The sequence below is a fragment of the Rhineura floridana genome, chromosome 20 (genome assembly GCF_030035675.1).
Source record: "Rhineura floridana isolate rRhiFlo1 chromosome 20, rRhiFlo1.hap2, whole genome shotgun sequence".
NCBI classification, from domain to species: Eukaryota; Metazoa; Chordata; class Lepidosauria; order Squamata; family Rhineuridae; genus Rhineura; species Rhineura floridana.
The window spans coordinates 13,466,859-13,707,052 of record NC_084499.1 but is presented as its reverse complement, the minus strand read 5'-3'; the positions used below and the strand labels follow the sequence as shown (position 1 = coordinate 13,707,052).

Here is a 240,194-nt window from a genome sequence, read left to right as displayed (position 1 = left end):
GAGGTTGGCGAAATGCTACAACAGGAGGCCTGCTGATGGCTCTAGTAAGATGTTCAGAGTTTGCCAGCAATGGGTAGCTCTCCCTGATTGCTCGGTGATAGTTAGGAGATGCTGGATGGAAATATACCACAAACGGAATCCTTTGCTCTCTGCTCTTTGACACCTCAGTATGATGGAGGAGGTTTTCTCTGGACAGAATGGAGGCTCGGTGGATGTTGCAATTGATAATATGTGGAGAATATCCTCTTCGAAGAAGGTGTTCTTTAAGTTCACTGATCCTTCTCTGGTATTTATCGTCAGTGTTGCAAATAAGTTTGATTCTCAGAGCTAAGCTATACACAATGTTCTTCTTTATATGCCTAGGATGGCAGGATTTCCAGTTTAAATAGGTGTGGGCATCAGTGGGTTTGCTGTAGAGATCAGTGGCTATTTTGTTGTTTATATATATATACACAATGTTCTTCTTTATATGCCTAGGATGGCAGGATTTCCAGTTTAAATAGGTGTGGGCATCAGTGGGTTTGCTGTAGAGATCAGTGGCTATTTTGTTTATATATATATATATATCTACAACAACATAAAGGAATTTCCAGCTCTGCTACGATTCCTTTTACATTTGGTTCATATGTTCCTTACATATGCATCAAATTAGCCCCGCATTGGAGAAGTTTCGTTGGGGACACCAAGGCGAGGCTTAAAAACTGACTCAACCCGTGCTCTTAGGGGAAGGGTGAGGCGAGCACTGCCGCCCCGCCCTTCTCTGCTTTAGCCAATCAGAGGCTCGAGAGCAGAAGTGATGGGCGATTTCATGATAAAGGAGGCGGGCCTTTCTCTTAAGTGTTGCGGACGCGACGGGGAGCCCTTAGTTACACTGCCTCCTCGGTCGCTAAGGGCCGAAGTCTCGCGAGACTCCTCCTCTTTCTGCTCCCCCTTCCCTTCTATCCATTCCAAGATGGCGGCGCCGAGGGTGGAGGATGCGCTGGAGCTGCTGGCGAGGGCCTCCCGGCTGGAGGAGCCATTCGAGGAGCTGCGGGCCTTGCGCTTGGTCGTCCTGGCTTTGCCGTCTAGCGCCCTCCGGGAGCGGGCCCCCGAGTTCCCCTTGCCGGGGCTCTTTGCCCTCATGGCTCGGGGGGGCAGGTGAGTGGGTGGAACAAATGGAGGGCCTGAATTGGGGTGGATTTGTGGGGCGTGGGGGAACCTGTTGCAGTAGGAGAGGCCATTGGAAAGCAGGACCAGGTGGTTTTGAAGATTATTATGGGTTTTGATGATCCAAAGTGTCGTGGTTGTAACCCTGTTCGTCAAGGAGCTAGTCCTCATGAAGGAGGTAAAGCTGCCCTGGGATACTCCCAGTTGCTTCAGGCGTCTTCTAAAATGCATTTTTGTTTTTGTTTTTGCCAAGGCTTTCCCTGACCCATAACATTGGACCCTAGTGTTACTGAATTCCTGTTTTTGTTGTTATTGAGGCAATATATTTCTGCAATAGTTAATTGATTTCCGATTGAAGATATAGCCTGAAACTGGTTTTATTTCTCCATTTTAGTTTTACCTCTTTAGTCCCCTTTTAGCATTGCTCCCTTAGATTTCTTCTGTATTTTATGTATTTTTATCTATTTCAATTTTTTTTACCGTGTATGACTTCATTGTGAGCTGCTGTCCTGAATGCCCTACTGTAGTGTAGAAGGGTGGGATAAAAATATTTTAAATACATTTTAAAATTTTATATAGCTTTATTTTTTGCTTGTATATGTTGCATTGCAACCACTTTTTGAGATCTCCCTAAGAAGCGGTATATAAATGTCATAAATAATAAATATAATACTGCTTTATTGATTGTTATTATTTATATCAATTATGAATTGCTTCTCATGAGGCATGCTGAAGTGATTTACAATATAATAACATATATAAAACACTACGTAAATAAAAACAGTTTAAAACACCAACATTTTTAGAAGGTCTGGTTAAAGAGGAACATCTTTAGCAAGCTCCAAGAACACAGTAGAGAAGTTACCTGTCTGATATGCAGCAGTCTGTGGCCTCACTGGCCTTGTTACATGTAAACTTATTTCTTATAGATGTCAATTTCACGTTGATATCTATTTGGACATCTGGAGGGCTTATATTAACTTGTTTCATGTAGGTTGGATGTGCTGGTTGTTACTTTATTCCTAATGTGAGCTGGTGGTGTTTTTCATTATTATTCATATCTTTTTCATTTATTTTTAATGTTTTCTTTTTTTTTGGTCAACTTTGCCAAAACAACGTGATGGGAAGGAGTCCTAAAAGGTAGATGCTGCCACACTAAAAGCCCAATTGGAATGGACTTCCTGACAGGATGGTATCTGTGGGGTGCCCTCTCTTGTAGAATGCGGTGATCAGTTATTTATGTAGGGGATGAGGTGATCTTATGTTCTATCTCTGTGTTTAATAATGCTAGTTTATTGTTTTTATGTACCACTTAGAGATTTTTAAATATGGGGTGGTTTAGAAATATGTTTAAAGAAATAAATTGCCATTTCAAATTGCAGATGGAGGAGGTGCCGTATGTTTACTAGGCCCTGGGGTTTGAGACATAGTTTTATTTTTAAAAATGTATTTGTTTACTTTTTATTTTCAAAACATTTTGTAGTCCCTTTCCCAACTATTGCTAAGGACCCTGAGGTGGTTTGCTAACAATTTAAATACAGTAAAATAAAATATGGATAGAAGAGAATGAATGAAGCAAAGGGTTAGTTGCTCTGCAGCAGTAAATTATTTACAGATAATCGCAGATCTTAGGTGATACCTAAAAAAAAAAAGAGAGAGAGAAAGTATGTAGGTGCTGAATTTGCCTGAACAGGATGTTAACATAGTCTAGGTGTCGTCATAGGGAAAAAATCTTGTTTCTGTTAGTTGCTTGCCTTGTCTCTGAAGGTGGGCATCCCTGAAGTGAGGTCTTAGTTTCAAGATTTTGATACCCGAGCTGGCTTATATGGGAGCCAGTTCCTGGGTTTTAAACTGTTCAGGGTTGTAATGGTAAAAAGCCCCAGCTCTTTGACTAACTGGTGGTTGCTGTTTTTCAAAATAGTGAGCAGATCTCTTTATGTGTTTCGATCCTGGAGCGGTTCCTCCAAGTGATGGACCCCCTGTACGTAATCCAAAACTTTGGTGAAGAACTTCAGAAAGGGCTCTTCCATCCAGATGATTCAGTCAAAATTCTAACAATATCCCAGGTAAGCATCATAGCTTGTCGCTTAAAATGGTATACTTGGTATCCCGATCAAGTAGAGGCACATTTGTCCTGCCTCTTACTGATTTATAATGTACACATGGCTACCTATACACCATAAGCTGTGATGGCCTGGAAGTGGACAGTCTTTTTGGTAGCTTTAAGGTGTGTCTGGCATCTTCTCTGTATGATGATATGCTGAAAATACACCTCTTTACGCTGACCTTTGACACTTGAGGTACATATTTTTAGGACCCACCCTATTCTTGTAATTGTAATTTTAATTTAAGCTGATTTTGATTTTGTTTTTTAAATCATTGTGACCTACCCTGGGACCTTAGGGTGAAGGGCGGGTAATAAAATCAAAATAATAATGTATACAGTTTTTGAGGCTAGGCCACTCAGAGTGGCATATATGAAGTTTTAAAAATGATGAGCTGTTGTACAATAAAACAGAAACATGCTAGAATAGAAAAAGAGCTAAATGCCAGATAAAAATGGACCAAAAATAGCAAGAAAAGAAATAGATGACAGTGATAAAACTGTCAGGTGACAGCAAAATAACAAAACCAAGAAATGTATACAGGTAAATGCTCTTAAACAGCTGGGGAGGAGAGCCTGGCTGGGAGTCCAGAGTCTGAGTTCAAATCCCCGCTCATGTCTCCTGGGTGTCGAAGGGCCAGCTAAAGATTACCCCCACAGTGAGTGGCTCAGGGGTGATGTGCCCTGCCACCTGTGCAGCCATGGGCAAGCTGCAGAGTCCCAAGGAGCCCAGTTGCCTCCCAGCTGGCAGCTGCGGACAAGGAAGGGGCTGGCTTGTGCATCTGTGGCAAGCTGAGCAGGCCCTAGCCAGCTGGGGAGGACTAGCCTCAGAGGGAGGCAATGGTAAACTCCCTGTGAATACCGCTTACCATGAAAACCCTATTCATAGGGTAGCCATAAGTTGGGATTGACTTGAAGGCAGTCCATTTCCATTTTCAAATGCTCTTAAAATATTTAAAGCCTTATCCTAAATTCTGTAGCTTTTAGATGAGCCAAACACTTGTGGCAGCAAGTACCATATTGGATGAAATTTTCCGTGCTTGGAAGGGTAGGGTGAAAAGAGGAGGGAGAGGAGATTTTGAAAATACGTGTATTATTTTTACATGTCCAATTAGTTGGGGGAAGCTTTTACATTTCAAAGTCTGGCTGATTGGTTAGCTAACACTGTTTCGGCTCTTGACTTTGAGTCTGCTCCCTGGCCTTTTCACACGAAGGGAGTGGATAAAACCTCCCTCTCCTTCGTCTGTAACCCACCTTCCCCCTCACAAACAATCTAAAGGGCGGTGAAGCAAATGTCCAGCCCCTTTGTTCAAGATAAAGATTCGCCTCTTTGTTCTTCCTTAAAATGCTACAGCTTTCTCCATAACGCTAACTTACTTTAGAAAGGCTTGTAAAGGGGCGGGTGGAGGGAACATAGGGAACGTTTTATTTGTTTAAGCTTGCGCAATGAGTAATTGTTGGAAGCTGTCTAATGCTTTTCAATGCTGTGTTGAATCTCTAGGTCGGAAGGATAGTTGAAGACCCTGAGGCTGTTAGAGAAATCCTCAACACCCCTGAGTTGTTGAGGCAGGTCATTTATAGTATTGCTGGAGAGAAAATTGCAGTGGCGAAAGAGGTAAGAATTGATGTCATCCTAAAAGTAGCTGGTTGGCAGTAGTTTGTATCAAACTAGGTTTTATTCAGGGTAGACTTGCTCAAATTAATGGGCCCGCATTAGTTGTGTCTATTAGCTTCAGTGGGTTTGCTATAAGTAGAGATGGTAGAATTCTGTGTTCGAAACCTCCACTTTCTGCAACTTGAATCTAATTGTCTTTAATTCTGCTCCCTGTCTTCTTCTGTTCATGTTGCCGTTTCTTAGGCCATCAAGTCACTGTCGAGGGTGGCAGAAACACCCGAGGGCTTGGAGGCTTTGCTTGCCGGCAACTTGCTAGTCGACTTGAAAAACGTCATGGCCAAGAGTGACATCATACGCTATCGTGTGTACGAGGCAAGCGTCTTAATTTTCTTAGTGCTCTATCTGCCCCTCTAATTTGAATGCGGTGTGGGAAGCCTCTGGCTCACTGGCCAAATTAGGGCCCAGTGGCTGGTTTTGAAAGGCCGCAGCCACCTGTCACTCACCTGGAATCAGATGTGGGGCAGGTAAAGCCTGTCTGGGAGAGCTGCTGCTGCCAAGGAATAATGGGGAGAGCATGACTGTTTGCATTTGCTGCTGTTCAAATTCAGCATGAGATTTGAGCCCAGCTGGGATTGGTTATGCTTGAGAACTCCAAACTGGAGCTCCCAAGTGGAGCTGCCTCCTGCCCATTTAAATTCAGCAGCAAATGCAAGAAGTAGAAAACTACCACTTTTAATTTTCCTGTTATTGTTTTTGAATATGTCTGTCCGAGGCAGGGGTGGGAGACCTCTTATTTTTGAGGGGCCGGATTCCCTTGAGCAGGTCTAGGGAACCTTTGGTCCAACAAGCATTGCTGAATTACAATTCCCATCATCCTCTGGCATTGCCTGTGTTTGCTGGGGCTGGTGGAGTTGTAGACCAGCAACTTTTGGAGAGGACCAGTAGTTCCCTGCACCTACCCTTGGGGTGATCTGTTGGGAGCCACTTTCTGGTGCTTGCTGGGGCAGGAGCCAGTGGTGGGCAGGGCACCTCATTCTTTTTGCTACCCCATTCTTTCCCATCTTTTCCTCGGTCCCTGCCACCTACATGAAATTAGCCTGACAGCTACACAAGAGCCAAAGGCCAGGGCTGCATAGGCCTCCACAGCTGTTGTCGTTGTTGGCTTACTTATGTCCCACCCTTCCTTCAGTGACCTTATGGTGGATGGGGGTTATCCTTCCTAATCCTCTCAATAATCCTGTACACCAGGTGTGGGGAATCTGTGGCCACCAGATGTTGTTGAATTGCAACTCCCATCATCCCTGGCCATTACCCGTGGTTCCCAGGGCTGGTGGGAGTTGTAGTTAAGCAACATCCGGAGGGCCAAAGTCACTGGGCCAGTCTGGTTTTACATTAACACTTGGCTAGACTGGGAAGTTTGAGTAGGTTTGTTCTCTTCTCCCCAGTGCAGCTTTTTTTATCGTAATGTTGGCTGCCGTTCCATCTCTGTCATTCCCAACCTCCTAAGAACGTGATGATCTTAAAGGTTACGTTGTGTTCTTGTTGCCTTACGTCCAAGCCTAATGGCATTCTTGTCCCTAAAATGAGAGTCCCTGATCATCTGTGAAAAGTTTGTGCCGTGATCTGTGCCGCAAAACTGCCTGTCAGCAGTTGCTCTAAATAAGGTGCTCTAGGAGGCCATGATGCTCTGTTAGTGCCCACAGGGTATGGTAGTACCTTGGACAGACTGTTATGCAGCTGAAGTCATGTGGATTCTGTTGGCTTGCTTCATGGTACCAGGAATTGTCCTGGATGAGATAGTAGTCTGTATCAAAAGCACTTCTACCCTGCCTTTCTGCTTTGCTAATGTGGCACAAAAGATGGCTCCTAAAAGATCATAAAAATAAGCACAAGGTAAGGATGGTTGGATTGGTCTCTTTCAGCTCTATGCCACATTTGCATGTACCCATTCCCAAGTCCGTTCCATCCCACTTCTGTATCAATCTGTGACCTTTATTTCGAACATGTCCTACAAGTTGGTCCAAAAGCTCTGTTAAGATACTCCCACCTGATCTTTCCTGCTGCTTCATCATCATCATTATTACTTCAATTTATATCCCACCCTGAATCCTGAAGGAGGCCTGGGTATACCACACATCAATAATAAAAAATTAAAAAAACCTTCCAAAAACAGGACCTCTGGGTTGTCAGGAACAGCGTTTGTCAGTCACCAAATGCCTGGGTAAACAGGAACGTTTGTAAATCCTTCCTGAAAGTCAGTAATGAGGAGGACAGGTGCACCTCACCAGGAAGGGCATTCCACAAATGGAGAACCACCACTGAAAAGGCCCTGTCGCCAGCAGCAGGGCTGTGGAGTCTGAGTCGGAAGCAATTTTGGGTGGAGTCGGAGTCGGTAGATAAGTTCCCACTCTGGCTTCAAAATAAATTTTGATTGACAAATTTTTTAAAATATAAATTCAAAATGTCAAAGAGGTCAGCTGTAGTTGAGCATTTCACCATAACTCAAGATGGAAAACATTTTGTGTGCCAGTGTATGACACAGGACCCAGATGAAGGCAAATGCTGTGATGCCAAGATCAGCGCCTATTCAGGCAGCGATAAAAATGCTCCTAGGAGAGCTTCCAATTTAAAAAGACATTTACAGTGCTTCCCAGGGCTGTGGAGTCGGAAGCAATTTGGGGGGGAGTCGGAGTCAGACAGAAAAATAGAGGAGTTGGAGTCGAAGGTTTGGCGTACCGACTCCACAGCCCTGGCCAGCAACACCAATTGTAGCCCTCTATGGTGGCACCAGTGACAAGGCTTCTCCTCCCGATTGTAAGGTCCAAGATAGTTGATACTAGGGAATGCACTCTTTTAGGTACTTGGGTAATGTAGTAGTCCTTCTAAGCAGCTCTGTAGCCAGCCGCTGCAACAACCACCATGAATGCATTCCAAAGGGGGTTGCAAATGCCCCTGGGAGTGATTGGACGCTATGACGTGCTACCTCTCCCAGGAATGTCATCGTATGGGGAGGGGAGGAAGATGGCAACCCCGTAGGCCCATGGTATCTGGACCATAAGTCATACCCTTGTTGATTCCTCTAAGTCCTGCCCCAACCATCACAGAGCGCATAGCTGCAACTTGCAGGTTGCCACAGCTTTATTCAGCTGTGACGAGTCAAACCAAACTTCATGGAAGCATGGCACATGTTACGTGGTTGTCCGTACGTTGTTTTTTTAAAAAATCTCATTGACCTCTCTTCCTGTGCTTTTGTGTTAGCTAGTCATTGATATTTCCTCTGTGTCAGCGGATTCATTGAATTACTGCGTGAACAGCGGATTAATTTCGGATCTGATTGGGGAGCTGACCGGGAACGATGTGCTTGTCAGGTGCGTGGCAGGAACGGCCGTTGGGAGCCAATTGGATGATACATTTCCTCTTGGGTGGCTTTGGGTGTGGCTCTGCTGCTCTTTAGTTGCTAGAAGTTTTGTTTTATTGGCCATCTGGAGTTTTGGCTGCTGTGCACATTCCCAAACCAGGCATGCTCTGCCTCTTGCCTGTCTCTGCCATGATTTGCGCTTTGGTTCCAGTCCTTATGCGCTGGAGGAGCAGGGAAGGTAGACCTCCCCTCTTCCTGGCAGCTCAACATAGGAACATAGGAAGCTGCCTTATACATCAGACCATTGGTCCATCTAGGTCAGTACTGTCTACACTGGGAGTGGCTGTTAAGGGTTTGAGGCTACCTAAAGATGCCGGGGTTGAACCTGGGACCACCTGCATGCAAAGAGATGCTCTACCACTGAGCTACCGCCCTTCCCACTAGTGACACCTAATCCTGCAGAGGCTTTCTTTGCATAGCTTTTCTCCTTTCCCTTCCCTTTCCCAGCAGGGAACTAGTACGAGCAGTGCTTTTAGGGTGAGCTAGTGTCATAACAGAGGGAATAGATGGCTCAAATGTACTGAATGGAAGCGAGCTTTCCCAGGTCCTCTCTCCACAGTCTGAATCCTCTCTGCCCTCTGGTGAGCAGGACACCAGTACTGCATACCCAGGAGATAGAAGGCTGCATTCAGCAAAGTTGTCACGTTAGCACAAGGACTTCTGCCTGTGCAGTGGGGCTTGTTCTCCCTGTCCTCTTCCCGTGCTCCCCCCACATCTGCCCTGGAGGTTCTCCTATCCCTCCAGAGCAAATTTACCAGGGGAGGGGGAGTTGTTGCAGGGAGAGTAAGTTATATTGTGCGGACAGAAGTTCTTGTGCTAATGGGATGACTTGGTTGGGTATCACCCATAGGACAGCTATCCTTCAAATATGACATGGCACAGCCCACTTGAACTGTTCGGCTGGGACCAATTTCAGTTTGGCTTCTTAGCAGCCGTTCTACCTGGTTGATATGTAACTGGAAGACTTTATCCCTGAATTCTCTTGTATTTTTTTCTTCCTCTTTCCTTGCATTCTCTTTCCTTTTGTGCTTTGTCAAAACTTTGCACAGTGCCTAAAATGCTGTAGATGCTTAATCAGTTAATAATTAAATAGGATACAGCCACAGGAATGATCAGTGATGGATTGTTTTAAGTATGAAAGGAACCTCAAATGACACCCTTGAGTGTTCGTTCTCTCTCTCTCTCTCTTTTTTGTAGGGCTACTTGCATAGAGATGGTGACATCACTTGCCCACACTCACCACGGACGTCAATATCTCGCCCAACAAGGCATCATTGATAAGATTTCCAATATAATCATCGGGGCTGATTCTGATCCCTTCTCAGGCTTCTACTTGCCAGGTGATGCTTAATGTTCCTTGTTGGTATGGTTCTACTTTAGGTTTCTTTTAACTGTTTTTAATTACGTGTTTTAAAATTGTTGCAACCCACCCTGGGACCTTTGGGTGAAGGGCAGGCCGTAACTTCTTAATAATAATGAATAAAATAAAGAAGTATTTTATTATTATTTAGTACAGATGTGACTAAACTTCTTTCCCCCTCCTTTCTTTTCTGGGTCTTCCAGGCTTTGTGAAATTCTTTGGCAACTTGGCTATAGTCGACAGCCCCCAGCAGATCTGCGAGCAATATCCCGCCTTTGTGGACAAAGTCTTCAGCATGGCCGAAAGCCACGACCCGACCATGTTTGGCGTGGCGGTGGACACCCTCGGCATCTTGGGGTCGAATGTGGAGGGGAAGCTGGTGCTGCAGAAGAGGGGTCTGTATAACAATTATGTGTGTAGAGATGTAAACATGCAAATCTAAACAGATTCTGTCACAGGAAAGGACACCTGTAAATGGACACTGCGCAAAGCTGAACTGCAGTTTTAAAGGTGGCCTGGTTGGGTGTGGGTTGTCACTTTGGTATTGGTTAGCACTTCTTTTTTTGCATGGAAATGGGAAAATGATGCAACTCAAATATAAGGGACGCTGATAGAAACCAATAAATTAGTCTCCGAAGTGGGGAACCTGTAACCCTGCAGGTGGTGTTGGACTACAACTCCCATCATTCATGACCATTGGCCAGACTGGAGCTGGTGGGAGTTTGAAGTCCAGCATCATCTGGAGGGCCACAGGTTCCCCAGCCCTGCTCTTAAGTTCCTGCTGTGATACTGCAACTGCAGATAGGTTGGAATGACTCGTGGTGACACAATCTTCTCAAGTCTCTCTGTGCAGCTTCATGCTTTCAGACCATATGCATCCTTTGGGGGAGTGCTTTGACGTGGTACCTTGGAAAATATTAGAATATAGGTGGTTGAAAGGGCATGCTTTTCATTTTTGGGTATGTTTCAGAATGAAAGGATAGCCCTGAATCTTGCTAGCTGCTTGGGGTCAGAGTGGTGGTGGGGAGAGCCCACCTCAACACTGCTGTCGTCATGGTCCAGGAAGCTAGGTTGGGAGAAAGAGACCAAAGGCAGTTTGAAATTGCCTTTTCCAGAGCCGTTGACCGTAGTTTCCCATTGTTGACAAACTGATAAACTATGGTTAATTGGAGATTTCCTTGTTTAATTGTGGCTTGAGCAAGGGGGTCTGCATTTTCTGGCAAAATGCTTGTTGAGATATGATAATCCAAAGCAGAGATTGTCTAATACTGGGCTTTATGGAGAACTAGTCTGACCTTTGCGTAAGGTAGTTTCCTACAAAACGTAAGGCTTAAAAAGAATAAAATCCCTCTGTCTTCCCAGGGAGTAGATTTCAGCATGTGCTAAACAGAATAGGACATCAAGCAAAGAATGCCCCAACAGAACTCAGAGTCCGGTGTCTCGATGCCATTTCATCTCTTTTGTATCTGCTGGTAAGTTCTCTGAAATTGAAAAGATTCTCTTGTTTCTTATGAATAATGGACCATTAAAGGATTGAATCTGCCCTTGGCAGGGAAGCGATAACAATTGGGTGGCCTTCTGCATCCAGGACATCCACCAGCAATGAGTTACAAGCACAAGATCCGTAACAAGTCATTCCTCTGACCAGATAGAGGTTACCTTTTGATAGCTTTTCAAATGTAACAAAAGAGTGAACAAGAGCAATAACCAAATGAAATGCTTCTATCCGATTTCAAACATTTGAGTGCAGGACAAATCAGTGTCTTGACAGGTGCATTAACAAGCTGCTTTTAGAGCAGACTGTAACTTTATGTTCTTCTGTATATTCTAAAGTTAGGGTTTGCACATTTCCAAGCATTTAGGTAAACGTTGAAATGTCCCAACTGCAAAACCTGCAGATTCAAGCCCCACTTAAATGAAATTCAGGAAGCCAAAGTGGATGACTTGAGACGAATGTGTTTCCTCTGACCTAGGAATAGTCAACACTGTGCCCTCTAGATGTTGGACTACAACTTCCACCATCCCATCAACACCCTTGGCCTGATGGGAGTAGATTTCCACCAACAACTGGAGGGTACCACATTGGCTGCCCTTGGTCTGACCCTCAAGAAAATGAATTATTGGCTGCATTTGCAAACTCAGTTGCTATCTTTTGCATGCAGCCGGACCAGCACACAGAAGACCTTCTGGGGATGACAGAATCCTGGTTCTCCTCTCTGTCCAGCCAGCCCTTGGAACTCTTCAGAAGCATCAGTACCCAGCCCTTCCCTGATTTGCACTGTGGTGCTTTAAAGGTCTTTACTGTAAGTGCACGTTTCTTAATGGACACCTGCCTGACTAGATGTGTCAAATGGTCTGAGCGAGCGAGCTTGGAAACCACTGCGCTACTGTTTCTGATTGCGTAGTCCTTGCAGGTTTAATGGATTTCTGCAGGGGACGCCAGACTTTTAGGAGGGATCTGGAACCCTTCTCAGGCTGTACCTTTCAGCTGGTGTAACCGTGAGATCAAAGTGAACTATCATTAAGTGAATGAGCTGTGGGAGTAAGCCTTGTGTCAGTCATGGGCATTCATGTTGCCTTCAGCAGCTATCGCAAGGATGAGGAACCTTTGGCCCTCCAGATGTACCTGGACTACAACTCCCATCATCCCTGACCATTTGCCGTGCTGGCTCTGATGGGAGCTGGTGTCCAACATCAGGAGGGCCACAGGTTCCCCACCCCTGAGCTAAGGTGTAACTTTTAGTTAGTTACTGTCTCTTACAGTTAGGATCCCCATCTCTGATTTGTCCTGTTCTGTCCCTAGTGGAGATAAGGTAAAGCCACCTTGGTTCTGCTACCCGTGCTGTGAAACACCTTGCCCCAGGAAGTGTGTTTGACTCATTCCTTGTTTTCTGAAGAAAACGGAAAATGTTGCTATGATATATTTACATTTGGTCTCCTCCATTGGTGATTTTGTTGTTGCTGCTGCTGGCTATATTTCAGTTTACATTCTTAGTGTTTTTTGGGGACAGAAGCACAGAGTATAAACCTTTATTAAATTTCTCTGTCTTTCTCTCCAATGCTGTAGGCTATTGCTAATCAACCCTGGGCCCAGAGGATGATGCTTGCTAGCCCGGGCTTTGTGGAGTACATTGTAGACAGATCGGTGGAACCAGACAAATCTTCAAAGGAGGCCAAATACGAACTTGTTAAGGCCCTGGCCAATTCGAAGACCATCGCTGAGATCTTTGGAAACCAGCATTACTTAAGCCTCAGGGCGTACCTGCGCGAAGGGCCATATTATGTCAAGGCTGTTTCGACTACAGCTGTGGAGGGAGCTGAATAACCTTGGAACAACTGCTCTATGGTAATTCTAGGGATGGTGATAATGATGTTGGACTTCTGGAGGGGATTTGACTTTGGTTATAGAGGAGGGGTAAAAACACACAACAAAAATCTGAGGAAGGAATTGGTTTGGTCATTCCCTCCCCCTTTTGACTCTGAAATGGCAGGTAACTGGGTAGAAATGTTGTCTGTACTAGTCGGGTATATTCTTCCCTGGGAGTTTCAGTGCTCAGTCAACAGCTGGGATGTGGTGTTTGTGGATCATGGCAACCTTTATAAATGGCTGCTTTTCTTCCTTGTGTAAATCCTTCAGTGAGAGAGGCATTGTTCTCAGGACTGGACTTCGCAAGGCGGCCAGATTGCTAAAGCGTTGAAAGTGTGTGTATGTTGGGCAATTTTCCCATGCCCCCATCCTATCCTATTTGAAGAAAATCCTCCAGCCTTCTAGAGGCTTTTTTTTTAAAGGGGGGGAGACACGCGAAAGTCCCCTCGCGCATGTTTCTGTTCGTGTTATTTAGAATCCATGCGACTGTCTGTGGAAGAGAGAGATGCTGATGTAGGCATGTCTTCCCTTGGAGCACATAAAGTCTTATATTTTTGATCAGACTGTCAGATTCTCGTTGTCCACTTATTCCCAAAAGACTGGGTCTACAGCAGCTTCTGGCATATCAAAATACAGCAACAAATAACCATCGTGTCAATATTAATTGACCATAGTATCAGTAAGTCGATGACAAAAATCTCAGTAGGCAGGGCTTTGTATACAGCAATACAGATAAACTGACCTAATCAAACAAACAGAGCAAAATAAAGTCTGAACATAGAAATATTCACCACATAACAAGGCCAAATAGGTCTCCGTTCCACAAAGACAGCACAGTTAAACTACCAACTTTGGTTTCAGAACTTGCACCTCTACGTACCCCTCCCAGCCCTGTCTTCAACATAGCAGGCTTTGTCGGGTGGGGTGGGTGGTATCAGGGAGGCAGCACAGGCAGATTCGCTCAGCGGCCTCGCCATCAAGCACCGGTCTATCCACACATGCACACACCTCTCTCTTTCCCTAATGGCTGATTGATTGTTAAACCAGGGATGGAGAACCTATGGCCTTCCAGATGTTGCTGGACTACAACTCCAGTCATACCTTGCCATTGGCCAGGATGGCTAGAATTGATGAGAGCTTGAAGTCCCACCAGCATCTGGGCCCCCTGCAGGTTCCCCATCCATGGCTTAGGACAATGCATTTCTCTTTGAAGTTAACCACAGCAGTTTTGGAAGCAGCCTGTGTAGAAAGTTTGGTTTCTATGAAGACTCCACGGTCCAATAGTTGTGTGACCTGGCTCAGCTCTGGGAGTTCAGCGCTTCATTTATGCATTACACTTGGGATAACGTAGTGTAGCTCCAATGGTAGATGAGTCCATCATTTGTAATAAGATGAACACTTCTTCCAGGTGCAAAGAAAATGATTTGTATTGTTTTTTAAAAAAGGAAGGGATTTATGTAACTTTTAAAGTTGACAGTGAGGACATTGAACTTGTCAAGGTCCAGGATTATCAATACCTGGACACAGTCATTAACCAAAATGGAGACAACAGTCAAGAAATCGGAAGAAGGCTCGGACTGGGAAGGGCAGCTATGAGAGAACTAGAAAAGGTCCTCAAATGCAAAGATGTGTCACTGAACGCCAAAGTCAGGATCATTCAGACCCTGGTATTCCCGATCTCATATGTATGGATGTGAAAGTTGGACAGTGAAAAAAGCGGGTAAGAGAAAAATCAACTCATTTGAAATGTGGTGCTGGAGAATAGCTTTGCATACCATGGACCACGAAAAAGACAAATAATTGGGTGTTAGAACAAATTAACCCAAACCTCACTAGAAGCTAAAATGATGAAACTGAGGTTATCATACTTTGAACACGTAATGAGAAGACATGATTCATTAGAAAAGACAATAGTGCTAGGAAAATCAGGAGTAGAAAAAGAGGAAGACCAAACAAGAGATGGATTGATTCCGTAAAGGAAGCCACAGACCTGAACTTACAAGATCTGATCAGGGTGGTTATAACAGATGCTACTGGAGGTCACCGATTCATAGGGTCGCCATAAGTCGTAATCAACTTGAAGGCACATAACATCATACTGGGTTTGGAAGGGTGTCTCCTTGTGTTGTTGATCTGTCTTTTGTTCGTGCTTGTACAGTTTCAAGTGTGTACGGGATTCCTGTGGGTGTATACTTTAAAAAAATTGTGAAGAATTGGCCTTCTAAAGCAGAATAAAAGTGGTAAAATTGCTAAATGTGTGTAATAGGGTAGATAATGTTACACTGGTAATAACATTCCAAAGGTTGTAGCTTTTGGAGTGCATGTGGTGCATTGACACCTGAGATGTATGTTTTCAGAACGCACTCAATTTCTGTGACTAATTTGTTTTGTGTTTGAAATTATTAAATTGTTGTAGCTTGCCCTGGGATCTCCTGGTGAAGGGCAGGTAATACATTTAATTAATTAATTAATAATAATAATAAATCACCCTTCTGAGCATGGTAAGTGTACATGTATGTCCACCAATATTTGTTCGCTGGTGGATGCCAGAATAAGAGGTAGTCTTTCAGTGTGAGAAATACTGCTTTTGTCTGGTCATCTGGTGATTAGAACTGTTACTTTAATTGTCGCTTTTTCTAAAAAAAAAAGCGTTCTTAAAAACAACACTCAATGGGTCTTGAACTTGTTTGCTTTTGAGGTCGTTTTGGTTCTGTTGTGTAACTGGGAATATTTCATACTTCTTTGAACTGGATAAAAATGGGTTTAAGTTGTGGGTTTTTCTTCCCAGAATGAGAGCCACTTTTCTAAAATTCTGAAGAAAAATTAGAGATCATCAAGAGGGTGTTTGTATAAAGATCTGTATGTGTAACTGTTCAAAGCTAAAGCGTTCTTTAATAGGGTAGTCTTAAGTGCGTATGTCCTGGGATGGCCAACAAATTTCCATTTAAGCATGAGAATGATACACAACATGGACCAGAACACACACAAAAGTGCAATTCGTTAACTAGGCGATTATTCTGAGAGAATGAAATTCTTAAAAGTTATGCAAAGAGCTACAGACTAATAAGAGGATTTGTTCAGTTGGCCCAAAGGTTCGTGTACTTTTAGGGATAGGGAACCTGGTGCCCTTCTAGATGCTGTTGTGCTGCAACTCCTGTTAATCCTGGCCATCGGCCAAGCTGGCTGGGTCTAATGAGAGTTGGACTCTGCAGCTGCAGCAGCAGCAGCATCTGGAGAGCCACAGGTTCCCATCTCTAGTCTTTTTCTGACAGCTTCTAAGAGTCTCCTACCATATGCCACTGAAGTCCACATGTAAGGTATTAAAGCAAGGATAGCTTCCCCTAATGCCATCGACTGCTCAGGTATGCTCTCCTTGGAGAGTAAATTTACTTGAATGGACTAACAGTGTTGGATGGATCTATCCTCCTGTCAGTGATGGAAGGGAGGAGAGGTTATCAAAGGACGTTTGACTATTCAAGAGGAGAGTATATTGGGAGGGGGTAGGAGGGGATAATGGAATACTTGAGAGGATGATGTGTGGGCTGATTCTGCTGCCAGGCCTGGTTTTCATATTGCTCTTCACACTGGTGCACATGAGAATGGGTTCTACGCATGTACAGACACCTCACTTAGGCGTCTTTCACCCATTCATGGGAGATGGGGTAGTGGTCTTGTGATTTCCCTCACACATTCTATGAGTGTATTTTATCTCCTATAGTGTCTCTGTGTGCATTTTTAAATGGGAAGTTCAGTGTATTGGGAAAGAAACAGTACTTCACACAAGTTGCACTACTAATCAGTGGACCTCTTTGCAATTGGATGCTGGTCATGGCTACTGGCATGAATGGTTTAGTGGGCAAATACATGGTAACCATCAACCTTTGGAATGTGAATTTACTTCCCTAGTCCATACCCACTTAATCGGAAAAATGGAGAGCCTCGTTCTGTAGGGCATCCACACTCAGGTATTTAAATCCATCCAGGTATGTCATGACTTTGCAGGATACCAGCCCGTAATAAGTTTCTAGTACTGTGCAGTCCTTGCCGTCGCTCATTTCCTCCCATTCTTGGAGCAGCTGGCTATCTCTTCCTACAGCAGAGGTGAAAATGAACTTGTAGCAGCAGCGGTTGTAGCGGATGTGCTTTTTCCCAGAAAACCGAGAACAGTGAACAGGTGCCACGCCTGCTGCCTTGGCGCAGAGTCCCACAAAAACGCCAGGAGGCAGTGTAAGAGGAACTTCTCCAGAGGTCACGTAGATCTTTCGAGCCACATCCTGTGAGATGACAAATGCAGTTGCGCTGCAGTAGTCGGGATAATATTTGTTTGGGTATTTTTGTAGGGGGATAGAGCTGTGGGTTTGAGGGTCTCTGTTGGGGGTGTCCTGATGAACCAACCTGCCAAGGTATATGTCTTCTGGATGTGTTCTTAAGTTGAGCAGATACTCAACCAAACTTGGGAGGTTAACGAACATCTCCTCGTCTGTTTTGAGAATAAATCTAGCCTTGGAGCAGAATGTTATGGCCCACTCCACAGCCAACAAGGTCTTCAGCGTCTGGTTCTCTGCAGAGTCCAGGAAGGTTCCTTGAATGAGGTCCTGATGCTTCTGCATCTCTTTAACTACCTCCAACTGTGTGGCTTCCAAAGTCGACTTCCCTAGCACAAACAAAATGAGAGTGCCGTAACCTCTGACTTGTGTCCTATTTGCCCAAGTTTCTCTAATGGTGTTGCGTCTTGATGAGTTTTCGGGGCTGCTGAAGACTAGGACAAGAAGAAAGATCTCTTGGTTGGAGCAGGCCTCTGAGCTGCTGACTACATATGCCTTGGACATGTTCTTCAAGGGCGTCATATCCAACTTACGCGCTCTCTCTCTGGCTTCGATGACCCTCACATCTGTGTAGCTGCTGGGTAGCGCTCGCAAGAAGTATTCCTCCACGAGATCAGCTCCGAAGAGCAAAATGTGGAACAGCACGACGTTAAAAAGAATAAAACACCACTGGTGGGTCCTGAGCCGGCAGAAGATCAGCTGTGGGGACAGAGATGAAAGGTTTAATATCCGCTTCCTCTTAAAAGGGTGTGCTGCCCCATGACTCTTGCCACTTCACATTTGTACTATCTCTTACCCTCCTCCCTAGTAGCGCAAGAACTGCTTCCTTCAAGTGTGATTCCACACAAGTGCAACGTGCATCTGATTACCACATCTCCACCGGAGGGACCAATGGTGTGTTCTGCCCACATTGCACCCACACGCACAGCAGAAAAGCCATAGCCCCAGTGGTGGAGCATCTGCTTTGCATGCAGAAGGTCCCAGATTCAATCCCCGGCATTTCCAGGCAGGGCTGGAAAAGATCTCTCTCTGAAAACGCTTGAGAGCTGTTTCCAGTCAGCATTGATGATACTGAGCTAGATGCACCAATGCCCTTAGGCAGTATAAAGCGGCGGCCTATATTCACATGCATACTGAAGCGATGAACTATTACACTCACAGGTGTCTTGGGGAGGGAAAATGAGGTAAACAGTAAGCATTTAAAATTTACAAATTTAAGAACATAAGAACATAAGAAGAGCCTGCTGGATCAGGCCAGTGGCCCATCTAGTCCAGCATCCTGTTCTCACAGTGGTCAACCAGGTGCCTGGCGGAAGCCCGCAAGTAGGACCCGAGTGCAAGAACACTCTCCCCTCCTGAGGCTTCTGGCAACTGGTTTTCAGAAGCATGCTGCCTCTGACTAGGGTGGCAGAGCACAGCCATCACTGCTAGTAGCCCTTGATAGCCCTGTCCTCCATGAATTTGTCTAATCTTCTTTTAAAGCCGTCCAAGCTGGTGGCCATTACTGCATCTTGTGGGAGCAAATTCCATAGTTTAACTATGCGCTGAGTAAAGAAGTACTTCCTTTTGTCTGTCCTGAATCTTCCAACATTCAGCTTCTTTGAATGTCCATGAGTTCTAGTATTATGAGGGAGAAGAACTTTTCTCTATCCACTTTCTCAATGCCATGCATAATTTTATACACTTCTATCATGTCTCCTCTGACCCGCCTTTTGTCTAAACTAAAAAGCCCCAAATGCTGCAACCTTTCCTCGTAAGGGAGTCGCTCCATCCCCTTGATCATTCTGGTTGCCCTCTTCTGAACCCCACATCTTTACTATAAGCATTTCATTTAAGGTAGCTGAAAATGAAATGGACTGCCTTCAAGTCGATTCCGATTTATGGTGACCCTATGAATAGGCTTTTCATGGTAAGTGCTATTCAGAGGGGGTTTACCATTGCCCTCCTCTGAGGCTGGGAGGCAGTGACTGGCCCAAGGTCACCCAGTGAGCTTCATGGCTGTGTGGGGATTCGAAGCCTGGTCTCCCAGCGTTAAAAACAGCCACCTCCCTGTAATAAGCTATTTAAGGTTGGAAAAAGACACAAGGTAATGTACATAATGCTTCAAGAGGTTTACAACTATCTCAAAAGTCAAATAAATACATGAAATTCCGTGTTTTATAGCAGCCCACAAGAATTAGAGAGCCTATGAAATGTCAGTATACACTGAAACAACAAATGTATGTGGATAATAACTACTAGCAGATCCAAATGACGGAGCGTTGCATCCAGTTAAACTACTTGAAGTAGATCTAGTGAAATTAACGAGGTTAATTCTGCAGTTAAATTCATGCCTTTTCTCCAGTTGTAAAACAAGGTTTAACAATGCGACAGTCTGTATGCACTTAAGTATTGGGTTGGTGATTTTTTTTAAAAAAGGAAAGGGCTTACCTGCATGATGCTAGTAGGTTATGCTTGGATCTTCCAAGACCTGAAGATCATGTTTTGGACGTATAGGCAGTATTTCTGCACTTGGAGCAGTGTTGGGTATGTAGGTCCAGCCGGGTAAAGTTACCTCTGTGTCAACAATCGAGTTCAATTTTGTTTTTCCATTCTGCTTAGACTGAGCAAAGGAAATGTAATTCCAGGTGATTGTGTTTCAGCGGCATCGAAATGAGCCAATTAGCCCTTTGTACTTTATTAATTTCTGACATGAAGAAAAGAGGCTGTACAAATGTGATATGAAAATGTATGAACGGCCCTTCCTCGCACAATATAGAGCCTTGGGGGGTTACTTTATAAAAATGGATCACCAATATACTTTGGTAGAATACATTCGCTTGTATGCTTTTTAAAAACAAGGTAAGGATTTGGTTTCCAGGAAGAAAAGGTTTTTGTTGATAGACTTTCTAGAACATGCTTCAAAGAGCCACATGATGATGCATCTCTTGAACTATGATGAAACATTGAAATATTGATCTAGTAGGGATTCCTGCTGTGTGACTGACTCAGTGTGAATGCAGTGGTTAGTGCATCATACTAGGACCTGGCTTTCAAATCTCCACTTGGACCATGAAGATCCCTGGATGATTCTGGGCTAGTTGTCATATTTTAGTGTGATCCTGTATTGCAGGGATATTGTGAGAATTAAGTGAGGCATTGTAGTTGCCCTGAATTAAAAATGTAATACCTGTTATGTGTAGTATTTAAATAAAAAAATACTAAGTTTTTATTTTGACCTTGCTGCAAGGAGCTCAGGGTAATTACAAAATTCCTTCTGCCCTTTATTTTGTGTGCTGCTTAATCATAAAAAAACCCCAAGCAATTTACATAAAATATCAAATATACATTAAAATTATTAGTGAAAGTCAGAAATTAAAAACAGGTTGGCCTAATTTCCCCCTGCAATATACTAATAAAATTAGCATTTTTAAATGAAAAGTTAGAAAATATTAAATATTAAAATGCCAGCTTTACATATCTGGATACGCTTGCCTGAACTATTTTTATGTATTTAAAAGAATCTGTATATACAGCCTTGTATTTAATTAACTTGCCTGCTAACTATAGGCAATCAGGGATCCCATTCAAGAGTGAGCGAGTTGGTGGAGGAGGGACAGATTGCTCCATACCACCTCTGTCAGCTTGGTTTCCTTGCTAACTGCAGAGAAAGAAAAATCTCCACAACCAGCATGGAAACACTGCAGGCCAGTAGAGTGGGGACAGATGCCCCCTCACTCCTCTGTCATCGTGGTTGATAAAAGACCCTTCCTTCCTTCCTTGCTAAGAGACTAGTAACCTGCATTTCCATGCTGACTTCAGAAAAAGATCTTTCATATCCTCTGCAACCAGCATTGAAGCGCAGGCTTCTAACTTAGCCCGCTCATATATATATATATATATATTTGCTAATAAGATTTGTTTGTTTCTTTACAAGGCTGCATGAATAATCAGCCTGTGGGTTTGGTACCTGACCACCGCAACCTTCTAGTTGGGGAGAAAATACTCACGTTTCCCCTTGCTGTATTGGCAGAGCCAACTAGTTTTGCCCTTGTCCTTCTCCATCCTGAGTTCTTTGAAGGCAAAACTGAGACTAAGGAGGAGGGCAGAGCCGGATAGGCAGTGCCACCCTCTGGGCCAGTTGTAAGGAGGTGGGCAGGCTGAATGTGGCGGGGGCAGTGCCCCACTTGCCCTAACGCAGCCTTTCCCAACTATTGGGCCACCAGATGTTGTTGGACCACAACTCCCATCAGCCTCAGCCAGCATTGCCAATGGTCAGGAAAGATGGGAATTGTGGTCCAGCAACATCTGGTGGCCCACTAGTTGGGAAAGGCTGGTCTGGTTGGTTGAGAGTAGGGATGGAATCTGTTGGCTAGTTCTGGTTCCAACAGGCTGGCATCAATTCGAGTTCATTGTTTCTCCGCTAACAGCTGCTTTTACCAATCTTTTTTTGTTTGGAAAAAATATTGATATCAATATTGATATTTTTAAAGGAACTATTGATAAGTTATGCTTAACCAATGTTTTAGAGGGTTTTTTTTAAAGTCCATTTTCAAAAATAATCATGGAAATTCATTACATTAAAATCCAATCCTCACTGTTTGAAAATAAGCCAACTCATGAAAAAATCGGTACCAAATCTGAATTGGGCGGAATACATCCCCAGTTGGGAGTGAGGAAGACGGTTGAGTTTGACTGTTGGAGGAGTTGGAAGGGAAAGTGGTTCTGAAGAAGTTGTATGCCTTCCTGCTGTTGGCATGCAACTCCGCATGCTGGGGAGTTTGCATGGGGAAGAGTAGATAGGGGAACCTTCAGGCTTCCTAGACTTTCTGACCTGACCTGTGCTGACCTTCCTTCAGGTACTAGATGGGTGCTGTTAGGGTTGCTGACCTCACTTCCTGGCTCCTCCCCTTTTGTCCCACCTTGGAGAGGAGATGTCTTCCCCCCGCCCTCTTGCTGAAAGAGCGAGCATGACTGTTTGCTTCCCCCGTCTTAGTTAGCTAGAACTAGGATCTTTCCTATCCAGTATGTATTGCCTACAACAAATGTAAGTTTTATTCCTTTCCGTGCCCAGAGTCTCTGTGTGATTGGAACCAAGGGATAAGTCTGCTCATACAGCATTAAACATGCAGCCACCTTCCAAACTGTGTGTGCTAACTGCAAAGTTAATTCAACACCTGTTGATATCTAGGCCTGAAACCTTGTAAATAAGGCAACCCCCTCTGTATATTTCTCAAGTCACACCCTGTAATTCAGTTTCATTTAGTAAAACATCAGTATCCATTTTCTCTGGACTTTATTCCAGTCATTCTGTGCCCTCTCCTTAAGTCCTTTTGGAAAAAATAAAGCTGGGGGTCCCAAAACTGTGGTCCACGAACCATTAGGTGGTCTGTGACCTTCGTTCAGATCGTCCACAGCATGCCTGTGGATTTGTGGTTGAAGACCGGAGACAGCACATCCCTAGCATTTGCTATTTGTATTCTTTGATTGTGTTTTTATTGTGCCTGTTGTTTATCGAGTTCAGGTTGCAATACAAGAAAATACAATCTGTAAGAAATAAAAGAAGCAATAATGATGCAGTTTAAAAATCACACTGCATCTAGCAGAGTGCATTGCAGTTGCCGCCACAGGCAGAAAAAATCATTTGGTGGTCCGCCAACACCCTCAGTAGTTTTCAGGTGGTCTTTGGGGAAACTGCCGACCTAAAGAATAATTGTATGCAGTGGAAGCTTGTCCATTTGGGTAAGTGGGGCACCTCCCCACTAACCTCAGCCAGCCCCTGCCTCCCTGTCTCCTTCCAACCAGTCCAAGGGATCGCCCTGGCTGTCATGTTTTTCGTCCTTAGTGTTGCCCTTGTAGAACCAAGCAGGGAGGAGGATGGGGACAAAACTAGACTTAAATTGGCTCTGCTGCCACATACGGTTGGGCTTCCTGCCTTCTACCCCGCCAGCCGCACCACCACTGTTCGTACTTCTGCAAAACTTGGGCTTTCCCTCAACCTGCTCCTCCCTTCTTGTTGTTGTTGTTTTGGCTATATAAGCAATGTCACTCGGCCTGTGTGACTCACATTAGGAATAAAGAAGAGAGGGTGATAAACTTGCAAAGAAAAATGGAGGACTGTAGAGTGTGGTGCTCAGTGGGGTCCAGCAGAGGTCAGTATTTTATTGCAGAGCAGAGGTGCCAGTTTAATTGACTGGCTTTAGGCAACCTTTTATCAATCACAACTAGGGATGGGTGACAGATTCAATTCAATTCAGATCCCATTCAAAGCCAAATCTATCAAATCTGCCCTTTCTGAAACAATATGAGAACCAACGCACAGGCATCCTTCAAAATTCACGCTTATCTGAATTTTGCAGTGTCGTTCTCCAACCAACCTTTATTTACAAAAATGCATTCTTTAGCCTACGTTGCTGAAAAGAACAAGCAAGAATGCATTCTGTTAGGAGCGATTGCTTGCAAAAATCTGTACATTAGTCAAAACTGCATACAAAAAGGTGTTTATTTGGTGAAATTTGCACTAAAATGTGGCAGAATTTTCACAAGGGTGTTTTGTTTTAAAATCACAAAGTTTGGCAGAAATGTGGAGAATTGAATGTAAAATTGGAAAAAGGAGAAACTAAGAGAACCAAAAGGGACAGATCCTGCCATCCCTAATCTCAGCACCTTCAAATACCACCACCTTCTACTAATCCCCTTGTGGGATTCAGTCCACTGGGAAACTTTCTAGGGCAAGCGTCCTTGGAAAGAAGCTTTATTTACTGTACTAACTAGATTTCCCTTCCTATTTTTGTTAAAAAGCAAGGCTAATTGTATCTGAGCAGCCAGGACCTAGAGGGCTTCACCACTGCTGCTGCTGCTGCTATTAGAGGTGGCGCATGCCTCTTCTGAGACGGTGCCTTCTGTAACATGTACATGTAGTATCGAGCAGCTCTTGAGGGCAGTGGTACTCCCTTAGGAGATGCATTCCCCTTTATCAGGGGTGGGGGATATTTTGTTCAGCCCAAGAGCTGCAAGGAGCCAGAGGCAAAAGGGTATAAGACAGCCTGTCCCAACCAGTGTGCCTCCAGATGTTGTTGGACCACAACTCCCATCTTTCCTGACCATTGGCAATGCTGGCCGAGGCTGATGGGAGTTGTGGTCCAACAACACCTGGTGGCCCACTCGTTGGGAAAGGCTGGTATAAGAGCAATAGATGCAAATTTTCTCTTTGTACAATAGGCTAGTGTCTAAACATGCTCCTACACCCCTCTCTGTCCTCCATTCTGACAAGCAAGAGGCTTTGTCGCTGGGCAAAAATGCTGAAGGAAAATTCACAGCGGGGCCAGTGAGGGGTGTGTAGAAACTAGCCTATTGTACAAAGGTATAATCTGCATGTTGCTCTGCCCACTTTTGCCTCTGGCCATGCCCACCACTGGTATGTGGCCCCTGGAAGGTTGCCCAGTAGGGAATGTGGCCCTCAGGCTGGAAGAGGCTATTCAGCCCTCTTCTTGATTATGCTGTCCACTGAGAGGCGTTCCCGAGGGGTACAAGTGACAGTTGTTGTGATGAATGCATAGCCAAGTTCCCCCTGATTGGCACAAGAGGAGTTGTCATCTTGCCGAGAATGCAAAGTTTGTGTGGAATGTGGAAGGGATCGCTTTCGCCACAGCTGCAAAATCCAGCCTTGCACCAGCAGACGCCTCGGCAATTTGAACTTTCCAGCAGGTGCTCTTGAGTCTCTCTCGGCGGCTCGACTGACCTCCCTGTTGCATCAACTTGTGCTGGGTCCCACTGCCAAGCGGAGGCTGATATTGCAGTGGCCACCGATGTGCTAACCAGTTTGGAATACCTACAACATGAGAGACAGATGCCCATGGGTGGTAGGGTGCTGCATGGATCGCTAGGCTGATTTCGGCTCTTCTGATGTGATGGAGATCCTTTCTACCTCTGTGCTTTTCAGTACTACATCAAGGTATAATATTTTAACAACTATGACTTGTAACTGTTGTACATGTCAATAAGGAGGGGGGAACCTCCGGCCCGTAGGCCAATCTTGGCCTGCTAGGGACTCCAATTTGGCTTGCAAAGCCATGTTTCATAAACCACACCCGCTTGCCAATCAAGTGACGTCATCAAAATAGGCGTGTGATGTCACTGGATGGGTGGGATGGGGTTTCAATTCTGCTTGGTTCAGCTGGGTGCAGCCTCTCCCCGCAGAAAGCAGGACTGAACCCCCTTGCCCGTCAGCTGATGGGAATTGTTGCTCTGTAAGAGAAATGGGGAATCTCCTAACACCTCTCAGCACCCTTAACAAATGACAGATTCCAAGATTCTTTGGGGGAGGCTGGGATTATTTAAAGTGGAATACCAGCACTTTAAATGTACAATGTGAATAGAGCCAACAAGTTTGTTTATTTATGTATTTATTGTATTTATATACCGCCCCATAGCCGAAGCTCTCTGGGCAGTTTACAGCAATTAAAAACAATGAAAACAAATATACAAATTTTAAAACACAAAACACAATTTAAAAATAAATAAAAAACAATTTAAAAATGCTAAAATGCCTGGAAGAAGAGGAAATATGCAGGTCTCTGCATTCCCTGTACTGCAAACAGTGAAAACCCTCCAAATTCTAATCTGCCTCTGGCGTAAGTTTTGTAGAGTAAGCAAATTGCAACAGGCTGGATTATTTTGCATGGTTTGTTTCCATGGCTCCTTGTTATTCAAAGGAATATTAAGAAGCCAGGGGTGGAAGGCATTGGTCCACCCATGTTAATGTTGTCAACAGTGATTGGCAGCGGCTCTGTAGGGCTTCAGGTAGGACACGTTCCCAATCCTTCCTGGAGATGCTGGGGGTCGAACCTGGCGCCTTTTGCCTGCAAGCATGTGCTCAAGCACTTTGCTATGGAGCACTCCCCCTTTCCTGTGGCATTTGATTTGTACTGGCTCGCTCATACATACAGGTTCCCTAACTTGACAGATGCTATGGGCAGCAAGTTATGATCAGGCAAGGTGTGCCACAACCAGCCCAAGGAATTCTGCTTAATGAACAGCCAAGTGGAAAGTGAGCAAGAGGTGACGTGAATGAAGTGTATAAAATTATGCATGGCAGAGAGTAAGTGGATAGAGAAAAGCTTCTGTTCCTCTCTCATGACACCAGAACCCGTGGACATCCAATGGAGCTGAATGCCGGAAGATTTAGGACAGATGGAACAAAGTACTTTTTTTTTACACACAGCAGTTAAAACTATAGAATTTGCTCCCGTAAGAGGCAGTGACTGGCTGCCAACTTGGATGGTTTTCAGAAGATTGGACAAATGCATGGAGGATAAGGCTATCTGTCATGGCCCCGTCAGAGGACTCCTCAGATGAGGACGACTCGGGAGTAACAGCAGCAGACCCAGGAGCAGCAGGAGACACGGAGGAGCCTCCTGAGAATCCAGCTCCTTCTGCCCCTCAGCTGCAGAGCACCCCAGGGACAGCAGAGGCCCTGCAGCCAGACACAGACAGTGAACAGGATACTCCCCCCTCACCTGCAGAACGTAGACAGCAGAAGGTCAGGCAGAAGAGAGGCAGGCCTGTCTCCTTAAGGCCCAAACGCTGAGGGCTCACACTTGCTGTCCATCCTGCTCTTTATAAGGCACACCTTGGCTGCAGCCTGTTGCTGACTGCAACGTCAGGCGTGGCTTTGTGTAGACCTAGTTTCCCTGCAGCATCTCTTTGACTGACCTCCTTGGCAACTGATCCCGGACCTCCACTGACCTCGCTTCTGGACTTCTGACTCGGCAAGTACGCTTCGGATAGGCCTGGCAGATTTACAACCCGACTGCTGGCTAAGGACTTTCCTTCCCTGCCAAAGACCCAGGAATTTCCAGCCCCCCCTGACACTGCTGATGCAGTGTAGAGCTGACACTATCAATGGCTACTAGCCACAGTGGCTGTGGTCTACCCCCGTACCAGTTACTAGAAACCATAGGAAGGGAGAGTGCTCTTGGTCTCAGGTCCTGCTTGCGGGCTTCCAATTTGGGGCATCTGGTTGGCTGCTGTGAGAACAGGATGCTGGACTAGATAAGCCATTGGCCTGATTCGGCAGTGACGCCGGACGGTGGTGCCCCTGTTCAGGAAGGTTGTCTCCATGCCCTTCTTTACAGGCATTCGAACAAAAGCCCCATGGGAGATGCCTTGTGGGTTGCCATGGTGACAGGATTATGGCCTAGTCGGGTCACTTTCCTGCACAGAGATTCTCTCCAAATTCAATTACTGGACATCAAAGCGTTGCTTCTTCTCTGCCCTTAGTTCAAGGTCTTTGAAGTGGTTATTTCCAACCGCTGGTCTGTCTCGGCAGACGATCTGCCTGCAATTCATACTTTATGGAAAATTGGTTCTCCTATCGGTGTTGACATGTGTGACTTCTTCAAGCGTTCCTTACTGCTTTGCAGTTCTGAGTCCTCCCCACCCACCCCATGCCCCAATGAGAAAATGGGAAGACAGATCGAGGTGTTGGTGTTGGAGACCGATATAAAATATTTGTTGTTGATAAATACATAGCATTTTGGTGGGGGGTTGTCCTGAGGTGCAATCAGGCCTGGTGTCGGCATCTGAAGGTAGGTGCTGGGTCCTCAAGGCTCTAGCATAGTCCACCGGTGCTTATACCTGCTCTGGATCCTTCACACAGGTGGCTTCTAGACCTAGATGCCCATTTTAATTTCCCACAATGCCCTGCTGTGACGCTGCTTTCAGTCCTCCAGGACATTGTGGGAAATTTAAAATGGTAGCCACTCTTCAAGAGCTGTAGCAGCCTCCTTTGCCAAGTAGAAAGCCTAAGGAGGTCTACCTGAGGACACATGGCCCAGTGCTGCCTCAGACCTGGAGTCAGTCCCTGGATGTCATTGTGTACAATCTTTTCATACCCAGAATTGTGGGCAAACATGCATTTTGGCACGTGTGTCTTAATTTTTTAAAGCATATTTATAGAGCAGTAGGTGATGCTGGTGTGGCCCACTTTTGCTCAGGCTTCGGCATAGTTACGGGACTAGTGTGGCCGTGTATCATACTTCACCAAGGACAGTCCTCTCTTGGAAGGACTCCTCTATTTGAAAAACAAGACCAAGGACTGTACCCAGTAGATGCATTGAAATGGCTGGTCATGGCTAGCTTAAGGTTCATTAATTTGAATAAGCCTACTGTGAGGATAAGCCTACTCTGAGCAGATCCCAACTCTGGTTTAAAGGCATAAAAAAAGCCCAGAAAATGAAGATTAGCTGTTAGCATATGGGCAGCAGATGGAAGCAGGCACACAATTCACCTGGATACGTTTTTCCACACAATGTGTATTTCTATTTAAATTGTAGCCATTATTTCTAAATTTGCACCTGTACACATTAAAATATGCACATTTTTATTTAGATTGGTGTCTGTCTGGTAAAGCATTTCTACTTTTTTGGTGACATGTATGTGGCCTCCCCATGTGGGACCTTATCCTCCGATTGAAGGCCTACAGGCTAAGGCACGGCTGGAGAAGCTTTTTCACCCCGAGGGCCACGTTCCTTTCTGGACAACTTGCTGGGGGCCACATTCCAGTATGGGCAGGGCCAGAGGCCAGAGTGGGAGGAGCAATGAATGTACATTTCACCCTTATACAGTAGGCTAGTTTCTACACACACACAGTTTCCACCCTCCTGGAAAGCGAGAGGCATGATTAGGATTCAAGGACACGTTCCAGCCTGGCAAAAATGCTCAAGGGAGGGTGCAAAGCAAGGCCAGTGATGGGGTATGGTTGGGGAGAGTCCTGAGGGCTATAGAGAGAGGCTTGGAAGGCTGCATTTGGCCCTCACCCCTCACAAGAGGTTTTCTACCTCTTGATAAGACAACCATCTCTCAAGGTACAAGAAGGAACATCCTTGCTGAAGCCAGTAGGCGCCCAGATGGCAGACTGGTTTGGGAACTGTGGGTGGGTGGGGGTGTAGGTGTAGGGATGGGGGGCAAATTCAATTCAGTTACCATTTTAAGCTGCATTTATCACATTTGCCCTTTCCAAAACAATAGAACTGAAACATAGCTATCCTTCAAAATTCGTTCTTATCCAGATTTTGTGGTGCAGTTTATTTATTTATTTATTAAACTTGTATACCGCCCCATAGCCGAAGCTCTCTGGGCAGTTTACAATAACTAAAAACAAATACAATTTAAAATACATCTTTTAAAAAACAATTTAAAACACAATTAAAATTTTTTAAACAATATAGAACGCATGCTAAAATGCCTGGGAGAAGAGGAAAGTCTTGACCTGGCGCCGAAAAGCCAACCAAGCAATGTTTACAAAAACGCATATATCAGGGGACAGTGTGCACGAAAGGAACATATTGGTGAAAATACCATCCAAAGAATGCATGATGTTAGGAGAAATTGCTTGCAAAAAATGTGTCCGTGAGTCAAACTGGCATGCAGAAATGTATTGATTAGGAGAAATTCAGCTGAAGAATTTTCATGAGGATTCCTGAAATCGCAAATTGCTAAAGAAGTGTGGAGAGCTGGATTTTAAGAACAGAAAAATGAGGAGCTGAGAGAACCGAATTTGACAGAGCCTCCCATCCCTAGTGTGTGTCTTTGCCACCATGTTGAAGAAAGTTGGCATTTAAAGGTAATCAGGAAAGAAGCAGCTGATCACAGCCGACAGTGTGGCCACCAAGTTCTGAGCTGGAATAGATCGTTCTTCCTTGGTATCGGGTGTCTTGTTACATTGAGCGAGGCTTGTGGTTTGAGACGGGAACAATGGCTTGAGTGGAATTCAGCAGACACTTGGCTCTGTGGCCTTTAGCTGGGAGCTATGCCTGGCATTCCTATTTTTGGTTCCTGAGTTTGCATATAAGCCTGCTGCTCTGTGTCCAAATTAGACAAGACGGCAAGGAGCATCACTGGAGTGCAAAGATGGGTATATATGAAGAAAGAGGGTAAGTCATAGATTGACCCATTCTTTTCCAAAATCAGAGTGGTGCAGTTGTTCGCTTCCTGGTACAGAAAAAATGCCAGCATGAGATGGGTGTAAATAATTGTGTACGTCTTTTGGGATATTAATAGTCTTTGTAAGCCAAGGATGGAGAAGCTGTGGCCCTCCAGATGTTGCTGTACTACAACTCCCATCAACCCTGACGGCTGGCCATGCTGGCTGGGGCTGATGGGAGCTGGAGTCCCTCAACATCTCGAGGGCCAGAAGTTCCCCATCCCTGTTTTTAAGCATGTTCCTAAAAATGTGGAGCGTGGCCTTATTGGGACTGCTGAAAGGGATAACTGGAGAGGTAATTGGGTCAGAGCTGTGGGCCATTTTATTTTTGAAACTTATTTATTACATTTATATCCCACTTTTCCTCAGAGATGCTCAAGATGACGTACATGGTTCCTTCCTCCCCTCATTTTGATCCTCACAACAACCCTGTGAGGTAGGTTAGGCTGAGAGATGGCAATTGGTCTGAGGTCACCCAGTGAATTTCTTGGCCGAGTGGGGATTTGAACCCTGGACTCCCTGATCCTATGCCGACACTTTAACCACTGTGCCGCACTGGCTGTTACCTTAAGCTGGGGCTGGAGATGGAACTGGCATGAGGACTAGGAGCTTGTAGGAACTGAGGGGAGAAGTGGAATGAACAGGGCAGGCTGGTCCAGTAACTTGAATACTCTGAAGAAGCTGGAGAGAGTCCCGAGGGCCAGATAGTGAGGCCTGGAGGGCCGCGTTTGGTAACCTTTAGATCTTCTTAAAACAGACCTCAATTTACTGCTTACTAGTCCCTTTGTGATTGCTTTCTGAGGGCTCTCCCAGACCGTCGCTATCTCCGAGAGTGATTCAGCCACGTCCTGGCAAGTTCAGGTTGCGTATTTAGAGTTGATAGGGAGCTCTTGCACAAAAGATCGGGCTCTTTGTGAGAAGGAAAGTGATGGGGAAATGTACTGAAAAGCGTTGGATAGCACTTGCTTTGACGCAGCATCCTCTAACCTCCCCACAAACAAATCAGAATGAGTGCCCAATAGAGAGCCAACGTCATCTAATCTCCCTGCAAGCCAATTGGGACAGGATGCTCAAAAAACAGTCGTCTGGGAGCGCCCTGAATCGAGGACGTTGTCTAGAGAGATGTTTCTAAAATCTCCTTGCTTCCTTCTTGGGGTCAGGTTAGATCAGGCAGTTACCCTTTTTAAGGCTTCTTAGAATGCCATGGTCTTGCATGACATTCCCTTTGCAAGGGCTGACGCATCCCAAGTCAGCGCCTTAATTAAAACTTCTGTGGGATAGAATAGCAGCTTGCTTGCTTTTGGAAGGTGAGATGTTTCTGACGACAGAATGATAATCGGGGACTCCTGACTTGCTTCAGGGCGAAGGTGGAACCAAAGAGGAAGCCATTTAGCTGGAGAACTGAATACGCAGCCTCCAAAGGTGGACGTCCAGTGGAGCTTGTTTATGCTAGTAAGTGTAATACCTTGTTCTTTTCTGCTGTCTGTTTGGAAACATCCATCATTTTCACTCTGCCATTGGATATGCCAGGGCAGGGGCTGAAGGGAAACTGAGATAAGTCACCTGACCCTTTTCATAGAAATGAGGCACAGCTGGGAGGAATGTGCGGGGAGGTGATCTTTTTTTTAAATCATTTATTTATTTATTACATTTATATTTCACCTTTCCTCCAAGGAGCTCAAGGCGATGTCCAAACATGGTTCTTTTCCCTCCCGATTTTATCTTCACAACAACCCTGTGAGGTAGGTTAGGCTGAGAAATAGTGACTGCCCCATGATCACCCAGTTTCATGGCTGTGTGGGGATTTGAACCCTGGTCTCCCACGTTCCAGCCTGACAATCTAACAACTACACCACATTGTCTTACCTCCCTCTCCTGCTCCTAGTGTGTTTTCCCTGCCTTTTTTTTTACTACTTTCCAGTTAAAAATCATAAAGTGCTGTACTTACCCTTTGGAATTCCCTCCCCTTAAATATTAGACAGGCACTATTTCTGGTATCTTTTTGGCACCTACTGAAGACCTTTCTCTTTCAAAAAGTCTTTTAAGTTGAGACTTTATCCCAGTCTGCGTCTGTACTGGAATTGCTTTTAAAGATGTTTTAAAACTTTTTCTTTTTTTAAAAGATGTTTTTAAAGCTTTAAAAAATGTTCTTAAAGATGTTTTGTTTCAATATATCTTAAAGTCTGTTTTTATGACTTTTAAAGTGTTTTTAGTGCTTTTGTTTGCTGCCCTGGGCTCCTACTGGAAGGAAAGGCAGGATAGAAATAAAATAATAAATAAATAAATGCAGCACAATGGGGGGGGGGGAAGCCACATAACCACCACAATACAATAATAATCATTTTAAAAACCCAGTAAAACCCAAGCCAACAGATGAAGAAGCAGCAGGTAGCAATTGTCAGCAAAGGACTGGGTGAATAAATGAGCTTTCAGCAGGCATACTGTTGGTTCTGCAGAAGGTTTTCCATATCTTACCTGTATGTGATGTAGCTTCCATTCAGGCCGTACTGATGATCTTTTTTTCTTGCCTCTATGAGTTTTTCTAAAAGGTTCATAAATGTATGCTGTTGCTTTCTAAGAGGCCATCAATATTTGTTTGTTTTATTTATTAGAAAATACTGCTGTTTCGTTAAAGACGTCAAAGCGGTTTACAACACGTTAAAAACCACCACCGTAGAATAAAAAACAGTAAAGATCCAATAAAAACAACGGTCAACTGGCTGCCTGTCGTAACTCCTGTAGGCTGGGGAACCAGTGGCCTTCCAGATGCTGTTGGACTCCAGTTCCCATCAGAGTCCCAGCCAGCACAGCCAATGGTTACGGGTGATGGAAGCTGCAGGTCAGCAACATCTGGAGGGCTAAAGGTTCCCCAGTCATGATTGACAGCTATCAAGCTGGAGAGCTGGTCAGCTCTGTCTTTGAACAACAAAAAACTTATCCTTTTTTTCCTGATCAAGAATCTTATTTCCTTGGGGGGGGGTAATGCATCTAGGGTTGCATATGAAGCCAGGACTACTTGTGGGTGGAGCCATATCCCAAAGTGGGCAAGGCCAGAGTTGAACGTGGGTGGGCTGTTCCTTTTTCTCTCTCTCTGTGCCACCCACCAAATTAGGCTGAAGCCCAACTTCATCAGAGGGGGAGAGATGAAGAATTTCCGTGGGGCAGAGATGTTGTGTAATGTGAACCGTTCTTGCCTTAGAGGAGACAAGTGTGGCTTTATAAAATTAGGCATTGCAGACGGGCAGCAGGCTTTAAAACTACCCATATATTGCCTATGCTTGGACTTACTGGAAGAGTCTCTTTCATCCCACTGAGATTTTCATGTGATCTTGTGATCCATGCCTGCTAACTTTGTAAATCGTAGGAGAGGTTGCGTTCCTCTGCAAACAGGTGGCGATGGGAGGGGAAAAGGGAGCAAGCTTGACTCATCGGTGCCCATCTGCAGATGCCTGTTCAAAGTCAGCCCTTGCTGTTGTGAAATCCATGCCTTGCTGGATCTGGTCCTGTCTGAATCCAGGTTTTGGAGAGTGGTGCCTGTTGGGATTGATGAGGTGGAAGCTGGGAAGAAAGGATCTGTCAATTTTGGTTCTCTTCGTTCCTCATTTTTCCAATCTTAAATTCGGTTTCTGTGAATTTTTGCGAATTTTATTTTTACAAAATCCTCCTGAAAATTCCTCAGCACTTCCGCTGTGGATTTCTCCTAATAAACACAATTTGGTCTACGCTTTTGACTCATGTGCACATTTTTTTTGGCAAGCAACATTTCCCCATAAAATACACGTTTTTGTAAACACGTGTTGGATGGACAACTGCACTGCAAAATTCAGATAAGTGTGAATTTCAAAGGATGGCTGTGTTTTCCGTTCTCATGTTTCAGAAAGTGCGGGTTTGACAGATTCGGCTTTAAATGTGAACTGAATCGAATGTCTCCCCCATTTGTAGGTGGAATACAGAGAGGCCAATAGTAGGTAGTAAGTAAGGCAGGCAGGTGGTGGCCGTCTGAGAGTAGACTGCAGTTGATAGGGCAATTCACTCTAACTGCTTCACCACTAATGAACATTCTGTAAATAAAACCCTAGGGCAGCCTTTCCCAACCAGTGTGCCTCCAGATGTTGTTGGACCACAATTCCCATCTTTCCTGACAATTGGCAATGCTGGCTGAGGCTGATGGGAGTTGTGGTCCAACAACATCTGGAGGCACACTGGTTGGGAAAGACTGGTCTATAGGATTGCAAAGTCAGTGTTGTAAACCTCATCTGACTTCCTTATGAGTAATTCTACTGAGCTAGTCTGGAGCAAACACTCTTATGGTCAGGGTACCAATCTCCCTCCCATGGAAATGAATGGTGCATGCAAAACAGCCCTATACATATTTCTTAGAGGTACGCTCCATGGTGTCTGCTAGAACAGAAGGCACCTGCTGAATCTCCATTGGAGAAGCATTCCATCGGTCTGGGCCAGCATTTCCCAACTAGTGGGCCACCAGATGTTGTTGGACCACAATTCCCATCTTTCCTGACCATTGGCAATGCTGGCTGAGGCTGATGGGAGTTGTGGTCCAACAACATCTGGAGGCACACTGGTTGGGAAAGGCTGCCCTAGAGCAACCCACAATTCTCTGTACAGCCAGTATGGGGAAACTTTGGCCCTCGTGATGTTGTCAAACTGTCATTCCCATCAGCCCCAATAAGCATGGCCAGCGGCCAGGGATGATGGGAATTGGCGTTCAGTGAGATCCAGAAGGCCAAAGGTTCCCCATGTCTGGTGGGAGAGAAAATCGATTCAGTTTGCATTTAAAGTAAACCTTCTAAATTGTCAACCTTGGAAACAATATGGGAACCCAAACACAGCCATCCTTTGAAATTTGCACTTCCCTGACTCGCAGTGCAGTTCTCTAGCCAAATAAAGTGTACAAAAGTACACATGCTTGGGTAAAGTGCATAAATCTGCATATATTAGTGAAAATAACATACAAAATGTATTATATTAGGGAAAACTGTTTTGCAAAAAAAAAAGGGGTATAGTAGAGGGGGGAAATAATACAAAAATGTGCATATTAGGAGAAATTTGCACTAAGATGCTGTTGAATTTTCATGAGGACTTGTTCCTCCCCCCAAATCGACCAGCTAATGTGGAAATGTGAAAAACTGAGCTTAAGATGGGGAAAATGAGAAACGGAGGAACCGAAATTGACAGCTTCACCCATCTCTACGTTTCTCTCATTCAGATTGTGACAAGCTGGTTAATGAATTCCTCACCAACCTCAGTTAAGGATCTGTCCCCGATGCCAATTAAACATTTGATCTTCCCTGTGTAGCTAGGCAGAGCTTCTTCCGTTAGCGACTTCAACTTGGCGACCCCTCCGTTGTCAGAGAAGATGATATGTGGCAGGCTGGCGGGCTGTCAATCACCCAGGAGAAAATGCTCACCCTGTTTCTGGAAATAGAGCCAGTAATGAGGAAATCTCTTGCTGCTTTACAGTTGGCAGCACATTCTGAGCAATTCTCTATTTCCTGCAAAAGCTCTTTAGTCACTAAAGTTTTGTGAGTCAATAGCAGGAAGGCAAAAGTTTTAAATAACTGCTTGGGAAGTGGGAACCCAAAGCCAAGTGTTGTCTAGTTCTGGATTCAAGTCTCACCTGCACTATACATTTAAAGCAGTATCATACCACTTTAAACAGTCATGGCTTCCCCCAAAGAATCCTGGGAACTGTAGTTTGTTAAGGGGACAGTTGTTAGGAGACCCCTGCTCCCCTCACAGAGCTATAATTCTCAGAGTGCTTTAACAATTGATCGCACTTCTCAGGAGACTCGGGGAATTGTAGCTCTGGGAGGGGGATCTTGGGTCTCTGAACAGCTCTCAGCACCCTTAACAAACTACAGTTCCCAGGATTCTTTGATGGAAGAGAGCACATTCACTGCATTCAATATTTGTACTGAGTGGTATTCAACTGAATCCTTCTCAGAGAAGCCCCGTTGAAATTAATGAATCTAAGTCCTGTCCATTAACTTCAGTGGGCCTGCTCTGAGTAGGACTAGCACTGAATACCACCCATTGCTCTTCAGCTCTATTTTTATTGCTTCTTTTATTACACATATTGTATCTTATTGTATCACAGTTTGAATTCTGTGGGATTCAACAATAAAATACGATTCAACATACGAGAACTAAAAGCGGTGATAAAAATACAATTAAAAATCATCGGCTCTTGCAGGGTGCATTGTAATTGCTACCACAGGCAGAAAACTCATTAGGTGGTTTGCCAAGACCTTCAGCAATTCTGAAGTGTTCCATGGTGGGTAAAAAGTTTGGGAACCACTCAAATAGAGGCACGCTTCCCATAGTGAGCTGTCTTTTATAATATGGGACAAGTAGACATGACATACAAGGAAAAGGGAAGAGGAGTAGCAGCAAACATGGGCAACAATAGTTCTTTATAAAAAGGTCAGCTTGAACTAAAACAATTTAGGGACAGGAAGAGATGGTCTGATGGAGCAGCCCTCACTTTGTTTGTTGCATAGATACAGTACCTTTATTTCACCATAGAACCCAAGGTGGCATACATTTGGTTTCCAGGTAGTCTCCCATCCAGGCACTGACCAGACCCAGATCTGCTGAGCTTCGGCAAGATGGTGGCCTCATGTGCCTTCAGACCATAGATTGGGCTTTCCATCTCTACCTCTCCTGCAGCCTGATGGAATGGGTACTGCTAGCTGCGGGAGAGCAGGAGGAGCCAAACAGAGCCAGTTTCTCAGCAAGGGCCAATGGGGACAGACCTTGCTTGCTTCCCATTTCCCTCCCTCTGCTCTAGCCTGATGGAATGGTAGGGAGGAGATGGATGCCACCCTTTCCTTCTCCCTTTTGACCAGTCTTCCTGAATGATTTCATTTCTTTGCTCTCATCTCTCCCGCTCCTTCTTCTCTCATTTTATAGTTGGGGGAATTAGCCCCAAGGGCAATGTCAGCGGTGTGGAATGTTACAACCCCCTGGACCACGAATGGAAGGTTCTGGGTTCTGTCTTGCGGCACCGGAGCGGCATTGGGGTAGCACCTCTCAATGGCTCCATCTATGTGGTGGGCGGTCATGATGGAATGGTGTGCCTCAGCAGCATCGAGAGGTAATTCTGTTCCATGAGGGGAGTTGGCTTTCAGATGGCGCTGGGATTGGCGATGGCATGGAGGGGCAAACAGGAAGTCTGACAGGAAGTAGGTAACTGAAGAGCTTCCTGTTGATGAGGCCTTCCAGGGGCTGAATGACAGTGATGGGCAGGGCCATAGGCAAAATGAATGTAAAATTTACCTTTGCACCATAGGCTATTGTCTACACATGCTTACGCACCCCTCTCTGTTCTCCATCCCTGCAAGCAAGAAACATGATCACAGTGAAGGGATAGATTCCAGCCAAGCAAATCACCCAAGGAGGGTACAAGGTAGAGCTGGTGAGGCCAGGGGAGAGTCCAGAGGGCCGGACAGAGAGGCCAGGAGGACCACATTTGAGGCCTGGCTCTCAGTTTTCCCTGTTCCTGGGCTAGATGACATCCAAGACCCCTCTTCCAAGTCCACACTGATTTAATGATCGTCTGAAGGGGCTTTGGGATACTTTGGCCAAATCCTCTTTGCAAGCGCTGAGTTCTTGGAATGTGGCAGATGGGAAGCATCCAGCCTGGACAATTCAATCAGAAACATGGGAAGAAGGGTAAAGGAGTCCTGGAAGGACTGTGAAATAGCTATGACCCTAGTTGGAGGATACAGATAGGGTTGACTTTGCAGAAGCAGAGGGAGGTTTTTCAGAGATAAATAACTGCTTCCTTGAAAGGTCTGGATGATTGCATCATTAGCTGTGTAGCAACCTAGCTGTACTATTTTCTTTTTCCTTTAAAAAAACACACAGCTGAATAGAGTGTTGGGCTGAGACCAGTTGGTGGTATCCAACGTTAGTCCTACTCAGAGCAGACCTAGCGAAACTGATGTACATGACTAACTTAGGTCCATTAATTTCAATGGGTTTACTCCAAGTAGGACTTAGCTGGATACAGCCCAGAGTTCATAATCCCTGCCTGTTAGGAAGAAAACTTTCCGGGCCATCCCAAGCCAATTTAGCCTAATTTGCAGTTTCTGGTGATGATAAACTGGGAGAAATCCCTGCACTGCCCTGAAAATCTTGGAGGAAGGGTTTAATTTAATTTAATTTATTACATTGCTATCCCATCTTTTCTCCAAGGAGCTCAAAGTGCCATGCAGGGTTCTCCTCCCTGTTTTGTCGTCATAACAACCATGTGAGGTAGGCTGGTCTGAGAGACTGTGTGGTATTCAGCTAAAAAGTTCTGTTAGTACAAGCACTTTCAGGCCTACACAATGGGACTTCCCTTCCCTTCCCTTTCCTCATGCCACCACATGCCCCCTAAACCTGCTTTGGAGGATTGGGTGAACCCTCCAAACATATTTGGGGGGGGGAGAAGAGGGAGGGGGAGTTCCGTAGCATGGCCCAAAGTGCTTGCACTAGCTGAAATGTTTAGTTGGATACCAACCGCTGACTGGTCCAAGGTCACTCACTCGGCTCTGTGATGGGGGAGGTTGAACCCTGGTTTCCCAGGCCCTAGTCTGACACTCTATCCATGACACCACACCGGCTTGGAGGGCGAGCACACAAAGTTGTATGCCACTGTTGACAAAATTCTGTGCTCTTTTGCCTCGGTCACACATTTTCATATGTGTATGTTTTTGCAAGGCAATTTTCCATAACAGAATGTATTGTTGTATGTTATTGTCACTAAAAATGGAAATGGACTGCCTTCAAGTTGATCCTGACTTATGGCTACCCTATGAATAGGGTTTTCATGGTAAGCGGTATCCAGAGGGGGGTTACCATTGCCTCCCTCTGAGGCTTGTCCTCCCCAGCTGGCTAGGGCCTGCTCAGCTTGCCACAGCTGCACCAGCCAGCCCCTTCCTTGTCCGCAACTGCCAGCTGGGGGGCAACTGGGCTCCTTGGGACTATGCAGCTTGCCCACAACTGCACAGGTAGCAGGGCACGTAACCCCTGAGCCACTCACTGTGGGAGTGATCTTTAGCTGGCCCTTGACACTCAGGAGACACGAGCGGGGATTTGAACTCACGGACTCTGGACTCCCAGCCAGGCTCTCCTCTCCACTGTGCTATACCAGCTACTATTGTCGCTAATGTATGCACTTTTTAATGCAAACGTTATCTTACTATCTGCATTTGTGTGCATGTTACTTGGCTGGAGAATGGCACTGCACAAATGGGATAATTTTGAAGGATGGCTTTGTTTTGGTTCTTGTATTGTTTTGGTTTACGGGGCACCTTTGTTGCTCTGGATGTTGCTGAACTACAACTCCCATCATTCCTGGCCATTAGCCATGTTTCCTGGGGTGGATGGGAGTTGTCACTCCGCAACATCTGGAAGGCCAAAGGTTCCTCATAGCCGCCCTGCAACATAGCTGGAAATATTTTTTTGATGGGGAGTAAGAACTTATGGTTCTAGTGACATGTCCTCCCAGTGGAACATTCCTATGCTGTGTTCATAAATGCCATATTTGTCTTTGGCAAGCTCTTCTCAACTGTCTCTGAGGAGTGTTCAGCCCATTTTCCCCATCTGTCTCCTGTTTCTCCTTATTTCCTTCTGCGTTTCTGTTCCTTTTGGACAACCCCAGGGAGTATCTCTGTTCTCTCTCTCTGTTGGTCAGGCCAAAAACGGGCCCCCAAATGAGCATGTCGTTCCCCACCCCCTTCTTTTAAAAAGATGTCAAATAATGAAGGATGCTCCTTTGCCTCAGGAAAACCCTCCATGAAATGCAACTGGTTGCTTGTGGCAACATCTGAAAGCTACTGTAGTTTCTCACTGGGCAGGGACATAGCGCAGGTTGCGGCCTGGGTAATGCCCTGAGGGAGTGAAAAGCTGAGCTGCGGGGCAGCCAGGTCCTTAAGACCGAAAATAACTGTATAAAAATCTGCTAGGATCCAAGTTCTCATTTATAGAAATGAGGCCAAGCTGAGCTGCCCTCCCCGCTGACATCATTCTCGTCTCCCAGCCAATTTGGAATGAGTCTGCTGAATTCCATCACTTCTCTCTCTCGCTGCTATTCCTCACCTGATTTCATGCATTACAACTAGGGAAGGGGGGGGGAATTCAATTCGGTTTGCATTTAAAGCCGAATCGATCACATGCTCACTTGCCAAAACAATAGGACGGAAACATAGCCATCCTGCAAAATTCACACTTACCTGACTTTTGCGATGCAGTTCGTCAACCAACCAATGTTTACAAAAATGTATATATTAGGGGAATGTGTGCGTGACAATGAATATATGAGTGAAAATAACATACAAAAAGGCATTGTTAGGATAAATTGCTTGCAAAAAAATGTGTACTTTAGTCCAAAGGGCATACGAAAATGTGTTTGTAAGGAGAAATTTCTTCAGAACTGAATTTATGACTGGAAAAATGAGAAAGGACCGAAATTGACAGATCCTTCCCCTCCTAACTACATCTTTCCTTATTTTCTAAATTGCTGGTCTTATATGGGCTGGTTTTTGGGTGGCATGGTTTAAAAAAAATAGTATGAATTGCTATTTTCTGCCATTTGTCAGAATGCATCTCTTTTCCAGGAATGGTGTATAGTTAGGTAATTTTTGAACCTGGGTTTAATACCCCTAACACTTCACTTACTTAAAAAATGTGGGGTTGTATCCAGTGCTAGCTCTACTCAAAGTTGACCCATTGAAATGAATGAACATAACTAACTTAGGTCTGTTCATTTCAATGGGTCTGCTCTGAGTAAAACTTAACTGGGTACAACCCGTGGCAAACCAGTCCTGCTACATTCGGAGGCCCTCCAGGTTCATTTGCTGAGCAGGGCGCCCTGGATTTCTGCCCCAAAGTCCTGCCCTGATGGGGAGAGTCCTGAGGGGCAGATAGAGAGGTTTGGAGGGCCATATTGTCCCCAAACCTGCTAATTTGTTGTTTGTTTATAAAAATACTTGTTTACTGCAATTTCATTAAAAATACATTTAAAAAGTAGTTTACAACAAGTATAGTACAATGAAAACCATGTAAAAAATTTAAAACCAGAGATCATCAGCTATTATGGAAGATGCGTCCTTAATTGTCTGCTTAATGGCTGGGAAGAGTTTTCAGCAAACGTTTAAAGGGTAGAACAGAAGGCACCTGCTGAATCTCCATTGGAGAAGCATTCCTTCGGTCTAGGCCAGCCTTTCCCGACTGGTGGGCCACCAGATGTTGTTGGACCACAATTCCCATCTTTCCTGACCATTGGCAATGCTGGCTGAGGCATGATGGGAGTTGTGGTCCAACAACATCTGGTGGCCCACCAGTTGGGAAAAGCTGGTCTAGGCTGATGACGCTAAAGGCTCGGTTTTGTGTGGATGCCTGATGAGCCTCAGCGACTTGGGAACAACCAACTATGTTCCTGCAGATGATCTCAGGGATTGATCTGAGATATAAGGGTTTGGGAGGTCCCTAAGGAACCCTGGACCTAGGTTGCTGAGGGCTTTGTAAATTAATACTGTTGGAGTTTTTGGAATATACTGCAGCGGAGTGCTAAAATAACCTGTTAAGACTGGCAATTGACAGAATAAAGAAACTTATTACTACAAAGAGGCAACGTCATACATGCGGAAGCAGCTGTACAGCCTTTACTCAGGGATCTGTTCCTAACGGAGAACGATGACAGGAAGAGAAGGGAATGAAGGGGAGGAGCAAAGCCTGAAGAAACAACAAACACTTTTAGAGGAGAAATTAGTCGAGGGAACACTAGATTGCCTTTCTATCTATTCCCCCCTCCCTCACTGGTTCAAGATGCTTGTAAATATGCATTAGTGCTTTATTTCCAACAAACACAAGGATTTTGAACCTGGCTTGGTATGGAACCTCCTGTGCTTCCCTCCCCCATTGCAACAGCAGGCATTTTGCTAGCGCCATACATGACAGCATAATCAATGGCTTTTGTCTCAGGCCCTTGGCCTCCCCTCGGCCTCTTTAGCCACCCACATTATTACCGCTCCCTCTTGATTGATAGCTTAAGCTAGCTACTGTGCAATATTTCTTTCCTAAAGACAAACTCAGTGACTCTGGGCTCATGCCACAAGTGTTGCAGTGTAGAGAGCAATGGAATCTGGCAGTTAAATATATGCTTAATTGAGAGGGCAGGAGGGTGTCAGAAATGTGTCATACTGTATTTCCAGCCGTTGGTTTACTTCAGCAGGCTGCCTCCCGAAAGAGATCTCTTTGCTGCAAGACTAGCCCAGCAGTACCCAGTGATGTAAGCCCAAAAGGGTGGCTAGGTTTTAAAATTAAGATAATATCTGGCTGCAAGGTCCGGTTCTTGGCTACTTGGAGCACTCACTTGGCTTGTGCTTTGCATCAGCCGTTCCTCCTTACATGGCTTGCGTGGTCTTTGCTGGAGGCTGCTCCAGCAGGGCGAGTGGGGCAGTGCCCCACTAAGCTCCATTCACCCTTGACCTGCCCCCACCTGTCTACTTCCTAACTTACAACCCGTCCAGGGGCAGGGGCACTTGCCTGTCTGCCTCTTCCTCCTTTAATCTCAGTGATGCCTTCATAGAGCTTGGAATTAGTTGGCTCTCTCTTTGTCACTGGCTGTGGTTGTGGCTGACGTTGGCTCTGCCTACTGTGGGCGTCTCTGCCTTCCGCCCCGCCAGTCCCAATTTGCACCAGCCTCCACAGACTGCCTTAGCAGCTTCTAACACCGGGACTCTGTTTTATTTTCCTTCTCCTGCTGTTGAAGATACGATCCTGAAACCAATGAGTGGAAGCGGGATGTGGCCCCGCTTAGCGAACCCAAGCAAGATGTGGCTGTGGCTGAGCTGGGAGGCTACTTGTATTGTGTCGGTGGCTACGACGGTCTCCTGTGTGTCAACACCACAGAGAGGTAAGTCGCATCCAATGGATGTCCCTTGGGTGTGTTGCTGCCATACCATAGCAGCTCTTGTATAATTTATTCATTTATTTGAGGGTGGAACCAGTGGAGCCCTACTCAGAGTTGACCCAATGAAATCAATGTACCTAACTTAGTCGTGTCTATTAATTTCAGTGAATCTACTCTGAATAAAACTAACAGTGGATACAGCCCTTAAAAAAATGACCAGTGTTTACCTTGCCCTTCGAATAGAGTTTTCCAAGGTGGCTTATACTAAATCAAAGTCCTAAAATGAAATAATAGATTATATGACATTCAATGCAAAGAGTTATTTAGCATCTCTTTTCTTTACAAAATGTATTAATTCCATTTAACCCAGGGGTGAAGGACCTCTGGCCTGTGAGCCTAATTTGCCCCATGAGGTGGTTATTTATTGATTGATTTGATTTATACCCCGCCCTTCCTCCTGGCAGGAGTCCAAACCATGCTCACCTGCCCTACCCCTGATATAATATGTGACATCAGCAGTGGTGGCTGGTGTCCATTGGGATTGGTAGGGTGGAATGCAGGGAGCCCCAACAGGAGGCGGAGCCAGAGCCAATGACAAGCGGAGCCAACTCATCCTAGTTTTGTCTCCAACCCTCCCTGCTGAGTTGTACAAAGAGGAGGAGGAGGAACCTGATAGCCAGTGTCACCACCCCCTGGACTGGTTGGGTTGTAGCCAACCAACTCAGAGTAGACCCACTGAAATTAATGGATCGAAGTAAGCATGTTTATTAATTTCAATGGCTCTGTTCAGAGTAGTGTCAAACACGGCTTTTCCTTCTCTCATTTGCACTGTAAACGGTGAAAGTCCCTAAACACGGATTCAAATGTCTGTTAAGTGTTCTGACGATTGTGTAATTGCCTCTAGATATGACCCGCTGCTTAACAGGTGGTGCAAGATGGCGCCCATGAATCATCGCCGTAGGAGCCTAGGCTTGGCGGTGCTGGATGGCTACCTGTATGCCATTGGGGGTTCCGATGGCTACACTACGTTATATTCAGGTAAGAGGAAATTAAGAGCATCAGAAGAGCCTGCTGGGTCAGGCCAGTGGCCCATCTACTCCAGTATTCTGATCTCACAGTGGCCAACCAAATGCCTGCGGGAAGCCTGGCTGCCGGCAGGACTTGGGTGCAAGAGCATTCTCCCCTCTTGCAGTGTCTGGCAACTGGTATTCGGAAGCATGTAGCCATCAGGGTTAGTAGCCATTGATAGCCTTATCCACCATGAATTAATCTAAGTTTCTTTTTTAAAGGCATCCAAGTTGGTGGCCATCGCTGCCTCATATTCCATAGTTTATTTTATTTGTTACATTTGTCCCCTTGATTGTTTTTGTTGCCGTATTCTGAACCTTTTCCAGCTCTACAGTATCTTTTTTGAGATGAGGCGACCAGACGTGTACACAGTTCTGGTCACAGACGTGAACTGAGTCTGAAATGCTGTAGAGGGGACCCATTCCCTCCCCCACACTTGACATTTATTTCCTTGCATTTAAAATTTAGAAGCTACTGTTCCACCCTCAAATGGCCCTCCAACCATCATGTGTAGACTAGATCAATGAGAGTGTTCCACATGTGTGTTGCTACTGGCTGCAGTGGAGGCTAGTGGCTCCATGCTAGTGGAGAATCCACTCCAGGGGGTTTCTAGGAGCTGCCCTAGGTGCTGAAACCTGTCCCCCTCACCACAGAAGGTTTCAGCAGCTTGGACAGCTACTGGAAACCCCAATAGTAGAGTCCACTGGCCTACTGACATAAGAACATAAGAAGAGTCTGCTGGATCAGGCCAGTGGCCCATCTAGTCCAGCATCCTGTTCTCACAGTGGCCAACCAGGTGCCTGGGGGAAGCCCGCAAGCAGGACCCGAGTGCAACAACACTCTCCCCTCCTGAGGCTTCCGGCAACAGGTTTTCAGAAGCATGCTGCCTCTGACTAGGGTGGCAGAGCGCAGCCATCACGGCTAGTAGCCATTGATAGCCCTGTCCTCGATGAATTTGTCTAATCTTCTTTTAAAGCCGTCCAAGCTGGTGGCCATTACTGCATCTTGTGGGAGCAAATTCCATAGTTTAACTATGCGCTGAGTAAAGAAGTACTTCCTTTTGTCTGTCCTGAATCTTCTAACATGGAGCTACTAGCCTCCACTGACCAGCTGTGCACATACTGGCCCTAGGAATAGGCGAAGCTGTCAGTTGCAGTTTCTGCTGGGTCCTCATTTGTCTCACCTTCAGTTCCCCACATTTGCACATCTGTTTTTAATGCTTTTTTAAAGTCCTGATGAAAATTCATCAGCGTTTGGGTGCAGATTTCTCCTGACATACACATTTTTGTGTGCAATCTGGCCGAATGTATACAGTTTTGCAATGCAACTTCCCCTAACAGAATGCATTTTGTATGTTACTATGCAATATATATATAACATTTTTAGACACACTTTATCTAGTATGTGCATTTTGTGCATATTATACTAGAGAACTGCATTGCAAAATTAAGAGAAGTGCAGATTTTGTAGGATAGTTGCGATTCGCCTTACTTGCAGGGTTTATCCAACTACTCAGAGTAGACTCATTGAAATTAATGGAACCAAGTTAGCCATATCCATTATTTGCAATGGGTCTACTCTGAGAAGGGCTAACATTAGACACAACTCATTTTTTCCTCTTAAACAGTGGATGAGGCAGGCTCACCTTTGAATATGAGCTGAATCCAATTGCTCCCTTATCTCTAACTGGACCCCAACATTGAGGTCGATGATGTTGCCTAGTCCTGGTGGAGCATCACATTCACCCTGGAGCACGTATGAAGCTTTGGATTTCTAGACCTTGTCTTTATTTCGTTGCCTATCCCAGTGGAGCGTTACAATCCCATGGAAGACAGATGGACTCCTTGCCCTCCCCTGCGGACCTGTCGAGAGAACCTGGGATGCGCTGCCTTTCAAGGGAAGGTCTACGTGGTTGGTGGGCGAGATGACCTCACTGAGCTGTGCAGCGTTGAGCGGTTCGATCCCCTTGCCAACGAGTGGTCTGCTGTCGTGCCCATGAAGTCAAAAAGGAGCAAGGTATCAAGGCACTGCTATGTGATGGGAGCGCGGCAAGATTGATATAGTGGCAACACCATTAGACAGCTTTCTCTGAAGAGCACACGCCCCATTTAGCAGTACGGCTGTCTGGTTTTTTAAAACTAGAACATAACAAGAGCCCTGCTGGAGCCTGTCTTGCCCAACGCCCTGCTCTCACCGGTGACCGACCAGATGCTTTTGGCAAGCCCAAAAGTAGGTCATGAACACAACAGCCCTGTTCCCCACTTGTGATTCCCAGTAACTGGTATTCAGGGGCATAATGCAGGTGTGGAGAACCTTTGGTCTTCCAGATGTTGCTGAACTACAACTCCCAGCAGCCCTAGCAAGCATGGCCACTGACCAGGGATAATGGGAATTGCGGTTCAGCAACATCTCAAGGGCCAAATGTTCCTCACACCTGGCATAATGCCTCTGACAACAGAGGAAGGTGGCCATCCTGGCTGGTAGCCACTGATAGCCTTCACCTCCTTGAATTTGTCTAATCCTCACAAGGGTGTCGTCGTCTGGGATCTCAGGGGGTCTCACCCTTACTTTTTTGGGAGCATGGTCCCAGCAGGGTCCCTATGTCTCCAGCATCCTGTCAGGCAATCAGCATGAAAGGGGAATGGGTTGGTCTTCTAACATGCTTCCTTGACCTTTCCTGCAGATTGGAGCCAATCTGAGTGAAAGGAAGTGAGTCAGCCACTGAGAAGACTCTTCTTACTAGCTAACAATCTCCCCTTTCAAGCTGACTGGCTCCTAGGGACGTCTGTTCTTATGGAAGACGGCATCTATCCCAACCCTACCTGGAGATGTTGGGGATTGAACCTGGAACCTCCTGCATGTGGAGCAGATGCTGTACCTTTACTTTCAGCCTTTTCCCTGAAAATGACATAAGCTGTCGCCTTATAGCAAATCGGGCTATTTGCCCATCCAGCTCAGTATTGTCTACACTGACTGGCAGCAGCTCATTGGGGTTTCAGACAGGCATCTTTTCTTAACCGCATCTGGAGATGCTGGGGATTGAACCTGGGACCTTCTGCATGCAAAGCAGATGCTCTACCATTGAGCTACAGGCCTGCCGCAATCATGACACGCTTCCTGAACATCTTTGCTCCGGGTGTGATGGCAAACCTGAGAATTCTATATTTTCTTTTTAACATGAAGGTCAGCTTGGTTGCTGCCAACGGCTACCTCTTAGCCATTGGAGGTTATGACGGCATCGTCCATGTGACCACTGTGGAAGCATTTGACATGGAGCTCAATGCATGGAGGTAAGCTACTGTCTCCTTTCGACATGCTGGGAGTCAAGCATCAACGCATGTTACAAATGACCTGAACCAGAGGGAGAGAGAGTGTGTGTGTGAGTGTGTGTGTGAGAGAGAGAAAGGCAGAAAGACAATCTATTCTTCCCTCTGTTGATTCCACCTCTAAAGGGTTGCTTGCTTTTGCAGGCTTTGCTCCTCCCCTTCTCTTCCTGTCTTTTGTTTTCAGCTAGTTAGTAATGGCTCCCTGAGTGGCTGCTTCAGCATGTCTGACTTTTCCTCTTTGTAGTAATAAACCTTAAGTTTCTCTACTCTTTCAACTACCGGTCTTAACAGACCAGTTTTTTCTGCACTCTGCTGCAATATATATCTGCCACAAACTTTAACAGAACATTATCAGAGCAGGCCACCATCTTTATTAGTGTTTCCTGGCAAGGTGCAACGCTGCCCTGGCCCCGCCTGGAGTTCAGAGGAAGTGGAGCCAGCCGAGCCCTAGGCTAAAGTAGCCATGTGTCCTACTTTACGGAGGGCAGTCCTCTATTGCAAGGAAAGGGGACCTTGTTCAACCTGAGGGATGGTGAACCTTCGGCCCCGGGTGGTCCCCAGCTCCTATCGACCCTGACCATTGGCTATGCTGACTGGTGCTATGGGAGTTGGGAGCCCCAGCTAGATCTGGTGGGCATAAGTTCTCTAGCCTGGGGAGGGGGGTGCAATTGTGGCCCTCCAGGTCTCTCTGTCTGGCCCTTGGGACTTCTCCAGGTTGCACCCCCTCCCTGGCCCTAGTTTGCACCCTTCTTGAGTGGTTTTTTCCCCTGTCTGAAATGTGTCTGTGAACTCTGATCATGCCTTTTGCTTGCCTGGGTGGAGGATAGAGGGTGTGTGTGTTGAAACTAGCCTACTGGACAACGGTAAAATTTGCATTTATTTCTCCATCTACTTTTGCCTCTGGCTCTACCCACCACTGACACGTGGCTCCCGGAAGATTGCCCAGAAGTGAATGAGGCCCTCAGGCTGGAAACGTTCCCCAGCCTCTGCTCCATTAAATCTCTGTTTGTCTCTCTTCTCCCGCAGATGTTTTGGAAACACACAAACCCGTCATCCTGGTGGAGGTGTCACCATGATCAAAACAGCTCCCGATGATCTGAAATCTTTTGAGTTGCCCTGGAGCAGATAAAAAAAGAAAAAGAAGCTAGCTCTGGGTCCAAGTTTCTTTTGTTCAGTGTAGAATTGCCATGCTACTTATATTTGTGTTTTTTGTAAGCCGCCTTGAGGGCCTGTGGCTGAAAGGCGGGGTATAAATAATAATAATAATAATAATAATAATAAACAACTAATACACAAGCTTGCCCTCTTCCCCCTTCCTCCTCACCTTCCTCCTCTTCCTATTGCCTTCCCTGTGTCGCATTTTAGATTGTAAGCTTCTTGGGGCGGAGACCCATCCATATGTTGCCATGCTGTTAAACGCCATGCCCATTGATGCTGCTGTACCTATACGAAGACACACGGCCCGCAAGAGATCTTGACAAGGCACTGCTGTTACATGCAACAGCTCTCTGTATCCCCAAATATCTTTCGTTTGACCCTTGGCTGCAAGTAAACTGAAGCTTCGGAAGAAACAGGCTGTGGTGGCTGGTGTCCGTTGAGACTGGCGGGGCGGAAGGTAGGGAGCCCAACAGTGGGTGGAGCCACAGCCAAGGATTGGCTGAGCCAGAGCCAAGGATTGGCTGAGCCAGAGCCAAGGATTGGCTGAGCCAGAGCCAATGACAGGCAGCGCCAACTCATTCCAGTTTTGTCCCCCTCCCCCTCCCGGCTGAGTCCTACAAGGGGCCACACTGAAACTAAAGAGGAGAAAGCCAAGACGCAGGGCTGCCCCTTGGACTGGATCTAAGTATGAAGGCAGGCAGGTGTGGACTGACTGAGGTTGGTGGGGCATTGCCTCTTTTGCCCTAATGGGCCAGCATCCACTGGAAGCTGGGGATAATTATTTTGTTTGGAGCTGTGTTCCTTAGCACCTTGAAGGAAAAAAATAACACACATCCTTTTTTCAGTCCCACACATTTTTTACATAATGCCTCCCCTCCACGCCAAACCCCCAAATGAACAAACACCCAAACTTCCACCTCCATTTAGTCTACCTATTGCATTTATTACAGTTGGTATAGCACGGTGGGGAGGAAAGCCTGGCTGGGAGTCCAGAATCTGCTAGTTCAAATCCCCACTCGTGTCTCCTGGGTGTCAAGGGCCAGCTAAAGATCACACCCACAGGGAGTGGCTCAGGGGTGACGTGCCCTGCCACCTGTGCAGCCGTGGGCAAGCTGCATAGTCCCAAGGAGCCCAGTTGCCCCCTAGCTGGCAGTTGCGGACAAGGAAGGGGCTGGCTTGTGCATCTGTGGCAAGCTGAGCAGGCCCTAGCCAGTTGGGGAGGACTAGCATCAGCGGCGGGCAATGGTAAACCCCCTCTGAATACAGCTTACCATGAAATCCCTATGCGTAGGGTTGCCATAAGTCGGGATCGATTTGAAGGCAGTTCATTTCCATCTTTCTACTGCATTTAGCTATTCTGCTAAGGGCGGTATATAAATTGAAATAATAAATAAATATATTTAGCAAGCCAGGGAAGGTGGTCATTTGTCACCAACATGGTGCTCCTGTGCACCCACAGAGTCCTCCTCCCCCTGCAGAAATAGGCTTGAAAGCAGTCTTTCATTAAGGACACGGAGCTGCCTTGCACTGAGTCCGACCATTGGTTCGTCCATCTCAGTATTGTCTGCAATGCGTGGCAGCAGCTCTCCTGGATTCCAGAGAAAAGGAGATGCCAGGAATTTGAACCTGGGATCTTTTTGCACGCAAAACGCATGTCGTATCATTGAGCTCTTGTCCGTCAAAACCCATGGTAAGATGCTAGTTCTCATGGTTCTGAATAAAGGGCTGAATTAAACAGCAGCCTAGGAAACTGCCTTATGCTGAATCAGACCACCTAGCTCAGTACTATCTACACTGATTGGCAGTGGCTCTCCAGATTTTCAGATAGGAGACACTCCCAGGAATACCTAGAGATGCCTGGGTATTGAACGTGGGGCCTTCTGCATGCAAGGCAGATGCTCTACCGCTGAGCTACAGCTTTCCCTTGCCGGATAGAATAGGTTGCAGTGTGTGTGTGTGCCCTTAACAGCTTCTCCAGTTTACAAACGTGCCCACAGATCCCCAAAGGTTGGCAATCCTTGATGTATGAACAAGTTTAACTAGGGGAGGCAGGTATTTGCACAATGGAGAAATTGCCTGGCAATAGATTTATGGCTGCAGTTGGACAATTAGTGCAAACAAACAGGCGTTGCTGCTGGTCCCCAAATCACAAGGCTTCGGTGTTTGGCTAAAAGTAATGAACAATCTTATTAAAGGGTTGAATCAGAAAACAAGCTGGCTTGACTCTCACCGCCCACTAGAGGTCACTGCTGCATACTTACATCCGCCCACCTATGCTTCCATGGGAATGCTCTGTCTTGATAGCACCTTTTAAGTGGTGGGGTTTTTGGGAGGGGGTATGATTGAAAGGATGTTTCAAACGTAGGCGGGGAGTTGCTGGTCTTTATCCCCCATCATCGAAATCGCCCCCATCTATTATTCACTTTAATGCAAAGCAGAGCAGCTTGCAACCGGTTTTTTTGCTCTGACCTTAAGGGATGAGCTTATTACAAACTTCAAGAATTTTAATTCTGTATTTTTTTAGAAGTGTGGTGCGAAAAAGATGAAGCTTCCATTTCCCCCATTGTATTCCCCATTAAGCTGTTTTCAACATCCTGAAAGTTTAAACGTCGCTTGTATCTATATCTGTGTCTGTATTCAGTGGGGGCTGGTGGGGCCCAATGGTAGAGGGGAGTCAGAGCCAATGGCAGGCAGAGTCTACTAATCCTAGTTTTGTCCCCCATCCTCCTCCCTGCTGAGTTACACAAGGGGCAACACTGAGGCTAAGGGAGGAGGAGGCTGGGCCACCCCCTTGGCTGGTTGTAAGTAAGAAGGCAAGTGAGGGCTGGCTGAGGGCAGAATGAGGTTGGTGGGGCAGCACCCCACTTGCCCTCATGGACCAGCCTCCACTGTGTGCATCTCTATTAGGAGTGCCAACAAAGTTCACTCATCTCTCCTTTGAGATAGCTGTTAGCAGACTCCCAATTGAAAACCACCTGTTATTTTGTAGATCGCGTTACCAAATAATTCCCCTGCTGGTTTTAAATTGTGTTAAATAATGTTTGGAGAGCCAGTGTGGTGTAAAGGTGTTGGACTATGACCCAGGAGACCATGAAGCTCATTGGGTGACCTTGGGCCAGTCACTGCTGCTCAGCCTCAGAGGAAGGCAATGGTAAACCTCCTCTGAATACTGCTTACCGCGAAAACCCTATTTGTAGGGTCGTCATAAGTCAGAATTGACTTGAAGGCAGTCCATTTCCATTTTCATATATACAAATATCTGATCTTGTTAATCCAAATTCCTCCCCTGGAAGGTTTTACATGCTGCCTAAAATCCACAAAGCCAACAATCCTGATGACGCAATTATCTCAGTAACAACGCAGCTACTGAAACGATTTCTCTGTACATTGACTTAAATCTGCAAAACATGGTGCAAAACCTCCCATCATATATCAAGGGCACCAATGACTTCTTACTTAAAACTGAGTCTTTAAACAAGCAGTATTAGTTCTACAACAAGACTATACTAGCTGCTTTGGATGTCGCATCTCTTTGCATCAATATACCGTGTAATGCTGGGATTCAGGCTTTAAGTGAGTCTCTTAACACCAGAAATGCTAACAATCCTCCAACAGAGGTTATCACAACTTTAGCTACGCTAGTCCTGACTTGCACCAACTTTACTTTCGATGGCGAACACTACTTGCAACTACAAGGCACAGCTATGGAGACTCGCATGGCTCCATCATATGCGAATCTATTTATGGGTAAACTGGAACAAGAGATCCTCAAAAAGGCCATTAACCAAACCACTTATATGGTGGTGGTACATTGATGACATCTTTATGGTCTAGACAAATGGCAAGGAGAGCATGTTATGTGCCTTCAAATTGATTACGACTTATGGCGACTCTATGAATCAGTGACCTCCAAGAGCATCTGTCATGAACCAGATCTTGTAAGTTCAAGTCTGTGGCTTCCTTTATGGAATCAATCCATCTCTTGTTTGGCCTTCCTCTTTTTCTACTCCCTTCTGTTTTCCCCAGCATTATTGTCTTTTCTAGTGAATCATGTCTTCTCATTATGTGTCCAAAGGTACGATAACCTCAGTTTCATCAGTTTAGCTTCCAGTGAGAGCATGGAAAAATCTAAAAATTACACCAACTCTATCCATCCATTTATTAAGTCTACATTTAACAGTACAAATGATATAAATGGTAGGGGCAAAATTCCTGGGAGAGGCCATTTAATCACCTCCTCTGCATCAAAGAGTGGTTCCAGACTGTCGATATATATATACACACACACAGCACACAGCAATGCCTCCCAAACCAAAGGGTCTTCAGTGTGGATTGCAACAGAGTCATTCTCCTTCCAGCTATAAGGACTAGAAGCATGCTTTTTGAAAGCAAGGGGAAACGAGAGCAAATGAACTAGCAATGGGTAAATCTGTCAGTTTCCATTTATCATTTTCCCCAGCCTTAAATTCGGTTCTCCAAGTTTCTGTGTGTTTATTATATTTTTTTTAAGTCCACATGAAAATTCACCAGCAATGTAGTGCGCAGGTCTCCCAACGTGCACACCTGAGTATGCAGTTTTGCCTAAAAGACTCATTTTTGCAATGCAAAAGCTAAAGTACTACATTGCAAAATTTGGAGCCGTGCAAATTTCAAAGGACGGCTGTGTTTCTGTTGGCATATTGTTTGGGAAAATATGAATGAAGTAGGTTCGCCTTCTAAATGCGAACTGAATAAAATTGATCCCCCAACCTTTAAAACAAGCTTAGTTTGGCCGCTTGGGATTTATGCCATTTTTTAGACTCTGTGTTCCACATCGCTGGGATTGTGAAACGCTGCTCTAAGACGGCTGACTCGCCGCCTCTGTCTTCTGTGGATATGCTACTTGTTCTGGTGACATTTCCTGCTCTTGGCTTCCTCTCTTTCTGGCGAAGTGCTTGTCAAAGGATCTCCCCGCAGGGACCAACCACCTTTAGAGCGAGAGTTTGGAAGCCAAGAAAATGAACTGTTGATGGCCCCAGAGAGGTGTCCAGTGGACACAGATTAAAAAAGCAATGTTTGAAAGCAATGTTTGAAAAAGGAAAAGGGGACCCTAGGAATAAGAACATAAGGAGAGCTTGCTGAATCAGGCTGGTGGTCCATCTACAAGGCTGGCACCAGGAGTGACTGGGCCCTCGGGTGCCAGCCTGCACTGGGCCCCCTGCTCCCAGCCCCCCCCAGACCGTGTGGGACCACTCCACCTATCTCTTCTCTCTTTCTGTGAATGTCCTGTGCGCTGGGAGCACAGGTCACTGCCATCAGCCAAGATGGCGGTAGAGGCTTTTCTAAGGGGCTGATACCCCCACTGCCATCTTTGTTGATGGCACACATATGCGCTAAGCTGCGTGTTCACATGCATGCCGTTAATCAAGATGGCGAAAGGGGCATCAGCCCCTTATCTTGGTTGATGGCACCTGCACATGCAGGGCATTCACAGAAAGGGAGGAGAGATGGGTGGAGCAGGCATGCACCACAGGCCCGCATGGTCTGTGGAGGGGGGCTGGGAGCTCCTTCTCTGAAATCTGCAGCAGTGTCGGGAGTCACGGAAGGGAAGCGCTACCCCCACACCCTAAGGAGGGGCTCTTCAGGGGCCCCTCAGCCAGGGCCTGACCTGGCCACCTTTTGGCGCCAGCCTTGCCCATCTAGTCCAGCATCCTGTTCTCTCAGTGGCCAACCAGATGCCCTTGTGAAAGCCTGCAAGCAGGACCTGAGCACAAGAGCACTCCCCTCCTGCGGTTTCCAGCAACAGGTATTCAGAAGCATCCTGCCTCCCACAGTGGAGGCAGAGCCTAGCCATCATGGCTAGTAGCCATTGATACCCTTATCTTCCATGAATTCATCTAAACCTCTTTTTGAAGCCATCCATGTTGGCAGCCATCGCTGCCTCCTCTGGGAGCCAATTCCAGAGTTTTAACTCTGCCCTGTGTGAAAAATCCCTTTCTTTCGTCTTCCCACATTCAGCTTCGTTGGATGTCCCCGAGCTCTAGTATTACGAGAGAGGGAGGAAAACCTTTCTCTGTCCACTTTCTCCATTCCCTGCATCATTTTATAAACTTCTGTGTATTGCCTCTTGCTCGCCTTTTCTCTAAACCCCAAAGCCCCAAATGCAGCAACCTTGCCTCCTACGGGAGTTGTGAAGGCAAGCCCCATGATGGTGCATGTTGTGATGTTCCTGTATTAGTGTATATATGGTAAGTGCTGTTTGGATAGGAGATACATGGTAAGTGGAATGAAAGAGGAGGGGGGAGTAAATGGGCAGTAGAATGCTGGATGATTGGCTGAGTGTTTGGATGGCTCGAGAGTATAAATGGAAGGATGACAGTTGAATCTGGGTGGACGTTAGTGAGTTGTTTGAGAGGGTGGACGTTAGTGGGTTGTTTTGGTGGGTTTGTGAGAGGAGATTGTGTGGAGAGTTGGTGGATGTGAGGAGAGTGTGGAGTTCGGATTAATACTAAGACCAGTACTTCAGGAATAGATGAAACCATATGCTTAAGTGCCTTTATAAAGAAATCTTGTTATCTTTGTTATTTAATAAATATATTTGGTTTACCAAAGGCCTGATCCTTGGCTGGGGTTTCACAGACCAGAAGGGAGGGTAAGGTAAATACCAAGGCTGAAGGGAAACTGTAACAAATGGTGGCAGCGGTGAAGGGGATAATATAACACCACAAGTATTCAGAGCAAACCAGAATTATATATAAAGATCAAAGGGATTGGGGACAGCTTAAGCACTCAGTCACAGAGGTAACCTGATAGAGAGACTCAGGCAGAGTCTCTGGGACTACTGGTTATAGGACGTGACTGGTGGTGCTGCCTAGCAGGGGGATCTGTTGAGATCTGTGCTAGAGCGGGGAGAGAAACCATAAAAAAGGACAGTCCGGACTGGTGGAGTCCCTGGTGGTGCCTAGTGACAGGCAGTAACCACGAGCAGGTAGGAACCTGACAGGGAGAGCCAGGGAAGGGCGTCACACATGTCTGTACTGAACCCAGAGTCACTGTACCTACTTGCATGTGGACGCTCTCTACATGCAACATGCCATCTGGGGTGCAAAGGATCTGAATTCACTTACACCGCAGGGTTGAGGAGCCTGGGGCCCTCCAGGTGTTGTGGGACTACAACTCCCATAATCCCTGATTTTGGAGCGTGCTGGCTGGGGATGATGGGATTGAAGAGTCCAACAACATCTGGAGGGCCACAGGTTCCCCACCCCTGGTTGACTCATTTCCCCCCAAGAAATGCATCTTCTCCCATCTAATTCGTGTTGCTCCTGAGTTGGAGTTTGGCAATGGGCATCGCACTGAACTGTGACTTCATCACAGTGTACAATGGCAATAGAAGATAGAGGAAACTGAAGCAGTATGCTTCAAAGGGTGGATAAAATGGCCAAATACAAGATCCAGTTGCCAGTTGGAGCTACAACAAAATGTTGCAGCGTGGAAGAGCCTTTGTTCAACATGCTCCATTCCATTACTCTTCCTGCCTGGTTTCCTGCACTTCCTACTTCTGGCAACAGTCTCAGTCAGCATTCAGTGGCCACTGAAAAAAAGTCAATCCTGACTGGGCTGTTTTTGTGGAGCCCTCCGCCTTTTTTGTCCTGCAAACCTTGGGGTTCCACCAAGCCTGCTAAAACCAGGGGTGGCACCAAAGGGGGGACAAGGGGGGAAGCGCCTCCCCCACAAGAAGCGCATCCCCCACCTAGTATATTTCACCCACCTAGAAATATGCCTTGCCCCTTCTGTTCCCCACCAGAATTTTTTTTCTGGTGTCTGTGCCCCCTGGTTAATATTTTTTCTGGTGCTGTTGCTGGCTGAAACCTCTCCCTTCTGCATGGGTGGTGCAGTTTTGGACACGTAAGCAATGTCACACACCTTTAAACATTGGAACTCGTGGGAGTGATAATGTCACGGGGTGATGGAAGAGGAAAATGAAGAGAAGAGGGATGGCTAAACTCTGTCTAGAAAGCTGACTTGTCCATGTTTTGCATCCATTTGCAAGCATGTCTTATTCAGCGATAAAAAGGGTATGAACTTGTTTTCAGACATTGCAGGAGATCTGAGAGGGATAAAAAATGGAATCTTTCTGCTGTTTTGACTGGTGACGGCTACGGCTGCAAGTCGTACCTGGGAGGGAGCCTCTCTGAAATCAGTGGCAGTTACTTCCAAGTATGAATGAGTGAATCTGTCAATACTGATTTCTCTGTGTCTTGCATTTTTCCATTCATAAGTTCAGTTCTTCATATTTCCACATCAGTTTGCTGCTGCTATTATTATTATTATTATTATTATTATAGACCTCATGAAAATTAATCAGAATTCTTTTTCCTAATATGCACATTGCTCTATGGAATTTTGCCTAACATGCCCATTTTTGCAAGGCAATTTCTCCTAATGCGCTACATTTTTCTATGTTATTTTCACAAATGTGTGCATTTTTCGAGCACTTCACCCTAGTGTACGTACTTTTGTACCCATTATTTGGCTGGAAAACTGCATTGCAGGATCCGGAGAAGTGTGGATTTGAAAGAATGGCTGTTGCGGTTACTGTTAGTGTTTCAGAAAGTGTGGATCAAGGAGGTTCACCTTTCAACGTGAGCTGAATCATATCTCTCCCTTATGCCAACTTCCAGGTAAACATGCATATGATGTCGTTGCACATGATGATTGTGATTATTAGGATTTGGGGTGTGATGGGGAAATATAAGAAGATGACATTTGGGTTGCAACATTTTTACAGTGCTCATTTGTAAATTTGCACAGATTCAATCAATTATCTAAAATTTATTTGATTAACCAATATATATATATTTTAAAAACCTGCATGACAGCCTTCCTCTGAATATTGCTATTACTAGACTGCAAAGCTGCATATACACTTAAATTTTATTTTCTCTGTTAATTTCTCTCTGTGTAATGCCTAGCTACTTCAAATGCTTTATAAATGTTACACAGTCGTGATTATTTTCTGTTAATAAATTTTGGAACAGCACACAAACATATCATAGGCATTGCAATAACGTACCCTGAGAATGCATAGAAATGATGAGATAAAAGTATGTTGTTTGACTAAAGAAAATAACAGGAATACTCTCCAATCATCACAACATTTCTTGTTCCAGCCACTTTTCAACCATTTCTTTTCATACATTACATTTTTGGGGGCTCTTACTGATCTAGTTTATACATTATGGCTGCACCCCAAATTCTAAAGAACAATTCTGACAAAATGGGTGAGATTTTCCCTCCCCAATATTGAAATTGACATTTTTGCTCCTAAAGGCCTATTGATTTCACAGGGTCTACTGTAAGCTGAAACAAGCCTGGACCCAATCCTTTTGTGTCTATCTCACTGCTATGAAAAGCTGCACTCTGCTTCCTAAACATCACATTTAACCGCTTGCAGCCCTAACTCCACTTGGGGGTAATCCCCACTGAATTCAATGGGATTTACTTCTGGGTAGATACTCAGGATTGCAGCCTTAAAGGCACGCCTTTAACTGGTGTTATAGGCATAAGAGTAGCCCGCCTTTTCTCTGGATTGCTGGCAACTCCAATCACAGCACATTTCTTCTTTGGCTAACCCGGAGTGTGCTTTGTGAAGCTCTGCTGAAAACTGGGGCAGGCAGTTCACAGAGTTGCGCTTTTGTAGGGGGGGTCCTTTTAAAGGAGCACCTTTTGCACAAGATCCTTCCCACCTGCGCGCTTCTGCTGACCACGAGATGGCGCCAGAAGGCCACAAACCGATCCTTTAAAAAGAAACCGCACAGACCTCAAGAAAAGGGCGAATTAAGCTGGGGGAAGGCAGATATAATTTTTGAGAGCGTGAAATTGACATATATATATATATATATTTGCAGGCTCCTTTCCTTGGAGGCAGCTGCTGGCGATGGGCGGCCCCCTGGCCTTTTCCAGCGCCTGCGGGTCGCCCGGAGGGATGAAGGGAGTCGGCAAAGATTTCCCCCAGCTGTCGAATGGCTCACCTGGGGGAAAATTAACCCAGCTTTTGTGAACAAAAAAGAGATTTTTTTTAAAAGGGTCAACTGTTCCTCTCTCGGGCCCGCCTTCTTGATTATTTGGTGCCCCCGCCGAGGTCGGGGTCGGGAGCCGGGCTTGCTTTCTTGCAATGCGTTGGGGAGCTTCGAGAGCAACGACGACCCCTGCTGCTCCCGTCCGGATCATGCCCCAGACCGCGGGCGGCTGGGCTTTAGGCGCGGCTCTGAGGGGCGTCCCGATGGGGGGCGGCCCGAGACTCTCCTGGTGAACAGGCTGGAGCCCGGCCGGGGGGCGGAGAGAGAGAGGGCGCATCGTCGCCAAGCAGGCGCCCCGGGCGATCCTATGCGTTGGCTGCCGGTGTTGCAGGCGCCCCTGTTCGGATGCGGAGAGATGCCTTGCCCGGGGGTCTACACGCCCGGCGGCGGCGGCCAGCAGGCGGAAAGGGCTCGATCCGGTTCCGAATGCTACACCAACCAGACCTTCGTCTTCGACGATGGCAGCTCGCGGAGGTAACGAATGCATCATTTCTGCCTCACTATATATCATGTCAAGATGGTAAGAGGTGATGAGGAGGCGTTCTTGAAAAAGCATCAGTCAGGCGGTATTTCTGGCAAGTTTGTTTTGGATCTTCCCCCCCACCACCACCACAATCCCATGGATGGCTAAAACGAATGGGTTGCCGTCAAGGCTAGCCCTACTCAGAGTAGACCCGCTAGTTCGGTTCTCATTTTTCTCATCTTATATTGAGTCCTCCACATTCCTGCAGCAATTTGCGATTTTTTTTTTATATAAAGGATCCTCATGAAAATTCATCCAGCACTTTAGTGCAAATTTCTCCTAATAAGCAAGTTTTTGTAGGCAGTTGTGACTAATGTGCACATTTTTGCAAGCCATTTCTCATCATATAATGCATTTTTGCATGTTCTTTTCACTCGTGTTCATTTTTATGTAGGCTTTCCTCTCATACATGCGTTTTTGGAAACATTGGCTAGAGAACAGCATTGCAAAATTTGGATAAGGGAGAATTTTGAAGGCTGGCTGAGTTTCGGTCCTCATATTGGTTTGGAAAGTGCGAATTTGATAGATTTAGCTTGAAATGTGAACTGGATCAAGTTTCTTGCCTATCCCTACTCTGAGTAGACCTGAGTTGGATACAAGCCGGTATATTTATCACAGAGACTAAAGTAAAAGAGAGACAGTAATGTCTTAAAGTTTTTTTTAAAAAAGGAATGGAAATGTTTCAGCTCTGCTTTCTTCAGCTGCCGGCATATCTGTTATGTTAGTCACAGTGATAAAGGGTTGTAGGTAAAGTTAAGCCTACTCAGCATAGACCCATTGAAATGAGTGGACATAAGTTGGGTCTTCTCTGAGTAGAACTAGCATTGGATATAACCCAAAATAGCCGGTCGAGGCTGATGGTTCCAATGTCGGTGGGGCAGCGAATCCGTTCCACGTTTTAATCTGAACTTTCACGGAGCTGTCCAAGGCACTGAGCACTAACAACTGGAGTAGATTCACTGCTTCATTGACATTGGAGCCACCAGCCTCTATTGAAAATATCTATAGGTTGTCACCAACTAAATCCGACTCAGAAGAGACCCATTGAAATGACTGGGCATGACTAACTTAGGTCCATTCATTTCAATGTGGGTCTACTTTGAGCACAACTAGCACTGTATGTGTGTGTTCAAAATCACATATGTATCTTGGCAGTCTTTCCTAACATAGGCGCTGCTTGGCTTCATCAGTCCAAAGGTCCATCTTGTCAAACACCTTGCTATCAAAAACACTTGCCCGGATGCTTCTCTGGCAAACCCACAAGCACCGTGCATGTCGCTGGCATCTGGCCAACAGAGTACAGTACAGAAGCTCAATTTGTGTGTGATCCTAAGTGCAAAGACTAGGCTTGGTGAATCAGTCCTAGGGAGTCCGCTAGTTAGCCTGGCTTTCTGTTCCCCTCAAATGCCATCTGGAAGATTCTGGAAACCTATCTCTGATTTTTATTACCCCAGAAAGTGGTGTTCTGAGATAGACAGCCTCTGAATATGAAGGCTCTATGGAAGGGCTGTAGTTCAGAGCATCTGATGTGCATGCAGAAGGTCCCCGGTTCAATCCTCCACATCTCCAGGGATTGATTGATTGAAGTGTGAGTCACTGATTTAACAGAGTGGTCACTAATTTAAATAGTGATAGACTTTTAATTCCCCTCCCTTAATTATATCTTAGGTTGTTGCTGTTATATATGTATGTCATTTTACAGTTGAACCTGAGATACGTAGGTAATAACTTATGTTGTGAGACTTTGTATTTTACTGAGTATTTCTGAGTATTGCTTAATTTTTTTATATTGTAGATATTACATTAAGTATTGATATATATTGTTTCTTCCGTTCTGTGTTGTGAACCACACCGGGGTCTCTTGATGAAGGGTGGTATATAAAATGAATTAAATAAATAAATAAATAATATATTTCTTTTTAAAATGATGATCAAAAGTAGTCCTAAGAGTGTTTCCCCCCCCCCTTCACAAGAGATACTTTTAGAGCCTCCTTGGTAGAATCAGGCAGAAATGTTCCTAGTGCTGAATGCAAATCACAGTCAAAACTCCAGGCGCAAATGTTGCTAGTCCTCAATGCAAATCACATTCAAAATTTCCCCCAGCAAAGGAGCAAGCTAAGAAATTCTGCATGTCAAACCTGCATTCTGCTATCCACTGCAGCAGACAATTTTCCCCCAAACAATCAGAGTGGCAGGAAGTTCAGCCAATCAGGTACCAACCCCACCATCCTCAGTGCCCTCACTGGCCCTGAGACCCTAAAGGTGGCATCTGATCGGCTGAACTCATTGCCACTAATGCTGCTTTGAGGAAGCTAGTTACATTAAAATTGTAGAGGGTTGCTGGTGCTGTGCTTCCCAGTACACTGTAACTTTCTGCCATTGGCCTGCCCCTTATTCATACATTCTTTTCCTGTTGCCCTAAGGCAACAGAGCACCTGACTTCTGCCCTGAAATCAGGAGCTTACAGCATCACTGCAGCCAAGAATGCACCACTCTGGGTACCATATTTCTGAAAGCTTTCAATGGCTGTCAACTCTTCCTCCTCTCCTCCAGAGCAGGGCCTTTTTCATCCTGGCCCCATAGCAGCAGAATGTTCTTCCTTATTCAGTTCATTTGCGTTCCCTACTCATGAAAAGCTGGAGAGGCAAGAGTTAAAAGTTAGGCACTGTAGATGACTTTATGTCTGTTTTGATCTCTTGTAACACCCAGAGCCCAATTTACATATGTACGTATGGAAATTTCTAGACCGCTAATACCTATGTTTCAAAGCGGGTTGCAACAAGCTTGAAAACCGAGTAAAAAAACAATACAATTAATGAAGCAGTAAAAATCAAGTCAAAACCTAGCAAAATCAAATACCAGGCTGCATGGCTCTGCCCCGCAGGCTTGTTGAAAGAGAATTATTATTATTATTATTATTAGTAGTAGTAGTATTAGTAGTAGTATTATTTGATTTATATCCCGCCCTTCCTCCCAGCAGGAGCCCAGGGCGACAAACAAAGGCAGTAAAAACATTAAAACATCATAAAAACAAACTTTAAAACACATTAAAACAAAACATCTTCAAAAATGTTACTTAAAATAAGCTATGTTCTCAACGTGCATTGGAAACCACAAACTGTCAGCGCATGTTGCACATCTATAGGCAATGTGCTCCATAGAGCAGGTGCCATCACATTAAATCAGACATGGGGACCCTCAGGCCCAGGATCTGAATGTGGCCCTCCAAGCCTCCCTACACAGCCCTTTGGATTCTTCCGAGGGTACCCCCTTCACTTTGCACCCTCCTTGAGTCTTTTGTGTGTGTGTGTGTCTGGCTGGAACGTGCCCTTGAACTCGGACCAGGCTGCTTTCTTGCCGGCATAGAGGATTGAGACGGGTGTGTAGAAACCAGCCTACAGTGTAAAGATCAATTTTGCATTTGCTGTTGCGCTCATTTTTGTCTCTGCCCCCCCCCACCGCTGGCATGTGGCCCTCGGAAAGTTGTCCAGAAGGGAATGTGGCCCTTGGGTTGAAAAAGGGTTTCGTATCCCTATGCTAAATGGTCTCTTCTAAGAAACTGCCGTGCAGAACTCAGGGGAATATGGCACCACGGGGGTGGAGACATAGGAATCTGCCTTATACTGAGACAGGCCATTGGTCCACCTACACTGACTGGCAGTAGCTCTTTGGGGTTTCAGGCTGGGAATCTCTCCCTGCCCTACCTGGAGATGCTGGGGATTGAACTGGGAACCTTCTGCGTGCAAAGCAGAGGCTCTACCACTGAGCTATAGTGCTTTTTCAGATGACCAGTGTCCAGCTCCGATTGGCTCCAATCTGTACCCACACGGCCACATACAATGCTGTTGTGACTGCTGAGTGAGCCAGCCAGCCCAGGAGGAGAAGGAAGAAGCTCCTGGTGTCCGCAAGGCCATCTCCTTCACCAGAGGAAGGGCCAGGTTTTGGTGGGATTAGGGATGGGAAGATCTGTCCATTTCAGTCCTCTCTGTGTTTCACTTTTTAAATGTTAAATTCAGTCCTCCACTTTTCTGCAGCCACCTGCGAATTTTTTTTTAATCCCCATGAAAATTCTCCACCGTGTTGGTGCAAATTTCTCCAAGCAAACACATTTTTGTAGGCAGTTTTGAGAAAGGTACACATTTTTGCAAGCCCTTTCTCATCAAATCATGCCTTTTTGCATGTCCTTTTCACTCATGTATTCATTTTTATGCATGCTTTCCCCAGATATATTAAATGTTGTTTAGTTGGCAACAGCACCCCAAAATTCTAACATGTGAATTTCGAAGGATGGCTGAGTTTCGGTTCTCATATTGTTTCGGAAAGTGCAAATGTGATAAATGCTGCTTGAAATGTGAAGTGACTCGAAATTCTCACCCATCCCTAGGTGAAGCCAATTAGCATGAAATGGGAGGCAGTGTGTTAGCTACTGAGAAGAGACTTCTCAGTGGCTAACATGCTCCCTTTTCTTGTTGACCAGCTCATACATAGAGACCTGGCAGGTAACCTACTCCCAAAAAACCAACAGGTCTGTGACACCCCCCCTCCACAATCCCAGACAGCTACACCCCTGGTAGAACTATTGTGGCTAGTAGCCACTGATAGCTTCCACCTCCATAAATTTATCTAATCCTAAAGACATTCAAGTTGGTGGCCATCAAATTCCACAGTTTGTGCTGTGTGAAGAAGCACTTTGTTTTGTCTGTCCTGAATTTTTCACTCTGCTTCTTTGGATGTCCACGAGTTTCTGTCCCTCCCTTCCTCCCAGTAGGAGCCCAGGGTGGCAAACAAAAGCACTCAAAAGACTCTAAAACATTATAAAAACAGGCTTTAAAATATATTACAGCAAAGGATCCTTAAAAACATATTAAAACAAAACGTCATCAAAAACATCTTAAAAAAAAACACCTTTAAAAACATCTCTTTTAAAAAAAGCTTTAAAATCATATACCCGGTATGATTTGGGGATTGCAAGATGCGAGGAGTAAATGATGGCAAAGATCCCAGAGGAATAAATGATGGCAAAGAACATTTGCATTCCCACCACTGTTTATCATTTGCGTGTGATATCTGTGCAGCTGGAGGGTAGTGCAGATTCCTTTTTCCTTTCCCTTCCCATGGGAAATCTGGGTTAATGTTAGTGTTTGCCATAAGGAATAGATCTGCCTGCTGGGAACTGTCAAATCCCCTCTCTTGACCATGTAAGGGAACCCTGGATGGGTCTACCACAAAGCAGCAGTCACAAAGACGGAACTCTCTTTCCAAAACAACCTGAGCTTGTGTCAGATGTGATGGTAGGGAGGAGAAGGAGGAGGAAGTCCTGACTCAGATTTCAAAAGAGTTGACGCTTACATGCCCTCATTGCGGGACTGAGGGTTGACTGGAGCTGGAGTGGAATCGGGGCCCAGAAGTCTTTGCGGGGCAAAATCTGGGCAGAAGAAGTGCCGTTTCTGTCTCCAAATCTGGTGGAGGTATTTGACTTTACAGCTTCTTTGGAGAGGGGTTTGGGGGCACCTGTGTCGAATGTTGATTGTGTCCCCACAAAGAGGGAGTTGGGCACAGCTATTTATAACCTGCTATTTATAACCGGTGTGGAATACCAATAATGCATGGTTAGGGGAGGTTGATCCACCCATCTGTCGAGAGGGCTGGTTCTTAAGGATATGGGCTCTGGCTTCTCTGATTAAATTGATCGATTTTATACGAACTGGTGGTGGTGGGGTAAACAACCAAAGGATCTATTTATGCAGAACTGGAGTGTGATGGTTTCGTGTTGGAATGAGAAGACTCTCATTCCTAATTCAGCCCCATTCTTAGGAATAACCTGATAATGTGTCTCCTCCTTTAATTGATATGGGTGAATTAAATGATGTAAACAAATACATAAAAACCAAACAAGGCATTGGCCCTAAGCTCTCGTAAAGAGAAGTGTGTTTGCCAGCCACCCTGGGCTATCTCCAGAAAGCAAACTGGGCATTTAAGAATATAACAACAGTCCTGCTGGTTCAGGCCAAAGGCCCATCTAGTCCAGCACCCTGTTCTCTCAGTGGCCAACCAGATGCCCCAATGGGAAGTCCACAAACATGACCTGAGTGCAACAGCACTCTCATTTGACGAGCAAGATGTCCCCTCCCCATCCCAAATGAAAACTGAGGTGCAGTGTAAGAGTTTCCTGTTTTGGTCCTTTGCCTGGGTTAGATGGGAAGCCTGGAGGTTGCTTTGCCCGAGGATCCCCCAAATCCCGGAGCCGGTGTCTGCAGTTGAGTTAAGGATTCCAAAGAACTGGCTGAGCGAATGTCCTGAGGCAGGGAGTTCCACAAGTAGGCTGCTGCCAAGGAGAATTGGGTGGTTTGTTTTTTTAAGGTATTTGTATACTGCTTAATGTTCAGAATGTCTAAGCGGGGTACTGTACCTGTAATTTTTTTTTAAGAGCAAGAACAATTAAAATTTATATATTTATTTATTATTGGATTTATATACTGCCCTTCCTCCCAATAGGAGCCCAGGGCGGCAAACAAAAGTACTCAAAACTCTTTAAAACATCATAAGAGAAGACTTTAAAATATATTAAAACGAAACATCTTTAAAAATGTTTTTTAAAAAGCTTTAAAAACATCTTTAAGAAGATTTAAAAAATATTTTGTTTTTTTAAAAAAATGAACGTTTAAAAACGTATAAAAAAGCAATTGCAACACAGACTGGGATCAAGTCTCAACTTACAAGGCTTGTTCATCATAGAATTCATAAAATCCATCAGAGAAAGAAACAAAATCTACCTTAAAATGCCTGCTGGTATAAGAGAGTCTGTGTCATACTCCTGAAGTTCAACAAGGAGGGTGCCTATCTAGTCTCACTCCACTGGGAGTTCCACAGGCTTGGGCCCACCACACTGAAAGCACAGCTTCTCATAGTTATGAGCAGTGCATCTGAACCACCAAAAGAGACACCACCCCAAAGACTTCAGTGATTTTGCAGGGGTATAATGGATCAGGCAGTCCTTAAGATATCCTGGACCCAAGTTGTTAGGGACCTTATGAATTAATATAAGAACCTTGAGCCTGGCCCAGTAACATCCATGCAGCCAGTGCCAGCTTTTCAGCACTGGAATTATGTACTGGCTGTTGTCTGTCCTCATCCACAGTCTAGCTGCAGCATTTTGCAGCAGCTGGAGCTTCCAGATGAGGTGCAAGGGTAGCCCCACATAGAGTCCGTTGCAGTAATTAAGTCTTGAGGCTACAAATGCATGGATCACTGTAGCTGAGCTATCCCTATTAGAGGTTAGATGACAGGAAATGCCTCAAATGGGTAAGTGTGACCTTTGGTTACACTCCCAAAAATCCTCATCACAACCATCTTCTATCTGAAACCTATGTCCTCACTGTGGGAGGCTGTGTGGATCCAGAATTGGCCTCCACAGGCAGTCACTTACAGACCCACCGTTAAAGACCTTATCTTGGAAGACCATCTTACTCGGCCACGAGTGATCGCCAATGTGTTTTTAAATTTGTATATTTGTTTTTAATGTTTTTAATTGTTGTAAACCGCCCAGAGAGCTTTGGCTATGGGGCGGTATACAAATGCAATAAATAAATAATGACACTCCCAAAGGCCCCAATCCATCGTGCCTGTCATCCCTCCTTCCTGAGTGGGCAATCGAGGTTGACCTTTGCTTGCTCCATGTCAGCGCACTGAAAGCTGACCGGGTAACTGCAACCGTTTTGCAAGCAAAGTTCTACAAATGCTCAGCAAGTCTCTGCAGCGGAGGGTCGTCAGGTAAAGTTAGCAGGCTCCTCAAAGTCCACAGGGCAGAGCAAACCCACCAAGTCCATTTTCCAGGAGGGTGAAAAAACGTCCAATTCCAAACGGAACTCTTGCTGCCGAAAGGAGATCATCTGAGGCATGTAAGAAAAGCTGCCTGCGCATGTTAGCGGTTAGGGTGAGTCCAGAAGTTTAAAACAAACATTTCTTGATTATTCAAAGTGACTGCAGCATCAGGTTCTTTATGTAATTTTTCGTAACAGTTCCAATTGTTTGGTTCAAGTATGGCTGGTGCGACTGGGTTTAAGGCAGCCTTTGCCAAGTTGGTGCCCTCCAGATGTTTTGAACCCCAACTCCCGTCGGCCTCAACCAGCACCGTATGACCATTCCTCCAATCTGACTTCTTCCCTAATCGCAAGAAGTCCACATTTTTAATTAAAAAGTAGATTTGTTGCAGTAGGGCGGCAGAGCACTTTAATTGTGCAGACCCAAATTTCTGTTACACGCTTGAATCCCTTGGGCAAAATACCACCATGAAGGTGACCTAGGAGCCCAACATAACACTAAAAAAATATATGAAAACTTTAAACAATAATGGGTTGTGTCCCATGCTAGTTCTACTGAGAGTAGTTCTATTGAAAATAATAGACATGATTAATTCATTTCAGTGGGTATGCTCTGAGCAGAACTTAACTGGATATAACCCAATGATAAGCTGTAAGAACAGATTGCATAAAGATGTTCTTATTGTTTTATCCAGTAGTGTAGTGGCAAATTCGGAAGTGCAGGATCCCCTCATGATAGTCACAGCCACACCCATCCCATCCCCCTTATTGGTGTTGCTGGGTTGAGATGAATGGCATCCTTGTTAATGCCTACTTCCACAACAACAGATGTCCCTAGGATCCAATAAGCATGAAAGGAGAGGGTGTTAACTATTGAGAAGAGTCTTCTCAGTGGCTGACTCACCTCCTTTCGCTCTGATGGGCTCTCATCAGCTGGAAAGGAGAAGCAACCATGTTAGAAGACTCTTCTCAGTGGTTAATACACTCCCCTTTCATGCTGATTGGCTCGTAGGAGGCTGGAGGCATAGGGACCCTGTCCCCCAAACAGTAAGGGGTCTAAGGCCTCCTGGGATCCTGGATGACTACATCCCTGGTTTTATCACTTGTTGTTTGCCACCCAGGGCTCTTTTGGGAGTAAGGGTAGGATATAAATGTAACAAATTCTACAACATGTTAAACCACTTTTAAAGTTTTGTAGTAATAATGGTGATAATAGCTTTAAAATGCCTGAGAAAATAAAAATGCCTTTATCTGGCATCAAAAGGACTACAGGGTAGGTACCAAGGGAGCCTGCCTCAGGATGGAATTCCACAGTTGGGATGCCAACACTAAAAGGGCTCCCTCTCGAATAGCCACTCACCACAGCTCCCTTGGCAGGGGCACCCAAGAAAAGGTCACCAAAAGGTAATCTTGGGATCTGGGTAAGGATATGTGGGAAGAGGCAACTCTTCAGGAATCCTGGTCCCAAATCACAAAGGCAAAAACCAGGACTTTAAATTCAGCCTGATAACATCTAAGATCAGACATTGCTTGCTGAAATTAATAAACTTGACCCCAAATTGTTATTAACTATTATTCCCAGGATTGCTTGGGAATTCTAAGAAACAAAAAAGAAACCAGTGCAGTTTTAAAGTCTGCTATCTTGATACAAAATGGTGTTGAATTGTATCCAACCACAGATGAAAATTTGCTCCTTAATCTCAGGAACCACCCATGCAAAATTTGGTTAAAATCAGTATAGTTTCAGTCTGCCATCTTGATTCAAAATGGCATCCAATTGTATCCAAACATAGATGAATACCTGCTCCTTGATCTTGGGGACAATCATGCCAAATTTGGCCAAGATAGGTGTCCAAATCCACTTTCCAAAATATATCATAGATATTAACACTATTAATAATATAGTTATTTCAGCAGGGGTTGAGTTTTGCTTCTGGGTAAGTCCTGCATTTACTGGAACATTTGATGTACTCTGGGAAATTCCAGGAGTGAGGCATTTCTTACAGGAGACTGGCTTTCTTGCAAAATTGACTCCGAGCTTCCTAAAAACGGACCCAGTTGTAGGATCAGTGGTCAGAGGAGGGGAACGCAACCTTTCTGGAGTAATGGAACATGCAGCCAAAGTTCATTAGAGTTCAGCTTCCTTGTATCCAAAATGCATAGTCGGAGAGTTGTGCCCCCTTCTCATATAACTGAGGAAGTTGGCAAGCTCAATGAAGCTCAGTTTCTATATGGAGTGGAGGACAAAACCTTACTGATGACGACCTTTTCACATTGCCAACTTCTCTGTTTTGGAATCCTCGGACCAGATTCTTTCCACATTCACTGCTTTTGTTAAGAACTTGTGTATGGGGTTGGGGAGTGGGAATCTCGCAGTGCAATAAGCCATTTGATCTCAAGAAAGTAACTGGTAGGTGCTAGACTACCATGCTTCTCCATATCAGGAGCCTGGAGCATCCTGTTTTGTTTGTTTATTTACTGTCCCTCCCTTCCTCCCAGAAGGAGCCCAGGGCAGCAAACAAAAACACTAAAAACACTCTGAAGCATCTTAAAAACAGACTTTAAAACATATTTAAACAAAACATCTTTAAAAACATATTTTTTTTAAAAAAAGCTTTAAAAACATCTTAAAAAGCAATTCTAGCACAGACGCAGACTGGGATAAGGTCTCTACTTAAAAGGCTTGTTGAAAGAGGAAGGTCTTCAGTAGGTGCTGAAAAGATAATAGAGGTGGCCCCTGTGCAACATTTTAGGGGAGGGAATTCCACAGGGTAGGTGCCGCTACACTAAAGATCCGTTTCCTATGTTGTGTGGAACAGACCTCCTGATAAGATGGTATCTGCAGGAGGCCCTCACCTGTAGAAAACAGTGATCGGCTGGATATATAAGGGGTAAGATGACCTTTCAGGTACACTGTTAGCCTCAGCATTTCCTGAAGTGGTTAATACTGACCCTCTGGGATCCATGTGGGGATTGAATAAAGATCTAGAGGTCAAAAGAGTGTGTGTATGGATGGCCTAGGGATGGAAAAGATGTTTACGAGCTATAGTGTGGAAAAATGTAATTAGAAACAATGATCCTCAGAAATAAAGGTCATGGGCGTGTGCAGAGTGTGCCTCCTTTACCAGTGAGGAACCTCTGTATTTAATAAGATGATTCCACAACACTATTCCATTTTTAAATGATTTCTAGCAATGGTGCTTGATAATTAATAAATTTGATTATATATTGATTAGGGATGGGCAAGAATTTTGATTCAGTTCGCATTTCAAGCCAAATCTATCATATCCACACTTTCTGAAGCAATATGAAAAACACAGCCATCCTTCGAAGTTCACACTCGAATTTTGCAATGTAGTTCACCAACCAAAGTTTACAAAAATGCACAGATTACAGGAAAATGTGCATAAAAATGAATTTAAGAGTGAAAATAACATGCAAAAGTGCATTATGGGACAATATTGATATGGTTAACACTGATATTTCTTGACTTTATTTCATTTACGTTGCCAAGAATTTGGACTGGGGTCACTGACAACTTTATAAGCTCATCAAAGGGTCAGTGAAGTCAGAAATTTGGGGAATGCTGTGAGAAAAGGATGCTGGATTAGGCTAGCCTCATAAACTGCTGGACCTGTGCGCAGTTCCCTCATGTGGCGAACCACTGAATTGCAAGTGGCAGCTATCTTAAAGAAGTACCTTCAGGGTCTGGATTGACTCTGCCCACCAGAGTGGCTGTTGCATCCTCCTGAACAGGAAGGCATATATGAAGTCTTCCTGGTGCAGTTGAGCCTTGCTTGAACAGCGAGATCTTCCTGGGTTCTGCCACGTCCCTGTAACCTTGCTTGGGCCTGATTGTTAGTTTGCCCATTCATCCTGACTTCCTCTTTGTGTCCAGACTTGGGATGCGAACCCTCCAGATTACAGCCTGAATGTAGCCCTTGGGTCTCTCTCTCTCTCTCTCTCTGGCCCATGTCACGCTCCTTGCTGGCGGTGCGCCACTTTTGCCTGGCTAGAATGCGTCCTTGATCTGTGATAATGGGTCTTGCTTGCCGGAGGCGGAATGGTGTGTGTATGGTGTAGGCAATGGTGGCTGGTTCCTATTCGGACTGTTGGGACAGACAGCTGGGAGTCCAACAGTAGGTGGAGCCAGAGAGCCAATGACGAGCAAAGATCTGTCCCCATTCTCCTCTTTGCTGAGTTCTACAAGGGCAGCAATGAGACTACTGAGGAGGAAGCTGACAGCCAAGGCCACCCCTTGGACTGGTTGTAAGTAAGAAGGCAGGCAGATGGGGGTTGTCTGAGGGCAGAGTGAGTTTGGTGGGGTACTGCTCCACTTGCCCAATAGATCAGCTTCCACTCTCTCTCTGGGTGTGAGTTGGAAAGATTTGTTAATTTCAGAAACAGCCCTCAGGTTGGGATGGACAATAAGGATGGAACACTAGTACACACTAGGTATGGAAGGGTCTGTCAATTTCAGTTCTCTCAGTTTCTCATTTTTCCAATCTTAAATTCACTTCTGCACGTCTGCAGCAGTTTGATTTTTTTTTTTAAATCCTCATGAAATTTCTTAAGCAATTTAGTGCAAATTTCTCCTAATAAACACATTTGTGTAGGCAGTATTGACTAATGTACCCATTTTTTCAAGCAGGATCTCATAGAAACAGAGTTGGAAGGGGCCTATAATGCTATTGAGTCCAATTCCCTGCTCAGTGCAGGAATCCAAATTAAAGCATACCTGACAGGTGACTGTCCAGCTGCCTCTTGAATGCCTCCAGTGTTGGAAAGCCCACCACCTCCCAAGTTCATTGGTTCCATTGTCATACCGCTCTAACAGTTAGGGTTTTTTCCCTGATGTTCAGTTGAAATCTGGCTCCCCGAGCCTATTATTCCATGTCCTGCACTCTGGGACAATCCAGAAGAGATCCTGGCCCTCCTCTGTGTGACAACCTTTTAAGTACTTGAAGAGTGCTTTCGTATCTCCCCTCAGTCGTCTCTTCTCAAGGCTAAACATGCCCAGTTCTTTCAGTCTCTTCTCATAGGGCTTTGTTTCCAGTCCCCCGTTCATCCTCAGTGCCCTCTTTGGAACCTGTTCCAGTTTGTCTGCATCGTTCTTAAACTGGGGTGTCCAGAACTGGACGCAGTACTCAAGATGAAGCCTAGTTTCATCTTCATCTTCAACTCACTAGGATAGCCTTATGCTGCATACACACTATAAATTTGCAGGACACCTCCCTGCCCTGCAAGAATCCTGGGAACTGTAGTTTACCCTTCATAGACCTCCAGTCCCTCATCTTTAACACACTACAGTTCCTAGGATTCTTGGGGAAAAGTCATGTGCTTTCAATGTACGGCGTTGTATGAGCAGCCTTAGGCAGGCCACCCTCTGCCAGCCTCAGTTGCTCCAGCTGCAATATGGGTGTGTTATTGGTTGCCAAAAAAGGGACAAAAGATGACACAGATTTGTGTAAAGTTTGTATGTGCTACTGTATGCATGTGTGTAGGTGCAAAGTTAGAAATAGTGACTATAATTTATATTGTAACATTGTTGTAAACCACCCAGAGAGCTTCAGCTATGGGGCGGTATACAAATGTAGTAGTAGTGGTAGTAGTAGTAATAATAACAACAATAACAACAACAATGACAATAACAACAATAATGGCAGCAACAGCAACAATAAAACAGCAACAATAAAACACCAACAATAAAACAGCAACAATAAAACAGCAACAATAAAACAGCAACAACAGCAACAATAAAACAGCAGCAACAACACCAACAATAATAAAACAGCACCAATAATAATAAAACAGCAGCAACACCAATAATAATAAAACAGCAGCAGCAACAACACCAATAATAATAAAACAGCAGCAACAACAACAATAATAAAACAGCAGCAACAACAATAAAACAGCAGCAACAACAATAATAATAATAAAACAGCAGCAGCAACACCAATAATAATAAAACAGCAGCAGCAACAACAACACCAATAATAATAAAACAGCAGCAACAACAATAAAACAGCAGCAACAACAATAATAATAATAAAACAGCAGCAACAACACCAACAATAATAAAACAGCAGCAACAACAATAAAACAGCAGCAACAACACCAACAATAATAAAACAGCACCAATAATAATAAAACAGCAGCAACACCAATAATAATAAAACAGCAGCAGCAACAACACCAATAATAATAAAACAGCAACAACAACACCAATAATAATAAAACAGCAGCAACAACAATAAAACAGCAGCAACAACAACAATAATAATAAAACAGCAGCAGCAACACCAATAATAATAAAACAGCAGCAGCAACAACAACACCAATAATAATAAAACAGCAGCAACAACAATAAAACAGCAGCAACAACAATAATAATAATAAAACAGCAGCAACAACAATAAAACAGCAGCAACAACAATAATAATAATAAAACAGCAGCAGCAACACCAATAATAATAAAACAGCAGCAACAACAATAAAACAGCAGCAACAACAATAATAATAATAAAACAGCAGCAGCAACACCAACAATAATAAAACAGCAGCAACAACAATAAAACAGCAGCAACAACAATAATAATAATAAAACAGCAGCAGCAACACCAATAATAATAAAACAGCAGCAACAACAATAAAACAGCAGCAACAACAATAATAATAATAAAACAGCAGCAGCAACACCAACAATAATAAAACAGCAGCAACAACAATAAAACAGCAGCAACAACAATAATAATAATAAAACAGCAGCAGCAACACCAACAATAATAAAACAGCAGCAACAACACCAACAATAATAAAACAGCACCAATAATAATAAAACAGCAGCAACACCAATAATAATAAAACAGCAGCAACAACACCAACAATAATAAAACAGCACCAATAATAATAAAACAGCAGCAACACCAATAATAATAAAACAGCAGCAACAACAACACCAATAATAATAAAACAGCAGCAACAACAATAAAACAGCAGCAACAACAATAATAATAATAAAACAGCAGCAGCAACACCAATAATAATAAAACAGCAGCAGCAACAACAACACCAATAATAATAAAACAACAGCAACAACAATAAAACAGCAGCAACAACAATAATAATAATAAAACAGCAGCAACAACAATAAAACAGCAGCAACAACAATAATAATAATAAAACAGCAGCAGCAACACCAATAATAATAAAACAGCAGCAACAATAAAACAGCAGCAACAACAATAATAATAATAAAACAGCAGCAGCAACACCAACAATAATAAAACAGCAGCAACAACAATAAAACAGCAGCAACAACAATAATAATAATAAAACAGCAGCAGCAACACCAACAATAATAAAACAGCAGCAACAACAATAAAACAGCAGCAACAACAATAATAATAATAAAACAGCAGCAGCAACACCAATAATAATAAAACAGCAGCAGCAACAACAACACCAATAATAATAAAACAGCAGCAACAACAACAATAATAATAAAACAGCAGCAGCAACACCAATAATAATAAAACAGCAGCAGCAACAACACCAATAATAATAAAACAGCAACAACAACAATAATAAAACAGCAGCAACAACAATAAAACAGCAGCAACAACAACAATAATAATAAAACAGCAGCAGCAACACCAATAATAATAAAACAGCAGCAGCAACAACACCACCAATAATAATAAAACAGCAGCAACAACAACAATAATAAAACAGCAGCAACAACAATAAAACAGCAGCAACAACAATAATAATAATAAAACAGCAGCAGCAACACCAATAATAATAAAACAGCAGCAGCAACAACAACACCAATACTAATAAAACAGCAGCAACAACAATAATAAAACAGCAGCAACAACAATAAAACAGCAGCAACAACAATAATAATAATAAAACAGCAGCAGCAACAACACCAATAATAATAAAACAGCAGCAACAACAATAATAAAACAGCAGCAACAACAATAAAACAGCAGCAGCAACACCAATAATAATAAAACAGCAGCAGCAACACCAATAATAATAAAACAGCAGCAGCAACAACAACACCAATAATAATAAAACAGCAGCAACAACACCAACAATAATAAAACAGCACCAATAATAATAAAACAGCAGCAACAACAATAATAATAATAAAACAGCAGCAGCAACACCAATAATAATAAAACAGCAGCAGCAACAACAACACCAATAATAATAAAACAGCAGCAACAACAACAATAATAAAACAGCAGCAACAACAATAATAATAATAAAACAGCAGCAGCAACAACACCAATAATAATAAAACAGCAGCAACAACAACAATAATAAAACAGCAGCAACAACAATAAAACAGCAGCAACAACAACAATAATAATAAAACAGCAGCAACAACAATAATAATAATAAAACAGCAGCAGCAACACCAATAATAATAAAACAGCAGCAGCAACAACAATAATAAAACAGCAACAACAATAAAACAGCAGCAACAACAATAATAATAATAAAGCAGCAGCAGCAACAACAACAATAATAATAAAGCAGCAGCAGCAACAACAATAATAAAGCAGCAATGACGACAACAACTCACTGTCTGGGGCAGACTGTGACCAGGTGACTGGTGGGTCTGCTCAGTCTTTGGTCCAGGTGCTCACTGCTAATGGACAACACTGAGCCAACCCTGTTCCCTCTTCTTAGGATTTTTTTACGTGCAAACTGAACTTGAACTGGACAGCTTTTCAAATAGAGGACTTTTGTCATGCCTCTGTTAAGAGTGTCCTCATCACAGGAGGACCTGGCGTCCTGCTGGGAGATAGGAATCTGCTGAATACTGAATGAGACCATTGATCCATCTAGCTCACCATCATCTACACTGACTGGCAGCATCTCTCCAGGATTACAGGCACGAGTCCTTCCCAGTCCTAACTGGAGATGCTGAGGATTGAACTTGGGTCCTTCTGCACGCAAGGCAGGTGTTCCACCAGTGAGCTACTGCCCTTCCCCACCACTGACATGGAGCATAAGGACCTACGAAGAGGGCTGCTGGATCGGGCCAATGGCCCCTCATTGAGCATCCTGTTCTCACAGTGGCCAACCAGATGCCTTTGGGAAGCCTGCAAGCAGGACCTGAGCGCAAGAGCTCTCTTGCAGTTTCCAGCAACTGGCGTTTGGAAGGCTACCGCCTCCGGCTATGGAGGCAGAGCATAGCCATTATGATGATGATGGTTTATTTCTATGCCGCCTTTTGGCCACAAGGCCCTCAAGGTGGCTTACAAAAAATAAATGCAAATATAGAAATAAATGTAAATGTACTGCCTTTCAAGTCGATTCCGACTTATGGCAACCCTGTGAATAGGGTTTTCATGAGGCTGAGAGGCAGTGACTGGCCCAAGGTCACCCAATGAGCTTCATGGCTGTGTGGGGATTCGAACCCTGGTCTCCCAGGTCATAGTCCAACACCTTAACCACTACATCACACTGGCTCTCATAAATATAGAAATACATATCCATAAAAACAGTACGATCTACAAAGATTAAATAAGAAGATAATAACATTATTAAAAAGCAACAATAACAGCTTTCAATGAAAATACGACACAACACACTCATGGCATTGACCCTCCCCAGAAGTGGAACAACTGTACCCTAATAGCCCTTCAAATCAGGGGCCATCCTTTGTAAATTAGGACACATGGCCTTCCTGTTATTTGTTCGTTTATTGAATGCATATTTTGCCCTTCCCTTCAGCTAAAAATAGGCTCCAAGAGCACCTGATAATGATCAGTAATAAGATGGGCCCTTGGCCCTAGCCTTACAATCGGAAAAGACATGACACAAAAGGAAAGGGACTTGGGAGGGAAGAGGGAAAGATGTTGGTGCCTAGCTGAAAGGTTTTTAGGGTTCTTCTTTGAGGGAGAGGGAGGAAAACAGCCTCCCTGCAGCTGGTGCTTCTGCAGCTGATGGAGGAGGCCAAGCTGGTCTTCACCTTGGAGGTGGGGGGGCAGCCTCCCAGTGGCCCTGGGTTTCCCTGGCTGATGGTGGCGGCTGCTGCCCTTCAGCTCTGCAGTCTGAAGGCAACTGGGACAAAGTTTGGGGATAATAATATTGGCCTACCTTAAAGGGTTGCTGTAAAGCAGGAGTTGGGAACTACAGGCCCAGGGGCCAAATCCAGTCCTCCAGGCCTTTCTATCTGACCCTTGGGATTTACCCCGGCTGCAAACCCCCTTCACCATCCCTATATCATATCATCCTTGAATGCTTTTCGCCTGGCTGGAATAAGCCCTTGAACCCTGATAATGCTTCTTGCTTGCTTAGATGGAAGATAGCGAGGGCTGTGTGAGAGTGTGCAGAAACTAGCCTACGGTACATAGGTAAAATTCACATTCATTGCTCCACCCAGTTTTACCTCTGGCCCTGCCCACCACTGGCATATCCCTCCCCCCAAAAAGGATGCCTTTGGGCTGCAAAAAGTTCCCCACTCCTATTGCAAGTGGGTTAGGCAACTAGATAATGGCCTATGGAAGGCTTTGAACCCTTGAAAGCGCTCCGCTCTGAATTTCCTGCATTTCCAAGTGGGGGGGGGTTGACCTAAATTGACCTGCTATGAATCTGCCTGGGCAGACCAGACCCAGACCCAGTCCCATGGCAATGGCTAAATCTGAAGCACGCAGAGGTGATTACAGGCAGCATGTGTGTGGAGAGAGAGTGTGACTGGCTGATACTTCCAGAAAGGGAGGATTTTTTTTTTTTGCATCGTCACTCAGCCAGCAGCACATGGCTGTAAGGAGGACCAGAGTGTCTTGCAGAGAAGGACATGGGTTGGACTCCTCCGTGCACATGCCTTTCCTGCTGTTCCTTTCTCTCTCTCTTGTGTGTGGAGGCCTGTTGTTGTTCTGTAGCCCCGGTGCCCATCTCTGAGAGCCATGGGTGGGTGGGATTGCCCAAATGGCAGGTGCTGGACCTGCAGAGAAGACCGAAGAGCTTGTGGTTCTACATTCCCTTCTGGGCATTTAAAATGGGGGGGGGGATGTCAGAATTCTATTGAGTTGTGTAGCGGAACGGAGAGTATTGAGCAAGCTTACGTATGTGTGTGTTTGAATCTTTGCTAAGATTCTACCTTCACTGCAAATTAGTCAGACAGAGACTTTAAGCTGTAAAATAAGAAACAACTACTTTATTCTGGAAGTACATGCTTGATAGGAAAGAGTCCTTACATCTAGCTAACTAACTATGTTGGAGCAGCCTGCACTGGTCCCAGTGCAGCCCTCATGCTGGTTGAGAGGGAGAGACAAAGGAAAGATGGCTGCTCCCCCCTCGAGAGAGAAGAAGGAACACTGAGAAGGCGGGAAGGAATTGGGATCAAACGTCCTTTGCATATCAGTCTAGCAGGAAGGGGAGAGACGGGCAGGATCAAAGGGATAGGTATAGCCTAGCAACCAAGAGGTCTAGCTCTCTAGCTACCCTTATTAACCCCATGCAGCCTCAACCCACCAAGTTAGAGCTGAACCTCATACATTCCAACAGGAGATTCAATAAGCCTTCATTCAAGATAGCAGATTTTTGGAATGGGTTTGCCAGCCACCTGCATCTCTAAGCATGGAAGAAGGCAGCTGGCCAGAGGTTCCCCCCTTGCTGTGCTTGATTTGGAAAGGTGTTTGTCGAGAAAGGGGTGCACAGCCTTGGTGCCAAGATGCTTGTGCCCAAGGTGATGGTGAGTTGTTGTTCCAGGAGATGATCTCACTCAGAAGTTGATGAGGTCAGTGTCTGCTAGAGGAGGAGACGTCTTGGCTGACTCCAGGTACTGGTGAGGAGATCATTCTGAAGTCTGGCTCTTTCATCCTTTTGGGGAAAGGTCTCTGTGGTATTTAAAGAGGAGCTGTTGCAGGTTCTTCCTCTGTCGCTGAGTTGTGACGTTGGTGTGGATTTCTCCAAACTCTTCCCAAACCTCAGAGGCCCACCTCATGTGCCTCTGAATGATTCACTGGTCTGACTCGATGCCTCCTCTTCATCAGTGTGCGCTGGGTGGGTGGTAATTCTGTCCCTTCTCACTGCATCAGGGGTGACTGGAGCTTTCCGTAAGAGACCCAGCAGAAATGCCCACCCCCAAAGGGGATTGCTTGCTGCATCTCTGCATGAGTTGCTGCTCTGGCATTTGCTGAAAGTTCCTGTCTTCTTTTCATGTCCACTCTTTTGCTGATCCAGGAGCGTGAGTGTGTGTGAATGCTGTAACCAAGTGGTAGAGCATCCACCTCCCATGCAGGAGGTCCAGAGTTCAATCCCCAGCATCCCTAGGTAGGGCTGGGAAATGCTCCCTGCCTGAAACCCTGGAGAGCCACTGCCAGTCAGTGTACACATCACTGACCTAAATTGGCCAAGGGTCTTGACTCAGTGTAAGGCAACTTCCTAGGAGCTATAGCCAAGGCTAATCCTATTTTATTTTATTTTTATTTATTTATTTGTTAAATTTTTATACCGCCCCACTAGCATAGCTCTCTGGGCGGTGTACAACAGAAAGTATATACAATAAAATCACATAAATTGGTACAAAAACATATATATAAAAATCCACAAATCTAAAACCAATTTGAACATATTAAACTAAAATGCCTGAGCAAAGAGAAAGGTTTTAACTTGGCGCCGAAAAGATAGCAATGTCGGTGCCAAGCGCACCTCAACGGGAAGACTATTCCACAATTCGGGGGCGACCACTGAGAAGGCCCTGGTTCTTGTAACCATCCTCCGAGCCTCTCTATGAGTCGGAACTCGGAGGAGGGCCTTCGATGTTGAACGTAGTGTACGGGCAGGTTCATATCGGGAGAGGCGTTCCAGGAGGTATTGTGGTCCCGTGCCATATAAGGCTTTATAGGTTAAAAGTTGACCAACACTTTGAATCTGGCCCGGAAACATATAGGTAGCCAGCTATTCAGAGCTGTTCCACTGAAGTTCATAGACACGGCTCACTTGGGTTCATCAACGGCAGTTGAGTCTACTGAGAAGGACTGAACGGGATACAACCCTATGTTCCTAAGGCCAGGCAATCACAGCTCTGCCTTGCCCCTGAGCGCCTCACACGCCTCCTCTCCACCCCCAATTCATCTCCCTCTGCTACGTCGAATTTGCCTGTCAATCTGTCAGGATTCCCTGCTCTGCGAGAGAAAGGGTGCCCGTCCCCCTTTGGGCTCCAAAGGGGATGGTGAGAGTCTTTTGTTAAGCGTGTGCGTGGTTTTCCTGCTCACGAGAGAGGAGATTGAATGATGGGAAATCGGGGAGGGCTCAGGAGGTCCTCTGAATCTCGGGGGTCCCGATTAGAAGGGGACTTGTGTCTCACTTCCTCTCGCCCACCACAGCGAAGCAACTCAGACAACCCCGGAGGCAGCCTATGTTAGACCCTCGAGGAAGACGGCGGGGGCCAGTTTGCAGGGGAGGTGCCTGAACGGGCGGGCAGAGTCTCCGCCGAGGCTTCCCTCCAGCAGGCAGGAAAAGAGCTCAGCCTGGCTCCATCCACTGATCTCCTTCGCCCCTCTCTTCCTCGCAGGCTCAAGTCGTCCTCGAGCGGCTGCGGAGGAAGAGGAGGCGGCGGCAGCAGCACCACCGGCGCCAGCAACCACAAGAGCGGGGTCATCCTGAACATCGCTTCATTGACGATGAACGACCTCGACTCCGAGGTGCTCCCCTTGCCGCCTCGCTACAGGTTCCGGGACTTGCTCTTGGGGGACCAGAGCTTCCAAAACGACGACAGGTAAGAGCGTGGCGTGGAGGAGGAGGAACAGGAGAGCCCAAAGGCGCGGGGTGGCGCTGATGGAGCGCAGGGGGTGGGAACAGTGACGCTTTTGGTCGGAGGTCGCTGGGTCAAAGGGCGAGAAAAGAGCCGCAGCTAGGAAGGATGCGCCCGGGGAGCGCTCTCCAAGGTGCTGAACGCTGCCTTTCGCTTTTACGCGCAGCCCGTTCGCCGTTCGTTGTATGCTGTGGCCTCCTGTACCGCTTCGGTTCTGTCCTGCTTCTCTCCAGGGTGTTGATACTTCTGTCCAAATCTTCCGCGGGCATTGTAGGCAGAATTCGTTTACGGGACGGCGTGCGTGTGTGTGTGTAGGATACTCGTTCGTTTCTGTGTTGCACTCTCCAGGGTGCTGATCGCGACCTTTCAGCCCGTGAGACGCTCCGTTCCCGACTGTAAGCGCGCCCTCCTGAGATCGATCCCTTCCCAGCCTTTCCTGCTCTCACCGTTTTCCTTTGCCAATGAGGGCTTTCACCAGTGATGCTTAAAACGCCTTTGGGAGTCTTGCGTGCCACTTCTGCACGCTGCACGTGTTTGAGGTTTCGTGTGTGTGTTTGAAGGTAACGACACAAAGAAGCAGCATTTGAAATCCAAAACCCGTCCTTACTAATGTAGGCATTATGCAAACAACAGACAAACAAAGGCCCCACCCACTTTAGGCAGCAGTCCTATGCATGCCTACTTAGGGAGTCAGCCTCAATGAACTCAAGGAGACTGACCTCTGCCTAAACATGTATAGGAGTGCCAGTTAAGTTTCAAATGTAAAAATGCCCCAATGTTGTGTTTGGGGTGCCAGTTATAATGTGGATTTTAATTCCCACGTTTGGGGAAGAGCCACAGCTTAGTAGCGGAGCATCTGTTGTGCACACAGGCTTAATCCCCAGCATCCCCAAGGAGAGCTAAGGGCTTCCCTGCTTGAAACCCTGGAGAGCTTCTGCCAGCCAGTGTAGACAGCAGTGACCTGGAGCACCTGGACCAATAGTCTGATTTGGTATCAGCAGCTTTCTGTGTTCCTTTGAGGAAGGGTTGTAGCTCTGTGATAGATCACCTGCTTTGCATGCAGAAGGTCCATGTTCAATCCCCAGCATCTCTGGGTAGGGCTGGGAATGTCCTGTGCCTGAAACCGTGGAGAGAAACTCCAGTCAGGGTAGACTAGATGGACCAAGGGTCTGATAGTTCAAGACATCTTGCTAGGCTCCACTGAAAATAGCCTCAAAGGTGGTTTACAAAGGCTGTTCTGTTTCTGCACTGTGTCCCACATGGGTGCAAAGCCACCCACATTTATTTATTTATTTATTTATATAAGACAGGTTTGAAAGCAACAAACAGAACTTCACTCAAGCTTGCTCTGGATCCCTATAAGGATTCCGTTAATAACCTAAAAATATATATGAACGTAATTGTGATTAACAAAACAGAGATTTTTATTGTATTAACAAAATGTTTCAGCTTCCTCCTTCATCAGCTGCTAACATACAAATGCTGTTACCAAGGTGGCAGTTATAGAGCTTTGAGGATGGAATGCTCAGAGGGGCTTCATTTGCAGAAGCTAAGTAGTGGTGGTACTGTCCTCCAGGTTCAGGCCATGTGGTGCCAATGTGTCCACAGAGTATATCCAAAAGTTCTCCCTTTTAGTCAATGCTGCTGGATCTGCTGGCATCTCTATCGCTGTTATGGAAAAGTCCAACAGGCTGTGACCCTCGATGTTAAAATGCTTGCAACTGGTTGCTCCACTTTTTTTGTCAAAATTACTGACTTGTGGTTCCTGAAGTGCGTGCGTAGGTCAGTTGTGGTCTTTCCTACGTATTGGATATGACATCCTGGTCTTTTGCACTCGATGATGTAAACTATATTGCAGGACCTGCAGGTGATGTTCTGTTTGATGTAATATGTCCTGCCTGTCCTAGTGCTATATATATATCCTGCCCTTCCGCTCATCAGGAGCCCATTTGCTGGGTGAGATGCCAACACTTACCTACCAAACTGCCTTTCCTTTGTTGCCTTGCTTTCGGATGAGCACGGGGCAGTTGGCATTCTCTCCCCCTCCTTCTGATTTTCTTCTCAGTCTCCCTGTCCCTTTATGTCATCTGCTGGGTGCTTTCCAAACAAAAAATAAATAAATCTGTTACCCTTCTCCTCCTGTAGGATAGGAACCTAAAAATGGAAAGTCTGCCTTCAAGTCGATCCTGATTTCTGGCGACCCTATGAACAGGGTTTTCATGGTAAGCGGTATTCAGAGGGGGTTTACCGTTGCCTTTCTCTGAGGCTGAGGGACGGTGACTGGCCCAAGGTCACCCAGTGAGCTTCATGGCTGTGTGGGGATTTGAACCCTGGTCTCCCAGCTCGTAGTCCAATACTCTAACCGTTACGCTACACTGGCTCTGAACCTAGGAAGATGCTTTATACTGAGTAATGCCATTGGTCCATCTAGCTCCATTGTGTTGTCTACCCTGACAACAGCTCTCCAGAGTGGCAGGCAGGGGACGTTCCCAGCCCTATCTAGGAGGTGCTGGAGACTGAATCAGTGACCTTCTGCATGCAGTGCAGTTGTTGTCTACCACTGGGGTATAGCCCTTCCAGAATAATTGGGACAGTGTATTGCCAAGACTCTGTCGAAGTTGTCAGCTTTGTTTTCAAAGGCTTCAAAGCTCCTGATCCTACCTGTCATCTGTTCCTTCCCACTTCTCAGCCAAGTGCCCCCCTTGAGTTGTAAGCTCCTGTTACTAGCTATATCCAGAGAAATGATGTAGGGGGAGCAAGTCAAGTCCTCTCCCAAAATTACTACAATTGGTAGCTGCAGTTGGAGTCTAGTGCCAAAAAAAGAGTCAATGGTACATTAACAGTTTATATTTTATGGCGATGGTGGTGGGTGCCTTCATCTTCATCCTGCAAGATGGTGGCTTTGGGAGTCCTGGATGAGTATGGATTTGGAGAATTGCACATCTCTGAAATTGCCCTGATGTTTAGGGTCATGGGCTTTGGCTTTGGAGAATGGCACATCTATGAACTCTCCCTTGCATTCAGGATAAATGTAGTTTGTATTCATTCATGCTTGGCTTTGTGCAAACAGAAGAGGTCTCATTTCTCATGGCTGATGACACTATTAGTTGAAGTGTAAATAAACCTTTAAGGAGAGGGGTGTGTGTGTGTGTGGTAAACACTCATTATTTTATCTGACAATGGTTTGTGGAGTTCTGGATATGCATTACTGTTGATCTTAAGCTTCCTTACTCTCCTCCCTCTCCAATTTGCCATGATTTATTAAGGTGCCTGCAAAGTTATAACCTAACTGCGAGCGTACAGTTGCTTAGCTGCAAATGACTTCCAGACAAGAAGTTGGTTTAAGCAAACAGCAATAACAGAGTGATTGCTAGCCTAATGGTTATGACAATCACAGGTTTCACAAGAGGGCAATCTATTGCCAAAGGAGAGGAGTGTTCTGCACTACTGGTGCATTATTTTCCCTGCAGGTGGTATTAATCATGGGAGGAAGGGCTCTGTGGGTCTCTGAAGCAACTCATTTTGGTTACAGGGGACTGAACTGAGCATTCAGAGGGAATTCTGGTGCTTTTTGACTTAACCTGAGAGGCTCATATTATAAAGGATTTAAAATACCTATTGACCAGTTCTGGACCAGCAGACTGTGTAGGATACATGCTTATATATTACATTGTACAGGCTATATTCGCTTCAGCCAAAGGAGTAAGTAATATACAGCCAATAAATAATCATAGTGTCCATTGAAGAAGACCAGATAAAAGTCAAACATGTGTTTGGCTAGAGACTTAGTCTCAGATGTAGACTGTCTTGATAGTGTGCATTGTTCTTTTGCAAAGTCCTCACAATAGGACTCCCTTGTGATGTTGGCATGTTCGGATACATAATATAGTGAGAAATCGTGTTTGTGATGCAACTTTCCATCTCTATATATCTTGATATATGTATTGATGGTGTTTTAATTGTATATTTTGATTGTTTTAAATTGTGTTCAGTGGTGTTCTTTATTCAATTTACATTGAAATTATATTAATTGTTCCAATAACTCAAGCTAGTATACCACTTAGCCCAATTTTGTAATCGGGGCTACAGCTTCCATCTTCCCTGGCCATTGGTTGTAGCTGGAACACATTGGGACTGGTAGAGTGGAAGGCAGGGATCCCAAACAGTAGGTGGACCCAGAGCCTATTTATTTATTCACCTGCCCTTCATTGGCAGGTCTTGGAGTGGGTTACAACAGTTTGAAATTCCATATTAAAAACAGCTAAAACAGATTGCGACAACAGGAATTAGGGGATGGGCACAGCCAACCAATTCTAGGTTTATTCCTGTTCTCCTCCCTCCTGAGTTATAGAATGGCAGCCCTGTAATGGGGAGGAAGCTGCCAGCCAGTGCTGGCTGGGCTGGTGGGGATTGAGCAGGCAGGCAGGCAGGCGGGGCAGGCAGAGGCTGGTGGGGCAGCACCCCATTTGCTGTAATGGGCCAGCCTTTGCTCTGCTGGCCACACTGGCTGGGGCTGATGGGATGGGAGGTGGAGTCCAACAACTTTGGGAGAGCCAGCAGGACCCTCACCCTTGATTCTAGCTTTCTTTCTTTTCTTTAGATAAGCCCATGATCACGCATCAATTTAGTCAGCCAAAATCCATCCACAGTAATTGAGGTGGCTACTCTTCGCAACAGTATTACTTGGCCAGATGCAGGAAGCTGTCTTATACCACATCAGATTATTTTTCAGTCTAGCCCAGTGATGTTTACATGGGCTGGCAGCAGCTCCCCAAGAATTCAACCAGAGGTAATTCCCTTCCTCTACTCCTGATTTTTTTTTAATAAAACCTTGAGATGTCAAAAATTGACCCCCAAGACCTTTTGCATGCAAAACACAGGCACTGCGGACTGAGCAACAGGCTAAGTCCTACTCAGAGTAGACCCACTGAAATGAATGGAACTAAATTAGTCAAGCCCTTCACTTTCAATTTGAAAGATCATGCCATGCTTGTTTGCACAATTGTATGCTCCCAAATACCTTTGTTAGAGCCTAGGTTTCAGGGTTGTATCCACTGCTAGTTCTACTTGGAGTAGACCCGTTGAAAATAATGGACATGGCTAACATTAAAGATCCTCTGTGGCGCAGAGTGGTAAGCAGTGGTAACGCAGCCGAAGCTCTGCTCACAGCCGGCGGAGTTCGATTCCAACGGAAGGAGGAAGTCGAATCTCCGTGGTCGGTAAAATGAGTACCCGGCATATGCTGGGGGGTAAAGAAAGGCCAGGGAAGGAACTGGCAATCCTACGCCATATATACGGTCTGCCTAGTAAACGTCACAAGATATCACCCTAAGAGTCGGGAATGACTCGTACTACAAGAGCGGGGACACCTTTACCTTTTACTCTGAATACGTCTTAGTTGGATTCAACCCTATGAAAGAAGGGAATCGCCAAGATAGTTCAATAACGGCTGAGTTTTTGATCAGTTTTGTTTTTAATATAAAAAAAATTCAGTGTGTCCATCTTCTAGAGCTGAGGCTGATTTTTCTCTTTTGAGATGCTGGAAGTGCACACCATGCATCTTTGGCTTTGCAGCTGTGGCCTGATCAAGCTATATACAATGGCTTGAAGTACCCACTTTCTTTTAAAAGCCAATCTCGAGGAAGAGGGAGAATGAGCAACATGCCTCCTCTCGCTCTGCCTGAATGCTTTCCTGGTGTGAGAACATTTTCTGATGTTTTGAAGTGGAGCAGCAGTTACCTCCAAAGGGCCACGGAGAAACGTTTGCTTTGGAGAAGGCAACACTGCAATGATTAGCTCCAAGCATAATTAGAACCATTTTGTAAGGATGACAGCTGAGGGATTTCTGATGGCTCTTGAAACAGGAAATGTTGGGGAGAGGCCTGTGGTCAAACCTCTGGTGTTTGTGTAAGGGATAGGGAAGTAAAAGGTGAAGAGGCTTGCTTGCTTGAAATTGTCAGGATGGGGCAAATTATTGGGAGAGGAGAGAGTTTATCTGAATGGAGATGAAGATATGATGCATAATCTGAAATGGAAGGACCACAGCTCAGTTGGAGAGCACATGCTTGGGAATGGCTGGGGGGTGGGACCTCTGGCCTGGGGGCTGGATGTGGCCTCCCAGGCCTCACTCTAGTCTTTGGGGCTTTCCCCAGACCAAGCCCATCCCTAGCCTTGCATCACCCTCTGGTTGAGTGTCTTGCCTGACTCGAAAATGTTCTTGAGCTCTGCGCATGTCTCGTGCATGTCTGGTTTGAGGGCAGATGGGGCATGTGAGTGCGTTTGGAAAACAGAGATGGAATGACCTACATTTTCCGGTGCTCTCAGTTTCTAATCTTAAATTTGATTCTCCACATTTCTGCAGCAATTTGCTTTAAAAAAAAATCCTCATGAAAATTCTTTCGCGTTTTGGTGCCAGTTTCTCTGGATAAACACATTTTTGTAGGCAGTTTTGGCTAACGTATACATTTCTGCAAGCCATTTCTCATTGTATTAATGCATTTGCTTCATGTTTTTTTCACTCACGTATTCATTTTTATGTGCACTTTCCCTTAATATATGCATGCTCGTAAACGTTGGTTGGCAACACTCAAACGGGTGTGAATTTGGAAGGATGACTGAGTTTCAGTTCTCATATTGCTTTGGAAAGTGCAAATGTGATATATTTGGCTTGAAATGTGGACTGAATTGAAATTCTCACCCATCCCTAGCTACAACCCGTGGGAGGGGGAGATCCTTAAGAACATGAGAAGAGTCCTGTCAGATCCGATGTCAAACAACCTGTTATTCCCCCCCCCTCATTTTTTCTTGCTTTGAAGCTTCTCTTGAATTATTCCTCCCTGGAAATCAAATCTTGACGTGGAGCATCGCTTTGCTCAAGTTTGGCTGATTCAGAGTAATCTGCATGTCAAGGAAATTTTGCCTCATTTTGTATAACAGGACAGTGGTAAAATGAAAATGAAAATGAAAGGGCATCTGTTTTTACACTGATGTCAAAACAAAGAGAAAAAGTTGGATCTCTTCTCGATTGTCCCAGAGTGCAGGACAAGGAATAATGAGCTCAAGTTACAGGAAGCCAGATTTGGACTGAACATCAGGAAAAATGTTCTGTTAGAGCGGTACAACAATGGAACCAATGACCTTGGGAGGTGATGGACTCTCCAACACTGGAGGCATTCAAGAGACAGCTGGACAACCACCTGCATTAAGTTGGGTTCTGCATTTGAGCAGGGGGTTGGACTTGATGGCCTTACAGGCTCCTTCCAACTCTACTGTTACATGATTGCAGTTTCACATTCTGAATTGCTATTGATGCTTTTAGATCAGGGGGCTCCCAAAAAAACATGGTCCATGGACTGCCCTGTTCTCCAGGAAACCAGATCTGGAAACCACAAGGGTGATTTTACGATGGCCAAGATAATGGATGCTGTTCTGATTAAATGCATTTTCTAAACATCTAATAATTGGCCGATGATTTCTGTTTAGCACCAGGGCAGAGGGAGGAGGGGGGAGGCATTTATAGAACAAAGGGAGGTGAATTCTGTCTAACACATTTAGCATCTTTCGAAGCAGGGATTCTGCTAACATTGTGCCCTGGGGGTTTAATTTTTTAAAGAAGGAATGAACGAAGCAAGCTAACTCTTTAACCCCCCCCCCAAAAAAACCTTTCACCCTCCCATCGTTCTAGGTTAAACAGATCTACAAAGTGTATTTTTCGCTCACATTATCCTTGCTCCAGATTCAGCAGGGAACATTTTTATATCAGCATTTAAATACTGCATTTTCATCTCCTCATCCTCTAAGGACCTCAGGGTGGCAGGCATGCTTCTCTGACTCCCTATTTTAATTATAATGACAATCTGATTCAGTGCGGGCTGGTGCCCACTGGGACTGGTGGGGCAGGAGGTGGGGAGCCCGGACATTAGGTTGAGCCAGAGCGAATGACAGGCAGAGCCAATTAACTCTAGTTTTATCTCCACCTTCCCCTCTGCTGAGTTCTACAAGAGCAGCACTGAGTAGAGGAAGCTGACAGCCAGCGCCATTCTCCTGGCTGGACCATTTGTAAGGAAGAAGGCAGATGGGTGGTGGCTGGCTGAGGGCCGACTGAGGTTGATCGGGCAGTGCCCCATACGCCTTAATGGACTAGCCTTCACGGATTACATTTATATCCCACCTTCCCTCCAAGGCACTCCAGGTGGTTCATATGGTTCTACCCACTTCATTTTTGTCTTCTCAACAGCCCTGTGAGGTAGGTTTGGCTCGGGAGGGCATTGAGTGGCCCAAGGCTACCAAGTGAACTTTGCAACCAAGTGGAGATTTGAACCAGAGTCTGCCAGGTTCCTAGTCCAACACTCTAACCACTACACTACACTGGCGTAGGGTAGAGTAGGCTAAGAGAGAGTGACTGGCCCAAGGTTACCCATTGACTAAGAGGGGATTCGAACATGGTTCTCCCTTGTCCTAATCCAGAGGCAGGAAACCTTCAGCCCTTGGAATGTTGCTGGATGCCCGTCGGCCTTACCCATTGGCCATATCCGCTGGGGCTGATGGGAACTGGAGTTCAGCAGCTGGGCCACCGGTTTTCCCATCCCTGTCTTAAATATTGCACTATGCTGGCTTTCCAAATACATGATGAGCCAAATCGAATTTGGACAGCCCCTCAAGGATCTTAATTTTGTGCAAGGCTAGACCGTAATTTGAATGCCGGGGTCATGGGACGTCGTAGATAGGAGGGTCCTTTGAGCATGCACAAACTCAGAATAGCGAGGGCCACAGGTTCCCCCCCCCTCCCACTGGTGTAAAACATCAGATTGATAAAATAGGTTAAAACATTAAAAATGTATCTAATGACAGACAAGTGAAGCACAACAAAAATGGTATGAATGTGTGCGTGAGAGAGAGAGAATGAACCATGTTCGCTTCTTGGAGGTATCTCCTTGGTGGAAGGATGGAATATTTGAGGAATGTAGCCCAGAGCATAGATGGAAGTGTGCCGTTTCAGTTATGTTAATAAAGAAGAACCCTGGTCCTTGTATAAGAAGAACTTGTAACTAAGAACTGGTACCTGAGTTTGCTTATTTTCTCCTCCCTCCTCATCCATTTTCCTTTTGTGCCATATCTTTTTAGATGGTGAGCTTGAGGGCAGGGACTGACTTGGTTTCATTGATCTGTAAGCTGCTCTGGGAGCCACTTTTGACTCAAGGGGAAGGCAACATTATTATTATTAATAATAGTATTCTGAAATAAGAGCATAGCAAATGTTGATCCAGAGTGTCATTATTTTCTTCCCATACCTATATGGACTTTCATTTGGGTTCTCAAAAACATATTTGTTGGGTCAGATCGATAACCAGGCAGCTGTGGTCTTTGGAGTGAACAATTGCTTTTGCTATGGTTGAGGGGGTGAGTGGGAATTCATGTTTTTTTTAAAAAAACAAGAATAACCAAATCCCAAATATAAGCAGCATGACTTTCACCAGAGGTGCCTTTTTTTTTAATGGCAGCTTTGCAGCTCCAGTCTTGCAAAGAGGTGGGATGGATTTCCACCTCCTAAGGGGACTAAGAAGCCTGACCTTTTAATTTCCACTGTGGTTGGATTCGTGATTACCCCCTCCACCGCCCCACTATAGATAAAAAGCAGGCCATTTCAAAATTCAGAGAAATGGAAGGTCACTTTGCAGAATGGCTTCCCCAGGGGGAGGAAGCCAGCAGGGTAGCAGCCCACACTGAAACGCTGCCCGGTTTAATTGTGGCACGATTTGTATTTTATATGGGCCATCTAGCAGCTAGTTGAGAGCAAGCTGAGGAAAAATCCACAGGGATATTTTGGATATCTGGCAGGAAAAAAGCCTAAAGCTGTTGGTACTAAATGAGAGAATATTCTGCTGTTAAGGCCTGAAATTATGTTGATTTAGGCTAGCTTTCTGCAATCTGAGGCCCTCCAGGTATTTTGGACCACAACACAGGATGATGTAGGAATCAGGCCTTTTGTGTGGTGGCACCTAGCATTTGGAACTCCTTCCTGTTCAACATCAGATGAGGCGCCATTAGAGATGGGTGAATCTGTCAATGCTGATTTCTCATTTTCCCAATCTTAACTTCAGCTCTCTGCATTTCCACATTACTGTGCAATATTTTTCCTTAAAAGAAAAAAAAAACCACCTCATGAAAGTTCATCAGCATTTTAGGGTGAATTTCTTCAAATGTACACATTTTGGTATGCAATTTCCCCTAAACTACATGTTTTTGCATGGCAATTTTCTCTAATATGGCCCATTTTTGTATGCTGTTTCCCCAAATATATGCATTTTTATGCACACTTTACCCTGGCATATTCATTTTTTGTTTGTGTTTAAAGGCAAACGTACCTAATTTACCCATTCCAAAACAGTCCGCCAATAGAAGGGAGTAGAAAAAGAGGAAGGCCAAAAAGAGATGAGTTGATTCCATAAAGGAAGCCACAGACCTGAACTTACAAGATCTGAACAGGGTGGTTCATGACAGATGCTATTGGAGGTCACTGATTCATATGGTTGCCATAAGTCAAAATCGACTTGAAGGCACATAACACACACACATTAACTTCAATGGGGCTACTTTGAGTAGGACTAGTGTTGGATCCAACCTATTATTCTGGGGGTGGGGGGAAGCTGTTAATTTCTGTACACAGATTACAGAGGATTGCTTCCCACCCCAGAGAATCCTGGGGACTGTGGTTTGTTAAGGGTGCTGGGCTGAACAAGTGACAGTTCCCAGGATTCCTTGGAGAGGGGAGTCGTGACTGTTAGTGGTGTACAGGTGCTTTTGATGTATGGTGTGAATGTGACCCAAGTATGGAAAAGGCCATAGCTCAGGGGGAGAGCATCTGCTTTGCATGCAGAAGGTCCCAGGTTCAATCCCCGGCATCTCCAGGTAGGACTGGGAGAGATCCCTGCCTGGAGCCTTGGAGAGTTGCTGCCAGTCAGTGTAGACAATACTGAGCTAGATGGACCAAGGGTCAGATTCTGTAGAAGGCAGCTTCCTGCATTCTCTTCTTCCTGACTCCCGAAACAGAAGGTCACACCTTATAGCGCAAAAACAGCATCTAAATGGAAAGGAACATCAGTGGACTATAAATTGCTTTAACTGTTTTTAATATTGAATTTTAAATTGCTGTAACCCACCCAGGGACCTGCTGGTGAAGGGTGGGTACGTATTATCATTACTGATTATCATCATCTCCTCCCTGCCACTTGCCTGTAAGCATCCTATATACTAATGGCTACAGAAGGAGCAGAAATTTGATTTTGTTTGCCTTTGAATGAGAAGCTATCCAATTTTCAGTTCTCAAACATGCAGAACCAAAACAAAGCAATCTTTTGAAATCTGCACTTCTCCAGATATCGCAACGCAGTTCTCTAACTGTACAATATGTACAAAAATGCATATATTAGGGGAAAATGTGCATTAAAAAAGCATATATTTGTGAAAACAACATACAAAAATGCATTATCTTGGAGGAAATTGCTTGGAAACGTCTATATTAAGATTAAAATGGCATGCAAAAATATGTTTGTTAGGAGAAAGGCACACTAAAATGATGATACCTTTTCATGAGGTTTTTTTTTTTAAAAAAAATTGCAAATAGCTGTGGAAATGTGGACAACTTGAATTTAAGGAAGGAAAAATGAAAAAGTTAAGAGAAGTGAAATGGATAGATTTGTTCATCCCTATTAATGGCCAACTCATCCTCTAAAGTCAGGATCATTCAGACCATGGTATTCCTGATGTGAAAGTTGGACAGTGAAAAAAGGGGATAAGAGAAAAAATCAACTCATTTGGAATGTGGTGTTGGAGGAAGGCTTTGCAGATACCATGGACAGTGAAAAAAGACAAATAATTGGGTGTTAGAACAAATTAAACCAGAACTGTCACTGGAAGCTAAAATGATGATGTGATGTTCCTATATTAATGTATATATGGTAAGTGTTGTTGTTTTAGAAGATACATGGTAAGTGGAGTGAAAGAGGGGGAGTGAATGGGCAGTAGAATGCGAGATGATTGGCTGAGTGTTTAAAATGGCTGAATGTATAAAAGGAAGAGTGAGAGTGGAATAGGGGGGAGAAGAGAAAGAGTGGGTTGCTTGGTGGGGTTTGAGAGAGTTGTTTGCCAGGAAAGAGTGAAGAAGGAGGGGGGTGGAGTTCAGATTAGTATTGAGTAAAACCATATGCTTATGTGCCTTAAGAAGAAATCTTGTTAATCTTGTTAGCTTTGTTATCTGTAATAAATACTTAATTTGGTTTACCAAAGGCCTGATCCTTGGCTGGGGTTTCACAGACCAGAAGGGAGGGTAAGGTAATGACCAAGGCTGAAGGGGAACTGTAACAAATGGTGGCAGCGGTGAAGAGAATAACAATACCAGTATTCAGAGTCTCTGGGAATACTAGTATTGGGACGTTACTGGTGGTTGCCTAGCAGGGGGATCTGTTGAGATCTGTGCTAGAGCGGATAGGTAAACCATAAGAGAGTGCGGTCCGGACTGGTGGAGTCCCTGGTGGTGCCTAGAGACAGGCAGTAACCACGAGCAGGTAGGAACCTGACAGGGAGAGCCAGGGAGGGACGCATCACAGATGACACTGAGGTTATCGTACTTTGGACACGTAATGAGAAGACATGATTCACTAGAAAATACAATAATGCTGGGAAAAACAGAAGGGAGTAGAAAAAGAGGAAGGCCAAAGAAGAGATGGATAAAGGATGCCACAGACCTGAACTTACAAGACCTGAACAGGGTGGTTTATAACAGATGCTCTTGGAGGTTGCTGATTCATAGGGTCACCATAAGTCGTGATCGACTTGAAGGCACATAACACACACACACAGCTCAGTGGTAGAGCATCTGCCTTGCATGCAGAAGGTTCCAGGTTCAATTCCTGACATCTCCAGGTAGGGCTGGGAGAGACTCCTGCCTGAAACTTTAGAGAGACGCTGCAGGTCAGTGCAGGCAGTAGTGAACTAGGTGGACCAGCAGTCTGATTTGATAGAAGGGAGCTGTCTATGGACCTATCAAGGACCTTGACTTGGGTATCCACATGCTTATAAATGCATAGGCTTAATTGAGAACTTGCACCATGGAATCCTATGCATGTTTCCGTAGAAGGGAACCTCATGGTGGTTAAAGCCATTTGCTCCCTGTGCAGTGGATTCAGGATTGCAGCTTCAGATGAAGGTCAAGACAGTCAGTGCGATCCTGCTTCCAACCCTCTCCATGCATTCACCAAAGGTCTGAAACCTGCTCTTGCTGTGTTATTTTGCCATTGAAAGGGAAGCTCGGAGGGTGGCAACAAGGGAGAGGGCCTTCTCAGTGGTGGCACCCAAATTATGGAAAGATGTGGTTGACGAGGTGCGCCTGGCGCCAACACAGTTGTCTTTTCGGTGCCAGGTCAAGACTTTCCTCTTCTCCCAGGCATTTTAGCATGTGTTTTAGCATGTGTTTTAAAGTGTTTTTATATTGTTTTAAATTTTAAAATTGTGTTTTAAATTGTTTTTAAAATATGTGTTTTAAATTGTATATTTGTTTTAATGTTTTTGATTGCTGTAAACCACCCAGAGAGCTTCGGCTGTGGGGCGGTATACAAGTGAAATAAATAAATAAATAAATAAATAAATAAATAAATAGAAAGTGCCATGGAAAATGCCCCTGACAAGCAGCAATTGCATTTCCAGCCCAAGTAAATATAGAATCCATTTAACAGGCTTAAAAAAAATGACAACGGGCAAGGGGATCCTTCTTCTTAAATCAAATATCGTGAGTCATTTCCAAGCCTTCATGCTGGGTGCAGAATACAGAACCGTCTCTTTTTGAGCTCTCTTTCTGTTTATTCTGCCCACGTATCCAGTTGCTGGTGATTGTGTGCTCATTCTCATCCAAAGCAGGTGATAGGGAAGTTTTGGAGGGGATATTTGGGGAAAGGCTGTAGCTTCACTGGCAGAGAGCATCTGCTTTGCAGGCAGGAGGTCCCATGTTCAGCTCCTGGCATTTCCAGGTGAAATGGAAATGGACTGCCTTCAAGTCGATTCCAACTTATGGCGGTATTCAGAGGGGGGTTACCATTGCCTTCCTCTGAGGCTGAGAGACAGTGATTGGCCCAAGGTCACCCAGTCAGTTTCATGGCTGTGTGGGGATTCGAACCCTGGTCTGCCAGGTCATAGTCCACCACAGGACAGGATATTTCCCCTCTTTGAAACCCAGAGGGCTGCTGCCGGTTAGGGCTAACATCAGAACAGAGGTAGCTGCCTTTTGCTGAATCAGAGGCCATTGTGTCCATCTAGTTTAGTGTGCTCTACTCTGACTGGCAGCGACTTTCTAGGATTTCAGATGGCAAACTTTTCCAGCCCTACCTGGAGATGCTGGGGATTGAACCTGGGACTTCAGCCGACAATATGAGCCAGATGGGCCAATGGTCTAACTCAAGATAACAGGTGTGGGGAACCTTTGGCCCTCCAGATGTTGCTGAACTACAACTCCCAGCAGCCCCAGCAAGCATGACCAATGACTGGGGATGATGGGAGTTGTAGTTCAGCAACATCTGGAGGGCCAAAGGTTCCCCACACCTGCAGCATAAAATAGCTTCCTATGACCCTTATAGCCAGAAAAATCTGGTTGTCTGTCTAATCTTTCTTCTTCTTCTTCATTATTATTATTATTAATAATAAAAATATCTATCTTCTTTATTATTATTATTATTAAATAAAATCTATCTAATCTTTCTTCTTAATTATTATTATTAATAATAAATAATATCTATATCTTCTTTATCATTATTATTAAATATCTCTCTTATTATTATTATTATTATTAAATAATCTCTCTCCCCCTCCCTCTCCCCCCCTCCCTCCCTCCCTCTCCCCCTCCCTCTCCCCCCCTCCCTCTCCTTGTTTGATACACAGGGAGACTTTCTTTCAGTTTCTTACTGATTCAGTGGGCTTCTGGGAAAATGCTGTACTATTCTTTTTGTTTTTCATAAAAGAAAATAGCAAGCTGGTCCATGTTGAGTTGCTTTCCCCTCTCCCTCTCCATCCTGCCCCCCTTCATATTTGTGTGGGAACTGATAAGATCCCCATCAAGGCTATGAATGGAAGCCTGCCTGTGAATAGGTGGGAAGCGAGACTTTTAAAATTTATGAACTTGACAGCTTATGAATGGCACAAGTGATTGCTCATATAATTGTTTTCATTTTACCAGGGTGCGGTGATGTTTTCGTTACTTCAGGTTTGCATGCCTGGCTCTTTCTGTTGAACAGCGGGGTCCATTTATTCCAAGAGTATTGGGGTGGGTCTTTCTCTTTTTTTGCAGAGAGTCTGGGAAATAGCTTTTGTCTGGTACAGCAGGATCCCTGATGAACCGAGAACATGGATAGTTCCCTCCCCCTCTAGTTCTTTGTCCTGTCATGACTTCATTTGGCTCTCCTACCACATTCATATTGTCCTCAGAATCGTAGCTTTTCCTTTTTCAGTTGGCAAAGTATTTATGCATGCGCTTTCATCTCGGTATTATCAACACACAATGTTATAGAGGTTTGGGGCAGTGTTTTATCAGTGTCCTCTCTCCCCCCTCCATTAAGGATTTTGCACCTTGATTAATTGTATGTATGTGTTACTGGTAATATAAGTTGATTGGTTAGTGTGCATAAAACCTGGCCATTGTGCACATTCACCCACACCTCATGGAGAAGGTGCACATGACCTGTCAATGAGGAGAGAATTGTGCACATTTCCTGGGCAATCTACATAAATTCTGGCAAGCCTTGAGGAATGAGCATATCTCGACTGCATTCTGTACATCTGCCCACCGTTATGCATAATCTCCCACAGGCTTTGGGAAACGTGCATATCTCAAATGCATTTTGTACATCCTCCAGTCATTATGTATAATCTGTTGTTGTGGGAGAAGGCATTAACAAGGACATGGGTGTGACTAACATGAAGCGACCCTGCAGTTCTGAATTTGCCCTGCATTACTGGTAAAGAGGTATTGGCAGGGTTGAGGTTTGCACAAGTTAAAAAAACTGTAGGAAAAAAGTCTACACTCTCCCCAACAATCCAATGGGCACAGAATGTTGACTGACTGAAAGGGTGGGCAAGGGGGAGAGGGAACGGAATGGAGTGATTAGAATCCTGAAGAGCAGCGCTCCACACGGCAACATTTTGTTGCAGCGCCCAGTGACTTTGAATAGTGCTATTATGTCAAGATCAACATAATGGTTTAAAGCTTGGGAAGGCTTTGCCCATTCAAGTTCATTTAGAAATGGACTATGATAAAGATTAAGATAAATGTGAGGCCGTATCAGGGATGGAACGATCTGTCAATTTAATTCTCTCAGTTTCTCGTTTATCCAATATTAAATTCAGTTCTCCACATTTCTGCAGCAAATTGAGGGTGTTTTATTTTAATCCCCATGAAAATTCTTCAGCCTTTTAGTGTGTAATTCTCCGAATCAACCCATTTTTGTATACAATTTTGACTAATGTACCCACTTTTGTAAGCAATTCCCCCTAATATAATGCATTTTTATATATTTTCATCAATATGTTCATTTTATGCACCTTTCCCCCAACATAGTCATTTTTATAAACATTGCATGGTTGGAGAACTGTATTGTAAAATTTGAATAAGTGGGAATTTCAAAGGATCGCTGTGTTTCAGTTCTGATATTATTTTGGAAAGAGCAAATTTGATAGATTCAGCTTTAAATGTGAACTGAATTTCTCCCCTGTTCCTAAGCCATATATGCACTTTTTGTTGGTCTAATATAAATGTTTGTGTTTATAGGGGGGAAATTTTACTTGCTGTGATTTAAAAAATATATAGTCCATTTAGGATTACTAATTAAATGTTCCCATTTCCCAGAGTTCGGAAACTGAGTTTGCAAACCATTGAGACCGCAACAAAACGTTGCAGCGTAGAGTACTCCAAGACAGGTTTCCAGTGGAGGTAGTTTAGCCTCCTCTGGCTATTGCTGTGCCCGTAGAAACTGCTTGGATTGAAACTGACAGCTGCTGCCGTCTCTGAGACAGATGCCCACTGCCCTGCCGCCGAAGGGAACGCAATTGTATTTTGCAAAATGCCACTCATCCTTGATTACCCGAGCTGGGTTTCTTCCATTCGGCGGAGGGTGTTCCTGGCGATTCGAGAGCGGATGGGCTTTTTGCTCAGGCAACGGATGTGAGTTTCAGATGTAAATGATTGAAGGTCTCCCCCACCTCCCATTAGACTGATACTTGGTGATTTTTTTATTTTTTTATTTTGGGCAGAGGCGAAGAGCAATACTGGGACATGCAGGCAGACAAGCAGTCACAAGGAGGTGGCACCTAAGGTCACTGGCTGGAACTGCAATGAGAGCGTTAAAAAACTGACATTTGCAATCAAATCTTTGGCCGTCAATGGAGGCTGGTCCCTTAGAGCGGACGGGGCACTGTCCCACCAACCTCAGTTTGCCCTTAGCCAGGCCCCACTTGCCTGTTGTCATACGTAAAACCAGCTGAGGGTGTGGCCCTGGCTGTCAGCTTCCTCCTCTTCTGCCTTTGTAGAATTCAGCAGGGAGGAGGAGGAGGATGGATCCAGGAGTGTAGCAAATTCTGAAGTCCTTTCATCATAGTCGTGCTCCCTCACAGCCGCGCCCCCTTCTAAAATCATACAGCCTCTAAAATCATAGAATAATCTGCCCAGGCTTCTAACTTGAGAAGACCCTTCACAGTGGTTAACGCACTCCCCTTTCATGCTGATTGGCTCATAGGACGCTGGGGACATGAGGATCCTGCTGGAACCTGGTTCCCAAAAAAGCAAAGGGTCTAAGACACCCCCAAGATCCTAATCGACTAGGGACAAAACTAGAATTAGTTTACTCTGTCATTGGCTCTGGCTCTACCTACTGTCAGGTTTCATGCCTAATGCCCTATCAGTCCCGAAGGACATTTTATTTTTTAATAACAATATTTGTATACCGCTGTTTCATTGAAAACATCAAAGCAGTTTACAACACGTTAAAAAAAAAAACGGCCACCACCATAGAATAAAAAACACTGAAAATACAATAAAAACAAAGGTCACCTCTTGCCAAAAAAGCATCTTCTTAATTGCCTGGATGAGCCTGGCAGAACAGAAGGGTTTTCAGCAGTCGCTTAAAAGTTAAAACATCTCTGGATCTCTGTTGGCAGAGCATTCCGGAGAACTGGGCTGATGACGCTGAAGGCTTGATTTCGTGTCGATGTCAAATGAGCCTCGCCAACTCAGGGGATGACCAATGCTCCTGCAGATGATCTCAGTGACTGAGCTGGGATATAAGGGTTCAGGCGGTCCCTAAGATATCCAGGACCTCAGTTGTTCAGGGCTTTGTAAATTAACGCAAGGACCTTGAACCTGGCTCGGTGGCGGATGGGCAGCCAGTGCAGATGTTTTCAAAGCGGCGTCACATGTTGTCTGCCCTATGTTTTTATTTTTTTTTATTTATTATTAAATTTATTAGTCGCCCATCTGGCTGGTTGTCCAGCCACTCTGGGCGACGTACAAAATAAAACGTACAAATATATTAAACATTAAAAATCTGAAGCAATAATAGTAAAACCTAACCCACCCCAAAAGCCTGCCTAAAGAGCCAAGTCTTGAAGGCTTGGCGGAAACTCATCATAGAAGGGGCATGGCGATCATTTGGGAGGGAGTTCCACAGGGTGGGGGCCACAATTGAAAAAGCCCCGAGTCCTCACCAGTCTGGCTGTTCCCATCAGCAATCTGGCCACTGCCTTTGGCCGCCACTGCCTTTGAAGTATGCTTGCAGGAGTGGTTTGGGCTTGCTGGCCGCACCAATCAGCTGACTGATGTTGACCGTGAGCTCCCACCCCAGCTGCACTAAAGAGCTCCTTCACAGGGGTTCTGTTAGCGAGCCCTGATTGCAAAGGAACCATCAGGAGCTCTCTTTTAGGGCCTCTGATAGTTCCTCTGGAGTCACGTCCTTACCTGCCCCCCCGCAGCTGATGCCCCACTTGACAGCAGGCATGGGGCAGGTGGGTGTGGCTTGGGGAATCAATCCTTGCGTGCCAAACTGGGACCCTTGTCTGGCTTAAATAGGTCTGTGGGCTGGGAGGTCTTTGCCCTTTCCTTACAAGGTGATTGCAAGGATTTGCAAGGAGTTAATGCACGGGGAGCGCCTTCGGCACGCTATGTATTGTGAAGTACAAAAACAGACTTTCTGCATTTGTTTCTCTCTCCATGATGCCAGTGTTGTGTCACGGTGGGTATTCTCTCAGTGGGACACTGTCAGTACTGTAGTGGCAAATTCAGAAGTTCAGGGTCCCTTCAAGGTAGTCATAGCCACACCCCTTATCCTACTTTTACTGCTAGGTTGCAAATGAGATCCTTGTGAATGCCTTCTCCCACCACAGCAGACATCCCTAGGAGCCAATCAGCATGAAAGGGGAGAGTGTTAGCTACTGAAGAGAGTCTTCTCAGTGGCTGACTCGCCTCCTTTCACTCTGATTGGCTCCAATCAGCAGGAAAGGATTAGGAAGTATGTTAGAAGACTCTTCTCAGTGGCTGACACCATCCCCTTTCATGCTGATTGGCTCGTAGGATGCTGGCACCCTGCTCCCAAACCAGTAAGGGGTCTAAGACCCCATGAGACCCTGGACACCATTTTAGAGCACACTCCTAACCGTGTCTACTTAGAAGTAAGTCCTCCTGAAGTCAATGGGGCTTAGTCTCAGGTAAATGGGGTTAGAAGTTTAGCCTTAAGTCGATCAAAATGTTTTTAAATGAATTGATCCAATGGGAATCAATGAAATGTACACCTCCACCTCCCCTTGCTGCAGTGTCATGAATATGATGCTGCCTCTGGTCCCCATTTCCTGGCTGTATTAAACACCTGTCTCCTGTAACTGTGTCTATCTCTTAGTGCCTTCTAACAGCCAGTCTCCTGAGCCTTCAATCAGCTTGCTTCTTTTTCATGGGGCGACAGCTTTCACTTTACAATTCCTGTCTGGTTTCTCTGCTTTCCTACTCCGCTGGTGCCCTCTAGAGCTCAAAAGTGCCCCTTGCACTTGTGTTGAAGGAAAAGGAGAACTCTTCGCACTTTTTGTGGCTGTTGATTCTTTCTCACAAACGTTTTCCACTCGGTCATCCGTTAAGGCCACAACTGACATTTTGGAGAGACGAGCTGGTGTCTGAGGGCCAGGAACGCTTTCCCTTGCAGGCTCCCTCATCTTTGCTTTAATCCAAGGGTGATGAACTGCTAGCCCATGGGCATAAATCTGGTCCTCCAGTTTTTCTTCTTCTTGGTCCATCAAACCCAACCCCAATTTACTGGTGGTAACATTGTTGGCATGGAACAGTGAAGCACCACCACCATCGACAGCAAACTGGAGACTTTCAGAAACAAGAAGTTGTGCAGGATGCCTCTTAACAATAGTTGCTGGCGACTGCAAGTTGAGAGTGCAATGTTGTGTTCAGATCTTGCTTGTAGGCTTCCTGTTGGAACATCTGGTTGGCCACTGTGAATTAGAGATGGAAGAATCTGTCAATCTTGGTTCTCTTAGTTTCTCATTTTGTTTGTTTGTTGTTATCTGCCTTCAAGTCGATTACAACTTATGGCAACCCTATGAATCTTTTTGGATATATTCATAGGGTTTTCATGGTGAGAGGTATTCAGAGGTGGTTTACCATTGCCTCCGTCTAAGCCTACAGTACCCGGTATTCCCAGGCGGCCTCCCATCCAAGGACTAACCAGGCCTGACCCTGCTTAGCTTCCAAGATCAGACAAGATCGGGCACGTTCGGAGTAGTACGGCTGTAGGCAGTTTCTCATTTTACCAATCTTAAATTCAGTTCTCCAGGTTTCTCCAGCAATTTGCAAAAAATAAAATAAAATAAAATAAAAATAAACCTCATGAAAATTCTTCAGCATTTTAGCGTCAACGTGTCCACATTTTTTCAACCTCGGAGACCGGGGTTCAAATTCCCACATAACCATGAAGCTCACTGGGTGACCTTGGGCCAGTCACTGCTTCTCAGCCTCAGAGGGAGGCAATGGTAAACCACCTATGAATACCCCTTACAGTGAAAACCGTATTCATAGGGTCGCCATAAGTCGGGTTTGACTTGAAGGCAGTCCATCCCCGCACATCTTTGCAAGCAGTTTCTCCTAATATCATGCATTTTTGTGTGTTATTTTTACAAATATGTTCATTTTCATACACATAAATGCATTTTTCTAAACATGGTTTGGTTGGAGAACTGCATTCAGAGAAGTGTGGATTTCGAAGGAGGGCTGTGTTTTGGTTCTCATATTGTTTTGGAAAGTGCAGATTTGATAAGTTCAGCTTTAAATTGAATCAAATTTCTTCCCTGGCCCTACTGTAAATACAGGTTGCTGGCCTAGATGGGCCCAGTGTCCCTTAAATTTACAAAAATAACAACAAAACAAAGGACTTCTTCACACAGTGCATAGTTAAACCCTGGATTAGATAGATTCATGGAAGATAAGGCTATCAGTGGCTACTAGCCATGATGGCTATGCTCTGCCACCACAGTCGGAGGCAGTATGCTTCTGAAAAGCAGTTGCCGGTAGCCGCAGGAGGGGAGAGTGCTCTTGCACCCACGTCCTGCTTGCTGGCTTCTCATGGAGATCAGGTTGGCCACTGGGAGAATAGGATGCTGGACTAGATGGGCCACTGGCATGATCCAGCAGGCTCTTCTGATGTTCTACCTCCACTCTCCGAGGCACTGTGCTTCTGAATACCAGTTGCTGCAAACACCAGGAGGGGAGAGGATGTGAGGACAGGATGCTGGACTAGATGAGCCACTAGCCTGGTCGAGCAGGGCTCTTCCGTTCTGATGATCTGCTTTGATGTTTTGCTGAGCGCTCGGGCACTGCTGAGAGGCGGGTAACGTTGCAGGGCTGGTCTTCTGTTCTGCTGGTCCCTGCTCTCTGGACAGAGAGGAAAACTAAGAAGAGAAGACACAAAGGGATTAGGTGAAGGATTGGAGGGAAGGAACCCAGGACAGAAAATGAGCACAAGAAAAGCTCGAGTAGGCCAGGGTATATGAAAGATCTACTCTGGGAAGGAGGGACTCTAGATGCTGGGTGGGTGAGATGAAAACTGTTGGAAGTGGGGCAAGTGCAACTCCTGTGTGGGTTCTTTTGTTGGTGTTCCAGAAGGAAGATAGAGTTAGTCCTCCAGCTGGCTGGGCTTGCCTACTTTGACCTGTGCTCTTCTCTCCCTAACTTCCTTCCGTTGTAAACTGATATGCTCAGGGAAGCTGACCTGCTCCTCCTTTATTTGTTGTCTTCTTCGACTGTCCGAGGAGAGCGGAGACATCTTTGTCTTTGCTCTCTCTCCTGAGCCATGAGGGCAATACCCAAGTGTGGGCATTGCACCTCCAACTTAGTTGTTGTTGTGTGCCTTCAATTCGATTACGACTTATGGCGACCCTATGAATCAGTGACCTCCAAGAGCATCTGTCGTGGACCACCCTGTTCAGATCTTGTAAGTTCAGGTCTGTGGCTTCCTTGATGGAATCAATCCATCTCTTGTTTGGCCTTCCTCTTTTTCTACTCCCTTCTGTTTTTCCCAGCATTATTGTCTTTTCTAGTGAATCCTGTCTTCTCATGATGTGTCCAAAGTATGATAACCTCAGTTTCATCATTTTAGCTTCTAGTGACAGTTCTGGTTTAATTTGTTCTAACACCCAATTATTTCTCTTTTTCACGGTCTATAGTATGTGCAAAGCTCTCCTGTGCCACCACATTTCAAATGAGTTGATTTTTCTCTTATCCGCTTTTTTCGCTGCCCAACTCTCACTTCCGTACACAGAGATTGGGAGTACCATGGTCTGAATGATCCTGACTTTAGCGTTCAGTGATGCATCTTTGCATTTGAGGACCTTTTCTAGTTCTCTCATAGCTGCCGTCCCCTGTCCTTTGTTGTTATATGCCTTCAAGTCGACTTATGGCGACCCTCTGAATCAGCAACCTCCAAGAGCATCTGTCATGAGCCACCCTGTTCAGATCTTGTAAGTTCAGGTCTGTGACTTCCTTTATGGAATCAAGCCATCTCTTGTTTGGCCTTCCTCTTTTTCTACTCCCTTCTGTTTTTCCCAGCATTATGGTCTTTTCTAGTGAATCCTGTCTTCTCATGATGTGTCCAAAGTATGATAACATCAGTTTCATCATTTTCGCTTCTAGTGACAGTTCTGGTTTAATTTGTTCTAACACCCAATTATTGGTCTTAACTTAGTAACTCAACTAAATGGTTTTAAGTTGCAGGAGCGTAGATTCAGATTGGACATTAGAAGGAACTTCTTGACAGTAAGGGCAGTTCGGCAATGGAACTGACTGCCTAGGGGGGTGGTGGGATCCCCTTCGCTGGATGTCTTCAAGCAGCTGGACAGCTATCTGCGGGAGATGCTCTAGCCCCTTCCAACTCTATTATTCTATGAAATAACTTAGTTGCTTAGAACTACGTATGCCTTTCCTATCTGCTATGTATTTCTATAAATAAAGTAGCTTTTCTTATTTTAGTCTTAAGTCTCAGTGATCTAAATGCAGGGTAAAAGCCTGCTACTTAGGTAAATACACACATTGACACACACGCAGCTCAGACCGCTGAGGATCTCTGCATACGTATACTTATTTCCATAACAAAAACCAACCGGAAAGAAGACAGAAGGAAAGGGTCTTGGAGAACAAGTAGAGAAGAACCGGAAGCTGAGGAGGGAATGTAGGTAGCCTATCTGAGTGAAAACAGCATGCAAAAATGCATTGTATGAGAAACGGCTTGCAAAAATGCATTGTATGAGAAACGGCTTGCAAAAATGCATTGTATGAGAAACGGCTTGCAAAAATGCATTGTATGAGAAACGGCTTGCAAAAATGCATACACATTCATCAAAACTCCCCCCCCCCCCCGGAATGTGTTTGTTAAGAGAAATTCTCACTAAATTGCTGGAGGGTTTTTATGAGGATTTAAAAATAATAATAAATTGCTGCCAAACTGTGGAGAACTGAATTTAAGATTGGAAAAATGAGAAACTGAGAGTGTCGAAATGGACAGATCTTTCCATCCCTAATTGCAACTCCCATCATCCATGTCGATAGCCTTGCTGGCTGGGACGGATGGGAGTTTGACTCCGATAACATCTGGCAGGCTCCCCACCTATAGACCTAAGTATATGGTTCCCCCCCCCATCTAAGATCCAGGTATGAAATGCTACCTACGAAAATAATATCGTAGCCAGGGTTCACTTCTTTTAAGCGAGGATTTCTCCTTGATTGATATTTTGACAGTTGTCTGCAAAGAACCACTGAGTGCTAATTCCTTCTGAAAGGTGAAAAGCTTTTGGGCAGAACCAAAAAGTCATTAGGCTACATATGCAAATGGAACATGCATCAACTGCTCATCCTTAAGTGGAACCCTTCGCTCTGGAACAGTCTGTAACGTTTGGAGACGCTGCTGGTTTTATCGAACCGGTGGTAATTGGAATGGTGGGACTCATTCAAGTGTCTTAATTTTAATTCCGTGTGCCAGAAGCGGTTATTTGTAGAGGGAAGAAATGAAGGCTGCTGGGTGCATGGAGTATGTTTTTCAGAGCTGGGAGACCCAGCTGGTTTGGGGAAAGAGGTTTAGTTAAAAGGTCACTATTTCATGATGGCACAACTTTGCTTTTGGAAAGAGATGGGTTTGCCCTGTGCCACTGAATAGCATACGGCCTCTCTTGCTTTGAATAACTTTTCCCCTGCTGACTTGCCTCTCTTTAGTCAGCGTTTTCCCTGTTCCTGCAATCATCTATTTTATTTTTAGTTTAGAAAAAAGGCAAGTGACGGCAGGGGTGCATGATAAGGTTGTATAAAATTGTGCATGGTGTAGAGAAAGCAACAGGAAGAAATGTTTTCCTCTGTCTCTCATCGTATTGCAACTTGTGGACAGCCAGTGAAGCTGAATGTTGGAAAATTCAGGACAGGGAAAAGAGCGGACCTCTTCACATGGTGCACAGTTCAACTATGGAATTCATTCCCACACGAGGGAGTGACGGCCACCAACTTGCAGAGCTTGGAAAATTTACTTTTTTGAACTACAACTCCCATCGGGCCAATCCAGTGGCCATGCTGGCTGGGGCTGATGGGAGTTGTAATTTAAAAAAATAACTTTTCCAAGCTCTGCCAACTTGGATGGCTTTAAAAGAGGATTAGACAAATTGCTATCAATGGCTACTAGCCGGAAGAGGCAAGTATGCTTCTGAAAGCCAGTTGCCGGAAGCCACAGGAGGGGAGAGCGCTCTTTGTGCTCAGGTCCTGCTTGTGGGCTTCCCATAATGGGCATCTGGTTGGCCACTGCGAGAACAGGATGCTGGACTAGATGGGCCACTGGCCTGATTCAACAGCTAGGCTCTTCTGATGTTCTTATCACAGGGATAGGGAACCTTTGGCCCTCCAGATGTTGCTGAACTACAGCTCCCATCAGGCCCTGCAAGCATGGCCAATGGCCAGGGATTATGGGAGTTGTAGTTCAGCAACGTCTGAAGAGCCAAAAGGTTCCCCAACCTGGTATAAGGGCTGGAGCCAGATTGGTTGACTAGGTATGGCCATCTAGATCACAGGAGTGTTAAAAGAAGACCATATATGAACTGGAAGCATTGCGCCTGTGGATTTTGGATGGCAAATCACTTGGAATTAGAATCTTTCTGCCATGTATATAAGAAGCTCATTTCCCAGTTTCTGGGAATCACAAATGGGGAGTGTGCTCTTACATTCAGGTCCTGCTTGTGGGCTTCCTCTTTGGGGCATCTGGTTGACTACTGCAAAAACAGGATGCTGGACTAGACGGGCCACTGGCCTGATCAAGCAGCCAGGCTCTTCTGACGTTCTTACGGGGTTTTTACGATAGAGATTTTTTTCCTTTCTATCATGTCTCTCCATGAACCACTGAGCTGTGACTTGTTTTGTGCCAATGTGAGGGAATGCTAAGAAGAGGAACTTGTACAGACACTTAAGGGTATGCACTCTCCTTATTCTTTCGCACCCTGAACTCCCCCGCTCTCCCCCGTGTATCAGAGGGATGGGTGGATCAGAGGGAAGGTAACACCAGATTAGAATCTAGCCTTATGTATCAACCAGCTGTTCACAGAGGTATTGTAATTTGTGTGTGTGTGTAAGAGATGTGGTTTCTCTGGCCATTTAAGAGCAGGCTACAAGGAGGGTGCAGAGGTCTTCTGTAGTTGCCTCCTTGTGCGCAGACACCACTGCGGAAGACAATAGTTGTGGTTTGCCAGCTGTCCATGTCAGATTTGCTCTTAATTGTATAATTTAATAGGACAGACACAGAGTCCTCAGACCAGATGGACAGACAGTCTCCTCTGCCAAGTTACCAGACGGATGGACAGTCTCCTCTGCCAAGTTACCATGTAGGCAAAAGGTTCTCTGCCTCTCCTGTTTTGCTGAAAGAAATAGTCTTTGGTGACGAACCACCAGTTCTTTCACTGTGGCTTTAACTCCATAGTGGTTGATGGCTCTGCCATAAGCTACAAATAATGGCATCATTTCCCTGGGATGGCGTTCCTAATGCATTAAGTATGATTGTTTGTGACGCACGCATACCTCGTGCCTATTCCTGGAAATGGCATCTTCATCTGAAGCTGGACTCTAGACAGGATTGTGTATCTGTGTGTTCTGCAGTTGGAGGCAGAATTCAGCATCTGGAGAACATCAGCACTCCCTCTCTCTCAAGTTACTGGTCCTCATGGCTGCCAGACTGATAAATCTCCAAAGCCAAAGGGCTTGAGTGGCAGATAGAATTTGACAGGATCCAGCAGAGTGAGCGTATGCAAGACTGTGGCTCCTCTTTCCTGAACAAAGACCCACAAAAGAGCATCCCTTCCCTTCTGCAAACAGGAAAACAATAGTACATTTGTGATTCCCCCCCCCCTCTTTCCCAGAAAAACAGTGATGAGGGCTGGCTCCTGGTTTTGGCTAGTCTTTTGGCAAGATGCCCCCCCAAGTCTCTGAGTAGGTCCACTCCCTCTTTGCAGCTATCACTGCTGCCCATTCACTAACACAGGTGGGAATCGCAGGTCCAGGGATCAAATGCGGCCCTCCAGGCTTCTCTGTCTGGCCCTCAGAACTTTCCCCAGGCTACATCCCTGACTGGCCCTCCTTGGCACCCTCCTTGAATGCCTTTGCCAGGCTAAAATGTCTTCTTAAGCTCAGCCTGGATGGAAGATGTGAGCGGGTATAGAAACTAACTTTCTGTACACAAGTAACACGTGTGTTGCTCTGCTCTCTTTTGACCCTGGCCCCACCCAGCATAGGCATGTGGCCCTTGGAAGTTTGCCCAGGAGGGAATGTGGCCCTCAGACTGAAACTGGTTCCTCATCCCTGGCTTACCGTCTCTTCCTTTTTGGTCCCAATAGGCCCAGCCACCCAGAGAGGCAGGGAAAGGCAAGTGGGCAATGCTGACCCATCACCTCACAACTGCCGCTGCTCACTTGGCTACATGGGACAGGGCAACAGGCAAAAACAGTGAGGAGGGTCATGGATAAGAAGCTCCAGTGAGGACCCTACTGGGACATGGGCCTCGACTGCTGCCCGATGATGCTGGCTTCTGGCACCAGTCCAGGAAGGAACAATCTTCTACGACGAAGGGTATCTGTGGCTTTACAGAAGTTACTAGATTCCACCTCCCATCATCCACATTGGCCTTGTTGGCAGGGGCTGAAGGGAGCTGGGGTCTAACATCAGCTGGAGTACTTTTTCACATGCAGATGTTGATCCTCCGCTCCCTCATGAGGGCCAGGGAGGGGGAAGACATGAGTTTCAGGTTTCCCAGCTGTCAGAAGGCGTGGAAGACCCAGGAGTTGTTGAGTCTCAGCAAGACCTTGGGAGGGGGAGTGAGGATGAGTCTGGGCCAGTTCCCACGGATGGCGCGGTCTCCGAAGAGGAGAGCGCACCACCCCCAGACAGGTCGGATGAGCCGTTGGCAGATGTTTCGGAGGGCACGTTGACTCTCCCTTTACCAAGCGGCTCTCGGGAGGCTTCTAGCGCGTCACCACCCCATGACCTTGAGCCGGTTGCTAAGGAGACGGTTCTTTCGGACTAGCCGTTGGAAGCACGCCCCCCCCATCACCCCGCTCTCTACGCCGCGAGAAGCGGACAGGACAGAGGCAGGACTTGCGAAGGAGCCAGAGATTGCGATCTAAAACTTTCCCTACTTAAGACTGCAGCTCTCTGGGTTGAGCTGCTGAGTCAACTTTCTTCACACGTTGCAGAGCATGTCTAGAGTGCAGTTAGGGACTTCTAGTGGGCTAGCCTAGAGGTTTCTATGAAGTGCACTGCTTTTGATCTATCCTTTACTTTAATAAAACAAGATTTAATTGCACCTGCGTCTCAGCCTCGTGAATCCCGCTCTGAACAGGACAGCAGCAGAGTTAAACTGTGGAACTCACAGGAGGCGCAGTGATGGCCCCCAACCTGGGTGCCTTTAAAAGAGGATTAGACAAATACATGGAGGATACGGCCTAGTGGCTACTAGCCATGATGGCTATGCTCTGTCTCCACAGCGGGAGGCGGGATGCTTCTGAATATCATTTGCTGGGAACCGCAGGAGGGGAAGGTGCTCTTGCACTCAGGTCCCGCTTGTGGGTTTCCCATGGGCACCTGGTTGGCCACTGTGAGAATAGGATGCTGGACTAGATGGCCTGCTGGCCTGATCCAGCTGGGCTCTTCTTATGTTCTGATGTAATGTTCATCGTTTTTAAGAATTGCTTCGTATATGTGCAGTTGTTTTAACTTTTTTATGCATGTAACTGTTCTATTTATGTTATGTTGCAAATTGCTTCAGGACGCCTCATGGGAAACAATTCATAAATGAAACCGCTACTGCTACCATCACCGTCTGGAGGGCGACAGGTTTCTCACCCACCCCTGTTTTATGGGCTTTCTGTTCCACTATAATTGTTACACATGTGTGAACACTGACTTGCAGGGGTTAGGCCAGCTGCTGTAATATCTGTAACGTCTCTGAGTTTAAGGAGATGGTAATGCTCAGATCCTCCCTTTAGTTCCTTTTTGGCTGGCCTAGGTAGAATTAATGGAGCGGGCCTGGTGGGAAATGGTTGAAGCAGGCAAATTAAGCAAGTTCAAAGCCCTTAATTAATTAGGGCAATATCCCTCCAGGGGAGATAAGAGCAGACAGATCTATGATCCCAGGAGCCCCCACGGTGTTAAGTCACTAGTACACAAAATGGTATAATGGAAGTTCCATTTTTTCCCTGACTGGTTGCCCCCCCCCCTTTGGCTTCTGCAGACTCATCAAAGCACTGGATTGGAACAGCCTCTTGCTGTAAGGGTGCTTTTATTTGTATATTTTATCAGAGTATTTCTAAACCGCCAGCTCATTAAAAAGAATGTAACTGTGGTCTGCAATAAAATCATTAAAACATCATAAAATACAAAGCAATTAACCTACCCTGAATCGCATGAATTCTTTAAAAGCATTTGGTGAAAGACAAACATTTTCAGCCATGTTTCAACATCTGGAGAAGTGTGAAACCTAAAGGATAATTACGGTTCAGTCCTGATCAGATCAGTTTGCACTGGAACTCACAGCAATCAAATCCTTCAAGCATCCCTATTTGTAACTTTGATTTCTCCCTTCCTGAAAAAGTACCCAGAAATTGCAGTCGTGCTTATCTGTGTGGTGTTGCGAGAGTTGTTGCGTCTTCCTTTCAGATGAATATTCAGGTTGCCTTCCCTATATTCCATTGGCTATTTTTTTTTTTTTAATCGAAGCACATGACAGAGTTGCTGGCTTATCTCACAGCATTCAGGTTTTGAGTTTTTGTATGTGTTCGTTTTGCAATCGCTCCTTGGCAAAGCTTTCTTCTTCTTCAGCACACCAACTAAGCCTTTGGTCTTTCTCGACGTTGGATATGAAAATAAATTTTATGACTGTGCAGAGTTGGGAAATGAGCTTTTTCTCTAGGCTTTCACATACCTTAGCAAAGTGACCCACTGGCTCTCTGGCCCCATCTGGCCCACCAAGTCCTTTTTCGTGGCCTGCCAGCCCCTTACCCCATTTCCTGGTGGTGGCACTGATTGGAGTGCTGTTGAACCAGGAAAGAGAGCTTCAGTCTGTTCTCAATGGTGGAGTTGGGCTGCGGTATTATTTATTTAATTTTTATTTAAAATACTTATACCCCGCCCTTCTTCCGAGGAACTCAGGGCGGCTCACAATTAAAACAATAAACAATCAGAACAACCAATATACATGTTAAAAACAATTAAAAATAGATTAAATCAAAATAGATTAAAACTATAACATTTTCAGTTAAAAGCCCGCCTAAATAAAACAGTCTTCACCTGGGCGCGAAAGGATGATAGCGAGGAAGCCAACCGAACCTCGCTAGGGAGGGAATTCCACATTCTAGGGGCAGCCATCGAAAAGGCCCTATTCTGTGTCTCAGCAAGAAGAACTTGCGAGAAAGATGGAATAGTAAGGAGGGTATCAGATCATTGTGCACCCAGGCAGAGAGGGATGGTCAGTAGGAACCACCTACCCACACACCCACACACTGCCTGGCCCTTATTGTTTGTTGTCCAGTATTATGATCCTGGGATCAGATTCCCCTTCTTCAGAGGATGAGATCAAGGTCAGAGGGTCAGAAGGGGAATTGTACACAGGGCAGGCCCCAGAAGCATGTCCACAAGATGACCCAGTGGTACTGATGGGGAATTTAGGGTCGAAAGGACAGGGGATCCTAAAGAAATTGAGGACACAGGCTTGCAGCAAAAAGGTAGGCCTTTATTTAGAAGTAGACGTACGTATGATCAGCCTCTCATGATGTTGGTGGGCTGCCTGGATCCTTATACCCTTCAGGGCAAAGAAATTAACATATACCAATCAAGGGGTGTTTTTAGCGCTTTGTTTGCCGCCCTGGGCTCCTGCTGGGAGGAAGGGTGGGATACAAATTAAATAATAAATAAATAAATAAATAAATAAAGGGACTACAGCTAAGCATTACATAGTGATTACACTGTATGCATTATTTCTTAGCCAATAAGGTAATATTCAGTAAATCCAATACCAGCCCACTACTTCTGTGACCTACTACATTCCAGAGCTGCCCCCTCTCAGGCCTTGGATGGCACAGAAAGTCTTGTGTCAGCTTCCTGCTCCCTTTATCATACCTCTCTGCATACCAATAAGAGGCCTCAAGGAGACAGCACCAAGGAGAGAAGGCGAGGATTTTCTTTTGCTCGCCAGCTACATTATAAAAAAAACTATTATAGATCTTATGCATTTATAAAAGAATATATGTTGTTTATTGATTATATATGTAATTGTCTTTCAGTACCCATGTGCCTCTGGTCCAAGGATGTTGCATGGATGCCCTCTTATTCAGAGGACTCTATCACAGAAGCCCTAGAGCAGCCTTTCCCAACTAGTGGGCCACCAGATGTTGTTGGACCACAACTCCCATCAGCCTCAGCCAGCATTGCCAATGGTCAGGAAAGATGGGAATTGTGGTCCAACAACATCTGGTGGCCCACTAGTTGGGAAAGGCTGCCCTAGAGCAACCAATTGCTAACCCACTCTGCCAGAAAAAAATACTGCTGGAGTGTGCTGGGCCCTGTTAACTGAACAAGCACCTCCTTCATGAGGCTCTGTCTTAGGCTGACTGTTGCTGAAGCAACGTTGGAGCTCTGCACAAGGCCTCGCCTTGCCTTTAACTGAACAGGCACCTAAATGATGCTCTGTCTTAGGCTGACTGTTGCTGAAGCAACGTCGGAGCTCTGCACAAGGCCTCGCCTTGCCTTTAACTGAAGAGGCACCTCCTAAACAAGGCTCTGTCTTAGGCTGACTGTTGCTGAAGCAACGTCAGAGCTCTGCACAAGCCTTGCCTTTAACTGAAGAAGCACCTCCTAAATGAGGCTCTGTCTTAGGCTGACTGTTGCTGAAGCAATGTCGGAGCTCTGCACAAGGCCTCGCCTTGCCTTTAACTGAAGAGGCACCTCCTAAACGAGGCTCTGTCTTAGGCTGACTGTTGCTGAAGCAATGTCGGAGCTCTGCACAAGGCCTCGCCTTGCCTTTAACTGAAGAGGCACCTCCTAAACGAGGCTCTGTCTTAGGCTGACTGTTGCTGAAGCAATGTCGGAGCTCTGCACAAGGCCTCACCTTGCCTTTAACTGAAGAGGCACCTAAACGAGGCTCTGTCTTAGGCTGACTGTTGCTGAAGCAATGTTGGAGCTCTGCACAAGGCCACGCCTTGCCTTTAACTGAAGAGTCACCTCCTTCATGAGGCTCCGTCTTAGGCTGACTGTTGCTGAAGCAATGTCGGAGCTCTGCACAAGGCCTCGCCTTGCCTTTAACTGAAGAGGCACCTAAACGAGGCTCTGTCTTAGGCTGACTGTTGCTGAAGCAATGTCGGAGCTCTGCACAAGGCCTCGCCTTGCCTTTAACTGAAGAGGCACCTCCTAAACGAGGCTCTGTCTTAGGCTGACTGTTGCTGAAGCAACGTCGGAGCTCTGCACAAAGCCTTGCCTTGCCTTTAACTGAAGAGGCACCTCCTAAACAAGGCTCTGTCTTAGGCTGACTGTTGCTGAAGCAACGTCAGAGCTCTGCACAAGCCTTGCCTTTAACTGAAGAAGCACCTCCTAAATGAGGCTCTGTCTTAGGCTGACTGTTGCTGAAGCAATATCGGAGCTCTGCACAAGGCCTCACCTTGCCTTTAACTGAAGAGGCACCTAAACGAGGCTCTGTCTTAGGCTGACTGTTGCTGAAGCAATGTCGGAGCTCTGCACAAGGCCTCGCCTTGCCTTTAACTGAAGAGGCACCTCCTTCATGAGGCTCTGTCTTAGGCTGACTGTTGCTGAAGCAACGTCGGAGCTCTGCACAAGGCCTTGCCTTGCCTTTAACTGAAGAGGCACCTCCTAAACGAGGCTCTGTCTTAGGCTGACTGTTGCTGAAGCAATATCGGAGCTCTGCACAAGGCCTCACCTTGCCTTTAACTGAAGAGGCACCGAAACGAGGCTCTGTCTTAGGCTGACTGTTGCTGAAGCAACGTCGGAGCTCTGCACAAGGCCTCGCCTTGCCTTTAACTGAAGAGTCACCTCCTTCATGAGGCTCCATCTTAGGCTGACTGTTGCTGAAGCAACGTCGGAGCTCTGCACAAGGCCTCACCTTGCCTTTAACTGAAGAGGCACCTCCTAAGCGAGGCTCTGTCTTAGGCTGACTGTTGTTGAAGCAATGTCGGAGCTCTGCACAAGGCCATGCCTTGCCTTTAACTGAAGAGTCACCTCCTTCATGAGGCTCTGTCTTAGGCTGACTGTTGCTGAAGCAACGCCGGAGCTCTGCACAAGGCCACGCCTTGCCTTTAACTGAAGAGTCACCTCCTTCATGAGGCTCTGTCTTAGGCTGACTGTTGCTGAAGCAATGTCGGAGCTCTGCACAAGGCCTCACCTTGCCTTTAACTGAAGAGGCACCTCCTAAACGAGGCTCTGTCTTAGGCTGACTGTTGCTGAAGCAATGTCGGAGCTCTGCACAAGGCCACGCCTTGCCTTTAACTGAAGAGTCACCTCCTTCATGAGGCTCCGTCTTAGGCTGACTGTTGCTGAAGCAACGCCGGAGCTCTGCACAAGGCCTCGCCTTGCCTTTAACTGAAGAGTCACCTCCTTCATGAGGCTATGTCTTAGGCTGACTGTTGCTGAAGCAATGTCGGAGCTCTGCACAAGGCCTCACCTTGCCTTTAACTGAAGAGTCACCTCCTTCATGAGGCTCTGTCTTAGGCTGACTGTTGCTGAAGCAACGCCGGAGCTCTGCACAAGGCCTCGCCTTGACTTGAGGGAAGTGAGGGCTCTCATCATAACACAAAGCAGAAGATGTATAGCAGATGGTTTTGGACTGTAGCGAACAGCTAGGGACTAGACCTGGCTCACGCACCCCAAATGAAGATGCTATTTTTTTTCCTGAGAATGTTTCTGAGATTTTTCTGTTTCTCACTCCCCCAGACCAAAAAGACCACTTTGCAGAATGTGCTGATTCCCCATCCTGTTTTTTCCTGATGGCTCCCACCCTCCCCCCTCTGAGGGGTGCTTGGAATGGTACTAAGTCTGGGGCATTGTTGAAGATGCAAAATGGTGGCTAGGTTGCTGTCCCTGACAGATTTCCCCAGAGGGAATGCAGCATGCAACAGGAAAAAAAAGGTTGCCCACACTTGCTATGAAAGGCTGCATTCCCCCCCCCCCCAAAAATCCTGGGGAAGTGAGTGTGAAACACTGATACCTATGAGGAGAGACTGAAAGAACTGGGCATGTTTAGCCTTGAGACGAGAAGATGGAGGGGAGATATGACAGTGCTCTTCAAGGACTTGAAAGGTTGTAACACAGAGGAGGGCCAGGATTGCTTCTTGGAACGTGAAATGATGGGCTCAGGTTACAGGAAGCCAGATTTTGGCTAAACATCAGGAACAACTTCCTAAGAGCAGTACAACAATGGAACCAATGACCTAGGGAGGTGGTGGGCTCTCCAACCTTGGAGGCATTCAGGAGGCAACTGGACAGCTACCTGTCGGGTCTGCTACAGGTTGGATTCTTGCATTGAGCAGGGAGTTGGACTCGGTGGCCTTATAGGCCCCTTCCAACTCTACTATTCTATGGGTCTATGATATAATGAAAACATTGGCAGGTTTACCACCCACTGATTTGTGGAGTATTATTGTTGGTGTACAAATGCACCCTCATATGGTGAAGATGTGGAAGAGCCTGATGGTTTGGAGGAAGGGCTGTAGCCCAATGGTGAAGCATCTGTTTTGCATTCATAAGGTCCCGGGTTCAAGCCCCAGCATCTCCAGATAGGGCTGGGAATGTACGCTGTCCAAAACCTTGGAGAGATGCTGCCAATCAGTGCAGGCAATACTCAGCATAAGGCAGCTCTTTATGTTCCAGCCATGAATGTGCAGATCCGGATGGTTTCATGTAGGATTGCTGTCAACACTGTTTCCCCGCAAGGGGACCCTTGAGGAAACATATTCATGTTATTATGGTGCTGCTTGATGCCTTATTGTTCCCCTGTTGCTGATTCTTCTCAGTGCCATTTATCTCTTGCCTTCACTGCCCTCGCTCTCATTTGCCCTCACTGCCATTTATTCTGGTTGGGGTGACCCAGTATGGGTCCTTGCCCATGACTTTAGAATTTGAAGACAGGCCAAAATATCACTGCGCTAGACGCAGTCATTAGGCTAATTGCTAACATGATGATTATGCTGATGTTGTGTTGTTTGTCTGTCTAATTTTTGGATGAGTCTTTAACTATATTGTTCGGAGAATTCCACTGGCAGAGTGCCACTATTTTGTTGATTTCCCCATACAGCAAACTAGCTTGATGGGCTCTTAAAGCATTGACATCTATGGATTGTTCATGACTGACAGGTCTTACACCAGTTGTTGCTTTGTTGTCATGCAAGGTTAAGCTTAAAAGGTTGGAGGGCATTTTTACATACGCTTTTGTCAGCATTGAAAGGTACCCCCTTTTAGTGATTTTTTTTTAGGGATCGTTATAAAAGTGAGAAAAGTGTCCACGAACTCAGGAAGCATTGCCCATAATAAGTTGTGCTTTTTGCCCTTGCAACCTTGATTGGCTATCACCCACATTACCAGTACAGGAAGCATTGCTCTCACTTAAATTAGCTTCATTTGGCCTTGCTTGATGCTATTGGCTATGTAGCATTATGTTGTCACCATGCTGCCTGATTGGCTCGGATCACTCAAGGAAGGAGAAGAAGTTCTAACTCAAGGGGGAGTGTGGCACTGAAACAGCAGCAGATTAAGTGACTGATGGCAGTGAACAGCCCTGAAAAAGGTGAACAGTGGGAGAGTTTTTCTGGAAATTATTTTGTGGCCCCCAAAATCTGTTGCTACTATTCCTCTAGGCTCTTGCCATCTGTGAGTTGATTGTACTTGCTGTTATGTTTTTTATATAATACTTCTTTTTTTTTTAAAAAAAGTTGCTCTTTATTGTTGACTGCTTTGAAAACTTGCCAGTCATTTTTATTTTTACAAGCAGGATAGAAGTCTCTGAAACAGAAAGATTAAAATGTGGTACTGTAAGGTGAAAAAGAAGTAGGCAAACTGTACTAGAGTCCCTCCAAACATTATTTTTATTGTGCATTCATGATGAATTGTGTTCATGATTATGTCAGGGTGGTTATACGCGATCCCGCTTTCAAAGGTTTTGGGGCATCATATCATTTCATTTCCAACCAGTGCATGTTCTGTAACTTCCTGCTGAATATTTGAATATCACAAATGTCCGGGGGGAGGATTGTCCCACTTTTGGAGTGCCCTTCCAGACAGCTATAATGTGGTAAAATTAGGGAAGCCTATCGGAACAACAGTGTGTGGATGGCCCGGCATAAATCCACCACTAATGCACCACTGTTGCATCAATGACATGTTGAAAAATACATCTGCAAAAAAACTCCTATCAGTCTGGAGGGGCCCATAGTCTAAAAGTCTGGTGCACTTTGCTGCTTAGATTCTGGCAGACATTGCAAAACTGTGTGCCAGTCTTACTGCGCTAACAGCATTGTGTAGGTGTTGTCACTAGGGTAGAGGTTCAACCCCAGTGGCGGGCTGGTGGCTCTCTGTCAGCTCTCCAAGGTGCTGAACCTGTTGAGCCATTATTGGAGGAACAATGAAAAATTCCTAGTAAATTGCATCCATCCCAGCCTTCAGTCTGAACTAGCCATCTTCTGAAACCATGTCCACCCGACTCATACCATCTACTTTTTAACCCCTTCCCTCTTCCAGCAGCCGGTTGACCCACCAGCAGCCCAATTTTCATTCCAACCCTTCCTTTCAACCCCCCACTTCCAATTACTTGGAATTGCAGATGAAGCTCCAAGCATTCCCCTCCTCACTAAACCCAACACCCCTCCCCTCCCATCATGAATCATTTCAAGTACCACGATGGGCTGAGTTCTGGAGGCGTGTGCTGCATCCAATGGACGTGTATGTTTCAACAAGAGCTTATCCAGTTGCCTGACAAACAGCTGACACTCATCCATTTTTTAATAGGCATCCTCTGCCAGTTGTTGCCATCAGATGTTGGGCAAGCACGGTTGCCTCCATATACCCACACCGCTGTGGCTCCTCAATGGCGTTCGATCAGTCACCAGTCCCTCTAGAAGCCTGTAAAAAAGACATCGTGTGTTGGGTTGCTGAGAAAGCCTTGGGATCGTGGTTGTCCACAGTGCACTTCACCTCTGTCAGTTAGAACTCATGCTGGATACTGGAGGGATATGAGCTGCCTCTTCTCGCTGATAGGCTGCCTGCCTTTTTCTTCCACCTCCGCCTGCAGACTCTCTCGGGATTTTAAATGGATGGGTTTAGGGTGCTGGTAAGAAGTATCATTCAGCGAAAAAAGCTTGCAGCAAACAAACAACCCCTCCCTCCAACCCCTCTCGCTTCATCTTTCTCCAAGATCTCGGCAGTTATAAAAAGATGGCGATATTTATTCTGCTGGTGGCAGATCAGTGGTTGGGTGGCATTTACAAAGCGCTGGTGTTAATAATATACAGAACCCATCGTCGGCGCAGAGATGGAGGTTGCAGCCATCTGGTTAGCAGGCTGTTGGCAAAGTCGGCAAGTGTACCCTCTCTGCAGGCATTTCTGGTCACGTGTCAGCCTCCGGAGCTGTGCTTCTGACAAACCCAAACAAAACAAACTGCAAGGGCCCAGTGTAGGAAAACACTCTGGGTAAAGGATCCTTAAGACAGCTGCCTGGGAGACAGAAATTCCACAGGTAGAGCTTTCGCCGTCACGGTGTCTCTATGTTACAAGTATCTATACCTGTTGAATTTCTGCCGTGCATCTGCTCATAGCATCAGCCTCTGTCAGGATGTGTGGGGACCCAGCATCCAGAATGCTGTATCTCTGCTTATGCCTAAAGATAAGTGAGATTTCCCCATTCTGTTTCAGTGGTGGAGACTTTCAGGTCTGGGGGCCAAATATGGCCTTTCAGGCAGCCTTAACCAAGCCTTGGGACTTCCCCAGCAAATACAGAAGTGCAGGGTCCCTTCATGATAGCCACAGTCATGCCCCCTTTTCCACTTTCTTTCATCTCCCTTGTTCTCCCTGTTGTCTACGAGTCTATACTCGATTACAACGGACATCTCCAACAGTCAATCAGCTAACTGAGGAAGGGAGGAAGGGGAGGAGCAAAGCCATCAAAAGCAAGAAACCCTTGAGAGGAGGAATCAGCAGAGGGAAGAATAGATTGCTTTTCTGTCTATCCCCCACCCCCACCCCTGGTTCTGGTCACTTTGTAACATGTGTTGGTGCTTTACCGCCACCAGGGAGGAGGAAGCTGATAGCCAGGGTCACCCCCTGGACTGGTTGTAAGCAAGAAGGCAGGCAGATGGGGACTGGCTGAGGGCAAACTGAGGTTGGTGGGGCAGTGCGCCATTCACCCTAATGAAGGAACCTCCACTGTTTCCTGGAATTGTATCCCTTCAGAATGCAGGTGGAGGGTTGCCATCTAAAACTTCCCTGACTATGGAAAGCTAGCTTTTTTTAGGAGAGAGGATTCTCTCCCTGAGTTACTAGCTTCATGATGCAAGGATTCTTTAAAAAAATTGGGGAGTGTTTCTTTATATGATTCCCTCACGTACATTCTCAAATGGTACCATCCTGGTGTGTGTGTGTGTGTGTGTGTGTGTGTATGAGAGAGAGAGAGAGAGAGAGAGAGAGAGAAGGCACCAAAAACAGCCATGAAAAACCCTGAATGCTTAAGTGACACTTTGGTCCTTCCTGATGATTTGCCTGCAATCCCAAAAGCATGGCTACTTTAGGAGAACTCGCATTTTCATTAAAAGAAAAAGATGAAAGAGCTTAATCATGTGCCATCTAAGTAAAGTGTGCCATTTTCCCTGTGTGCCAGAGGAGCGTATGTGCACCAAAAGGATTGTTGGCTCCATCACAACGTCAGAAACTGGGAGAGAAGGGTTATGATGGATCCTTTTTTATTTTGTTTTGTGCTTTACTCCCAACAGGAACAATTGTGTGTGTGTGTGTGTACAAAAGTCCAAGAGATTATCGTATGTTCCAAATTGCCATAGCTACTGTTGAAAATGGATGTTTTAGATAGTTACTGTTGATGTATCAAATAAAGTTCCACCAAACTGCCTAAAAGGCCTGTGGGCCTTCCGTGCCTTGTATGACCCCCTAAATTGTGTGTAATCGTTTCAGATATAGCAGTGCTCCCAAATGAAGGCAATGGACAGTGAGAGAAGGGGAGGGCAAACAAGGAGTGCCGGAAAGCAACAAACCATAAAGGGGCCAGAACAATCACAGAAAAGTCCTTTTAGCCTAGCCCTACTGAAGTGCTTCAAACACTCTAATGTACTATATAACTGATGAATATTTAATGAGGGGGGGGAGGCCAGCGATTGACAGATGAAACAAAGATGAGCAAGGGGTAGATGTCAATCTGGCAGCAATTGTGCAATGTGAAGCCAGGCTCATTCCAGTTAGGCTTTGTTGAAGAAATGCCAGTGGTGTACTGAAGCAGGACGTGTAGCTTTGGAGAAATGACATCATCAGCTAGAACTCTGGGGGAATTGGCAGGCTCTCCTTGCTCTGGCAAGTGAATGGAGTGATAACAAGGCTTTCAAGTTTGTTTGTGACCGATGAGCACGGAGGAAGCGAGGGAATGAGGAAAATAATCAAGCAGAGGCTGAATGGTTATTTCTTTGGATGGGGTTCCCATTTCACGCTAGCAAGATGGTTTCTCTTCTTTGCAAGATTGTTTGCATTTGTAAGTAAAAACGTACAGTTGCCTTTCAGCTGGCTGGTGGTCTTTTGTTAAAGCTCAGTCTGTCCTACAAGCTGGACCTATGTTGTCGGAAGTAAGCCCCCACTGGGCTCAGGGGAACCAAGCACAGGATTGCAGGCAGGCCATGTGGCTATTCAGGGATGCAAAGACAGGTACCCTCATCCAAGTTACAACAAACTATCCCAGGGGCGGAGAACCCTGAGGGCCACATTCTCTTGTGGGCCAGCTGCCGGGGGCCACATGCCAGTGGTGGGTGGAGCTGAAGGGGGAAAGGGGGAGTGGCCAGAGGAAAAGTGGGTGGAGCAACTGAAATGACCCTTTCCTTTTGTGCAGTTAGGTACATTCCAGCCATGCAAAGGTCAGAGGGGAGTGGGTGGGTGTTGTAAACCGCCCAGAGAACTTCGGCTATGGGGCGGTATACAAATGCAATACATAAATAAGTAAATAAATATGAACACACACCCCTCCATCCTGGCCAGCCAGAAGTATTGTCACAATTCAACGTCACCTTAAGCCCTCTCAGCATAACTGTTCCAGCAGGCAGATGGGGTTAGTTGTAATCCTTCTGCAATTTGATGAGGGCATATGGATACTGTTCTTCTTAAACAGAAAATCACAAATATAGAAATAAAAGGGCCCACTCATCACACCTCCCCCATCAATATTAAATATTTCCCCTTCTTTTCTCCTCCCCCCCTTCTTTCTTTCTTTCTTTTCTTCCTTCCTTCATTCTTGTTCACGGATAGTATATTCTGGATGATTACTATTAATCATTGTTATTTAAAGGTTGCTCATAACCTGACATATCCTTGTAAACGGTGTAATTATTCTTTGCCCAATTCCCTGTCAGTGCTTGCATTTTCAGTGCCCTGGCATATGAAAAAATGGAAATGGCCTGCCTTCAAGTCGATCCTGACTTATGGCGACCCTATGAGTAGGGTTTTCATGGTAAGCGGTATTCAGAGGGGGTTGACCATTGCCTTTCTCTGAGGCTGAGAGGCAGTGACTGGCCCAAGGTCACCCAGTGAGCTTCGTGGCTGTGTGGGGATTCGAATCCTGATCTCCCAGGTCATAGTCCAACAGCTTAACCACTACACCACACTGGCTCTCACCCTGGCATATACTTACCTGTATAAATTAATAATAATAAAAGAGCACTTATGTCATGATGAAGGACGTGGAGGAGGGCTGGTGAGATGTGCAGCCTGGAGAGAGCAAGATATAGGGCCACATTCAACCCTGGGGGCCCCTGAGGTTCCCAGCACCTGTACCAACCATGAGACCAGGTGCACACGTACAGAGTCAACAGTACTTTAGACAGCGCAGACGTGCAGCTCCGAGGCAGGGAATCCACTCTGGTTTTTAGCATGGACTTTCCAGGAGCTGTCCAAGGTGCTTGGGCCTATTTTGGGAACAGGTTACAGCATCTTGGACAGCTCCTTGAAAGTTCAAACTAAAACCCAGAGCGGATTAACTTGCCCCACTGACTTTGGAGCCACCTGTGTCCACTGACTCTAGAGCCAGTATGGTGTAGTGGTTAGGGCAGCCTTTCCTAACCAGTGTGCCTCCAGATGTTCTTGGACCACAACTCCCATCTTTCTTGACCGTTGGCGATGCTGGCTGAGGCTGATGGGAGTTGTGGTCCAACAACATCTGGAGGCACACTGGTTGGGAAAGGCTGGGTTAGGGTGTCAGGCTCAGACCTGGGCGACCAGGGTTCAAATCCCCGTTTGACTGTGAAGCTCACTGACTGACTTTGGGCCAGTCACTCTCTCTCAGCCTAACCCAACGCACAGGGTTGTTGTGAGCATGAAACCAGGAAGGGGAGAAGTATCTTTGCATTTCACTGGAGCTCCTTGGAGGAAAGGGGGGACATAAATGTAATCATAAATGAAATATAAACAGAGCCGCTTGTAGTTTTGGACTTTCCTTGGGGCTGTTGATGATGAGCTCCTGCACTTTGGAAATTTTACCACTACATTGTTGTTAAAGTTATGTGCCTTCAAGTCAATTTCAACTTATGACGACCCTATGAATCAGCATCCTCCAATAGCATCTGTTGTAAACCACCTTGTTTATATCTTGTAAGTCAAGGTCTGTGGCTTACTTTATGGAATCCATCACTCACTTGTTTGGCCTTCCTCTTTTTCTACTCCCTTCTCTTTTTCCCAGCATTATTGTCTTTTCTAGTGAATCATGTACCTGGGGAACACTACTGGCATCCACTCTATTAGCTCTGGGCAGTGATGTATCTTCTCATCCTGCTGTATTTCTGTTGCCTGGCACTTGATTCACAGCAGCGACACAGAGCCCTCGCCTTCCCTCCTCTCTCTACCACAGTAAATTTGCAAGAGCAGGATTGTTCCACTGTGCATCTTCTTTGGGGGTGTATGTGCGTGCCTCTGTCTGTGAGTCTGTGTCTAGGGGGAAAAGGAAGATGGTACGCACCTCCAGCTCTGAACCCAACTGCATTCCAAGCAAAGGATTGCAATGAGTGAGAAAGAAGAGAGAGTTCTTCTTGGGAGGGAAAGTGAAGGCAGCGAAACGCACAGGCAGGCACACACGCATATACGCACACTCCTTCCAGGATGGCCAGAGCAAAGCTGAAGAAGTCTCCCTCGGAGAACAATGCCCACCAGAAAACCATCCCGCCGCTGGCGACAACCGAGGATGTCCCAGGGGTCAGCCCCCTACTGCCCGCTCGGAGGCTGGGGTCCTTAGGGAGCAAGACTGGACACAGGTACAGCAGCGTGCATGCCTCAGCGCGGCGACGATGGCCACCCTTCGTAGCGGGCTTTGCACACAGCGAGGCGTCCAAAGGGCTGCTTGGAGCACAAATGCAGAGAATCGGGATTCCCCCCCCCTTTCCTTTCTGTGTCGACCCAAGCTCCTTCATTGCCCGAGCCTGATTGATTGATTGATTTGTGGGGTGGGGGCATGGCAAATCAGCTGGGAACCTTCCAGAAAGCTAAAGGCCTTGTATGAAATTCAAAACAGAAACGACACTCCAAGGTGTTGCGTGCTGGTTATTAGCATCCGGGGAGCATGACTTCAGCCCCCTGTGAAGTTGCGGTGCGTATTAGTCTGTGCAAAGGGAGGGGGAGGCAGTGCTGAAGCCCTTTCACCGGGGCTCGCAGCGGGTGTGCGCTTATGCACCATCTTTGGAACCAGCCTTGGGTAAAGAAAAACCCTCTCTGTCGAGGATCTCTTCCTTTTCTCCCTCTCTCTGTCTGATGCACACCAAGATTTGCGTGCAAAGAAAAGAACGTTAGCTAGGGAAAGCAAACACAAGCAGCCACTCTTCTGGATGAACATGTCTATTAGACTGTTGGGCGCAGGGGTGGGGGGGAGGACCCAAGCCTTTTCCTTGGACATGAGGCAAGTGGTTTTGCATTTCCCTTGACACTGTCCATTTCAACCAGGACGGAGGAAATGGCTCTGGATGCCTGGACGATCCCAGCAACGCAGAGGGATCCTTTTGCTCTCTCCGCTCCATTTCATCCTTTCCGTTCCATCCATCCATCCTTCCAGCCCGCCCACTCCTCTCTGACAGCATGCTCTGTTGGCTTCTTCTCCTCTGCACATCTTGAAATATGTACTGCATATTTGCCCGGTTGTCAGGCTGGTGCCTTGTTTAGGGCTCCCCTACCCCCAGCCGAAGGGGTTGTTGATGTAAACAAGGCAGAGTGTAAAAAAGGATGGGGGTTGTTGAATTGGGTTGGTGTTTCCTGGCGGGGTGTTAGATTTGGGGGTTAACCCTTTTTGAGAGGAGGGTCTTTCCTCTAGTGACTTGGGAGGGGGAGACCTGTAGCCAGGGGGCATATTGGGGAGTATCCCCCCAAATTTTCTGCCCCCAAGTTTTCTAAATTAAATTTATTACAGAACCCCCCACTCCCCTCCCCCACATTTTTAGGCTGGCTACAGGCAGGGTGGTGGTGGAATTGAATGTGTGAATTGCAGATCTCGTCTTGCAAGGCAAGAAGAGACATGTGGGTACTTGTTTGCTTTTCTGAATAGATGAGCTCTGGCTGGTGGACTGTCATTGGCAAGGGTGGTGGTGGATTGGGTGCCAGCAGCAGGGCTGGGTAGCTCTTGCCTCTCCCTCCCCGAGCAAAAGCCAGGCATGAATCACTCTTGCTCCAGCGGAAGAGCCAAGTTCTTTAGATGGGCAGGATGAATTGCCCTCTCCTAGCCTTCAAGACCTCAGTCCCTTGGTATTTTCAGTAATGGCGCCACTAGGGTCATGTTAGGCCTTGGACTGAATGGTCTTACAGAGAGCAGTGAAGGCTAGCCTATTCGAGCAGATGGGGCAGCGCCCGACCAACTTCAGTCTGCCCTCTGCCAGCCCTCACTTGCCTGCCTTCTTACTTACAAGTAGTCAGGGAGTGGCTCTGCCTGTCACCGGCTCTGGCTCTGCCTGCTGTGGGTCTCCCAATGGGCACCAACTACCATGGGCAAGGAGCGGCCTGTTCAGATGGTAATGTGTGTGAGTTCATTGGCTCCCAAATGTGGTAAGCTTGCCTTGCGCTGATCTGGCGCCCTCCTATTTATCCTGCTGAGCAAGGCCCTGAATGTCTGCTTGAACGTCTGACCCTAATGGCGCCACTGATTTACGTTGGGAAGCTGGGTTTATAGCACCTTCATCTCCTTTCCAACGATCACAGTGATGGAAGAGGGCTCCTTCTTGCCATTCACACCAACTGTCCTGTCATGGTCTCCCTCGTATTTTTTCTTTTCTTGTCAACATCAGCCCCTGCAGACCACATCCCTGCCTATGGTTTGTCATAGCCACTTCTGGGCCAAAGGAGCAGAAGTTCCTGCCTCAGATGTGTCACTTGATGTTTGTGCTTGGATTCCTTCCACTCCGCAATTCCTCCTTGCATTACAATGGGTTTCAAGAGTTATATATACTCAGGAAAGAGAGGGTTGCATAATCCACTCCATACAGCACTCATCTAGAGACATGACTCCCAAGGGGTAGCCTTTTTGGCTTATTGCAGCCAAAATGACAAAGAGCCATGGAATCAGAGACCTGGGACCTTGAAGGTCATCTAGTCCAACCTGTTGTTCTGTGCAAGATCTGTAATGAAGGAGAATACAGCTACAGAGGGCCGTAGCTCAGTGGCAGAGCATCTGCTTTGCATGCAGAAGGTCCCAGGTTCAATCCCCAGCATCTCCAAATAGGGCTGGATACTTCCCCTGTTTGAAACCTGGAGAGTTTTTGCCAGATAGTGTAGACAAAGGAACATAGGTAGCTTATACTGAATCAGACCACTGGTCCATCTAACTCAGTATTGCCTACTCTGACTGGCAGCAACTCTAGATTTTCACAGCATTCCCAGCCCTACCTGGAGAGGACAGAGATTGAAAATGGGATACAACTAGAGTTAGGGGGTGGGGAAGGCCATAACTCGGAGCAGAGCTTCTGCTTTGCATGCAGAAGGTGCATGTTCAGTCCCCACCATCTCCAAGTAGGAGATGTTGTCCTTCATCTCCAACTGGTGCTGGGAACGTCCCCTGCCTGATACCCTAGAGCAGCCTTTCCCAACCAGTGTGCCTCCAGATGTTGTTGGACCACAATCCCCATCTTTCCTGACCATTGGCAATGCTGGTTGAGGCTGATGGGAGTTGTGGTCTAACAACATCTGGAGGCACACTGGTTGGGAAAGGCTGCCCTAGAGAGTAGCTGCTAGTCAGTGTAGACAATACTGAGCTAGATGGACCAATGGTCTGATTCAGTATAAGGTGACTTCCTATATTTCTCTCCATTACAGTCTTGTGGCATCTGTAAGATCCCCAAATTTATTATGGCATAAGGTTTCATGGGCTGTTGGCCTGAAGGTATATGAGGACACCACCTTGCTTGAAGCTAAGCAGGTCTGGGTCCAGTAAGTGCCACGGTGGGGGATTAGCAGGAAGGGACTAGTACTCTGTCTTGGGTTCCATGATGGAGGAAAGGTGGGGTGGAAACATAAGCATAATGCAATAAATGTGGGAATATTTGGGGGCTCCTGACGACACACTCATCCGCAGATTTAGGCTGCAATCCTAACCATGTCTATTCAGAAATCAGCCCTGTTAAATTCATTGGGGCTTACTCCAAGTGGTGTTAGAATTGCAGCCAAATTATGTTTTAGGCGTTTTCTAAACTGCCCATCAACCGGACTCCAGGCAGTTGACAAAACTTTAAAAATTCAGTTGTTTTTTTAAAAATGCAAAATACGGTCAAAGCCAAGCTTTAATTACCAACATCCATATTTATTTATTTATTTATTTAAGATTTCTATCCCGCCCTTTTACTCTACAATAGGACACTCAGGGCGGCTACCATAAAAATGCATAATAAAATACACAATAAAAACACAAAACATTACAGTAGATTAAAATGCATAAAATACTATTAAAATACATAAAAAGCATTAAAAAATGCATTATGTAAAACGGTCAATGAAAAGCAGCATAAAATCAATATCAAGCCAGCCTTTAACCCGGCAAGTGGCAAGAACATCAAGTGCCAAAGCTCTAAAAGGCATAATCAAAAAGAACGAAAAGGTCTTTACCTGCTGCCGAAAAGAGGTCAGTGTAAGGTGCCAGGTGTGCTCCTCTGGGGGAAACGCTTCATTTTCCTTTGTGTTTATTATCCCATAAAACAAAGCCAAATATTCCAAGCGTTTCCTAAAAAGCAGAAAAAAATCCAGAGATGGGGAACCTCTGGCCCTGTAGATGTGGTTGGACTCCAGTTCCCATCAGCCTCCTCTGTCATGCTCAATGGTCAGAGAAGATGGGAGATGTAGTCTTGCAACAAAGGGAGGGCCACAGTTTCCCCATCTCTGCTCTGTTCCTTAAACAAAGACCTCCACCTAGCAGCAGAAATAACTGTATGCTTATTGTAATCTACTGATGACTCTAAATGGATGAAAAACTTTTAAAAATGCACATGGGGGTGTCTAGGTCTACAGTGGAAGTCATCAGTAAAATTCCCAGTAAATTTATTTTGTCTTCCCTCCTTTGAACAGATGCAAAGATTGCCAACCTTTTTAGACTTGTGGGCACTTTTGGATCGCTGGGCAAATGCTATCCCTTATAACTTGGATCATCCCCCCCCCCCGCAAAAAAGAGAGAAAGTGTGTACACACGTGCACGCACTCACACACTTTGCTTTTCCAAGGGATCTGGGTAAAAGCCAGAGCCAGTCGAATTAATCTGAGCTTTGGAAAGTCTATAAAGCTGAAATAAGTGAGAAAGAGCCTCGCCCTTCCAGTTTCCTTCTTCAGCTCTGTGTAACACACACACTTCACTTTTCCATGGGATTTTGTCTGGGTAAATGTCAGATCCAGTAGAATCAATCTGAGCCTTTTTTTATATTTGTTTTTTGTTTAACAGGAACATGAAACAGTTGCATTCAGAGAAAAGTATATACTGTAAGGAAGCAACATCTCTTTAAGTAGTGTTAGGTCCAAACCCAACAACAAGCCGTCACAGCTTACTCACCTCACATTCACCCGGGAAGGTGCGGAGTTGAGAGCCTACTCCCACTGCCAGAGGCCCCAGGAAATAAGACACAAATATACCTTTGCAAAGGGGTCCCAAAACCTTCCAGCAAGATGCCTTTCAGAAGAGGGAACCCCATTTATTGAAAGAACACAGATTATATACCTTCCCCAAAAGAGTTACAGTGTGGGGAGTAAAACGTCATAAAACATAAAGAAACATACATATCAAAGTAACAGTTTGGGGAGGAGGAAGAGGGGCGTTTGGAAAGACAAAGGCCGGGGACATCTTACTCCCTTTTGAGATCAGTCTTGCATACTTTACAGCCTTGAGATAAGAACTGGTGCCAAGATGTCGGGGGCATAGCTTTCAGGGAGTCATATAGAACTTATGTAGCCCCTGCAAAGAGAGGCATGCAATGTGGGAGGTCCCCCACGAACGTTTAGAACTTATATAACCCCTGTTTTAAAACTGCTGCATTGGTTGCCAATTCGTTATCAGGCCCAATTCAAGGTGTTCATGCTAGCATTTAAAGCTCAGGATGACTTAGGTGACAAATATCTGAGAGACCACTTCCGTCCCTATAGACCCTCTCAGGTGTTGAGATCAGTAGAGGGGGCCCTTTTGGTAGTTCTGCCACCCGTGGAAGCGTGGGTGGTGGTGGTCCGGGCGAGGGCATTCTCTGTGGTGGCCCCTATGTCGTGGAATTCCTTCACTGCCAAGATTCGTCTGGCAACTTCACTGTACAGTTTTAGGTGTATGCGGAAGATGCACCTCTTTACCTTGGCTTTTGACACCTGAGACATACCTATTTTGGGGCCCACCCTATTTTGTGATTTTAGGTTCTTTTTCACGGTTTTTAATGCTGTCTTTTAAAATTGTTGCAACCTGCTCTGGGACCTTTGCGTGAAGAGCAGGTAATTAAAAGCTCATCATCATCATTCTGGGGAGCTTGTTTTTCCTGTGACACTATCTCGAAGACATGCTCTTCCTGGGAAGTTAGGGCTATGGGCCCGGTTTATGGGCTTTTATAGCAGGGATAGAGAACCTCAAGCCTGGGGGCCAAATGTGGCCCTTCAGCCATCTCTGTCTGGCCCTCAGGACTCTCTCTAGGCCACACTCTTTCCCATACCATGCCTCTCACTGGTCCTGCTCTTACCCACCTGCTGGAATAATTTTGCCTGGCTGGAAGGTATCCTCGTAGGGTGGCAATGCCTCTTAATTTGCCTGGAAATGTGTGTGTGTACTAGGAAACACTGAATTATATGTGTTCGAAATCTAGGCTGTTGTACAAAGGTCACAGGTATGGCTCCGCCCACTTTTTGCCTCTGGGCATGGCCACCACTGGTGTGTGACCCCTGAAACGTTGCCGATGAGGGAATGAGGCCCTCCGGCTGAAGATGGCACCCTGCTTCTGCTCCAGAGCAACCGCAGACCCAGTTTTTGACTCAGTGGTGTGTTTCCCTCCCCCCCCCACGGTGTAATAAAAAGATCTTTGGGGTTCTTTTAGAAGGACAAATGTGGGTGCCATGCATTCCAACGGGCAGGAATGGCCAGCAATGGCTGGGAATGCTGAATGGCATGAAGAAGCATGAGAGACACTAACTGGCATCCAGGTAAATAGCTGACTGTTAGGGATGAGGGACTGCAGGCCGTGGGGCTGAATACGGCCCTCCTGGCCTCTCTGTGTGGCCCTCAGTACCCTGCGCTGGCTTTGCTGCCCCCTTGAGTACCCGGGAAGAATGCATCCTTGAACACTTGCTTGCCAGGATGGAGAGAGGCATGCGAGTGTGCGTAGGAACTAACCTACGGTACAAAGGTAACATTTATATTGGTTGCTCTGCCCTCTTTGGCCCCTGTAGGCCACTGCCATGTGGCCCCTGGAAGGTTACCCCAAAGGGAATGTGGCCCTTGGGCTGAAAAAGGTTCCCCAGCCCTGTCCTGCATCAAATCAGCAGCTGTGTCGAGCACACGGCATAGAGATCTTCTGCCTCGTCATTGGGTGAGATGCCTGACGTGATCCAGAGATCCATTCTCTCCTCCTGAGTGGCTCCGGGAAGACTGCATGGAGTTCTCTCCTGGGCATGACAAAGCTGTAATTGAAATCAGTGTGTGTGTATGTGTGACATGCTTGCCGTGAATGGACTTGTGAGCGGGTTGATGTGATCTAGAATTACTTGCACTCTGTACCCTGGCATTCATGTCACATCTCCACTCTCTGCTACTGAAAGATTTCTACCAGGGTTGGAAAGGCATGACTAATGCATTATGCCCTCTAGGAAGCGCATCCCAGGTATATAAGCGGGCAGAGGAAGATGCTGCTGGCAGTGTGCCCCAAACCAGCCCGATCTGCTGTCTGCGATTACATCCCAAAGGTGCTGACTCTCAGACAGTCTGATCACACCTCTGTCCTCGCAGAACCTCGGCGTTCTAATAAGAGGGCTACATGAGAAGCTGACTGATGCCCCTTGGCTGACGACTTGGATCCACAGGGCTGCACTCAGTTCGTGTGATGATGGAAGGCAATGCCACGGAGCCTTGGTGGCACTTCTCTCCTTGGTAGGACTGGCTAGGGCGGAGATTAGGGTGGCCATATGCAGTAGGGGAGTGGCAAATTCAGAAGTGCAGGGTCCCTTCATGACAGTCACAGCCATGCCCCCTTTTTTTTACTGCTGGGTTGAGAATGAGATCCTTGTTAATGCCTTCTCTCACGATGACAGGCATCCCTAGGAGCCAATTGGCATGAAAGGGGAGAGTGTTAGCTACTGAGAAGAGTCTTCTCACTGGCTAACTCACCTCCTCTCACTCTGATTGGCTATTAGCATGCTGGAGACATAGGGACCCTGCTCCCAAAAAAGACCCCCTGAGAGCCTGGATGTCTACACCCCTGGCCATGTGCCCTATTTAACAATGGACTGTCCTCTATTCAAAGAGCTGTCAGAGGACAGTCCTCTGAAGAAGTCCATAGTTTGAAGTGCTGGCCAGTCCAAGTCCAGGCTTTTTTTTTTAAAGTCCTCCTGAGAATTAATCCACATTTTATTGTGAATTTCTCCTAATATACACGTTTGTATGCATTTTTGCCTTATAGACATTTCTTTTTGCAACACAATTTCCCCTAAAATAATGCATTTTTATATGACATGAGAGATGATGCAGTCTGAGAACTGAGGCACAGCAGCCTTTGAAATTCACCCTTCTCTGAATTTTTCAGTGCAGTTCTCCAGAAGTGCATACACAGGAACAAAGAGTCCGTAAAAATGCACATCTTTTTACTAATTCAGAGAACTGCGGATTTCAAAGGATGGTTGTGTTTCAGTTCTCCGATTTAGAAAGTGGAAGGTAGGCAGGTTTGCCTTTAAATGCAAATAGAAATTAATCTCTTTCCCCCATCCCAAGTCTTGAACATCCCAGTTCCTCTAGTTTGACTACCAGTGATTCTTCTAGAGGCACAGCTTGGAAAAGTTACTTTTTTGAACTACAACTCCCATCAGCCCAATCCAGTGGCCATGCTGGCTGGGGCTGATGGGAGTTGTAGTTCAAAAAAGTAACTTTTCCAAGCTCTGTGAGGTTTTTTCGAAACTAAAAAGAATCATAATATGGTGGTAGAAATAAGAAAGGAAAAGCAAATACATCTTGCCAACTACTCCCAGGAATACAAATTAGCTTTCCTTTTCTTTTTTCCGGAGCAAAATCAGAAGAACTGGCTGCTTGAAAGGATATGGTGTTTTTCATCGCTCAACGGATCACGCGCGTTTTGATGTTTTGCTGAAAAGCAAGTAATGGCAAGAGAAAGGGAGTACCTTGAACAAAGCTGATGTGCACCCATGTATCGTGCTGCACTGGGTGCCCTCACAGGCTCCAATCTCATCCCTAGGAGGGAAAGGTCTTTTAGCAAAGCACATAAGAGAGCAGAGTTCAAGGTGCAACATAGGTACTCTTCAAGGTATGTTTGAAGCCCAAATCAAAGTGCTGGTTTGGACCTATAAAGCTCTTTATGGCTCAGGACCTCACTAACTTCTGAAACACCTCTTTTGATATGAACCTACCTGGGCCCTTAGATCTTCATCTGAGGCCTTTCTCTGCCCCCCCCCTCTGAGGGAGGCTCAGAGGGTGGTGACGAGGGAGAGGGCCTTTTCAGTTGTGGCTCACTATCTGTGGAATACTCTCCCCAGTGAGGTCTGCCTGACGCCTTCATTGACATCTTTTTGACACCAAGTAAAGACATCTTTTTCCCTCAGGCCTTTTATAGGCCAAGATTATACTGTTTGTTATTAACGTGCTGCCAAAGCTTCCAGTGGCTGTTACTGGGATTGTTGTTGAGAGGTTTTTTTTAATGGTATGATATATTTCTTTTTCTTTTAACAATGTTGTAAGTTGTTTGGAGACCTTCGGATAACAAGCAACTAACAAATTTAATAATAATAATATGCACTGCCGTCAAGTCGATCCCAATTTATGGCGACCCTATGGTGGTCTCCCAACCACTCTCAGCACCCTTCACAAACTACACTTCCCAGGATTCTTTGGGGGAAGCCATCTCTCTTTAAAGTGGGATAATAGTGGAATCAATGTATGGCTTGAACGTGGTCTTAGACAGGTCTGTAATTTTTAACGCTGAATCGGACTAGAAGCAGACACAACCCATCGTTGGTATTGCATCGCATTTTTATGCTCTGCTTTTTTGGTGGTTTATGTTAGACGCACTGGGGGCTCAATGTCATTTAGAAGGAGCCACCCTCAGTGGTAGAGCGTATGCTTTGTACGCAGAAGAAGGACTGGGTGGAATTCCTGGTAGTTAGAAAGGATCAGATAGCAGGTAATAGGAACGGCTTCTGCCTGAGAGGCAAGACAAGTGGTGGAGAGTGAGAATTCTGTTAACTGTAGAAGAATTGACAGTGAATCCTGAGGATAGCACCCCATCTACATCATCAAACAGTTTGACAGCAGCAGGAGATAAACGTGTAGACACTGAGTTCAATCATTCAAGCAGCATCTCTGACAGCGAGAAAGTACAGTCAAAGGGTGGCAGTGATAGGGACATAGGAAGCTGTATTCAAGCCAGGCCAGATTATTCTATAATCTTAGAAGGTTGTATTATCTTAGAAAGAGTAGGTGAATATCATGAAGGGATCCTACATTTACTGAATTTGCTACTACACTACTGCTTTTACCAGTTTTTGAGGAACCGCAGCGTGGAAGTGGTTCTGGGCTTTCTGAAGGCATCTGGTTGGTTGCTGTTGGAAGCAGGGATATGAATTTAGGAATCTACCCTATGCTGAATCATGTCGTCCATGCAGCTGTGTACTTGCTACACTGACTGGCAGTGGCTCTCCAGGATTTCAGGCAGAGGACATTCTCAGCCTTACCTGGAGATGCTGGGGCTGGAGTTTGGGACCTTCTGCATGCCAGGCAGATGCTCTGCCATTGAGCTCCAGCCCTTTCTCAGGCTGGAGCATGTAGACCCTTGGCCTGATCCTGGAAGGCTCTGCTGTTATCGCTACTACTTTGGCTGTGTACACATCATACATTTAAAGCACATTCAAAGTACATTCTCCCCCCTCCCAAAGAATCTTGGGAACTGTAGTTTGTTAAGCATGCTGGGATGTATAACTCTCTGTGTGGGAAACAACAGTTCCCAGGATTCTTGGGTGGGTGGGGAGATAATGTTAGTGTTTGCTGCCCTAGGCTCTTTTGGCAGGAAGGGCAGGATATCATCATCGTCAACAACAACTTTAAATGTATGGTGTGTAGCAACTGTTCTTTTTCTTCAATCTGTTGCTTTCATCCTTAGTTTACAAAGCAATGTACAATATTAATAAAGGGGCGGCGTGGGAATGTTCAACAACATTCTTGTAATATTAAAGAATGTTTTAGTACAAATAGAGAAAATGCAGTCATCAGGTGTAGGAAGCTGCCTTATAGCGTGTGAGACTGTTTTTCCATGTCATTCAATAATGCCTGCCCCTGGAGTGGGGAACTCCTTTTGGTCCGGGGGCCAAATTCCCATCTGGGCCACATTCTGGGAGCCACATGACAGTTGGTACGTGTGGCCAGCGGCAAAAGTGGGTGAAGAAATTAAGGGAAATGTTACCTTTTGTAGAGTAGGCTCATTTGTCCACATGCCCACACAGCTGCCTTATAGTCAGTCTGACCATTGGTCCATCCTGCTCAGTGATGGGTAATTGAACCTGAGGCCTTCTGCATGCAAAGCAGATGCTCTGCCATTGAGCTACCGCTCTCCCCCAATCTGTGGGGCTCTTGTTATGGTCTAACCGAAGAGACCCACCGTTTCACATCATGTGCATACCTGCTAGAAGTGTTCGTCAACCTTGGGTCTCCAGATGTTGTTGGATGACAACTCCCATCGTCCCCAGCCAGCTTGGCCAATGGCTGGGGACGATGGGAGTTGTAGTCCAACCACATCTGGGGACCCCGGGTGGAAGAGCAGAGGAATGAGGCATGCGAGGGTGCTTCGTCACGAGCGAGGCTTGTGTCTCTGTGTGTCAATCAGCCCAAGATTCATCAGGGGTGAGAACAAGAGGTGTGTCTCTCTCTGTGTGTGGGTCTTTTGCAATTATCCTCCCGTCTTCGTGTGCAGTACAGTGTTGCATCTGTCTCAATATTGCTTTGATTTCCTCCGCGCTGTTATGCTGCCACCGTTCTAAATTGAGCTCTTTGTGCGGGACGCAAGTCCTACAGATGTCTGTCGATTTGTTTTCCCGGCTCTTGCCTGATTCGAAAACACACTGTGTTCGAAAATGGTGAGTCGACGCCTTGGGGCTTATTGCGGTTTTCTGTCACCTTACGAAATTCGATTTGGGAATCCTTGATCAAGCCTCTCTCCTTTCAGGATTCCTTGCTGTTTTAAGGTAGTGTGGGGGTGGGATAGAACAGGACATCAAAATGGGCCCCATAACCCACATGTGGGTAGTAGTGTAGTGGCACATTCAGAAAAGGCCCTTCATGATAGCCAAAGCCACGCCTTTTTTTTTTTGCTGCTGGGTTGAGAATGAGATCTTTGTTAATGCCTTCTCCCACAGCAACAGACATCCCTAGGAGCCATCAGCATTAAAGGGGAGAGTGTTAGCTACTGAGAAGAGTCTTTTCAGTGGCGGACTCACCTCCTTTCACTCTGATCTGCAGGAAAGGACAGGCAGCGTGGTAGAAAACTCTTCTCAGTGGCTGACACATTCCCCTTTCATGCTGATTGGCTTGTAGGATGCTGGAGATATAGGGAGCATGCTGGGACCCTGATCCCCAAAAGGTAAAGGGTCTAAGACCTCCCCAAGACTCCGGACAATTACACCCCTGTGTCTGGTCAGCCTATAGCTCAAGGTGGCATCCAAACACATTTCTCCCCCTCCTGATTTTATCCTCACAACCCTGAGAGGTAGGTTAGGCTGAGAGGCAGTAACTGGCCCAAGGTCACCCGGTGAGCTTCCTGGCCAAGCAGGGATTTGAACTTTGGTCTCCCAGGTTTCAGTCCGACACTCCAACCACTACAATACACTGGTTCTCTCTCTTTGAAGGTTACTATAGGCGGCTGAGTTGCACAATGTGAATTTAACAGCTAGGTTGTCTATATCATTGGGCCCAGTGACATCCGGCGAAGGTATGTGGCAGAATATATGAGTGGGAGGTGCCACAGAATTTAGAGATGAGATTGTCTGCTGCCGCTTTTTCTGGTTTCAGTGACTTGTGGCTTATAGTGGATCTTGTTTTATTGCGTGTTGCTTAATGTTATATTGTATTGTTGCATGCCACCCCAATCTCCAAGTGGTGAGAGATCGCCAGGGGTCCCTGCGCTTACCCAGGGTTTGGTTTCCTTGGAAAGACGGTCAGCGGAGACTGTGGTGTCTTCATGAAATATAGTTTGTTTATTTACACACATTTCAACCTGAGCTTAGGATGGAGGGGTTCAAAGCCTCAGCAGTCCAGTAGATCTTGCTTTTCCATCAGGCTTACAGGAGGCACCCTAAAGCCATGGTGCAGGGAGCCAGCCTCTCTGCCCGTCTCCAGTCCCCAGCCTTTCCTCAGACTCAACTCAAGACACAAGCCTCTCCTAGGCCCCAGGAGCGGGGGAAGCTCTCCTGAAGAGTTTCAATAACAATAGGTTCTCCTTGGCCCATTCACCAGTTAATGGGCGCTTGATAGATCCATTAACCCACCCGGCCACTTTATTAGATTAACAAAAGAGACTCATCTGACCAGGAGCAGGTTTCTCTGCAGCAGAGCCCAGGTGCAGGGTTCCAACTTGGAAGCTGGAAGGGGACTAATAGAAATCATCCATCCAACCCCAAACCCATAACAGTATTAATGTCATATTGTGGAAGGGCCATAGCTCAGTGGCTAGAGCATCAGCTTTGCAGGCAGAAAGTCCCAGGTTCAATCCCTGGTATCTCCAGGTAGGGCTGGGAAAGTTTCCCTGCCAGAAACACTGGAGAGCTGCTGCCAGTCAGTGTAGGCAATACTGAGGCAAATGGACCATACTGGTGTGACTGAGCATAAGGCAGCATGCTTGATTTTGTTGTTTGTGTATTTTTGCCTTGGGACCTTCGGACAAAGGCTGGACTATAACTGCCTTTAATGAATAAGTAAATAATGAAAGCACATGGAGGGCTCCTGTTTAGGAGTCCAACCAACCTGCCATGCTCTTTTCCAGGACACTCCATTCCATCCCCTTCCTTTGATTTTCCTGTGTTTCCCACCCCCAACAGACCCTCAACTTTCTGTGACCGCTGAGGATGCTCAGTCTTCATTGGGCTGTTTGGGGGTCCCCCCCCGCTAATTTTTAAATACTTCTGCAAATATTCTGGTTTCCCAAACCTGCTGCTAACCTTTCTCTCCCCCCCCCCAATGTGTGGATGACTACAGAAGAATCCACACTTGGAGGCTGTTTGCTATATAGGATAGTAGGATATAGGAGATCTAATATGGTGCTATCTTATCAGGTAATGAGAACCACCAGGATGAGGTCGAAGTGGACTTCAATCAGGAGTTCAAGCCCCAGCAGACATCGCCATGCTAGAAGGAGTTGAGGCACAATCAGTACCTTGGACAGCTCTAAGTGAGTTTGAGCTGAATACAGTATTAACATGCAGCAGGACTCAGCTATTGAGGATCGGAGGTTATAGAGCAGCATGGGACTGTTTGCTCAAGGGTGCTGTGCTTTGAAGTCCTGGCAGTTAGGGCTTCAAAGCGCAGGGTCACCTGACATCACTATGATGACAAGTAATTGGCAGGTGGGTGGCCCCATCTATGTCAAATTTGGCCCCCCAGGGGTTGGGAGATAAGGATGTGGCCCACCAGCCAGAAAAGGTACCTCACGCCCGGCATAGTGCATCCAGGGGCTGCTGATTCAGGACCAATGATCCTATGGATTGGGACACTTGGTTGCTGATCTGTCAGTGCCACCTCATTTCCTCCCCCCTTATTTTTGACTCATTCTTATACTGTAAAAACAAACAAACAAACCAAAAACAGATTTTTATTTCCTGGGAATGAAAAATTCTGCAGCCTGCATAATTTTTTTTATCATTATTTCTTTATTAACCAATTTTATATACCACTCAATTGCAAAAAAAACCCCCAGCTCTCGGTGGTTTACAAAAAACATTCAAATTATCAATAAAACAGTTTAAAACAATAATTGAAAACAATTAAAACAGCAACAGACTAATAAGATTAAAACACATCAACATCAATGTGCCTGGATAGGCTTGCCTAAAGAAAAAAGTTTTTAGTAGGCACCGAAAGGAAAACAATGCAGGCGCCTACCTGATGTCAATAGGCAGTGAGTTCCAAAGAGTAGGTGGCTGCCACAATAAAATAATAATTTCTTACAAGTGCGGAATGAGTATTATGCAGCAGCTGTAACAGGGCCAGTTCCACAGATTGAAGAGCTTGAGTGGGCACATATGGGGTAAGGCGGCCCCACAAGTAAACTTGCCCCAAGCTATTAAGGGCTTTATATACCAGAAGTAACACCTTGGACTTGGGCCAGTAACAAATCAGCAGCCAGTGCAGATCTCCGAGCAAAGGTGTTATATGCTGACACGGTCTCACCTCTGTCAGCAATCTGGAGGCAGCTTTCTGTATTAATTGCAGTTTCCAGATCAGTGCAAAGGAAGCCCCACATAGAGTACATTGCCCTACTCCCATTTTCAAGTCACCAGCGTCTGAACTGCTGTGGCCAAACTCTCCCTGTCCAGGAATGGTCGGAGTGGTCTCACCAGGTGCAGCTGATAAAAGGCACGTCTAGCCACTGGTGCTGCCTGGGCCCACAGTGATAGAGCTGGGTCAAGACGCACCCCCAGGCTACGTATCTGCTCCTTCAGAGGGAGGCAACCCCATCCAGGGTGAAATTAGGCAAATGAAACACAGGTATGTATTGAATACTAATTTTGCATAATTTATTCTTCTGGAAAGAAAGAAGGAGCTGTGTGGGGCACTAAGATCCCCACCTTCTGCCTCTTGGTAATGTTATTCCATTTGGCTGAGATTCATCAGATGTTACCCATCAGATGTTATGGTCAACTGACCATAAGGACTGCTGACTTGCTTTTTGTTCTCTTAAAAAAGGACGTCAAGAAATTCTCAGACTTTTGAATTCTTAACCTAGTTACCATATTCTGTGCTGCACCACCCTAAAATTGTAACATACCCACCAGTAGTGTAGGGGCAAGTAGCAAATTCAGGAGTGCAGTGTTCCTTTTTGTCAATCACAGCTACACCTCCTCCCGCTTTCTTGCCATTGAGTTGAGAATGAGATTCTTGTTAATGCCTTCTCCCACAACAGACATCACTAGGAGCCAATAAGCACGAAAGGGGAGAGTATTACCTGCTGAGAAGAGGCTGACTCACTTCCTTTCACTCTGATTGGCTCCAATCAGCAGGAAAGGTCAAGGAAGCATGTTAGAAGACTCTTCTCAGTGGCTAACACACTCGCCTTCCATGCTGATTGGCTCACAGGATGCTGGAGACATAGGGACCCTGCTGAGACCCTGCTCCCAAAAAAGTAAAGGGTCTAAGAACCCTTGAGACCCTGGACGACTACACTCCTGGTCCCCACAGCTCTGTTTTCCTTTGTCCCTGAAGGTTTCATAGATGAGCGTTCTGAGAACGACTAGCAGTCAGCCAGAAGTTGTGCCTCTGCTTTGCTGCCAGTCAGCGCTTTTGCACTGAGATACCGTAAACACCATAAACATGGCTTGTTAAGTTCTATGGAGGCGTATAATTCCTCGTAAATTGAGAGAATCCCCAACAGAGTCATGAATAATCAATAATGAATGCAAAATTCAAGGGTGTGAGTTTCCAGGGTTCTTTTTTAAAACATGGCACACTGGTGTGTTGCAAACATTTTGATTATCCAGTTTTAGGACAAAGGATGGACATAAAAGAAATCATAGCAGGTTCTGACTTCACAGTCTGCAAGACAGATATAAACTGAAATCTAGTTCAGCCCTAAATCTCATTCATCCCTCTCAGATTTCAGGTGAGCTGCCCACTTTTCTTTTTTAAAAAGCACTGTATGTACGTTTTTGTGTTCATCCTGAGCCTTTTCATATTTTTTTAAAAAACCCTTCAAATATCTTTTTAGAAGAGTCAGAAAACTGTTGTGGAGATTTTTAGGCTGTTGGCAATGGAGCAGGGGAGAGGGGGATTCATGACTTCTCAGGCACCACTTCATAAGATTAGGGTTGCCGAAACATAAATGTTTTAAGCAGGTGCCGAAAAGAATACAGTAAAAGCGGCTGCTTGATATCAATAGGCAGGGAGTTCCAAAGTGTTGGTGCTGCCATACTGGTCCCAAGCTGTTAAGGGCTTGATATACCAACATATATCATTTGGTATCAAATGGTTGCTTACATCAAATGTATGTTTTTCAGGGCTAGCATCAGTGGGCAGCCAGGGTGGGCGCTGGCCGAGGGCCCCTGCCACCCAAAGGGCCCCCTAAGCAGCCCCTCCTTAGGGTGGGAAGTTGAAGCTTCCACTTGGTGATCCATGAAGCATTGGGTGTGGCACAGTCAGGTTGCTGGATTCAGCGACCTGACACAAAAGGGGAGTTCTCAAGAACCTCCACCCCGATACAGGTGGCGCAGGGCTTAAATAAGCCCACCCACCCCACCTACCTGTTGCATCATTGCAGCAGCGTGAATGCCCCACGTGCTGTGCACTCATGTCTGCCACAGCCCAAGAGGGGGAGCGTCCCTAAAAGGGTGGCACCCCCTCCACAATCTTGGGTGATGGCAGGCATGTGCGCACAGTGCATGACGCATTCGTGATGACACAACAGGTAGGTGGGGCGGGCGGTCTTATTTAAGTCCCGCACCGCCTGGATCAGGCAGTGAGGTTTGGCCCTATGGCACTGCAGGCCCGGGGCAGGCTGGTGCCCAAGGGCCTAGTCATGCCTGGCGCCGGCCCTGACATTTTCCATATGCTTTATGCAAGCAGCCATTTGATGCTAAAGTCATCAAATGGGAACCATGCACATGCGAACGGATCCTGAGAACTGGTGAACACTGGATCCTTCCGTATATCTTGGAGAAGGAATGCGGCTTGCTGCTATTTCTTTGTGCAAAAGAGCTTTTTATTGCTGCCTTTTAATTCTCTCCGGAATCTCTCTTCCTGCCAAGCAAGCCCTTCGGTAAATTCAGATGTACATTCCCCAGGAGAACGAATCGTTGCCGCTCTGAACCACTGACCTGTTAGATTCAAAGCTAATGCCTTTTGCTGTTAGAAAATTGCTTTCATCACAACAAGAACTTGCAACAATGGCAAAGGCATGCATTTTAGTCCTGGCTTATTTTCAATTGGTTTTGTTCCATTTGAAGGGCTGCGGAATGAAGGCTAGCAATGTGGGCCACAGATTATTTGGGCTGCAGAAAAATAAGTCTCAGTGGAGCCCATTGGTCCAAGTCCGTGCAACTTGAGTTTTGTCTCTAGAGGGGATGAAAGCGTGAAGGTTTAGACAAATTCATGGAGGATAAGGCTGTCGGTGGCTACTAGCCACAATGGCTGTGTTCTGCATCCACTGTTGGAGGCTGTATATGCCTCTGAATGCCAGTTGGTGGGAATCCCAAGTGGGGAGAGCACTGTTGCGCTCAGGTCCTGCTTGAGGGCTTCCCATTGGGGCATCTGGTTGGCCACTGCGAGAAAAGGATGCTGGACTAGATGGGCCACTGGCCTGATCCAGCAAGGCTCCTCTTATGTTCTTAAGGTCTCCAGGAAAGGTTGGCAGAGACAGCTAAGCGGAACCAGGACGTATTGTGAGGATGGCCCTGTGGACTACACGGGAGGCTGCTTCCCATTGGGAATGGAAGGACGGAAAGCAGGGAGGCCGTCAAAGCCAATGACAAGGAGCGTTCAGCTAATCCTGTTTTTTTTTTTTTATTTATTAAATTTCTATCCCGCCCTTTCTCACAGAAGGAGCCCAGGGAGGCAAACAAAAACACAGAGCACTCTAAAACATCTAAACAACAAAAGGGCTCCTACCGGGAGGAAGGACGGGATATAAATCCAATAAATTAATAATAAATTAATACAAAGACTTTCAAACGGATTAAAACAAAACATATTTTACAACACATTAAAACATCTTTAAAACATTTTTTAAAACATGTAAACATTTTTAAAACTTTTTTTAACTTTAAAAAAGTATTTAAAAGCAGGTATGGAGGTGCCCAGGGCTTAAAAATGATTTACAACAACCCTGTGGTGTAGTCTAGTGTTAACCCCAAACTGAAGTGGGTGTTGGCAACAACCCTGTACCATGATGTGCATATTTTAGGTGGGAACTGAGATGGTTTTGCCCCATCCTCCTCCTCCCTGCAGAATTCTGCAAATGCAACTCTGAGACTAACATGGAGGCAGCTGACAGACAGTGCCCCTGACCCTGGAATGCTTGTAAGTAAGTAGGTAGTCAGGTGGGGATTGGCTGAAGGCAGACTGACCTTGGTGGGGCAGTGTCCCATTTGCCCTACTGGACCACTCTCCAATTGGGCGGACTATTGTTTTGACCTGACCGCGAGTGAAAGCGCATGCGGCATGGTGGATTTCTGAGAGTGGCTTATACTGTGACGCCTATGCATGCTGACTTAGAACTAAGCCCCATTGAGTTCCAAGTGTTGGGGGCTAAATTTGTACTGCAGGGAGCCCCTTTTCCTTCTGTAGGCTCCCGGTATGATTTAGAACCCCGAGAGATCAATCAGGTTGGCAGGAATGAGAGAGAGGTCTTCCAACCAAGATGCCCATCCATCCGGGCTTTTGAACAGGCTTTTGAAGCCTATTTATTCCAGGATGAGTAGAGTCTCGAGGGCTAGACTGAGAGGCTTGGAAACCTGCATTCAGGCCTGAAGCTCCCCTTCCCTGTCTTGGAGAAAGAGAAGGATTAAGGAAGTAATACAAATGCATGTCAGGACACTCCATTATTGAAAAGAAGACAATGTGATCTATCTAGCACAGCTTCTTATGAGCAGTGTCCCATTCAGATGAAAGAGGGTACTTCAGTGGACAGTTGAGCCCAATCACATCTGACTGGATCGGTCATACCAGATGGGAATGACCCACTCAGGGTAGTACATCATACCGCAGACTGCATGATATTGCAGGAAGAGGCCTGGAGGGTCTCAGGTCCCCTATCCGTGCCCTACAAAGTCCCATCAAGTTCAAAGGAAATATTCTTCCAAGTAGAACAGGTGTGGGGAATCTTTGGTCCTCTGAATGTTCATAGAATTGTAGAGTTGGAAGGGGCCTGTAAGGCCATCGAGTCCAACCCCCTGCTTGGTGCAGGAATCCAAATTAAAGCATCCCCGACAGGTGGCTGTCCAGCTGCCTCTTGAAGGCCTCCAGTGTTGGAGACCCCACCACCTCCTAGGTCATTGGTTCCATTGTCGTCCCACTCTAACTGTTACAAAGTTTTTTCCTGATGTTCAGAGGAAATCTGTCTTCCTGCAACTTGAGCCCATTATTCCATGTCCTGCACTCTGGGACGATTGAGAAGAGATTCTGGCCCTCCTCTGTGTGGCAACCTTTCAAGTCCTTGAAGAGTGCTATCGTATCTCCCATCAGTCTTCTCTTCTCAAGGCTAAACATGCCCATTTCTTTCCGTGATGTTGCTGAACTACAACTCACATCAGCCCCAGCAAACATGGCCAGCGGTCAGGGATGATGGGAGTCCAGAGGGCCAAAGGTTCTCTATGCCCAAAGTAGATGTACAGAAATATAGAATTATACCACTTTAGAGTTAGACATGTTTTCGGAGGCCACCCCATCCATCCTCTCCTCAATACAGGGGCTGGTACGGAACGTATGTGGGCGACTGACTTGGTGATGTTTCATTGTGTGTTCTTTTCTTTAGGTTTTGAAAAAGCTGCAGGGTTGATAGAGAAGTTTTGGGTGGGGGAGGATGCCTTCTGAATCAGAAACCACAGAATAAGGAAGAAGGTTGGATTGCACCGGCCTCTTTTCTTAATTAACAAATGATTTATTTATTCCTTATCTCTACTGTTCCACAATACATTTGCAAAATCTTTGTTTGCATTCTTAAAAGCAGTTTCCTTTTTTTTAAAAGTAAAATATAAAGGGCTCTTAGAAGTTTGGGTTGCTTGATATCACTGCTCCGGTTACTCTTTCCAGACAATGCTCTTAGATACAGATGCAGTTGCTATCCTCCATTCATAATAAACTCTGGGGCAACAGCCTCTGCCCCTTCATCTATCCACCCCTTCAGCTTCAGCTTTCAGAATAGGTTTTCCCCAAGCTAGTTCCCCAAGGTGATTTTGATTTAATGTTTTAAAGAAGAAAAAAACCCACAATCCAACCACACAGTGATTTATCATCATGCACAACATCTAGGGACACCTATCTCCTTTCCTTTTTTTCCTGTGCATTTTCAGGAAAGTGGCTACAGGGTTGTTCCAGTAAACTAGCTCAAGGGCAGGGAACCTTTTTTCAGGCTGAAGGCCACATTCCCTTTTGGACAACCTTCTGGGGGCCACATGCCAGTGGCGGGCAGGCCAGAGGCCAAACTGGGTGAAGCAATGAATGTAAATTTTATCTTTGTACAGTAGCGTGCACACACACTTGCTGTCCACCAAGAAGACAAGGCAGAGTCATTACTGGAGTTGAATGACATGCTGCAACCAGGTAAAAACACTCAAGGAAGGTATGAAGCCGTGCCAGTGAGGGATGTGGCCTGTGGAGGGTCAGTATGGCTGGGGAGGGGAAATAGCCTGAGGAGAGGGCCGAGGGCCAGATGGAGAAGCCGCTGGCCCTGAGGTTCCCCACCCCTGACCTAACCACTAATAGTAGTCATTAATGATGATCATGATGATGATGATCATGATGATAGCAACTTTATTGCATCTCTCAATAACCCTTACAACAGCAATGTACGGCAGGGCAGTATTTCTGCAGATCTACATGACAAAGGAAGATGGCCAGAGACTCTACAATCCTCTTTGGCTTTCCCTGCCTGCCTAGGCAAGATACTATAATGCCCTTGGCTGCCTTTCTTTCTGTTGTTTTATCTATGCTTATCTTTCCTGTAGCAGCTCATTTTCCTTGAAGGTTGGGAGGGGTGGAGGAACAGAGACAATTAGCCACTAAAAGACAGGGAACAGAACCACAGTAAACCACAGACGGGGAAAGGTGGCAAGGGGCTCTACAGTGCCCTCCGGTTTTCCTAGCCTGTCTCCCAGGAGAGCATTCGGAATGGTCAGCCGTTCAGAGTTTATTCATTTATTAAGTATTTGATTTATATCCCGCCCTTCCTCCCAGCAGGAGCCCAGGGCGGCAAACAAAAGCACTAAAAACACTTTAAAACATCATAAAAACAGATTTTAAAATACATTAAAACAAAGTTTTAAGGTTCACAGGCCTGAACTTACAAGATCTGAACAGGGTGGTTCATGACAGATGCTCTTGGAGGTCACTGATTCAGACGGTCGCCGTAAGTCATAGTCGACTTGGAGGCACATAACAACAACAAAGCAACTTTAAAAAAAAAATTTAAGCTTGGAAGAGATCTTTTTTTAAAAAAAAAAAGGTTAAAAGAGTTGGGTTTAGAGGGGGCCTCCTTTTTCAGGCAACAAGTCCAATGCGTAGCCAGGCTCCGGCTGTAATCTGGAGATCCACACGGCCAGTAAATACTGCTCAGTTTTCTCTCCAGTCCCGTTTTGTCAAGAAGATGCCCTGCAGCTTCAGCAGGATTCCTTCCTGCTTGGCATTCTGCAGAGCTGAAGGAAGTAGGCAAGTTGCCAGGTTTCAAAATGCCCTCTTAGCTGCAAAACAAGATTAGAGTAATGCATTTTATTTCTCTGTTCCTGTTTCCTCCCCTTGCACTTTGCAATTTGGTTGTCACCTCCCTGGGTAACTTGACATGCTGTATTTTATGGAGGCTTCCGTAACCGCCGTGAATCTGTCAAATGCGCTTTAATTTTCATTCGTCTCTTTCCTCCAGGGGATCCCCCCTCATGGCTGGTCGGTGGCTGAATTATGTTTTAATAACTAAAAATGGTGGCTTGGGTGTACAGAAGTGCATAGCGGCAATCCAGCATTCCCGGATCTCGGATGGCTCTTAGTGCAAAGGTTCACCACTTGGAACACTATGCTCCAGTTGCCACATGGCCCAGCTAGTTTTGAGCGCATGCTGGCTTTGGAGTATAAGAAGGCAAGGCAGGTGGGGGTCTTTTCGGGGACAGGCCAAGTTTGGTGAGGAAGGGCCCCAGTTGCCCTAATGGACCAGCCTCTACTGGAGAATTACAGCCTGAATGTGGCATGTTGACTTGCAACTGCTAGATTTTGTAGATTATGCTTAAAAAGTTGTTTTCTTACGGATCAGAGAGAGAGAGAGAGAGTCTCAGGATGCTGACAAATATTTAATTGTAGCCCCACATGTTTTAGACAAAAGGCTTTCTTCAGGGGTTTTCTAAGAGAAATAGGCAGCAATAGTTAGAATGTTTTTGTTTCAAAATGAAATTCCTGAAATATATATGTGATATTTTTATTGTAATTTTTACCACACAACGGATAAAGTAAGAAGAAAAAAGAAATAATGTATAATATACAATATTGTCTTCACATTATAAAGGAATTAACATCCATCAAAAGCCAGAAATTAGAAAAGTAAAATGCAGTAAACAAAATCAAATTAGCATGGCACGTATCTGGAGAATTGTGTAACAAAATTCCTCATGCATCCAAATCCAGCACTAAGCAGGATTGACACCCTCCATACACTCACATCAACTGATGCAAAGTGAGATCAACCCAGCTTGATTCAGGTATGTGAGAGAGCTCTCTTGCTTACCTACACATGCTCCGTTTTGCTGGGCTTTGGCATTCTGAAGTCCAGGGTTCAAAACACCTCATAGGCAGCAATGCACTGCTAAAAGCAGGTGTAAAGGGAGGGGGTTGGGATTTGGCAACCTGCAAAGGGGGGTTGGCTTTGGGGACCTGAAAAGAGGGGGAATGGGTTGCCTTGGGGACCTGTAAAGGGAGGAGGAGGAGGGTGGCTTGGGTTGAGAGGTAAAGAGAGGGACTGAGTGGTGAGGATGTTGGTTAGGGGCTGGAGGGGAAGTGGATTGGCGAGCGAAGCAAGCGGGGGCATAGCCCCTAATTTGCCCTCTCTCTCTCTCTCTCTCTCTCTCTCTCTCTCTGTGTGTGTGTGTGTGTGTGAATACATATATAGAGACACACAGTCACACATTCATTTAGGGTCCACCCTCTTCTCCTGATTGCAAATTGTTTTAGCTGGTTTTAACATTGCATTTTATATTGTTACAAGCTCTGTGGGACCTTATGGTGAAGGATGGGTAAGGGCTGAAATATAGTAATAACGATCGTTCTTTTATTATTACATTCGGGGGAGAATTTAGATTACCCCAGGGCAGAACTTGGCCGCCAGCTCCTATAGTTGTGTCTACCCAGGAGTAAATCCCATTAAGTGCAGGGGGATCACTTCCAGGTAAGTGGGTATAAGATGGGAGCCTTCCAATTTCTGTGTTTATTTGAAGTTTTATTAATGTGCTCAACAAAAACGAACAAAGAGAAGACACAAAATAATTAACCAATGTTATAAAGGTCAGAGCACAAGCACTGGCACAGAACAATTCTTTTATTTTCATTAAATTAAAAAAAGCTTGCGTGTACACTGGCAGCTAATTAAAAGTTAACTCGGCTGCCTGCTTAGCGCATCATGTTCTTTCCTCTATGTTTCCCTGAGACCTACAGGCTCTCCAGTGCCTCTTTTGTTCAAGGCTTCCTGTTTGTTTTTCAAATGCTCCTGAGACCTTCTCTGTGTTTCCAAATTGGCTTGCAGTCACCTGTTTACCAACACACAGCGTGTCTCTGGAGCAAAAGGCTGAGTGAGAATGGCACAGAGGCCCATGGAAATCTGAACATTCACTTTGCAGAAATAATCACTGGCTTCAGGAGCCATAAAACCCGAAAGCAAAAGAATGAACAGAAAGAAAGCAGCTAGTGGCAATGTGTGTTCAAACGGGCCTCTTGGGTGCCTCAGTGCCCAAGACGAATTGGTTTAAATCACTGCTGCTAAACCTCTGTGAGGCCCCATCAGCACTAGACGTTTAAAGCAGTATCATACCACTTGAATGAGTTATGGCTTCCCCCAAAGAATGCTGGGAACTGTAGTTTGTTAAAGGTGCTGAAAAATGTTAGGAGCCTCATATTCTCCTCACAGAGCTACCATTCTCAGAGTTCCCTCAGAAGAGGGATTAAGTGTGAAACCATTCTGGGAATAATAAGTCTGTGAGGGGAACAGGGGGTCTCCTCTCAGCACCCTTAACCAACTGCAGTTCCCAGGATGCTTTGGGGGAAATCATGACTGTTTAAAGTGGGATGATACTGCCTTAAATGCACAGTGCAGATTGGGCCTGAGTTTTGATGGCCGCTCCCATAGCACACCAGAAATGGTTTTATGGAAGTCAGTGTTCACACTGGGAGATTCATAATAATTTATATCTGGGATAGAACACCTGTTTATCAGCCCGAAGGTCACATTCCTCAACCTCTTAACTGTCAAAGGCTGGGGTAAAGATTTGTGTGTATGTTTTGTACGACATCCTCTGTTGTGATCGACGTTCTTCGGCTGGTGTTATTTTTTTAATGATTGGATTTTAATGTTCTATGATGAAACGGCTGTGACCCACCCTGGGATTTTGCAGAGACGGCTGGGTAAGAATGCTTTTAAGCAAATGAAATCATGTCTTAAGAAAAATAAAAGTGCTGTTAAGGAATGTGTCTCAGCTTGATTGATTTAGCAGCAGCATGACGCTGTTGAAGGCGGTCTGCTTCTGAGTATCAGTTGCTGGGAATCGCAGGGGCAGAGAGTGCTGTTGCACCCAGGTCCTGCTTGCGGGCTTCCCAAAGAGATCAGGTTGTCCTCTGTGAGACTTGGATGCTGGACTAGGTGGGTATTCGGCCTGGTTCAGCAGAGATCTTCTGACGTCATATCTTCACTACTGGAGGCAGCGTGCTTGTAAATACCAATTGCTGGGAATTGCAAGTGGGGAGATGACTGTTGCGCCCAGGTCCTGTTCATGGGCTTCCCATGGGGGCATCTGGTTGACCACTATGAGAACAGGATGCTGGACTCGATGGGCCACTGGGCTGCACCAGCAGGGCACTTCTTATGCACTTATGTTAATATGGTTGAACCCGGGTAGCTGGTAGATTCTCCTCAGTGTAACACACCTGAGCAACCTAAGGTTAATCTAAATTGTGTGTCTTAAACCTGCCTATGAGAGGTATCTGAAGCCATACAAATGCTCTTGAAATACATGAATATCATTAAAGAGTGGAGATTTTCTGAGATGGGCCAATGCCAAACCGACACTCTGGAAAATATGCAGTACATGTGTGTGTCTATTTGGAATGGAAACTTGACTCTGATTGTTGGTTTTTTTATATGTCCATTCATCTTGACGTTCACGCTATCCCTGTCTATGTTTCCATATTCCTGACTCTTTCTCTCTTTTATTCTCGTGGATCAATCATGTAAGATGCAAAACAGATGCTCGCAAAATACATTTGGTGTAGCCCCCGCCCACTTTGCCATGCTTCCAAAATGACCCACCCTGCAGATTTAACCCACCTTTTTGAAAGAAAGAAAAATGCAGTAACTTAGGTTGCAATCCAATATACCCTTCCCTAAGATGTCAGAGTTCCTGTGAAAACAGAAACAGGACCAGAAATTGCCAGCGTTCGCTTATTTGTCCCAGGTCTGGAACAGAAATCAATCCAGCAAATAGGATTAATCACTTTCACTGTTGTGGTTGCTTTCATTCTGCAAATGATACGCAATTGATCATGTCTCCCCCACACCGACTTGCATTGTGTTTCCTTGGCCTTGAAACGAAAGGGGTGGAATAACATAATTTGCGTAATTAATTATGCAAGTTATGTAGTTTTGCCACAGCGGACAGCAAGGTGAGTAACATAGCTTTTGGTGGAAGGCAAACTGCAGAGGAATGGAAGATGTGCTGCGTGAATATAGGGCAGAATGGGGAATCATGCCTTTTTATAGCCCTACCTAAGAGTAAGCCCCATTGTACTCTCAATGGGATTTATTTCCTGCGTCGATATTATGGTATTGCACTGTTAGCACCCCAAAAATGTCTCTGAGGCTGCAATGCTATATATGCATATCTAGGGATTAAGTCCCATTGAACTCAATGGGCCTTGCCTATAAGTAGACTCTGAGAGATTTGCACTGCACAATACTGGTGGAGGTGGCCCTGGCTGTCCTCTTTAATCTCAGTGCTGCCATTGCGGAACTCAGCAGGAAAGAGGTTGGGAACACAACGAGAATTAGCTGGCTCCGGCACCAGCTATCACTGGCGCTGGCTCCACCTCGTGTTGGCCCTCCTGCATTCCACCCCACCAGTCCCAGTGGGCACCAGCCTTCACTGACTTGGCTTATGAAGCTGAATCAGGGCTAGCAGCAAAGTTTGCATGACGCTGATGGATACTTAGACCCCAATCTGGAGAAACAGCGTTGCGCTTAAGGTCTATTGGGACCAATTAGCTGCAAGTCACTTAAATCCCATTGATTTAAGTATTGCTAGCCTTTCATTGTCCTGGACTGGGCTTTCTTCATCCTGTAATTTGCATGTTTGTCTGAACTGTTAAAAGAAGGGAATGCATGTAAAACCTCCAATGACAAAGTCCATACAGGGTGATGTTTCGGTTGCCTGATCCTAATGCCTGTTGCACCTGTCCTTATATTAAGAAAGACTTGCTCTGATTGGGAAACTGCGTTTCACTGTCAGACTATTGCTCCACCTAGTACAGTATTGCCTACACTACCTGGCAGAGAGCCGCTGCCAGTCAGTGTAGACAATGCTGAGCTAGATGGCCCAATGACCTAACTCAGTATAAGGCAGTTTACTACGTATCTAAGTCCCATTGAGTTCAATGTGGCTTACCCTCAGGTAAATAAGATTGCACATTTCCATGAACACTGAACCGAGCAGGAGGGAAGGCTCCCAAAATATACAGAACACGCATACACAAAAGGAACGAGCGCTCCTTAGTAGAATATGATGATCACAAGAAGCTTTCAGCTCTAAAGCTAATCTCTATGGAAACAGGTGCTGAAACAACACAGGGAGAAAAGTCATGTCCTTCTATTACGTCGGTGCAAAAGAACTCAGTGCAATAAATAGCATTTTGAAACTGAAGCCTGAGATCGACTCACCTAGCACTGTAGCTCTGTAATGCAAGCTCAAGATCCCTTCTGTTAAATCCTTCCTTGGCATCCACTTTTTAGTGTGAAGTCTTTGGCATGACCCAGAGATGAGGAACTTGTGGCCCTCTAGATGTTGTTGGACTCCAACTGCCATCAGGCACCACCATCGCAGCCAATGGCCCGGATGATGGAAGCTGTAGTGCAACAGCATTGAAAAGGCCATTGGTTCCCTGTCTCTGACATAACCCTTTAGTTCCCATAACAACCCACTGTAATTAAAGCTTATACACAACTAAAATATGTATATTCTGCCTTCATTTCCCTTCCCTTGCTTTCTTGTCTCCTGTTTGTTGAATTTTTGACTGTATGATCCTCTGGGCAGGGATCTGCCTCTTATGCTGTTATAGTTATTTTATTCCAAAGCATGTATATACCTCTTAAATTTCAAAAATCTCTTTGCCCTCACTGTCCTTGCCCTCACTTGCCCACTCTGCCACTGAACCTCTATACACATTGGTGGTGCTACATAAATTACGAGGATGAACTGTGCATCCAGAACAGAATATAAAACTTGCAAAAGCATTTCCACTTGAGAACCCTCCATGCACGGATATCAGGTGTGTGTGCAATCAGTTGCACAATCAGGTATCAGTTGTGCAATCATTGTGTGTGATGAAGTAAAAGTGAAGGGCCGCCTTGGATGGATCAGACCTTGCTTGCAGAACTTCTCATGCCCAGGCCAGTTGTATGTAGATAGGCTCATGTTGGTATGACCAATATGTGGAAGACTCAGGAGATGCTTGCAGGTGTGATTCCTGTTTCTCCTCCCAACAAGCAAACACACTGATCTGAATTGTGCATTGGGGTGTAATCCTAAAAGCACTTTCCTGGGAATAAGTCCCATTGAAATCCATGGAACTTGATAGATCAGCAAAGTATTCCTTGGTCCTCTCAGTGATATCACCAATGCTAAGAAGGTGGAGACTTGCACTATCCTCCAATGCCTATAGTATTTTGTCCCTTTCCATCCTGTCCAGTTTCACCACTAGTGTCCATGAACCCTCTCAATGTTCTGCTGATGTGTGTCTGACTTGTTAATACTCCTTTTGCCCTGTGTCTGTAGGCTATATATCGAAGATTTCAGTGTGGATTCCTCCCTTTCACAGTAAGTCAACTCCAGGCTGCATGCACTTCAAGATTGCATCAGTTCTCTGTTTTGAGGAACTCTTTTTTTTCTCTTTTGTTCTTGAAGTTGTGAGCAAAACCATGTTGTGAGCAGCGACCATGAGCTGTCATTAATCAAGGTGTTAATTAAAACCAGAGCTGGGACTTTTACAAGTGTCATATAATGTTTGCTCCGGACTTGCAAGGAATAGAACTTGTAGCGGGGCAGCGCCAACGCTCTGGAATTCTTTGCCTATTGATATTATTGTATGGTTTTTGACACCACCTAAAAACTTTCATTTAGGAAAGCCTACCCAACTATGTAATTCCATTTTGCATATTTGTTTTTAAAACTGTTGATTTGATGTTATATTTTGATTAGTTTATTATGCCTACTTGTTTTGTTTGGGTTGTATTTGATGTTGAAAAATAATGGGCATGAGTAACTTAGGTCCATTAATTTCGATGGGTCTACTTCGAGTAGAACTTAGTGGGAGACAACCCAAAATCTGTTGATTTAGTATTTTATAGTGTTTCATGTAAATGACTTAGAAGTTTGTTTTTTTAATTAAGCAGGTATAAATCTTGTTGAATGAATGCATTGATAAATAAACAGACTCTCCTTTCCTGTCCCTGGTGGACTCTGGGAACTGGGAACTCTGGTGGGAAAGAGGTTTAGGGATTGCTCATGAAAAATTCTGAGCACCTTGCTGGACTACGGTTCCCAGTATTCTTTGGGGGAAGCCATGACAGTTAAACTTGTATAAAACAGACTCTAGATCAGTGGAAGTTGGTTCATCAGGGCAAATGGGATGTTGCTCCGCCAACCTCAACCAGCCCCTACTTGCCTATCTTCTTCATCACAAACCAGTCCAAGGGCTGGCACTGTGTCAGCCTCCTCCTCTACCTCCTTAGTCCTAGCGTTGACCTTGTACAACTCAGGAGAGAGGAGGATGGGAGCACAACCAGAATTAGTTGGCCCTGCTTAATGCTAGCTCTGGCTGTGCCTATCATTGTTTCTGGTTCCACATACTGTTGGCCTTCCTACATTCTGGCCTACTAGTTAAAATGGGCACCAGCATCCACCGTTGTAGATATACTCACCATCTTTCCTGAGGCTGCTCCCATCTAAATCAGTAAATCCGTTTTTTAAATATATATATATATATATATCACAGGGTGCGCAGATCCCCAACCAGTACCAGTTAGTGGTTACTCAGCTATGGACCTTTCTCAGATGGTCCCCAAGGATGGAGTTATTTCAACCCATTGGTCTTGACTGAAGCTCAACTGGTAAAGTAGGTCTGGAAGAAACTAGGGGAAGGGTCTCATAAAGAGATCAACTCTGAAAGTGGAGATGATTTGTTGGTCTTGGGCCAGAGCGCCCGCCTCCTCTCTTATCACCTGAATGCTAGAGTGGGGATATGTTCTGTGAGTGCCAGAAGAGTAGCTTGGTGGTAGAGCATCTGTTTTGCATACAGAAGGTCCCAGGTTCAATCCCAAGCATCACCAGATGGCAGGAAGAGATCCCATTTCAAATTCTGGAGATGCACTGATGGTCTGACTTGATATAGGTAAGCTTCCTACATTCTTTGGAAAGAAAAGGACCGCAGTTCAGTGGCAGAACATCTGCTTTGCATGCAAAAGGTCCCAGGTTCAATGGCTAGCATCTCCAGGTAGAGCTGAGTTCAGAACGTGAGCTCCAGGTTTGAAAAGATTGGTAGTTGCTATTGCTGTAGATTGATATTGCAGTCTGAGGGAAAGCAGCTGTTCGCAACTGACTGCTGGGAAACTGACATTACCACTTCATTCTGTGAAAGTTGCACTTGGTAAATAGATTTGGAGACCCATTGATGGATTGTCTTTCAACAAATTCATTGAATGCTGGGACTGAGAATGCTACTACATGTGGCTTATTATATGTGGATCAACGAGAAGTTGTTTTTCAGTTTACGAGACAGTGCTTAACAGGATTGGTGGTGATAACAAGCAGCCTCAGACAGTTACTGAAGTCACTTAGGAGCTTGAAGAAAATGGTGTTTGAACCTCTTAATTTTTTTTTTAAAACCCACATTAGCCTCCTCCATGGGCTCATCGTTCCTTCCAGTTTTCCTTTGGGTGCTGAGACTACAACTCCCGTCAGCCCCAGATGAACATCTGGAGATCCACAGGTTCCCCATCCCTGTCCTAGCCTTTCAGGGTGAGGAACCTATGACCCTCCAGATGATGCTGGACCACAACTCCATCAGCCTTAGGCCAATGCCCCATCAACATCTGGAGGGCCACAGGTTCCCCATCCCTGGGGCCTGTCAGGACCTGGGACCTCTGCACTCATAAGATCCCTTGGGGAAGGCCTATAGCTCAGTGGCAGAGCATCTGGTTTGTATGCAGAAGGTTGAAGGTTTGATTCCTGCATTGAGCAGGGGGTTGGACTCGATGGCCTTATAGGCCCCTTCCAACTCTACTATTCTATGATTCTATGATCCTTGGCATCTCCAGGTAGGGCTGGGAAAGGTTCCTTCTTGAAACCTGGGGAGCTGCTGCCAGCCAGTGTAGACAATACTGAGCTAGATGGACCCAGTGGCCTGACTCAGTATAAGGCAACGTCCTATTTACTTCCAGATAGCCTCAAGACCATATCCATATCTGTTGTGTCTGTGTTCCAGATCTAGAAAGAAGGAGATTTAAACGGTGAGTTAGACAGCTGGTATAGCACAGTGGGGAGGAGAGCCTGGCTGGGAGTACAGAGTCTGTGAGTTCAAATCAAAGCATGTATTATAAAGACACAGATGCTTAATACATCTTAACGTTAGTATACTTTATTTTATCTTATTTTATTTTTAAAGTTTGTTTATATATAACCTGTATAATTCAATCTGTTTATTTGTTTATATGCAATTCTTCTGCCTTTCTGCATTTAAATACTTGTATTTGTATGGCTGGTCATTGACTGTAAAATATAAGTATAAGCACAGTGGGGAGGAAAGCCTGGCTGGAAGTCCAGAGTCTGTGAGTTCAAATCCCCGCTTGTGTCTCCTGGGCATCAAGGGCCAGCTAAAGATCACCCCCACAGTGAGTGGCTCAGGGGTTTTGTGCCCTGCCACCTGTGCAGCCAGGGGCAAGCTGCATAGGCCCAAGGAACCCAGTTGACCCCCAGCGGGCACTTGCGGACAAGGAAGGGGCTGGCTTGTGCAGCTGTGGCAAACTGAGCAGTCCCTAGCCAGCTGGGGAGGACTAGCCTCAGACGGAGGCAATGGTCAACCCCCTCTGAATACCGCTTACCACAAAAACCCTATTCATAGGGTCGCCATAAGTCAGGATCAACTTGAAGGCAGTCCATTTCCATTTTTACCCAGTAGGGGAATCCTTGCAACCTGTCAGGAACCCTGCCTGGAGTAGAACCCTGAGTTCCATCTCCAGTGAGGAAGGCTGGGGCAGATCCACTGAATAAATCAGTCCAGCAGCTCTGGAAGTAGAAGGTAGTATTCAGTGCTAGTCCTACTCAGAGCAGATCAACTGACGTTAATAGACATGTCTAACTTGAGTTCATTAATGTTAATGTGCCTACTCTGAGTAGGGCCTTATTGACTGATAAGGTCTCAGTTCACTTCCAGCTTTCATTGGAACAATATTCTCACTGGGAGCTCTCCATGGTACTGAAACTACCAGCTTGCCTTTCTTTGTTGTGTCCAAGTCAACAGCAGGACAGGGAAGAACCAGGGCTTTAATTATTTGGGGGAAAAGGTGGAAGGGCTTTTAATAAAATCCATGAGCCTGCCAAGTTGAGTGAGATCATGCCCACCTCCTCCCAATCCCCAATAGCCTTCTAAATGCAATAACTGAAGAATACTATCCCCTGGATCCTTGCAATTTAAAGTACTGCCTGCAACAGAAACAGGAGATCCTTGAACAGAAACTTCTGTTATGCTTTTAAAAATTAATAAAAACAGGGGGAGCGGCTCAATCTGATAGGACTTGCAGGATTAGCGGGGGTGGGGTTAACCCTTTCCCCCATTCTCATTTCCCAATGAAAACTGTCTCCTACCCACCCCAAACTTATTTTGTGCTCCACATAGGAAAACAGATAGGTCTGATAGTTTGGCCTTAAGAGGCACCTCACGTGGTCTAGGAATTCGACCTCTATTGAATGGCTGTGTGCATGTGTGTATGTACACAGGGTTCTTCCACCCTTATGATTCCAATTACATTAAAGTCATTTGCCATTTGATGCTTTGAAGCATTTAAAAAAATTATGAGGCATGGCATCACTTCTGTTTCAATTATTGTTCAGTGGGTTCAGAATGAAAATGCAAGGCAGGACAAAAATATTTGGGAAGCATACAAGCTCTCAAAACTGGGATGGTGGAATGCTAGTCTAATAATAATTCTCAGAGGGAAGACCTATGAGAGCCAGTGTGGTGCAATGGTTAGAGTGCTGAACTGTGACCTGGGAGACCAGGCTTTAAATCCCCACTCAGCCATGGTGAAGCTCTTGGGCCAGTCACTGCCTCTTAGCTTAACCTATCTCACAGGCTTGTTGTGGAGTTTAAAGAGGAGGGGGAGAGCCTTGCATGCCACCTTGAGCTCCTTGGAGGAAAGATGGGATATATATGCAATAAATAAATAAACAAGGTATCATCCTCTTTTAGTATCAAGGATCCCCCCTGCTGTTTGTTTAATTTTTTGTTGACACCCAACACTTGAGGGGAAAAAATCTTGCTAATCTGTTAAAAATGGGGCCAGTTAGTCAAAAGATTGACCAAGACTGGGAACCTTTGGCCCTCCAGGTGTTGATGGACTCCCGCTCTCATCATCCCAGACCACTGGCCATGCTGGCTGGGGTTGATGGGAGCTGGAGTCCAACAATATCTGGAGGGCACCAGATTCTCCACTCGATATTTGTTGCTCTTTAGAAAGGATGCCAAGATATCGAGAAGGGTTGCCATCTCCTTAATGGCACTAACCAAATTTTATAAGGCAGATGTCAAAGACTCCAGTATGATTGCTTTAATAATTTAATTTTGTATGTTTTCTTGTTGTGGTGAATAGTTACTGATAAAAATGCAAACTAGAAACTGGTGTAATTGGATTGAGTTGACTGAGTTGTCCCATACTTAATTATTTCAATTGTTGGGTTGACGGCAAGATTTTCAGTTGTTAATGAAGTTGTGCTTAATGGATTTCCTTTTATTTTTTCTCTCATTCATTATATAATGTCCATCTCTCCTGTTTTCTGTTCTGATGATGTATGGTCTCTCCAGGACCTGTAGTTTAGGAGGCTCCAAATGACAACAGAGATAGCATCAGGTGAAGAGGGCAGGAGCAAACAGGCCCTGTGTCAGCACTTGGGCCAGCAGGAGCAGATCAGGGCATCCTGGGGCTGAAATTCAAACAAATGTCTACCTTATTATTCTTTTTCTTAAAACATTGTATGCAGGCAAAGGATCGGGGGTTGTGGGCACCACCAATCTGCTGATGAGCTTTTGGCAGGAAACTGCACCTTCACCTACACTACACCCGATGTTATTGATAGGGATGGATGGGCCTGTTGATTTCAGATTCTCATTTTTACACTCTGAAGTTCAGTTCCCCACATTTCCATGTCAGCTTGCCAATTCCTTTTTTTTTAAAGTCCCCATGAAAATTCTTCAGCATTTTCATGCAAATTTCTCCAAAGGTGCACATTTTTGTATGCAATTTTGCCTGATATTTTTCTATGGTTTTTTCTCCCTGCAGATATATGCATTTGCAGTGATTTTTTGTGATGGAACTCAATGGGATAGAATCTCCTCCTCCTCCTCCTCCTTTTCATCCTCTTCCTTTTCCTCCTCCTTCTTCTCCTTCTCCTTCCGCCCATAGTAACCATTTTGTGCTGGCACTCACAGCACTTTTATCAAGATCCGAGCAGAGCTTGGAAGATTACTTTCAAAAAGGAATAAATTACAATTACTGTTATATGGCCCCCAAAAGGAATAAATTACCATTACCATTACAATCGTTCTGAAAGGAATCGATTGCTTTACCGTTACTCAAAAGTAATCGCTACAATTTCAGTTAAGTTACTTTTCAAAAAACCAAGGATGCCTACAAGGTGCTGGCCTTGGCTGCTGAACACCTAAGTAGCCTAAAACAACATTAAAAATACACGTACACACACCAAGGTACCAGAATAATTGTTTTTATTCATAAGATAGCAGCAGTGGTCCCTCCGCTGGTAAGGGAGGCAGAGGCCACCACTCAGATCTTTGTGTGTAAAACCAAGTGCAACCCACACACACACACCCAGCCAGCAGGCGTCATCTCTCTCACTCAACCACCTCTCAGACCTTACTTGGCCACCAACTAAGGCACACCCACCCAAGCAAACGTGTTCCCCTGGGATGTAAAATGTTAAAACACTGCAAATGCAGCAAAATAGCCAGGGAGGGCAGCAGAGGCACACACACACACATGTACACACACAGATGTCATTTTCTTTCAACTCCACAGTTCTTTATCTCCATTCTGCTGCTGCCTCCTTCTCTTCCTTCATCCATGTCCCCTGGCTCCTTTCTCCCTCCACTCCATTCTTCTCCACCATCATCCAGTTTTTAAACATTTTTTTCTCTCCAACCCCATCTCGCTTTCCACTTCCTCTCTCGTTGCCTCCTAAACACCCTCAGAGCACGAGGGAAGAACAACACTGTGCAGAAGCCCAGTTTGAGGCACATGCTTTTTATTCACAAATCAGAGGAGCAGAAGACTTCCCCTGCTCCCCCTCCAATAGCGCCCCAACTTAATGCTGGAAACATTACAATTGCTCCTCAAAAGTAATAAAATGACTCCTCGTTTTATTACAATCAAAATGTAACGAAATTACCCACTCGTTCCTCAAAAAAGTAATTTATTACAAGCAATTCATTTTTGGATAACTAATTACTTCCAAGCTATGGGTACGAGTACCTGCTCCTCATTTTTTAACCAAAAAAAGCCCTGTGCATTGTAATGCACACTTCATCCCAGAATATACATTTTTGTACACGTGACTTAGCTGGAGAACCGCGCCATCTCTGTTTTCTTTTCGGTGCCTACTGAAGACCTTCCTCTTCCAACAAGCCTTTGAAGCAGAGACCATTATCCCAGTCTGCATCTATAATGGAATTGTTTGTAGATGTTTTAATTGATTTAGCATTTGTGTGTTTGCTGCCTTGGGGTCCCTTGGGATGAAGGGAGGGGTAGCAATTTAATAAATAGCTAGATAGAAGTCAGAGATGCACAAACGTCAAAGGATGGGGGGGTGTTTTGCACATTTTGGAAAGTGTGAGTTAGGTAGGTTTGCCTTAAAATGAAAACGGAATCTAACCCATCCCCAATCATATATGACATCAGGGGTAGGTCAGGTGGGCATGGTTTGAGGAAAATAGGTCCAGGGACCAGATGTTTCCCACTACTGCTCTAGTGTGAGGAAAGTGCCCAACTGACACAATTGCCCAGAGAGAAGTGCAAGGAAACAGAGGATGCTGCTTCATCTTGTCACTCTTGTCATTGCTTGCGTCTCTGGAGTGGCCACGTGAACAAGCAGTAACATAAGGAGGAAACGCAGTAGGATCAGGAGGGCCCCCTGCAGGAACGTGGGCATCGGCAGGTGCCCAACGATGCCAACTCCTGGTACTGACTCTACTCAGCTTCCTCACCAAACTACAATTCCCAGCATTCTTTAGGGGAAGTCATGGCACTGATGCTGTTATTAAAAACTGGCATATAAGTTTGTAGCCTAGATCATCCATCTCCCTTTCCCCCCACTTCATCCTTACTGTTTTCATCACGGGCTGTGGGCCCATCCATCAACCAGCCATCCATCTGAGAGCTGAGATGGATTCAGTTGTTCTTGGTTCTCTGTTATTATTGCAAATGTTTTTCAGTGGCAAGTGGCTCTGTTTCAGGAATGACGCTTTTGCACAGCAGTTTTGAATTCTTATGGACTCTGATGAATGGAAATCTGTTCATTCGTAGCTGTAATGGTTCCCCTTCCTGAGGTCCTGCAGGGGAAAGTGTAACTGAGGCAGAGAGCCATTGTCTCGTGCAGAAAATGGAGGAATTGCTATGGTAGCTCAATTGGTTTTCAGAGGACGCCGCACAACATGAAATGAATTTATCAGAAATGTCTATGGCCATGGCCATTGGCCATGTCAAGTGGGGCTGATGGGAGCTGGGGTCCAACAACAACTGGAGGACCCCAGGTTAGCCCTCATCCCCCCATGTGCAGGTATGAAGTGTCTCAGACTCTCTCATGTGGATATTTGAGTGAGTGCTGTGAGAGTCACCCTATCTAGCCACTTCCGGTAGAATTAATCCAAACCTTGAAAAGTACATAAGGAAGAAGTGGGAAAGAGAGCCACTCTTCCAACTTCCTCTTTCAGCTCTATGTACTTTTCAAAGGAGAAAAGGGTAACCACCTTCTCCATCTCGTGACGAAAGGTGGACGTGAGTGTTGCGTGGGGGGGATTTAGAGGGTCTGTGGGCACCATGAAGGGTGGTTTTGTGCCCATGGGCACCGCAATGCTGATCCCTGCATTATATGAAAATTTGAAACATCTCAGACTCGCTTGTGTTTCTCCCCATCCTTCCCCACCCCATTACAATAACAAAGACTGCTGATTTATTTTTCGTCTCTGGGTGCATTTAGATGTTGATTGTAACTAATGAGCTCCTACTCACTTATGTAGAGTAAAGCAGAATTGCTCTTGTTCTTAAGACATCTTTTTTAAAACGCTGCAGTTAGTAAGGGTGACAATGATTTATCTTCCAAATAAGGCTTAAAAGAAAAGTGTCAACGCCAAGTTTTTGGCTCTCTGCATCAGCTATTGAAATCTCTCCCACTGCCCTTGAAAAAAAATGTTCTTGTTGACCACAGTGGAGTAGCTGAAAGGTCTGGTGCAAAGCACAATCCTACTTTAGATATCTCATTGAGTTATCTCTGCAGGTTTCTGGACTGCTAATATAAATATATATTAGTTTAAATTAGGATTGATGGAATATTCCTGTGGTGGATGTGAGCTGATGAGCTTTCTTTTTTCCCTTGTTATATTTGCAATTTTATATCTGTGAATAAAGTATGGAGCAAAGCAGGGAGGTGTGCTTGTCAGCCTGGGAGCTGGTGGTGGCCCTCATGAAGGAGGTCAGTCTGGTCCTTGGTGACCCGACCAGGAAATGTTTTCAAGTTGTAAGGAGCCTAGGCTTCAGTGCTGTAAGATTATGCATGGTGTGGAGAAAGTGAATAGAACTCCTCCCTCACTCATAATACTACAACTCTGGGCCATCCAACGAAGCTGAATGTTGGAAGACTCAGGACAGACAAAAGAAAGGACTTCTCCACACAGTGCATAGCTAAATTATTTAATTCCGTGAGATGTAGTGATGGCCACCGACTTGGATGGCTTTAAAAGAGGACTACATTCAAGAAGGATAATGCTACCAGTGGTTGCTAGCTACAATGGCTAGGGTTCTGCCTCCACTGTTGGAGACAGTACACCTCCGAATACCAGTTGCTGGGAATCGCAGGTGGAAGAAATACTGTTACACTCAGGTCCTGCTTGTGGGCTTCCCAGAGGCATCTGGTTGGCCACTATGGTTGCAGCCAACTAAGTCCTACTAAGAGCAGACCCATTGAAATTAATGGATCTAAGTTACTTATGTCCATCATTTCAACGGGTTGACTCTAAGTAGGACTAGCATTGGATACAGCCCTTAGAGAACAGCATGCTGGGCTAGATGGGCCCTTGGTCGGATCCAGCAGGGCTCTTCTTCAGTTCTTTAGCCTGAATATCTCCTTTACGTATTGTATGTAACATCTGAATGTTCATTCCCTCTATACTACTAGCAAGGAATGAGCATGGTTGCAAGAGAGCCAAGGAGTTGCATGAGTGCGTTTTCTCACATGCAAATGTGTTTATAGCGTATCTCTCTTTAAAAAAAAAAAAGGAAGGAAGGGGAGGGACCATCAGCAGTACAGCCCTAAAGCAGGTTCCATTGCAGTCAGGGCAAACCATTGGCAGGTCCTAGCCTGACATGTTGCCCTTGCTAATGCCTTGCCTGTTTCTTTATTCTTCTAACAGGGTCCAAGTGGAGTTTTACGTGAATGAAAACACATTTAAGGAGCGCCTCAAGCTGTTCTTCATCAAAAACCAAAGATCAAGTAAGTGTTTGTGCTGGCAGGCTCTGCACAATATAGTGTGTGTGTGTTTAGGATAATTAAAGTATGTACTTTATCGGTTGGGGAACTTTTGGCCCTCCAGATGTTGCTGAACTACAGCTCCCATCAGCCCCAGCAAGCATGGCCAATGGCTAGGGATGGTGGCTCGGCAACATCTGCAAGGCCAAGGGTCCCCCACACCAGACTTAGGTGATCCAGTCTGTGTACTGCTTTCAGCACTGTATAAATACTACAAATTGTACTGTTGATGTTGTAGAAAGGGGCGGTAAACCTCAAGCCCGGAGGCCAAATGGGGTTCTATCGGGCTGTCAGGATTCTTCTCAGGCCACACCCCCTCCTAAGCCACACCCCCTCTCCATAGGCTACACCTATATGTGTGTTTGAATCTGTGTCGAAATTAGCCACCAGTACAACTGTAAAATTAGCATTATTTGCTCTGCTTTTGCCCTGCCCTCCATTGGCATTTGAGCCCCAGAAATTGACCTTAGAAAGGCATGCTTTCCCTTTAGGGACTGCCTGAACACTTACAGCCCAGCTTGATCATCTGCAGCAGCGTCGCTGGTCATCCCCCAAGTTGGTGAGGCTCATTTGGCAAGAAGGAATTGAGCCTTTAGTGTCGTCGACCGAGCCCTGTGGAATGCTCTGCCAATAGAGATTCAGCGAGCACTTTCTGTTCTGACTTTGAAATGCCTGCTGAAACCCTTGCTGTGTCACTGTCCTGGTCAGCCCTGTTGGATTCAGACTCGGATTCACTGGCGTGTTTTTCTCCATTGCGTTTAATGTGGAATCTCAGCTTAGAGCATTTCATAGATCAATTTACAGATTATACAGCACTCTGTGTCTGTATGCAAACATAATTAAGCAGGACTACTCAAGCTTTTGCAGCAGTTAGATGCACCCTTTGAGACCCTTTCAGTAGGCTCGGGGTGGGCTTTCTATTTGCATGGGGAAGGTTTCTGTGGACGGGACTGTGTGAACAAGCAAAAGCGGGCACTGTCTGTGAGCTCCTGCGCATCAGCCGGTGCATCTGCCGGCGCATCTGCTGGTGCATCTGCTGGTGACAGCAGCACTTCATCCAGATCTGCCTCTTGTTGAGCCTCCAATTGCTCCTCCTTGGGAGGAGGCACAAGTGGTGGCTCAGGCGACAAGGCAAGGCAGAGAGGTGGGACAAGGGCCACTCATTGTCAGACAGTGCTTCTTCTGTTAGAACTGGGGGGGGGGCTGTCATTGTCTAAACTGCTGGATCCTTATCCTACTTCAGCCTCCTCCACCTGCAGTCCACTGGGCCCCTCCCCAGGATCCTATTCTTCCTCCTCCTGATCACTCCAGCAGGACTTTTCACGGAGTCCAAGACTCACCAGGCTTGGGCAGGCCACAGAGAAGATACCTTTCTGAAACAGTTAATGATTTTGGGATTTTACTATTTTCATCATGTAATGGTTTTATCGTGTATTTATATATGTTGTAAACCACTTTGCTTTTTTTTTAATGAAAAGCAGCATATAAATATTTTTATAAACAAATAAAATTCATAAATTAAATAAATCATTATCATCAATTTGGGGCAATGTCTATTTGGGGGCAGGTATCAAAAATAGGGGCTGTCCTTGGTAAATCAGAACAGTTGCAAGAAATGGAATGGCCGGGATGTAGTCGGATCCTGCAGTGAGCAGGGGGTTGGACTTGATGGCCTCACAGACCCGTTCCAACTCTTCTGTTCTGAGATTCTATGTGAAAACTCTGTATTTTTCTGCAAGACACGAAGCAGACTCTGATGCCAGCTTAAGGGGAGATTGCCATGGAGTCCTATGGGATGGGTGGAGTGGATGCAAAGCATCCAACTGCTTTTTAAATACAGAGAAGTGATTGTTAGATTTTTTCTTTGGGGTCCTGCCATGGTTGGACACAAATTGACCACTTGATTTATGTTCAGGGTTTTTTTAAAAACAGCTGGTGGAAGTAATAGATCATTTAATGTGGAGTGTGATTCATCTATTTTCACATGTTCCTGTTTATGAATTTGAGCAATCAATTGTTGTTGCTAATAAAGCCTTACTCACATCTGAAGTCTTTTGAAAATAGTTACTGGTTTTCCCAGGAGTGCTGTTGCTAAAAAAAATAACAGCAGCGGCACCTACTGGTTGCAAATAATGAAGCATTGTGTGGCCAGATTACTGATTTTCTCAGCTTCTTCCAATTTTCAAATGAGCACGGTTTTATTTTTTTAACTATCACCTTTTGAGAGTGTGGTGTAGTGGTTAGAGTGTTGGACTACGACCTGGGAGACCAGGGTTTGAATCCCCACGCAGCCATGAAGCTCACTGGGTGATCTTGGGCCAGTCACTGCCTCTCAGCCTCAGAGGGAGGCAATGGTAAACCCCCTCTGAACGCTGCTTACCATGAAAACCCTATTCATGGGGTCGCCATAAGTCAGAATCGACTTGAAGGCAGCCCATTTCCATTTTTCATTTGAGAGTGGAAATTAGAACCTGTCTTGCAAATTCAGAGTCGTTTCCAGCTAAGTTTGACTCAGAGGTAGACCCAGTGAAATTAATGGGCCAAAGTTAATTGTGTTTAGAATGCTTTTAACTGTAACTGTGCTTTAGAATGTTTTTAACTATTTAGAATGGTTTTGTTGTTGTTGTTAAATTGGTTTGTTGATACGTTTGCCGCACTGGGCTCCCTCAGGAGGAAGGGCAGGATATGAATGTAACAAATTAATTGAAAAATTAGTCATGTTCATTTATTTCAGTGGCCCTACACTGAGTACGACTAGCATTGGATACAACCTCAGAAAGGGATGTGTGCCCCAGCTGAACAAGGTTTCCCACCTTTGACATAAGGCTTATCTGGAGCCAGCAGGGCTCACCTTAAGTCCTTATGCTCCCCACCCTGTCATAACGCACGGCATTTTGCTAGTTGGTTAAATAAACAGATAGGTTTTTTTGGGGGGGAGAAACAGCTGAATACAACATGAACATCCCCGCTGCTCTCTGCGCGGAAGGATCTGATAACACTTGCTCTGAACAGAGGCGGTGAAGTCTGGAATAATTTCCCAAAGCCGAGATGCCTCTTTGTTTTACATGTTGGCTTTGTCTTTATTTAAAATCATGTGGGACAATAGGTGCAGCGCAAAAGCCTGGAGCAAAAGACACAGGATCTTTCGCGGGGTGGGTGGGAATTGTTACTAACACAGCCCAGATAAAATGATCCTTGGGTAGGTTTGCTATAATAAGCAGCACAAATTACTATGTGTGTTTGTTCTCCCGACGAAGTGACAATAGGTGTTTCAACGTTGCTGAAAGCAGATGTTCCCAGAAGGAAACGTTTTTAGCTAACGAGGGGGGTGGTGTTATTTTGAAATATTACATTTCCCTCCTCTTTCTCCCCTCCCCACCCCACCCCAGTTGGAGCAATGTGTTTGGATTAGGGATAGGGGAAGAAAGTCAATTCAGTTCACATTTGACGGCAAATCTACCTAATTCTCACTTTCCAAAGCAATCCGTAAACTGAAACGCAGCCGCCCTTGCACATAATCGGAATTTTGCAGTGCAGGTCTGCAGCCGACGAATGTGTACCAAAATGCATATACATGGGGAAAGTATGGATAAAAATGCACACATCAGTGAAATGAATCCACAAAAATGCATTATGTTAGAAGAAATTCCTTTGCAAAGATGTGTACTTTCAGCGAAATGACATACAAAAATGTGTATATTAGGAGACATTTGTGCGGAAATGCTGATGCATTTTCATGAGGACCAGAGCTTGGAAAAGTTACTTTTTCCAAGCTCTGATGAGGACCTTTTTGTCGTTGTTTTGGTCTGTGGTTTTAAATAGCGAACTGATGTAGAAATTTAAAGAACTGAACGTAAGACAGGAAAAAGAGGAGAAACTGGAATTGGCCGATTAGCTCATCCCTAGTTTGGATCGCCTGCCCTGTTTATTTGAAGAGATTTTAAAAATTGCCCCTGACCCTGGTGGTTTTTTTGGTCGAAACAGGGCTGGCCCTACCATTAGGCAATGTGGCAACTGCCTCAGGCAGCAAAGGTGGGCGATGGCAACCACTCAGCTTTACTTTCTGAAACCCCTGGCCATTCCCTTCTCTTGGAGGAGAGAGCTGTGGCTCACGCACCTCCTAAACGAGCCTTCTGCCCTTAGATGTGGTGGGTGATGCTTCATCCACCCATGCATGCCTCACCCATGTTGAAGTAACGTTCAACTGCCAGTCCAGTTGGCTTCTGCAAATGGGATGGGGGGAGTCCCATCTTGTGCAAAGCGGGCTTTGGCTGGCCTTGTGGCTGAAGGGGTATTATGACTATCTTATTTTGAGAGAGGGAGAAAAAGCATCTTTCTATCCATGCTCTCCACATCGTGCATACGTATGGCTTCCGTGATGAAAGAAAGGTGGGATAGAGATGTAATAAATATATAAATATATCTTATAAACCTCCATCGTGTCGACTCCTCTTCCTCGCCTTTTTTCTCTCAACTAAAAACGTTGCAACATTGCCTCGCTCAGTGGAGGCTGGTCCATTAGGGCGAATGGGACCCTGCCCCACCAACCTCATTCTGGCCTTAGCCAGCCCCCACCTCCCTACCTTCTTACAACCAATCAGGGGGTGGCTCATTTCTCATTGGCTCTTGCTCCTCCTGTTGTTGGTCTCCCTGCCTTCCACCCTACCAGACCCAATGGGCGCCAGCCACCAACAGGGGAGCTTCTCCTGCCCCTCGATCATTTTGGTTGCCTGTTCCTGCACCTTTTCCAGCTCTACATCCTTTTGGGGGTGTGGTTGAGACACAGTCTTCCATGTGTGGCTGCACCATAGATTTGTATAAAGGCATTGTGATGCTCTCACTTCTGTGAGAGTATGTGATTGTTTTTTAAGATGGTTTTAAATTTTAAAAAATGTTTTAGATATGTTTTTATTTTATTTTAAATGGAATTATTTAAACTTTTTGATGTTTGCTGCCAGGGCTGTAGTCATCCAGGGTCCCGAGAGGGCATAAGCCCCCTATTTTTTGGAGGTCCCAGAAGAGTCCTTATGTCTCCAACATCTTATAAGCCTATCAGCATGAAAGAGGAGTTTGTTAGGCCACTGAGAAGAGTCCCAATGAGTGTCGATGGCAAGCAAGCCTTTCTGAGTTCTTACTTCAAAAAGCCAAGACAAGTCGTGGGGAGTGAGAATTCTGTTAACTGCAGAAGAAGAGATGGTGAATCCTGATGATAGCATCCCATCTACATCATCAAGCAGTTTGATAGCAGCAGGAGACAAACGTATAGACACCGAGTTCAGTAATTCAAGCAATATCTCCGAGAGTGAGAAAGGACAACCCAATGGTGGCAGTGATACAGAAGCAGGAAGCAGTATTCAAGCCTGGCCAGATTATTCTATAATCTTAGAAGGGGGCGTGGCTGTGAGGGGGCGTGGCTGTGACTATCAGGAAGGGACCCTGCATTTCTGAATTTGCCAGTATACTACTGTTGCTGCCCTGGGCTCCTTTGGGCGGACGGGTGGGACTGACGTGTCATAAATGTATAAATTTGCAACAGGTCTGAGGATACGTCTGTTCAACTTCTCCCTGAAGCTTCTTACCTGCCTTCTTTATATCGTTCGTGTTCTGCTCGATGACCCGCAACGGATAGGATGGTGAGAGTCTTCCTTTGTGCTATTGTATGTCTTTGTGTGCCAGTTTACTAAGGACAGACATCCTTTTCATTGTGCGTTCCTGACAATTTGGGCTCATTATAGTTATGGAAGCAGTTATACACAAGGCGCAATTCTGGAAATGTTGCGGGCATGCCCCATGATTGGAAATAGGGCAGAAGTTTGATTCAATCCATATTTAAAACAAAATTTTTATTAAATCCATATTTTCCAAAACCATATGAGAACTGAAACGCTGTCATCCTTCCAAATTTGTACTTATGTGAATTTTGTGGTGCAGTTTTCCAACCAATGTTTACAAACGTGCATATATGAGGGGGAAGTGGGGTTAAAAATAAGTATCTTAGTGAAAGTAACGTACAAGAATGCATTATATCAGGATAAATTGTTTGCAAAATGTGTGCATCAGTCAAAAATGCATACAAAAACGTGTTTATTAGGAGAAATTCACATGCTCAGGAATTTTCAGGAGGATTTTTTTTACATGAATATAGCAAATTACTGCAGAAATACGGAGAACTGAATTTAAGATGGGAGAGAACCAAAATTGACTGATCCTTTCATCCCTACCTGTGATACATTCTTTTTGATCTGAAGTTTTTTGTATCAATTTTGCATTGGCAAAATCCTTGATATTTCCAGATGTCCATATGCTTTTAAATTATAATCCTGTACTATGGAAATTCACGGCAGAATAACAAAAGTGGATTTGGTGAGCTTTTATGGTTGCCAAGAGACTTATACTTTAAGCCTGGAAGGATAAACACCCACTATGTATTAAGCAGTGGTCTGAGGACCTCACTGCCCTTGCTACATTTGAACACATTTCTTGTAAACATCAGCTTCATGTGGATCTGGACATTTGGATGACATTTGCTGGTTTATATGTTTAAATTAACATGGATATACCACTGGTTATTGTATGTTTAATGTGAGCTGATTTTTCCCCTCATTTCTCTCACTTCTTTCTCTCTGCTTTTAATTCTTTGTTAAATTTCTGGGGGAAAAAATATCAATTTTAAAAAACGGCATCTGCCAAAATTTTGGGGAAGACGTATTGCTGTGCTTCCAAACCAGAGCTTGGAAAAGTTACTTTTTAAAACTACAACTTCCTTCAGCCCCAGCCAGCATGGCCACTGGATTGGGCTGATGGGAGTTGTAGTTCAAAAAAGTAACTTTTCCAAGCTCTGTTCCAAACAGTGCATGCCCCATAACATCTTGCTGGAATCCTGTAATCTTGTACACCGCAGATGTTTTGGTTTATTTTTTGGTCACACTTCTGTTGTGTTATAGCGCAAGAGTGTCCCGCCGGATGGCAATAATGTGGTAACACTGGGGAAGCATTTAAGAACAACTAATAAAGCGGAATGATGTATGGATAGTCCAGTATAAATCCACCACTAATGCACTATTACTACATGAATGACATATTGCAGAATAAACCTTAAAAAAAAAACCCTATCACCAATCTGAAGGGGCCCTAACAGAGCTTTTTTGAATTCATAGGAACAAGTTACCTTCCTATAGGCTGAATATGTCTAAAATGCCTTTATTTTTATATTATCTTCACCTAGCTGGGAATGTGAAAAGCACAATTCCTCAACCTTCAATGAGTCATCTACACAAATCAATTGGTAAGTAAGTGGTTAGCAGCCCTTCTGAGGATTTATCCGTTGTCAAATTACAGGCCAGTGTGGCATAGTGGTTAAGGTGTTGGACTACAACCTGGGAGACCAGGGTTTGAATCCTCACACAGCCATGAAGCTCACTGGGTGACTTTGGGCCAGTCACTGCCTCTCAGCCTCATGAAAACCCTATTCATAGGGTCGCCATAAGTCGGCATCGACTTGAAGGCAGTACATTTACATTTTTTTATGCACCCCAATCTGAGCAGTGTGAGACTTCCAGGCATTCCAGCATTTCCCCAGGGTTCGGTTTCCGTGGAATGAAGGTCAGCAGAAATGGTGGTGTCTTTAGGATATATGATTTGGAATGGGTTCAGTGGAGGGCAACAAAGATGATCAGGGGACTGGAAACAAAGCCCTATGAGAAGAGACTGAAAGAACTGGGCATGTTTAGCCTGGAGAAGAGAAGTCTGAGGGGAGATATGATAGCACTCTTCAAGTACATGAAAGGTTGTCACATAGAGGAGGGCCGGGATCTCTTTGTCCCAGAGTGCAGGACACGGAATGATGGGCTCAAGTTGCAGGAAGCCAGATTTCAACTGAACATCAGGAAAAAATTCCTAACTGTTGGAGCCATATGACAATGGAACCAATTACCTAGAGAGGTAGTGGGCTCACCGACACTGGAGGCCTTCAAGAGGCAGCTGGACAGCCATCTGTCAGGAATGCTTTGATTTGGATTCCTGCATTGAGCAGGGGGTTGGACTCGATGGCCTTGTAGGCCCCTTCCAACTCTACTATTCTATGATTCTATGATTTTATTAAGGTATATATACAACCTGAGCATAAAACAGAAGGGGCTGTCAGCATTAATACTCCAACAGATCTTGCTTCCCCGTTAGGCTTCCAGGGGACTCCCCAAAGCCGCTTTGGATTTAGCATAGAGAACAGGGCAAGTCTTCCTGTGTCTTTCCAGCTCCCAGTGCCACCTCATACTAACACACACAGACAACCTCCTGGTCCCAACTCCTGCCAGAGTTCCTATAGCAACAGGACTGCTCTGGACCACATCTTTAGGCATGCCGATTAGCCACATATCAAGACCACTAACTCCCAAAGAGACTAGCCTGGCCAGAACTATTGACTTATGAAAGGAGCTTGTTTGATTAGTTCAGCAGGTGTCTCTACAGAGAACAAAATCACAGGCTGAAGGGGCCCCCACAGATATCTCCAGGTCAACCCCCAATCCCATAGCAACAGAAATGGAAAACTGTGTGGTAAAACACTCACTGGACGGTGCCACTTCAGGTTGGTGCGGTGCCAAAACACACACCTGTGGAGCCAATCCAGCACTCCTGTTGGTGTGTTAACACCATGTTGCCCCCTCTAGCATAGGGGCTCCACCTCCCTGGCAAGCTGTGCCTGCACACAGGAAAATAGCATGGTGTTGGTCAGGCTACTTAGGCTGTGTACACACCATACCTTTAAAGCACATTTCACTCACCACCACCAAAGAATCCTGGGAACTGTAGTTTGTTAATGGTGCTGGGAATAGTAGGTCTATTGGGTAAACTACAGCTCCCAGGACTCTTGGAGGGGGGGGATGTGCTTTGAATATGCTTTACAAGTGTGATGTGTTCGCAGCCATAAGCAGTGACATTCACAACCTGAACATCAGAGATGGGTATGACACCTTGGCTCCCATTAAGTGTCTTCTGCTCCCAGGTTGCAGCTGAAAGGACAAAAATGCAAATTCCAGTAAGGGAGCTATTAGGATGCACAGCAGTCAAAGGTTTCGCCCCCCCCCGCAATTAGCAGGAATATGCTTAATAATCTAACAAAACTGCTAGATCAGGCAGCACGTTGGCTGAACGTTTGCTGAAGGGATTCAGATGAAGGAAGAGCTTCACCTCTTCAGGGCTGGCAGTATCTGCAAAGAAGCCCAGGGTAAGAGAAAAGTGAACTGAAAGGAACTCACTCCCCACAACTCTTCCTTCCAGCTTTTGAAATTGATACCCATTGTAGATAAGCTGTATTTTTTTTCTCTTTCCGATATTCACCAGATATTTTGTTATTGATATTTGACAGTGAAGATCTTTATTTTCAGTCTGCAATGTTAGTCCTACTCAGAGTAGACCAACTGAAGTTAATGGACATGACTAACTTAGGTTCATTCATTCCAGTGGGTTCACTCTGAGTCGAACTTAGTTGAACACAACCCATTTTTTCATATTAGCAGTCTCATATCCGGAGGTGTTTGGAAATTATAAGAAATTTTAAAAAAGTGTAGTTTTGAAATCAGGTGGTAAAATAAGTGCAGTTTTGAAAGGCTCAGTCCACCATCTTGATTCAAAATGGTGCCCAACTGTATTTATTATTTATTTATTAATTATATTTCTATACCGCCCAATAGCTGAAGCTCTCTGGGTGGTTCACAGCATAAAAACATCCAGTATACAATTTAAAAACATATATCAAACACTTAAACAATATATCAAAATAACTAACATAGTTAAACACATAGACAACTACAGACACAATCCTAAAATGTTAAGTATAAAAACGTATTAAATCAGTTAAAATATTAAGCTGTTTAAGATATTAATGTTAAAATTTCTAAAATGTTAAGATTGTGAGTGATAGATGTAAAAGTAGATATTAAAATGTTAAAATGCCTGGGAGAACAAGAAGGTTTTTACCTGGCGCCGAAAGGATAACAATGTTGGCGCCAGGCGTACCTTATCAGGGAGAGAGTTCCATAATTCGGGGGTCACCACAGAGAAAGCCCGTTTCCTTGTTGTCACCTTCCGGGCTTCTCTCTGGGTGGGTCCCCGAAGGAGAGCCTTTGATGTTGAACGTAGTGTATGGGTAGGTTCATATCCAACTGTATCCAAACATAGATGAAAACCTGCTCATTGATCTCAGGAATCATCATGCAAAATTTGGTTACAATATCTTAAGAGGTATCCAAATGCCTAGCGAACTAACAATCAGCGTTCCAAAATATGTAGTTGATTTATATTTGACACTGAAGATCTTTTATTTCAGTATTTGATATCTGATAGTATTTAATAGTTGGAATACAATAACATTTAATGTTTGCTTTCACAGAATAGCCAGCATGCAGAGGTGTTTTGCTTCTGATATATGACATGCAGGGGTCCATGTATAGTGTTGGACAATATGTGATAGTTGGTTTGAAAAGAATTTAATATTTGACTGAGCCGGATTCAATGTAAAACAGTATTTATTATTTGGCAAATAATATACTGTGGCATTTTGTACTGGGCAGTATTTTATATTTGACATGTCATAGGATTTAATATTTGATTCAGTTGTGTAATTGACATGGCACAGCATCTAGTATTTGACAGACTATATGCAATTGTATTTTATATTGGGCAGTATTTTATAGCCAGTGTGCAAATTTAACATTTGACTGAACTGCCTAGATAACATGCAGTAGTGCTTAGCTTGTGATACGTAACCATGCAGTTATTTCATGTTAGGACTTGCCAAAATCAAAAGAAGAAATGCCAGCAAGCCTAAAGCTTCCAAATTTTGAATTCTGGAGGGAAAATATCATAATTAAAATTCAAATGTGCAGTTTCCAAATTTATATATTTTGTATTAAAAGTCTGAGAGGTTTTCAGTGTTTTAAAGTTCGTTGCATTTGAATCTCCTTGAACTCAATGGGACAAGTTAACTGCAAATCAATGTAAGCCCCACTGCTTTCAAATCAAATCTCCCAAATTAAGGTTTTTGTCTTCATTCTTAAATATTCTGTACAGGACTCCAGTTATATGGGTTGACCGAAACAAACCATTATGGGCAATACAAGTAAGTAAAATTGTAAAATAGTATGTATGTGTGTTTGACTGTTTATAGTGTATAAACTAAGATGAAATTCCCAAATGCATACAATGGTCATGGGTTTGAAATGTGGTTTTATATATGAAGAGTGATCCCTGTGTTTTGGTTATTTGGATATAGCCTTTCCCTGCTAGACCAAGCTGAGGGAAATCTACTTGTCCTGTTTACAGCAGATGTTGCTAAGCACAGCACTGACTGTCCCGAACTAGTGCTGTCATTAACCTGCTTCCCAGAACAGTTTTTCAATAACTGTACAAACTGATTCCACTTTTAAAAGATGAAAAGACTAGGACCTGTGAGACCAGGGTTCAAATCCCCCCTCAGCCACGAAGCTCAATGGGTGACCCTTGAGCTGTCTCCATCGGCTTAACCTACCTCATAGGGTTGTTGTGAGGGTAAAATTGGGAGGGACAAAACTATGTATGCCAGCTCAAGCGCCTTAGAGGAAAAGTGGGATAGAAATGTAATTTATAAATAAAAACATAATTGAATAAATGTGCAATAGCCGTACTTTAAAAACTGGAAAAGCTTACAGCTTGGGAGAGGGGCAGGACAGATAACTAAATCAGAACTGGATTTGTTGATCAGTGTGTCTGTCAGTGCATATATACACACATACACACACACAATTTAAAGGCAGATAGCCAGCCTACAGCAGTGACAGAATCAGGTTTTGATTTGCTGGTTGGCATGTCTATCAAATGAAATGGCAAAAACACGGGGAAAGTAGTGCTGGTAGCAAGGAAAGGTCCGGATATGTTGGTTGCTGAATTCTCCAGTCATGTTGGCCATCAGTGCTAAGCCCCCCTCTGTTTTCTTCCTCTACCCCTCCAGGTCAGCGTAGCAATCATTAGCTTTCTCGAGACTATGCTTCTGATCTATCTCAGCTACAAGGTAAGACTATGGTCAGTTGGGTAAAGGCAGGGTGAGGACCGCTGCGGACCTCTGGATCTTGTTGGATAACAGCTCCTATCAGCCCCTGCCGGCATGGCCCATTGGCAGGGAATGATGGGAGCTGGAGTCTAGCAACATCTGGAGGGGCACAGGTTCAAGGCTTCAAGGACAACCCTTTATGTTCAGGAGCTAAAGGGGGCGTTGACACATGCATGTCTCTTGCCCAAAGATTCCAGCACTGAGCAGGGTTGGGCCAGGATATTTTACTGCCCGAAACAAGACAAGACACTGCCTTGATCCATTCGGTGTACAACAGGGGCAGGGAACCTCGAGCCCAGGGTCCAAATGTGGCCTTCCAAGCCTCTCTTTCCAGCCCTTAGGACTCTCCCTGCGTGCCCCCTCTCACCAGGCCATGCCCCTCTGCCTCTGCTTCACACCCTCCGTGCGTGTTTTTGCTTGGCTGGATTGTGCCCTTGAGGTCTTACATGTTAGAAATCCCCCATCATGTATTCCCCAAAGCCCATGCAGCTCCAGATGAAGGTTGGTGCTTACACAGCCCCGTGCCTTGAAAAGGAGGGCAAAGTGCTGGGCTTTCGAAGACGGGGCTTTGCAAGCACTGCCAATCAGCTGAGCAGCGGCGCCACAGAAGCCTCTTTTGGCCAAGCCCTATCTTTACCTGCTTCACACGTGATGTCATGTATGATGTCAGGAGTAGATCAAGTAGGGGTGGCTTGGCCGAAAGAGCCACGTGGCCCAAATGAGGCCTGAAGGGCCTATTTAGGTCTGCAGGCCAGGGATTCTCCACCACTGGAGCAGAAGGAATGGCACCAATGATGTGATCACAATTAGGGATGTGCTAGAATTCCACCCAATTCGGATTTGGTACCAAATTTTCCATTAATTTGCTTATTCTCGGTCGCTGATGATTGGGTTTTAATGTAGTAAATTTCCAGCGCTATTTTTGAAAATTGACTTTTTAAAAAACAAAATAAAAATCTTCCTCTGAAAACATTGATTGTAAGAATGATAATTTACTGATATTTCCTTTTAAAATATCAATATTTCCTTCAAAATATTGATCAATATTAATATCAATATTTTTTCCAAGCAACAAAAATGCAGATTGGTAAAAGCAGCAGTTAGCGGATACAGTAGGAACTTGAATCATTGCCAGCCTGTTCAGTTTATGGAATGCTTTGGATCGGGCACCAGCCAACAGATCCCATCCCTAATCACAATCCCCCCTTCCACACAGACCATGAAGATATTATAGCGCTTGTTTAACAAGTGATAATATGTGCATGTGCCAATAAGCCCCAATATGATTCTATTTCTCCTTTTAGGGAAACATTTGTGAGCAGATCTTTCGCATAACGTTCATCCTTGAAATGATCAACACTGTGCCCTTCATTATTACAGTAAGTGTGTGCAAAGAACATTCCTAAAACAAACGGCTGCATGATCCTTTTGAAGGTTGATTCTGGGCCCAGTTCACTGAGAGATCCTCCTCCTCATTCAGGAGATAAGTGAACCTTGCAAGAGCACAGTTGCTAGTAAACCACACTAACAGCAGTTCATTCAGAAGACAAATGAACTTTGCAAAGGCACAGCCTGCCTTTATACCTACAACCAATCAGGGAGTGGCTCTTCCTGTCATTGGCTGTGATTACCCTGTCTGCCACTCTACCAGTTCCAATAGGCACTAGCCACCACCTCTCTCTCTCTCTCTGTCTCTCTCTCTCTCTCACACACACACACACACACCAGTTTCCACCCCACCGGAACTTGCAAAAGATGCATCGGGGGGGCGATTTTACGAGGAAAATTGGTGAGAGGGAAAAGGGTTAAGCTAGCATACCCTCCCACCACTTCTCCAATGAAGCTTCTCAAAGCTGTTTTTCTCTTTTTAAAAAAAGGCTGTTGGGGCATTGCTACATGTTTACCTTAATGTTTTGTTTACCCCTGAGTGGCTGAAAGTGTGTTCCCTGATAGTTTATTAAGGAGATGATTGACATGGATAGTTTATCATTCTAATAGTTGTGTGTGTGTGTGTTATGGTTGTTGACAATGAGTATCTAATTGCAACCTAATGATTGTGCAGCCACCATTTCTACTGTATTATGCCTGTGTTATACAGTCACCAAGGCTGGGTGTATAATGATAAGGTTGCAATCAGATCCTCATTGTCAATGAAAATCACACGCTAGTCTGCATAGTTAAGGGTGAATGGAGACTTTGATTTCTAGAAAAATAGACATTAAAACTCAACTCTGTATGGCTTGGAAGCTGCTCCATCTAATCCTGAATATGTGAGGACTCTCTGGCAGTTACCCAGCGGTGCATTGGCTGAGGAGAACTTTCATCTTTTCTTACTTCAGATCTTTCAGAGTTGAGCCTTGGCACAAATTCAACTTCGGTGGCATGCACATTTTCATATTAATTTGGGGTGCATTGTGATGTTGGTTGCAGGCTAGTGTGCAGTTAAATGTTAGACTCACGAAGAGCAAAGAACGAGGTACATAGCTGGAGTGATGATCCCACTACAGAACGGATCCGCATTCACCCCTTTTTTTTGAGAGAGAGAGAGATATACAACCTTCCTAAAATCATCTAGATTAGCAGCAACTGGTTCTGTTTCCAGCAGAAATGTGCAAAATGCTGGTTGGTTGGCTGGCCCTTGTGACAATCAAAACTGCCTCCCCCCAAAAAAAGCCAGTTGTGCAGAGTTCTGATTGGCTGGCCCTTCTGACAGTTAGAAAGCCCCTTCCCTTCCACCCCACCCAGCAAAAGGACTCGGAGTCTTTTTTAAACACACACACACACGCTCTTATGAACGATTGGGACAACCAACCTTTATCCCTCAAGAATACGCCGACATATATTCAACAAATATTCACATAACTGAGGTTTGTTTTTATTTTTTTCCAGATATTTTGGCCGCCTTTGCGGAATTTATTTATTCCTGTTTTCCTCAATTGCTGGCTGGCAAAGCATGCCTTGGAAAACATGATTGTAAGTAACCAGAGAACTGCTTTTGCTACCCATTAGAATTGCTCAACATCCTCCAGTTGTTGTGATTTGTGAGCACTGGGTTATCATGAGTGACTGATCTGGGAGTGTGTGTGTGTGTGTAGGTAGGTAGGAGGTAGGTAGGTAGGTAGGTAGGTAGAGCGGTAGACCAGCCTAACAGCACTGGACCTGGACAAGCTTTTCTGGCCCCTTCCCAAATCTGTGCCATGTGTCTGTATGTCAAGATTCCTTACAAGCAAGTGGTTTTGAGTATGCACTTTAAAAAAAACAGAAAAAACCCAGGTTTCTAGACCATATGATTGCAAAGATACACTTTAAAGTCTGTGGGTGATGCCTCCCGAAATCTCCAAAGTTAGATGAGTTGCTGAATAAGATTTCCCAATGGCCAGTGTCGTGGTTAAAGTGTTGGATGAGGGCCTGGAAGAACAAATCCCCCACTTTTGCCATGAAGCGCGCTGGGTGACCGTGGAGCTAGTTCACTGCCTCTTAGTGTGACCTACCTACCTCCCAGGGTTGTTATGAGGATAAACAGAGGAGGGGAAAAGCTTGAGCTTCTTGGAGGAAAAAGTGGGATGGATCATCATCATCATCATCATTGGTGATATTCAATACTAGTCTTGCTCAGAGTAGACCCATTGAAGTTAATAGACATGACTAATTCAGGGTCATTCATTTCAAGGAGTCTACCCTGAATAAAGCTTAGCTGAATACAATACAATAATAATAAGCACAGCAGAATGAATCTGTAGAGCAAGCTATGCACAACTGCATAACTAAGTAGCTTTCTGGTCCATCCTGACACTCTGATGTGCTGTGAACTTCATTTATGCATCTTCCACATGGTAAAGGGCAGACTCCAGTTCTCTGCCTCTCCTACACTTAACTGTTAAACTGCTTTAATCATTGTTCCCTTTCCCCAGGGAACCTTGGTAACAGCGGTTCTGAGAGAACAGCCGCGGACCTCTTAAAATAAAAGGTTTCAGCATCCCCACCAAGCTACAATTTCCAGGATTCTTTGGGGGGAAGCTGGGAGATTGGAAGGGGCATAAAACTGATGATTAGTTTGCAGGTTAGATATTCAGCTGTCCAGGGTTTCAGGCAGGGGTTTCTCCCAACCTTACATGGAGATTCCAACTTGGGACTTTCTGCATACAAAGCAGATGCTCTACCAATGAGCTGCATCTCTTCCCAGTATCTAGTCCAAATCCTCTGCCAGTGCAGGAAATCTGTTGCTACAGGATCCCTGATAGGTTGTCATCCATCCTCTGCTTGCAAACCTCTAATGAAGAAGAGTCCATCACTTGCAATAATCTGGAACAGGACCTATTGCCCTGTTGGAAATTCTATCTTTCTTTCTTTCTAGAATGACCTGCATCGAGCCATACAAAGAACCCAGTCCGCCATGTTCAATCAGGTGCTTATTTTGATCTGCACCCTGCTGTGTCTTGTTTTCACTGGGTAAGCTCCTGCCTGGCTGTGTTTTTTTTTTAAAAAAGCAAAAAACAAAAAATCCCAAATGGGATTGCCATGTAAATCATGCTTTAGGAAACAGAGTCTCATCAGGCTGTGAGCACACTAGTTGCCTTCAGCAAAATATTTCCATTGGCCACACCTGGAGGAGGAATGTGTTGACTTGCCAATCAGTTGCAAAATCTCTTCGAGTTTTTTTTTTTAAATGCACTCAAGCTGATCCCACCAGGTTTTACAGAAAAAAGGGTGGGTTTGACTAGTGGGTTCGGTGTCACCAATATGCGGATGACACCCAACTCTGTTCCTCCTTTCCACCTAATGAAACCAAGGAAGCCGTCCAGGTCCTAAACCGCTGCCTGGTATCAGTGATGGACTGGATGGGGACGAACAAGTTGAAACTAAATCCTGACAAGACAGAGGTGCTCCTTGTCAGTCGGAGGGCGGATCAGGGAATAGGGATTCAACTTGTGCTGGACGGGGTTACACTCCCCCTGAAATCTCAAGTTCGCAGCTTGGGAGTACTCCTGGACTCGACTTTGAGCTTGGAGGCGCAGGTCTCTGCTGTGGCCGGGAGTGCCTTCGCTCAATTAAGATTAGTGCGCCAGCTGCACCCGTTCCTTGACCTGTCAGACTTGACTACGGTAACACATGCCTTAGTTACATCCCGATTAGACTACTGTAACGCGCTCTACGTAGGACTGCCCTTGAAGACTGCTCGGTACAAAGAGTGGCAGCCAGAATGTTAACTGGAGCTGGGTTCAAAGAACATACTACTCCTTTGCTATACCAGCTCCACTGGCTCCCAATCTGTTTCCGGGCACAATTCAAAGTGCTGGTTTTGACCTATAAAGCCTTATACGGCTTAGGTCCAGGCTATCTGTTAGACCGTGTCTCCCTCTATGAACCTGTCCGGATTTTAAGATCATCCGGTGAGGCCCTCCTTACTATTCCATCTTTCTCGCAAGTTCTTCTTGCTGAGACACAGAATAGGGCCTTTTCGATGGCTGCCCCTAGATTGTGGAATTCCCTCCCTAGCGAGGTTCGGTTGACTTCCTCGATATCATCCTTTCGCGCCCAGGTGAAGACTGTTTTATTTAGGCGGGCTTTTAACTGAAAATGTTATAGTTTTAATCTATTTTGATTTAATCTATTTTTAATTGTTTTTAACATGTATATTGGTTGTTCTGATTGTTTATTGTTTTAATTGTGAGCCGCCCTGAGTTCCTCGGAAGAAGGGCGGGGTATAAGTATTTTAAATAAATAAATAAATAAATAGTGCCCTGTGCCCCCATTTTCAGAAAAGAGAGGTGGAGACGCACTGGGACCATCAGAAGAGTAAATGTGTCTCTATCCAGAGTCTCAGCTGGGGATGCTTCTGAAATTTGGCTCCCCTGCTGCATTAAGGGGCCCTCCTTCTTATTCTACTTCAATGACATCACTGAGGGTGGAATTCTTATCCAATTCTCAAATATGGAATGTGTATCAGGACTCACTGAACCCTAAAGTCAGGATCATTCAGACCATGGTATTCCCGCTCTCTGTGTATGGATGTGAAAGTTGGACAGTGAAAAAAGCAGATAAGAGAAAAATCCTTTGTGGTGTTGGAGGAGAGCTTTGTGGATACCATGAAGTGCAAAAAAGACAAATAATTGGGTGTTAGAACAAATTAAACCAGAACTATCCCTAGAAGCTAAAATGATGAAACTGAGGTTATCATACTTTGGACACATCATGAGAAGACATGATTCGCTAGAAAAGACCATAATGCTGGGAAAAACAGAAGGGAGTAGAAAAAGAGGAAGGCCAAACAAGAGATGGATTGATTCCATAAAGGAAGCTACAGACCTGAACTTACAAGATCTGAAGAGGGTGGTTTATAACAGATGCTATTGGAGGTCGCTGATTCATAGGGTTGCCATAAGTCGTAATCAATTTGAAGGCACATAAAACAACAATCAGGGCTCAAAAATTCACAAAGATTCAAAGTCTCCTTAGTTTGGGGATAGAATCCTGGTTCTGAGTGTGGACTCATGCCTGCTGTTTCTCTCCTTCCTTTCATCCAGAACTTGCGGCATCCAGCACTTAGAAAGAGCCGGCGAAAACCTCTCCCTCTTTAAGTCCTTTTATTTCTGCATTGTCACCTTCTCTACGGTGGGCTATGGCGATGTCACACCCAAGATCTGGCCCTCCCAGCTGCTTGTGGTGATCATGATTTGCGTGGCCTTGGTTGTGTTGCCTCTGCAGGTAAGGCATAGCCCATGTTGAGCCTTGCATGTCTTGAGATGTGCTTGCAGAATCAAGGCAGTCCAGGAGCTGAACGTTCTTGATCAAAGCAAAACTCTTTGCAACACAGCTTGGCCTGTGATGGACCAGAGCTGAGTTGCACAGTGCATTGCAATGCATCAGTTCTTTTGCAAAGGAGCTGAGCTGTGTTGCAAAATGTTTGGCTTTGAACTAGCAAACTCAGCTCTTAGTCGGTGCTGAGGTGTTAAATTAGTACAGAAGGGCTTGGTAGAAATTCAAATCAATGAATGAGAGAAACTTTGGTTGCTCCCCTTATCTCGAAATCCTCACTCTTTGTCCCTAATACGTCATAAAAGCCCATTTTTAATGCTGTTTGAATTGTTTTAAACATGTGTTTTATTGTATTTTGATATTGTCTGTTGTGAACCGCCCAGGGAGCTTCGGCTATGGGGCAGTATATAAATTTAATAAATAAAATAAATATAAATAAATTTAATAAATAAATAAATACTTCAAATAAAGTGCAGGTATAGTAAAAACAAATAACTATGGCAAATGTTGCAATATTCAGATTCATTAAGATTCCATTCTCAAAACTATTCCCTCTCTGTTGCATTTCAGATTGCATATTAGATTAAATGTTCTGCTCCTTTTTGTAATTGATAAGCTAGGCATGTCCTGTAAGATCTATCTGCAGGACTTGATATCTCTTCTGGCTAGAATTTCATATTTAGTAATAAACACTAAATTTCAAAACAGTCAAAGACTTGTTAAGGGGGTCAACTTTGACTAAGCAGCATGGATTCTGTGAGGCTAAGGAAGTTATAAGTAGGGCTGTGCATGCCGCCTGATCTGGGGCATGATCCGGATCGGCCGTGATCTGACCCAGGGTGATCTGGGGCCGACCTGACTTAGATCTGGGTGCCAAATCAATTTGGGAAGCAGCCTTAATGTTTAATTAGGGTTTAAAATTAAATTAAAATTATTAAACGTTGTTGTGAGGGGGTGGGGAAATTTCCTGTGGGAAATGCACTGGTGAAGCAGACCCTGCACAGCCCACTGCCTCCACCTGAATGCTCCGGCTTTTGAGAGCTCCAGATCGTTCCAGAGGGGCCAACCTGATCTGGCCCTGTCTGAACCTGATCCAGCCCAAACCCGGATGAGACTAATTCAGTCCAGGATCTGGGCTTCAGGCAAATCCAGTGCATGGCCCTTGTTATAAGCACTGAGCTTGTCAAACCCCGCCCAAGTACTTTTCAACCGTAGCTCCTGTTTTGACACAGTAAAAAACAAACGTACTGTGTGGCAAGATATTTAGCTTCAATTCAGCAAGCTCAGATCTTGTACAGCCCCCATCGCCCCTAACATTCCTTGGGAAACAAATGAGGAGACCAGAGCTGAAAGTGGCGAGAGAAACCAGCCACAGCATATCCCAAATGAAGCGGGCAAGTTGCCGGGTCTCGGTTTACGAGCTGGCCGAGTCCACCAGGAGACGTTACCCTTGGCTGCCCAACAGTCAGATGCCAAGCCAATGCTCTGGCCGACGCGTTGGAGGGCTTCCAGTGTTTTCACTCAGCTGTGAAGCTGTCACGGACTCATTGAGCTGCAGCCGGTTGATGCCTTGAGCCAGGAAGAAAACCGAGCCAATTTTGCTTACTCTTTTCCCCCAATTGCCCACTGGGCTTTCTTGTTTACAGTTCCTTTGGCAGGAGCTTCCCAGTGCTTTCATTTCAAAAGGAAACGGAGAGATGCTATCTCCCTTGGAAACTCAGGAGGAAAGACTGTTGGGGAGATGTGGCTACTGCTGCTAGCCTCCTCTCTTACCTGAGGTCTATCTATCTATCTGTTTATTTATTCGATTTATTAGTTGCTCATCTGGCTGGTTACCCAGCCACTCTGAGTGACGAACAAAGCAAGAACATATAAAACATCAAGGGTTAAACAGTAAAAACTAAACAATAAGGAAGAGGCAACTGAGTTTCAATAACAGGGCTTCTCGCATGTATAGTCCGAAAGGTGTAACTTCAGACGGAAGCTCCTGGTGTAATTCTTCCCACCCTGGCATAGAAACCAGTGTGGGTGATAGTCCGTTTGCAAGATCAAAAGCGGCGTCTCCTCTCGATCTTAACGTCCAGCAGCTCCAACAGGGAGAAGGGCGAGATAAACAGGCCCCTCGCAGTCGAAACTAACAGGGAAGCTCTTCTCAAAGAAGCCGAGGCGAAGGAGCCAGGGTGTAAGCGCAGCTGATATCAAGGTGAAGTGGATGAAGGCCAGATGGTAAGACGGCGGCAGCTGCAGGGGCGCTTCCTGACCCTCAGAAGCCGCTGAAAGGTCATCACAACAAAGCGGCATCTCCCGAGGGCAGGCCGCAGCACCAGTCTACCAGGAGATGGAGCGTTGGCCACCAAACTGGATGGCTTTAAAAGACTAGCCCCCTTGATTTTAACAGACCATCTGACCTCTGGTTGGGCAAGTGTGGTTGAGAAAAAATTACATCTTTATGGATATTCTCCTTCAGCTCTGGTCCAGGTGGGACCTATAAAGACCAAAGAAACAATTAAGAACTGGATTAGAAATGTTGCCTTACAGAAGACAGAGCCCGGGCCTTGCATTACCCATTTGCAACCCATTTGTTGTAAACCACCCAGAGAGCTTCGGCTATGGGGCAGTATACAAATGTAATAAATAAATAAATAAATATGAATAAATTTCTGGTGACTTACAATAAGAATTTTGCACCTGAAGCCTATCTTTGTGACCTAGAGATTCCGAAGTATCGTAGAGCCTTTACACTGGCTCACTTTAGTTCTTTACCATCAGCTTTGTTGGAGGGGAGATATTTGCGTATTCCTTATTCCCAACGCATCTGCCCGTGTCAGTCGGGTGAGGTTGAATCAATCACTCATGTCCTGTTACACTGTACATATTATAAGGACATTTGTTCCTTTTATATTGCTCCAATTTTTTTAAAAGAATTACCAAGTAGATTTTACACATTTTATACCTCCTTTCTTCTCTCAGATTTGAGAAATGAAGTAACTTTTTAAAGTGGCAAAATTCTGTGTCTTAGCATGTATTATAAGGAAACAGATGGTTAACACATCTTCATGTTAGTATACTAGAATTTATTTTATTTTTAAAGTTTGTTTATATATAACCGGTATAATTCAATCTGTTTATATGCAATTCTTTTGCCTTTCTGCATTTAAATACTTGTATTTGTATGGCTGGTCATTGACTGTAAACAATAAAATATAAGTAAGTAGAGGCACAGTGGGGAGGAAAGCCTGGCTGGGAGTCCAGAGTCCGTGAGTTCAAATCCCCGCTCGTGTCTCCTGGGCATCAAGGGCCAGCTAAAGATCACCCCCACAGGGAGTGGCTCAGGGGTTATGTGCCCTGCCACCTGTGCAGCCAGGGGCAAGCTGCATAGGCCCAAGGAGCCCAGTTGCCCCGCAGCCACCAGTTGTGGACAAGGAAGGGGCTGGCTTCATGGAGGATAAGGCTGTCAGTGCCTGCTAGCCATGGTAGCTGTGTTGTACCTCCACTCAATGCCCATTAGTGGGGCGGAATGCAGGGAGCTCCAACAGGAGGCAGAGCCAGAGCCAATGACAGGCAGAGCCAACTCATTCCATTTCTGTCCTGCATCCTCTTCTCTACTGAGTTCTACAAGGGCACCACTGAGAGTGATGCAGTGCCACCTCCCTCCTGCACTGGTTGTAAGTAAGAGGGCAGCCAGGTGGGGGCTGGGTGAGGATGGTAGGGCAGCACCCCTCTTGCCCTAATGGACCAGTCTTCATGGCCTCCACTGTCAGAACACTATGGCTCTGAATACCAGTTGCTAGGAAAGGCAAGGGGGAGAGCGCTGTTGCTCTCAGGTCCTGCGTGGGGGCTTCCCATTGGGGCACCTTGTTGGCCACTGTGAGAATAGGATGCTGGACTAGATGGGCCACTGGCCTGATCCAGCAGGCATCTTCTCATGTGCTCACTCTCCTTGCTTTCTCACTGAGGGGCACACTGGGACCACCAATGGAGGCTAGTTCATTAGGGTGAATGGGGTGCTGCCCCACCACCCTTTCAGCCAGCCTCCATTTGCTTGCCTTCTTACTTGCAACCAGTCAGGGAGCAGCCTTGCCTGTCATTGGCTCTGGCTCCATCTATTGTCGGTCACCTGGCCTTCCACACTCCTCGTCCCAAGGGGCACCAGCCACCTTTGGGACCTGCAGATCCCTATGGGAAAGTGATGTTTCCACCAATGAGCACAGGGCGTACCTCAGTGGCAGAGCATCTGCTAAGCATGCAGAAGGTCCCAGGGTCAATCCCTGGCATCTCCAAGTAGGGCTCGGGGAGAATCTTGTCTGAAACCCTGGAGAGCTGCTGCTTGCCAGTGTAGACAATACTGAGCTAGATGGACCAATGGTGTGATTCAGTATAAGGCAGCTTCCTATGTTCCAGTGTAATTCATCCCAATTCAGAAGTACATGGACTAGAATCTTAACTTTATTTTTAGGGGACCATAGCTTACTGGTGGAGCACATGCAAAAAGTACCCAACATCTCCAGAGGGATGGCAGACTCCTGAAGGAACTGCTGCCAGTCAGTGTAGGCAATACTGAGCTAGATGGCTCAGTTGGTCTGAATCGGTATAAGGCAGTTTTCCTATGTTCCTGTTTAAACCAGCCTTTAATTCAGAACCATGAGGACTGGGATCTTTTGTCATTCAGGGGAAGGGCCTTCGCTCAGTGGTAGATCATCTGCTATGCATGCAGAAAGCCCCTGCTTCAATCCTCGGCATCTCCAGGTAGGGCTGAAAGTGCCCCTTGCCTGAAACCCTGGGGAGCTCCTGCCAGTTAGTGCATATCAGTGTTCTTCAACCTCGGGTCCCCAGATGTTGTCAGACTACAGCTTCCATCAACCCCACCCAGCTTAGCCAGCGGCCGAGGATGATGGGAGTTGTAGTCCAACAACATCTGGGGACCCGAGGTTGAAGAACAGTGGTGTACATTACTGAGCTATGTGGACCAGTGGCCTGAGTCAGGATAAGGCAGCTTCCTGTGGCCCAACATTTCAGTGAATGGAGGACCAAACAGTGCAAAACCTCAGCACACACACCCCAATTTTGTTAAGGCCACTCAAGTGAGTCTGGGAATGGTGATTTGAACCAGAGTCTTCCAAGCTCAGATCATGGAATCATAGAGTTGGAAGGGGCCTATAAGGCTATCAAGTCCAATTCCCTGCTCAATACAGGAATCCACCTTAAAGCATCCCCAACAGGTCCCTGTGCAGCTGACTCTTGAGCACCTCCAGTGTTGGAGAGTCCACCACCTCCCTAGGTGATTGGTTCCACTGTCATACCTCTCTAACAGTTAGGAAATTTTTCCCGATGTCCAGTTGACATCTGGCTTCCTGCAACTTGAGCCCATTATTCCGTGTCCTGCACTCTGGGATGATCGAGAAGAGATCCTGGCCCTCCTCTGTGTGGCAACCTTTCAAGGATGAAGAGTGCCATCCTATCTCCTCTCAGTCTTCTCTTCTGAAGGCTAAACATGCCCAGTTCTTTCCGTGCAGATGTTGCTCTGCAGCAAACAAAAAACCCCAAACTGACACAGGAGATTCAGCCTTCTGAACGGTTGAAGCCCTGCTGTGTCGCCAGGTGAACCGCTTGTCCTTTTGTCTGCAGTTTGAGGAACTTGTGTACCTGTGGATGGAGCGCCAGAAGTCGGGCGGCAACTACAGCCGCCACCGAGCCCAGACAGAGAAGCACGTGGTCCTTTGTGTCAGCTCCCTCAAGATCGATCTGCTCATGGACTTCCTCAATGAGTTCTATGCCCATCCTCGACTGCAGGTGAAGACCTTTATATATCTCACACAAGGCACAGTGATTAGCTTCTAAAGCAGGGGTGGGGGACCTCAGGTCCTGGGCTGAAATGCAGCCCACCAGCCTTCTCTATTTGTCCCTGAGGCCACGCCCCCTCATCCCGGGCCACACCCCTCCCCAGCTTTGGCCTGCACCCTCCCTGAGTGCTTTTGGCAGCGGGGCAGTGAATCCATTCTGGGTTTCAGTCTGAACTTTCAAGGGGCTGTCCAAGGGGCTGAACCTATCTTGGGAATTAGGTTGCAGCACCTTGGACAGCTCCTCGAAAATTTGGACTAAAACTCAGAATAGATTCACTGCCCCACTGACGTTAGAGCCACCAGTCTTCACTGCTGCGTAGAGAAACCACTCAGTTCTGTGCATCCGGAAAAGAGTCACCTGTTCAAATGTCAGAGTCGGATCCATTGCTCCTCCCATTTTTCCTCTGGCCCTACCCACCACATGCAGCCCCCGGAAGGTTGCCCATAAGGGTATGTGGCCCTTGGGCTGCAAGAGAGGAGGGGGGCTCCTTTTCCCTTCTCTTCTCCCTGCCAACAGTCAGGCCTCAGCCAGCCAGCAAGGAGGGAAGCAAGGAAGCAACCGGAGAGAATTCAGCCCAGTAGAGCATCCAGTTCTGCAGGGGTCTGTTTCCCCAGCGCATTCACTGTGGGGAATACACCAGCAAAGTAGAGCCCTGCAGTCTCCCTGCCCGATGCCCCACCCTTGACAGCCCCAGATTGCTCCGGGCAGCCTGATCCAACTAGGGCTGATCCGGGGCTGTCTCAGCGCAACTCGGATTGACTTCAGCTGAATGTGGTGCACAGCCCTAGCAAAAGGTTCCCCACGCCTGTTCTAAAGGGAGAGGCTCCCGGGCTCAGTAGGCTACCTAGAAATTCACTATCTAAAATATACGAAAATATAATTAATAAATACTTGACTTAGGACGTCATAAGATGTTCTCAAGATATGAGCAAAGCAAACTGGTTAAATGGCAAGTTCTAGTTTCAAGCTTATTGAGCCAGCTTGATTCCTAACCAAGGAGCTCAGGTCCAAACCTGGTGATACGTTCAGTGCATTGTTTATTTGTATTTATTTTATTTGGTGACATTTGTAGACCACCTAATTTAAAAAAAACCAGCAAAATCTCTAAGTGGTTTACATAACATGGTGTGAAATCTTTATATAGAGAGAGATAGACAGACAGATAGATAGATAAGATAGATAGACAGACAGACAGACAGACAGACAGACAGACAGACAGACAGACAGACAGACAGATAGACAGACAGATAAGACAGTTTTAAAGCAACAAACAGAATTTCACTCAAGCTTGCTCTGGATCCCTATAAGGATTCCGTTAATCACCTAAAAATATATATGAATGTAATTGTGATTAACCAAACAGAGGTTTTTATTATATTAACAAAACGTTTCAGCTTCCGCCTTCATCAGCTGCCAACATACAAATGCTGTTACCAAGGTGGCAGTTATATATAAATACAGATAAAATCAACAAAATTTAAAAACAAGTATTTAAATTTAAAAATAGACACCCGATTGGAATGTTTCCATTTTTTAATTTAAAGCAGCCACAGTCTCAAAATGAGGACCATGGGAAAAGACCGGGGTGGGGTGGGATGGATAAGCCTTTTATCCCAGCATAAAGCTCCTATGAAATTGCAGACGAACCACACACACCAAGCTGTTTCCCTCCTAGGATTCAGGGGACAATTTTTACCAAAACCACAGTGAATAGAGAAAGGGTTAACCCTCTCTTCTGTGTCACAAGCTTCTGATCCTGACTGGGTATTGGTGCAGATTTTCTTTTCTTTTTTTTTTTAAAAAAAACATGTTAAATGCAGTCACACATGGAATGTGCCACCTAATAATTCAGAAAAGATGTGAGGGATCTCTTTAAAGCTGAAATCTCAGCATCCTTGCAGACCTGCCATTTGGAGATTTCTTTTTGGGGGTGGGTGGTGAGAAAGAAGCCATCGCACTTAAACCTGTTCCAAGCCAGTTTTACACAGATGTGGTGTAAATGTCCCCTTAAACAGTCCCAGTTTTCTTTTCCAGGATTACTATGTGGTGATCCTTTGCCCGACTGAGATGGATATTCAAGTGCGGCGGGTCCTACAGATCCCATTGTGGTCTCAGCGGGTGATCTATCTCCAGGGATCTGCCCTGAAAGATCAAGATCTCATGAGAGCAAAGTAAGTTGGAAAGGGCCGGTGGGCTTAGCAGGAGGAGCACAGTCTCACAAAGAACTCTGTGAAATGTGGATGCTTACACATTTTTACCAATGGAAATTAGTCCTGGGAATGACAGCCTTTTCCCGTTTACTTTTTTCTTGTGAGACAGGAGGAGTTACAGAGCAAGATGTCCACTGTTACAACCTTTCCTCTTTCATCCTTGAGGAAGGGCATAGAATCATAGAGTTGGAAGGGGCCTATAAGGCCATCGAGTCCAACCCCCTGCTCAGTGCAGCCTTGAGTCAGGGCTGGGTGCAAGACGGGAGCCTCCTGGTCTTCCTCTGATGGGGAGTGCGCTGGCTGGGACCTGGCAATTCTGCCTGAGTGCCTGAACAGGATACTGAACCAGATGGACCTTTGGCCTGATATGTATAGTACCTTACCATCAATGCATGTAGCACCTGATTGACTGTGCAGTCCTCATACCTACTCAGAAATCAGTCCCATTGAATTTGGTAGATTGCAGCCAGAGCTTCATAAACTTCATAAAAGAGCTTCTGGTTTTATGATGTTTTCAAATGTTTTTAGTGCTTTTGTTTGCCGCCCTGGGCTCCTCCTGGGAGAAAGGGCAGGATATAAATCAAATCAACAAACCAACCAACAGTGTTTATAGACAGCAGGAGAATAGAGAGAAGGAAAGGTGGGGGGGAAGACAAAAATCATCTTATGGATTTACACAGTGTTTGGGCTTCGGGACCAATGGGGTGAGGAATAAGAGGTTAAGCCCAAGGCTTTGCAGAAAAGGATTTTAAGGAGGGTTTTAAAGGGGGGGGAGAGAGTTACATTCAGCACCCTAAATATCTGTGGCCGTCTCTCTCCACATGCTTTTATCTGGATTTTGACCTCCTGTTGGGTCTGATTGAAATAATCTTTTACGCTTTCAGGATGGACAATGGGGAAGCCTGTTTCATTCTGAGCAGCCGGAACGAGGTGGACCGCACAGCAGCTGTAAGTTAGCGACGACAATGGCTTGGCTGTTTCGAGGCTAGCACTCTTGCTGATAAAGCAGTTTCCATCGGGGATGTGGGGAAAGCTGGCTTTGAATACATAGATGAACAAATCGGAACAACATTTATCCTTGTAATCCTCACCTGCCAATTTTGAGACAGCAAATTGTCACCTTCCCACCCTCCAAAAACCAGGCTGTTCTCTAAACATTTGCCATTTTATTCTTATGATTAGTTATTATTTCATTTTTCTAGTTCAGATCTAGTGATGCACAATGTCAGTATTTGACATGTGTCAATATATGACAAAAACAAGGAAACATGGGAACTGCAACGCAGTGTTGCAGCATGAAGTGCTTCTGTTCAGCCTGCCTGCCTGCCTGCCTGCCTGCCTGCCTGCCTTGCATGCCCATTTCCAAGATGCTCCATTGCATTTTTCCTCCCTTTGTTTTCCATTTGCATTTCAGCCACCATTCTGTATGACCACTCAGTCCTTGGTGGTCTGTTGTGGTGGGAATGTCCCCCTTTGTTTTTCCTCCCAAAGTTTTTTAAACTGACTGATCCTTCCCTCTTATCTATCAATGAGGTGCTGTTCCAGGTGTCCTCTTTTTGAAAAGCAAGATTGGTCTCCTGTGTACTCCTCAAGAGCGAGGCCTCTTTAGTTTTGGCTTAAGAACTCTGAAATGTTCTCCCTTGGGAATTTATGTTCCACTTTGATCCTCCCCCCCCCCCGGTTATATAGACACTTTTTTTTTTTTTGCCCACACCTTCAAGAACAAATGGGAGAAGTATGTGTGTGTTGTGTGTTTTTTAAAAAAGGGATACTCCCAAAATCCTGCTCATCCAAATTTCTGTCCTGGTCTTGTTTCTGAAATGGAAGTAGTCCTTTAATCAGGACTTTGTTCTGTTTTTATTTTCCAGAATGTAACTTTCTGTTCACATGCAGCTTTTACAATGATGCTGTGTCGAATCCTCTACTCAGATTTCTAGACAATCTTTTCCCCATTCAAAAGAGGCCAGGGGCTGGATCAAACTAATCGCGCTCAGAATAAACTGATTTAAATCAATGGACACAGCTAACTGAAGTCCATTGATTTCAGCGGATCTGCTACAAGTATGACTTTGTTGAATACAATCCTGGGTTGTTGTTTTCTGTGCCTCTTTCTCCAGATGCATGAGAAATTCTTTTATATTTCTGATTATACACTTCCCTTACATCTAAGGTTGCTGGGGGTGGTGGTGGTTATGAGTTAGGGATGGGAAAGGAAATTTGGTCAGTTTGCATTTAAAGGCAAACCTACCTAATTTTCTGAAAGAATTCGAGATGCAAAACACAGCCAACTGCCTGTCTCCAAATGTGGCAGTGCAGTTTCCCTAGCCAAGTAACATGTATGAAAATGCACATACTAGGGTAAAGCGTGCATGACCCATGGATGTATTTAACATACAAAAATCGCTCTGCAAAACAAATGTGTGTATTAGGCAAAGCGGCATGCAAAAAACGTGTATGTTAGAAGAAATTTGCCTTGAAATATAGATGCGTTTTCATGAGGACATTAAAAAAAAAATCACAAAGTCATGTGGAAATGCAGAGAACTAAATTTAAGATGATGAATATGAGAAAATGGGAGAAAGTGACATTCACTCATCTCTAGTGTGAGTGAGTCTCCCCTTCCACAGTACACTCATCCTCCCATCCTGTGCACCCTCAAAACCCTGTGAGGTCCTTGGTTGGGTTTGCCTGTAGGTGCAGACACCCAGGAAGGCTGCAGAGTACAGTCCATCAGAAAGATGTCTTGTAGACAGAAAGAAAGGTGACTCATAAATAGGGGGTGTAAAAGAAGGCATTGTTTTCCATTCCATCCTGTATTCAGGTGAGTAGTGGTAAATTCAGAAGTGCAGAGTCCCTCCACAGCCACCCCTGCTATTCCACTTGCCTTCATCTTCCTTGCTCTCCCTGTTGTCTTACGAGTCCACACTCCACTACAACAGACTTCCAGGGAGCCAGTCAGCATAAAAGGAGATTGTGTTAGCTACTGAGAAGAGTCTTCTCAGTGGCTGACTCAACTTCTTTCACTCTGATTGGCTCCAGTTAGCACAAAAGGACAAAGACTTTTCTCAGTGGCTAACATGCTCCCCTCTTCATGCTGGTTGGCTCATACATAGGGAACTGGCTGGGATCCTGTTCCCAAAAAAGTAACGGGTCTACGACCCCCCACAACCCTGGATGACTATACTCCTGTCTGTATTTGTCACATGCAGCATTGTTTCTATTCTGCTGCAGTTTCCCTTCCAACAAAAACTTACTTATTGGTCTTGTCTGTGATGGCAAAATTATATAATTTATGAAACTTACATAATCAAGTAAGTAAATTACATAAGTTGTGTCGCTATTACATAAATTAAGTATGTTGTCATTATGCAAATTACATAAGTTTCATTGTCATTATGTCCCTCCCCCCGATTCCTTTCAGTGCAAAGGAAACATAATGCAAATTGGGGGGAATTATCAATTACATATCATTTGCGGAGTGAAAGCAACAATAACAGTGAATACTGATTGTATTCACTGGATTGATTTCTGTTCTGGGCATGGCTGAATAAGCAACTATTTCCCTCTCCCATTTCTGTTTTTGTCAGAATTCTCCAACATCCGTACTCAACAAACTCCTGTCGTCTATCACAAAAGTAAAATAACCACAATGAAAATCCTCTATTCCGTCCATGAGAATTTCACGGAAGTTTTCCCAGCCCTTGATAATTTCCTGCCATCTCTTTACTATTAATTAATGGAGAATGGTTAAAAATATGTAGGATAATTTTTTTTAGCAAAGCACTACTTTTAAACTGGGAATTGTTTTGTTGTTAACAGGCCATCCACAAATGTTGGGATTTTTTTTATGTTTTCTCTAAGAATGCAATGCTTTTTTGCCTTCATTTGGTATTTAGTATGTGACAGTTGAAGATGAGGAGAGGCAGTGTGGTGTAGGAGAGGCAGTGTGGTGTAGTGGTTAAGGTGTTGGACTGTGACCTGGAAGACCAGGGTTCAAATCCCCGCATAGCCATGAAGCTCACTGGGTGACCTTGGGCCAGTCACTGCCTCTCAGCCTCATGAAAACCCTGTTAATAGGGTCACCATAAGTCAGAATTGACTTGAAGGCAATATATTTACATTTTTAGTTGAAGATGAGATTTCATCTGGGATGCCTGCCAAAGTCAAACATCCAAAGAGATGAGATGTGTTTTTGGCTAAGACATCCGCAATCCTACACCTATTTATCTGGGGGTAAGTCTCATTGAATTCAGTGGGACTGACATCTGAGTTGATATATGTAGGATTTACAGCAATAAAGCTCTTCAGTTTCAAATGCTGAGGCAGACATTTTGGATTTCACATCTGAAAATTTGCATTCAATTGGAAAAGCCACATTTCAAATATTTATGAGTTCTTATGTGATTCTAGTACAAATGCGGTAGTTTGGGATGTGAATGCAATGCAATTTGTACACTATGCAAAATAAAGTGCAAGGAAGGTTTTCTGAAGATTGTTCTCTCTCTTCCTCCTGCAGGATCATCAAACTATCCTGAGGGCCTGGGCAGTGAAGGATTTTGCTCCAAATTGTCCTCTCTACGTCCAGATCTTGAAGCCAGAAAATAAGTTTCATGTAAAATTTGCTGGTAGGTTTCTCATCACCCCGCTTGCCTTTTTTTTGGTTGGTTGGTTGTTTTCATGGTTAGCTGAAATAATGTTCGGAAAGTATTACCTCCAAACATTAGATTTTGTCTAGGTGAAAGCATTCTGAAAAACTTCGATTCAAAAGCTGGTTTGATAAGATTTGGGAGATTCTAATCTAGAATGAGAGCCAGTGTTGTGCAGTGGTTAAGATGTTGGACTGCGACCTGGGTGACCAGGGTTCGAATCCCGACACAGCCATGAAGCTCACTGGGTGACCTTGGGCCAGTCACTGCCTCTCAGCCTCAGGGGGACGGCAATGGTAAACCCCCTCTGAATGCCGCTTACCATGAAAACCCTACTCATAGGGTCGCCATAAGTCGGGATCGACTTGAAGGCAGTACATCACATCATCAATCTAGAATAGACTAGAATTTAGATTATGGGCTCTCTCCAACATTAGCCAAAATGTCTGGAGATCACCAGGTTGGCTAAAGGCTGCTAGGACACCAAACTAGGTCTTCATTCTAGCTTTCTGTGTGTCGGTCTTTGATTACAGTTCCTTTGCCAGCTTCCACTTCTTAACCTCCACCCCCACAAAGATGCACACATTCGGTTTTATTCATCCTCCTTTCCATTTGTTCCCTGGGTAGCTTTGTGTGTTTGCTTTTTATTGCCTGAAAATACTGATGGGGGGATGGAATGAGGATGCACTTTCCCTCCTGTGCCTAATAAGCATCTGAGAAGCAACGGGGGCGTCAAAACAACCAGATTCTGGGCTTCCTAGGGTGGGCAATGCTGACAGGCTGGACCCCATGCTGTGCCCAATCCCTGCACTGTGGAAGTGGCAAGGTGGAACAGTATTCGGAAGACACGGCCAGTCGCTGCATTTATATAAACCAAAGAAATTGAGAATGACATGGAAATAGCAAGGAGGAATCCACAGCCGGAAAGGGTGGAAGATAAGGCTCTCAGTGGCTGCTAGTCATTGTGAAAGCTCCTTTTAGACAGAGATGGCTTGGCTGCTGTTCTCTGTGGTCTGGTAACTTCCAGACTGGATTGATGCAATGTGCTCTATGTGGGACTGCCCTTGAAGACAACACAGAAACTGGTCCAAAATGCAGCAGCTGGATTACAGGATGGGGGTTCCTTTAGAGCTCATATAATCCCTGTTTTAAAACAGCTGCACTGGTTGCCAGTTTGTTCCCAGGCTGAATTTAAGGTGCTCATGCTAGTGTTTGAAGCTCAAAATGACTTAGGTCCCCAATATCTGAGAGACTGCATTCTTCCCTACAGACCCTCTTTGGTATTCAGATCAGTTCCACCACCCCTGAAAGTTCAGGGGGTGGCAATCTGAGAGAGGGCATTCCCTGTGGCAGCCCCTATACATCTGACACTTTCATTGGTTAGTTTTCGTCACATGTTGAAGACACACCTCTTTACTCTGACTTTTTGTTGTAATTTGTGCGATAATTTGTCTGAACTAAATGTTGCATTTTTACATGGTTGTAACCCTCCATGGGATGTTATGGTGAAAGGCAGGTTAGAAATAATAATAATAACAACAACAACAACAATAACAACAACAATAATAATAATAAATTATCTACTATAACTTTGATGATGGATGGAGTGCAACAACATCTGGAGGGCCACAAATTTCCTGCTCCTAAATTCAAGGCGCCAGGACTTCTTGTGCATGCAGATTCCTGTTTTGTTCATAGTCTCGCCTCATCATGGTTTATGAAGTCTTTATGAAGTCATGGGTGCATGATACATCTGTTTTTCACTCTCATGAATGAAGGACACACAGTTCAGTGCAATCATGTGATTAAATTTTTCCAAGAATACAAAAGTGTTCATGAAAGAAAACAAAACCCCAGCCAATTGGTTGCCTAGCTTCAACTGGCCGCGGAAACTCCAGCACAACAGGGGTTCCGACCTGTTTAGCTGAAAATCTGCAAAGTGTCTGAAGCACTTTAAACACACACACACAGACACACACAATTATTTCCATAGGTTTCTTGCAAAGGCAGCAGTTGATAGAACAGGGGTTTGGCAGGTGAGAGGGCCTTGAGTGGGAAGGAAGGAAACTCTGAAATCATGGGCAAAATTTTGCAGGGTTGGAATTGGGAGGGATGGGAGAAAGATCCAATCCTTACCAAATCTTCACTTTTTGAAACAATATGCATATGGAAACACATTCAAAATTTCGCACTTTGAATTTGCAGGGTAGTTCTCCAGCCAAGTAATCTGTAAAAACAAATGCATATACTAGGGTAAAGTATGGCTATAAATGAATATAACTGTGGGGAAAAAACATACAATACCACATTCTGTTTGGGAAAATTGCTTTGCAAAAACGTGCACATTCGGCTAAGCTGCATGCAAACGTGTCTATTAGGAGAAATTTGCACTCAAACATGGATGCATTTTCAGGAGGCCTTTTCAAAGACAAAAATTAGCAAACAGGTGTGGAAAGGTGGAGAATTGAACTTCAGACTGGAAAAATGACAAACCGAGAGGAAAACATTTTCTCTCAACCCCAGAGATTTGCCCACCCCCAGAGCTGGGAGGGGCCTTCAACTATCTCCAGAGAAGCTCGAGGAAAGAGCCTTGGGAAAATGCCAGGTGCCTAGAAAAATGCAGCGGTGGCGGCTCCAAGCCCTGGGCTTTGGGAATAATTGCAAGGCCTTTCTCCATTTCAGATCACGTTGTGTGTGAAGAGGAATGTAAGTACGCCATGTTGGCTCTGAACTGTGTTTGCCCGGCGACCTCGACGCTCATCACCCTCCTTGTTCATACGTCCAGAGGGCAGTAAGTAACTGACTACTCAGTAAGGCCCCATGTGCACTAGACATGTAAAGCAGTACTATCCCACAAGGAACGGTCATGGCTCCTTGCCCCAAAGAATCCTGGGAAATGTCATTTGCGAAGGGTGCTGAGCGTTGTATGTTGTTGTTATGTGCCTTCAAGTCGATTACGCCTTATGGTGACCCTATGAATCAGCGACCTCCAATAGCATCTGTCGTGAACCACCCTGTTCAGATCTTGTAAGTTCAGGTCTGTGGCTTCCTTTATGGAATTAATCCATCTCTTCTTTGGCCTTCCTCTATTTCTACTCTCTTCTGTTTTTCCCAGCATTATTGTCTTTTCTAGTGAATCACGTCCTCTCATGATGTGTCCAAAGTATGATAACCTCAGTTTCATCATTTTCGCTTCTAGTGATAGTTCTGGTTTAATTTGTTCTAACACCCAATTATTTGTCTTTTTCACGGTCTGTGGTATGCGCAAAGCTCTCCTCCAACACCACATTTCAAATGATTTTTCTATTATCTGCTTTTTTCACTGGCCAACTTTCACAGACCTACAGTTTCCATAGTGGTTTAACAATCAATTCCTCTTACGGCATCATAGTGCTTTCAGTGTATAGTGCTCTCTCAGCAGTGGAGACAGGTGGCTCCGATGTTGGGGGTGTGAATCCGCTATGGTTTTTAGCCCAAACTTTCGAGGAGATTTGGTTTCAGCACCTTGGACAGCTGCTTGAAAGTTTGGACTAACACCCGGAACGGATTCACACCCCCACCAGCATCTCAGCCATCAGTCTCTGCTGCCTGCATACAAAGTGTGGTCTCTCTCCCTGAGCGCCGTCTCTTCCTTGCAAATGGGATGTTATGCCATCAAAGAGAAATAAAGCTTCTTACTGACATGATACTACGCTGTACTGCAAGCATCATTGAGTCCGCCAAGCTCTTAATAATAATGGAGGTGGGAAGCTGACGGCAGCTGGGAATGAAAAGGGTATTTGCCGGAGGAGCTGCCATCATTCTAAAGCTCACAGACCCTTGGGAAAAACCAGCGTTCTTATTCACAACACTATGAGTTCAGTGGCAGGATGTTTGATTCATGGACTCTCCAGCTCGATCTCTCTTGGTCACGCATTGCAAGCTTCGATAAAATATGTTTAGCGACTGGTTCTGTCGCTTGTCGTGAATAGTGACAGCTCGGGTGACTTCCCTCAATTTTTGGAGTCTTGGCTGGCTGGGCTTTGAGCAGCAGAAGAGCCAAAAGCAAATTATGAGGGCCGTACGTGGGTAGAGGGCTGGTGATGCACCCCTCGGTGTGCTTGGTCGCTGGCTTGTCTTTCTCCCTTGGCTTTTGGCTCAGTTTTCGGCAGGTGCTTTTGTCACCAGGCTCCTTTTCCACCCCCTTCAGGATCAGTGGCCTTCAGCTAGGAGATCTCTATGCACTGGTTCCCATTCTGTAAGCCAGAATCCTGTACAAGAATGGGCCCATTTCCTTACTTCAGGGGTGGGGAACCTCAGGCCTGGGGCCCGAATGTAGCAAAGGAGACCCCTGCAGAGAGCAGGACTGAACCTTCCACTCCATTCCCTGAAGGGAACTCTCCGGTGAAGCAGACCTTGCCCTGCCTTTGGACAGCCCCAGGTTGTTTCGGGTGGGCTGACCCAACCTTGGATGATCCGGGGCTATCTCAATCTGATCCAGCCAAAACCCAGATCAGGCTGACTTGATTCAGGATCCAGGCTTTGGCTGGACCTGGGGCACAGTCCTATTGAATGGTACCCACTTGTGACTGATAGCATTTGTTTTGTAGGGATTTTAAAAAACAAACCAAACGGGGCCCATCCTACAAACTAGCAGGAGGCTCAGTTGCCCAAGTGTGGGATCTGTACATAGCCAGAAGGGGCCATCCGCCCACAAGAGGGAGTTGTTAGCAGACTTGCAGACATACAAGGATGTTTTGGGGGGAAATCCCCTGGAAGAAGGGATGCCCAAAACAGTTGCATGAGAACAAAGCATGCTCAGTGGGCACAAAATGCTGACTGACAGTTGGGGGTGGGGAGAAAACGGGGGGCAAGTGAGAGAATGTAATGGAGTATCATAGAAAAGGGCGTGGCTGGCTGGCTGGCTGGAACCCTGAACAGGAACATTTCACACAGCAACATTTTGTTCCTGGTCCCTCTTGTTCAGGACATTTCCATCTGTTACAAAGTGAATGCACGCACACACACACACACACACACAGAGCACATGTGCAAAAGTAGCCACTGACACAAAGTAAATGTACGCAGTGGCCGGCAATAGAGACATTGCATGGGTCTTCTGCTGATGTGCTTCAGCCTGAGAGGAGGGACTTTAGCAACCTACACTACAGCCTTAGAATTGGGCGGAGGCTCTTTTTCAGCCCAAGGGATGCATTCCCTTGTGGGCAACCTTTGGGGGGACCACTTCATAGTTCATAGTTCATAGTTTATTCATAGTCACATGCCATTGATAGGCAGGGCCAGAAGCAAGAACAGATGGAACAACAAATGTAAATTTTAGCTTTGTACAGTTTCGACGTGCCCTTCCACACATCTCTCTATCCTCCACCCAGACAACCAAGAAGTACTGTCAGAGTTCAGGGATGCATTCCAACCAGGCAAAAAAGCTCAAGGCGCAAAGCAGGGCTAGCAAGGGCTGCGGCCTGGTGAGAGGTCCAAGGGCCAAATAGAGAAGACTGGAGGGCCGCACGTGGCTTCCGGGCCTGAGCATCCCTACCCTTGCCTTACAATAAAGGGGAGGGAGGAAAGGGAGAGGTCAACATAAATCAGAGGCACGCTGAGCACACGACGGATTCTGGCTTCGAATACATCACGTCTCCTAACAGGTGTTGTTGTTGTTCAATCTGCTTCCAGAGAGGGTCAGGAGTCGCCAGAGCAGTGGCAAAGGATGTACGGGCGCTGCTCGGGCAATGAGGTGTACCACATCCGGATGGGCGACAGCAAGTTCTTCATGGAGTACCAGGGGAAAAGCTTCACCTATGCCTCCTTCCATGCCCACAAAAAGTGAGCTGAAAAGTCAGATGATGGCGATGGGATGGTTTATTTTATGTACAGCTTTGGGGGCAAAATATGAATGCAGAAGACATTCTATCTATCTATATCTATATTTACATCTATCTATCTGTCTATATCTACATTTACATCCATCCATCCATCCAACCAACCACCCACTCTGGGTTTTACTCTGAGCTTTCCAGGAGCTGAAACACCTTGGACATATTCCAAGCTGGTGCTCCACCACTGAGCTATAAGAACATCAGAGGAACCTACTGGATCAGGACAATGGCCTATCTAGTCCAGCATCCTGTTCTCACAGTGGCCAACTAGCTGCCCAAGGGAAGACCCCGAGCAGGACCTGAGTGCAAGAGCACTCTCCCCTCCTGCGAATTCCAGCATTTGGAAACAAATTGCCTCCAGCTATGGAAGCAGAGCATAGCCATCATGGCTAATAGCCATTTATAGCCTTATCCTCCAAGAATTTGTCAAATGCTCTTTTAAAGCCATCCAGGTTGGTGGCCATCACTGCTTCTTGTGGGAGCGAATTCCATAATTTAACCCTGTGCTTTCTTTTGTCTGTCCTGAACCTTCCCACATTCAGCTTCATTGGAGACCCACAAGTTCTAGTGTTATGGGAGGGGGAGAAAACCTTTTCTCTATTCACTTTCTCCGGGCCATGCCTAATTTTACACACTTCTATCATGTCACCTCTGACTCACCTCTTCTCTAAATTAAAAAGTCCCAAATGCTGCAACTTTTCCTCCTAGGGGCATCGTGACATCCCCTTGATCGTTTTGGTTGCCCTTTTCCAAACCTTTTCTGAACCAGAACCTGTGCCCCTTCTCCCTTTGACCTTTCCAACAATTGACCAAGTCAGGCTGTAAATGGTGCAGGCAGGCGTGCAGACAATTTGGAACCTTCCCACTGTGCATCACTTGGATGTCGCGGCTGGTTTCATCAAGGCTGTCCTGGTGCTCCTTTCAGGTATGGAGTCTGCTTGATGGGCGTCAAGAGGGAGGAGAACAAGAGCATCCTCCTCAACCCAGGACCACGGCACATCCTGAGTGCCTCTGACACATGCTTCTACATCAACATCACGAAAGAGGAGAACTCGGCCTTCATCTTCAAGCAGGAAGAGAAGCAGAAGAAGAAAGGATTTGCAGGCCGGGGCATCTATGATGGACCATCAAGGTTGCCCGTCCATAGCATCATTGCCAGCATGGGTGAGTTGGCCTACCTCTTCTCAAGGTCGCATTGCAAAATAGCCCTAGACCTGGAGACTGAATGTGGCCCTCTGGGCCTCTCATCTGGCTCTCGAAACTCTCCTCAGACCACACCCTTCACTGGTCCTGTTTCACACAGTGTTTTTGCCTGGCTGGAACGTGCCCTTGATCATCAGTCATGCCTCCTGCTTGCCCGGATGAAGGACAGAAAGGGGTGTGTGTAGAAACTAGCCTACCGTACAAAGGTGAAAACTCACATTTGTTGCTCCGCCCACTTTTGCTTCTGGCACTGGTATGTGGCCTTCAGAAGGTTGCCAAGAAGGGAATGTGGCCTTCAGGCTATGGTCTGAAGGCACATGTGGCCAGCTCCCTGCTGAAGCTAAGCAGGGTCAGGTCTGGTCAGTGCCTGGACGGGAGACTGCCTGGGAACCATATGTAAGCCACCTTGGGTTTCAAACATGAAAAAGAAAGGCAGGGTAGAAATGTAATAAATAAAATAAATAATAAATAATAATAAAGTTTCCCTACCCCTGTTATGGGGCCTGTTGGACAGGAACTGGCCCTCAAGCTCGTGGAATGCTTGGGCAAGCTGGTTCTGCATCCTAAGGGCTCAGGCTACCAGGTCTGCAGTGAAACAGAACCCTGGCCCACACTGGGCCCCCCACAAAGCCACCCATTCATCATAACAGGTAGGCTAGTCCTTTCATCAACCGCTCCTATTTTCGTTCCAAATTTTAAATCCAGTCCTTCATTGTAAAAGCAGTATCGCGGCAGATCGCACCCTTTTGGTGTGCATTTCAACAAGCCTTTTAAGGAGAGACCTTATCCCAGTTTGCATCTGTGTTGGAGCGGCTTTTTATGATACTTGTAAAGTTGCTTTTTAAAGAAGATGTTTTTAAGATGTTTTGTTTTAATGTTTTTAGAGGTGTTTTGTCTTAATATGCTTGGGAGTCTTTTGTTTTCAAGACGTTTTGGAGTGTGTTTAGTGTTCTTGTATGCTGACCTGGGATCCTTCTGGGAGGAAGGGTGGGATATAAAATTAATCAATAAATATTATCATCTTAGCTGTTCATTCCTGCAATCATGAGGACTAGCAGCTTGGGGAGGGGGAGTTAAAAAATCAGACGGTCTCCATTCTGAAGCAGGGCATGCAAACCCTCACGCAGTAGTGTCAGGCAAAGCAGAAGCAGACTGTATCCCTTCTACTCCAAAGACACAGCCAACCACTCTGCATCTGGCAAACGGTGTCCCCATTTTCACTCCACCAGCCTTTTATCTTCCTGCTCCAGTTTATTGCCTTCATAGCACAATACCGATATATCTGCAAAGAGCCATTTGCTTGTTGCGCCGCACTGGGTCCTCAGAGGGCTGCTTTGTGCAAAAGATGAGAGTCAGAATGATTCATCTCCCAGAAAATGAGGCTGTGTTCAGCTGGCAATCCAAGGAGGGAAGGAAAAGCACTAGTTGCATAACTGTACTGTTCAAAGGTAATCAAAAAGGATAAAAGGCTGTGATGGCTGGTGCCCATTGGGACTGGTGGGGCGGAAGGCAGGGAGCCCAACAGCTGGTGGAACCAGAGCCAATGACAGGCAGAGCCAGCTCATTCTAGTTTTGCCCCCATCCTCCTCCCTGCTGAGTTCTACAAGGGACAATACTGAGACTTGGAAGAGGAAGTTGACAGCCAGGGTCACCCCGCAGGACTAGCTGTCAATAAGAAGGCAAGTGAGGGTTGGCTGAGGGCAGACTGAGGTTGGTGGGGCAGCGCCCCAGTCACCCTAATGGATCAGCCTCCACTGGGTGTCATAACTCACCGTCTAAATTTATTATTATTAGTTTGTGTATACACACAAAAAATTGATCACAAACTAATCGTATGCTGCAGTGAGGGCTGGCTGAAGGCAGGCTGAGGTTGGCAGGGCAGTACCACATTTGCCCCAATGAACCACCCTCCATTTGGAAGGCTGTGTGCTAAATCCAGGATAAGAAGCTCCATGCCTCTGGGTACCAGTTTCTGGGATCACGAGAGGGAGAGTGCTCTTGCGGTTAGGTCCTGCCAGCAGGCTTCCTATTGGGGCATCTGGTTGGCCGCTGTGAGGATGCTCACCAAGATGGGCCACTGGCCTGATCCAGCAAAGGCTTACGAATCCATAAGGTCTTCTGAATCTGTTCCCAGATAATTTTCCCCCCTTTGATGTCAGGCTTAGACATCCACAAAGTAGCCCCTGAATATTTGCTACGTAGAACTGAGCAGGGAAGAGGATGGGAAGAACCCTAGGATTCTGGCTGTGGCTCCACCTGCTGCTGGCCTCCCTGCATTCCGCCCCACTTGTCCCAAGGGCCACTAGCCAGCATGACTAGCTGCAGTTGCACTGGTACAGCCTCATCCTCCCTCGCTATTCATTTCTTCTCTAGCTGAAACGGCCCCTTGAAAACTTTCCAGGTCCGTGTCACGTTGCACGGGGCGAGCGCCACGGGTGAAATCCAAGAGGCCTATTTATGGCCATTCCTGAATCATCCCTCCCTTATGCAAGCTTGCGTGTCTTCCGCCCACACCGAAAGCTCGTCGTAAGGCTCTGTGTCTTCCCCTGCTCTCCTCTTTCAAATGGAGTCAAGGATTGTTCTCTCCACCATCCATCTCGCCTTCCTTGGGTTTAGCAATTAGAATCTGTCCTTTGAAGGGAGCCATGATTCACGCGACCCAGCAAAGGCATTAGCCATAACTCTAGGTGTGACGGGGCTCGTCACAGAGCTTTCTGTCAAAATATGATCCTGGTCATGAGGGTGGCCTTCTGACACATTGCAGAACAAAGAGCCCTCTGCATTTCCCACTAAGCAGATCTGTTTGAAATAGGGATGGAAAGGTCTGTCTGTCTTGGTCCTTTCAGTTTCTCATTTGTCCAATGTTAAATTGAGTTCTCTACATTTCTGCCGCAATCTGCCATTTTTTTTAAAATCCTCGTGAAAATTCTCTACCGTTTTAGTGCGAAATTTTGTAGGCTGTTTTGACAAAGCTACACATTTTTGCAAGCCATTTCTCATCGTTTCACGCTTTCTGGCATGTCCTTTTCATGCTTGTATTCATTTTTATGCACTCTGTCCCCTAACATATCCATTTTTGCAGATGTTGTTTAGTTGGCGGACTGCATCCCAAAGTTCTAAGAAATGCGAATTGCGAAGGATGGCTGTGTTTGGGTTCTCATATCGTTTCGGAAATTGCGAATTTGATAAATTCTGCTTGAAACTGAATCGAAATTCTCACCCATCCCTAACTTTGAAACACAAAGGCCAAACACACCCCAAACCCAGAAAGTCTTCCTGGCTGGAGATCCTAATGCTGTTGAATATGTAAAGAATGTGGGTGCCCCCCCCTTCAACATGGTTAGAGTGCTGGACAAGGGACCTGGGAGACCTGGGCTCAAATCCCGACTCAGACATGTTGACAATCACTGGGTGACCTTGAGCCAGTCATAGTGTCTTAGCCTTGCCTACCTCACAGGCTTATTGTGAGGATCAAACGGGGAGGGTGGAGACTGCTGGACACCACCTTGCGCTCCTTGGAAGCAAGGTGGGAACATAAATAATCAAATGTTCTAAAATGACTCAACTTGAGAGATTTTGTTTCCCTGTATTTAGTTCATAATTGATTGCATCGGTATCCGGTTGTAATTTACAAAAAAACCTTGTTGTGATATGGAGAGTCGATACCTGCAATGAAAACAAATAAAGTTTATTTTTAAAAAAGAATTAGGGCAAGAGGCCTTTTGCACTGAAGTTTTGGGAAAAAAACAATTTCAGGACACATTGGCTTGGATTGTTGTTGTTATGTGCCTTCAAGTCAATTTTGACGTATGGCGACCCTATGAATCAGCGACCTCCAATAACTTCTGTTATCGCATCTCTGTGCATCAGTCTCTGGGCTTCCTTTCGGCTTTGACCCAGCTGCGTCATTAGTCACAGCGCTACTTGTACTTGTCCTTTGTTCTTCCCCAGTAGCTCGCTGAGTGCCTTCTGACCTGGAGGGTCTCATCTTCCAGCACTATCTCGTGTTGCATTTTGGATACTCTGTTCATAGGGTTTTCGTAGTAAGAGATATTCAGAGGTGGCTTACCACTGCCTTCCTCTGAGTTTGGATGCATCTTAGTCTGGTGTCTCAGCTTTGACCATTCCACCTTGGGTGCCCCTGCTAGGAGCCTAGCTTCTTGGTCTGGACTCCTTGACGGCATTGCTCTCAGCTTCTTCAACACTCTCAGAACCCCTCACCACGTTAAGGTGTGCATCCTATAGGGATTTATTGAGTCAGACCATTAGTCCACCTAGCTCAGTATTGTCGACACTGACTGGCAGTGGCTCTCCCAGGTTTCTGGCAGGAGTCATTCCCAGCCCTACCTGGAGATGCTGCGGCTTGAACCCGAGACCTTCTGCATGCAAAGCAAGTGCTCTGCCACTGAGCAACAGCCCTTCTCTTTCAAAGGGGACCAGAGAAATCTTGATGGCTGTTAGTCATGACAGCTAAATAAAACCTCCATGTTTAGAGGCAGTGTACTTGTGAATGCCAGTTGCTGGAGAGCAGAATCAGAGGAGGGCTGTCACCTTTTAGTCCTGTTTGTGGGCTTCCTAGAGGCGTCTGTCAGAGAATATTGGACCAGATGGACCTTTAATCTGATCTAGAGGGACCTTTAATCTGATCCAGAAATCTACTGTATGTATTTCTTTTTGGGGGTTATTTTTAGGTCACCTCTCAAAGGCTCTAAAGGAGAGGGGTGGGGGGACTTCTTCAGCCCAAGGGCCATATTCCCGCCTGGGGAACCTTCTGAGGGCCACATGCCTGTGGTGGGCGGGGCCAGGGGCAAACATGGGTGAGGCAATTAATGTACATTTTGCCTTTGTGCAGTAGGGTAGTTTCTGCACACACTCACACACCTTCCTCAATCTGCTATCCAGAGAAGCATTATCAGAGAAGACATTCCAGCCAAGCAAACACACTGGAGGTGCAAAGCCAGGCCAGTGTGGGGTGTGGCCAGGGCAGAGTTCCGAGCGCCAGCCAGAGAGGCCTGGAGGGCTGCTTGTGGTCCCCAGAGCTGAAGATCGCCACAATACAGAGCAAAAATAGAAAATCAAAAGTGTAATTAAAAAAAAAACAACCGGTTTATGATATGTTCATATTACAGCTGATGTGCCTGTAGTAGCTGCTTCTGGTGCCTGATGCTGCCTCTGCCCTCTTGTTTCAGGTACAGTGGCCATGGACCTGCAAAACACAGAGTGCCGTCCCGTCAACAACAGCAAGCTCGCCTTGCCGGCAGAGAATGGTTCTGGGAAAAGGAGGCCCAGCATTGGGCCAGTCCTAGAGGTGGCTGACAGTTCTTCCCTCTTGCCATGTGACATGCTCAGTGACCAATCAGAGGACGAGATGACTCAGTCGGACGATGAAGGCCTCACTGTTATTGAGTTAGTGAGCTGTCAGTTCATATCCTTGTCTCAGGTTGGGTTCAAACTGCGAGGTGGTAAAGCTGGTTCCTGAATTGCACCACATCAGGAGGAAGGGTGTATGCCTGAATGTACCTCTCTTTCTCTTTTTTAAAAAAACTTCCTTACACACAGAAAATTAGCATGTCAAGAAGACAACGTCTAGCTTAACCTTCTTTCCAATATGTTAGTTTTGTATGCGAACACGAATTTTAATCCTGGGAAATGATCATGCGTTAGCATCTACCACCTTTAATCATAATCTGACCTCCTCCGTGTGTCTGACAAAGGACTGTTGTGGCTAATTGGATGGCATTAAAGGGCATTGAAGCTCATGGCCACCAGGTAGCACAATCACTTCACTGAATTCCACCATAAGGAACCTGCCAGGGGCTGTGACAAAAGGCAGAGAAATGCAGAGGCCTGTCTGGATAGCTGCCATAAGTCTAATCACTGAATTACAGATTCTCACCTGGGACCAGGTGCTTTCAAGCCCTTGAGGAACATCGCCTCAGCCGTACACCGAAATGCCAAGACTGCATGGCTTTTGGTGCGCAGCCGAGTGTCAAAAAAAGCCGCCAGGATGGTGTTCTGTGTATTGAAAGACACAGCAAGATTCCAGCCTGCTGTTCTGTAGAAGCTCTGCCATGCAAATTTATTATTATTTCCTGCACTAATGGCCCATTTGCATAAATTAACCTCCTATTAACAGTTTTCTGCTCCATTTCAGCTTTATTGCGGAGTGGCACATTTCTTACTTCGTTCCTTTCTGCCTAGATCTCGCTAGAGTGGCCACGAAGTGGATGAATATCCCCCCCCCCTTTTTTAAGATGGTGCCACAGTGCCATCGTCTGGACACATTTGTTATGGCTAAACAGTTTGGAGGGCTCCATAAACGATGCTTACAATTGATACAGGGCTGAGTGAAAATGTCTCTTTCTCCCGCTCTCCCAATTTTTGTGTCTCCACACGCAGGCTGTGAAAGGGGGTTGAGGCTATGAAAGGGGGGGGCAATGCATTTTCATTAGGACTTTGAAAAAAAATTAACATGCAAACTGATATGGAAATGCAAAGAATCGAATTTAAGACTGGAAAAAACAAGAAACAAATAGAGACCTAAATTGACAGATTGGCCCAACCCTACATGTGATTAACCTCGGGTATTCCAAAACCCTGGCCTAGATCAAGGTTCTAACACAGACGCTACAGAGGGCAAACTGAACTGGTGTTCTGTTTTGGGCTTTGGAAGCCTTAATGGGCTGGATGCCATCATTTTAGATGTCCTGGAATGCCCCCTTCTGAGGGGCATTTGGGGAAGGGGGAAAATTGTAGCCACCAAAAGAAGAATTGGTGGCCCAAATCTTGACTATTTCCCCCTTGTTCCACAGGTACGTGAAGGGCTACCCTCCCAATTCTCCCTACATCGGAAGCTCCCCCACTTTATGCCACCTGTTGCCCATTAAAGCTCCTTTCTGTTGTCTGCGCTTGGACAAGGTAAGAGTCCGTGGCATTTCTGAACAGGTTATTTCTCTTTCTGCCCTTTGGCGGGGGGTGCCAAGGTTAATTTAGAAGCAGCAACATGCAGCCTTCAGCTGGTAGGCATTAGTTGTGGAATTCCACTTCCTGAAAATCAGCTTCATTTTATTTCACTGTTACGTTTCTAGTCCATATGGTGGCAAAGATTCCCAGGCCACGCCTGCTGAAAGCTCAGAAACCTGAGAAAGGGTTAAATCATGAGTGGCAAACTTCTAGCTCTCTAGATCAGGGCTGGGAAACCTCCAGCCCACAGGCCTAATGAGGCCCTCTAAGCCATTTTGGCCAACCCAAGCCCACCTGCCCTACATGCATATGGAGCATATGTTCTGATCTACTCGTGGGGAAGTCCAACAACGTTGCGTCAAGGAAGCATTATCCCACACTTCACAGGGCGTTTTCCCATCCGTGTTGCACAAAGTCTGATCTCAGAATGGGGGAGGGGAGGAGTGGGCTCATCACGCCAGAGTGCCAGATCGACTGGCATTGTGCAACCCCAGCTGGCCGGCACGTGGCTGAACCTCACCCCAAAGTGGCAACAGTCCATGGAAGGGCCCATACAATGTTTCCCGGTGTCTTATCAGGGCTGCAGGCACAACAGTTATGAAGACGCCAAGGCCTACGGCTTTAAGAACAAGTTGATCATTGTGTCGGCCGAGACGGCCGGGAATGGCTTGTACAACTTCATCGTCCCGCTCCGTGCGTACTACCGGTCACGGAAGGAGTTAAACCCCATTGTGCTGTTGTTGGACAACAAGCAAGTACTTTTTTTCCTCATATTGGTTTCCCTCCACTCATATACACCCAGAGGCATACATCCAGTTGTGTTGTGGCAAATTCAGAAGTGCAAGATCCCTTCATGATAGTCACAGCCATGCCGCCTTACCGCCACACACCCCTTCTAAGATTGTGTAGCCTGCTAAGATGATAGAATAATTTTTTTTTCTGCCACTGGAATGAGATCCTTGTTAACACCTTCTCCTGCAACAACACATATCCCTAGGAGTGAATTAGCATGAATGAGGAGAGTATCAGGAACTGAGAAGAGTCTTCTCACCTCCTTTCACTCTGATTAGCTCCATTCAGCAGGAAAGGACAAGGCAGCATGTTAGAGGACTCTTCTCAGCAACTAATGCACTCCCCTTTCATGTGGATCGGCTCGTAGGATGCCGGAGACATAGGGACCCTGCTAGGAGCTGGCTCCCCAAAACATAAAGGGTCTAAGACCCTGGAAGACTACACCCCTGCATACACATAGGATTGTATCCAAGTAACACATTCAGACAGCGCAGCCTGGAAAGTTCACAAACATTTTGGCTCGTATTCAACTCAGTTCTACTGTGAACAGACCTGTTGAAATAAATGGATCTGTTAGTCATGTCCATTATTTTCAATGGGTCTATTCGGAGTAGGTCTAGCATTGGATTTAACCCATAGACACACCCTATATCAGAACTCTGTATTTCTTTAAAAAAACAATAACCCTGCAAACAGAAACCTAGACTATCAGGTGAAAGGTTCTACCTAAAGTTGGCCCTCGGAGAGCAATTGATCAACTCTGGGGCATGTTAAGAATGAGTAAGCAGCCTGCTCCGAAATTCTTCCTACTTAGATAGACTGCCCCTGCTAGTGTTCTATATTGCGTCAGCTCGAAAAAATGGTTGCGCAAACACTGATTGGCAGCAGCTCTTCAAGGTTTCAGGCAGGAGAAGGGCATTTTTAAAGGCATTGTTAGTGGGTGTCCATTTTTCATTAAATGGCTTGCACATGAAAGCCTCTCTACCATGTATAAGCCCTGATATTTGGATTGAGGTGAAAGTGGTTCAAACTAAAAAATAAAAACAGGGAGTGAATACAGCCTTGCAAATGCATTTACACAAGTTACTAGGCTAGCAAAATTCTTGCCTGCCCACCCACCAGTATTGACATGAATTAAAAGCAAATGAAAATTATAATGCTTATGATCCACACCCTGCTGCAGCAGAATTCTCCCCCCCCCAAAAAAAAGAACAAAGATCCAGAGAACCAGACATCACCGTATCCAGGGAGAGAGATCGTGTTAAAGAAATTTTTCAGAAAGACAGGTGGTTTGTAATAACCCTAAGAATTATTGTGTAACATGTCCCTATGTTCTACTATTTCTATTCCATTTTGCTAATATTGCACCCCTCTAGTGAGTGTTTCAGTGGCTTCCAATCTGAATTTGTCTCCTTGGTTCATGGGTTAAATTTTATGTGTCCGTTTGTGTTCACTGGGTGTCCAAAAGCTAGGACCGGGTGTCCATTTGGACACACAACTATTACTGAAAAATGGATTGGGCAGGAGTCTTTCCCAGCCTGCCTTGGGAAACTAGGGACCTCTGAGAGCAAACGATGTACTCTAACCCCGAGCTGCAGCACCCGTTGACAAGCAAAGGTTACAGGTGGAGGTGTATCGAGATGTGAAACTGGACAGTTACAAAGCCATGGAGGGCTTTGGAAGGAAGGATGGGGAGCTGGGAAAGGGGGGGAATCCTGTGCAGAGATTTAAGGTGGGATGTCATGTGGGCAGAGTGACAAGGAGGGCAAAATATTTGGGCAGCAGAGTCCCAGAAAGATGTGAGCTCTGGTGAAACCTGGGCTCATCCCGTCTCTTTTTGCAGGCCTGATCATCATTTCCTAGAAGCCATATGCTGTTTCCCAATGGTCTATTACATGGAAGGCACAATTGATAAGTAAGCATTTTTATTATTGTTTTGGTCCATGCCCCTAGGGTCCCCAGGGCAGTAAAGCTTCACAACCATGAGGGCTAGAAACTTAGAGATGTTTTACTTTCTTTTTTAAAAAATATTTTGTACTCAGCTCCATGAACAGCTGTGCCTTTGGACGTTCCTTGGGGTGGTTCCTCAACTTTCTACCTACAGACAGACACAAACCTTTTTTGCAGGCTGACCCATGAAATTTAAAGCACATGACTCCTACTGGGAGGAAGGGCAGGAGATAAATCTAAGAAAGAAAGAAAGAAAGAAAGAAAGAAAGAAAGAAAGAAAGAAAGAAAGAAAGAAAGAAAGGACTTCCCCCCCCAAAGAATCATGGGAACTATAGCCCCTCACAGAGCTACAGTTCCTAGCATCCTTAGCAAACTACAGTTCCCAGGATTCTTTAGGGGAAGTCATGTGCTTTAAATGTGCTTTAAACACCTTTGTTTAGAGTAAACGTGGAGCTAAGACACAGCAAGATCAAACAAGGGATGAGTGAAAACGACTTTCTGAAATGCTCTATTGAATCTGTGGGGTTGGAATTGGCAGGGGGTTTTCATTGACTATTCTCCAGGGTTGGGGTTGCAGTTCTCCAATAATTTGGGGGCAGAAAGATCTCAAACAAGAAAATTCTCAGAAAATTGCGGAGAATGTTCTTTTCTGAAACATTTCAGCCCTCGGCCATCAAAGCAGTTGGTTTCCTTTCCGACGGCCTCTAAACATTGCTTGTTTTGTGTATGCCTTCAATCTAGCCTCGACAGCTTGCTGCAGTGCGGGATCATTTATGCCGACAATTTGGTGGTGGTAGACAAGGAGAGCACCATGAGTGCCGAAGAGGATTACATGGCAGACGCCAAGACCATTGTCAACGTCCAGACCATGTTCAGGTGAGCCAAATTGCTTTGAAGGTGAAGCATCACTGCCCACAACTATCTTTCTTCCTCATTTTTTCAGCCCAAGGGCCACATTCCCTTTTGGACAACCTTCCGAGGGCCACCTGCCAGGGGTAGGCAGGGCCAGAGGCATCAGTGGATGAAGTAATTGAGACACATTTTGTTTGTACAGTAGGTGACTTCCAAAGCACATTACAGCCAGGCAAAAACATTGAAGTGGGGCCAGTGAGGGATGTGGCCTGGGGAGAGTTTTGGGGAGAGTTTGGAGGGCCGGACAGAGAGGCATGGAGGGCCGCATTTGGTTCTGCACTCCTGCTATCTCTCGCCTCCCAAAATGGAGAACTGGTTCCAGGTATTTCTTTTCATGTGACTAGGAATGGAAAGATCTATCTGTTTTGGTGCATCCATGCAAAACCCCACCTACACACAGATAGGGACTGGAGGAGAATCTCGATTCAATTCGCCTTTCGAGCCGAATTGATCCACTTCGCACTTTCCGAACCGTGAGAACTGAAACACAGCCACCTTCCAAAATGCGCACTTCTTCGGATCTTGCAATGCAGTTTGCCAGCCAGCATTTTCCAGCGCTTGCAGAAATGTGTACGGCAGGGGAAAGCATGCGTACAAATAAATATACGAGTGAAAAGAACACACAAAAAGGCATTCTGTGACGAGAAGTGTCTTGCAAAAATGTGTGCATTAGTCAAAACTCCCTGCAAAAATGTGTTTAGTAGGAGAAATTGTCAGTCAAATGCTGGAGAATTTTCATGAGGATTTTTTTTAAAATGCAAATTGCTGCAGAAATGTGGAGAACTGAATTTAAGACTTGAAAACTGAGAGAACTGAAATGAACAGATCCTCCATCCCTAACGTCCATCTCTAGTGGAGGGCTGTCGCCATATTCCCTGTTTCTGGGACTTCTCAGAAGCAACCAGCTGGCCAGTTGTCAGATGTCCTCACAGTCTGACGCAGCAGAGCGCTTCTCCTATTCATTAAGGCTAAGAGTAATGCATCTGGTTTTTATTTCCCTTCTAGGCTTTTCCCAAGCCTGAGCATCATTACAGAGCTGACACATCCATCCAACATGAGGTTCATGCAGTTCCGGGCAAAAGACAGCTATTCGCTGGCCCTTTCCAAACTAGAAAAGGTAACACAGGAATCTGTAGCTCTGGTTATTAAGGCTTGCGAAACTCTGGCTGGAATCCACCAAATTCAATGGGACTGACTTCTGAGTAGATATTGTACAGGACTGCACAGTTGATAAAGGGCGATGTCTGTTGATGATAGGGTATAAATCAGAGAGAGGGAGAGGGAGATTATATCCGACCCTACTCCATCAATTCCAGAGGGTCTACTCTGAGTAGGAGCGACATTGGACACGACCCTAGGGTCCTAATTTAAGGCACGGGGGGGGGGGGGAGAGAGAAAATAATAATGGCAAGTAGTCCAGCAGCCCTGGAAGTTGATGGGATGGGGAGGTCAGGGTTCAGAATTCAGGTGGTAGATTTGCTATGAACGGTTATTGAAGCCAAAACAATTTCAATCATAATAAAACTGCTTGGGTATCTCCAACATAATGTGAGGCCCTAAGCCGTGGCTTGCTTGGCTTGTTCCTAAATCCGGCACTGTGCAGGGCTCATGATGGAGCAGAATTTGGATTACGCTCTGCTTCTTTTCACGGGATAATCCTACAAAGTTTTGTGGACTGCCGTACCGCCACTTACAAAAGAAAACACAAAGGGCTCAAGCTTTGGAAAGTAGATGCATGCCTGTTCATGGTGCCAGCCAGCCAGCTAGCAATGCCCTCTCTAAGAAACTCCGTTCCATTCCTCCTTCCCCCCTAGTGTGTTGTTTACTATGGTCATTGAGCATGCTCAGTCTTCAACAGCCTGTTTTTGACCCCACCTTCAGATTTGATTGTTTCTAAAGATATTTTGTACATTTGCAAACCTTGGAGTGACCATGGTTGGAAACAGGGCACTGGGCTACATAGTCTCTTTAGTCTGATACAGCCTCCCTGCGCTCCTGCTGGGAGGAAGGGTGGGATATAAATCAAATAAGAAAGAAAGAAAGAAAGAAAGAAAGAAAGAAAGAAAGAAAGAAAGAATGCTGATATATGTTCCTCCCCCCACCATACTTGTCTTCCTCACAGAAAGAGCGAGAGAACGGCTCCAACTTGGCCTTCATGTTCCGACTTCCGTTTGCTGCCGGCAGAGTTTTCAGCATCAGCATGTTGGATACGCTTCTTTACCAGGTCAGAATGATGGGAAATAAGGGGGCAAGCATTCTTCGCAAAGCAAGAGTTCTTGGGCCCTTCTGAGGGACTAGCTGCTTTGATTCTAGCCTAGGTTTATGCAAACGGTTGCACTGAGTCTGTCAAGGCGGGGGGGAACCTGATCTGAGAGAGGAACGGTCTGACTCTCTAAATGCAGATGACATTATTTTATTTTAACAAAATGTATGCACTGTGTGATTACAATGAAACCTCTAAGCTGTGCGTGAGAAATATTAAAAAATTATCAATTTAGAAAACAGTTAAAAACAAGCAATGAAAACATTTTAAAGTTAACTGAAATTCTAACATCCTATATGACGTTCAGTGTGGGACAAGTGACGATGTTGCAACTGAAATGAAGGGGCGTTTGGAGGTGCAGCTGATTCGCAGTGCCTGCAAAGGGCTTCACAAGCGCCAGCAATCGACACCCATCCACCCTGACCATTGGCCATGCTGGCTGGGATTGATGGGAGTTGCAATCCAACAACCTCTAGAGGGGCCCAGGTTATTTATTTATTAAATTTATATCCCACCCTTCCCCCCAGTAGGAGCCTAGGGCAGCAAACAAAAACACTAAAACTTTAAAAACAGACTTTAAAATATATTAAAACAAAACATCTTTAAAAACATGTTTTTTTTTTTTAAAGCTTTTCCAACACAGACGCAGGCTGGGATAAGGTCTCTACTTAAAAGGCTTGTTGAAAGAGGAAGGTCAAAAAGATAACAGAGATGGCGCCTGTCTAATATTTAAGGGGAGGGATTTCCAAAGGGTCGGTGTCACTACAATAAAGGTCTGCTTCCTATGTTGTGCAGAACGGACCTCCTGATCAGATGGTATCTGCAGGAGGCCCTCAGCTGCAGAGCGCAGTGATCGACTGGGTATATAAGGGGTAAGATGGTCTTTCAGGTATCCTGGTCCCGAGCTGTATAGGGCTTTGTACACCAAAACTAGAACCATGAACTTGGCCTGGTAGGTAATGGGCAGCCAATGAGGAAGGTCATCCCTAAGGGCTGTCCCACAATGTAAAGAAAAGTTAGTCAATGTAGTATATGATTTGTAGCTGGGTGGACTGATAGAATCTCCATATGAGAAAGAAACAACCGTTCTCAAGGGGGGGGGGAAACACAATCGCTTTTAGGTTATTTATTTATTTATTTAATTTATATACCGCCCTAAGCCCAAGGGCTCTCTGGGCGGTGTACATAACAATAAAACAATCAGAAAATATATAAATACAATAATACAATGGAATCAAACCAAACAGACGTAAACAAAAATCAAAACAGCAGCAAAATACATCAATAAATATTAATAGTACACATTAAAATGCCTGGGAATATAAAAAGGTTTTCACCTGGCACCTTGTCAGTCACAAAGAAGCCCTCACTGTTCTGTCATACACAAGGCACAATGCGTCTTTTATTTATTTTTTATAAACATATTTATAAAATGCTATTTCGTTTTTTAAAAAAACACCACCAAAGCAGTTTATAACAAATTAACAGCATACAGAAAAACCATTTAAAAAAGAAAAGGTCAAATATTGTGAAAAGACATCTTAATTGCCTGTGTAAGCCTGGCAGAACAGAAAGGTTTTCAGAAAGCGTTTAAGGGTTAAGACAGAAGGTGCCTGCTTAACTTCTGTTGGCAGAACATTCCAGAGAAGTGGGCCGATGAAACACCGAAGGCTCAATTTTGTGTTAATGTTAAATGAGCCTCGCCAACTCGGACAACGACCACCAGTGCCACTCCTGCAGATAGTGCTTGCCACCTGCCATTTAAGTCCCTGGTTGTTGTTTTTAAAAATCTGTTCTTGGATTAATTGGAGGCATCTTCTTAATCAATTCAGCCAGCGTGGCGTAGTGGTTAGATTGTTGGACTACGACCTGGGAGACCAGGGTTCATATCCCCACACAGCCATGAAGGTCACTGGGTGACCTTGGGCCAGTCACTGCCTCTCAGCCTCAGAGGAAGGCAATGGCAAACCCCCTCTGAATACCGCTTACCATGAAAACCCTATTCTGAATGAATGAATGAATGAATGAAGTCTTTATTGTTCAGAGCCATAGGCTACCACAGTTAAACAGATATAAAAAGAAGATACAAAATACATATTAAAAACAGATCGTATTACAATAAAACACAGTTCAAACCCTATTCATAGGGTTGCCATAAGTCAGGAGCGACTTGAAGGCAGTCCACTTCCATTTTTAATCAATTCAAATGTTGATTGAAACTGGTGGATTAATGGATCCCTAGTACAAGCCAGCCCCCAACATTGTTCACAAATTCTTCCCTTGCAGTCGTTCGTGAAAGACTACATGATCACCATCACAAGATTGCTGCTGGGTCTAGACACCACCCCGGGGTCCGGCTACCTCTGTGCCGTAAGTCTTGAGTTTCCCCAACCAAACGGGGGAAATGCAGTGGTCTGGGTGGAATTTTCCCCCCACTTTAGGCCTGTGAGAGTGAGATAGGTCTACCTTCCAAATCATCCAGAGGAGGGCATCCAGGAGTCTAGGCACCAAATCATATGAGGAATGGTCAGGTTACCAGGAGACATGAATTTTGTCTTCACATATTTGAAGGGCTGTCACTCAGTAGATTGCTGGTGCTCACTAGGAATGGTAGGGTGGAAGGCAGGGAGACCAACAGCAGGTGGCGCCAGAGCCAATGACAGCCAGAGCCATTTAGGTCAAGTTTTGTCCCCATCCTCCTCCCTGCTGAGCAGGTGTGTAGTCATCTGAGGTCGCAGAGGGTCATAGTCCCCTTACTTTTTTGGGAGCAGGGTCCCAGCCAGGTTCCAATATACAAACCAGTCATCATGAAAGGGGACTGTGTTAGCTGTTGAGAACAGTTCTTGTTCTTTCGTGCCGATTGGAGCCAGAGTGAAAGGAGGTGGGTTGGCCGCTGAGAAGACTCTTCTCAGTAGCTAACACACAGCCTCCCCTTTCATGCTGGATGTCTGTTGCAGTGGAGGGTAGACTCGAAGAGGACATGGAGAGCAAGGGGGATGAGGAAAAGTGGAAAGGGGGCATGGTTATGAGGGGGCATGGCATGACTACCATGGAGGGAACCTGCACTTCTGAATCTGCCCCTATGCTACTGCTGCTGAGTTCTTTAAGGGCAACACAGAGACTAAGGAGGAGGACACTGGTAGGGAGGGCCACCTCCTGGATTGCTTGCAAGTCAGGAGGCAGGCAAGTGGGCTGGCTGCAGGCAGACTGAGATTGGTGGGGCACAGCCCCAGTTCCCCTAATGGACTAGCTTCCACCGGGAGCAGGCATTCCCTTTGTCAAGAGAGCAGGATTAGAACGAAGGGGTGGAAATTGCGGGGAAGCAGATTTTGCCTAAACATTAGGAGAAGCTTCCTAACAGTAAGAGTTGCTTGACAGCAAGACAGGCTGCCTGGGGAGGTGATGGGCTTTACATCTTTGATGGAGAGATTGAAGTAGAGGCTGGACAGCCCCCAGTCAAGGATGGTGTAGTTGCGTCCTGCATGGCAGAGCCTGCATTGAGCCCAGAGGGTGGACTAGATGACCACCAAGTTCCCTTCCACCACTATGATTCTATGCAGTCAGGTAGAAACCGATCTGGGGTGGTTTGCCTTTTTGGTTCAGAGCCTAGCGTTTTGGGGACTGAGACACTCGAAAGCCCTGGAAGTCCACTGCCCATCCGGGTCAAGAGTCTAAGTTTAGCTTAGGTCATGTGAAAACTTAAGAAAAGCCGTAGTGGCCTATCTAGTCCAGCATCCTGTTCTCACAGCAGCCAACCAGCTGCTCCAATGGGAAGCCCGCAAGGAGGACCTGAGCGCAAGAGCACCCTTCCCATTTGTGATTCCCATTCAGAGGCATACTGCTCCATGCCTCTCTGATTTATGCTTCCCCTAGTTATCTGGAACAGGCTGGTATAGCACAGTGGGGAGGAGAGCCTGGCTGGGAGTCCAGAGTCTGTGAGTTCAAATCCCTGCTCGTGTCTCCTGGGTGTCAAGGGCCAGCTAAAGGTCACCCCCACAGTGAGTGGCTCAGGGGTTACGTGCCCTGCCACCTGTGCAGCCGTGGGCACGCTGCATAGTCCCAAGGAGCCCAGTTACAGACAAGGAAAGGGCTGGCTTGTGCAGCTGTGGCAAGCTGAGCAGGCCCTAGCCAGCTGGGGAGGACTAGCCTCAGAGAGAGGCAATGGCCAACCCCCTCTGAATACCACTTACCATGAAAACCCTATTCATAGGGTCGCCATAAACCAGGATCGACTTGAAGGCAGTCCATTTCCATTTTTCAGTTATCTGGAAGGGCCATAGCGGAGTGGCAGAGCATCTATTTTGCATGCAGAAGGTCCCAGGTTCAATCTCTGACATCTCTAGCTAGGACTGGGAGAGGCTTTCTGACTGAAAACCATGGAGAGCCGCTGCCAATCGGTGTAGAGTGAGCTCGATGGACCATGGATCTGACTCCGTATAAGGCAGCTTCCTACATTCCAAGACCTGATGGTTGATGTGATCTTGTCAATGCAAAAAATCTAGTTCTGTCCCCCATTGTAAAAGAGTGCAAATGACTTTTTATTCCTTCTGTTTCCTTCCTTTATCGGATAGATGAAAATCACCGAGGATGACCTGTGGATCCGGACATACGGGCGTCTTTTCCAGAAGCTGTGTTCCTCGAGCGCAGAGATCCCCATTGGCATCTATAGGACCGAGTCCCACATGTTTTCCACCATGGATGTAAGAAGCCATGACAGAAACAGCCTGTTTGGCCCCCCCTTGGCCCTAATCTATCTTCAGCTATGCCAGTATACCCCTCTCTACTCTCAAATACGTTTCCCCCCTCCCCCACCTAGGGATCTGCAGCCAAAGAGTTAATTAAAAAAATAAGCATATAAAATTTACATCTGTCCTCAGCTACCTGCTCTTGTACGATACATCTTTCTTGGTTCTCTGAGATCCACAATTTTCCTTGCCCGCCTGTTCCATGCTTGAAAAAAATGTTTCCATCAGGCAAAAATGACATATGTGTATATTAGGAGAAGTTTGCCCCAAAATGCTGACAAATTCACAAACTGATACAGAAATGTGGAGAACTCAGAACCTGACAAAGGGAGAGAAACTGAAGTTTACAGATTTGCCCATCCCTAGTGACTAGGTGGAGCTCACAACTGACAGTCAGAGGGCCGATTTCAATCTGTTACAGATTTTCAAGTTGAGGAAGGGGTTGCAAAACTAAAACACTCATCACCCAAAGGTGCATGCTCTCTATGTTGCATTTCAGCAAAGGGATGCCAGGTCAAACCAATGACGTGCTTTTTCCAAATAACATGTCTCAAGAATTCCCTCTCTCTTTCCTCCCCCCAGCCTCACGACATCAGGACACAGGTGAGTACGGTTTCTGTCAAAAAAATATCCATTTGTCTTTAGGCTGAAAAAGTAAATGTAAGGCTCCAATTTTCCAACTAAAGGTAAAAGGATGCTTTCCTTTTTCTTTTGCACCTGGTGCATACTTGGCCCCTTTGCTTGTGACATTGCCTACTCAAAATCACACTCTGCATTTTGAGTTTCATCAGTATGGAATAAAACCTAGGTCTTAGCACTGTGCTTGCAATAAGAAGTGGGAGATGTGAACTGATATCTGCAGATGCTCCCAGGACAGAAAAAGTGGTCTTGCTCCAGCCATGCCCCCAATGGTTGGGGCTTCAGAACAATCCACCAGTCACAGATGGTGAAGCCTGGGCAGGGCCTGGTCTGAAGTAGGGATAGAGGAAAAAATTGATTCAGTTCTCATTTAAAGGCAAACTTAGGTAATTTGCACTTTCTGAAATAACATGTGAATGGAAACACAGCCATCCCTTGAAATTTGCACCTCTCCCAATTTTTAAGGCAGTTCTCTGGCCAAGTAATATATACAAAATGCATATACTATGTATGTCAAATGTGCCAATGCATTATATTAGGGAAAATTTATTTGCAAAAGTGTGTATATCTGCTATTCTATATTTGCCTAAGAATGTCATCATGCAGCAGTTCACTTGACCACCAACAGGTGGTGCTGCAAACTACAGAGTGAAAACAGATTTCTTAAAGCTGCTGGGCCAGTGGAGGATGGAGATGGAGGCAGGCAAGCATAAAAGGAGGGGGTGGATGGCTTTGGCAAGGGAGGATTAGTGGGAAGTAATCAGGGCTGACGAGTGACACAAGCAGGGGCACAGCCCCTAATTGGGCAAAATGTCATACAAAGATGTGTATATTAGGAGAAGTTCACACTAAAATGCTAATGAATTTTCATATATACATATGTGTGTGGAAGGGTGGAGAACTGAATTTAAGAATGAAAAATTAGGAAAGGAGACCCATCCCTAGTCCGTAGGCATATGACACAGCAGCCTCGAAGCTTGTCTGGTTCTGGTTGGTGATTGGATGGGAGACCAGCTAGTGGAATCCTCCTGGCTATTCACCCTGAGCTCCACAAGGGAAGAAAGGCCATCTCTAAAAATAGCACTAGATAAAATAAATGCCCTACACTGGGTGGGAAAAAAGTCAATTAAACTTCTGCAGAAACTAAAGCAGAATTCTGCAGCCTCCATAACTAATTCCAGTTTTGCCGTGGTTCTGTTTATTTGGCATAATTTATTCTGCAATGCTTACTAGTTGGCATAAATAAGTGGTTCCCAAACTGGTGTTTCTCACAGACCACTTGAAAACCACTGAGGGTCTGAATGATTTTTCTGTCTGTTGTGGCAATTGTAATTCCACAGAATTCAAACCGCAGTACAACCAAGTACAATGTGAGAAATAAAAATGAAATAAACAAACATGCAATGAAAAATCAATATAAGTATTCCATGCAACGGATGTGCCGTTTCCCATCTTCAACCGCAAATCTGCAGACACACCACAGACCACCTGATACCATGGACCACAGTTTGGGGACCCCGGGCGTAAATTATTCTGATTCAATGTGGTACAGGGAACTATGATGCCAAGGCACCAATGGTCTGCTAACCAGAAGTGTTTGTTCAACAACAATTTTGGCTTCAGCAGGCATTGGCTCAGGATATTTGACCATCTAGCCCAACATTGTCTTTTCTGGCTAGCAGCAGTTTTCTAGGTTCTCAGACAGAAAAAGGTCTTTCACATCATCTGATACATTTAACTGGAGGTGCTGGGGACTGAACCTTGGATATTCTATGTAAAGCAGGAGTGGAGAACCTCTGGCACTCGGGCCAAAGGTGGCCCTCCAGACCACTCTATCTGGCCCTTAGAATTCTCCACAGCCCCCACCCCTCACTGGCCCAGTTTCACACCCTCCTTGAAGCTGGTTGCTCCATGTCAGTGGGGCAGTGGAATCCGCTCCAGGTTTTAGTCTGAACTTTCAGGGAGCTCTCCAAGGCACCGAAACCTAGTGCCAGGCTTGAGAGGGTCCTTGAGCTCTGATCATGCATCTTGTTTGCCTGGATAGAGGACAGAGAAGGATTGTGTAGAAGCTAGCCTCCTGCAGAAACACAAAATACACATTTGTTGCTCCACTCCCTTTTGCCTCTGGCCCCACCTACCACTGGCATGCAGAAGGTTGCCAACAATGAAATGTGGGCCTTGGGCTGAAAAAAGGTTCCTCTGAAATGAAGCATGAGCTCTACCATGGTTCATCCCCGAGAAAAGTTTCCTCATGGGGGTGGTAGTCATTTTGTTTAAATAAACAAAAATGAAAGCTTTTCTTCTTACAATTCCGTGGAATCACGGCAGTGGCCCATCAGGGGATCAAAAGCCATATATTGCTTGCCCTCATGGCCTACTGGTGTTCCCAGTCACAGATCTCAATCAACGTGGAAGACTGTGAGGACACCAAAGAGGCAAAGGACCCCTGGAACCCCAAAACCAACCATCACCGGAACTCGTGCCCCGCCGACCAAGCGGAGCACCCTTTGCTTCGGCGCAAAAGCATGCAGTGGGCCCGGCGACTGAGCCGGAAAGGGATGAGCAAACACACACCCAAAACAGCCGAGTGGATCAACCAGCAGAGGCTGAGCCTTTACCGGCGATCGGAGAGGCAGGAGTTGTCGGAGCTGGTGAAGAACCGAATGAAACATCTGGGCTTGCCCACAACAGGGTATGGTAAGTGGGGGGCCCCTTTATTTGCGGCACCCCCAAGAGGTGCCTTTTCATTTTTGCCATCCACGTACAATGTAACATTTAGCCCAATTCACCCCCTCCAGCTGCCCTCTTGAGTTCCATGGTAGAAGAGAGTGCGAGCTACATAGTAAGTGCCGCCCTGGGCTCCTTCTGGGAGGAAGGGCAGGATATTAATTGATTGGTTGATTGATTGATTAAATGTACTACTAGATAAAAGGAGACTAGCTTGAGGGGAGTCATGGTGACTCGCCACAAGCCAGCCTCCTGGGGCAATGAATCTTAGTCCAACCTTGCAGGACTAAACCTATTCCCAATACAGGTTCAGCACCTTGGACAATTCCTTAAACATTCAGACTTAACCCAGGAGTGGATTCACTGCCCCACTGACACCATAGCCACCAGCCTCCACTCAGTGGAACCAAACCATCATTGCTATCCTTATGCAAAAACCATGGTGGTTTGTCTCTGTCACCAGCCACCCTTTCAGTAGGTGGGGTAGGTGGCAAATCCCACCGGCTTCCTTGCTGCCAGCAAAAGAAGTCTGAGAGCAAGTAATGGATCAATAAGGAGGAAGAGTCAACAAAGCTGTTTGAAAGTGCTAGAATTTGGGAATTGGAAGTGGTTGGCTTGGTGGGATGGAGCAGCTATAAAGGCTTCCCGGCAGGTGGGTCACCGTCACTTACCGGGATAGAGAGGGGCGACGCACTGGGGAGGCCAGCACCAGTGGAGCCAATCTGGTTCTCCTTCTGGTGTGTTTGCACCACGGTGACCTCCCCGCCGCCTCTCCTCTCTCCATTCTGGTAAGCAACAGCGACTCACCTGCTGGGAAGCTAGTGTCACTCTGCCCCAGTCAGCAAGCCACTTTTGTCAGAAATCCGAGCAAAATGGAAGAGTTTTTCCTGGACTGTCTATTGAAAGAAAAAAAACCTCTTGCAATTTATTAAGGAAAAAAACTTCATTGCACAGTTTTTGTGCTTTTTCTTCCGTTTTCTTTTCTGCATTCCTTATGCCAACCTGTGCTGTTGGGCTGTTTGTTCTTCATACATTCTCTCTCTTCTTAAATCTTTTGACATCCAGGGGGTTGGCTCCCTGCACCTGTTTGCGCACAGGCTTTTATTTCTGCCAAAGCAGAACTAGGCCTTCCAAACCGAAACTGGCCATTTTGCAGGTCGGGCTGATGCTTTGGGGTAAACCTCTCAAGCAACTCAGAATCTCGGGGTTGGGTTTTCCACATTTATTTATTTATATTACTAATTAATAAAGGGTCTTACTATCCTGTCGCATACCGAGCCAGTGTGGTGTAGTGGTTAAGGTGTTGGACTATGACCTGGGAGACCAGGGTTCGAATCCCCACACAGCCATGAAGCTCACTGGGTGCCCTTGGGCCAGTCACTGCCTCTCAGCCTCAGAGGAAGGCAATGGTAAACCCCCTCTGAATGCTGCTTACCATGAAAAGCCTATTCATAGGGTCGCCCATAAGTCGTAATCGACTTGAAGGCAGTCCATTTCCATTTTTCATACCGTCGCATGTTAAAACATAAAACACTATTAAACAATACAGATACTTGTTAAAGTGACTGGCTGATCCAAAAGTGTAAACAGCTACAAAGGCTTGTTAGCATACAAAGGTCTTCAAGAGACCCCTGAAAGTCAAAAGCAAGGGTACCTGTCGAATGGAGTCTTCCATGGCATGGGAGCAGTGACACTAAACGCCCAACTTCTAGCTGAGGCCAGTTAGGCCTCTGTAACACAGAGGACAACTAACAGAACTCTTCTGGATGATCTCCGTGGTTGGGCTCTGATCATGCCATGCTTATGCAGGCAGTTAAGAAGATGTTTCTTTGCAATAGTTGATCTTGTTTTTACTATATATTTAATTGGGATACAAAAGCTCAGGCGGCCCTTAAGGTATCCTGGCCCCAAATTGTTCAGGGCTTTGTCTTTCAGCACAAGAACCTTGAACCGGGCCTTGAACCAGTATTCAAAAGAGTGAAAATGGAAATGGACTGCCTTCAAGTCGATCCCGACTTATGGCTACCCTATGAATTGGGATTTCATGGTAAGTGGTATTCAGAGGGTGTTGACCATTGCCCCCTCTGAGGCTAGTCCTCCCCAGCTGGCTAGGGCCTGCTCAGCTTGCCACAGCTGCACAAGCCCACCCCTTTCTTGCCTGCAACTGCCAGCTGGGGGGCAGCTGGGCTCCTTGGGACTATGCAGCTTGCCCACGGCTGCACAGGTGGCAGGGCATGTAACCCCTGAGCCACTCGCTGTGGGGTAATCTTTAGCTGGCCCTTGACACCCAGGAGACACAAGTGGGGATTTCAACTCACAGACTCTGGACTCCCAGCCAGGCTCTCCTCCCCACTGTGCTATATCAGCTGCTAATTGGTAAGTGAAGGGTGCTTAAAAAAAAAAGTGCCTGCCTGTCTTGAAGAACTGGTCCAATGAGGCCAGGAGACCTGCAGAGGCCTTAAGCCAAAGACAAGAAAAGTTCCTTTCACATTAGAGCCCTGCAGCTGCACTGCTTTTTCTCAAGTAAGTTGGCAGGGGAATTAAAACTGAGGCTCCACACTGCCACTTAATAGAGTGCTGCATTATTGAGCAATAGCCTTCTCCATAGCAAAGTCCTGATTCACAGATAAGCCCCATTTTGCAAAGGTCTCCATCAATGTTAATTAAAATATTCCTCTTTGTAGAGGTTTACACTTATATTCCTTCTTGATGAGTCATTCCCTGAGTTGGCGAGGCTCATTTAACATTGACACAAAACCAAGCCTTCATTGTTATCGGCCCAGTTCTCTGGAATGCTCTGCCAACAGAGATTCAGCAGGTGCCTTCTGTTTTAACCTTTAAATGCCTGCTGAAAACCTTTTCGCCCTGCAAGGCTTATGCAAGTAGTTAAGATGTTTCTTTGCAATAGTTGATCTTTTTACTATATTTTTATTTGGTTTTTATTATATGGTTTTTATTTGGTGTAAACCACTGTGATGTTTTTTTTTCAAATTAAACAGCAGTATACAAATATGTTTTATAAATAAATAAATGAGTGCAGGTGTAGGATTAGTAACAAATAACCTGTAATTGCTCTTGGAATCACCTATTTTAATTGCTTCCATGCCAGTTTCTATTTCCATAAGAAGGATGGGAGGAGGCTTTACTTATATCCTCTCATTGAATCACTTTTCATTTTTCAAACAGCACTATGTCACTATTAAAAGTACACATATTTTAAAAAATGATAAGAGTGAGAGACAATTCAGACCTTTTCATCATGAAATCCCCAACTAACACTTATTGAGAAGCAATAAAATGGGATGAACCTGCAAACAGGAAGCATTTAACTAAAGGCTCAGGAGCTCTTAAAAGACTTAAAAGCATTTTGGCTGCCTAAATGGGCTGGCTCTGAAGTTTTATGGCCATCCCTCCCCCCCCCCAAAAAAAAACAACCTGGAATGAAACTGCCCAACAATGAAATGGAAAGAAGCAAATTGGTTGAGATGGGTGGAAAAAAGAAGGTGAAACAACATAAATGCAAATTTAAATATTAAGGTCTATTCATCTTAGCAACTTGAGAAGCACTTATTACAGAAGATGAACCTCAAGTGATTGTGCCTAATACTGATTGTAAACTATGAAGCACATTGGCAAGCATAGAGGACAGCATAGCAAATAAACAGGAATGCAGAGGTAGATTTGAACCAAGATTACAGGAGCTTGGTGAAAAAGAGCAAGGGTCAAAACATGCTAGGGTGTCTTGCAGAATTCGGGGGTCGCAGAACATCTGAAGAGTTCTGAGAGTGGATTGAAACAAATCCTGCAGAACAGGAATGGGCAACCTTTTTCACATCAACGGCCACATTCTTGCTGGGGTAATCTTGGGCGGGGGGCTGCATGCCAGTGGTGGGTGGGACTGAAACCAGCAGCAGGTGCAGCTGGAGCCAAAAATGGGCAGGCTGTCCCCCTTTTGCTCTCTCTCTCTGTCACCCCTTTTACTCTCACTCGCTGTCCCCTGATTTGAATAATGCCCTCAAAATTTGAGTAGGTCAAAGGTGACTTCGAGCTTGGCCCAACTCAAATTGGAGTTCATGCCACACTTTCTTAACCCCCTCTCTGCCACCTCTTCTTCTCTCTCTCTCTGACACCCCATTTTCTCTCTCTTTCTGACACCCCTTCTTTCTGCCATTCCTCCCTCCCTCCCTCTCTCCTCACCTCCCCCATCTTCCACTTCCTTTCCATCATAAGCTGCACCAAAGAAGGGACAGATGGCTCCTGCCAGATGTCCAAACTAGGGATGGGATCCACTTGGTGCCTGTTTAAATGCACTCTGTTGAACTGCCAGGCAGATCTATTTCATGTTAGTTATTTTTCCACTATCCTTTGCTTTTACCATTCAGATTTTTCTTTCCTCCTGAAAAATAAGCATATTGTTAACAATGTTTTCCTTTCAGAAAGGGAAAGAAAGAAGTTTTCCCTTTGGTCAGTACCTAACCACCCAGTCTTCCCCTTCTCCTCCTCCTCCCAAATCATATTGGAATCTACAGAGAGAGAGAGAGAGCCTTGGCAGAAAGTAAGAGATTGCCTGGTCAGTTTCACAGTTAGCAAAGCAAAGAGGCAGGCTGATCAGTTTAACAGCAAACCAAAGAGGCAGACTGAGCAAAGTAGAGACACAGGCTGCAAAGCAAAGAGCAGGCTAGTCAGTTTCATCTTAGAAAAGCAAAGGCACAGGCTGCAAAGCAAAGAACAGAATGAGCAAAGCAAAGGCACATACTGGTCAGTTTCACTTAGCCAAGCAAACACATGCTTGTCAGTTTCATCTTAGCAAGGCAAAGACACAGGCTGCAAATCACAGAACAGGCTGTGTAAAGCAAAGACACAGGCTAGTCTGTTTAAACTTAGCAAAGACACAGTTTCACTTAACCAAGCAAACATACATGTTTGTCAGTTTCACACTAGAAAAGCAAAGGCAGAGCCTCCTCAACTTCACTTTAGCAAGGCAAAGGCACATGCTGGTCAGTTTAAAGTTAGCACAGCAAACACACAACCTGGTCAGGTTCACATTAGCAAAGCAAAGTTCTATGGAGCTTTTTTTTTTTTAAAAAAATCTGGTGTTGGAAAAAAGCCATAGAAACTCACAGCATTCAGGATCAGTCTGGAAAGACTGAGAACATGCAAACTCTCAGGAAGTCCGGTGCCAAGTTTGATTTCAGTGAAATCCTCATCTGTCCCTAGTATCAACCAGTCACTTGCAGAGGACTTTTTATATTAGCCAAAGGCTGCCAATTGCCCATCTCCACTATAGAGACCCCACCATGTTTCCCTAAAGAACTGGCTGGGTGGGAAAGATGTATCAAAGGCCAATGCCACTGATGGTACTATGAACCCACTCTCGCAGCATATCACCTCGTCAGCATCCAAGGCCCTACACAACACCCTGGACAGAGCACATGAGTCTGGCTTCCTTTTCATTTTATTTTGTGCTTTATTTTGTATGTATACTTTTTTATTATGCTCTTGCTTGTATGATCACCAATGCCGGTCTCTTGGATACTTTCTGAATCGCTGCTTGCTGATCTCTCTCTCTCTCTTCTCTTCCTCTCTGTCTATGTCTGTGCCTTTGTTTGTTCTTTTCTTTTTGTGTGTGTGTTCCCCCCCTCTCTGTGTGTTCTGTAGAGGATGTAGCAAATTTAACAGCCTGTGATGTGATGAATCGGGTAAATCTTGGATATTTGCAAGGTAAATCTCTTCTCCCTGGGAGTCAGGCTTGACTCGCGGTAAAACTGCATGACTGAGAGCCTGCCACATAGAGGCTCAGGTTGAACGCACCTTGAGTAGGGACGGGGGAGGAATTAACTTTGGTTCGCATATAAAGGCAATCTTGCCAAATCTGCATTTTCCCAAACAATATGCAAACCAAAACACAGCTAACCTTCGAAACTTCCACTTCTCTGAATTTTGCAACGCGGTTCTCCAGACGAGGAATGTGTGCAACAATGCTTGCACTGGGATGAAGAGTGCATAAAATATGCATATATTAGTGAAAATCATACATGCTGCCCTTCCTTCACAAAAATGGAACCCTTCCTTAGACATCCTTCAGTTATCAGAAAGCCCAAATGGAAATAGATTTTCCAGTGGTTGTGAAGACAAGGCTGTCCGCCTCCGAGATATTGCCCTTGATTTTTGCCAAAGGATGAGCTGTTGACACTGCTGTGAGGAGGGTGGGAACAAATTCATTAAGATGCCTTTTTTGGAATAATATCTAGTGCAGCATTATCTACTCTGACAGGCAGCTGCTCTCCAAGGGCTGTGTGGCTCAGTGACAAGAGCACATGCTTTGCAGGCAGAACCTTTTTTCCTATGAAGGGTCCTTAACCCACATAAAACATTGTTTGGGAGGGGGACAGCCAATGGTAAGTGGAGTTTGCAGCATTGCAGTATTATATATATTGCTCACTATCTGCTACTCATCTCATTTCTCACCTCTTTCTCTATGAGCCACCCACCCAGCTCCTCTCTCTTTCTCTCTCTGTGCCACCCTACCAGTCCCTCTTTCTCTCTCTGTGCCACCCTACCAGTCCCTCTTTCTCTCTCTGTGCCACCCTACCAGTCCCTCTTTCTCTCTCTGTGCCACCCTACCAGTCCCTCTTTCTCTCTCTGTGCCACCCTACCAGTCCCTCTTTCTCTCTCTGTGCCACCCTACCAGTCCCTCTTTCTCTCTCTGTGCCACCCTACCAGTCCCTCTTTCTCTCTCTGTGCCACCCCACCAGTCCCTCTTTCTCTCTCTGTGCCACCCTACCAGTCCCTCTTTCTCTCTCTGTGCCACCCCACCAGTCCCTCTTTCTCTCTCTGTGCCACCCCACCAGTCCCTCTTTCTCTCTTTGTGCCACCCCACCAGTCCCTCTTTCTCTCTCTGTGCCACCCTACCAGTCCCTCTTTCTCTCTCTGTGCCACCCTACCAGTCCCTCTTTCTCTCTCTGTGCCACCCACCAGTCCCTCTTTCTCTCTCTGTGCCACCCCACCAGTCCCTCTTTCTCTCTCTGTGCCACCCCACCAGTCCCTCTTTCTCTCTGTGCCACCCCACCCAGTCCCTCTTTCTCTCTGTGCCACCCCACCCAGTCCCTCTTTCTCTCTGCCACTGTCTCCCTATCATCCTTCCCCCACAAATTTCTTTGGGCTGCATTTCAGGCCATATCAAATTAGGCCAAGAGCCACATGCTGCCCCCAGGCTGCAGATTCCTCACCTTAAAATTACAAGACTTCTGCCTGAGATCTTAGAGAGCCGCTGTCCATCAGAGTTCAGTGTCCTGGGGCAGGTGGATCAACGGACAGACTTGGTATCAGGCAGCTTCATATGATCCTGGTACCCAAGCAGAAGTCGTCCGCCATTTCTGCTAAGATCCTTTAGCCAGAGATGGCAAGGATTGCGCTCAGAGCCTTCCACATACAAAGCACATGCGCTGCCACTGAGCTAGGGCCCCTTCCCCGAGCCGCGATTGTGTCTGCTGGGTCCAAGGCAACAAATACTGGATGAGACTGCAAACAGGGAGATCTGAGCTGGGCATTAGGGTGGACTTTCTAACTGTATGGGCTGCCTCACATATGCATGTTATCGTTCCTCAGAATCCCATCTGCTCTCGTCTCATTGTCTTGTGCTTCTCTGGCTGGCCTTTGTTATAATGCTTCTCATTTTTCAGAGTGATACTTTGACAGACAGCTTTGGAGAAGCCTAGCAAAATGAAGAAGCCAAGGACCAATCAAACCCACCATTTCAAGTACTATGTGGATGGCTATGGATGCGTTTTGGTCACAGCCGACACCATGCATTTAAAACACATTTCATTCACATGGCTCTCTCCCCTTCCCGCAAGGAATCCTGGGAACTGTGGTTTACCCCTCACAGAGCTACACTTTCCAGCATCCTTAACAAACTGCACTTCCCAGGATTCTTTGGGGGAAGTCAAGTGGAGAAAGTGTTTTAAACGTAATTACATGTGCTTGAAATGTATGGTGTAGATGTGACCCAGGATATGACTTCTCAGCTTTATTGCCTATAACAGGGCTAGGGAATCTGTTGTTCTTGAAGTCCAGTTCCCATCAGTCAAGAGTTCAACAGCTTCTGGAGCGCTGCAGAGTCTCCATCCCTGGCTTAAAAGAAGTCTTTGTGGTTATTAATAGGACTGTGTGTATATATATATATATATGTTAATTACAATCCCACAAGTTGTACAGAACTCGGTGCGGATGTTGGCATCCTTGAGACCCTCAGCTGGAAATCCAATTTCTAGTCCTCAAGACCAGGAGGCACACTTGAAAGCATGCCGGCAGTGCCTGGCTGGATTTCAGGAGCAAATCCTATATACTGGTAGTGAGCTCAGTGCACCTCCATGCACAAGAGGGAGGTGTCAACAGGCGGAGAAAAAAAACTGGAAGGGAGACTCCTGAAAGAGGGGAGAGAACAGCCAATGACGAGTGAGCATGCTCAGTAGCCACGGAATGCTGGCTGACTGTTGGAGGGAAGGTGAAATGGAAAAACAGGGGGGAGGGGAATGGAATCCAGAACAGGACCACTTGAAATAGTAATAATATTAGTAATAATAATATTTGTAATATTTATATCATTTGTGTGCCCTTTTCTGACTGTTTTTTTAAAAATATACTTGATTGCAATAATTCTTACACAGCCCTGTAATTTAAGCCAATATTTTTATTCCCAGTTTAACATATATGAGATTGGAGCTGAGCAGTGCTTTTTTGGTAAATAAGAATGATAATGAGGTGCCTTATATCTTGATAAAAGCGCCATGGATGCTAGCACCAAATGGCTACTACGGGCAGCCAAAAAAGAGGTGCTGGCATGCTGCACCGTCGAGTACTGTCACACACACAAAAAAGTGGCTTGCTTAAGGCCGCTTGGTATGGATGCAGCTCTTCCCCAATTACAGATTTCCCCAACATGCCATAACAGACTTGAATTTTCTTAGGGTCACCAGGGGAAGGAATTAAATATCAAAATGAGTGGCTAGAAACAAGGCTTTTATCCTTTTATTTTTGGCTTGACTTGAATGATTTTGCTGTCAGCCCCATTCCATGTCCATCACCCCCAAAACCACCAAGTGATGGCCACTGTCACAAACTACTAAGCTCCACTTCTACACAACCATCACTTGCCCCCCCAAACCACCAAGTGATGGCCACTGTCAGAAGCTGCTAACCTCCACCTCTACGCAATCATCACTTGCCCCCCAAACCACCAAGTGATGGGCACTGTCATAAGCTGGTAACCTCCACCTCTACGCAATCATCACTTGCCCTCCAAACCACCAAGTGATGGGCACTGTCTTAAGCTGCTAACCTCCATCTCTACGCAATCATCACTTGCCCCCCCAAACCACCAAGTGATGGCCACTGTCATAGGATACTAAGCTCTGCCTCTGCACTACCAAGCTCCACCTCCAGCCTCCCAAGTTTCCCCCACCTCTGAACTAGAGCCAACCCCCAAACTATCCCTGGGCTAATCATGGCTACTGCTGCATGCTGAGAACCTGCATGCCTTGAAACCTGGGGTGGGGGAAGGAGAAATATGGCTTTTGCTTGTGGTTGTGATTTACAGAGAGTGTTCCACTGTCCCAAAGGTTTGCCATTCTGTTGTTTGATCTGGCCGTGTTACCAGTTGCTTGTCTGTCTTGCAGATGAAATGAACGACCATCAGAACACATTGTCCTATGTGCTCATCAACCCTCCTCCGGACACACGGTTGGAACTCAACGACTTTGTGTAAGTGCATTCGACTCAGTGGACCTAAACCATTTTATGGTGCAAGTTGAACAATACTAATGCATATAAATTAAATGCTTTTCGTATCTGCTGCAGGAGTGCTCTTGGTGAGAATGGCTGGGGAGGGCAGTAAAACAATCAAGGCCTTCTCAGTGGTGGCATGGCCACTCTGAAACTCCCTCCCTCTTGAGATCAGGCTAACCCTTGCATTATTTTCATTCTGGCGGCATCATAAGACCTATGTGTTGCAGCAGGCTTTGGAACCTAAGAGGAGTGACATCACACACATTCTTATAGGATGGGGGGGTTGGTATGGATGATGTCTGTGGGTCCCCTCCGAGCCTGTAATCCTGTATCTGGAAGTTGGGATCTGCAGTGGAAGAAACCTGCTCTACTGATCAAACCAGTTCTTTAAACCAGTTAATGGGCTAATGGGCCTGTTGAATGGCCAATCTACATGTCAAAGACTTGGCTGAGAGAGGCAGCATTGCCATAGGAAAAGGAGGAGACCTCCCCCCTCACCTGGCTCAGGCAGGAGGTAGATTTTGGGTTAGTCCAGTGTGGAGCTGGACATACACAAAGAGACTTGTCTCCCTCTCTATGCTGTGATAGCTTAGAAGCCTCCCCAAGGAGCCTAACGGGACTGTTAAAGTTAAAAACCCTTCTATCTTATGCTCAGGTTGTATATATATATATGTAAATAAAACCATATATCTTAAAGACACCACAGTCTCTGCAACCTTCATTCCAAGGAACCCAAACCCGGGGAAGCACAGGAACCCTTAGAATTATCTCATTGCTTGGAGACTGGGGTGCGCCCAACAGTATAATTTATTCCTGACTGTTGTACTCTATGCAAATTTTTGTAACTGTGGTTTTGATGATGTTTTAATGCTGTGTTTTTAATGTTAGCCACCTTGGGCCCTCAGGAGGGAAGGGAAGGGTCATAAGAAATGAAATAGCCTAATATTAATTGACAGTAATTTCTACCTAGGTATTTAATACGACCAGACCCCTTGGCACATGTTGAAAATGAGAGCCACAGTCAAAAGAACAGCGGCAGTCACAAGCTGGACCCCTGTAGCCCCGAAACAAGGGACGAGACGCAGCTTTGAGACCCTCCCTTCTCTTGCATGGACAGTATTGCCTTCCCCTCTTTGTTCATGCATGGAACCGTAACAGAATTTACCGGATAAACTTTGCCGAAGGCGAGGAACGGTCTTCTGTGGGGATGTAAGAGGAGCTCCACATCTCAAAGACCGACAGAGACAACCATTTGGTTGGGGATCCTGATTTCTGCCTACTGTGTGACCCACAGGGCACCGAGGAAAAAAGTCACCTTTTCCTCCCCAACCTGGCTTTGTGTCTCCCAAAACTGCTTCCAATGGAAGGTTTGAAGAGGTTCAGAATTAAAGGAAACGTGGTCCAGTCGAAGACATGGATGACTCCCGCCAGTCTTGGTTTTAATCCTTTTCTTTTTCTTTGATTTTGAAGAGGGTTTAAAAAGGTACCTCGACTAGTGAAAATATCTTCACCAGCACAGACCAGAGTGGTGTAAGGGAGATTCCACAGGCGACAGCTGTGCCAGAAGCCACAATTGCCCATCCAACCCAGAAGCAAGGCCACATTCTGCGCAAAGCAGATGAACGCCAAGACTGAAAATGATGGAGACATTTTGGTGGTGATTGCTTAGGGTTTGCAAGGTCTCCTGTCCTCCCAAGGGAACTGTTTTGTGATGTGTGTGTTGCCATATCCTCTCAGAGGAAATCCAATAGACACAAAGAGTCACTGTAGAACGGGCGTAGCTGCCATAAGAATTGGCCGTCACCTTTTCCTGGAGACTCAAGACATTCACTTAAGTAGGGTTGTCCAAAAGGGACAACCCCATCACCACCAACAAGAGTGTGGGTTCATAAGCACCATCAAGCTGTATGGAGCTTGTGCTCAATATCTGTTGAAGCCTATCGTCCTTGAGTTAGGAATGCATCTCTTCATCAAAGAACATGTGTCTACTCCCATCCTGTAAACAGGGATTGGGGGGGGGCTATGGCCTTCCAGATACTGTTCAGCTTCCATCAGCTCCAGGCAGCATGGCCAACAGCCAGGGATGATGGGAGTTGGAGTCCAACCATGGCTGGAGGGCCACAGGTTCTCCATCTATACTGGAAGCTGTATGACCAGGTGACCAGTCATATGGTGTCATTTTCCAGACAGTCAGCTGGGAGGACATGACAGTTGGCTAGTAAACTTACTAGACTGAAAAGTGGTGCTTGGGGCATTACGTGTGTTAGGGTCTAAGAAGTACTATTTGTTGCTTACCTTTTCCCCTGCCTCTACCTTTTTATGTGTGTGGGGGGCTTGCGTGCAAAAGGTCCCAGGTTAATCTGTAATATCTTCAGGTAGGCCTGAGATAAGACTCCCTGTCCAAAACCTTGGATGTCTACTGCCAGTCAGTGCAGGCAATACTGAGCTAGCCAGATGAATGGTCTGACTCAGTTTAAGGCAACTATGTCTTAAGGGAAGAGCCATCGCTCAATGGTAGAACATCTGCCTTCCTTGCAATAGATCACAGATTCGATCTCTGGCATCTCTAGGGACAGAGAGGGAGAGAGAGAGAGAGACTCCTGTCTGAAAACCTGGAGAGTCACTGCCGGTCAGTGCAGACTCTATTGAGCTAGATACACTGGCAGCTTCCTATGTTCCCTAAATGTCTCCCGAGGAGGAGAGCCCATCCCATCCCAAGGCTATTTTCGCTACTGAACAGATTTTGTCATTAGGAAGTGTCCCCAAACGTTCAGCAGAAATCTGTTTCTCTGCAATTTCCATCCAGGTGTCTTCAGTCCACTTCATGCACTCGACAGGGGGAGCACTTGAATGAGGTTTTGTCTAGACCAGCCTTTCCCAACTAGTGGGCCACCAGATGTTGTTGGACCACAATTCCCATCTTTCCTGACCATTGGCAATGCCGGCTGAGGCCGATGGGAGTTGTGGTCCAACAACATCTGGTGGCCCTCTAGTTGGGAAAGGCTGGTCTAGACCTACAAAGTGAAGGCTGGTACATTACGGCAGAGGGGGCCCTGCCCTGCCCTGCCAACAACCTCAGTCAGCCTCTAACATGCCTGCCTTCTTACTTACAACCAGTCAGGGGGTAGCTCTGCCTCTTCTCATTGGCTCTGACTCCACCTGCTGTTGGTCTCTCTGCCTTCCCGCCCCACCGGTTCCAATAGGCTCCAGCCAACACACATTTGCAAATGCATGTTTCACACCAGTCCGTTCCTTGTTGAGCATTCACTAGCTGGCAAGCCAATGTGAATAAAGGACAGTAAGGGCAGACAGAGGAGGGCAAGAGCAATGAGGGCAACTGAGGAGGACAATGATGGAATGATGCAACAGCAGGCAGGGAAGCAAAGCAATGCCAGAAAAATAATAATATTTCTTCCCTTTGGTGCTATTTCTTTTTCCAGCTATTTCTTTTTGGGTGGGTTCATTTGTCACACACTGCAGTTATGTCATCTGGACCCAAAGCAAAGCAGAGCTAAATAAGCTTACATCGGTTGGCAAATGTTTTCAAGGGAACACAATGTGGCAGATTGTAAAGCACACACCTGTACCCAAACTAGGGATGGGTGAGAATTTCGATTCAGTTCACATTTTGAGCACATTTTATTAAATTTGCAATTTCCAAAACAATATGAGAACCGAAACACAGCCATCCTTTGAAATTTGCATTTATTAGAACTTTGGGATGCAGTTTGCCAACTGAACAACATTTACAAAAATGCATATTTAGGGGAACGTGTGCATAAAAATGAATACATGAGCGAAAATAACATGCAGAAAGGCATGAAATGATGAGAAATGGCTTGCAAAAATGTGTAGCTTTGTCAAAACTGCCTACAAAAATGTGAAGAAATTTGCACTAAAATGCTGGAGAATTTTCATGAGGATTTTTTTTAAAAAATAAATAAATTTGCCAATCTCTGTAGAAATGTAGAAAACTGAATTTAAGATTGGAACAATGAGAAACTGAGATCCAAAATAGACAGATCTTTCTATCCCTAACCCAAACCTTTTGGTAGGAGACTAAAAGGTGCCATTCTGAGCACATTTAAAAGGGGTAAGCCCCATGAAGGTGAACTTCCTTCTGAGTAAATGTGAATAATACTGTGCCATAAAGTAATTGCTACGCTCTTTCAAGGATTCCTCGTTTCCCGCTTCATTTGCAAGACTGCATTATATTCCAGTGGCTGGGTGGCATGAGCATGCCTGCTGCCTGTCTGCAAGTATTGCTAAAAAGGTCTGCAGCCCTGATGCTGAGGTGCTGGACAGTGTTCTGTAGGCCTCAGAAACACAAGTGGTGGCCCCTAGGTCAGGGATGGGGAACCTGTGCCCCTCTAGATGTTGCTGGAGTCCAGCTCCCATCAACTCCAAAAGATAATGTTTTTTGGTCTGCAGCCTCCATCGTTCCTGACTATTGAGCCATGCTGGCTAAGGATGAAGGGAGTGTACATCACCTGGAGGACAACAGGTTCCCCATCCATTATGTAACAGCTGCACAGTTATGGAGTATATGTGCTCTGGCATGACCAGAGTCTCAAGGATAAAAAGCCATGGAAGAGATGTAACACTGAAATGTGGTTAGGGTAATTCCATTTGGTCCTAACACAATATTTTAATGATTCACTGGAAAAGACAATAATGCTGGGGAAAACAGAAGGGAGTAGAAAAAGTGGAAGGCCAAACAAGAGATGGATTGATTCCGTAAAGACCTGAACTTACAAGATCTGAATAGGGTGGTTTATAACAGATGCTATTGGAGGTCACTGATTCATAGGGGCGCCATAAATCAAAAACAACAACATATGAGTGAAACTAGAGGCAAAGTCTTTGCTGCATCATGACTAAAATCTGGTAGGATCCCAGCAGGGTCAGATAAAGTTGCCTTGGGGGCCCGATCCACCTGTTACTGGAGTCGAAGGAGAAATTTAGTTCAATCCGGATTGAAAGGCAAACCGACATAATCTGCACTTTCGGGGGGAAATATGTGAATTGGGACGCAGCCATCCTTTGAAATTTGCATGCCTCTAGATTTTGCAGGGCTATTCCCCACCCACATGATGTGTACAGAAATGCGTACATGAGGGCAAAGTGTGCATTAAAGTGCATTTGTGAGTGCAAACAACATAAAAACGCATTATATTCGGAGAAATTGCCTTGCCAAAATGTAAATAAGGAGAAATAGGTGGGAAAATGCTGATGAATTTTCATGAGGACTTGTTTTTTTTAAAAAAATCTTAAATGGGTGTAGAAATGTGGAGAATAAGGTGGGGAAAATGAAAAGCGGAGAGAAACCAAAATGGACAGATTCCCCCATCCATCCCTATTACCCATCCTTGATATAGAGAAAGATCATAGCATGGAATTTATTCTAAACACCCTAGGACATGCACATTAATTTTGCTTGTTTCTCATTCTGTGGGACCAACGTGACTTACAGAAGTCAAATTCATTGTTCCCTCCCACACGCACACCATTTGACTAAACAGCATCTAAAACAAGGGCCATTGCATCACATATAGATGAATGGTGCTTCATCTTGTTCTACCAATCTTTATATGAAACAAGGCTGGTATAACATACATTTTACCTAGGTGATTGCTACAGTGTAAATGTACATCTTAATAGGATGTACAAAGGACAAGCAATGCATTCAGCTGTGACTGACAAACTATGGAGATCAAATGTTTAATTTTTCTATTTCTTTCAAACTGAAGACATAATGTAAAATAAATATTTTATTTTTGTAACTGTCCTGCCAGTGGGCATTCATAACAAAGGAAGAATATTTATGTACAAAATGTTCCATCGAGAAAATGTATTCTTGGCTAATTTGGGTGTCGTTTTTAATTATCACGAGCAAATTTGTTCCATTTGCGATAGACAGGGGGGAAAATGATTTGCAGTGTATCTATAAGGAAATCCCTACTTCAGTTTATAGGCCTACATCACAAATAGAAAATCGTGGTCCTGAGGAACTTTTTCAGACTGTAGAAATTGTGGGATTGTATTTATTTATTTTGAAGGGGGGGGGGACTTTGATGGCAATAAAGAAAAAAAATTGTTTAATTTTTTTAAAGTTTTGAATTCTAAATTGCAGTGTCATAAATATATGTTCATTTAGGGGTAAAAGGTAAATTTCCATTAACTTCCTGAAATTTCAAGGTTGCTAAATTCTGGCTTTTAAAATCTATTATTATTATTAACACATTTCTCTCTCTCATTCTCTCTCTCATTTTTTGTTCAATTGAGCAAAGCTTATGGCCCTCCAGACGTTGCTAAGACTCTAGCTCCCATCAACCCCAGCCAGCATTTATTTATTTTATTATTTATCTATTGATTGATTGCCCACTTTTCCTCGAAGGAGCTCAAGGGGTTGTACATGGGTCTCCTCCCTCTCCATGTTATTCTCATGACAATCCTGTGAGGTAGGAGACTGTGACTGACCCAAGGACACCCAGTAAGCTTCATGGCCCGGGGGGATTTGAACCCTGGTCTCCCAGGTCCTAATCTGACACTCTAACCACTACACCACCCTGGCTCAGCATGACCTATGGCCAGAGATGATGAAACTTGTAGTTTAACAACTTCTGGAGGGCCACAGGTCTCTCCCCCCCCATACTCTCTATAAAAACAAAACTGGACAGGATTTCTGCCCAGATGCAAAACTGACACAATTTCACATAGCCAGGCATAAAAGAGAGCCAGTCTGGTGTAACCACCAGGGAATGTCAGACTCAAGTTCAAATCCCCATTCAGCTATGAAGCTCACTGGGTGGCATTGGGCCAATTACTGTCTCTCAGCCTAGCCTACCTCACAGGGTGGTTGTGAAGGATAAAATGGAAGTGGGGAAATCACCCTGCGCTCCTTAGTTGAATGGCAGAATTAAATTGTAACAACCAAACTGCTAAAGATCTTACTAAAATTTACTATGTTAACTTAGTTTATTAGATTAACTTATATTAGATTTAAGGAGCAAAACTACATATATTTTTTTTGTCTAGATGGAGCCAGGGGTAGAAGGTTAATTCCAAACGCAGCGTATGGATTCATGATGTTTTTAAAGCTATGACCAGTAGGGTTGCAATTTCTTTTGTCCCTTCTTCATACTATGTCTTTTCTTTTTCTTATTTATTGTCTCACATTGTATTTTGTTATACCAACAAGATGGAATTTGGGAAAAAATAAAAAGAATGCTTCAGATCAGTTGATTTCAAGGGCTTCAAGCAGAGCCAACTAGGGCACCTCTCCGTATTACAGACACTTAGGCTCTCTTCTGGTATTACAGCTGTTAAGGGATAACCCAAGTACTTTATTTATTATTACATTTATGTCCCATCTTTCTTCCAAAGGAGCTCAGGGTGGCATAGGTGGCTCTTATCCTCCCCCCTCCATTTTATCTTCACAACAACCCTGTGAAGTAGGTTAGGCTAAGAGACTGCGAACTGGCCTAAGGTCACCCGGCGAGCTTTTGTAGCCAACCTTTCAGGCCCTTGTCCAACTCTCTAAATCAGGACACCACAATTTTGTGTTGACCTCCCATACTTTTCTAAAGACCTAATTTGCGGTTATTTATTGCTTTGTCTTAAACAGTGGCTGCCTGCCTGGAGTGGCAAAGCACTGCTGAAGCTTTTTTTGGCTGGCTCTTTCTAAATGTAAATGTACTCCGTTCAAGTCAATTCTGACTTATGGCGACCCTATGAATAGGGTTTTCACGAGGCTGAGAGGCAGTGACTGGCCCAAGGTCACCCAGTGAGCTTCATGCCTGTGTGGGAATTCGAGCCCTGGTCTCCCAGGTCATAATCCAACACCTTAACCACTACACCACACTGGCTCTCATAAGAAACCAAAAAATCAGTGCAGTTCTGAAATCAGAGGTTAGAAGCAGAGCAGCTTTGAAAGGTTCAGTCCGCCATCTTGATTCAAAATGGCATCCAATTGTATCCAACCATAGACAAAAACCCGATCCTTGATCATAGGAACCACCATGCAAAATTTGGTTACGATATCTTAAGAGGTGTCCAAGCGAATAGCAGACAGACAACGCAATTTCCAAAATATACAGCAGACAGAAGATTTAGGTGTGGCTATAGAAATATGGATAGATATGTAGGGGAGGGAACTCACTGTGCTCAGATATCAGAAAAGTTTTGGCAAACACCATTTTCATGGATTTGACTTGGAAAGACACACAACGCCCCTTGCTCATTGTGGACAAATGACTGAAAAGAGTCTTGGAGAGGATGAGGGTGACTAGAACGTAAGAAGCTGCCTAACACCACATTAGACTATTTCCCCAAGTAGCCTAGTGTTGCCTGCTCTGACTGGCAGCAGCTCTTCAGAGGCTCAGGCAGAAAGAGGCCTTTCCCACTACCTGTTACC

General features: G+C 45.5%; 4 protein-coding genes and 1 pseudogene across 10 annotated transcripts; 3 read left to right on the top strand and 2 right to left on the bottom strand.

The window, feature by feature from the left end:
- Positions 1-850: 850 nt before the first annotated feature.
- On the top strand, positions 851-13,573 carry PSMD5 (proteasome 26S subunit, non-ATPase 5). Of its 2 annotated transcripts, none has more exons than XM_061604128.1 (10): positions 851-1,137; positions 3,068-3,212; positions 4,752-4,865; positions 5,109-5,237; positions 8,124-8,233; positions 9,481-9,623; positions 9,847-10,038; positions 11,006-11,115; positions 11,806-11,946; positions 12,711-13,573. In XM_061604128.1, exons 1-10 carry the CDS (start codon positions 953-955, stop codon positions 12,966-12,968), a joined length of 1,527 nt encoding a protein of 508 aa, XP_061460112.1. In that variant the 5' UTR covers positions 851-952; the 3' UTR covers positions 12,969-13,573. The 2 variants fall into 2 exon arrangements, with proteins under 2 accessions (XP_061460112.1, XP_061460113.1); XM_061604129.1 differs by lacking the exon at positions 851-1,137 and adding an exon at positions 1,910-2,399.
- A 3,354-nt stretch (positions 13,574-16,927) lies between these two features.
- Positions 16,928-19,771, bottom strand: B3GALT9 (beta-1,3-galactosyltransferase 9). Its single transcript, XM_061604487.1, has 2 exons — positions 19,766-19,771; positions 16,928-18,034 (listed from the first exon to the last, which is right to left on the bottom strand). The coding sequence occupies exons 1-2, from the start codon at positions 19,769-19,771 to the stop codon at positions 16,928-16,930; spliced, it is 1,113 nt and encodes a 370-aa protein (XP_061460471.1).
- A 5,390-nt stretch (positions 19,772-25,161) lies between these two features.
- Positions 25,162-50,124, top strand: LOC133373757 (kelch-like protein 20). 3 transcript variants are annotated; one of them, XM_061603910.1, is made up of 9 exons: positions 30,205-30,249; positions 30,669-30,735; positions 31,660-31,751; positions 37,233-37,416; positions 43,081-43,224; positions 44,126-44,259; positions 46,097-46,305; positions 47,473-47,579; positions 48,642-50,124. In XM_061603910.1, exons 1-9 carry the CDS (start codon positions 30,237-30,239, stop codon positions 48,742-48,744), a joined length of 1,053 nt encoding a protein of 350 aa, XP_061459894.1. In that variant the 5' UTR covers positions 30,205-30,236; the 3' UTR covers positions 48,745-50,124. The 3 variants fall into 3 exon arrangements, with proteins under 3 accessions (XP_061459895.1, XP_061459896.1, XP_061459894.1); XM_061603911.1 differs by lacking the exons at positions 30,205-30,249; positions 30,669-30,735 and adding an exon at positions 25,162-25,268 and having other exon boundaries at positions 48,642-50,123; XM_061603912.1 differs by lacking the exon at positions 30,669-30,735 and having other exon boundaries at positions 30,189-30,249; positions 48,642-50,122.
- An 8,450-nt stretch (positions 50,125-58,574) lies between these two features.
- On the top strand, positions 58,575-234,678 carry KCNT1 (potassium sodium-activated channel subfamily T member 1). 4 transcript variants are annotated; one of them, XM_061604089.1, is made up of 32 exons: positions 58,575-59,308; positions 80,724-80,927; positions 162,272-162,351; positions 167,924-168,020; positions 169,613-169,672; positions 173,455-173,503; positions 174,371-174,430; positions 175,774-175,848; positions 177,359-177,442; positions 178,824-178,918; positions 180,994-181,174; positions 186,851-187,015; positions 189,101-189,237; positions 190,161-190,224; positions 193,793-193,901; positions 196,605-196,713; positions 199,596-199,745; positions 200,724-200,962; positions 206,191-206,407; positions 207,814-207,919; positions 208,543-208,715; positions 210,600-210,671; positions 211,448-211,582; positions 212,624-212,735; positions 213,741-213,842; positions 216,168-216,251; positions 218,453-218,581; positions 219,209-219,229; positions 221,662-221,962; positions 227,651-227,713; positions 231,670-231,754; positions 232,749-234,677. In XM_061604089.1, the coding sequence occupies exons 1-32, from the start codon at positions 59,142-59,144 to the stop codon at positions 232,867-232,869; spliced, it is 3,846 nt and encodes a 1,281-aa protein (XP_061460073.1). In that variant the 5' UTR covers positions 58,575-59,141; the 3' UTR covers positions 232,870-234,677. The 4 variants fall into 4 exon arrangements, with proteins under 4 accessions (XP_061460073.1, XP_061460072.1, XP_061460074.1 ...); XM_061604088.1 differs by having other exon boundaries at positions 221,656-221,962; XM_061604091.1 differs by lacking the exon at positions 58,575-59,308 and adding an exon at positions 64,732-64,825 and having other exon boundaries at positions 221,656-221,962; positions 232,749-234,678.
- On the bottom strand, positions 101,665-101,783 carry LOC133374087 (5S ribosomal RNA; annotated as a pseudogene).
- Positions 234,679-240,194: the final 5,516 nt, after the last annotated feature.

Coding starts and splice junctions, on each gene's coding strand:
- PSMD5 (XM_061604128.1), top strand. CDS start 953: ATGGCGGCGCCGAGGGTGGAGGATGCGCTGGAGCTGCTGGCGAGGGCC. Junction 1,138..3,067: donor CTCATGGCTCGGGGGGGCAG/GTGAGTGGGTGG, acceptor TTTTCAAAATAG/TGAGCAGATCTCTTTATGTG. Junction 11,947..12,710: donor GTGCTTTAAAGGTCTTTACT/GTAAGTGCACGT, acceptor CCAATGCTGTAG/GCTATTGCTAATCAACCCTG.
- LOC133373757 (XM_061603910.1), top strand. Junction 37,417..43,080: donor TGCCTCAGCAGCATCGAGAG/GTAATTCTGTTC, acceptor CTGCTGTTGAAG/ATACGATCCTGAAACCAATG. Junction 44,260..46,096: donor CTACACTACGTTATATTCAG/GTAAGAGGAAAT, acceptor TGCCTATCCCAG/TGGAGCGTTACAATCCCATG.
- KCNT1 (XM_061604088.1), top strand. CDS start 59,142: ATGCGTTGGCTGCCGGTGTTGCAGGCGCCCCTGTTCGGATGCGGAGAG. Junction 175,849..177,358: donor CTGTGCCCTTCATTATTACA/GTAAGTGTGTGC, acceptor ATTTTTTTCCAG/ATATTTTGGCCGCCTTTGCG. Junction 212,736..213,740: donor CCCTTTCCAAACTAGAAAAG/GTAACACAGGAA, acceptor TCTTCCTCACAG/AAAGAGCGAGAGAACGGCTC.